The 230,111-nt window shown below is 39.4% G+C and overlaps 1 protein-coding gene and 1 long non-coding RNA gene across 6 annotated transcripts; one reads left to right on the top strand and one right to left on the bottom strand.

Annotated features, from left to right (window-relative positions):
- Positions 1–28,839: 28,839 nt before the first annotated feature.
- On the top strand, positions 28,840–227,475 carry LOC103458589 (AT-rich interactive domain-containing protein 1B-like). 5 transcript variants are annotated; one of them, XM_017302537.2, is made up of 21 exons: positions 28,840–30,472; positions 59,974–60,177; positions 80,339–80,494; positions 96,383–96,487; positions 161,552–161,858; positions 179,447–179,533; positions 183,850–184,029; positions 193,315–193,585; positions 205,505–205,629; positions 207,835–207,932; positions 210,695–210,874; positions 212,000–212,218; positions 212,665–212,884; positions 218,954–219,095; positions 220,327–220,496; positions 221,338–221,470; positions 222,132–222,251; positions 222,367–222,442; positions 222,808–223,540; positions 223,663–223,793; positions 224,295–227,475. In XM_017302537.2, the coding sequence occupies exons 1-21, from the start codon at positions 29,282–29,284 to the stop codon at positions 226,104–226,106; spliced, it is 6,660 nt and encodes a 2,219-aa protein (XP_017158026.1). In that variant the 5' UTR covers positions 28,840–29,281; the 3' UTR covers positions 226,107–227,475. The 5 variants fall into 5 exon arrangements, with proteins under 5 accessions (XP_017158026.1, XP_017158027.1, XP_017158025.1 ...); XM_017302538.2 differs by having other exon boundaries at positions 205,505–205,614; positions 207,829–207,932; XM_017302536.2 differs by having other exon boundaries at positions 80,342–80,494; positions 207,829–207,932.
- Positions 150,647–157,044, bottom strand: LOC108165839 (uncharacterized). Its single transcript, XR_001776160.2, has 2 exons — positions 152,394–157,044; positions 150,647–151,907 (listed from the first exon to the last, which is right to left on the bottom strand). It is a non-coding gene; the product is annotated as an uncharacterized LOC108165839 (long non-coding RNA).
- Positions 227,476–230,111: the final 2,636 nt, after the last annotated feature.

The following is a 230,111-nucleotide window of genomic DNA, read 5'->3' on the forward strand; positions in this document are numbered from 1 at the left end:
TCATGACAGATTGATCTCCAGCCCTGTCCTCATCAACACTCACACCTGTGTTAATGGAGCAATCACTGAAACGATGGTGGCTGCTCCTTTTAAGGCAGGGCTGCAATGAAGTTGAAATGTGTTTTGGGGGATAAAGTTAATTTTCTAGGCAAATATTGACTTTGCAATCAATTGCTGTTAAGCTGATCACTCTTTATAACATTCTGGAGTATATGCAAATTGCCATTATAAAAACTGAAGCAATAGACTTTGTAAATATTAACATTTGAATCATTCTCAAAACTTTTGGCCATGACTCTAGCTGTTTTGAAACTACTGGATATGCATCTTACTTAGTACCACATGTGGAAGAGGCACAAATCAGATTTTTTGTTTTGAAAACAAGTTTACAATTGGACCGTTCAGTCTGCAATAAAAAACTCAGTTATGGGTTGCACATGAACATTTGCCAGCCTTTCTGCACTGATTACAATTGTATTATTTACTCATCCCAAAAAATGCTAAAATGTTTCTTGTGGACCCAGTATGATCTATTGTCTTTACAATAGATTAATTTCATCTACTTTGACAACATTGTTGTTGTATCAGAACTATGTTGATTCTTGATCACCAAATGAAGATTTGTGTTTTCAACTGGACATACTGCAAGCACAGTCTGAGCTGTGAGATTTTGTGTCAAAGAGGTGGGTAACATGTTGAGTTTGCTAATTTAATTCAAGAAGGCACGTGGATTGTGAAAATCACTGCGAATACAGCTTTTATATTTCACTTTAAGAAAACTACGGTATAAAAACCCTCCCTAAAGTATAAATGCACCCTATCTTTGTATTCTAATAAGATACAACGAACATAATCAGATCCGAGTGTGAAACATGAAAGGCCCGGAAAGGTCTGGTTTCCTAAATCACTCTGGCACCCCATTTTAGAGATGGCATTTGCAGCTCGGGTGCTAAAACCATATGATGTCATTAAGCATTTGCTCTTCACAGATGATGAATCAATGAAACAGAAGTGGCAAGACTGCCAATTGTAATTACAGAATCAATTGACACACAATTAAGTTATTTGATTGAGTGGATTGTCCTGTCAATCAGGAAGGAGCTCCCACACGTTCAGTAATGTGCATGTAAATGGAATAACATTTCCCTTTCCCATGTCAAGGGCACGTTTACGAAGTCTGTCAGCAATTAAGAACTATAATGTGCTGAGTCGAGCACGCTGACAAAATAGGCAGCAATTTCTTCTGCTCCTGTTTAAAATTATGCTTATCAGGTACCCCGCCTCGGCAAAGGTGAAGGGTCGGCCTCAGCAGGCAGGCGGCATTTCTCCACATAATTGAGAGAAGTTTGAATTTAATTGTATAATTAATCTTGTCAAATTAAGTTACACAGAAGTTCAACCACTAAGTTGGGCGGTCTGGAGTATTTTAAATTGCCTTAATGTGGAATATGCACCACAATGCACTTTGTTCTTTCTTGATGGTATGAATTTTTCTGCACGATGAACACGGCATTCTGTAATAACCTGTTAGCTGTTCTTATCACGTTTTTCCCTTTATGTAATTAATTTCCTCAGAGAGTAATTGCCATTTTAGAAAAAGAGCCTCATTTCAAGTTATTGTGAATCAGTGAAGAAAATGAAAAGGAAAACCTCATGGTGAGGCTCTTCGAACTAAATTTAAACAGAAGAAAACACCTTAACAAATGTTAAATTACATCTGCCTTTTATTTAAGTTTTCAATAAGGGTCTTTGTAGAGGTAAAATTTTTCTGATGTTTTCTCATCATGGTTCGATAGCCTGCTGGATTGTGCAGTTATATTATAGAGTATGAAAACCAATAAGATAATTTTCTGTGTCACTGAGCAGACTACATTTTCCATGTTCTAATTTGTTTTTCATAATCTGTATAGCTAATAACCCAGAGTTATTAGCTATACATTATGAGCTGTTCTGTTCATATCGTATGCAGAGGGGGATTAACCAAATTATCAACAAATATTTCATTAATTGAATAGTAATAAAATGACACAACATACAGTTATGAAAGAGTTGACTTATTACTATTCATTATAGCTTTTGAATAAGCCATAGCATTTTAAATGAGTGTTTATAGGTGTGATTTGTGTTATTAGTCACATTTGTTTAATAGTGTGCTGGATTATGATACAATGCATTTGCTCAAACAACAGAATGTGACACAAATTTGACATACATAGCTTGTGTTTCTTTTACGAGGTTTTCATTTTAATTCACTTTGAGCCTTCATTTTTGTAGTTAACCTGAAAAAAGTTTCTTGTTAAACTATTGCAGGTGACATGACTCAGAAATGTTACTGGATAACAGGGAAGGCACCTCTGAATTAGAAGGACAGGATGGTGGACCCAGTTTAAAATAATGGACCAGAACCATACGCTATGACCCCACAATGGAGAGATTACACTTGTCAGTTTTCCTTGGAAAGTTTTCCCTAGGTTGATGGAAAAGAGGCTATGAAGGGATCATTAAACCTTGGATTAAGTAAGAAACTAAGGTTTTAACAGTTGTGTTCAAAATCAGGACTCGGAGGTCATTATCCTCTACATTTAACTTATTTCTTTGCTTCAGCACATCTGAATAAATTTAATCGTTCATTGCTACAGTAGATTCAGTGACATTATGAGGAGGCAATTTGGTCCTTGAAACAGCTGTGCCAAAAACAAAACAAGAAAACCTCTAAAATATTCTGGACACTAACTCTGGAGGACTGGACAGGGACAACCCTGTGCTACTGGCTGTAAAATACACCAGATTGGGGTGACTAAACATTCAGCTGGAGGTACAATGGTACATGGTTTAGGCCAAAGCATATTCATGTGTTCAAATGGGTTAGTCAAAGTCAAGAACTAAATCCAGTTGTGAATATGTAGCACGGCTAAATAATTAATGTTGACAGACTTATCTAATCAGATATTTACAACATAGAACTGGCAAAAAAAAAAAAATCAATCTCTAGATATGTAGAGCTGTTGGAAGACTTTGAAGGGGAATTTGATTGAACTGATATTTTTAACAGTAGAAGAGTAAAAGATCTGAATAGAAATACACATCACAATTGTGAGATTTTTATTTGTAAAACAAATTTTAAAACTCTAAGATTTCCCTTCCACTTTTAAAATAATGTTCTACTCTGCATTGTGCATTGACCAAAATAATGGTATGAACAAATATATCAATTTGTGTTTGTAAGACAAAACGTGGGGAAATAGTTCAAGAAGTTTGGATAGTTTTGCATATCTCTGTATCTTTAAAAAAGAAAATTGTGTTTGCAAAATGAAAATGTGAAAGTATATGGCCGATTGTATGGTGCTTGGAAAACCAGAGGTCGCTGGGGGATTTGCAGGCATCCAAACGCAGCGACTTCACTCTGCTGTTGTTGTCAGATTCAGTTTCAGCAGGCGGCCGAGAGGAGCTGGTGGAAAAATGTCTCCTTTGGCTGGTTTGAATGCCAAACTGTGCATACGAGCTTTCAAAGGACCCTCTTTCATGTCTGTGACGTCCAAGCATTTCTGTGTCGACAGCATCTCTGGGAGAGAAACGCTACTCCAGCACAACCCTGCTGTCAACCACAATGCAGATGGAGAATCTGCCCCTTGTGCACTTTCCCTGAAGTACATACTTACATAGATGGCTCTATTCTGTGCTGGTGTGTGTTTTCTGTGTAGTGGGCTTTCTGTAAGTGGGGAAATGTACGCCTGCTGCAGCCGAGTATTCCAGAGTGTGGCTATTTTTAGTGTCCAAGTTTCTCTTCTATGTTTCTGTGGTACCAAAGTGAAGCAGATTTCTCTGAGGGGAACCTGTTTCTAGGTCTTAGTTGAGTTTAAAGCACCACATAAATGGGGAGATATTTTTTAGAATTCCTCTTCCTCCAGAGAACATGCGCATAGCAACAGTGGTAGTCTAGCCCACTCAGTTCCGGTCTGTTTAACCTTTCCTCTAAATACTCAAGTGATATTAAACTGCAATCCATTGCTCTTTGGTGTTGTGAAATTGAATCTAGCGGCTTTTTTAAGAGCACACGCTGTCTTTGGCTTCCTCTTCAATTTCCCAATACAGCTTTGATTGTTCAAGGAAGTCTTGTGAAATGCAAATTGGCCCAAAAAGAATGTAATTGCTGCTGTGTGATGATTACGAGGGAGAACTAATGATGTCCCAACACTAAGGTCAGGTAGGGTTTAATTAGAGAAGGCACAATCAGTGTCACTCGTGTCTCTTGCTCTCCTGTTTCCTGATGCAGCATGGACCTGTGCCAGAACACTCTTTTTAGAGAGCTTAAAGAAAACGGGAAGACAAAAGGGCCAAAAATTATGTGACTAAGTTCTTTTGTCCAAATGTGGATAGATTGGGAAATAAATCCCTAAAATTTGCATGTCTGTCTGGAGATAAAAGTGAAGGTTAATCACTGACACAAAATGAGAAAGGTTGCCTTTCATGGTCATCAGAATATTACCCCACTGTTAGGAAAAGTCCATTAATATTTTGCAGATATACAGCATGTTTTTCTATTTTTCCAAAACATTAATCTCCATTGCTTTTAGCTTTAATCTTGAATTATTGCTGCTATTCCGGGACTGTGCGCAACTTAGCAAAATTACCGAAACAAGGAGACCAGATCGGACAGATGACTGAGACCAGCCAAGGAGAATAACTGTGGCCAACAATCCTGATTATCCAATCAGCGCTCCAAAAACATCAATTCCATCTCGTCAATAGATAATTAAGAGGGATAATTGGCTGGCTGTTCGGTGGGCAGACGTGTGCTGTTGGTAACATGCCAATCCTTACCTAAGCATTGCACACACACACTCAGAAATACTCCCTTAGAAAGCAGAAATATGTGTTTGATAAAGTTTCGGTTTAAATTTTACACAGCAGCACTGTGAGATGAGATCCTTAAATCTTTTGCAGCAGTCAAAGTGTCTTGTGCATTTGTTTGATAGTTACTTGCAGCATGTTGGATCAATGCCTTGTGGGCTTTCTGATTTTAAAACTTAATGGTTTGCCAAATATTCATCATAAAAAGTGGAAAATGTTCTGTGCATTTGAATGTGGCTCCTTTAGATGGACATCTAAATAAAATCCAGTGCAAGCAACTTTAGTCTAGATAAAGATAGCCTTTAGTCCAGATAAAGTCCAGTCAACAAACCAAGAAACATAGCAGATAGGTCAGGGAGGAGCTTTGAACATTTGCAATGCAAGAAAATAGAGCAAAGCACAACTAAAATCTTGCTGACCACCTAAACCAATGGTCCTTAAGAGTTTGTCAGCTTTTAGGTGCATCCTTCCTGCAGCACTTTTGCATCAAATGAACGGTTGACACATTAATTGTCAATTGGCACCATATACACAAATTTAATTGAATTGTGCACTGCAAACCATTGTGAATTGTAACTAAATGCACATTTTTACCAGTGCAACCCCTCTAACCTCTCTGGTCAAAGTATTTTTCTTACATCTTGCTCGCAGCATTTGATGCCTTTATACGGGAGTGTCTCTGAAGCACAGGCTGGCAGATTTAACCGGACAGGGCCACAGATTTAAAGCGTTGACCTGCCTGGTCCCAACAGCTGCGTGCTAATCCGTCCTATTGCTCTGGCCATCCTCTCCCTGTTTACTGCTCTAGTGAGTTGCGAGGTTCTTAATGTGTGAGATCAAGAGGAAAATAAGGCTGTCCGAATGGAATCAAATCACATGTAGGGACTGCCCCAAAAACAATGGGGCTACAATAAGACAGAGCTATTGGACTGTGATTCCTGTTTTAGCTATTAGCCTCTCACAGTGTGCTGTTCTCTGCTTAGTTTGGTTCACTCCTTGGGGGCTTTAGAATATTTATTAATTTGCAGATAAAGGCTAAATTACATCCGTGTGCAGTCAGTTCAGATTGGATCAATCTAAGACCTATTTTTACAAATAAAAAAAAAAGTGTTTTATTTATGCTTAGAGAAGTTGCCTGGTCTTGTATATCTCAGACCCAAATGAGGGTAAGGGTGTATTGATTTGGGCTGACTGTGCAGCCTGCTCTGCTGCCCTGCCCCTACATGCTCAGCTATGCTCCTTGCAGTTTGTATTCATTTCAAGCTTCTAGCCCTCTAGCCTTTGTGCACTGGCTCTCATTCAGCGTTCCCCTTCTTGGCTCGAATGAGGCCCCAATCCCATTCCCATGCATTCAATATTCCCATTATAAGCTCATTAGTCTAGTCATTGTTTTGGGATCATTAATAGGATATCCATCGCTTTAGACACCTCTGAATTACCATGTCACAGTGTGGCCCCTTTCAGAGAATCAACAGTGGGTGGATTAGCAGAGTTGTGCGAGCACGTGTGTCTGTGTGCGTCTTGGCGCTTTGGTGTCGACCTTGAGTTTGCTGACAAGCCAGTCCCTCCAGAAACCTGCTGACACACTTCATGTAAAAACACATGCACCATCACATGCACGCACATGCCCTCCCTCCACAACCTCGGCTCTCCGCCCACTCGCTCCCAGAGGTTTGTCCGTCAGCGTTGCAGGAGACAGCAGAGAGAGCAGGCAGGAGTGGGGGGTTTTTAACATGCGAAGCAGGTCCTCCGGTGTGTCCGTATTGATCCTCCAAGGGCTCCCTGGCCCTATTTTTCCTTTCTTTCTCTGGCAGTGGAGGCCATTCATCACCGAGGCCATGACTAGAGAGCTCAAACAGTGACTCTGTCAGAAAACGGGTTGGGCCGTACCATGCTAAAGCTGCTTTTCCCATCACAATGCCTCGTGGCATGACCTGTTCATCTTACTCACAGGAGTCATCCATTGCTTGCTGGGCAATGCACAATCATGGCTTTATATAACCAAGTTGACACTTCTACTAAATTGCAAAGTTATTTTAATACTCATCAGTCAGTTATCAGGACTTTGGATTTATTTATTATTTAATACACCTTAAATATTAAAAAACAAACTAGCAATAAGCAAGAATTAAGAAGAAAAATAAGTAAATGAATGTATAATCTATTCTCAAAACTATTAATTATATGCAATAAATATGCAAAAAAATATAATAAAATCACTGACCTAGGGGTAAGTTTTAGGATTTAAGGGGTATGCATATTCAAAATAAAATAGAAACTGATTTAAAATTTAAAACTACCATGTTCCTATGAGGTTCGCAGCATTCAGCACCAGAACTGTCATAAAAGAGCACCTTACTGGGTCAGATGCAGTAAGGATGTGATGCAGTTTGCTTTTGTAGAACTAACTTGCTTTTCTGTTCTGACAACTTCCCCTCCTCCATCTCTCTCTCCCAGCTGCTAGAGGGATAGTTAGCTTATGCTCCAACAGAAGTTCTGTCTGCCACAGGTCACACGTAAGACTGACAGGCTGTCAGTTCTGGTACATGGTTTGGATGTCGGGAGGTTCTCCTCTTTAGATCACTTACCAAATCAAGGTGAATACAAAAAAAGGGCTTAAAGAAAGCTCCTAAGAGACACCACGTGCTTATTTAAACACTAGAGGGAAAGTAGATTAAAATCCTACAGAAACTTTACACAAATGTAGCAAAAATTTACAATGAAAACCAAAACATTTATAACAACCAACAGAGCATTCCTCTCTCGGTTGAGCAAGACCTTCTTGATGATTTTGCTCTGAGTGAAAATTGAAATGTATTGACAGGCATTCAGACGAAACCTTTTTGAGCATAACAACTGACGGTATCACATGCAACTATTTTTGGGAGTCTTAAATGAGTTGCTATTTTAGCTAATATGTTTGGTAAAGTTTAAGGGGATCTAGAGAAGAGCAGATCCTTCAGATAAAAGGTCATGCTGCACACGTACAAAGCAACTTGATTATTGTCTGCATGAGCATTTTTCTAAAGCTGTACTCAAAGAGATAATAAAAGTTGGCACGGGTCTCCTGCAGTTTCTTCCATGCTATCTGCCACACCTAGGTCTTCCACCATGCCCTCATGTTTGATTGATAGTGACTTTCAACGCCATGGGGAGATGTGTATCCCAGCTAGGCTGCCAAGCAGTCTGCCTCAACCTAAGTTTTGGGCCATGACAAGGACGAGCAGAGAGGAAGACATGGTAGGAGGAAGCAGGATGGAGCATGGCCTCAGCATTGGATGTGTTTTAAATAACTTTGACAGAGGAGTTTGAGTCGTCTCTCAGGGCTGGAGCTAATCTGATGTGAGAGGATGCCACACTGAGGCTGATAGGACACAGAGATAGAGGAGGGGTGGAAAAGGCAGAAGGGGGGATAGAAAGGGTAATAGAGGTGCTCACTCAGCTGGTGGGAAATCTGCCCTCTGCATCTTTTCATCTCCACTCTCTCTTTCTCACTTTGCCCCTGCCTCCCTCTCCCTCTCACATCCATTTACTGCCAACCCCCCTTCTCCACTCCCCTTCCTTCCATCCCTTTCACACTTTGCGTCACTCTCACTCTCACCTCCCTCCATCTCTCTCTGTCGTCTCCTTTCCTTGTCTCCAACTGACTTGCCAACCCCCCAGCCCCCCTGTCTTTCACAGACGATTTAGGAAGTCACAGCCTCTCCCTTCCATTTATGAAATTGCTCATGTTATTTCCTGCCCCTCACCCCTTGTGGCCAGCTATACCTCATAAGTCTTAGTGAATGCATCCTCTCTGAGCAGATAGTCTCCACACAGTCCTGTCTTCCGTTTAAAACACAGAGCTCAGCGGCTGTAAAAAAGAAAAACTTTTTCAGGAGGATAATATTCTGGCACAGTATGACATTGCTTTGACACTGCGACCCTGTCATATCAGTGACTGGCCATTCTTACTCCCACCTGTGGGTAAGTATTTGCCCCCTCTCACTCTGGCTATTGTGAAAAGGCACAAGCTATTCTATTGTTTTTTGTGGCTGCAGTTTCTGCTCTCAGAGTGCTCAAAATTAAGCTCAAATAATGTTTTTTTTTTTTTTGCTTTTACTTTTAAGACTTACTCATGTATTTTTAAATTAAATGTAGCCAAAACTTTTTGGCCACTGGGGGGCAGTGAAGCAAATAAACAGCACCTATTACGCTGTATTCAGGGCAATTCTATGTGCTTTAAAGAGAAACTAAGAGAAACAGGAATTAAACACAATAGAAACCCTAAATACATCAAAACAACAATAACAGACACTGAAGCATCACATAAATAGACACATTGGAATGAAAATTAAAAGTGAAAGCATGATAGACATGATAAACATTTGACCTTCATGTTCCCTTAGAGGTGCAGCAAATTTAAAAGAGCTTAGAGTTTCTGCAAATCTCAGGTTTTCAGGGAGTTGGTCCCAGAGGTAAAGAGGAAAGTATTTAAATGCTGCCTCTCCTCTTTAGTTCTGTCTTGGAATCGCTGAGGAAATAAAAAGGACTCTGGTGGCTTGAGGGGTCTACATAATTCATAACCTGATCAGTAACTCCATACTTTTTGCGTGCTCAGTGGTGTTTTTCCTCCTTAAGTCTTGTTGAGTTCTGATCTGTAACATTGCATTTTAGGGACCTCAACTATTAAGCTGGAGTATCTGTTTACTTGTGGACGTCTTAGGACAGTTGAAGACAGTTGCACAGTTGATCGCACTGTTGCGCAGCAAGAGGAACCCTGGTTTGACTCTCAGCTTGTCTTTATGTATGGAGTTTGCATCACTGTGCAAACTCCATGGTGTACTCTGCCCAGTCTGCAGGGTTTTGGCTAGCGGTTCTCAACGTGGGCGGTACCGCCCCCCAGGGGGCGTTCAGAGGATGGCAGGGGGCGCTGGCGGAAATGTTTACAAAAGGGGGGCGCTGAGATTCCTTTGGGAGGCGTTTGGTCGCAGGTAAACCTTACACCTTAAATGCACCAGTTTAGACTTTGAGCAACTTGCTAAAACTGTATTTCGTAACATTAAAACATGCATGGCTACAACTGTATCGATGGCAGCTCTTCTTCTATTCAGTGTTTGTAGCTTTTTGGTGCAGCTCCGTTCTCCTGCTACTGGTAGCTTCACCGCATCAGTTCAGCGTTACACCGGCTGGTGATGTTGCTGTGATTCACTTGTCTGGTGTCTGATTTTCAAATATTTTATGTTTTCTTGAGGATTTTTGTACTTATGTTTTGGCAGTTCTGTGATCATGTCAAAGCAGCAACTTATATTAAAAGGTGTTATATTTCCATTTGAATGCTGCCCACTTCCATGGAAGGACAACAGAAAATCGCTCTTATAAACATGTAATTACTAAAATCCCGATACCCTGACTTTGTGTCCCTCTGAAAAATGAATCCATTTAAATAAAGAAATCCCTCCACGGGTGATACCATTCATTTAATTCATTTTATAGTGTTAACACCGGTGCTGTAAGTGGTCCGGTATGAAACAGATGTGATAGAACAACGGTACCACAGCACTTTTAAATTTCAATAATTAGAATACCGAAATTGTTTCCATTGTTTTAAGTTTTAAAAGGTTTATGTCAGTCTGCCTTTTCCCCATCGATATGTTTTCCTAACGCTGCGCACCATTGGGGGTAAAAAAAAATAAAACGACATGCACATTGCGCAAAACTCTGAAACAGGAGAAGCAGGACATACAGTAAAACGGAGCGAACTAGATGTGACAAGCATAAAAATCAAAACATCTACAATAGTGAGTGTAATATTAATAATAAAATAATAGTCAGTGCAAAGTAGCCTACAAATTCTTTGGTGGGGGGCGGTGAGGGATCTGGATAAAGGCTAGGGGGGCGCTGGCCCAAAAAAGGTTGAGTAACACTGTTTTAGGCAATGGATGGCTAATTCAATGACGGTAATGTACCAAGATCATTTGATGTTACAGAAAGGAAGGAAAATAATATAAGTTGATGTAAAAGGGGTAGGGAATTATAATTATTTTACTTTGAACTACTTAGCCTGATTCATGTCTCTGTTCAAATCAACTCAATAAACTCAACTTTAAAAGTTTACATCCATATCAGACAATCCCACCAAAATTTCATATATGTCAATCAAACACCTATCTGTACTGTCAAGATAGATATTTGATACATCACTGCGAACATGAATATCATTTTATTCCTTTAGGCTCATATATTTGAAGGCGCAAGCCCAATAAAGTCTGAGGTCTGTGACTGAAATTAATGTTTTCTAATTGGATGCGAGCCATCCAGTATGCTTAAAAAACAATGCATTGCTGCTGGGTATGAATTCAAATCAATACAGTTTATCCTTAAGCCATTCTTAGCAAATTAACATTTTGCAATGATCATTTTTAGAAAACTTAATTCAGCATACAAAAGAACAGTTACAAGCTGCTGCAAAATAATTGGCAAATTGATAAAGTATGTTTACCCAATTAGAAATAAAAATATGTTTTATTGCTAAAAGGAAAATGCTAAAAATATATGAACAGCTGTTACTGTCAAATCGGGAAGCTGTTTTTATTATCTTATGAAGTAATTAACTCCTGCTTAGAGCATTTTTGATAGATACTGATTCTTCTTTGGGGCTATTTGGATATTTAAACTTTTTTTTTAAGTCTACTCATTAAGTATCTTCCGAGATATGTTGTATATAGGGTCAGATTTGATTTCTTACTCAGAAAATTTATAATACTGTTTTGCACATTTGATGCTAAATAGCTTAAAGACTTTAATCCTTGTCCACATGAAAATAGTTTTCGTGTCCTTTCTGAAAAGTTTTCTATGAACATGTCATAATTTCTAGAAATGTCTTCATACTTACAAGATTAAATGAAACACAAAATTGTATGGAATGTGCTTTTAAATAATTGTACATTGGTTATCTACACAACGAATCCAACATATAAATAAATATTAGAATAAGCTAACTTAGATTTGCTTATTTACAACATTTCTGTAAAAAAAATAGTGTAATTAATTCAGTATTGTCTTCAGTAAAGTCAATCCTAAAATGTAAACTTTCATAATGTATTGGGAAATAGATCCTAACATCTGATTGGTCAAGGTACACAATAACTCAAATGCCAATCAGTTTAGCAGTGGTGATCGTGCCCACTGTGATTGATAGGTAAGGCAAAAATGATCAAAAAAAATATACTCAGAACTTGCAGCAACACAGGACTATAAAATAATGAATCATAAGTTGCAACTTATGATAAAGAAAAAAATTCAAATAATACTTTTCACATGTATTTTATTATACAAAAATGTAAATATTACTACATTTATTTATTTAATATATGTAGCCTTAGTTGTATTTGAATCAAACGCAATACTACACTACTGCCCTGGTAAGCCTTACTAATGTTCAACCCAGCACCTCCTGGAGAAACTATGAGGATAATAATACTTTTAAAGGTTCGCTTATGTCACTAAGGCATATTAAATACTGTTTGAATTAGTTCTTATTTAAAATGAGGTTATTTAAAGCATTCATCTCTAATGAACTGCTGCCTTTTTCAGATTAATTGGGTGTAGTGTACTATGCAAAGAGTACATATGACCTTTCACAATGGAAATGGCCCGTGCATGTGAAAAGAGGAGTGGGAATGTGTGCATGCCTAACCTGTGACTGTGTGCATGGAACCAAATACAAATGTACTTTTCAGGTTACCGTGTGATGTAGAGCAGAAAAGACAAGAGACCCGAACAGAGGAAAAATACAGGAAAAAAATAAGAACCATGGTGGCGCTTGGCTTCCTAGGAGTGGGACAGGGATGGCAAGGTGAAGCTGAGTGAAGGGGGATGGGGGTATGTCTGAGGTCAGTGGTGAAGTGTGGCGCCCTGTCCTTGTACCTCCTCCACTGACTCTCCTCCTCTTAGTCTTGCCTTCTCGTCTCTCAGCCCGTTTCTGGCTCATTACCCTCTCCTCCAGCAGACTTTTCCCTGAGCGCCAGTGAAAAGAAGTGTCCTCTCTCTCCCTCTTCCCGACAGCCGCAGCCTGAGCACTGCCCTGCCCTCCCGGTATTAATCAACACACACATGCACACTCCTTCAAGCTCAGGCACACACTCTCCCCAGTGAGCTTGTGTGATGGACAGGCTGCTGGACAGCCCTCTCTCCTCCAAATCCTCACTTGCAAATGAGACATCCAACCTCTTGGAGCAGCCGCAGAACAGGATATTAGAAAAGTTCTGTAAGAAAGAAACTTTTCATCAAAAGAACTTATATGAGTGACAAGTGGGAGAAAATAAATGCAGCTGTTTTTTTTATTTTTTCATTGAACTGGTAGAAAAATATTCATTACATATGTACTGGTGACACCAAATTAAAGAATTAAGATCCTTCACTTTTGTAACTAATCATCATCTAAAACTGCCAATAAAGTGGCTATCGCTATGAGTTGTAGCACAATAGCGTGTTTTTAAATGACTGGAGTAATGATTTATTGTTGACAGATTTAATATAAAACATTTGACAGCAATGCTACAATAGACCATGGATGTGCTGTTGTCAGTTCAAATAAAGAGCTAGTTCATCACAGGCGTCACTCTCTAATTCATTTGGGGGTTTGGATCTTTAATTTGAACTGTTCTTTTTCAAGGATAAGAATAATAATAGAACAGAGAAGCAAAAATGAATTTCAAAAAAGAATTAGATGCACAAGTTTGAAATTAAACTGGATGTTGTCTAATCCACACTCAGTCACATATTATGAATGCAGGCGAAAACATGTACATATACCATCACTTAAATTTATGTGGCAAGTTGCACCTCAGCCATATTCTTTTGTAGCAATAATCAAGCTTCTGATAATATTTAAGGAAACCCTAAAGGTTTGATCCAAGTCCTGCTGGTTTACACACAGTTATCTTCGATACTGACCAAATGTATCTAAACGTCTGAATTACAAGAAAATCCACTACGTTTTCTGGTATTTAGCAATTAGAAATAATTTTGGTAATTCTAACTAACCTTAAACAAGGTTAGTTATGATGAGAGCATCCCTGACCTAACTTCAGACAGTGAGGGAAAACATTTTCATGTATCATTTTATTCCGTGTGTATAATATCAACAGTATATAAATTAATCATTTAATTTATGAAGGAATTTAGTTAATTACTGCGAATTGCATTAGGTAGTAACTAGAATTCAAGAAAACACCAGTGATCATGTGACCTCCATGTGTTTGCTGAATATTAATCAGCCAACAATACAATATTTTTTTTACATTATTGGCAAGCTATTGTATTGCTTTGTAACTGTTAAAATGAACTAAGTTGTATTGCTGGCAGTAGTTATGTTATTGTTCAGTATGGGGATAATTATGTGAATAAAGTCGGGCCATTTGCTAGACTACCTTCTCGCTAAGTATTTGGTAAAACATTGATTAAATGTACGTGCATCTAAATTGTTCTCCAAAGGGCTTATAATGTTAAACACACAGCAGTATTTTCTATAGAGATATCCCAGAGCGTCTGCAACCCCATCTTACCCTCTTTACCCTCACAAAAAACCTGCATCCGCTGACAGTTTGCCAGGTGTGCCCGTTCCCAGGAGAGCTGCCCGGTGTCATCGATCAAAGTGCACTCACGTAAGCCGGGAAGTATGAGGGACGCCAGCTTGGCCCCGGAATAACTTCAGGAGGGAAAATGAGAGCATCCCTGAGGCTGCTATGCGTGACATTAGCTGGCTGCCTTCCCTCTCCTCTCAGCAAAGCTCGAGGCCGCGCATCTACCTTCACGCGCCGGCTGGGTTTGTGACCTGATGTCCAAGTGACATATTCCCTGGCAGGGAGTCGGAATATGAAATGATGGTATTATTCACGTCCTACCTTTGACATTGTCTGTTAGCCATGCAGCAGGCAGAGCAGATAAAGCTACAATCTGGCCGGTCTGTCCACCTGAAGTAATGCCTCTCAACATGAGGCAAAGACCCAGGAAATGCAGCCACAGCCTCCACGTCTCTTGTGGTTTGTTTCACAGCATCATTCGAGACAATGCCCATCCGGATTTAACCATCTCAAATTTTGACGCCGCGCTAATAGTGTGGCCTCCATTATTGTGGCGCTGTCTCCAGGGCGTTCCTCGACTCTTCCTGTGCTGATGAGAGCTGCTGGACACTGGGGAGTCTTTGTCTCTTTTTCTCAGGCAGACTATGCAATTTAAACCTGCCTCGGGCATGTAGATATTACTCCCCGGTGAGAGGGCTGAAAATTAATGGAAATTGTTTTAAGGATTCATTATTAAAATTCTCCTTTGGATGCCCTTTTGTCATCACTCCGCTGTCATTTCTATTGCATGGCTGCTAACTTTCCTATGGGTTTTGTATCGAGAAATGTGGATGATCAGACTAATAATTATGATTTATACACTACCAGTAGTTTTATATTTTCCTACTATAAGAAATATTGATCTTGTAGTGCCTTGCAAAAGTATTCATATTCACACTTTTTCACAGTTTGGAAAAAAGAAGGTAAAATGATGAGATTTTATGTGGTAGTCTCAGACAAACTAATACGCAATCGTAAAGTCGAAGACAAACTTTTTTTTTGTGCAAATAAAAATCTGAAAAATGTTCCTCTTATTTTTAGTCTCCCCAAATGAATACTTAGTACAGTGAAATTTTGCTACACTACAGCTGCCTACCTTTTAGGTTACTTTTCTCTAGAGGTGATCATAACTCATTCTCCTTTAGAAAACATTTCCATCTTTGTAAAATTAGATGGAGATATTTTTGTGACCTACATTGTTTGAGCTTTTCCACAGATCCTTTTGGAAACAAAGAACCTTGAAACTTCTTGGTTGAATTCAAATATTTTTTTAAATTATGTTATATAAACCTTCCAACAGTATGTATAATCTTTAACTTGACTTTGTCCTCTACCTGCTGTTGAAGAGCATCCACTCAGTGTGATGCTGCCACTTCAATGTTTCCCCAGGGAGATGACCACTTTGCATGTTGGCCAAAAAATAGTGTTTTTGGTCTCACTTCACCACAGCACCCTGTTCAACACATGTGGTATGTCCACTGCATAACTTGTGGAAAACATTATGTAGGACTTGCGGACTTCTTTGAACATTGTCACTCTTCTGGCTATTTTTCCACAAAGTCCACATTTGTGGAGTATTTATTTATTTTTTTTACCAATGTTCTCTAGAAAACCTCCACTGCTTCCACAAAACAGCTGTATTTATTTTAAAATTGCATGTGGACATTTATGTGTAGTTTATTTGGGGGTATCAAAGTAAAGGTATGACTTTAAATCAAAGCAAAAGCCATTAAAGTCTGTGTTTGCAATTGTGAAAAGTTGACGTATACTTGTTACCCTGTTTATCAGTCTTCCTTCCAAGTTATAATTTCTTAGATGACTGACTGAAAACTTAAGTGAGAGGCTGGTGGACCCTTTCCTCTTCATGTCTCCGCTTTGCTGAAGAAGAAGTGCAGCGTAACACAGCAGGACATCACATCCCTTTACACTTATGACTCAATTTCACACCCTCAGCTGGATTAAGAGGACTCTTTGCTCTGGGCCCGCGCAGGCGAAAAAAAGGGGTAAATATCACCCTTGTTCCCGGTGCTGGAAAATCCGCCATTTAAACGAGGAGTAATATAACTGACATTTTCCAGTTCATTATGCAGCCCCTGACCTTCACGATGTACGACTTGGATACTTTCCTGGCAAAAAGGCGAGGCCTGGTCCTCTCTAATGGGAGATGTTTGACCTTGTCAGCAACTAAAGGGGGGAGGTCAGGGATGAAGGAGTGTGTTTTAGCCCTTAGAAAAAAGGGACGTATGGCAGCGGTACCACTAAGTGCACTGGAACATGCAACATTTAAACACATCTTGAAAACTGCATCTGATTTTTTTTTAATGAGTAAATAAAACATTTGTGTATTTTAGAATGTACTTTGATTTATTATGTAAATTTCTGATCTGTGGGGATAATCTATAGTTGCTGGATGCGTATTACATCATCTGGTCTTCAGATTTTTGTTTATCTCCGTTTGTGGCCAAACTGCAGAAGCTTATCACAGATGGATTCAACTAATCTTCAACTGGCTCTACGCCTTCATGTACAACTGTACTTTAAAGTCTCCTCGGGATTTCAGATAAATCCAACCACACTCATTCACCAATCACAATGGAAAGCAATCATATCTGCAGTCATTCGTGGATTAGGCTGTTTTGAGTGTGACTCCTAATCTCCATTTGTCTGAACTACAATGATGTGCGCTGGGCGCCTGGCAGAGATAATCTCATTACCAAGTTGCCTTTTGTTTTCTGCTGGCTTGCCTTTATTCTTTATTAAAACATTTTGTTGTATTAAACATGCTAATTCGAAGCTGGGCGTAATTAGGGTCTTGGTTAAAAAAGAAACTCTCTCCTGTTTGGAGGAAGATTAGGAATTTCATCTTTAGGATTATTCAGAGAACAGTAAAAGACCATGAAATGGACTTTTTTTTCCCATTATGTTTAAAGCCTTTCAGTCTATTAATGTTAAATTAAAATAAATTGTTCCTCGTGTAGCACCACTGTCTAATGACCAAAATGCTTCAGGTAACATCCAGATAGGAAGGAAGAGAGAACACAAGCAAGCTTTACTGGAAAGAGGAGTCTAGAAGTCTAGATATACTGATGAGCTATTTTTTTATTATCTTAATCTAAAACAAATGGTTGACTTTTACCAGACTGTAGAATCCCTGCATCCTTTGTAAGAGACAAGATGTTCCAAGGATCTACATTATTAAAGAGGGGTATTATGTATTTCCCAGACATATAGTGTAATTTTATAGCACATTCAAGAAATGATGTTACCTCCAGTTATGAAAATACAATTGAACATTTGAAAGAAATTTGACTTTGTATCATAGTATAACTAACACCCGTTGAAAGCTAAGCCCCGCCACCTGGACATTTTAAAAAAGTTCTGGAAAACTGGGTGGAGCCAAAAAACATGACCAAATATGGGGATGTGCGGAGAGGATGATTGATGGGCGATCATGACGAAAGAAGCCATGTTGTCAACTTATCCACTTTGTTGCTATATTTATTTAAAAAAATATAGTGACTATTGGTATAGGAGAAAAAAGAATTGATCCTCTAGTGGCCTTTTTTCAAAACAAGAACTAGTGATAAGTCTAGTAACTCCTTTTCTGTGTTGTTGGAAACTTTTATGGCAACCACAAGCGAGAGCTGCCATTAGCTTCTTCAGCTTCCTCAGCACTGAAGCCTGTCTCCTAGAGTCATCCGTTCAACACCATACCTTTACCAGTAGTCAGAGCAGAGGAGTATCCCACTCCGTGTCCACTTTGCAAGTAAATCATACATTTGTAAGTAGCGCTATCAATGCTCACCAGATGCCATGGCGATACTTACAACAACTCCTGACTCACCATCATAGGACAGAAAGAGGTGTGGAGGTTGGAACACTGTGCTTTTATATCAAATTGACAAAATTGTTCCAAACAGTACTACTGGTGAGTTTCACTTTAAGGATCTCCTACCCTTTCCGACCCTCCCGCTGTAGCACATCATCACAATAATGTTTCTCCATGTATCCACTGATGCGGTTTACAGCCTTTCTTAGGATGTTGTAGTTGGTATGATAAATTCAGCAAACATGCTTTCTCCAGGTGCTTACTAATTACTGCTGTCACTGGTCTGGTGGGGCTGTGTAGGGGGGTTCCAGGGAAGGGGTGCTCTGTGGGGCCGGAGCTCAGCTTGTGACTGAGGGTCCAAGCTTTAGGGAAGTAGGCAGTGCATTGTATGAGCAGTAGATGTTAAGGCACCCAAAATGGCTGCCACTTCAGATTGAAGGGTTCCTCAGCCATGTATGAATGAGTCAAAGCAACACACTGGGAGTGTTTTTGATGAATGAATAACATTATAACATGATATAAATCTCAAAAAAGTCAGTTTTTATTTCTGATCTGGATATGTGGGTATTTAGAAACAGCCCCCCATTCACTGTCAAGTAGTCAAAATTTCTTTATTGTAATCATCCGAATGTGAACACCAGCAGAGATAGCTTTGGACACCAGAAGCAGATAAAAAAAAAACATCAACTCACCCAGGAATCCTCATTGATCATTGGTGGCTTTTTTCATGAGCCTCAGATGTGGAGAGATCAGAGCCTAAATCTTACTATGAAATGATATCTCACATTGTGAAATGATTCCCAGATCTGCTAAAAAAAATGTCAAAGAAAGTGCAAAGAGAATATTCAGGTGTCAGTATTTCTGCCTGCTTCACCTTGGGGTCTAATAAGTGATCACAGAGGAAAAGGGGGGGAAGCTCTGCCCCATTATGGTGAGCAACTTTTGATTTTGTGTCAAAACATATTTAAAATTTGAACAGTGCCGTCATTTCTGTGGTGTGCTGCTCTCTCCGTGGGGCTTGTCACAGGAGGCGTCAAGGCAATACATGAGGCTCCTTTCATTTTTCTGTCTGACATGTTAAGTGTGATGGTACAAAGAGGTTCCATTTTAATTGTTTGGACAGATCACTCAAGAGAAAAGGAGGCTTTGATTTAGGGTGTTGACAGAATAGGCACAAGCTTGCTGTGTTGCTTTGGTGTCTGTCTTACCATTACTGCCACTGGATTTCATTCATCAGGATAGGTTGTTTACCTTAGACTGAATTTGAGACAAAGGCCAAACTTTGTTAAGCCTATCACATTAGATACTGGTTGGGAAATTATGCTACAAGAAAGAAGTGTAAGGTAGAGAAGACTGCTCAATGCTGGGAGGATTGCGAACAACAGTTCATACAATAAAACACGAGCTATGTTGCCAAAAGTATTTGGTCCTCTACCTTCACCCGTGTTGTAAAAACTTGAGTGAGTGACCTCTGATTCCTAATCGATAGGATTTAGCATGAGATTTTACTGTCTGCAGCTGGAACATCATCAGCTTTTCTGAGAAGGTTTTCCACAATGTTTAGGAGTGTGTTCATGGGAATTACAGACTTCACTCATGATATCCTGGTCAAATTGCTCCATACTTCCAACCAAGACTGCCTCCGACTCAGTTTTGGTCAGACATTTTGAGACGCAGTTGCACGGATTTGCTAGCTGTCTGTGAAACCCCATTAACTTCACTGTTCTACTTGCCATGCACATCATCCGACCTAATTTTCAGTAAACTGGATCTGATGCGTCTTGTCCTTCATTGTAACCCAACTCTTTGTAGAAGCAGCACGCTTGCTTAGCTGCTGGATTTTATACAACTCTAATGGAAGTGATTGGAGTGACTCCTGAAGTTTCTGATTCAGATGGTGACAAGATACTTCTGGAGACTTAGGGCATCTTTGTAGTTGTCTTGATTTGTAGTTTTCAAACATTAACTAATTTCCTAGACATTTTCTCAAATTTTCTGTCTAATTCTCCTACTAGACCAAGATAGTGTACAGTGTATTGTGTAACAAAGAAATTTCTTTTTTAGAGCTCATTACTATAACCCATTTTTAAGGTTCACTTATTAACTATTAAAAGCTTGTTGCTTGGTAAACCAGCCAATCAAGTCATTTTTAAAGGAAACCTGCATTAATATATGCAAGACTTTTATTAAGAGTAACATTTAATGCTCATTAAACACTTCAGGAACATTCAGGAAGCAATCTGTATTGGTATGACGTCTATGGATGGTTTCAAGAAACTTGAAGATAAGCCCTTTTTGCGTGTGAAACGTTGATTGCTCATAAACACAACTGTACACCAAAATGTGAAGGCACATGTACGACCAAAATATCAAATAATATGTTGATCAATTAAAATACCTGCTGCAAATGATTATTATCTATATGTCAAGGCTTCCAGAAATAGGAAGAAAAACCTAACAAAACCCGACTTGTGATGCCTTGTCAGTTTCCTTTAAAGTGGGACAAAATCCCCCGAGTCAGGATAACCCTGCTCCCAGACAAATGTTGAAACATTCCACCAAAGCAGATGGTGACAAGAGACACTGAGGGCACAAGCAAGTGATGAGCAAAGAAGGTTAAGCGGAGTGTGAAGAACAAAGTAAAGCACTCGTACCAGCACAGCACTTTGTCGCAATATTTAGCGACATTTCAGAACCCCTTAGCAACTTTTTTTCCAAAAGGCATACAGCAACCCCCCCCCACACTTTTTTTGTCAAACTGTTGTCTTTAGTATTTCTTAAGCAACATTTTATTTCTGTGAAGATCAGCTACCACTAAATCATACTCCTTCAAACCTAATCGTTTCATTGCTTGTCTGTCAAGAGTTCTGTCAAAGACTGGTTCCTTCAGGACAGAAAGGCGTAGAAATAGGAGCTGACTCAAGACTTTTGCACATATGTGTATTCCACAAACACAGTGACAAATAAGACATTGATCTATAAGCCTGAGTCTGCTGTATGTACAGTATCTGCATTCTACATGAAAAATGGGCATTTGATCCGCGGCATGCAGTCACTTTATGAAATAGGAGTATACTCCACTGAATCCTAGCGTGCAATGAGAAATCACCTGTTGATGGGCCATAATGTAATAGAACATTCCTTTTGAATGGGCGGGGACCATAATGTCACACAGTCCATTAATATTCTCCTGCTGTGTCCACATCTCAGCTCTACGCTCTGGGGGAATGATTAGGGTGACGGACGATGAGGCGATGACACAAGAAAACAACTTCCCCCATCTCCCTCTTCTCTTCACCACCCCCACCCCCTCTCTCCCTTTTTTCTATGCCTACCCACAGCCCTTCAACACAACAGCCACAAATTACCCACTTTACTCTCAATATTATCAGGGCTGATCGTTGGCGTCCATAATTAGAGTCTTAGTGTCATCTTGCCTCCATTAGGCTAACAATAGAGCCTTGGAACAAGGCCACTTTGGGCAAATAACATGTTGAGAACACTTGACTTTTGTGGAGAGATAGTGAAAAGCAACTGAAGCCATTACTGATCCAAACAGCTTTGATTGGTTCTGTGGCAGCTGTGAACGTGAAAGACCCCAAAATAAGTGTTTCTGCAGAATCATACTCTCTTTAGACGAGGCACATACTGAAATGGTAACAGCGTTTTCTCTTTCTGTGCCCATATTCCTTTGACAGAGACACAAATACAAATATGATCAGAGTGTATGCTGCAGTCTAGTGGAGCATGTATTTCAATCACAAAGTATTAGATAGCCTGCTGCTGCCTTTCCTCGCAGGCTGTGTGGAGAGAGAGAAAAAGAGGGAATACGTTCTGTACTCTGAGCTCCGACCTCGTTTGATCTTCATCATTGCCCCTCTAAGACATCATTGTGTAACACTGTAAAAGCAGACCGCTTCACAGAGCGAAGAAAATATCAAGGAAGTTATACATAAATATTAGATAAGATCAAAACAGCCAGTTGCACTCAGACTTTGGGCTCCTGGGTCAAGCCATCCAAATTTCTAACATTTCTCTCCTGCCACTCAACCTAAGCATGTAGAATCTGCAATGAATCTGCAGAAGCCCTGAATCCAGTCTTCTTACAAATAAAGCCACTAATATTGCACAAACTCACTGTTTTGCTTCCTTCTGATCAACGCTGTTCATTATTCATAACTCTCTTGTTTTGATTACCGTCCCTAACGCAACGGTGCGCCAAACCTGAGGAGATTTAATAGGCACTGTTCTCCGAACTCTTTCTCCTCTGCTCCCAAGCTGACACAAATTGGTGAAATATCACTTTGATCACGCCTCCTGAGCAACAAACAAAACACAAACCTAATTAGCCTAATTCAAAATCATTCCAAATGCCTGTTTGTTATGAAATCAGTTCTTCCAACCCTTGTTAATGATAAAACTTAGTTGGATGAGCATCAGCGTTTTGCCTTTGCAGATTTGCCAATGAGGGTGGTTTGTGTGTGTTTTTTTTTGTTGTTTTGTTTTGTTTTTTTGTGTGTGTAAGATGACATTAAATAAATAAAAAAATTCATCTGACGTTAGACCAGAGGTGCCCAAATGATGGTGTGTTGTACAGAACTGGACCTAAATTAAGTATAATCATAATCCAAATTGATTGTGTTTTAAAATATTTTATCTGGACGTCTTTCATCACCTTCAGAGTTATAACTTTTGATGACCCTCAAGACTTTACTCTGGAAAAAACCTACAAGCTTTCCGTCTGTGCAGGGGGGAGTAAATCAGTGAAAGTATAAGATGAATAAGTCTGAAAAATAATACTGAAAGTTAAAAACAAAACAACTGCCCGTAAAAGAAGAAAAAATATGAATCTCTCCCCAACTTGTGATGTCTGTTGCTTGTCTGATTTTGTTTTCTTTCCATTGAACTTTTTTATTAACATGTGTCAATCCAGCTTCTTTTCCAATGATCCGTTGTGCCTGTCAAGATAAAATATCTTGAATTGAATTACTGAAATAAATTACTTTTATATCAACAAAGACAACCAGAGTAAAAACAACATGGAGAGTTGAAATTTTGGTTTTGTTTTTCAAGAGAAAAAGGTACTCCATCCTGGCCTTATGAGAAAAGGTACTTAATTGGCTCTTAAACTGAACAACTAGTTTTGTCAACTTTGGTCGCAACAGTCAATTATTGTAAAAACTAGCAATGAGTCTTTTGTACCACTCTAAAATTTTTACTACTTTAAAATAATTTTCCTTGGGTGAGGATGTTGCTAAACCAACTTATTTACTGAAACACAATTTACAGCAAGAGAAAAGTATATTAGTATAAACTTTTGTAACAATGGGAATTCAGTGTCAGTGTTGTCCAGTCACATTAGAGGGTTTTTACCAACTTATAAATAAGGCCACTGTAAAATCAGTACAATGCACTTTTTTCTGCTTCAGCCCTCTGTGATTTTCTGTAAAAGTTGACAGAACATGTCAGTGTTATTTTTTATTTATTTATTTTTTGCCGGTGAGAAAATTTTCCTAAGACAGCAATGCACCAAAGTCATACAGCATTTGAAGAGCTCATTTACTGCAAGCAGCATGAATCTACCTTGCAATGCTAGCGGATTAGCTCACATTGCCTCGCTAACATATGCAATGCTGCCGGCAAGCTCTTCCCCATTAGGTTGGCACATCAAAGGCGGCGGGAGAAGTTCTTCACAGGCAGTTAAAAGTGGGCTCAGTGTGGATCTTGTAAATACCGTCTTTGAGTCAGTGCCTCTCGGGGGACACTTCACACACTCCTTCAGTCGGGAGGAGAAGGGAGAGAGAGGGTAGCAGTGACAGGCATCAGAGGTGGGGGGGGGGAAGGGATGGAGGGATGCAGGGTTGAGGGGTTTCTGAGAGCCCAGTCCCCTGTCACTATCAGGAAAGGATCTGTGGATTAAAAAAAAAACCGTCTACTCTTCTTTCCCCCTGTTTCTCACTCTCATCCTCTTCCTCCTCTTCACACTTCACATGATAGCTGACAGTGAAAGTGGAGCAGGGCTGTTTTCCGATTTTCTTTTGAGTCATGTTTTTCATAACACATAAATAGAGCATGCGGCGTCCTGGGAATTCTGTGATTCTGTGTTTCGGTATATAGGCGGACACAATGGCATCCACTCTTCTGAAGTGTTGTTGAAAACATTTTATCCATCATAGCCGTCTGTAGGGCTCTGCTGAGGCCCTCGACTCCGCAAGGAACAGTAGCGAAATAAGAGATGTGTTTTGCTAGCAGGCACATTTACACACACACACACACAGACACACACACACACACACACACACGCACACACACGCACACACACGCACACACACACACACACACACACCAAATCACCCAAGTTACCCAAGACCATTGTTGCCTGGTTGTGTAGAATGATCAATGCAAATGCTGTTATTTACCCAAGCCTGAAATGAAAAGACTATGGATCAATTTGATGCACTTCCACACGGTATGCTTACAATGACTGGCTACGTTTTGTCTCAGCTGCACCTCCTCTCCTCTACTGAGCAGCCATCTAACCTCCATCTCAAATAAGCCTCCCTTCACTCACCACCCCCTCTAACATCACTAATGCAAAGTAAACTGCTATGCTTTCTCCCATGAACACATTCATCTGTGCATTCTTTATTTTCTTACAAACACGCCCACTCTTTGACATTAGAGGCCGCATATATCTAAGCTGAGCGTGTGTGTATCCGGGCCTGTTTGTGCATGCGTGCGTGCGTGTGTGTGTGTGCGTGTGTGTGTTTTGGATTGACCCACTTTCTGTGCTTGGCCAAGCTTGTGCTGCTGCTACTGTCTGCTGTGCTGCAAAGGGGGAGATCCCTGCAGACTCCCCCAGAACAGGCTCCAGCTCTGCTCCTGACAGACACTCACCGTGGCATGTTATCCCCTCGTGGATTGGAGACCTCTGCCTCTCTGTCAGCACGTGTGTGCGTGTGGGTATGTGTGTGTGCATCTCAAATACTCCTTGATGCAGATGAGTAATACCAATTCTCATAGAAATGCACATGAAAGCCTCACACACCGCAACAGCATCCTTAGTGTACAGACACACATTTCCAAAGTGCATACCATCTCGTATCTGTATATTTTTAATTCCATCCACCCTCCTCAGGCTCCTCCTCCACTCTTCCCTGTGTTTGTCTGGAGTTATTGTTTCAATCTTGCTGCATCAGGGGGCCCCTGAAGGTTATAAATTAAACATAAATGCAAATGCGCTGAGCCATTGCCCTCCTCCACCTCCCTCCTTCCCAAACACACAAACGCGCACATCGCGCACACATCCCCAGCTTTCAAACACATCAGTGTGTCTGCGAATTAATAGGAGAACAGTGGGCTTTTTTTAATGAACGAGAAAGGGGAAATTAGAGCTGCAAAGCCACAGCGCGGCACACCCAGAGCTGCAGCCGAGGCAACGGCTTGAAAAAGCTTGGCGCCATCATAGAATATGCTAATGCCCCAGGTCCCCTTACTGTTAGCGTTAGCGTAGCTCCAGCAAATCAGGGCTGAGTCTTTGATCTGGGGGGGCTGATGGGAACCAGATATGTCATGTGTACATTGTGTGGATCAGACTTAAATGTCTATACTTTAGCTCTTAACCAACAAAAGCAGTCATTTAGTGAAGCGCTGGTGTCATTTTCCATCACCTGTGTGGTTTCTTCTTCACAATCACATGTAAATAGGCTGTTAATGTGATGTCTTCATGGCGTGCCCTATAGTTAAACAGCCATCTGGTATGTTGATGCTGTAGGCTGGGCCAGTGAACACCATAGAGTCTGTAGTTGGACCATAACAGTGTTATTGCTTTTATTTTGTGCCATATGGGCTCATAAAGGTATGCAGCTGGGAAAGGTTTCCAGGGTTGTCATTCTTGTTTATTTGTCTCTGGTGAGTCAGTTCTATTTGGAAAAGTGGGATTAAGCTTCTTGATGCTGCGTAGTAATATAAATTTGATATTTATATCTAGGTGATGCAAAACCAAAATAAAAAAAGCATGCTTTCCCATTTTAGCTTTCTCCTGCTGAAACACCAAGGATGAAGAAGCTTGTATAGTCCCCAGTGACTCAATGACGCTGTTTCCAGTAAAAGTTACTAATAATGTAAAATACTTTTTTTTTTCATTTTAAGAAATAGCTACCAAAGAAATGCAACCAAGTGAAAATAGAGCTTGTTAAATATGTACAGATAAATTTAAACCACAAAGACAGATGCTAGTTGTTTTTAAGAGAAGGATAATAAACATTAGTTTATTTCATCCTTTTATTCGTTTTTTTTTTATGTCACTGTTTTTATCATATAATTGTAATTTATATGCAATCATATTTTATAATTTTATTATTTCTTTCATCTTCACTTATATTTTTTAATGTCTTTATGTTCAGCCCTATTTTTGGTTTTCGTTAGGTCCTACAGCACTTTGATTGGAAGTGCTCCAATCAAAGTGGAGCACTTTGATTTGCTCTTACTTCCAAAATATATATCTGTATGGGCGGCGGAGGGGAGGGTGGGGGGCGAAAGCGATAAATTAGACAAGCAAGATGTAAGATGGGAATCTTAACACCTAAAAATGTGTTTTATGCTCTATCTTTTTTAAAGCTCTGCTTGTAATCACACAGTTTCTCCAGCAGGGGTCTTCCCATTGTCGTGGACATGATTTCTTGTGACTCATCCAACACAAAACTCCTATAAAGAAACTAAATTGTGACATGAAGCAAGAATGATTTGATCGTCACTACCTCAGCCCATAATCATCATGTCAATAATGGTAATCTATTTTACCTCCACCACTGGCAGAATGATCTTCTTCTCACATTTCTTCCAGCCACAGCCACTAATCATAATTATCACGGCATCCTCAGCACAACTCTCCTCTACCCCCCTTAAAACGACCCCTCTCTTCCTACCCTCACCGCCTCCCTCCACTCTTTCATCTGCAGCTCCCTCTGTTGATCAAATGCATCTGATCTCATCAAAGCGGACCCTCTGCTCATTCAAGTCCCAACAGACACCCTGGCTTCTTTACTAAGCACTATTTTACATTCATGTTTGAAATACTATTGATGGGATAGAATATCTTGTAGACTTTGGTTTTGTGTGGTCTAACACTGCCGCCCGCGGTTATTTTTTTCTATTAGATGTTCAGACAAGTCTCTCTTTTTTAAAAAAAAAAGTGAGAATCTTATGAGGGGAAATTGAGGAATGCAGTCATCTGTTTAAATAAGGCTCATCTGAGGATTAGCTTGAAGATCCATTCTTATTACAATTCCATTCTTACATTTCAATGTATTGTGACAGGGGTGTTCCCAGGAAGTTTTACAAAAGGCGCCTAATGGGGCGTGGATGTGGGAGTGATAACTAATAGGTCTCACACTCAAATTTAAATTTAAAACATTTCGGAAGTTATATTATCCCACAACTGTATGCTAGAGCAGATAAAGGACAGGAATTCAATGGAGATGATAAATAAATGTCCTGGATGTGGTGAAACACACAGCACTGACTCCACCCTGAGACTACACCTTATGAATTCTGAAGTTTTTAATGGAGTTTTCTTTAACACTCAAGACTGATTTTCTCCGTCTCTTGTCCACTATTTTCTACCAGATGTTTTCCTTTCACTTAACTTTCCACTAAGATACTGGTACACAGCAGTATATATAGCCAGCTGCTTTAGCCGTGACCGTTGTAGGTTTCTCTGCATGTGGTGGGTGTCAATGACCTGTAAAAACCTCCAACTAACGCTCTCCATACAAGGACCCGCCCTTGCAGATCCCTTTATGCAATCTTGGCTCCAGTTTCTCATTATTTAAAGCTGATAAGTTCTAAACAAATGTTATTAAAAATATGTTGTATCTATAAAAGGACTATTGCCCCCCGTGGCCCTCCTTTAGCAGCGCCATTGTAAATTGGCAGATCTCATTCCATCTAGCCTAATCAAATAGCCTTGAATATTTGAAGTGATTGTCTGGATTTCTGATTATTGCATCTGTGCTTGTTTGTTCTATTGCGCTGAAATTTGCATAGCTGCAGTGACGCGATTGCAAAGTGTTGTGGAGGGAAAGCTGGAATTCTGCAGCTTTACATATGCTACGAGGCGTAATTACATTCTTATTCTGATGGCAGCTTGATTGCACACCTCTCGGTTGCTTGTCCGACCGCTGCTGTAGGAGCTGCAGAGAAACCGGCTTGAGCCGAGGGACAGAGGAGCGGGAGAGGGGAGGTAAAAGCAGATCTGGATAATGGAGTGGTGACGCGCAAAAACTTCGCATTGGCGTTTATTTATGTTTATTTGGGTGAGTGCGGAGGTTAAAGCGATGTTGGTGCGTAATTTTGCAAAACACAACCAGCCACTTAAGATGTGAAAACATAAAGTGCGCCTCAGATGAAGAGGCGATAACAACCGCTTGACTCCATATGGTCCTAATAAAACTGTTAAAACCTTAAAATTACACTATTAAACTAAGCGTATTTTAAATCACACGTTTTTATCTTAATGTTACGTTTTTTTTTTTAAAAATGCACCATTGAAAGTGGTGCGGAGACGAAATGAAAGCATATATTTAGTGCGTAATGATTCACTACTCCAGTCCAGGTTTTCCATATGAAGCGCGCCGGAGCCCTGGAGGTGGATAAGCTGGTGGAGCCCGCTCTCTCTCACGCCATGCTGGGCCACAAGGCTCCGGGAGACGCTGCTACACATTACAGAGAACCGGGGATGGAGGAGAGGCGGAGAGGGGTGGAAGAAGAAGAAAAAGTTTCGTTCAAAGCTGGCAGAAAAACTTTCAACATGAAGCCTCGCCATTTCACCACAGCAAAACCTTCGTTATAGAAAGAAAAAAAAGAGACTTCTTTTGGTATTGTTTTTTTTTTTTCAGCGCTCAGATTGTGTTTCTCCCCTTCCCCTGTTGTCATTTTCTGTGCGCAAGGCTGGTCGGGGCTTGCTGTCACTGCGCGCTGAGATGTTGGAGTGACCATGGCTGCGCAAGTGGCATCGGCTCCGACCAGAACTAATAATAAAAATAAGAAATTATCCGGCACTTTGGCTCCGGAGCTCAATTCGGGGAAATCCGGAGGAGGAGGTGGAGGAGCAGGGACCGCGCAGCGGAGCGGACAGATGCTGGGTGCCGGCGATGGAACTCTGAATAATGTAGACCATCACCGCCGAGGCGAGCTCGGCAGCATGGTCCATTCAACTTCCGCGGCGCACAAAGCTCCGGACGGCCACGACAAGACCGGGATTAACCTCTCGGCGTCAAACTCAAACACTTCCCCGATGGAAGCGGCTCTGATCGCGAACCACAAGCTGAAATGTGCGGGGAGCGGAGATGCGCCTCAACCTCAACAGCAGCAGCCGCCGCCGCCGCAGTTCGGCCAGTTTGCGCCACATCAGCAGCGACAAAGTAACAACAGCAACAACGGGCAGCCCGCCCGGGGGGACAGAAGTGTGGACCACCAGCAGCACGGTGGTAAGGAGAACCTGTTGGTGGGGCAGGAGGAGTCCCAGCAGCAGCACGGCCCGGGGAAAGGTGAGGGGGACCTCACCTGTAAACCCACGGAGAGGATGATGGGCTCCAGGTTTGAACACTCCAACTTGGGTCCCCCTACTAACAACTCTGAGTTTAATAACAGCTATTACACTTCAAGGCCGTGTTACGATCAGCATGGCGGGCAGCAACAACAAAGCAGTGGAATGGGGGTAACTCAGGACTCCAATGAAGGGGGGTACCACAACAGCCAGTACGGCCAGTACCCAGCGTACCGGGCGGGCTACGGCGGAGGGGCCTACGGGATGATTGGCTCCTCCGGATGCAGGCAGCCTGGCAACATGATGATGGGCAGCAACTCCTCTGCGACCCACGGCAAGTCCCCTGTTTCGGGTGGGTTTCAGAGGTACGCGGGGCAAACACAGCAGCAACAGGGGCCCTCAGGGGCCACGCCAACCCTCAATCAACTGCTCACGTCCCCCAGCCCGATGATGCGGGGTTACGGAGGTGCTTATCAGGACTACGGCGGCCCGACGCCTCAGCAGCAGGCGGGCATGGCTTTGGGGAAAGACGTGGGCTCCCAATATGGAGCCAGCACTGGCCATTGGGGAGGGCAGCAGAGGAACCACCCGCTTTCAATGAATGCAGGCAGCGGAGGGCAGGGCCTCGGCAGAACACAGGTGAGTTCTGGGAGTTGAGGTGCGCCTTGGTGAGCTACTATGAAAACAGTCACGGGCAGTTTGTTCCAAAGTTGCAGGTTTTAGTTAAATATGTATTTTATTACCTTTTTAACCGTTCAATGTTTTGACTTTTTACTGTTCTTCAGCTTTCAGCTTTACAACCAAAATGGGGTCGGTGTGAAAGACAAAAAGGGAGACGCTGATTTTGCTCTTAAGCAATCATAGCTTCATGCTTACACAATTATTTGGTTCTCACGTTAGCTGTCGTATTATTGCAGTTTTAGCGCACAGATGTAGAAACTCTGCCGACGTGTTTGTCAGACACGTTGCGAAACGCCCCCGCTGACGACGTGTTCCGCTGAAAGCGCCCGCGGAACAAAATGCGATAGTTCTGTAGAAACGAAAACGATTCAGAGTCAAATGTGTTTTACAATACTTTCTTTTTTTTCTTCTTCCCTGTTTCGATAAGCTCATTTGAAACCGCTCCCGCTTAAGGACCGTCCGTCCGCTCTCCGTGCGCTTTTCCCCCGTGTGGAGCAGGAGCGCATCCACGCTGCTCGGTTTATTCCCATGCAGCTCTGCTCACAATTTGAATAGTGGTGGTAAACTGTGTTAAAGCTCTCAGAGTTGACATCCAGCCTGCCATCTGATTGGCTCCCAGTGGTCCCACTAGGCAGAGTGTGTTGAGGAGAAAAACGGGACTCTTGCAGGATTTTGCCATTACGCGTTTGTGATGTTGCATTTTCTGCTTATATTTCAATTAGATTGTTTCACGATGAATGATTTATGTTATTTCCAAATACGTATGTAGTTGTAGTATTCTTTTGTTTTTTTTTTAAACGTAGTTATTCATGTTAATTTCTAAGGATTCTCTCTTTTTAATCAGTTTCACGGTTCAGAGTTGCATTATTGATATCAATTACAATAAATCTCTATTTTTCTCATTCTCATCTGTAATTAAGCTGCTTAAACCGCTCCCTGTGACCTAGCATCTATGTCAGATGTGGAGATCTTCTCCAGTGAGACTTCCATCCATCTGGCTGAATATCTTGCAAACTGGGAATTCCTGACTGTTAGAACAGACTGACTAACACATTTTTATTGTATTTATATTATATCATGTTACACACACTTAAAGTATACTTCCTGGGCAATTTTGTAGATTATTGATGTTGTTGTTGTGGCATCACAGTTTTAAGTTACATATTTTCTAATTTTATGGCAGTTTAAAGTAGTGTCAAATGACGCAGCTTTGTTTTGGGATGTGGACGGCTTCACATCTCCCAAACTTAAGGCTGCTGGAGCTGCCAGTTCACAGGGGTGTCTCCAAAAAGTTTTGTCATGGGTGGTCAGATGGTGCCACCACTGAGCTTCACTGAGTGGCACACTATGAAAAAAAAAAATCAGGTTTTCTTGATTCTTTTAGGTATGTTTCCATAGCCATTTGAAATCTAACTCTGATTTAAAAATAAATTAAAGTAGTAGTAGTTTAATATAAATTAAATTACTATATAATTTGTTTTCTTGTACTTATACGTCACAGTTCAAATAATTTTATATGTCACAACATGCTTTTTTTTAAATTTAGCATTAAATGATTTCAAAATACTGTAGCTCGATTTGTTTCTTACCTAAATATGTGATCATACTGTTATATGTGGGTGGGGCCAGGAGGGACTGGGTAAACAGATAAATGCTTACATTTTGCAACTCAACAAAGCTTGTTATTTTCTCTCCTAAATGCATCCAAAAAAATATATACCATGCATGTAAGTCCATTTGATTGGGAATGGGGGACAGAAAATCTTAGTGGGGCCAATGCCAGTTTGGAAATCTGAAGCAAAACTGGGCAATGTCCTTCTTACGAAGAGCCATTTCACTGCAGTTGTTTTTGTTGCAGCGAATTATGTGCGCTGCTGGATGGCACATCTGGGCAGCTGGAGGGCAAGGAGGCTGAGCGCAGCTTATACTGTCTGCCTCCAGTGGAAACAAAAGTAGTTCATTAGCCTACATTGTTTCAATCAAAGGCAATTTGTGTTGGGTGCTGAGAAAATGAGGTGAATGCTTTAAGCGTGGGCGGGTTTGCTGTTCCATTGATTGTATAAAATTATTCCATGTAACGTAGCGTAGTCCAACTCTTTTCGCGTTATGATTATTAGCGGCTGATTCTGTCTGTCGAGATGCTCAGAAACGGTGTTAACGCAGTTTCCAGCTTCAGTTTCTGGTGTGGATAATTAAAGGAAACCTACCCTTCAGAGGAGTTGGTGCTTTAGTTTTTTTTCCCCCTCTTTAGCATAAGGTGCTGTTTTCTTTCCTAACTCCTGCAACATTCCAGGAGCAGTATATCTGCGCTCCAAACATCCCTATGTTTAATTCATGTCAGGAGCAGGAGCACTGTTCTCCTGTACGCTGCTGACAGGCTATGTGTAAAAAAGCAGAGCGATGTAGTGCATAATACTGGTTCCAAATTGGCACACTGATACGGCTGCGCTTCACTTCAGAGCAAATTTGGTCAAAGCTCAAAGTCTGTCACCTGTTGACGCCCTCCTCCCCCCAATTGTTTTCAAATTCAATTTCCCTCCCCACTACCTCTCCACAGGAGCTTGCTGTGAGCAAAACAAGCGTCCCTCATTTACACCACCGCCCTCCCTCGCCCCCCTCGCCGCCTATGCACGTGCTCCTGTGGCCACTCAACAGAATGGAAACCGAACTGCTGTGTTTGTTTGTCCTGCAGGAACCCACCTTAGCTGTGGATGGCGTATTTGACAAAGATGCGCAGGGGAAAAATAAGTATTGAACATGTCAAAATTTTCTCTGTGGAAATGTTCCTGATGGCACTATTGACACAAATGCAAAGGAATGCAAATTAAATGCATCAAAGTGAAACGACACAAGAATTTAGTATTGAATACGCTTATTAAAATACATTGTCTAATTGCTTCAGACCAGTTTGTTGGTAAAGACTTCTTCAAGATGCCTGCTGTAGTTAGAAACTAGTTGTCATTTATCCATACAGTCATTGTTTCATTTTCAGATTCTATCCATACTTAATTAATATGTTGTTGTGTAGAGTTACGCGCAGTGCCATTCTTCCTCCAAATATTGTGCAGTAACATCAAACATGTCAGTTGTATTCTCATGTGACTTGACTAGATTCTCCAAGTATTTTATTGGCCTGTCCAAACATTCTGCAGCCATCGTTGAACAAGTTTTCACGACGTACCTTTTTTTTTTTTCTACCAGTGGAGTGGAGTCTTGCATGTTGACCATTAACATGGGTTAAGTGTACTACTTATTGTTTATTCTAATTCCAGGTCTTTCTGAAATTCTCACCAAACTCTTCTGACTATTATCTTGACTTTCCTGTCAGAAATTTTGTAAGCAATACCTTGTTGTCGCTGGTTTATTGTTGAAAGGGATGTTCTTTCAGCTGCTGAATTAAGGGCCCAAATCAGAAGTTTAGAAATACATCTTCCACCAATGCCATCATGCCATCAGTATAATTGGCTCCAATAAAGTTGCCAAGGTCTTCACAGAGCTCTGTGGTTTAATCTATCATAAGATCCTTTTTTGTGTAATCACCTGGTAATGGGATACCTTTTTATAGCAGATCAATTAGGAACAAACTAGCTGATATTAATTGGATCTGATAGGGGGCAGAATTTCTTTCTAAATACAGGTAGAGCTGGCTTCTTGCCTTTTTTTTTGTTGCCATTCTGCACCTCCTTTCTTCATTTGCTTAATCCTTTGTTTATGCATCCTCAGAAAATAGCTTTGTAGCTTAGCTTTAAATCAGAGTACTTTGATTCTCTTTTTCCATTTTGTTTCTCTCACTTGCAGCGTTCACCTACAGTATGTAGCAGCGAAACCATATGTGCAACCCTAATGACTTATTTCAGCTCACATCATCAACGAAACACTCCTTATAATAAGCGTCTGTCTGTTATAAACTAATCAGAGCTAGAAAACAGTAAAAGTAATTAGCAGATAATAATGAGAGACTAATGAGAGAGAAATAGTGTTGTTGCTTCAATAATTACAACAGCAGCTCTTTGAAAATCTGACCCAATAAAATAAAAATGAATGAGCATCTATGATTCCCTCTAATTTATCACTATTTTGTTTAGTGTTTTGCGGGTAGAATTGAAATCAAAGCTCAGTGGAGCTCTATATCAAAGACTAGACCCAATCCCATTCTTGGTAATGTGCTTACCTTGAAATGATCCCTGCTCGCAGTGCTCTGCAGCGCACACTGTTTACATTTCTGTCTTATGAATTATTAGTGTGATATGAACAAAGACTTTATAATGGGAGCGATGCATCAATGTCACTTTGTATTATGCAGCTATCTCAGGGAGCCTCGTGCATAGTGATGTGCCTGACCGTGGATGCGGGAATTTAATTTATGGATCATGTTCTGCATCAGATGGACAGCCCACGATGTCTGGTCATCAAATGTCTTACTCTTTCCTTCAGATTTTCTGTCTCGGTGCATCTCTTCTATATAGCCTGTGCCAGAGCGAGCGCACCGAAGCCTCCGTTGTCAGCATGAAGCAGACCGGCTTTCCCTGCCTCCTCCTATCAGTCGTTTGTTTATTTTTTTTTCTGTTTTGTTTACATCTCAGTCTTGGCCAGACAGCGCTGTGGTGATTAGCGGTGGAGTGAATTTTTTTAATTTGCTCTGTTGTGTCCGATAAGGCCCCATGCAGCATTTTTCATCTGAGTGGATGAAACAGGGAAGCCGTGTAGGTAATTGGCAGACCGGGGTTATCCCTGATCTGCCTGTGCATTCCACAAAACACCAATTAATTCAGATTTTTAAAACAAGTAAAATACCAGGTCAGTTATATTACTGGATTTAAGCGTGTGTATTATTAGCTGACTAATAAAATATTCTTTTTTCATATGTCTTACTACACTGTGCTCTCATTACTTGCCCTGGAGTCAAATGTTAGTGTGTAAATGCCCTGAAGAGAGAGTTTAATTACTTCGAGCGGGTGTTGATTTTGTGTCAGCTGTTTCTCAGCTCCGTCTTATCTGAACTGTGGATGTGAGGGAGGCAGCAGAAAAACAGAAAACAAAGCAATTTTGAGGAGCAGCAATTATGGTTCATATGGGAGATTTAACTTTTGATTATGTGGTTTTCTAGTCTTGTTGATCACTTATGGTATGTATGTGTCAATTATTTCTGTGAGTCATTTAACTATATATTTATTTATTAAGGGTAGATATTCTGAGATGTTGATATCTAAATGTATATATTTTCTTTTTCTGATATTTTTATATTTTGCTTGTATTTCAACAATAATTTTAGGTCATGGCATTGTATAAGTTAATATGAATAAGTTACAAAAGCCCTGATAGTTGAGGCTTTAACATACTTTGCCATTTCCATGAATGTGACACACTTGGACAAGCATCCGCCATTGTCCATACTACTTTTGGCTTAGCTGGACAACCACATTCCACTTTAAGTTTTACCGTTTCCACGACAGCCTATAGAGGGCGATAATGCACTCTGTAATCAGAGGAGGAGAAGAAGAAGGAAAAGCAAAAATGAAATGATTATCATCAGCTTCGTGTTCTAAGATTTATTGTCCACTCTTGGAAAACAGCAGATCTCTCCACATAGTATTTAAAAAAAAAAAAAACAAAGCTGCTTCATTGTTTACCTTCTGTAATTTTTGTGCCACCAACTGGCTGCTAGTGTTTTTGTCACTGCCTGTATGCGCCAGCAGTTAGCTGTGCTTCCTGTAACAGCACCTTCTGTATCGTAAATATTTTTTACCTTTAAGCGAGAGTCTTCCAACAAGCTGGCAACATCGTCAAGACCTATATGCTTCATGGCAAATAGAGATTGAAAGCTCAATAAAGATCTCTACTTGCTCTCCAAGAACAAAGACATTTTCACTCTCTCCCAGTGCTGCAAGAAAAAAAAAAACATCGTTCCTTTCTGGGAACTGTGATTTGTGAGTTTCTTTCAGCTTGTTCCTGGCAGCAAATTCCTCCCCAGTGGTCCCACAACTATTATATGATTGACTCAAAATTTAAAGCGGGTGTGGTTAATGTCGAAAAGTAGAAATGTGGTAGCTGCGTTTTTTCTGCTGGCATAGGTTTCTGGAGTTCTGGACTAGCATTTCTCGCCGTGTTCTTGCCGTCTCGAGATGAAAACAGGCCTCAAGACAAAACAAAGTTTCTTTTAAGACCTCTCCATGTCTGCTGGAGCCTCTACTCTGTGGAGTTCAGGTCATTTTGCCTCTTCTTCATATTGTATCTGGGGTAGTTCTGGATGTTTCGTACCCAACATTTTGAGGTGTGCATTTGAGCTGCCTTCTTGCAGGACACTTTATTCTGATCATGCCTCAGTTTGTCCCCATCCAAAATGGATGATGCAAATTTTTTAGAGCCTACTGTAAGAACCTTTGATCGTGGTTTTAATAATTAATATTTACATGCAAGACAGCCCCCAGAGTTGCTTTGGTTTGATCAGGGGCCATAGATCATTAAAGTCAACTGACCTAAAGGAGGAATAACAACCAACATTAATGGAGGGTGTAATACTAAATTATCATAAAATGATGTACAACTAAATTGATTTTTATATGAGATTTGAGCACATGGATGGAAAATGAAGAGAGAAACTAAATGGTAGAGCATAAGTAATAGTTTGACACAACATTCTGGGACATGTTCTGCGTGTGTGCTTAAGCATTGGGTAATTTTGCTAACATGACATTATTAAGTATTTATAAAAAGCGTGTTAAAATGCAAATTTTGAGAATACCATGTTTTTAATTGTTTAAGTTTGCAGCTAATTTTTATCTCTAAGTTTAAACCTCTATTAGGGGTAGATATTTATCATATTGTTTATCATTTATCGTGATTAATTTCTTATAATGACACATTTTGATTTATTGTTCTCACAATAAATTCTAATTGATGTTTAAACCCCCTCAAAACTCTCTTTCCTGTCGAGATTGGTAGTTATACTAGCTTCTCTACTTTCTTCAATAAAAGCATCAATAATTACCAATAAATTTGAAAATAAAGTTGCTGTGCAGCTTAGTGATACAAATAATAGTTCTTTACATGACTGGTGTCTTAAAGAAGTGCATTACAAGTGTGAATGTTTTTTAAGAGCATTAATTGTGTTTGTGGGGCTATGATTGCTGTGATACACAGTGAGTCTTACAGTTACCTAAAAAATAAGTAATAAATAATTCTTATTGTCACTTTTATTGTTATCACAATAAAGTTCCTCAAAATATCGTGATAAAACTTTAAGTTCATATCGCTCACTTCTAACCTCTATTGTAAAAATTGCCAAAATAGGAAATCCATCAACAAAGAACTTAGGTGGACGGATTAATGTCCCCAATCCAAAGAAAGATCCAGGAATGGCATCAGTATTACACCCTGATGCCGATGTTGGATCAGATAGCCATCATGTCCAGAAAGACATGGTTAAAGTTGGTGCGGTCAGGTACCCATAGTCTTTCAACAGCCATATATTGTGGACTATGTTTATTTTTTTAAACACACATTTGTAGAGACTTTTGTAAGCAGTTATTATTTGGAAATCTAGAAATAAAGGCATATTTGACCTGAGTCACACAGAGCGATGCATATTTCTGAGGAATTTGACTGAATGACTTTACAGAGACAGAAAAGGGAGAAAAGTAAATCAGGGAGAGAACTCTGGCAAATGTCATTGCAGTTAAAGTCCTCTCCCTCTGGAGCTTCCCCACTTCAACCTTGTCAGCGACATGAGGAAGAAAAAGTATTTGGGCTTTTGGTCTTGGAACACACACAGTATGTCGGGGTGGTTGTGTGTGTGTAAGGTTGTGCGGGCATGAGGCCAAGTGGTGGTGCCCTTTACCTCCTGCAACCCCACAACTAGCCCCCTTCTGACCTTCACAAATGCTAATTAGCCATGTGGAGTTCCTAAGTCCAAGTAATAAATACACTTTTTTTTTTACATTTAATCTTTTCTTCTTATGAAGTGTGGGAGACAACTATACTCTTAAATTATGTTCTCACTTCAAATCTTTCTGCTTTTTCCAGATTTTTCTTTAAATACACCTTGTTCTCCATTTCTCCTCAGGCTCCCAACAACTTGCCAAGTCTCCCAAGGGAGCGGTAGTCAGTTCAGAGGTATTTAGACAGCAAGCATACCCTATCAAACATTAATATACTAAGCCATACTGATCTCTGAGGTGCTAACGAAACATTCTTCTGCCTCTGCTTACTGTTTCTTTGCTTCCTTTGTAATAAGTAACAAGTATTTCCATAATTGTAGCGGAAAATGTCATCGAATAGAATACAGATAACATAGTCCCATAAACAGTGTTTTTATGATTTGGAGAAAAATGTTAAATTTAGTGTAGTGCAAATTCCTCACTCCTGTAACTTTGCGAATGCCATACCTTAAGAAACAAACCTATGAAATACCCATGAGCATCATCGCCAGCTTCTACAGCACAAGGAATCCTGCTAAGCTGTGTACTTTGGCAGCTCTTGCTGTTTGAGTTGATCATAATCGTTGCAGTCATGGCAGTCATAGTCATAGGCTATGAAAAACAAAAGGTACCATATACTGCCAGTGAGATGCTGTATGGAATTCGTGAAGTGAAAAGACACAAAAATAAAGATTGAGCAAAATATCTGATTGTTATTTTAATCATAATTTTTCTTTTTTAGTAAGTAGTTTCTGTAATGTTAGTTTTGTTTTCACATAAATAGATTTTTTTTTTTGTCTTGTGTAATTTATTAGCAAATTTCTATGCTGGCTTTAACTTCATAACCATATTATGAAGCTGGTTAAGAGAAAAATCCAATTTTTATCATGTCATAAAAATGAAATTTTTATGGCATAACATTGATGTAAAAATACCTCTGCTGCATGATATTCCCACAAACAAATGAAAAGCAAAAATGATTGACATAATGTAATTGCTTTTATATAAAACTGAAAAGCTAGGATGCTGCTGAGGTAAAAATAAATAACATAATAAATAAAGGTATGTTACAGTTTTTTAAAAATAGAAAAAATCTTTGTTTATTTGAACATATACTTGAACAAAATGACATACAATTTTATTACTCTGTTTCCAACAGAGTGACTAGTGCAACAAACTGATACAGGGTTATGACCTGCTCAGTTAGTTAGTCTGGAGTCAGTTGCTAGACTGACGTATTATTTTAAAACAGCGTTACATTAATAAGAGTGATGATTGATGCTTGTATAATTATTTTTTTTTACACCAGCCATATTGTCTATCTTGTAAGAGAGGGAGAAATTTTGACTGCCTTCTTCCTTCGTTCTGCTGCAGACTAGGCGCTCAGGTAGGGAGCGTAGGCACCTCAGATGACCTCACACAATCTTTGCATATCAAATAATCACTGCACTTGTACTTTGCTGCGGTAATCCTCTTACGCCTGTTTTCTGTCTCATTGAGAGGAGTGGAAAAGAAGGAGCAGGTGTTTAAAAGACAACAAAAAGGCTTACAGCTGCAAATATCATTGTGTTAATACGGTAGAACTAGTTTCTGTTTTTTTTTTTACTTAATGTTTTCATAGCATGAGCATCATACTGTCCATGCATATATCTTTATGACAAGCCATATATTTTTCTTACCCACAACATTCTCTTGTCACTCTTTACAACTCCCCACCAAACCCTTTCCAAATCCACCAGAGTTGCAGTGTGTGTGTGTGTGTGTGTGTGTGTGTGTGTGTGTGCGTGCGTGCGTGTGTGTGTGTGTGTGTGTGTGTGTGTGTGTGTGTGTGTGTGTGTGTGTGTGTGTGTGTGTGTGTGGTGTGTATTTTCTAAATTTATAGCCAGTGGTCACAACAGGACAGTGGCGGTCACTTCTGGCTGAAAGATGCATCATTTAGATAAATTTTAACTCAAGAATTTTGGAAACAACTTGACACCACATCCTCTTCTCTGCAAGGACATATGCAAAAACGGAAACATGCATGCATATTTCACAGCTTTTACTGGAGATATTGAGTGCGGGATTTGAGGTTACATTAGAATGCAGTTTGTTGCGGAGGGTGTTTTAAATACAAAATTTATTCTCGATACAGCTCTTATTTCTAGTGACACCGCCAGACAACTACTCAACATTCCAGCCACTCCTTTGGCAGAAACCGGATGAACTGGAACAGACACTGACAACATGAGTGAACTTTATTTTGAAGCATAAATGTCTTATTTCTTTAGGATATTAATTCTTCCAAAGAATATCAATGCGGATGGCGGGGGCAGATGTTTGCTGTGCACGTTTAATCTCGGGCCCGTGTGTTCCTCGCTGTGTGAGCTTCCCCCTCCCTGCTCAATGAACATCCATTGTTACTGTTGGCTAAACATGCAAAGGTTACTGTAATGTCAGACACATGCCAGAGGGGAGTGTGGAATACCACATTAACATAATCCATAGAAGACCTTCCCTTTCACAAACGTACCCTTGCTGAGCTGATCGCCACAGCTCTGCTGGAGCACGTGCCTGCTCTTCTTGCCTCTGCAGCGCTGTGTGAAACCAAATGAAAAGTTCTCTGCGTAAGACACCTGCTAAAGTGTCGGCTTAAGGTATTGACCTACATTTTTCCTTGCTCGTGCAGTAAGATGCAAGATATAGTCATTTCTGACCTGACACAGACAGACTTAGTGGCACTCATGTTCGGGATGTTTGTAAAGCCTCAAAATAAACTCTTATGGTAGGATAATTTAACACACAAAAAAAAATCCTAAATGTCTCTTTTATTTGGATTTTTTTTTTTAAATTGCAACAAAAAAAAAGTTGTTCCTCAGAAAATAACTGCTGCTGGCCCAATCTCTGGTAACTCTAAAGATCACATTAAAATAAATATCACAGAGTTCCTTTTTAAATTTGTACTTTTAACATTTACTTCATTTTTAGGAACCACAACGTTGTAATTCTTCTTTTTCTATTTCTCAACTATGAATATGATGTGACACATTTCTTTTAACCACTGGCCACCAAAATGGATCCAAGTTTATCTTGGCACCACACTAAGTGTGCAGGGAAGGTAGAAGAAAAAAAAAAAATCTTCAAAGTTCACCGTTGGTGAACTGCTGGAAAGAATGGCATGAATAAGTCTCCAAAACAAACAGACACTATTGACATGCCAAGCAGTAAAAAAAAAAAAAAAAGAAGAAAGAAAACTCTTCTGTCATCGTATCAAACACATAAACGTGGAATTAGTTAAATCCTACCGGGACTTTAACTGAATCTGGGAACTTCCGTAAGATGAGACTAGAGGCACTTTCACACCAGAGCTTTGTGATCTACTTTAAAAGACGTAGAGTTTGTTTTCTTAGATTGTCTGCCGCAGACCAAACAAATAAGCAAAACCAGGTGGAACAGAGTCTGTAAACAGTTGACTTTATAAACTAAATAAGCCATGAAATTATACATTTATAACCTATGTGCAGTTGTAAACTTGAAAAGAACATAGAAAGGGGTGTGTGAAAAATATGTGGAAAATAAGCCATACCCATTATTTAGCACGGTGGGGAATCCATGATGATTTGGGCCTGTTTCTCATCCAAAATGAACCTTGTTAGAGAGCCTTTCATCATACAACCTTTAAATGCCAGACTTTACTAACCTGGTAGCCTTTATCAGACAGCTGAAATTAGGTTGTCATTGGTGCATGATTATTCAAAACATATGGCAAAATCAACATAGCTAAGCTTCACCAGACACAAACAAGGAGGACTTCCTCTGTTCTCAGACCTAAATCCCACAGAAAACATGTGTGAGTTGAAGAGAGCAGAGAGAAAAAGATTTTTCCCACTGAATAAATATACTGCAGCTAAAGGTTAGACGTTTCTCAATGCAATAAAAATTGAATTTATTATAGGGCTTTTTACACATCTTTTCCAGAGATGCTAAATAAACCTAGTAGTGTTTCAGTAATTCGGTGGTTGTTTATTTAAGTCAGTCTTTCCAGCAGTAACTATTTTTGATCTGTTTTTTTAGAATCACCACAGAAATGAACACAAAGCAGCCGCTGGTCTAATATTTAAAACATTCGGTGTTAATTAGATGTTTGATGGTGGTTGAGACATGCTAACATGTTGCCCTCTCACCCGCTGAGGCTGGAATCTGTGCCGACAGTCGGGGTGATTGTTTTGATAATAACGTGTGCGCCCAAGCCAGATAAGAAAACTCTCAGTGCTTGTTTTTTTTCTTTCTTTCTTTCTTTCTTTTTCTTTTTTTGGAAAAGCATTTTGTGTATTTGCAGCTCAGTCTGACTTCAACGGTCAGCATTATTCTGAGAAAGCCATTGTTTTCGCTCACATAACTCATATTTTAATTAGTGCGTCTTTGGAAACTCCCTGCCTGTGTTGTGGTTTTGTTTTTTTTTTTTTGGTCGGGCACTGCAGACTCACACAGCTTCTAGGCATTTCTCAACTTCTTTTTTTAACACATCGGCCACATAAAAAAGATAAATAAATAAAAAGCCAAGTCATGTGTGGAAATTGTTTCAACTTTATGTTTCTCTCCTTTGTGTTTTAACGGCTAGAGCAACCTTCCTTCGAGTGTTTCCAAGCTTATGTCGTTCTGTCTTTTGGATGCTAGTTGTGGTTGACCTTGATGGGTGACTACAGTTCCTACTCATTAAGTAGTAAAGATGAATGGTTCCATTATAACAAAGAGGGGAGGGGGCGAGTAGGGCCAATTAGTGGTAATTAACAGCGGAGATGGTGAAGCGCTCTGGAGGGCACCCTGACCTGGACTTTGGAGGGAGCATAGGGGAGCAGGGAGCTTGTGTGTGAAGGAAGTTTACCTCTAAAAGTCATGAAACAATGTGTATTTGTATGAGATTGTGCAAGACGTGTGTGCTCATTATCAGAAAGATAATGCAAGGATGCAGAATCACTGTATCCTTGCAGACACTTTTGCCTGGTGACAGATGGAAAACATCTCATGGGGATCCAGCATGTTTGGTCAATTAGAGGTGATGAGGTCAAATGCCGGCAACACCTCACTTTGACTTTTGACTCCTGATGTGATGCCACTTTCCTCTTCTGCCGCCCTTTAGTTAGGCCGGGGAGTTTGTTAGGTCTGAGAATAAAAAGGCCCCAAAAGGCCAAGCCCGTATATCTGTATGTGCTAATGAACATTGTATTTTTGTTCTTAATTAGGGATTTTTTTTTGTGCTGATCTGCTAGTTTTCAGCATCTCATCATCAAGGTGAAATTCAAGGGTGTTCTGTGAGAAAGTATGGTTGTGTACTTTCTCTTTTTTCTACTTTTCTCTCCTCCTTTTTCTCGCTTTTGATTTACCCTGCATGCAAACACGCAATGCATGACACGATTCAAAATGACTAAATATGCAGTACGATACAAGATGGTATCGTACAACAAAAGATTTGACATGTGTTACAACATGCTTTATTTAATTCAATATTACTACAATGAATGGCACAATGTCATACAAAGGGTAAAATAAAAAAGATAAATGAAATATAATTGATTTTATAAAAACATAATACAAAGAGCTATATAATAGAAATCAAATTTTATACAAATACATAAACCATGTGTTTCATTTTAGGTCAAATTTGGCAGCACATCACACTAGTGTACAAATAAATTTCTCAAGCTGACATTATTTTCAAGAAAAAAAAGCAGAGTTCAGTAGTGGAGAGACATAATATTTTTCATTGTTATGAAAGAAATCTTTTTTATCATGAATTTTCAAAATGTTCAAGGGACTAAACAAAAACATTTGATCAGACTTTTGCAAATCCTGTTTCAGAGACTGCTGCCCTGCAACACAGCGCATCCTCCTCGATCGCTACAACATGAAACTACATGGAAATTCTTGCACTTCACCAAAGCAATATTCAATTTGCTTGGGAACACACAGTTGCGCTCTTACTTTAATAGTTACGTTAGAAATTGTACTTTCAGGGAGAGAGAACGCATTTGTTAAGATTTTTTTTTAAAGTTTTTGTCAAAGTGCTGCTTCTTTCAAATCCACTGAAATTGCAATCCCTGCTAAACGGACGACTTCAGGAGTTTACAAAATATTAGAAGTCAGTTGTGCATGGGAAGGCTTATTTTCTATATCGCTGGCTGAACAAGTGTGTAGTTGCATTTGTGCAGCTGCCTCTACCTGCATGCCTGTTCAGACTTTTAAGACACCGCCGCATCTACAGTCCCTGTTGCTTCAACATATTGAGACTCACGTCTGTATAGTGGTGCTGTGTGTGTGTGTGCGTGTGTGTGTGTGGGAGGGGGATATAACGCTTTGAGGGCGGTGTATATAATAGAAATCATTACCAGTAATGGCCTTGTTCCCCACATCCCTCATATTCATTCCCTTTTCCTCTTCTGACATTTATTTCCTGACTGCTTGCATATCAAATATTTAAATAAACAGAAACGGGGGGGGAGAGGGGGTTCAGTTGAGTTTTGCCTGGAGGAGATGGTGGGAGAAATAACATAGGGAGAAAAGGGGATGGATGATGACATTCATTTCTGAAATGAGAAAAAAAAAATAAAAAACAAGATTGTTTGGGTGTGCTAGTGGGAGGAAAAGCAGCCACAGCAGCATTGGAGGCAAAGTGGGAGTAAGAATGCTTCGCTAGGGTCCAGTCACTTCAGATGGAAAGGGGGGTGCCACATTTGTTGGTTTACAGCAGGTAGCCGTGGTGACAGACGGACGTGTATGCGTGCATTCATTTGAGCGCCCTGGACTTTGCTGCCGGGCTCATCCGCTTTCGGTTTTCTGGGGAGGCTGCATGAGGATGTGGAGGAAGGCTCTGGTGGCTTGTAAAATGCAGCCCTCAGTCCTGAAGCTGTATTGGTTGCATGAGAAGCGACAATGAGATCAGAGTGCAACACAAAGTAACGGGGCGGGGAGGGCGGACGGACTTAAAAGAGAGGTCAGGACAAAGGAAGGTCTAAGACATGGAGAGCTGATGGAAGATCCGTTTCTTCTTTCCTCATATAGAAGGTAGAGAGAAGAAGAGACTGTAAACGGTATATATATCTTTTAAACTGACTGACTGTCCAGTTTCACTCTAGCTGGCATCAGTGGCCGGCCCATTAGTGTCAGGCTAATCTTAAAATAATTAATTGTGAAGTCGACGCTTTCTAAAGAGTATTGTAATTGAATCCTAAATTAGGCTTGGGAAAGAGGACACGTCCTGCTTTGCTGCAAGTCTGCTCCCATTCTGCTGTCACACACACACACACACACTGACACACACTCCCGCATGAGCTTCAGTGGGTCGCGTGTGCAGGCATTCAAGAAGGAAAAAAAAAAAAAGGAAAACAACAGGCGAAGGAAATGCTAATGAAATGCATATTTGGGGAGAGAGAGGCCATCTATAATTTAGCTGCGCTCTTTGTGTGTGAATGATGTGTATGCAAGCGCTGTGATTTATTTTTTGTTGTGAAGAGGGGATAATTCTGTCAGAGTAGGCTTTTATTCTTGTAAACAAATGTGTGGAAAAAAAGAGCCAAATAAAAGTGTGGTAATAAAGTAAACAGAATGGTATGAATACATTTAGCTGTTGGCATGAATAATTTGTATACAGGAAAGTGGGGTTTGATGAAAAAGAGATGACAGAAATGAGAGCTATTATATAGCCTGATGAAATTTTGGATTTGGCCTCCACAGAGTTGCAGTTTTGTTGTACTTGCTTTTCATTTTTTGGGCTTTATCTCAAACACTCTCTTAGAGAAGATAGCTTTAAAGCTACTAGCCAGACCTTTCTGTGAAATCAATTAAACTCACTTCAGAAATTCTTTCTCTCGTATGGAGCAACAGGCGATGGTCAGCTTTCTGTTTTTGCTATTTTTGTTGTAAGTCGATATTTAATTAACATCAAATCTACCATTCAAAATACAAACCTCCACACACTTTGATGACATCACACAAGGCATAAAGCAACTTGTTATAGTTATTCTGAGAACATTTATTGGTAATTTTCTTGTTTTTTTCTCTTTCGTGTTTAGTAAAATACCTCCTTCAAAATGCCGGCTGATGCTCAAATACACACAAAACAGTTTTATCATTTTTTTGTTTTATAGTGTGCTTTTTAACACTTTGTACTGTGTGAAGTCCTCTAGTTTGTTCCATGTTTTTATGCCTGTTTTTCAGGCAAATTCATCCTTCAAGGACTTTGCTAACACAAGCTGATCAATTTGATTCTTCTGGCACTTTCGTTGCATTGACCCAACTTTACTCCAAGCAAAAAAAAAAAAGAAAAAAAGGTGCTTTTTTCTAGATTTTAATAACATTCCTATTCAAGGTTATTTTTTCCAATCCCAGCTAATAAAGTTCAACTCATGTGCCTCCTGTGATGTCAAATACATATATATTTTTTTGTTTTTCTTCAAATTGCTTTTAAAAACATTGCACTTTGTTAAATTCTGCTGCAGGAAGCCTTACTCCATTACCCGCCTGTGCTTTAATTGTCAGTGCAAATTTGTTTAATAAACAAAAAATACACCACTGGCAGCTTTAACAGAGACACACACAGCACCTAATGAGTCCTCATAAATGAGGCTTAGTTTAAAACACTTCTGGCCACAATGCTTTTCATGAGTGACCCCTGCAAAGCTATAGGCAATAGAACCTGCTGGATCAAAGCTCTTAGAAAAGGCTCTACCCTCTATAAATGTCGGCCCAGCTCCATAACCCTGGATGGAGTCTGTTAAAAAAGATGATACAGGATCTGGGGTCAGGAGACAGTTTGGCGAGGCAGCAGTGGAAGCAAAGCAGCCCACAGATGTCTTTCATAAAAGTCAAAGGGAAAGACAAACTCTTAGTTATTTTCTTTATTTATTTTATCCACCGAAATGCTTTTTAGTTTAAGATTTATCCAAAAGTCTTTAAGTTTATTTTGGTTTGGGGAAAAAAAGCACATATAAAACACTGGATCTAGAAAACTCTCCCACAAAAACTTTTTTTGTTCTTTTTTTTCTTTTTTTTAAATCACTCAGAAACTAGTTTAACCACTTCACCAACATGTTCTCTGCCATTCGCCCCAGTGAACTTGGACTTTAGGTTCCTCTGTTTTGAAATGACTTTGTGAGAAATTACATATGGTAATCTGTCTGCATCTGGATGACAAATCAAACGTTCCTTTAGCTGTTTTCCAAATGTTTGAAACCTGCTCAGCTCTTTATTTGGCCCAGATCTGACAGCTACAGACTTGGCTCAGAACATCCCATTTTCTCCCGGGCTGGCAGAGATGAATAACAGCAGAGAGGACAATATTGTGGTCCAGCTAAGCACGACTGACTCTTCTGTCTCTGTGATCCCTCTATCAATAAGGAACACAGGCCTGTCAGAAGGCCTGCCAACAGCCTGGCTGTCCACACAGCCTGCTCTCTACGCAACATCTGGACACAGATGGTACACACTGATCTCACACACGCACTCGCACTCGCACAGTACATGTTTTACTCATACTGGCAGACGTTCACAGACATGCTGCGCATTTACAGTTTGTCAGAGTACCAATTTCTTGTTTTTGCACACACAAACACAGTTGGCTCACATTTGTTTTCTACCTACCTGTTACAGGTAAGCTCCTATTTTCTATCACAAAGTTAGAAGCACTGCGGGAAGAAATGCTTCTCCACAGGAAATCGAAGCTGCACATTCCTGAGTAAATCTTGAATATATTTAACTCTGAATTATATAGAGTAGGTTCAAAAAAGATTGCTGGGTGCTGTGCCTTGGAGCATTGTCTGCAACCAGAGGCTGCCAGTGTGGTTCGTTTAATGGACAAGAAGCAGGAACATATATTTTGACCCGTCTTTTGCTCTTTTGCTGTTAAAACATAGGCTTCCATGTTTACTCTCGAGTGAATGTAGATCCATAAGTTAGCAGTTCAGAATTATATGATTTCCAAAACTCTTCCAACCTTTTCAAATGCAGTATGTTTTCTGGCAAACACAGGTTTAAAGCTGGGATAGATTAAAAACAGCAGCTTTGCTTTACTTTGTTTTGCTTTATTATTGAATTATTTAAGACACACACACTCTCTCTCACACATCTTGAATAAATCAAAGACATGTTCTATATTTCATTTTTATTTTAAATTTACTATTTTTAAAAAATTAAAAAAAAAGTTTATGGAGCTGACAGTTTAGGTTGACTGTGGAATCTAATGTTAACATTTAGCTTTCTGGTAATACTAAAACAACAATCTCTGTGTGTACACCCTTAAAAATACAGATCATTGTTGCAACTTTGATATTTCAAGAGTTTGCAAACATTTCCAACCCAACATCTTCAATGACAGAGAGAAACAGAGACCTCAAAAGAATAAAACAGAACAATGTTCCCATGTTCCTTTCAGCCTTCTTGTTACCTGCTCAAGTCTTGCTCTCTCTTGCTTTCTCTCAGCCTAAATCCATAACAGGTGCAGACACCCACTTCCGACAACTTCCCTTAACATTATCAAATGTACTTAGCTAATTGTCAATCTTCTGGAACAGCATTCACATTTAATTGTGTTGCCATCTTGACCTGATGTTGCTTAGTGATGGTCCATGTCCTGATCAGTGAAACATCCAATTTTTTAATTGCCAATTGTGCAGTTCACCATTCAAGCTGAAAATCATATGACTCCTATCACAACAGCTGATTCCTCTGTGCAACTCTGCAAAATCTGTCTTTCAATAAAACATGAACGAGAAAAGTCAACAGGGCATTCATGCTGAAAGGCTCAATTCACTGTGTGATCACACTGCTACAATCACATTGTGGCTGATAAAAAGCTCTTTTCATTTATTCCAACTGAGACTGAGATATCCATGTTGAGATGTAATGAAGTCTAAATAACTGCAGTTTCCCAGTCATATGTTATTCATATGGTCCACCGTAAACATGGCCTGGGGCTCAGTAATAATGGGAGTAAATGGTGGAGTTCCCTGTGAGTCAGAGGTGTGCATGTGCAGCCAGGCCATGCATCAAGCTTCCCACAAGCCTGGAGCCTCTCATTGATCGGCCCCCAACCCTCCCCTCATGATTTCAGCCAACTTCAGTGATTGATTCCCAGTCACGGCCCAGGAGATTGGAGGCCTGGCCTGGGCTCATGGAGCCCGGGGCCTCCCAGAGGGCGACCTGGAGGGGGCTGCAGATGGGGGGGGGTGGGGGGGGGAGAAGAAAAGCTTATTTCCAGGGCCCATAACCTCAGTCCAGAGGACCAATTCTGGAGAAGCCTTCACAGCAGGTATGGAGGGCAAGGAGACACATTCATTACAGGAGAAAATTAAGGCCACATCTGCTGCTGGCTGGACTGTTATATGGATCTATGGGGGGAAAAAACAAGATGGGGAGTTGTGTGCTTGAGAATATGCGGAAGGTGAGAAGGTGATGGGATTTTGGCATGTGAGGGCTTGGAGAGGAAACAAGTCTGTCTGTAGTAGATCAACGCTAACACACATTCACAATGTTCAAACCTCTAACCCACTGCGCTTCAAGAGGACGCCCTCCACGTCTCTTTACGCCGGTTGAGCAGAGCAGGAAAACTTGTATGAAAATCAATTTTTTTTAATTAGCTTTGTAAATTTCCAGCTGAGCTATCAGAGGCGGGGGAGCCTTGTGTGTCACGCTGAGTCCGATAATGAAATCAATCAGGTTCAAATTGTTTCAGGTGACTATTAATGAGTATCTAATATCAGCCTGAGGAGGAAGGTCAGGATGGTTGTTGTTTTTGTTTTTAAAGTGATGGATCACTTACCTGAGAAACATAGATGGTTACACCCGGAGAGACTGGGCAGTTCTCCAAAAGGGGGAAAAAAAAAAGTTCATGAGAATCCATGTTTTCATGGGAAAACTCTTTAGCTGCATGGCAGCAGTGACATAATTTCCCTTTTCCAGCTAATCTAGGATTGCTACAATGTCTCTCATAATTGCCAAATTAAATCAAGGCACAAGCCAAATAAAAGGGAAGGGGGTGTATTTTTCCTTGCTTTACATGCTTCAATATTCATAATTTTTTGCAGCTGCATCTTCTTTAGTGGGCAGCCTTCCTGCCCGAGGAGCTCGTTAAGCTTTGCCTTAAAGGAAGACTAATGGATGAAGGAGAGAGTGGCCCCTCAGGACCCTTTAGCATCATTTCGGTTGGTCTTCACGCTTAGTGTTCATTTACAAATTTGCACCCTATTTTGAGCACAGTACTGCTAGTAGCACTTACTAACACATTCTGTAATACACAGGAACTTGTTTGTAATCATTTGTGAAGATATTTTTTTTTCACCTCTCACAATACATTCTATATATGGGAGCGATCCAGTCTGCACATTTACGACCAACTTTTCCACTTAACAAGATAGATGGAAAGAGATTTTAAAAAATAGATAACTAAATTCTTTTGCTGGATACATTTTTATTCATAAGCATTCTAAACTGTATTTAAATGCATTAGTTTATAACTAGGATTGTACCGGAATGCAAATTATTTGATTGATGTGGTTGTCCATTTTGCATTCAGTCTACTTGCCTTTTAAAGCGGAGTGAGATGTAAATTGTGAACTGGCAATGTATCAATAATCTATACTGTACTGCATTGATTTGAGTGAAAAGAAAACAAAATTTTTTTTTTAGTCTTTGAAAAATAAATAAATATTCTTTATTATTTAAAAAATCAAAGAGCATGGATTTGTCTTTGGGGCACCACAACCCTTTTTGTGTTGTTTCCCCCAGTTGTGTAATATCGTCTCCCTGTTGGGTTCTGTGAACAGAGGAAGTTGGAGAGGAGCACATTCCTCTTGCTCCACTCAGATTGGATGATTTTCTTTTTACCCTTAAGTGCTGCTTTAGCTTTTAATTGTCAAACTAAGACTTTCTTGAGGTAGAAATTGAATTATTCTGGTAAAAAAAAACAACAAATAAAAAAACAGCACAGATATAATCCATTGTTGAAGATTCTAGGAATTTTAATTTCCAAGTAAATAATCAAAACTGTAAAATGAGCTTTGTGCTCTAGATTGTATGCATTGTTTATTTATTTTCATCCATGAGTGCCTTCTTCCTTCAGTGGAAATCTGAATGAATTCCATCTGGGAAAACTGCATCCAGGCAGGAGATTTGACTGCCAAATTCACAATGTGGCTCCTTTCACACATGCTTCCTCAACTGTTTGCACACGATTGCATTTTATTTGTTTTCATTCCCTAATGGCGTGTTGCAGGCATGTCAGGCGCATCTCGTTTTTGTCACTGAGATTTTTTCCATTTCTTCCCCCCCTTTCTCCTTCTTCTTCGCCCAGCCGCCTCTTTAGCTCCCAGTTTCGGCGAAGGAAAAGGGCTCCGGTGACCCTACGACCCCAATCTCACTTGAGACAGATGAAGCAGCCTCTCCCCCCCACCCCTTCCCCCCCTCCCCACCTCCCCCATTCTCGCTCTCTCCCTTTCCTGTCCTCCGTTCTCCTCCGCTCCCCCGTCCTCTCTTCCCTTAATGACGTCTTTGTGCGGGCCGTGACGAACCAAACGCCTAGCAACTTTTTCCCCGACACACACAGGGGAGGGAGGGGTGGGGGTTGGGGGGGGGCGTCCGGAGTAGCCAGATGAATTTCTGAGCGTGTGTTGTGTCTGCTGTGTAAATATTGGTGTCAACTGCAGAGGGCATGCCGATCAGCAGCTCCGAAGGACGACGCAGGAGAAACGGAGCAATTATGAAGCGTTGCGCCAAACACAAAAGAACGCACAACAACACCACCTTATCTGGCTTCTCTTTGTCTGCTTTTCTCTTTCTCAGCTCGCAGCCTCATTGGGAATCATGCACAGTGTATGTAAACAATTCACCTGCCTTTTCTGCACCTCTCTTCCCGTTGCCAGCCACTTGTCATGCCTTTCTGCCTGCGCCATCCAGGCATGTTGGGTTGAAGAAATGTAATTTGGCTCTTCCTTTCTCCCTGCGGACCAGCGCTACTCTTCACACTGTCGTTCCTTATGAGTCCTTTTACTAACAAGGCATGCGTGCTGAGATGCGGGATTAGATTTAGTTGCAAGACATAATTTACGGAGTTTGTTGCACTTGGAGATAAAGGAGACACATGGGGATGTCAACATGCACGCGGCACAGCTTCTGTGTTCTCGGGGTTACATAGATTTAAGTGGCAGATCTGCAAAAGCTAAGATTTCTAGTTTGTTGTCAGTATTGAGTATCTGGTTTGGTGAGTCCTGACAGTGGAACGAAGTGATGAACCAACACTAATGAGGGATCTATTCCTCAGGGAGGCCGGGCAGGGAGGAGTTAACAGTGCGCCGCTTCTCTCCTCTCTGCTTGATGACATCAGTATTGTCTCTGCATCCATGAAATTAATTTTTCTAATCTTAGTCAGCAGGAGCAGGGGGAATTTGCACACATTAGTATGGAACTCGATCTGTATTCGCCCTTTGCTGCAGTCTCTTCTCATCTTTGTAAATTTCCTCGCACCACCTCGTCATCTTCCCATCCTATTTTATTCCTCATCTTTGTTAGACAATAGCCGCAAATGCATGGGGTTTTACTGCTGAACACTGCAGCTTTGTACTGGAGGAAGAGGCATCACAGGACCCTGCAGTTCAGAAAGAGTTTGAGCGTGCTCTGCTCTGTATGGTGCAAATAAATAACAGAGAAGATGGTACGGTTTTTTCCCCAACAGACTGTGGCTGCAGCACTTTGAGTCTCCAGAGACAGGCGCAGCGGAGAGGATAAAGAGGGGCTGTTGACAATAATTATCTGTATTTGTTTCTCCTCACATGTGCACACATGCTAAAACGGTTTCACTGTGGGTTCCTCTGCAGTCAGGAAAAGTCTGGAATTTAGGTAGTATCCAGGGCTAGATTAGCTAGGGAAGGAAATACAGTATGATGAATATTTGTAAGCACTTGTGTGTAAAATGTTCTGAAATTTACACACGTCCATCTGTTCATCCACCCATGCATCCAATGTGTGGCGTTTTCAGTTTCCAATTCCATGTTCAAAATTTGACCCCTGTGGAGATATCTGCCTTAGATATTGTCAGAATTTCAATTTATTTGATAAAAGTCAATTAAAATGAACCACTATACTATTTTCCAGATTCTAAATTTGAGTCTGGAAAATAGTATTTTTAGACGTATTAAAAAAAAAAATTGTGAACCCTGTTTATTACAATAAAATGTCACAATTGAAACTCTGCAGAGTTCACTCAGTGCTAAAAAGCATTGATTTCTATATAAATAATGATGATGAATAATGATGTGAAGACATAGAAAGTAACATATTACTTTCTATGTCTTCACATCATTATGTTTTAGTGCTTTAACATATTTCCACATGGCTACCTTGCAACATTTGATATCTAAACATGCTTTCCTTTGGAACAACTCAGAGAGCATCCTCAAACCTCTCAACAGAAACTATTACCCGACTGACAGAGAGAGAGAGAGCGAGAGAAAGAGAGAGAGAAATCCTGCAGCAGCCAGCGTTAAACCACCTGGTGATATAAAGGATCAAAATAGTTTGCTGAATTGCTCTTTTGGGGTTCAGCCAATTTCAGAAGTAGCTGTTTCTCAATAAAGCAGCTTGTAGCCCATAAAGAACATATGAAGGAACATCTTTTATTGCATCGTTGTTTGTATAGACACGGCTGTGCTGTTCGAGTTTTTAAAAACCCCCACAGAAGACGGAAGCAGAGACACTTCAGCCCTAAAGGCAGGAATCTGTAGCCCACTGTACTGTTGTGGGCAAGATAGACAGTCTATGTTTTTTCAGCTTTCTGTAGATTGCGGGTAGTAAACATCTCAAGACAGAGGCTGATTTGGAAAGAATCATGCCTTACAAAGTAATTCACCCGTTAAAGATCTCTGCATTTTCTTACATTAAAATGTATTGTATGAAAATTTGATGTGATACGACACGCAGCAACGCATAAACAGCAAGTAGAACGAAAATGATTGATGATTTGCTTTTTTTTTCTCAAATAAAGACTTAAAATTGTAGCATGTATATGTATTCAAACTCCCTGACTCAATACTTTTTGGAACAGCTTCTCTTTGCAGTTACAGTCTTGTAAAGCATGTTTATAGGACTTTTGTAGCTCTGTCAAAATCTTCCCTCACTCTGCTTTGTAAAGTAGCTCAAGCTCAGCCAGATTAGATAGAGAGAGCATTTTTGACCATCTTTTTCAAGTCTTGCCACAGATTATCAGTTTGATTTATGTCTGGACTTTGTCTGGGACATGCTAGCACATAACTATGCTTTGTTCTAAACCACTCCTTTTGCAGAAGATGTGTCTCACATATTCTACAGCATCTAGCATGTTTTCTTCCAGTATTTTCCTCTATTTAGTTCCATCCAACTTCCCATTAATTTGATGCCACAGGGTGTCAGTGTTTTAGTCCATTAAGAGTTTTGCATGTAGGACAATCAATAGTTTTTCATTAAAAGAATTCTTCCAGCTTAGCTGTAGATCTGTGCAGCTCCCCCACAGTAACCATGAGCCTCTCGGCTGCTTTTATTTCTCCCATTACTCTGTTTGGCAGTTTAGGAGAAAAAACACGTCTTCGTAAGTTTGCAGCAAGGCTGCACAATATCAGGAAAACTATTAAATGAGATACTATGGCTGAATATTGTGCTGATAATATCGACTTGTTCTTTTAACTTTTTTCCATTTGTCACTATTTTCCAGCCATCGTTTATGAGCTTCTGCTTCTTAGCTACTAAAATAGATACATTGTGTGGCTATTGAAGGTAGTGAATGCCCATAAAAACAGGCAAGATACATTATTGGCATTAAGAATTTGCATCCATGGAACTTCAGATATAAGATCCTACCATATATTGCCCTTTTGAGAGGGCAACATTCCAGTGATGATTATAATTTAATATCTCACAACTCTGACTTGTTGACCTTTTTCCATTATTTTTATGAGGCTGAGGTTTTCTTTCAAAATTGAGGCCTCCAAACAACAGCTGGTTTAAGACTAAGCTTTGACTAAGCACAGGTGTACTCTATTTACTAATTAGGTGATTTCTGAATGTGTGTTTTTTTTTGCACTGGATTTTACTTATGCATATAAGCATCTATAAGTAAATTCAAATTGAATGCAAATGCATGGCATAGCTTTTCAGTTTTTTTTTTCCTTCCACTTTAAGTATCCAATATTTTTCATCTCTAGCCAATACCAATAAAACATAGGCAAGTTTGCGGATGTAACATATGTGTTAGGCTTGCACTAAAAAAAGTCATTCAACAGAGCTGATAAAAGCAGCACTACCCTCCCACCCCCAAGGAATTTCTTCATCCAAAATGGGACTGGAATAATAACCGTTTACCAATATAGTTTTATGTTTCTTTGATCCCAGTGTGCGTCTCATAATCCGTATTTCCCACCCGTTTGCGTCAAACATTTTGCTTTCTCCTGATTAACAACTTAGCACATTAAAGGGAGAGGGGAGGAAATCATTTTTGGAACATAAAAAAAAAAAATGTTGTCGATTGAGCTCTGAAAAGCAATTTGGCAGGTTTCACCCAACAGTAATTTCACCCATGTTCTCTTTTAATGGCTTTGTTTTGTAAGAAAGGGAGAAGAAGAAAAAAAAAGAAAGCTCACAAGAATCGAGAGGAGTTCATAAATTGAATTTTAAATTTAGCAGTTGAATTACTATTGTCTCCCATGCCTCTTTTTTTTTTTCTTCTCCTGCGTTGAATGGCGGGCCCAGATGAACAAAAGTGAGAAACACATTTGAAGAAAGCAAAAAAAAAAGAAAAACAATTTCTGCGTAGTTCCTTTTTGTTTTTTTCTTTTTATCGGCAGTTCCTCCTGGCTCAAACACGCTTGCCTCGGCGTCACATTCATAGTTTTTTTTTTTTTTTCCCAAAGTACAGAACAGCCATTCCTCTCTAGTTTAGAGGGAAAAAAATACATTTCAGTTTGTCAGGAGCTGTTGTCATTTTTTGTGTGCTCAGGGGTGTGAGGGAAATATCTCAAAGAACAAGGCACCAGTGAGCTGAAATCCCATATAGTGGAACTTGTCATGAGAGTTTTGGCTTTTTGTAGGAGTGAGCGATATGTAGAAAATCGACTGGTGTATCAGATAAAATTTTACTGTGACTCTTATATCTTAGAATTTCCCATTAAAATGTTTTTTTTTTTTTTTTAAACAGCACGGAGAAGAGAGGAACATTACGAGAACTGGAAGAGCGTGTACGATAATCTGCTGCGAACATGTGTGTGTTTAATCCACTCTTTTGCTTCCAAAACTCTGTGGTTGTTGTTGTTTTTTTTTCTCTTCAGTACCTCCCTAAGTGCAGGATTCAATGACTTCTTTTGCAAGCATGTGTGCATGCTTGGCAGCTGCATGAGGGGATTTACTCGTGTTGTACTCGGTTATTTTGGCAAACTAAGGACCTCTTGAGATGAACTAGTGAACTGGACAGAGTTTGGAAACAGGGGGTTATTTTCCTCATATTGTAACTGCCACGGTGCCATGTAAACTGAAGAGTGTTTTTCTGTCTACCTTCTGTTTTCTGTTTTTTTTTTTTTTTTTTTTTCTTTTTTACAGTTTGAGCAGGACATGTGCTACCCTTTACTTATCCAAAGCGCCATTATTGCGACATTAGAAACATATGACCAGCATCTGTTTGAGAACATAATTCGCCTAATAAAAAAAAATGAATCACCTCTTTTGTGTTCGGTTAGTATTTAATGTATTCCCAATCGGGCTTGAGGGCTAGCTCTATTTTGGTGCTCCTGAAATTGAGTTAACTTTTTGTTTATTAGGCCTTTCTAGTGTCCAACTAAAGCTTAACAAGCAACTATGGATAACATGATGATTTCTCTGGATAAGTGGAAACTGACAAGTTGAACTTCAACCATTAATGTTTAAAAAGTTAGCATGAGCCTTTTAGACAAGAAATGAGAAAAGTGTTTTTCCTTTCTTGAAATTAGAGCAAAAATGACTCTATTGTGCACTTTACTTCAGCGTTGTCAATAATTTTGTGATACAGATTTTTTTTCAATTATTTATCTTACATGTTGCACTATTTTTATTATAACATAATTTTTTTTATCCTCCCCCCAAAGTGTTTTCAGTCCCGAGAAAGGATAGTTGCAAAAGTTAATCTTTAACTTATGCTTTGTTTAGTTTGTCTTGAATGTTGGAAGTCGGCTGTGGGAACGACACCACGCCTGGGCTGAGCTTGTTATAGTTGGATAACCTGTGGGATTTACCATATTTTACAGACCATAAATCACTCAGGAAAGAATAAAAGACGAAAAAAAAAACTTCTTAAAACTTGGAATTGTTTGCAGCTTTTCCAACCACTATATTTAACTAATTGCTAGCACCAAATTACATTACTCAAACAAGAGCTATAAAGCTTTATTTAAGCAAGAATTATGTGAAAACTCCTGACAGTGTATTAGTGTTAAACTGAGGAGTTTGAATAGAGGTGTATACAGTATGATGCACTGACCTAGATTCATAATCTTACCTGTGATAACAAATTCAACTTCTTATTAACATTAGTGCTTCACGCTGTAATGCTTAGCTAAAATGGGCAGTTATGTGAACTCATCAATTAAGCTGACCTTAAGCAACAGTACTTAAAGCTGATCAATGAAAGGGTTAACGCTGCACCACTGCAGCACCTGTTCTTTATCTTTTGGTGGTAGAAACAAAGAGAAACTGGTGCTAAGCAATTGCCAGACCTGGTACCAGTTTCACTGAGCAAAGCTGTGAATAATTCCCTTATTAATAGCTTCGCGTGAGAATAAGGATGAATCAGAAAGAGGTGCACCTTATGATTTCAACCAGAACCATGTACCAGCAACTAATTAAATGTCACATTTAACTACTGAAGTCCTGATTATGTGAACCATGACAGGATAACCCTCCTCACACCCGCTCATACACCTCCATGCTGTGAAATAATTTCAGACACTCATGAACACTCATGCCTCTCTCTCTAGCTTTCTTACACCAATTTTCTCACCATCCTGACTCTCTCCATTTCTAAATCAGTTTCTCTTTCTCCATCCACTCTGCACTTTGTGAAATAGTCCAAACTATCCCATGCACATGCTTCAGTAAGCAAAACCCTTTTTAAAAAGTGAAGCACCTTGGCCATCTACTCGTAACCAGTTGTATAAAGTGCTCCCTTCCCCTGACATGTCTTCTTGATATTAGCCTGGCAATATGAGGCAGCTGCAATTTCTTCTCTACGGTAGACGAGGTGATATTGAGCCGGGGAGAGGAGAGGAACCAGAGGAGGAGGAGGAGGAGCGTGGTGGCGGTGGTGGAGGAAGAGAAGGCAGTTAGTTACAGAGAAAGAAAAGAGAAGTGAAAGTGTGTATAAGAAACAGTGGGAGCAAAATGTCATAAATCACTCATGATCCTACATGGCAGAGACAAAAGGAAGAGAGCATGAAAGGAGAAAGGAAAGGCAGAGGAATGTCACTTTATCTTCCCTGCAGACTGACAAACTACTGGTGGCGGATTAGCATTAGCCCGATGCACTGTACAGGAATTTTCCAGTGGCTTACTGAGACCCCAAACAAACCCTTGAAACTTCACTGAAATGCTTGCTATACGATGGGATAAAAAAGCCCTGGAAACATTTTCTTTCTTCTCTTTGAATTTCTTTTTTTTTTTTCATTTTTGGGGGGGAGGCTTCTTATAATAAGAAACCCAGCTCCAGCAATGTGCTTTTTGAAGCCAGTATTGACTGCTTGGTTACCTCAATTACCAGACTCCAATTTATAAGCATGAAATGTTTCAGTTGTAAGAAAAAAAAAAGGTTGGATCCTGCATAACCCTTTTGTTGAGTTTATTTATTTATAAGAGCATATTCTTTGCTTTCTTAGTAAGATTAAAACTTATTAATATTTTCACATTTTAGTTCAATGATTGTACCCCGCCTCTTTCCAGGAACGTTAGCTGGAGATAGGCACCATCACCCCTCCCGAACCCACTAAGGGACAAGGGTGTAAGGAAAGTGGATGGATGGATAGATGATTGTTCTAGACATTTTTGTGTAGTTTTTATAGAAATCTTTATTATATAACCTTTTATCATATTTTATAACCCGATTCATTCGACTTGGGCAAATAATTTGGTGGATCTGGTTGCCTTGCAGTGTAGGGATTAATTTGTCTTACAAAAGGAAAGAACGGAATATTATATAACGTAAATAAATAAATAAGTACTTCTGCTTGTCGACTATAAACTGTTTTATGGAATTTGAGACGGGAGCTATATAGTTATTCTTTTTGCTGCCAGTTACTTTAAACAGCATTTAAAGCAGTTTTAGATAAAGGTTTTGTTATCTTTAAATATTAATGTAAATTCATCCTGTGGAAATAATTGGTTTCTGGATGGAGTGAGCTTGCTAAGTGGGCTTTTGTTTGGCAATCCAATACTTGAAGCAGTCCTTTGTCCGGTCCGTGGACAACGGTGAACAAATAACGACACTTTTTGGCAATGCCGATGCAAATGAGTCCCTTTTCTTTCCCTCCACAGGTTCCCTCCATGGATTTCATGGCTATGAAGCGCTCACAGATGTATGGAATGACCAACAATCCGTACTCCACTCCTCAACAGCCAGGCGCCGGAAGTTACCCCTCAAGCCAACCATACGCATCACCGCCTTCACATCGATATCCAATGAGCATGCAGGGGAGGGGCCAAATGAGCATGAGTGGCATGCAATACCCTCAACAGCAGGTATGTCAAGAGAACCCAAAAGCTTCAAGTTTGAATTGTGTGGTTTAGGCTGATTACTTGTTTCAAGGTGAAGCAAGGTTTTTAGAAAGTTACGCTAAGTTCCCTTAGTTTAAAGTCCTTTAAATGAGATGCCAGACTTTTCTCTTGGTACAAAACGTGCAGAGTAAAGATGCTGGTTGTTCCTCATGTGCTCCCACACTTGTCTGGTCATCTGGCTTAAGAAAGGCTACCGCACTGTGTGAGCATTAAAAGAGTGCCACATATTACTACTATTAGGGCTTGATACTTTAAATGGCCTGACAAATTGACCAGGTAATGTTTGCTTGTTTGTCTATGAAGAGCAGAACCACATAAAACCACATTTTTTCTTTGGAAAAAAACAGGGAGAGTTTTCATAAATGTTAATACATAGGTTCTTAATCTATGTATTAAGAACCTTTTACTAAATGCAGTATTCATGTTAGCAGCAATGTGCGTAATTGTTGCTTTTCTGTTCCTAATCAATATTTTGATTAGGTTACACATCTTTTGTTTGTGTTAATATGCTGAAAACTTTCTTTTTTCATTGTTGTTTTGTGGTTCCAGTTATGATTCCTCATATTACATGCTATGTTTGGACATTTAGTTTACGCTTTGGATTTTCACCTTTTGTTATTTGGAGTTGTTGTCTCCAACAGTGTTTCATGGCCCTGGTCCTGATGGTCCACTGTCCTTCATGGTATATGTGTTTCCCTGCTGCCACACACCTGACCAGAATAACTTGGTGATTATCTGGGTTCTGCAGCACTCGATGGCATGCAGTCGTTAATGCTAACATTTGAATCAGGTGTGTGGGAGCAGTCCTTCATCTGAAACACAATGGTCAGTGGGTCTTGAAGATCGACGCTTAAAAAAAAGCTATTCTTAAGGACCAGCCATGTCTCACATCTTGGACTGCTGCCATGTTTCTCCTGTTGTTTGCTTAATTCCTGTGAAACTCATTGCTGGGTGTGCTGAGTTTGATGGTTCACCTGGCTGCAGATGCATTGAAGCGTGTTCAGACTTTACTCTGGTTTTCCATTGAATACATTGCGCTTGAATCTGTATTTACACAGACTTAGCTGTTTAACATGCATGTTGGCCCACATCATTGTCTCTCTTTGCAACACAATAGGCCTGTAAGACAATGGTGCTTGTGTCTGCTTTACAGTCTTAAGTAAATCAAATTTCCACTGTAAGGTGATTGGTTGTATGGTTGCGATGAATTTGTGTGACTCGTTTGTGGCAGAGACTGAAGTAAGTTGTGTGTGTGTGGATGAAAACATATCTTCAACAGTGTTTTTTTGAGGGGTGAGATGGAGGGGGTAGTTTATGCTGTCCCCCACTGTCATATTTGGCTGCTATATTTAGTCTGCCTGGGTCAGTTGGTCTGGACTTGAAGGCTTCTCACTGGGGCGACTGAGCTGAGCTTCCACACATAGCAAAGCTACACAAACAGAATGAGAGAAAATCATATCAACTCCCAGACTTCCTGTTTTTTGTAAAATTTATGCAGACATCTGGAAACATGCAGCGGGAAAGACTTGCTTTACACTAGGCCTGTCACGATAACAAATTTTGCAGCGCGATTAATTGTCTAAAACAAATATTGCGATAAACGATAATATTGTTTCAAGACCTTTTGACACTGATTTAATGGAAATGACTAATAATGCATGCATTTTCCTGCCATAGATAGATACGCTTTATTTTCAAAAGAACACATAACACTGGAACCGATAAACTAAATAAACAAAACAACCAAAAATAAAATGGATTCTCAGTCTCCATTAACAAAAAAAACATACTTGAATTAAAACTAAACAACATAAAGCCAAAGTGAAAATAAATACTGCATTCAACCAAAAGAGTGCAGATTATGAAGTCTGTATACTATATTGGCCCTTCAGTAATCACGAGATTTAAATAGAGAAGATGGGCACATCCCACTACCTAATGCAATAGTTCACACTACACAATTTTTTTGCCCCCATTTTCCCCTTATGACAATCTTAGATCGTTGGCCTCTGGTGATTTCGTAACCGATCATCCTGCAGTGTGTGGTGTGTAACGGTGGATCGTCGTGGCCGCTCCGATCTAAATCAGGGATTTCCCCCGACTGGAAGCGTCAATTTAGCCCGTTGAATGTGACAGGTAGCCAATCAGAAAGCGCGGATTCTCCTCCACGCTTTCTGAGGGGAAATTACGGAGGGGAATCCCAAACAGCTGACACGGCGCAACCCGAAGTCCAGCAGACATTGGATATGATATATAGAAACATTAATATTTATTCAACATTTTGTGCAAAGAATATAGAAATGACAAGGGGAGGAACTGGAGCCAAATTGCTACCGCAGTTGATAAACCCGGTAGGTTTTCAGCTGTTCTTCATTAACGTGTCATAAATAGGTTATAATGATTTTCATTCAGTCAGGACTTTACGTTGACTCTAGCCACATGCATCACATGTAGATTCTAGTAAAGCATTGATTAATGCCTGGTTTTAACATTAGTTAACTGGACTTGTAGCCATTATTTTGTGCCCATGTGGCTGGACACCACACGGCACGGCAAATCCGATCGAACCGTTATACCTAGGATTTCTATCAGGTTTTGAAAATGGGCCGACAGTCCGCCAACAACTCGTGTAGTGAGCGCTGGACATTACACTAAGACTACACTAAGGAAGAGCACCGGAGCTGAGCCTTTTTTTATTCAGTGTCATCAGCAGAAAGAAAAAAAGACAGGAAGAGACGATAAACCCGATAATTAAAATTAAGTCGATAGGTTTAATGGTCAGATGCAAAACTAATAAATATGAACAACTAAAAGCAATTTTTCCCGTTTAGTTTCCAAAAGTGATAGGTCAAAACTTTTAAAAGGATATTTTGTTTAAATATGGTTATAAGCAGTTAATACAGTATGTGCAAATGATAACTTGTTGGGCATATTTATTTAGATCTAATTCAGATTTGTTGGTCAGACTGAGGCTGACCGTTAGTCTGAGTGGGTCCAAGACCAAAAGGGACTCTCTCAGAAAGTTTGGAAGATATCAACTACCTACATAGCGGTTTATATAATCTCACTTTTAAAAAAAATCTAGCTCTTTGAACTAAGCTGGTTCTACTGCAAATGGATATTTCTTTCTGTTTCAGATATAGTGTTTTAGTAAATTCCTTCTGTGTTGAAGCGCCTGTTCTGGTAGGTGACTTTAGTGCAGTCCCAACTCAGTCACTTCAAATCTCAGACTTCATTGCTTTAGGTCCAAAACCCCCTATGACGCATTTTTGTGATGACAACACGCTCCCAAAATGATCATTACTGAGCTCAATAAGGGGTTTCGCGTTATGAAATACACACAGTTGGGAGAGGGCGGGGGTGTATATGTGAAGACATGCTGTGCTCTGAGAGTAATACCAGTGCACAAAGACAGTACAGACAGTCAGACATACACAAGAAAATACATCCCTGGTACTATTTTGTGATGAAATCCTCTGGCGTATTTCATAGGGGAGGCTGTGGTCGGGGTAGCAATCACTGCATAGCGTTATGGAATGTAATTAGTTCAAATAGAATTAGTTGTTCACTCTGGCTATAGCCATGGGAACTGTGCTTCTAAAGTTTCTAATTATCTGGCTCTGGCTTTAAAAGCAGCACCACCGCATTGCCTATCTGAAGCCGGTGAAATCTAGCTCGCGGTAATGAGTTCGGAGGAGGAGGTTTAATTCCAACCTCTCAGATGAGCGTAATGAGCCTCACCTACAGAAAAAGCGGTCAGGGGTCTGATCAGGCAGCAGAGGAGAGGTCCGGGAAATGAATGTTCCAAAATACTGTGTGCTGCGGAAAGCGCAGCATGTCAGCTCCTGAAGTGACTGTTAATTACTTGCCAAAAGACGCGCTGAAATGCGGTTTGGACAAACACGGCCGCAGCTGAATCTGAAAGAGGAACAGTCGCCCTCTTTCCCAAGCGTGGATGTTGTGAAACTTTTCCAAGATCAGCTGCAAATGCCGATCCTGGCTGCAGCTGTATCAGCAAGGGGGATTGTGGGTGATGTAAGGCACAGCACACACTATCCCCCGTGATGCATCACACTTCAGGGCTGAGACCCCGGCTTGTCGTAGACAGGCATGCTGAGTTGTTGCCAAGCAACGTGACGTCAACAAAGGCAAGCGTATTTGTCTGTGATTTCCCTGGGACGGAGCGACTGTGTCGGCCGTCTGAGTGTGTGTAGGGGTTTTAACAGTGGAACAAAAGGTCCTATTTTACTGGCTTTCAGTGCTATGGTTGAATCATGCAAAAAAATTAAGCCCGATTTATTTAAAATAAGCTGTGCTTGGTAATATTTCTTTCACCAGGGTTATTTAAATGTGTAAAGACCTGATTTCTGCCTCCTAGTCACGCCTCTCTGGGTGTTTTATATAGACAGTGATTGAGCCTGGACCACTGAGGATCATAGTTTGGTTCTCTGACCAACTCTTTTCCTGCCACTGTACTAGAAAATTGCATTTTAACTATTTCATTTTAATTTTACCTAAATAAGGATTGATAGTGTTTTGTGTAAATGAATGTTTTTCTTAAATGTTTGTTACTGTGTAAGTGTTAGAGAGCCTGCAGCTATGAGTGACTGATAAAGAAGAACTAGAAGTTTCTGTTGGAATCCTTGTCAGCTCTCATTTCCTGCCATACATGTAGGGTGTGGGTTTCCAACGAAATGTCTTCACTAAAAATCTTTTCCTCCAATGAGGCGAGTTGCAGTTGCATGACAGCGGCTAAAGATGTGGCTCCATTGTCCACCTGGTAATAGAGACAAGTTCAGACTTGGGGTGTGTTTTTTTTTTGGCTGTGAGTATATAATCATGTAATCTGTGTTTTTCGTGGTTCTTCTACTGACTGTTCAGTGAGACGGGTCTTCAAACACTTCTGCCTTCAAATAAAAAATAGAGACAAAGATTAATCTTTCTCTAGTTATTGGAACAGACTTTCATTCTTTGATAACATAATTTTCCCCAACGCCACCTTGTCATTGAACTTAATTAAGTACACACTTTGTCCTGTAAGTAGGACAAAGTGTGTATGGTCAATTTGAAGGTAAACCATCAAGTTTGCAATCAAGAGATAACTGTTTTTTTCAAAGGTCTTTGATGACCTTCTGCCTAATAGTGCAGCGCTGTGGAAAGTTTTAGGAAGAGGAATTTTGGCCCACTCTTCTTTGCAGGGGGTTTCCCAGCATGAATAGCCTGTTTAAGGTTATGCCACAGCATCTAAGCTGCGTTTAAATCCAGACTTAAACTTGACCACTCCAAAATAATCTTTTTTTTTTTTCCAAACGTTCAGAGCTCGACTTCCTCTGAATAGAAGCTATTCCTTCGATGATTTTCCTGCTGTGTAACCTGAGTGTTTATCTCTGAGGAACAGCATCCATATCAAAGAGTGATGTTAGCATGACCTGGTAGTGCCTAAGTATGATATCCGTTCACTAGTAGTTGACTCTGATCACCATCTGATTTTTTTGTGCATTTCTACCATCACTGAAGCTGCAGGAGATGAAAGAATACTTAATTCATGTAAGACCTCTACATATTTTCACATCGATAAATAAATGACATCACTAAACCTGCATTTTAACTCAAACAGTTCTTGACAGATATTATGTGCTTGTGAAACATAATTTTTGCTGTGTGACATCATCAGAACTATAGTTAAAATCTGTTGGATACCAGTAATAAAAAACAAACAAACAAAAAAAAAGACATCAAGACAGTTGATTAGGGAGGCAGGTGTTTTGGGGAATGTCAGGTCACATGAGAAAAGTGTCTGTGTGGGAAACTGGAATGCAGCTGAAATGGGAAAAAAAAAAAGTGCTGCCAATTCTGAGCGTAATTTCCTGTGATGTCAGCGTTGGCAGACAGAGAGGAAAAGGCATTTGAAGGAAACATTAGTGTTTGATGTGAAAGGGAAGGGAGGGGATAGGGGGGAGTGAGAGAACACAGAGAAGAAAGATATCCTGGGAAATAGTTGAGAGGGAGAACGAGAAGAGGGAAGGTGTGCGTGTGTGCGTGTGCGTGCGTGTGTGTGTGTGTGTGTGGGGGGGGTGCGTGTGTGTGCGTGTGTGTGTGCGTGCTTGGAGGAGGAGGGCGAATGTGTCAACCAATCAGGCAGAAACCATTACCCGTGTTGGATGTTTGTTCCTTACATGCTGGGCCAACTTAATAGGAGCCAAGCATTTAAAGTCAAGTGGAAATGCAGCTGACCTGCCACTTGTTCACTACACTCACCTAGAAGACCAACAAAGAAGCCAGCATCCTTTAAGGCTTGACAAATTTTCATTAGTCTAGAAGTCATAAACAAAGAAAACTTGAAAAATTATACACTGGTATTGTTTAAAATGTAGTTATTTTTGTTAAAAAACATCCATCTAATATGTGCATCAACTTTTTTTCAACATAAGACATCTGACCAGTGGGAGGACAGATAAAGAACATTTGCAGGTGATCTACGCATGTTGAAACTATAAATTACTTGCAATTTTTTGTGTATTTGCATGCTTGGTGAAAGCATCAGACTCTCTGTTTTGTCCTGTGAATCTGTCCTTCCAGTTTTGCAACATCCGTTTTGTGGAACATCGAGTCCTGTCATGACTTTGAAGTATGTGCCGCTTGTGATGTGGGCCTGGTTTAGATAGTGTGTGTGTATTGGATCAAGTGTGTCAGAGTTTCCAACAGTGGCAGGACTGGGTGCATTACTTTAGCTGGGACTTACCCCCATGTCATTTGTTCCATGTTTAAAGATCAAGTGAAATTAAATTTCATTTCCCATGAAGTGCCGCCACTTTTTCTAAAACCTAGCATGTTGAGTTTATTGAGTCATCAGCACAGACAAAGTGTTTGCATGATTTAATCGAGATATTTTTTGGTAATTGCTGTGATTTCCAGCAGCAGTTGTGTAAATGCAGTAGCAGCTGAACAAATGTGTGGCGCACATGGCATGTGAGTCATATTCATATTATTAAGGCAGCACGTCTTTTTACACTATTATGTCGCTTTACTATTGGGACCAAAATTCAAATGTAGCACTGATGTTTAATTTGATCACAAACATACTTATAGATATAGGCAGTTAACTTTTCAAACTTTTCTAATGAAATGTTGAAACTTTAGTAATTAGCCATATCATATATATTTATCGATTTAGAAAAAAACTTGGGAGTTTGCAAATGCAAAGATTTAATAAAAAAAGTATTTTGAAGAAAAAGAAAATTTAATTTCTGCAAAAGTCCAACAAATTAAGTTTAAACAGCTCACTGAGAACACTAAGCTGCAGTATGACTGTAATGTAAAGTATTTGTGTTTTTGTTCAGCAGTTCTGACACTATTGTCTTGTTGGATATGAAATTCAGTTTATTTGGTTGTGTTTATTCATTTTTCATTTATTTTTTGAAGAAATTTGTTCAGAAAATAACAAAAAATTACAATAATAGTCAATTTAAATCAACTCTAATGGATTTTTATTTAAGCAACATCACATTTTATGCTTTACAATCCAAACTTAGCGTGGCTCACTACCAAGGCAAAAAATAAAACAGACTTGCTTATCACTAGTTTTTCTCCACTTTTCCCCATACCTCACAATCATCTCTGAACAAAATTTTGGGAATTCCTTTGTCAATAGAGATGTCTAAATGAGATGTGATGATCAGTGATCATAATGTTATGCATGACTGGTGCGCGTCTGTTTTCTTTTCAGCTGGCCAGCAGCTGTGTACATTCCTGAACAATAAGTATTGAAAGATGGCTCTTCTTCCTTTTTATTCGCTTCACGTGTCAAAACATCTTTGACTGCTTCAGATGTTTTGCATGAAAGTATGAGCAAATGTGAGGCAACCATCAACTGTGCTTTTTATTTCTTTACATAAATAGCCACAGACACTCTGTGTGAAGTAGCTTTGGTGTAAATTGAATGGTTCAACAGCAACGTTAATTATATATCTCACGTAGCGGTATAGTAACACAAACTGTCTTTTATGCATAACACCTTTGTGTTTTCCTACAATATAAACGTATCTCTTGTAGAGAGAGAGAGAAAAAAAGACCTGTCACAGATTGCACCGCTTTGTAATTGAAATGTAGTAAACGTAAGAAAATGTATTTTTAGTTTTTTGCTGTCATAGTCGGTTCAGAAATTTGACTCTTAAACATCTAGGAATTAGAAAATGGCTGCAAAGCTTAGGTTTCTCCAGTCTGTCTGGAGCTCTTAATTAACATTTTATTAAAATCAGGAGTGCTGAAAGGTGAGCTGCCTTCACCTGAACAGACGCAGGCAGCAACAGCATCAATTCTTTGGCAAATATTCTGTATTTTCTCCACAGGTGCTTAATTAGAGTGATTGAGATCTGGGCCAATCTGAATTGAGGGCATAACTGCTGTTATAATTGTTCATGGATTAGAGGACTGCAATCATGCACTATGTTATCTTTTAATGGTAATGCTGTATTTCTGCTTCTCCTTCAGTACACTGACAATAGAAATAAAGAAAGAAAGAATAAAGACAATACTTATAAGGAAATGGGGGGAATATATTAATTCTTCTTAAGTTTCCACCTTCACTGAGTGTCTGTTGCTTCAGTATTACCAGAGAAAACAGGCGATTACCATCTTTAAAAGTAAAAGCTGCAATTTAGGATTTGCATGCAACACAACTTTAAGGGAACTAGAGTAATATGCTTAAACCAGTGGGCTCTTCCCAGACCAGTTACAGTGTCTGTTCAGCTCAATGTTCAGCTCAGCTCCCTGAAACAGATGTAGACACAAGGATGTTATGGTTTATGATGGTATTATTCTTATTAGTGAGAATGCTTTAGGCATTTGTTTATTTTTTTAAGTTCTTTTACTTTCTTTTAAAGGTTGTCAGATAAGCAGCTAAATAATCATTGCTCCTCCTTACAGGTGCTTCTTTAACAATAATAATGAGAAAAAAGTGTTAAAAAAATATTTAATAAGCATCAAATGTTAGCACGTTGAATAACAGCCATGGTAAAAATGTGCTAGAACTTTTTTTGTTGTTGTTGTAGCAGTAGCAAAAATTCACGCAGAAAAAGATGGGAAAAAAATCCAAATTTTCATTTGAGTATATTTGCTCAGTGGGGAATGAAATGCTACAAAAAAGAAATAAATATTCCACCCCAAACAGTTGTGATAAAATTTATAAAATACAATTTTGCAAGGTTCTGCAAATCTGACACCACCGGGGCTTATTTCTCTAAAAGCCTTTTCTGAAAAGGAAAGTTAAAAGAAAATGACACTTAGGTAGGACGGGAGATTTTTCACGTCTTTATCAAGGATCCCAGTTTGCGTAACGTTGCAACCAATGCGAGAAGGATGTAAACTTACACTATGGTTGTCGTTGAACAAAAGGCGTTGAAACTGCTTGTGTGACCAGACCTCATCTTGTGGGCTATTGAGCTTAAAGAGCTGGATGGCCAATTTATAACGTTGCTTGAATGGCGGGGGGGACTTTGAAGCACTTAGGGGGCCTGGGTGGTAGGGTTGCCTCTGGGGTTAATGCAGCCCGCATTGCTCGCTCAGACGGATGACTGGGAAGCCCCGATAAATCAGCTTCTCTGCCAGGAAAGATGGAGACAGAGGAGGCGAAGAGGCTGCAAAGTGGACCGCTCCAGCCTCTGCTCACACCTCTTTTAACACCCTTTCTTTCTTGTGCCCTCTTTAGCACTACAACTCATTCTACCTCGTATGGTACACACCAACTAAACAGAGGTTTAGGTGAAAGCAGATGAACCAATTTGTGCGATAAGACAACAGGGTAAGAGAAAAAAGGATGGTGAAATGCTGATGAATTGAAGGTTCCTCTCTCACTGCAGAATAGATGAAGTTTCATGATCAATTAATTAGCAAGCTAGCCTTACGCACGTCAATGACTCTAATAGCTGGCTCTCATTTGTAACTTTTATTACTTTATTGCTTTAAGGTGGCCCTCAGCCAATCAAACACAACGTAGAGCCGTTTCACTGCGGCCATTATCTGGAAAAAAGGGAAGACCCCCCCGCAGCCCCACCCCCAACCATCATTCATATACTAGTTTAAGTGATGCCATCAATTATAAAGCATAGGGCAACCATATACATAAAGAGAATGGCAAAACACTCAGACACGTGGATTAATAAATTGCTTGTTCCCACAAAATATTAGAGTAAGTTAGACATGGATTGTATTCATTGTAGCAGATATTTTACAATTGCTGCTGTCGTATATTCTTGATGCATTAAGATCATAGCTGCTATCTTCATTTTTGCATCTGATTTAAGGTTTGAATTTAATGTAATTTGGGGTTGAATTTAGGTAAGAGATGCAAAACGTCAAAAGCTGTGTGTTTTTCGAAGATCAGAACTCAGCTCTTTGTGTTTGCGGTGCCCTATACGTGCCTGTTTGATAAGATAAAAGCACCGAGAGATGAAAGTGGAGCGAAACGAAGGGAGCGAAGAAGAGAGCTGAGGGGAAAAAAAAGAATGCTTTGCATCTTTACTGAGTTAGAAGGGGATTAGTCGCTGCTCTAATTGGCTCGCTGAAAATTCTTCTCAGTTTACATCCAGATTAGAAATAGATTTTTTTTTTTTCTTACTTAGGTCAAGGGGGACCTGGCATCTCAGCTTGTTCATTTGTATTTCACGGACACAGAACCTCTGCATTTATAAACAGATCAGAGAGAGCAGAGATGGGCTGGGATGGTGTTGTCAAGATTAAACCAATGAGTGAACCTTACATTCATTTATTTCTTTATGGACTAGTTTGTAGACAAAGGGAGAAGCCTCACTTTTACTTTTTTCAGTTTAACACCAGACATAATAAAAACCAACATCTCACATACTTATTCCACCTTGGGAAAAATCACTAAGTAAATCTATTTTCTTCATAATCTTCGCCTTCACAAAAGCAAATTGCATTTGTGTATTGTTAACGTCAGACTTTTGCCCGTTTTATTGGTTTACTTTCTGGGCTCAGTAGAATCTGATCAAACTCCATTGCATGTTTTGTGGATATATTGGATCAGAGGGTGTAAAATTACAGTCTGTTACTGTTTTAGAACAGAGATTTTACATTTTTTGCTGTGGCATCCTCTTCCGTTTCATTTTCTCGCCATACTTAAAAATCGCCTGACTGTTATGAGCTAAAAGTTAAGCGCTTTGTTCGCGGTTCAGGAGTCTCCCCAGGTGGTCGAATAGTTATCAGCTGAATTAAACAGGGAGGACTCCTCTGCTGTTTCAGCCTCTAACCCTGGCAAGAGGAATGAATCTTCAACAAAGAGTGAATGCATGAGTATAAGGAATGTTATTTAGTCATCTCTACATGTCTTATGATTTTTTTTTCCAAATAACTTCTTAAATCTCTAGTGCTTGCTCTCTGTTTCATTCTGCATACAGTAATATTGCATACATCCAAGTAATGTGTTGTCAGTGCAACCTCTTCACTGATCAATCAGACTGAAAATCAGCCATGTGGGAAATCACTCCAAAATAATATTTCCCTTCCAAAAAAAAAATAAAAAATTGTCACATTTTAAGAACTGGCTATACCTCCCTGTTTATCACTAGCCCCTGTTTCATCTATTTCACAGAACATAACAGTTCACAGGTCACTTTCGGTCCAAACTGCAGCACCTCATCACATCAGCATCCATCTGGAGACGGTTTCACGGCAGGAGACCTAAAATGCAAACATAATCTTCTGAACTGACAGTGGCCACTGATGGTGAAAAAGTCCGCTCCAACTCCCTCCCCTCTTCCCTTTTCCCCGCTTAAGGTGTAATTGACATGACTCCTACACAACCTGGAGCTTGTCATCACAGCAAGCGGTAAAAAAAAAAAAAAAAATGAGTCGAGCTGCAGCGTGCAGAAATGATTGATCTGATAGGTGTTTTAGTGCTCCATTGTGATGTTTACATGGATCGCAAGCCCTCTATTCTTGATAATGATTATTTTCTATCTGTCAAGAGTGAATGTGGTTTGCTTTAGGTTCCTGTATGAAATGTCTGCTATGAACGCTGAGAAATGACTTGTTTAGACATCTTAAGTGATTGGTTATTTGTATCGACAGCTGGACCACTTTCATGTCACCCACTCTTTTTTTTTTCTCCTCCGCAGCCATTTTTGACCCCGTCACCGAATCACATTTGCCTTTTTTTCCAACCTGTTGCCTTTCTTTCTCGATTTCCTCTCTCTGCTGTCTTGCTTGGCCTCAGATTGGGGTCAGGAGTTTAGTAGGGGAAAAACATTTAGAGCTGGTGGCACAGAGCCCAGAGCCACTCACAAAAATAAAGAAAAAACAAAAATAAATGGCTTTTTACACACGCACACACACACGCATGCATGCACACACACATAACAGACCACATTAACCTTTTCTGCTTCTGCAAATGTTTCCATCATGGCTCAGTCTGAAACAACAGCAACAAGAAGCTGCTTTTTGTTTCATTAGCTTATGCAGAAGAAACTGAGAATAAGAGAAGGGAAAGCTTGTTTTTCAGGGTTCAGAAAGTAATCTACAATGAAAAAAAGTACATGTAGGTATCAGATATGTCTTTGTGTCAGTTTACAGCCACACTATCTGCTCACTCTTGCTCTGTCTGTCTTATTTGAAGTTCCCAACATGTCAATAAGTCACAATTGCTGAATAGACGGCCGTGTGTTTTCATTTGAGAATAAACACCAGCAGTATATGAAGCACACTCTTCTTTATTCAAAAAGGTAAATTGTCTACGATTGCATGCACAACCTTTTATTTCTCACCTTGCTGTTATCTGGAAGTGTGCCTGTTTATTAAGTTTTGGCCTCACAGAGCAGGCCGTCCTTTAGGTGGCTCGCATGTCGGGATTCACAGTGCTGCACATCGCTCCTCCTGTCCCTCACTCCTTCACTCCTCCAAGGGCAGCTCATTCCTGATGGTGCCAAGGGCCTCCGATGTATGAGAAGGGGAAGTGGGGGAGGTGAGAGAGATGAAAGACAGAGAGGGACGGGGAATCGCCTTCACCTTGGGGGAAGAGATACGAGCGGATGACAAGAACAATGATGCATCCCTTATTTCTCTTCCTTATGTTTAATCATGAGCCTGTTGAAGCTGACCCCGTCCCCTGGCGCTTCACGTGTCATTATGGGACTCACCTTCGTTTACAATTTATAAGTGTGCAGGGTTTTGGCTGTGATGCAATGATCTCATCACTGCATCTAAAAACTACTGAATCTGCTTTTAGTTGTTTCATTTTTTTTCTGACCCAAATGAAAGCAGCACCCAAATATCCAGCAAAAAAAAATAATTATTTGTTGCTGCTTATTTCAAATCTTTTATTAATGTATATATATATATATATATATATATATATATATATAGACAATTTCCAGCATTAACAGAAGATTCAATGTGTTTGCAATGGCAATAAAAAGTTACCTTAACATGTCTCGTTTTATATATATATATATATATATATATATATATATATATATATATATATATATATATATATATATATATATATATTAATCTTCTGTTAATGCTGGAAAGAGACTGTGAGGTGTAACAAGTCTTCAATGATATATTTGGAAAAATAAGTCAATTACATTTTTTAGAGGCACAAACGGCCACCCACAGTCTGTACAGTCTTAGTCTGTGACCTGAGTATTCTCTGTGTATAATTTTACTGTCTGGTGTCTATTTTTACCTTCTCATATGTTTAAGTGGTTTAAAATTGATGGCCATCCTTTGCTGTTATTCTGTTATAAGCGGTTGTGGTTTGGCGCATTCCCTTTGATGAAGCCTTTTCCACCAACAAAACACAAACACAACATTTTTGGTTCTTGTTAAAAAGCACTTGCACGTCTATTGTAATAACAATAAATGCATAGTTAATATGTATACAATTTTGAAATTTTATAGAAATGTTGGGTTTTTTGCAGAAATTATACAATTCTCAATTTACTGTTTACTTACAAAATACCTCTGTCAATATCTACGGCTTTTTAAGATTTCTGTTCTTTTTTTTTTCCACAGTCAGAATCTTTTAGGCGTTACATGTGACACAGCGAGAGCACAGCAAACACGGCAGGTCAACTAAAAATTGTCACTTTTGTGTTATTTAAATGCCTCAACCTCTTGCAGTGAAGAAGCTTTAGAGAGAAAAAAGGTGAGCCAGCTGCCACTGTTGTCAGGAGTTATTTTGATAGTGGTACACTTTTTAATTCCCATGACTGACACATCTGTCAACACTGCCACTCCTGTCTTACCTTTCACCCGCTGCGTTCCCTTTACTGAAACGTCCTCTTTGATATCTGTTGTTAAGTCTGCGCTCGGATTTATCAGCTGCTGGAAATTTTTAATGTGGAGAGAAAAAGCCTCCGTTTCAGATGCTGCCTGTCTACAACTTGGATTGTTTTAATGCTGCTTGCTTTAAATGTGCTTGGGTAGATGTATTTTAAAATTATTTGAAGCATTGTATCATGGCAAAAGTAGTGGAAAAAGAGAAATGCGTAACCAGCTACGTGCAGTTTTTTTTTCTCAATTCAATATAGAAATGAGTGAATATGATATAGGACTGTTTCTCAGTTGCTTATCACTGTATTGTGATCTATTTTCTTCATCCAAAACTCATCTTTTATATCTTGTCTGTGTCGCTCTGTTCTCTCCACAAATCTTTTTGCTTCGATGTCTTTATCCATCTCTCCCTCTCTGTCTTTATCGTGCGAAACATCGCCTTATCTCTTCCTTTAAGTATCTCAGTATGTAACACCCGTTCTCTATCTTTCTTCATGCCTATCTGTCCATCTCTGTCTCTCTAAACATCTTCCCTTGCCAGTATAATGCCAGATTCTTTTGTGCTTTCCATGCCCTGTTTCAATTTCTGGCAGCTCAGAGGGAAATTTGTTCCTTTAAAAGAAAATGTTATAGTGTCTTGCAAAAGCAATCACACGTCTGACTTTTTTCCACATGTTGCCATCTCAAACTTAATTGCATTTTCTTGAAATTTAATTAGAGAAACATGAAAAGTAGTGCATAATTGTGAAGTGGAAAAATGAGGATCAAATGTTTTTTGCAAATTATGAGTGTGAACATCACCCTGTATCTTTAATATTACTATATACAGTGATCCAACTAAATATAGAAGTCACTCAATCTTAGAGGTATATTGCTTTTTCAGGTTGCTTCTCTACATGGACTTATAAGAAAGTGTGAGGTTTATCCTAATAAACCTTAATTACAAATGGGTATAGTTTTGTCTTAGTAATACATGCATCTGTTCTGTCAAGATTTCTTAGAGAACACCAGTGAATAAACAGCATCATGAAGACCAAATAAGACAGCAAACATGTCAGAGAGAAGAAAGTTGTGGGGACGTTTAAAGCGGAGTTAGATTAGAAAATAATAACCCCCATTGTGAATGTCTCACTGTTCAATCACCAGAAAATAGGAGTTTAGCACAGTTTGCCACAAACCATATAGGTAAATATGAGAAGGTGTTCTGGTCAGATGAGACCAAAATTAGCATTTTGTATTAAATTTTGTCCCCAAATACCCCACAGTAACTCATGACAGTTGCAGCATCAAAACCCTGTTGGAATCAGCAGAAGACTTGAGACTGAGGTGGAAGTTTTTCCAGCAGGACACTGATCCAAAATATACACATAGTTGCTTAATGAAGGGCTTTCAGTCACAGCACATCCATGTGTTGTAATGGCCCAGGTTAAGTCCAGACCTAAATCCAATTGAGAATCTGTGGCAAGATTTAAACAGTGTTCAGACCGTTTCCAAACTCTTTTTACTGACCTTACATTAATTAAAAATTTTAGATGTGCAAATCTGGTAGAAACATGCTCTGTGTTTCTTATATATAGAAGATATATATACATGTATGACTTATTACCGTTTTAACAAAAGGTGATTCTACAGAATATTGACCAGAAGGGTTGAATACAAAGGTACGCGACACTTGCTCGAAACGGCAAATCCTTTTCTTTCATTCTACAAATACGCACTGCTTTGTGCTGGTCTGTCAAGTGAATCAAAGTAAAACACGTCAACATTTTTCTCTGGCATTGTGAAAAAATGTGAAAAAGATTTAAGGATGTGAATACTTTTTTTTTTTGATAAAATAGCACTTATTTTTACCAGTTGCCTTGCTGGCATGTAAATGTTAAAAGCTATGCATCGCTGATGTGTGTGCCTGTCAAGCCTGTCAGGATGTGGGTGTGAATGTGTTCAGGGGTCAGTGTGATGGCACTGGTTAGTGCTCTGGTTGGCTGAGCCCATCTGTCACTCAAAACGGGGCCAACCTCTGGCCCCACTCACCAGTCAAGCGCATCGGTACTTTGACAGAATTATGAAGATTTCTGTCCGTTCTTCATCGTCCCAATTGAATTACAAGCGGTGCCTTGTTCTGTGCAAGGCTTTTTTAACGGCTGATTTAAGGGACTTGCACCTCTGCATGTACTTCACATGCACCGTCTGCTTGAATGAGAGTTAGCATGGCAATTTAATGCAAAAGAGAAACTTTATTCCCTGCCTTTTCATACAATTCTTGTTTTGATAGATTTTTGATTGAGTTATTCTCAGTTTGTTGTGCTTTTCGGGTCTTAATATACCACCAAGGCTTTTGTTTTCATCACACTGCTGCGGCAGTTTATGGCGAATTATTTGCTTCGCAGGACGTCTATCCTGCGTCATTTCTCCCCACAGCATTTCACATCTGTTGCCGTTTCATTACAGACGTTTATTTGACACCATGTGCCTGCCAAGACACTCTGGATAAATCACACTGTTATTTAGTCTGCTTCTCCGCACCTGAGTGAAAGCAAAAGGCAGAAAATGGTCTTATTTTCTCCTTCCAGCGGTTATTTTATTGGTGCAGCCAGCAGCACAGCAAGTCTGTTTATCGCTAAACATATTCCCAGTCAAAGAGCATCAGGTTTCATTGAGTTGGTGTGTGCTCAGCAGGTACAGTGCATTTATGCAGTCTGCCCTAGCGATCAAACAGAAGCTGCGTCTGAATAACTCTTTCTTCCCACCCAAAGCCACTTCGGCAGGTTGCTACTCGTTAGACCTCCGGTCTACCTTCTGCCTGTGTGCTTATTTGACTGAATGGCAGGGGGTTGGTATTTCTATCTTTTCATATTTGTGACTGTCTTACTTGATTGTCTGCATGCTATGGTTACATTTTTGCAACCCATGCCGTTGGAATGCAACAATGACATACATGCTTTAGATGCTCTAATGAACAGTTTAGAGAAAAATAGTGGTTACACAATGAATTGCTACTAGATCTGAAAGAGATCATGCCCAAAGTCTGCTGCTAGTTATTACATTTGACGATGAGTCAAAAAAGCTATCCTTGAATTAATGGCCCAAAATTCACTGCGTTGGAAAATCATTAACACTCTGTGTTGTCATATCATAGTCACACTTCAGAGTGTTGTAATTGGATTTCATGGGATAGACCAAAACAAAGCACCACATAACTGTGAAGATTAAGAACACTTAAATATTGGTTCAAAAAAATAATGTAAGTACAAATTGGGGTTATTTGCATGCGCATTGTACACAATTTACAACACTTGTTTAAAATCCAGTGTGACTCATTACATTCAGAAATCATGTTGATAGTGATGGAGCTGAAAATCGAGGCGTGTTGGAAGAAAATATGTTAAAAGCTACACAAGACATGACTGGTACAGATGTTCACCTTCCATCAGTCTCAAACATACAGCCACAGCTATAATGGAATGGTTCAGACCAAAGCATATTCATGACTCAGAATATCCCATTCAGAACTAAATATATCTCTTCACAGATGCCTTTGACCCAAGCTGACTAAGCTTGAGTTATTTCGCAAAACATAGGAAAATTTTCAGTTTCTGAAAAGCTGGAAGAAAAAAGACTTGCAGATGTAACTGGAGTGAAAGACACTTCCATAAACTATTGTCTCACAAGGGCGAGAAACAAAGACACAGACACATCACATTTGTTAGGTTGTTTTTTTTATTTAAATATATACCAGAGAATTTGCATTCAGACTATGAACTGATCAGCCATTTTTCATGCTGTTAATTGGTAAGGGTAGCCCTAAATTTATTCAGCGTTAAGTCACATTTCTTTCTCTTTTTTGTGGTGGTCTTCTGATTAGTCCTAGTCTGTGACTAGGAGATTCTTGTATCTGCATGCGTCTGAAAAGAGGAACCCTCCAATGGATTTCTGGTCTTGATTGCCTAATCTTCAACAATCTGAGAACAGCGGTGTTCCTGTTGAAGCTCACCGTGTTACACCAGACTGTCAACACTAATAACTGGACAAGGCTGCTTCACTTTCACTGGAGAAGCTTCGTTGCAGGCCTAATAAAACGCATATGTGAGAGAGCGAGTGAGCAATGGTTTATCTTTCTGCATTCATTCAAGTATTAAAGCATCAAATAGTAGCTTAGTGTGTGTGCGTGTGTGTGTGTGTGTGTGTGTGCGTGTGTGTGTGTGTGGGGGGGGGGGGGGGTGCGTGTGTGTGTGTGTGTGGGGGGTGTGTGTGTGCGTGTGTGTGCGTGTGTGGGTGTGTGTGTGTGTGTGTGTGCAGTTCTGGCTGCTGGTAATGAATCCAGTGGTGCTGTTGGCATGAGCAGGGCCATGCTATTAACCTCTCTGCTAGCCGGACTGATCTCATCCTGTCTGTCCATCTCATCGGCCTAATGACACGCTCTCTCACTGTAAGCTCTGCTCACACACATGCCCACAAACCTGTCTTCGCTAATCAAATTCCCACTGAAGTGAAAAGTATTCAACACTGTCCAATCACTGCTATTGAGAAAGTCAAACACATTGAGAGAATATTTCTTTTCTTACAGCCCACTCAATGGAAGGCTCTCTTCAAAACCTGTTTCAGACGTAGTAATATCCACTGCTACTCTGCTGCCACCAGATCAGATTTCACTATGTTCTCCACAAGCCTTGAGTTTCATCATGCCTTTTATGTTAGAGGGGTTTCTCTCTCATAAAGCCTCTGCTCCGGCTGCATTGCTCTTATCTGACAAAGCTGTATAGTGTGGTAATTACGTCATGTCAGAGGGCCCAGTAACGCCATCATTCGAGATATAAATCATGCTAAGTTTAAGAGTTTTACTTTGCTAAGGAAGATTTAAGACGACATCTTAAAGTAAGGCTTTGGAAGTGAACGACAAGCTTGACAGATGCCCCAAATTATGGCCTGGTGCAGATTTAACGAGTTTGTGGCAGAGCAACATGACATGATGAGAAGGAAATATGACATTAAAAGTGCTGTCGCTAGTCGTAAATGTTGTTTAATAATCTGTTCCTGGCTGTTTGTGTAAATGTGTGGCTGTCTCTGTGTGAATAAGGAAATCCACGCAGCAGTTAGAACACCTGGCGCTGTCTGTAGTCATAACAAACAACATGAAGGGATTAAGTCTACATTTGTATTTGTGCCAGCTTGTTACATGCACTCCTTGTTCGCGTTTTCCCTCAAAACCACCGTGTAATATAGCATTGCCGCTTGGCACGGCTTCACCCCTATGAATTAGTTTTTTTTTCTTTTCTGTTCTGTCCCGGAATGCTACCAATCATCCACGTGTCCCTCGTTAAGGTTACGGCCTGGGATGGACCTGCAGTAATATCTAGCACTTCTGAACTCATCTGTGAGTTGACCGAGTCAGAGATAATGTAAAGAGGTGGATGCATTTGGCAAACTGGAGGACATAAAGCTAGAGGTGTCTTCAGCAGGAATTCATTAGGCGGAGGGCTGATCGGAGGCTGGTGTTTGCCTTCCCCCTTTTAGAGTCTGCAACTCAGGGACAATTGGTGATATTAGAAAATATTATTTGCGTAGTTTTTGTGTGGCTTTGGGCAACGTTTCTGCTTCTTATCTCCATGCCAAAAGCATTCCTCAGCAAGTTAGAGACTCCTTTTGTGAGACTTTTGACCACAGCACAACTCCATCAGCTCCTACTCCTCCCTGTCTTGTCGGATTCTTAGAGTTGTGAAGAAGTTAATGCAAATACAAGCTGTTTAACATGAATGATTAGAACTGAGTAGCAGTTGTATCAACATTTCCCCTCTAATAAGTTTGATTTCTTTTTTCTTTTTTTTCAATTCAGCAGGTTGCACCATATGGCCAGCAGTCGATGGGAGGGTTCAGCAGAGAGCAGCAAGGCGGGCAGCAGGGAACCCCTCCGTACTTCAGTCCTCCTCAGCAGACTCCCACAGGCCCGTCCCAGAGTTCCTACCTGCAGCCTCGACCACCTCCGCAGCAGGTAGTGTCACTCACACACAGAACACTCTGTCACTACAAAGACAAAGGTGCATGCTGCAGTTTATTGCCAAAAGAAATCTCTCCTGTGTTGTTAAGAAAAAAAATTGTAGAAGGTATTAAAACATTTGAGTCCTGTCACCTTGCAGCAAGAAGCTCCTGGGTTCAAACCCTGACTTGGGGTTTTTTAGGTCTATAAATAAGTGTGTTGTGTGTCCAGAGTGTACCCTGCCTCCCAAATATTTGCCATCATATTTTTGTGTTGGACTGGTGACCTATCCAGAGTGTACCTCGCCTCTCGCCCATAGACCGCTGGAGGCAGGCAGATATTGATATATATGGATGGATGGATGGATGGATGGATGGATGGATGGATGGATGGATGGATGGATGGATGGATGGATGGATGGATTTTTGCTGTGGTTTAAAGGCATTTTAATGAGACGGAAGAGAAAGTGTTGGAGTGGTCACCGTTTTCTCCAGCTGTATGAAGCACCAATTAGCACAGTACTCCCCCTTCAAAATAAAAGCACTTCCTGTTTAATTTATTTAGAAATTTGAGATTGCATATATTGACTTAACACATTCCACTATTTTTCTTTGAAGATAATTGCATATTCATATTTGTAATAATTTACTTACTTTTTTGTTTGTTGAATTGAATGTTCTGTAAAAGGTCTATGTTACATTAGATTTAAAGGTTTAAGGTTTAGATTAAAGGCTTAGCAAAATGAATATAATCACTCTTGATAGATTAGGCTTTTATTCTGTACATGTCTCAGTACTACGTCCACATATGTTGGAGATTTTGTATGCACTGAAGTCCATCAGATGAAAAGCCAACTCTCAGAACAACAGAGGGTCTGGAGTGCAGATATGGATTGAGACATTTCCTTCTAAGTTTCCAGCTGCTTTTCTGTGGAACATTTCCATTCTGTAGCTGGGGTTCAAGGAGTTGTATTTTTTGGAGTTAAGTGAAGCCTGCCAATGTGTTTCTTATCCACTGTTGAGCATGGGGGATATGTCAAGCTGCATAGAGGAACTGTGGGCCACAGCCCAGCACCGAGTCATTGTAGAGGAGAGCAAAACAAAACAAGAGCAAGAAAAGAACAAGGTAGAAAAGACTGCAATGAGAGAAAATAGAAAGCAAGCAAAACGGAGAACAGCAACAGTCTTTCCAGAAAGACAAAGAGGTTTTTATTTTATGATTGCAAGGAAACCTTTTATGCATGATAAAGCTTGCAAGCAAGTGGATAGTATCAGTATGCAACAAAACAGGACAAAGTATTTATTTCATTTTTACCATGTATTATTTTGGATCCGGACAAAAAATGTCTGTGCATACAAACTTAGTCAATAAAGCTGATTGCGATTTTGTCACAGGAAGTTATAACAAATTTTGTTTTGTAGAAAAATTTCCATATCAGGGATCAGGCATTTTTATTAAACACGCGTCGTCATTGCAGTTCACTGTTGTTCAAGTATCGTTCCAAATGTCTTTTTTCATCCCAGGTGTTAAAGACATGCATCTAAATTATGTGCAGATATGTTTAAAATCTGCACAAGCTGATGCTATCTGACAATAGCGAAGGCATTCATATTCTAATTTACCAAGATAAATGCTTTTTTCATTCAAATTGCAATATTCACTAAGAAAAAAAACGGCCATACAGAAAGACACTGAGCACAATGGCAGGTAGTTACAGAAAGGAAACTGTAAATCTTAGCTTATAATTTACATACAGTGTCAGAGACAATCTGGCTGTGACTCTTACTCTTGTTTCCTCACCTACGACACGCACACACACACACACACACACACACACACACACACGCACACACCTACACACACGCACACACACACACACATGCATATTTTACAGCTTACTGAGCAAACGTTGTTCACTTTAACAAGGAGAGGCTAGGATCCATGGCCACATTGACATTTTCCGACAGTAATGGTGTGTTTTCATCATGGCTGATGATATGGCGGCAATTGACCCACGTTGACATTTATACTCTAGGTAGTTCAGCCCGAACGCACTGATTGGCTCAGGTCTCATTTCACCTGTGCTGATAGGTTCCTGATTGGTTACTATGCCAACCTCTGAGGTGACCACAGAGCAGGCTTCCTGTCGTTTCTCATTGCAATGCATGCACAGTATTTTATATTTCAATCAACATGCACATTTGCATCATTGCTACATCCTGCTGGTTTTACCTATAATCAAGAAATCCTTCCAGCGGTATGTGTTACAGCTATAAAGCATTTTGTGCTTCAGCAGCGCAGCGGGCGATGTCTGTGAACTCCTAGCTTCTATCTGCACACCAGCACAATATAGCCAATAAATTCACACATTTTTATCAGCTAATAAGCCTCTAGCTTCTATACTTTCCCATTACTCGTTAAAGGTCTGGCTCACCAATCAGCAGTCCACTTCATAATAAACTTACTGAAAATACTTTCTGAAAATGGAAACGGGCAAGAATATCTTTGGAAAAAGGGTGAAACGTTGAATATTTTTCCTGTAAATTACATCCAAGCTTCAATCTCAGTTTAGATCAATGACTAAATACATTTGATCAACCATTAAAAAGTGACATTTTGCACATAAGTTAGTGTGTGCAATGGCTTTAGGACTTTAGGTTTGCAAATTCTCTGTTCAGTGAAGGTTTTAAAGTATGAAATAAATACTAAGAAGATATCAGAATGAATTTAAACAACAAAGAGGCTCAGTCCTTGTTTTTGATTTTGTATCTAAGAGGTAAACATGTCTGAAAATTGAACTCGCACAGCAGAGTTGGGCAAGATTACAAAAAGATGATTTTTTTTTGTATGCTTTGAGCTTTGTGTTATTACTTTCATTTTTCAGTCCTGAGCGATTGTGTTCGTCTTTTTCAGCATCCACACGTGTGTGTCGGCTTGTGTCTGCGCGTACACTAATCAGGCAGGCGTGGTGCCGCAATTCTGAGCTGTGAAAAGGTCAAACGGTGACCTTTGCCTGTGATTTCTGTGCTGAAATGAAACATGATGTGAGCCGCACCGAACGGATTACACGCACGCACCCGTGCACAATCGCCAGCGCACGCCAGATTACGATGTCATTGTGGTTTTGACCCCTGTTTTCTGACCCTGCATTACTCTGAGAAATCCAAGCTGAAAAGTTCTTTATTTTGTTCTTCCGGCGCTCTCAGCAGTTCGTTTTCCCCCTACTCCACTCCCATTAACCCCAGCCAGAGGACATCCTCTCGCTGATGGAACCATTCCAGCTGCCTTTGACACAGAGTTTGCTGTGCAACAACTGCTATTAGCTGGTTTTTGTAACGAAATGGAGCAAAAATGCCTTCCTTCTTTGAGCCTGTTGCCCTCTCATGACCTCATCTGATTGCAAGGAGAAAAACAGGATAAAAAAGACATTTTCAAAGATATCAGCATTCATACAGAAAATAAAAATGTATGTAGCACCACTTTGGAGAAGAGAATTTTAAAAGCATATGATAGTCGAGAGTAGAAGATATCGTTGAACTGGTGTTTGAGAAAAAGAGTGGCTCTAGTTTATATTTAAATAACTAGAGTTTTCTAATTAGCGCTTTGAAAAAAGGGTCTCCTTACAGTTGTCATACTCTATTACAAATAGATATGAAAAAGGTAAAGAAAATGAGTCTGTAAATAGCTTTAGACAGTATGTGACCTAATTTATTATGTTGAAACTTCATTATGCACTGGACAAAAGCCATCCAATTGGCATATATTTGACCTTAGAGCCAGCTTAATAAAAAAACAAAAGTCCAGGCCATAAAAACAAATGCTAACTATTTACCAGATATACTGATGGCAGCATAAAAGAGGTACAGAGCCACTGAAAAGTATGTGCACCTTCAGAGATTTGCACTTTTTGTTTTGCTTTTTTTTGTAAATCAAGCACAAACAGCATGTTTAATGTCAGGTCACAGCATCTAAACTTGATTCAAATCCAGACTTTGACTAGGCCAATGTTAGTTTGTTTTTGGGACTATCTGGTGCATAATGGATTATTGTCCTGCTGTATAACATCAGAAACTGAGTGTGAGACATTTTCCTTGGGAGTTTTCTAGTACAGAGCAGAATTTATGATTCCATCAGTTAGAGTCGGTCATCCAGTTCCTGAACAACCACAGATCATTACACTGCCACCACCGTGCATGACTGTAAGTGTGATGTTCATTTTCATGTTGCTTGTTTTATGTCAGAGTCAACTGTATAAACTTTCTAAAAAATGTTTGTCTTGTGAGCCCACAGAATATTTGCCAAAAATCTATATGATTATCTAGTTTGTTTGTTTTTTGTGATCCTTTTAGTCAGCAGTGGTTGTGCCCTTGAAACTCTGCCATTTAGACCATTTTGGCTTGTTTCTTATTACTAAATCATTAATCTACTTCTGGGTTCTTTTGGGTATTGGATGAAATCTTGGAATACCTCTGGTTGTTTATCTTGCCCCTGGAAAGTTTCACCTCTTTTTTTCTCAATTTATGGTCAGTGACTCTTTGATTCACTCTAGTTCCAAGATTTTGTATCTGGATTTTTAGCTGATTCAAATGAGCTACAGACATTATAATGACACTTCATTCTAATGACAGATAAAATTTCCTCATTCATAGCCTTTAATTCATAGCAGAACAATTTAATAATTTGTCAGAAGGGCATAATCTGAGGAAGATGATATTTTATGGAGCATATTTGCTTTACAGGGTTGCATACAGCAAAGTGTAACAGAGTAGGCTGTGCAGCTGAGTAGAGCAGGTGAAAAGCAACTCTGGCCATCTGCCAGACCTAAACTCATAATGTTGTTCTGCCTTTGATCAGCTTTCCCTTGGAGCACACACCATTTAATTTTCATTGAGAAACAGTGTGTTAAACTGATGTTTATAGACTCATAACGTTAAACAGAATTTAGCTGCACTTTGTTTTAGTGTTCTTTAGAATCTGTGGTAGATCGTGTGCTCTATTCAAGTGAGGCTCAAATTTGACTGCTGGTCTTTGGGGAAAAAAAAAAAAAAAGCAGTGAGCTTTTTTTTTTCAAAGTCCTTTTTTCACTTTCCTCTGTGTGAAACCGATCCCAATTGCTCTATTGACTTTTACCATTTCCTCTTCCTGTCTGAGAGTGGGCCCTGGGGACTGGTGCTTTAGCATAGATGAACTCTGAGCTGATTGGAGGGGACATGCTCACTTTACAGGGACTTGCACAGATAGAAGCTGATTTACTGGGATGACGTGCAGCAATGTTTTTTTTTTATCTGGTGTCAGTTGACAAGAAAACCAGTCAAGTCAAGTTTATTGGTGAAACTCCATTCATACCCAGTGAGTTTTACAGGTTGATAAGAAGTCAATTTTTTCACCTGTGGAAAAGCAGTCGTTTTCAAACATTTTGGTTGAAAGTACTCATGGGCCATTTATTTGATTAGTACTTCTTTTAGCTTTTTTGGCGTGCTCAACAATAAATTAAATATCATATTTTGATAAAACAGAGACAACAATATGAGTTTTGTCTGTGTGTAAGTACATCTGAAAAATAAGAACGGTCTTACACGTTTGTTAAAAAAAAAAAGCTAAAAAACTTTCAGTCGCAAATTTTTCATCTCAAAATTTTTTTGTGTGTTTTTAGTAATGTCACTCTTTCTTCAAAAAGCCTTGCTGTGTTTTACCAAGCTCAGAATCGGTTTGGCAGAGTCTGCTTTTCAGTAAGCCACTGATTGGTTTTGGTCCTGTTAACTATGAATTTAAAATGAAAAAAAACAAAAAAACATGACTAATAAGCGACTAATTATTTAAGACTGTTAAAGATTTTAATTTGTCAACATTTTTTGTTGAGTGCTTAACATCAGTTAAAATTCAACCTCTAAAGACTGTGAATGGCTAGTACTATGTGGGCAAATCATGGAAAAAGTATTTATACAAGCTGTTATTGCTTGTACAAATATTACTGTACTGTACTAATGCATTAACTCCGTTTCCCTGCACCATAAACGTCACATCAACATTATTATTTATAGCAGCAGTCACGTACCGCCTCTCATAAACACAACGTAGAATGCCTTCTCCTTTGCATTACAATTATGTTTTAACTTTAAAGTTTTATCTTCAGAATCAAACCGCCTTGTTAAATAATATTGATATTATTTATAATTTGTGTTATTATGTTGTTAATATACATTATTTTTTTTCCAGCTTTATTGGACACACCCTCGGTTGAAAAAACGCCTGACCTATAGACCCACAAAATCATTTGCTAATAAAAGCACCTGTCTGACAACATGAAATGGGCCAAAAGATTTGTAAAAGCTTCACATAATAAACATCAAGTAATTGACAACCATCATCCTGGAAAGTGTTTGAAAGCCTCATAAATGGTTTCCTGACTCCAGCAAACCACAAGAAAGCCATTATCCATGAATAGAGAAGAAACATTGGAACAATAATGATCAGTTTTCATTTAATATATCTAATAATTTCTTTTATCAGATTTTTTTCATTTACTAAATACAGTTTTAATCATTATATTGAATTGTTGTGCTGTTGTGCGATAATGTAATTGATCTCGGTTTTTAAAATTTTTGTTATTGTAATTATTAAAAATTGCATAAAACCTACAGAATGCCCACATGTCCACGTTTTGTAATGTTCATTACTTCTCGTGTTATTTCCCATTTCCTGTCTGTCACCTCTCAGCCCCCCAACCGGCTGTAGCAGCAGGTCCCGTTCCCTTGCCCTTGCACCCACCCACCACACACCCCCGCTTTTAATCACACCAGGTTAATTAAAAGGCCATCGTGCCTTACTTCGACCCACCCCTCTGGCTTTATTACCCCCTCGTCGTATACTTGCTCTGCTGCTTCAGCCACCCCTGGCTACCCCTCATCACACACACACTCACACTCTCTTTCAATCACGCAGAAATGGGAGCTCACCTTGGCAATGGCAGGGAAGGCTGAGGGGACGAAATGAAGGAAATGAGAGACAGGAAGCAGTGTATTAGCATGCGTGTGCGTGTGTGTGTGTGTGATTTGGGAACTGAAACAAAGGTTTGTAGGTGGGTGTGTGTGGAGGGGGAGTGCCCAAAGTTCAATGTCATTAATTGGTCAGCATTTGAATATTAAGTGAAGAAGTCTGTTAATTAACAGGATAATAAAAGTGCTGCTGGGTGTAAGGGGGTGTAGGGAGGGTCGGGTGGGCTGGGGGCAGCAGAGGGGGGAGTAAAGGAGGACAGGCTGTGGAAATGGAGGGCATATGGCGAGATAGTGAGGAGGAGGCAGAGAGAGGGAGCGAGGCTGGGCGCGAGGTGATAAGAGGGAGAGAGACGTCCGTGGGTAAAGGTCTGGCAGTGGTAATTTGCGGAGAGCCGCGTTAATTGTCATAACCTTTTAAATGGCAGAGTTTATCGGAGTCCTCTAAATGTCCCCGTGTATCGCCACGGCAACCCTGGGCCTGCCGCACTCTGATTGGCCACCACAGACGAGCACTTAAGCTTGATGAGTTTTGAAGCAAAAACTAAACGATGAAACTAAAAAATAAATATATATGAACTGTATACTGTGTCAGTTTTGTAATATGTGTGCGTGTGTGTGGGTGTGGGTGTGCGACAAAATGAATGCAATGTTTTTAATTTAGCGTCTCTTTTTTTTGTTTACCTTAACATTGACTGACATTCGCTAATTGCTCGGCCAGAATTTGCCAGTTTTTTTTTTTCCCTTCTTTTCTTCCCCCCATTTTTTGATTTATGTTTGTTTTTGTACTGCGGAGCTGCAATTCAAATGCAAATGAACAAGAATGAGAGGTGTTTTTGGAACGGTTAGGACAATCATAATGGCTCAAAAATAAAGGTGTGGGGTGGGGGGGGCAGCGATAGTTAGCTACGCGGCACCCTAGGGGCCTCATTTAGCTGCCATTTGTTAGGAAATGCCGCTACATTTGTTCCTGGATTCAGACTTCACAGACCAAAAGAGAAAACAGACAGTACCCCCCCCAAAAAAATGTCACAGTCAAAGTCACGCTCGCCAAAACACTGCCATCGTCCCTCAGCGCTTTAGCAAAAATCATGTGGGTGTACACTAGTTATAACGGTATGCCAAAGCAAGTTGAAGAGAACGGGTGGTAGGGCTTCTGGTGACAGGGACTTGCAAAACATGTGTGAAGTGAAGACGGGCTTTGATTTGATTGGCTTGTGTAGGAGAATAAAAGCAAAAACCCTGGCAATGTTAGCTCCATCTGACATCATCCCTGAGGGAAAGCCCGTACAAATGCAGAGGAGTGTGTCGAGTAAAGTAAATGTGTGCATATTAATTTTCCTCTGAGTCTCTGAGTGCGTTTATATCATTTTTTTATATATATAATGAAGACTTTCCTCGCGGTTGTGTGTGTATGTGCTTGTGAGGATCTTGTGGCAGAGCTCAGGTCTTTTCTTGTAGTCACTTTGAGCTAAAGGTCAGGGGGATTGCTGAGATAGAATCCAATCTGAAGGACACGGCACTAGAACAGGCCCTGCTACAAATGGACCTATTAAGATAGGCTTCAAGCACACACAAACTCACACAGCTGCACACACCACTTGGTGTTAAAAACATATACTGATGCAGGCGATGTGCTATACACATCTTTTTTCCATTCTAATGGTCACCTTTTACAGTCGCATGGGCCTGCAGTTGGTCAGGTTGTCCTATGAAAATTCAGAATGTAGAAATTCTGTTTAAAATAGATTAGAAAACACTTTTGTAAAAACGTAACACATTAGAAACAAAAACTGCTTTTGGATATTATTTTAGAAGCAGAAAAATAGCCGTAATCATTTTTGCTCTCGCTCTTGAATGTTGTTTCAGGCTGATTGGTGTTGGCTTGAATGTGTATCAGAACTAAAGCAGACTGCTGAATATGGATGTCCTGCTCCCCACCTCCAGCTTGATGTGAAAATGCTGTTTTGTGCAAAGTTTTTTTGTTGTTGTTTTTTTATTCAACAAAGATTTTAGCACATTTCTCTTGTCAACAGCTTAGCCAGTATAAAGTTAAACAAGTATGTTTTTTATGGTAATGATAGAACAGGTAGGACTACTACAAAAACTTTGTTTTTTACAGAACATTTGGTTATTGATCTATGACTGGGTAATAAGGGCTATGAAGAAAATAGAAAAAGTAAACTTATAAGAATAAAGTCCTAAAATCATGAGAATAAGTCAGTATTATGACTTCTCCATATACTCTGTGATAATTGATCATATGGACATCAGAGGTGTCTTGATTTTTAAATAGGACACAGTGAATACATCACCTTGCAAAAAGTATTCACACCCTTTAAACCCTTAAAATTTTGTCAAACCAACCTTCATATATTTTGCATGAATTTGGTGCAACAGGAAATAAATGTCTTACATAACTGTGAAGGACATTGCTATATGACTTTCAAAAATGTTAATAAAAATATCTAAAAACACTCAACACTTTGCACATCTAGAGATTCAAATAGCCAATTCTTTGCAAAACCATTTGAGTCCATATGGAGATTGTCTGTGAACATCCATGTCACACTGCAGCTTTTCTTTTTTTTAAGAAACTTTAGAAACAAACAATCCCCTTGACCTTTAGCTCAAAGTGACTTACATGCGAATATTTTGATCTAAGCGAGTCATATTCAATAAATTCAAATATTGTGGAAAGGTTTATTTTAGTAACTCAATTAACTAAGTGGAGCACGATTAATTACATGCAGAGGATATGTTAAGACTTTATTTCTGTTAATTATGATGATATCTTTCCTAAACACAACAATTAAGATTAGAATATTACATCAAAACAAACAAAAAAAGACATTTTAATACAGAATGAGTTATTTTTGAATCAGACAAAACTAATTGGAACTCATATTCTAATGTATTGAATATTACTGTATGTTTGAAAACATATATTTATGTGCTCTTAGTGTATAGTCTTTGAATATTGGTTTCAGGGTGGAATACACCATCCATAGTGAGTAACTTTCATGTTTTCACATTGGTGGTTTGATTTTCCTCCTCTAGCCAACTTATTATCCCAGCAGGGTATCTGATTACCGGCAAGATATAGCTGCTGATTGCCAGAGCTCTCGTTCAACTTTGGCCACTTTCTCACAAACTCTAACCACCTTCCCTGTCCCCCTGAAGATGATCATATATGCTTGTGTGCAAGGGATATGGTGAAGTAGTGTGTGTTGGAACCTCTCTTAAAGAGATGCAATTAAGCTTAATTTTTAATGAATATTAATGGCATTAGCATGGTATTTGATAGAGATTTGCATCTGCCAAGGTGCAGGGGAAAGGAAGATGACTAATTTATTTGGTAATCATGAAAAGAGCAGTGGAGACGGGGAGAGATGAGGAAGGGAAGGATGGATGTGGCATTGATGAAGACTGAGAGAAAGAAAATGCAGAGGTGTCCCAAAGGTGACGAGGGGGAATTCGTTTAAGAGGAAGAAAAATCTGAGAGGAAAATGTGTGGACCAGCCAAGATGAAACATAACTGAGTGATTTTGATTCTTGCAAAGATGAAAACTGGTGAAAATGAAGCAAAATGGAGCAGCGCGACAACAATTTTTGTTTTGCACACAAAGTTTTAAAAAGCAAAAGTGCCGAGAGCAGAACAGGGCTCTGCACAAGGGATTAAACGTTAAAAGCTAAAGAATTAAAAATATATATATATACATATACTGTGACAAGTTTTGTTTCTGTAAGGCACATCCAATACTGACTGTTAGAAGACGAAAGATTAACATCTGGGAAATTGCTTTGGTTGCTTTCTCTTTTTCACCCAATGACATCAAACGCTCACATGCTGTCATGCCAGTTTCTCTGCTTTTCTGTTCTAAGAGCGTGAATTGAAATTAGGAAAGCGTGGCGTGTGCTTCACCTGGCTCCCCTGCCAGAACACGTGGTTGGCAGTCAGCCAAAAAGGTGCAAAAGAAGTTCCTTAAATGAGGTGTGAGCGGCAAGGGGAAAGTGTGAAACTGATTAGTGTTCGTGTCCTCGTCTGCTAATTTACCACCAGAGAATCTAAACAATGCAAAAACAATTAACTTAAAAGCTGGGTTATGATGCAAGCTATGTTTAAAACAGAGTTTGCTCAAGTTTTGGACTAAAAAACAACAAACAAAAAAAAAAAACTGTCTGCGAGCGATAAAAACGCATTTCTGCTTTCCGCTCCCTGCTTGACTCTCACTTGCGCCTGATTTGAGTTGCTGGTGCAATATTGATTTACTTCTGCATAAAACCTCTCCGGCTCTATATATATTACACCACATTCAGCAGTCATCTATTCAATCAAATCTAATATTACACTGCCTTTCCACACAGCTGTCTAATAGCATTTAACTCACAGTTTGATTCCTGCATTCCCTCATGTACTTCAAACGCTTTCCTTCAATATCCTTCATTCGCTTCCACTATGCCAAGATGAAGTCTTTTCAAAAGCACTGAGGATGAATGAGTGTCGCTGCAAGTGTGTGCGTGTGTGAAGACAGGATTAGCTGTGGCCTTAGGCTTAAGGTATGGAGTGGAGTGTATTTTAGAGGCTTCTAAATTAGCTGGGAAATGGGATTTTGAGACAATGGACTGTAAAAAAACTCAAATGAAAGGACGCAATTGCAGCACTCCTTCATTTGGTTTTTATGTACTTTCGCTCTCACTTTTTCAATTCAGTTTTCATCTTTTGTCTCTAGTCAGGGATTCACAATATCTGTGTCTCCTTTGCGTCTAACCTTTCAGACTTCTCTTTCATCTCTCTTTGTATCCCCTGTCTTCTGTGTTCATCACATATTTAACTGTTATGATGTAAGAACACGACCGTAAACAGTAGTAAGACGCTAACCTCACTTTGACCCACTTAAAACCCCCGAGAGTACACACACACACATGCACGCCCACGCACATATGCGCTCATGCACACACACACAAACACTAGAGACTCACTCCTGTGTAAATATTGAACTTGAGTCAGCAGCCTCTTTTCTATTCTCGGTTCCCCGTGTGTGTGTGTGGGTGTGTGCGTGTGTGTGTGTGCGTGTGTGTGTGTGCATTTTTCTTCATGAGCCATCCACATGTGCGTCCACTCATCAGAAGGCCACCACGCATCTTCCTGTCCTCTCTACCTCCTGCCTTTATTTACCTGTGGAGGTGTATTTGTGTCGGCGCAGGCCTTCTACTTCAAACACGTCCAGCCATGTAATAAAAGGCTAATGTTGGGCATGCATCTATGATGTTTGTGTGCACATATAAACACAGATTGCTCAGGGGCTTGACACAGAAGCTAACATAAAAAAAGGTCTTCTGTGTTGTGGTCCTGTTGTCAAGCATCTTTCAGTGCCCACCCACCTCTAGGACAATGTACGGTCCTCTAACTGAACCAGATCTGGTAGTTACTGCGGTTCCCCTCCGGCTTTCAAACATGTTTAGGAGGGGAGTGTGTTCATATTCCGTATTGGAATAAAAGTTGATGTGTCCCAGCATGTTATATTATGCAGTTAAGGGTAATTATTATCATTTCCAAAGTAGATTTATAAAAATTAATTATGAAAGGATTTTTTTTTTGACCCTATTAGTCAAAATGACGGACAACATACAAGTCTAGTGCAACCTCTTATATACAGTACAGGTGTGTATAAAGTCAGATTCAGCTCCAATTACATGCAGTCTAGTGCTTACAATCTGCAAAACAGATTAATCGCAAAACAATTAACTGAACAATAGAGTTCAGTTAAACATTAAATAACAAATGGTTAAAAGTTATTGAAAGAAGTCTAGATGATTGCAAATCAATGATTTTGCAGCAGCCCTTCTTTCCGAACAAGCATGCAGTGACGGGGTTGGACCAGAACTCGTTTAAAGAAAAAAAGAAGAAGAAACCGCTGATGGATGTTCTGGTTGAAATACCCATCTGCCCAGACTATTTGAGACATGAGTGCAGAGTGAGCAGACACAACAAGAAAAAAAACAAAAAAACAAAACGAAAGAAACAAAATGTGAGTCCAAGAAATCAATGGCCTCAACAGCTTCAAGTGGCTTCAAAGGGAAGGAACTAAAATCTGTAACCAGGGGTACTTGCTTTGGGAAAGTATGAGGAGGCTGAGCAAAACATGGCATCTTGAACCATCAATAGCTTTTTCCTGGAAGGAAATACAACTAAAAATATTACACTGAGTCAAGTATACTTTCCAGAGAAAGACAAAAAAAGTGTGTCAAAACTAATCAAAATTTCTGTTGAGGAAAGAAACATAACTCAAGACCAAAACACTGCAGAAGGCCCATATATTTTAGGAAAGACATACAATTCAAACAGTTTGTGTAGCTGATTAAAGCAAAACTCTATCAATGCTTTCTTTAAGAATAGAAACACAGCTAAATACTGACACAGCGGGCCAGATGCACTTTCTGTGAGAAAGAAAAATGGAGAACATGCACAATGTTGATCACAGCAAAAGCTCATTCTGTGGCTCTGCCAAGGAAACCCTAAGCCAGGAGTGCTTTTTGGGAAATTAAAATAGATTGAATGCAGAAATTTGATGGCACCAATAGCTCTGTGAGGTTTCTATAAAGTAAAAAAACATAACTTAACACTGAAGCACTGACCCATGCATACCTTCAGTGAATTTAAATGAGAATTGAATTAATGGCAATGGCAGCAGTTGGTCTGTCTTTGACCCAGCCAAGGAAAATGCTAAGATAAGTTTAGAATTACTGACCTGTATGTTCTTCTATGGGAAAGAAACAGGAAAGCTGTCACCATTTTCTTTTTTGTTTATGGCATTATTCAGTCCATCTGTGACTCGGTCCCCGAAAAGAGACACAAGTAAGCACTGAGTCATTGACCCAGTTGTAATTTTTATTGAAATAAACAGCTGTTACTATACTTATGCAAAAAAGCGTACTCAATTCAGGAAGATATTGCATTTAGGTAAAGTTTTATACAGTTCTATTTGAAACTATAACTTGAGTTTACTATTTGAAATAAGGAACTTTTATCCAAATAGATTTCAAATTTAATCAAGCAATTATCAGACCATCATCAAATTATTAGACAAATAAAGCATGTGTGTCGAGTTTTTTTTTATTATTATTTTTAGGAATTTAAAAATAATTTGCATTTTGAATTTACACTCTGAGATAGTAGGGACTGCCACGAGCATGTATAAAAACTCACACGTATAGGATTTAATTTCACGGACACTTTGACTTAATTACAAGTAATAATTGGATGAATGCTCTTTACTATTATTAGCAGCTATTAAATGAGTTTGTAAAGGTTTGCATAAGAGAATGAAATGAACTCTTTAAAAGGTCCCGATCATTCCTTCATCATTCATACTCATCCTGAAGCTAAAATGACTTTACAGTTAATAATAGACCGGTTTTCACATGATACATCTCCTGCTGTGAAGGATTATCTACTGCTATAAAATGATATCACCTTGCTGACAGAAATATTGCCCACCTACTACAGTATAATCACACCATGGATAAGAAATCAAACTGGAGGGGAGAGATGGATTTTGAGTTGTGTGTGTTTCACATAAACACATGGTTGGGTGTGTAGCGCGTGTTGCATCTGTTTGTGTGCGTGAACGGCTGTGTGTGATCTCTCGCCGCGACTCGCTGATCAGTTATCACTAATCCCTCCACTCAGAGCTCTTTAACAAGTTGCCATTGTGCTGCCGACACTTTACATGATGGAGGAACGACCTTCATGGTGAATGAAAAGAGGCAGAGGGAAGGAGGGAGAGACGCAGACGGAGGGAGCGAGAGAGGGCAACACCTCCGACAATGCAGAGAAAATTGGTTTACACTAGATAGGCTTGTGATTACAGAGGGAAAGAAAATGACTTGGATTGAACAATGGGACTGAGTGCATGTCTCGATGTGGGTTTGTATGTGAGTGTGCATGTTTGGAGGATTAGTGGGTGGTTAGGCTGGATTTGGTTGAAATGAATTGGTCGGCGTGATGCGCTGATCGGCGTGCGTTCCAATGAGGTTTCTGCGTATTCCTTCGTACACAGTGTGCCGTTTGCGTTTTGACTCCATCCAGCCAGGAACGTCAGAGACTGTTACAGCCTCGTAAACCTAAGAATGTCTAACAGTTTATTCTATCCCTTCAGCACTTTAACACAGTTATGATGCTCCTGCCTTATTAGCAGCTCGTGGTGTTGACATGCTGTATTTATGAAGTCACTAATTTTTGCTTGGTAAAACATCCTGAAATGTTACATGTTTGGGAAAACAAAAAACAAAAAAAAAACATGTAAAATATCTTCCATGCTTTTGTAACATGTTCCTCTTTTTAAGAGAAACAGACTTGTGTTGGGATATTTATGCTCAGGGAATTTACAAAAAGTTCTAACAAACTCTTGTTGCAGAAAAGTAAAGTTTAACTGACTAAATGATTCTGTTACATTTATTTTGTATAAGTAATCTGGGACAACAATTGTGACACGAGTAATCTGGCTAAAAACTTTGTCTTGATGGGATGTTTTTTGTTTTGCCACTGAATAAATGTACTCAAATTAGATGATTGACTTTTCTAAAGCTATAATAATAATAATAAAAAAAACTTGCTGATTTTTTTAGTTCATCTCTGAAAAAAGCTCAATATTTTCAGATATTTTGCAGCACATTCAATCTCAGTTTTTTTTTGTTGTTTTTTTTTTGCAGAACAGAAAATGCAGAACAGTTTATCAGAGAGGGTTTTGCCATTTTATATTTCTGTCTCAATAGAGCATTAAACAGAATCAAAAATATACTTCATATTTGCACACAAAGTATATTTGCAAACTTTATGTGTGCAAATATAACTGCAAAAGTACTTTATTTCCTTTCTAATGTGTTTTCTTTTTGTCTATCATGTTAGGAGGCTCAGCAGGAAAACTACAGCATGAGAGGACCTGGTCCGGGGAATTCTGGGAAGACCAGCAACGAGGTCGGAGTCGCCCAGGACCGTCCTTCCAGTCTGCCGGTGAGTTGTTGTCCGCACCATCCCAAAAAGCACTGTTGTTTTAAATCTACACCACACTACAGGAATTTTCCGATGATACAAGTACACTTCACGTTTTGAAACTACAAAAAGAGAAGAGGATTTCTTTTATCTTTCCACAATATGTAATATATTACCATCTGACTCTGCAATGTTGGCTTAAAGCTCTTTTGTCTAATCAGAATCCTCTGCTCACCTTGTGACCCGCTTCTTTGTCTGACATCTCAGGGGATTTGACTGCTCATGTCAGAGCTTACGTCTGTGTTTTGACTGGTGTTCATGCCAAAGGCAAAAAGGACACTGTTTATCTCGCCACAGCCAAGCAGCATACATCCACTCTCATGCACACGCACACACACCCACACACACACACGCACACACACACACACACACACGCACACGCACACACACACACACCCACATGCACAGACAAGCATATGCACCAAGCGAAGGCATTCTTTCTGAGCACACTCGAACCCACATGCGCCAACCTCTTAATGTTTGGCTGAGTTAAAAAAAAAAATAAAAATCGTTGAGCAGCTTGACTGGAGGAGTAATTGAGAAGAAATGGTGTGACCAGCTTGATCTGAAGTATGAGGGTTGCTCTGGCTTTTTTTTGGCTCCACTAATTGCTTTTTTGCGCCATCATTTCTCTCCCAACAAATAGACATTTGCAAATGGTCGCAAATATTGGCACTGCTTGAGGTGCGTGCAGTTTAATTTACCAGATACTTTGGAGAAGCCCCTGGAGTGGAGGAATAAACTGCAAGAAAAAAGTAAATTAAGTGTGCAAACTCCAATTAGGCTGCGAATTTCTCCTCACACCAGTTCGTCTAAAATCTGTGCACGCTGGTCGTCTCGGCAGACATTGACGGTTGACTTTTCTTTGTTTCAAATCAGTGCTGACTTATCTATCATTTGTCGAGGGATTCCAAACTGGTAGTGAGACATACTTTCTTCTCTTTTCCCTTCCTAACGCACTAATAGTGTGTCATCTGGCTTCATCTTGGTGTTTCTCCTTTTTTCTTTCATTCAATTTCTCCCACACTCTTTCACCCGCTCTCCCACCTCCCATCTCCCCCTCTAAAGCAGCTCCATGAAAGCTCTTTCGCCTCCTGATGCTATAATGAGAAACGGCCTTGATATATCAATGTGTGAATCCGGAGCGAGAGAGAACAAGAACAAGCCGAGGAGCCACAGCAGTCGCGGGGGCCGATCTATTTGAACCGGTGCCACTATCACCCCGTTATTCCCTCACCACTTTAATCCCGGCGTTTTACCCCTTTGGGTTCTCTGTGTGTTTTCACATCTCGTCCCGAAGCACGTGGCTCGCAGAGATCCTAATCGGCAGCAAGTTTTGATGAGAGACACACAGAGAGATGGAGGGGGGGATAGATAGACGGTGATGGAGAGCAGGAGAGAGAAATTGCTCCGCATTTTGCGAGGCTCTTCTAGCAAGCTGTCACGGTGGAGATGTAACCGCTTTTTTCTCCCTCTATCTCTCTCTCTCTCTCCCTTTCTCACTCTTTCGTCTGCTTTTGATGTCAGATCTAAAGCTGCTGTCATCCTTTTCCCCACTTCTCCCTCTCCCCTCTCCCGTCTCTCTCTCTCTCTCTGCCAGGAGCGAGGGAGAGCGGGTCGGTGAAGAGTCATGTTTTTGTTTTGGGATGAGTCTGCCGTGTGATCTGGCGGGATTTTTGAAGATAGACCAAAGGGAAAAAAAGGCTTCAGTAACTTACACGACTGAGAGTCATGATGTCTCTTATGTCTTTTGAAATGTAATTTTTTGGATATACATCACTGCGCAATTATGTATTGGGAGCTTTTCTGATCTAAAATCAGTTCACTTAATATATTAATTACTTTAAAGGGCATATATCATTAGCTCATGATAGCTGTTCTGTCCCTTCAAAGGAAGCTTTAGAGTCATGATGTTAACTTTAGAATGCCAAATGAGGAAATTAGTGTAATCCAACGTCCATTTTAGATAAGCACAATGAAAATAAACTCTGGTATTTGAATTAACTACATAAAGTCAGTATTTAAATGGACATTTATTCAGTACGAAGCAGGAAGTCAGGAAAGATGTCTGAGAGCAGTAGCCTGAATACCTAGCAAACAGCAACAATTGGAGAATTGTAGCAGCACTTGGTGGTGAACAGAATCTGGCTATAATTCACCTCATAATGGTTGACCACCAATGACAAAAGCTGAAGCACAGAAGCACTCATTTCTCCATACAACTGTGTCACCAGAATACTCCATGTTTGCTTGCCATCGAATGTTGGTGCAAGTCTGCCCCCCCCCCCCCCCCCCCCACACACACAATCAGTCAGTCTCTGACATGCAAGGGTAAAATTGCTCTGCAGTGATGAATGAGGACACACCCTGTCACAACATTTAAGCTGTGTGACTCCGTCTGAAGTTAGTTTGCACACAGCAAGATGCTGTTTGGCCCTGAAAGTCGATTTGAGTTACTCATTGGAGATGGAAGGGAAGTTAAAGTACTCAGATACCATCTGTAGTGAGATATCTCTCCTTGATTTGGCTCCAACACAGAGAAAAAAAAATACTGTCAATCTGCAGCTAATTATTGTGGATAAATGTGTAAGAAGAATGCTTGGAGAGCAGCTAAATCATGACATCAAAAAGTAAATATCACTTTTTAACGTCACACTTTCTTCCCTATTGGAACTTTATGCTCACAAACAACACTTGCAGTTATCTCAATGGTCAGACTGTTGACTCCCAGCTCGAATCTCTTCTAGCAGAGATGGGATGCAATGCACTGCTGGTTAAACAATTAACCTTTATTAATTGTCTACATTAATTTGATACAGGACGACTGCCAGTAAAAACATTTTCTCTATTGGTCTTAGATGTGTTGTTCATTTTGAAACTGATTATGCTTACATCGATTTGAAACCCAGTGAAGAACTATAGAGCTGATCCAACTTGGCTTTGGTTTTATGGGCTGTACTTATTCAACCCAGACATGTCACGTAAGAAGCCCACTGTTAGCCCAGGACCACTTTGTGCTGAACTAGCCTCAGGTCAACTGTCTTTTAAGACAGTTGTGAAATCAGATAGGTGCTCAAAAGAAAAGCTCAACCTTCGAGAGAAAAACAAACAAACAGATGTTTAAACTTGCCTGTAAAATCCCATTCATTCCCCTCCCTAAACTGCTAACCTGTTGCCAGCACTTCTGCTTTGATTTTGTGTGGGAATCATTACAAATTTGATTTTGTTTCCCCAGTCAAAGGTCATAACTTTGGAAAGACTCTTATTTGATTGCTTTTCTTTCATGCCATACATCAGAAATCGCGGCTTAGATTGCACAGGGACTTGATGGAATCATGCTTTTCTCGGCTGAGTGGTGCCATTTTCAAAATTGCTCTGATTTCCCCAGGATGTGTGCAATTGCTGGTCAATAAAGGTAACATGTTGGTTTGCTGGCATTATTTTGGAGCTGGAGCGCGTGATTGGCACAGGCTGCCCTGTCGTCTGCTGCCTTGTTATTTCCAGCTGTGTTTGCGAGTGATTATTTGTATGTGGGTGAAAGATCCAACCTTTTTTTTTTCCTCTCTCTCTCTCTACACCATGGTCTCTCCACATCATTCCTTTGTATTTGTTGTCTTAAAGGGACAGTTCTGGATTTTTCTTTAATCGAGTCCCAGTTATGAGTTTATTTGCAGTTATTTTACTTGCAGTGAGCGCAATAGCTGCATGCACAGGCTCAAGCTAAGACTAATTTGAGAGAGACCAAAAACTGAAAGTGAAGATAGGTCTTCCACAGAAACTTATCTTCTCTGTTTAATATCTTATCATTTGTAATCAATTAAAACCGTCTTGCCTCAAGCTGTGTTCAGATTCATGACTGCTTACGATGCCCCAAAAATCTCTAAAACAAGGTTGAGTGAATTACACATCCACCCCTTGAGTGGTTTTATACGAAATAAAATGGGCAACTAAATACGGGGTAAAAATAATTTAGTAGTGTGACATATTTTTTTAGTAAATTACAAGTGTATGTAGATTTTGTACACATTGTATTTATTATTTGTAGGTCATTGTTATTTAAAAAATAAATTAGGAGTTGGTCTATCACAAAGAATGTAATTAATTTTTGGAGCAATGTATCGAAAAATTCTTCAGTTGTAAAATTGAAAACGCTGTTTTAATGTCTTTCTCTTTTTTAAGCTCTGGAAAAACAATAATATGGTGAACCAAATATGTATCAAAAAAAGAGAAAAGAAAGAAAAACACCCCACTATTGTAGCTAATTTCAAATTAGACACACTTTTTTGCTTTTGCTTTTAAATAGAACAAAACATTTAAATAGAATTCAGTTTTTTTTTAAAGATAATTTTAACTCTTAACATGGGAAGTGTATCAACTGACATACATACATAGATGTAACAGAGTGAGCAATAAACATTTTCACTTAACTATAAAGTTCAGTTGATTTTCATTAGGTGATGTATCATCCTTTTTAACTTCAAAATGAAAGCTTCATGTTTTTGTTCCTCTGCTCTCTTGTATAATGACGCATAAATTGAAAACATATTTTACTTTGAGTTCATTAACCTTAAAGCTCAGTTTTTATTAGTCATCATAGTGTACTCATTTACGTGGATGGTTTTACCACCTGACATTATGGCAGATGGTGCTGCCAAAACATAAAACAATTATTATAGAATATAATTATATATGTCATAAACTGATTCAATTATTTAAGAAGGAAATTATTTATTCATACACAATAATATGTCAGTGACCCATCTGCACAATATTAGTAAGAAAAGAAAACTTGTGATATTATTGTGAATGAGGATGTTGATTGCATATTTTATTCACATTTTTCTGGCTGAATTTTATAATTTCAGATTTTTTTTGCGCTGTGTCTTCTCCATTTTTAACATTATTATACAAAATCTATATGTTCAATCTGCTTCAATGGTAGCTATTGGTTCCACTGACAAAGAAGCAACACAAACACGACACTTATTTAGTTTTTTATTCTAACAGGAATTCCTTCAGGCTCTTATTCAAATCCTTAACTCTTAAACTTATCTATTGGAATAAACAATTACAGACTGAATGCCAATTCCTGATTTGGTACCTCTTTTGCATATTTATCCAGACCTGTAAAATGACAGAGGCTACTTCTCCAAACTTTTTAACACTGCATAGGAACCTTTTGTTTTAATAAAAATCCCAAGCTATCCCTTCATGCTCCTGGGCCAAACTGCTTCTTCCTCTGCTTCAGTGAGGTGAGGACACAGGGTTTCAGACCCACAATCCCCACCCCAGCTCTCCGTCTCACTCCTGTTCCAGTCACTGTATGTTCCCAGCTCTCCTGCGCTCCCCTGACAGCCTGCCAAGCTGCTGCACAGCTTCCCATCCTCTGGGACATGGGAGAGGATGGCCAGCCATGTGGAAAGACAGAGTGAGAGCTGGGGGTGGGAGAGCGAGGTGAAGAAGCAGGGAGCGAGGGGGGAAGAGGAAGGGCGTGAAGCGCTGAAGTGAAACGTGGTTATCTTTTTGTCACTTGTTCAGGGTGAGGGATGTTGAATTCAGTCTGTGGGGTTTCAGCAGTGGTGTGTTATTCACACTGTTATGCACGCGCGCACACGTGCACGCACAGTGACAAAACCTTCTTGTATGTCTTTCAGAGCTCATTTGCCCCTCCTTGACTTATTTTCCATCAAACAAAAGGAAAAAAAAATATTCAGAAACATAATCTGTGTCTCTTCCTTCACGCCTGTCCACCTTAGCCTCCTCTGTTTCTCTGAGTGTGAGGTCATAAAAGATTGACAGGGCACAGCTGGAGAAGCCTGCAGCCCTCCCTTCTCCTTCACCACAACACCACACACACACACACACACACGCACGCATGCACGCACACGCACACACACACACACACACACACGCACACACACACACACGCACACACGCACACGCACGCACACGCACACACACACACACACACACACACACGCATACACACGCACACACACAGAGTTATCTTAGCAGCCATTCAGCCTTTACTTTGATGCACATTCTGTCCTCTGTGAGTGCTTTCACACATTGTGTGTGTGCGTGTGGGGGTGCGTGTGTGTGCGTGTGTGTGTGTGTGTGTGTTTGTGTGTGTGTGTGTGTGTGTGTGTGTGTGTGTGTGTGTGTGTGTGTGTGTGTGTGTGTGTGTGTGTGTGTGTGTGTGTGTGTGTGTGTGTGCTCTGTCAGAGCATGTCAGTCAGTCTGCCTATACACTATGTGCTCACACTCGCCTCTTCCCACTGCTGAGTTTTATTTTAGAGTCTCCAGGCTGGCAGACAGGGCCAGCAGGCAGCGTAGAGTAATGTCATGCAGCAGGGTTAGACTCAGCCACATTGAACTTTGCAGAAAAAGCGACAGAGATGCCAATATTTTGTACGTATTTATTTTTGCATGTACTTTGTGTGTTTTTATGCTTAATAAATTATCTTTAGTTGTGGCTATGTGTTTTGAAGGAGTCTGGCAAACTTAAAGATGAGCTTTTTCCGGATCCCTGATGCCTATTCTTAGAACAGAGAGCATGCACCAAAGGCCACAGCAGGTCCCTGCCAATTCTGCCATAACAGCTCTGAGAATAGGACAGCTGATCTGAAGCTGGTTTCACACTCTGAGGTTGAGGGATTTCCATGGCCCCACTGGCTTTTAACCCGAAGATGTAATATGTTATATGTTTGAATCAGGGTCATTTTATAATCAGGGAAATTACTTAAAGTACTCCACAAGAGAAGACAAAATCCACCAGTTGATTTTTTTTACTTTACTAAACTCTGAGTCTCATCTTTCTTGATTTATTACATAAATCAAAAAATTGAACTATTTGTGTTCAATGTCAAAATTTCTCACATCCTGTATCCTGTATTTGTTTGAAAATGCAACGTCGCTTCTTTTGAGTTTACCATAAAAAAATAGACAAAACAAGGGGAAAATGAAGAACAATGCTTAATGAAAAACCTGTAAATCCACTGCTGAATCAGAGTCCAAAACATACATGAGCTACATTTTGAGAAATGGAAGACATTTCCACATTAATGTACTGCGGCTCACACACATAATCTGTATTCTCACCTCTGCCCTGGTTCACCGGAGACTCAGATATCATGACATGGCAGGTCAGAGGACTCTGTCTTCATGCATAATGCAGACAGACTATTTCACAACTTGTATGGCAGACCTGTTTTCGTGTGGTCCTTATGAATCATTTACTGTGTGCAGACAGTTTCATGTACATGTGTGTTGTTTATCTGAGCAGCTGGAATAGGGGTTATTTTTGCAAGAGCTTAATACTTCCTGCCACAGGGACATCATCAAACTTCTGGGTTTTCTAGAAAAATCTGTAATTTAATTTCTGTATTAAAGAGTGTAGAAAAATAGTAGTATTTCATGTCCAATTGTCCAAATGTCTGTTTTCCTTCCTTTTTTCTTCCCTTCTTTCCTTCCTTGTGTTCTTAAATTCAGCTTGTTCTTCATATTTAAAGCCCAAAGTATAAATGGTTCCCATCAACTCATAATGAACTGTATTATACTTCTCAAATGAACATAAAGGACTGAGGACAGTACATGTGGAAATGTGTAGAAACCCTGATCGATACAGCTTATTTAACATGAGAATCAAACAGAGAGAAAATCTGCAATATTAAAGTTTTAACTCTTACCCTGGCAACCATTTGAGCTGCCAAAGTTTCCTTTAGCAGGACATTGACTCCCTACTAGCACACTTCAGCAGCTGACACTCTATCCTTATCCCCTGCGGAGGAGATGGAGCTTTTTTAATAGGAATCACTTTTCTTCTTCTTTTGCCTGCAGGAATTTTAGTTGGCAAAATTTGATGGCCACACGCTGTTCTACCCGCCAGGAACTCTGCTGACCAGTGTTGGTTGTTAAAGCAAACTGGTAACACAAGGCTGAGCAGCAGAGGTTACAGAGATGTGGGAGGGAGGGAGGGAGAATGTGCAGCTGTAGAACTGGCCATGTTAATAACCAACCACCCTTGACAGGCTGAAGCCCCAGCACAGCAGAGTAAAAGTGCAAATAGTAAACCTGTCCGTGTTTGTCCTCGTATTCTTCTTACACGCTTCCTCGTGCTTACACATGCGTACAATCCCAGTATGTCAGGCGGGATGATTTCAGAGTGAATAGGAAATGGAGAAGAATGAACTTGGTTAAGAAAACAGCGATCTGACTCCTCCGGCGTCTCTCCACTGAGCTGTAGTACGGAGGAGGAGAGACACCGGGGCGAGATAAGGAGGGGAGGAGGAGGAAGGCAAGCAGAGACTGACCCTACAAGGAGAGAAACGTTCCCTCTCTTTGGCCATCAGTTCCTCTTCCGTGGGTCGTGTCTTTTGTCAAAGCTTATTTGCAAGACTGGTTCAAATTCAGGACAAAAGAGGACAGAGATGCAGCCACAGCTCTTTGGTGGTGGATTCCGTCATCACAGCTGCACACACACACCACTAATCTGCAGCACAATAATGGGCAGCGTGGACACTGCCTTGTTAAATTAAGATGTTGTAAATGAAAATGACAGGGTTTCTAAGCAATCTGGAATTTAATGCATCTTTAATCTGGCAATGTGTTGATATGTGGAGAGCAGAGGAGGAGATACTGTACATCAGTGTATGTGCTTTAATGTTTTCAGGAGCACACTGAAGGAAAGTCTGCAATACAATATGTGAGAGAAGGCGCTGCATACAAAATATACGTAAATGACACATTTTGTGCCATATTTAGGTGTTCAGTAGTGTTGCTCCAAAAGTAAAATAACCATTATATTTTTCAATATTTTATTGACAATAAATTTGTTTTGATGAAACACTTCTCATTCACATGTCTTAGTTTACTTTAATACCTAGACTTGCATGCCTTGAATCCCAGCCGACAGGCGATGCAGCGTTAGTCAGCTCAGGAACATAATGGAGGTGGTAAAGAAGGAGCCACCAGAGGAAGGATCAGCCTTCACTATGGCTCCCTCTGGCTGATGGGAGGCTGAAATTACATCTGCCTTTGAAGTTAAGAGCAGCAGCATCACTGCTGTTGCTATGGTGACAAGATGTATGCGTGCGTGTGTGTGTGTGTGTGTGTGTGTGTGTGTGTGTGCGTGTGTGTGTGTGTGTGTGTAAACTCCTTGGGAGGTTTATTATGCACGATACACACTGTGACTAGTCCTGATGGCGTTACAGTGCTGGCTTTAATCTACTCTCATAAGAAATGTGCACTTTAAACACATCCCAACGCACCCATGGATGCTTCTATGAGGTTGTGCAAAACAAAATAAGCATACACACACACACACACACACACACACACACGCACACACACACACACACACACACACACGCACGCACGCACGCATGCGGGCACACAACCCGTCTCGCAGCTGGACTCGAGCTTCATTTTGAACCTTTAAAAGATTAAGATAAAGTTCCTTTTCTTTTTATCATCTTTGAGAAGGCTTAGTTAGATGTACATCACGCTTGCAGGCAAATGCACACTCAATAAACACACTCAGGCACACACATCGTCATGCAGAGTTGTTTAGATTGCAGATAGCGGTGCTTGGGTTGTTTAAGCTGCTAATACTCCACTGAATTCTAATTTTCTTTTGTCAGATCTTTTCACAGCCATGAAGATGGACAGATAGATAGATAGATAGATAGATAGATAGATAGATAGATAGATAGATAGATAGATAGATAGATAGATAGATAGATAGATAGATAGATAGATAGATAGATAGATAGATAGATAGATAGATAGATAGATAGATAGATAGATAGATAGATAGATAGATAGATAGATAGAGATAAAAAGTGTGAGTATAATGTTCCATTAATGCAGAGGCAGGCTCTTGCTGAGGACCTAGCGCCAATCTGCATCTCCCTACAGTCGGGCTGCTATACATTTTTCATGAACACTGAGTGAGAATTAGCGACGGATTGCCGCTGCAAATTGCTTCTTCTTGGTTGCGGGGGGGTTAGAGAGACAAAACGGAAGAGGTACAGAGAGAAGGGCAATATTTAAGAAGGGCGGGAACGATGCAGAGGTGGAAGATGGTGTAAAAGATAATTGTAAGAGATGTGGAGAATAAATGAGAGAGGAGTATGGAGAGTGTATTGTAATCTTTCGGAAGCATCTTGCCCTAATATGATATCAGTTTATGTAAATTCAACACGATGTTTGAATACCGAACAACTGCACTTGAAAAGTGCATTTCCCCAGATACAACAATGTGGTTACGATAACATTACGTTTCTGTGAGTCTCTCTGCTGTTTCTTCCTCTTGACCTGAGCAACTTTTTAGCTTTGACCCCAATCACAGTCTGCTCCCTTCAACCCAATAGGCTCCACTTTCATTTCTAACTAATAGCCTTAGCTGCTATTGTGGACTCGCTGTGTTTGCCTGATTATAAACTGATTCGTTTTTAGTTTGACTTTCTTAAAGTTAGAGTAGACTCATTTGAAATACCATATCATATAATACCATGGAATCATCAATAGCACTGGTTAGTTCACTATCTGACAGGCGACGAAAGGGGAGCATTGATCTGAGAAGCAGCCAAGAGCCTTAAGTAATTTTGGAGGAACTGCAGAGATCCACAGCTCAGAAGGGAGGATCTCTTGATGTGACAACTAAGATGTCCTGATTGCAAATAGAAGATAAAACAATTTAGCAGCAAGTTTTTGTAGGATGCTTTTCGACTCATCAGAGTTTAAAGAAAAATCAAAATAGTCTGATCACCTTTTTGAGGCTGCAAAATACTTGAAAAATGGACACCACACCATTTCAGAGTTTTATTTGTGAAAGGTATTTAACAAACTTTATTTTTGTACTTCATAGCTATGTGCTGGCTTGTATTGGTTTATGACATGAAATACCAGTAAACCAATTAAAGTTTGTGGCTATAATGTGATGAAAATGTGAAACTCTGGCTTTCTCCCACTATTTAAATATGAATTTCAGTTTAAGTGGCATGGTTGTGCATGGTTATTTTTTCTTATGAAGTACTGATGAACTGGTATCTCATCTCTTGTCAGCTGACCATTGGAGATCCGGCAGAGATAATATGGTGTAGACAATAGATGGATTGTGAATGAATAGCTTTGTAAAGCACTGTATACTTAAGCAATAGTTATTTTTTTCCTCAACGTGATTTTCAGCAAACAGGTCTTTGGGAAACTCCTGTTTTGGTTGACAATTATTATTTTTATGCTGCAAGGGAAGAATGTCTCAAGATATTTACACAGTACTGTGTATAATATAGACTTTCTTTGCATATATAGCCCCGGTGTTATTTGCTACATCAATATTATGGCATCAATAATCTAGAGATATGAGAGCGGCTGTGCTAGTGATGAACAGAGACAAGTTCCTTGATGAAAAGATATATATTTCTGTGTGTGCTTGTGCCTGTGTGTGTGCTTTAGCCCTATTATTGGAGCTGTAATCTGTTCTCTCCTGCTAGCCACAGTTATTACAGTTGTCGATATGGTGCTTGGGGCTTTATAGACACCAGCAACAAGACTCTGTCTGGAAGGCCGCCAGAATGTTTTTGTGTGTGCATGTTTTTTTTTGTTTTGTTTGTTTTTATGTGTGTATCTGTGTGTGCATGAGCTTGTGCCCTGTGTGTATGCAATTGATCTCTGGGCTCATGTCAAGGCCGGTTCAGTTCTGTGTTAATTGCTCATGTTACAAAGTGTTAGTCCCGGCAGATTTGCTTGATATCTGAGGTGTGGCTGTTTGCTTTACAGCACCTTGAGTGTGTGTTTATGTGCATTTGTGTGTTAGGGGGTGAGAGGGTGTTTGGTCTGACAGGTTCACTATGATAATGGATGTTAAAGGACAAAACACAGAGGTAGAAATGACAGTGAAGCAGCGATGGACGAAAAGAAGAGGTGTTCGAAGAGCAAAGAGTCAGAGTTAAAAAGAAAGATGGATGTGGAGAGAAGAACCTTTGAGAGTGACGGAAAGAGAAAAACAAACACTGAATTGTAGAGATTTTTTGTCCTCATGCCTGTTGACTTCCTCGGCTAACCGTTTTGCCAGCTTATTACCGACAGGACCTGGTGGTGCATTTCCCTGAAACCGAAGCTACACTTGTGTAAAAGTTGCTTGTATAACTGTGACAAACATGCATAAGCACCATGAGGGTCAGCAATGGCCAATTTTTCCCTGCCACTCTGCTCTTATGGAAGTTCAGCACCATCTGTCTGAGTTGGCCAAATGTTTCAAAAAATCCTCTGTCTCTGTGTGAGAATGTGTGGCTGGACTCTCTGCACCAATGTGCAACCTGTGACCTCCAAGTAACACTAAGCTCCCTGTGCCAACAGTGTGTGCGTGTGTGTGCGTGCATGCGCATGTATGCGTGCGTGTGTGTGTGTGTGTGTGTGCGTGCGTGTGTGCGTGCGTGCGTGTGTGTGTGTGTGCGTGTGTGTGTGCGTGTGTGTGTGCGTGTGCGTGCGTGTGCGGGGGTGTGCGTGTGTGTGTATTCAGCGTTTTTGTTTTGTTGGAATAAAACCATCACCTCTCGACAAATGCGCCTCAACACTATCCCTTCTGCTCAGAGAAAACATCTTGCTTTAATGGAATTTTTATGAGCTCTAATTTCTGCAAATGTATTTTAGTGTTCTGAGCAAGTTTTGGTTTTTATAATTGATTCTTATTAAGTTTTAATTGTTGTTTCTCAATGGAACGAGCATATGTAATTGTTTTAATTATTTCACCATGCCATATATACCCCGAGTCCATAAAATTAAAAAAAAGAAAGACGTTCTCCCTTTTAACATAAATCACTATTTTTAATCTAATGAAACCCATTACTATTTCTAAACTAATTTCCACCATTTTTCAATAATAATGTAGGAATGATTTTTGCATTAATAGAGGATTTCATATCTTTTCTTACACCTGCTGTGAAAGTAATTGTCTGTATGCCAGTTCAGTCTAACACAGAAATGAAGTGACATATAACGATGTGGCTAACATTTAGTCACATACTGTTCCTGGATTCTGAGGCAGTTTTCCTTTATACAAATAACAGCATCACGCAAGTCAGAATGACTTAATTTATCGACGGTGTAGACATAAAGTTAGACCAGTAACAACCTCCAGATGTAAACGAGAGCTGATCTCAAAAGTGTGTAACCCTGATAAAATGGTGCATTAGAATGATGGGAAAAAATCTTTTTGACCTTTAATATAAAATATATTCTTTACAATTCACCTGAAAAACATATTTGTAGATGAATTTAGTCTTTATTTGTATCTAATCCTACTAGAGAATCTTTATGTTGCAACAAATGTTTCATTAAAACATGATGGGTATCATCATGGTTGAATTTAGTTCTACGGTATTAGCTTCTGCTATGTACCATGTTGGTATAGTGCTTTAGCGTTAGTGGAACTAATGTTTGATTATTGCTTTTTTGTTAGCGCAACTAGCTATTTAGCTAGCAGTGCCTACCACTGCCATTTCACATGTCATGTCAAAGTTTTCAATATGATCTTTTACTTTTGACTAAAGGACAAGCATCTGTTTATACAAACAAACTTTAGCAAACACACACTTAGAAAGTTTGAAAGCCTTCTGATAGCTTTGTATAGCATTTGGGCTAATGGTGTGCTGTGTGCTTCCTCCCAGGTCGGTGCATCCATTAGCAATCATATTACTTCCACATAATGGCTTATTGGTTGGCGGGAAAAAATTACCATGAAGGCAGAGTGGGGAGAGAGGGAGTGAGAGACAGACAAAAAGATGAAGAGAGAAAGAAAGAGATGAAGAAAGCCATCTCTAGCAAGGCTGCTGAATTGAGTTACAGCTGTTATGATTTGTCGTCTCTCAACTCTCTTTTTCTCTCTTCTTTTTCATTTCTTGTTCCAACCCCTTTTCTTCCCCCTCGGGCCTTCAGGACGTTTTTATCTTTCTAATGAGCCGTTGATTCTTTTTCTCCTTCTTCTTTTTTTGTCATTACCTCATTCGTTCAGGATGGAAGGCAATATTTGTCATTCTGTCAGGCCAGCATTTGTATAGTTTCGTGCGGGATGTGGCAAAGCTAAGTGGTGTGCAAAGTGTTTTTGTCCTGGTTTTCGGTCGGCGTTGGCGGCTGAAGTGCACGCAGGGATCATAGGAGTTTGGCCTTGATCGCCCGATTGCACTCGTAGCCTTATCAATATGCATCGCGGTGGGCGAATTGCACTTGACTTGATTGGTTTAATTGACCGGACCCAAACACACACACACACACTCTGGGTTAAAGCTGCAGCCTAACTATTGTGTTGTGCTACTTTGTCCAATAGCACCGTTTAATTCAAATTTGCGTGAGTCATTCTGCTCCTACACACTCAATATGCATACTCTGTAAACACTCGCACACATACACAAACAGACTGTTTGCAGAAGAGAGAAGTTTAAAGGTGATCCTCTGTTATGAGGAAAACGTATAAATATGTATGAGACAAAGTATAGACACAAATAAAGTGTGTGCAGGAGTGCATTTCAGTGGCTTCTCTGAGGTAGCCCAGCAAGCATGTGCCTGCTTGCAGGCTCAGCTTGGGCAGCACGTGTATTTGTGTGTGTGGGTTAAAACAAAGTGGAAATCAAATTCACCTTGAAGTGTCCTTCTCTCTCCCCCGTATTTTTGCCTTCGCCTTTGCTTTGAACGCACTGCAGCGCTCAGTTCAAAGAGAAATGCTGTCTTGTGAGTGTATGTGTGTGTGTAAGAGAAAAAGGGAGTGCGTGTGTGTACGTGTGCGGGCGTGTGTGTGTGTGCGCGTGTGTGTGCGTGTGCGCGTGTGTGTGTGTGTGTGTGTGTGTGCGTGTGTGGGCGTGTGCGTGTGTGTGTGTGCGTGTGTGTGTGTGTGTGTTGGGAGTGGTAGTAGGGTTTGAGATGGGAAAGAGGAGAGAAAGACCCGCCGCTGCACTCTCCTTTCCTCATCAAAGAGCAGCCAGGCTTAGAGAAACGCTCGTCCTTCCCTCCATCAGCCCGCTTCCCAATTAAAAACAACCTGGGACAGAGAAGAGAAGGAGAAGAGGAGGGGAGTGATGAGACAAGGTCGACGAGGAGAAGGAGTGACAGAAGGGGAGGTGAATGGGCTCAGGATGGCGTTGTCGGGGCAATGTGAGAGAGAGAATGGTGGCGACGAGTTTTCATTTGATGACCTCTCACCTTTTTGTTTGTGCCCAGGACAGAATGAGCAGCAGAGATCCATTTTCCACAGGAGGATTTTAACCAGGGGACATTTATGGAACCTCCACATGAAGCTAACGGGGTCCGTTTTGCGTCTACAGTTATTTTGAAGGCCTTTGTGACATGCACAAGCTTGAATTTATTAAGGGTCGAGGTTTTGTAGTTACATTTTTATAACCAGAAAGTTTTCCTTCATACCAGTTTTATGATTTTAAGTATTTTTCGTAGCTGTCAGGTTATATGCCAGAGCAGTTTTGTGAAGCTGAATGTAGTCTCTCTCCCCTGCATGTTGCAGTGTACGCCCAGCACCACATTCACACTAATGTGTATTATTTCAATGACACCAGAAGATATGATGCCATAAGAAAATAACACTCCAGAAGTTATTTCTGATAGAAAATGACATGGGCATTTTACAAAAGATAACAAAATATGTTTGTAAAAAGTGGAAAAACATGACTTTTTTTTTTAGATTCACTCACTTAGCCTGCTGTATGCTAGAAACCAAAAGATAAATTCATTCAGCTTCTCCACATGGGTCAGAGCATTAAAAGTACCTTCCTAGATTACCAGTAGATCCTTAAATATAAAAAGAAAGATATTGTGACAATAAAAGTACAATACTTAGTTCTGATGCTGTGAGTTTGAAACATAATATAAATAAAATACTTAAAATGTGAGCGCTTTAAAAATAGCATAACCACATCTAGAACTTGAAATGATTCCTTAAAAATATTTCTCATATCTGCAAATCATAGGTTTTTCTATATGCCAGCCACATAGAAAACAGTGCGACAACAGCTTTACAACAATTTGAAACATTTCTGCCCACTAAAGTCAAAAACAGTCATAATGTGCAAACCAAAGGACCACCGACCAGCCATCAAAATTACTAAACGTACAGGGTGTTTTTTAAGGTATTACAATGTGTATTGTCTTAGGGTTGAATAAAAGCAATTATCAACCTTTATTGTTGTGTTTCAGTTTTTGCCAAGATCTGTTAAATTATTAAAGGGGACAGATAGGAAGGCAAAAGAGGAAATGTTCACTTCATGGCCAGGTTCAGATTGAGAGCATGTGTTCTCCTGTCTCTGTCGGTCGGACCTGCCCCTCCTGGGTCCGCAGATGCTGATTTAAAATGAGGAAGCAGCAGGGTTGGAGACAGTAAAGGTCAACCTGTCATTTTCTTCCTCCTCTCTTTTCCTCAATTGTTTTCCATCTCGGCAATGATTTTCACTCAAGTTCCTTCACAAACTTAATTCTGCCTTTGTTTTGTGAAGAAATGTCAGAGTTTCACGTAAGAACAAAGGAGAAAAATCTTGCTTTTTTCCCTCCACAAGTGAGCTCACATATTTCTAACTAGTTTATTTTGAAACTGATTTTTTTTTTAATCATTGGAGTTTGAATATGTTTATCAAACTGTAAGTCGTCTAAAAATGAGTAAGTCAGTGATAGTTGAATAGAAGCAGAGGAATATGAATGTAAATTCTGTATTTTCATCTGCTGTCAATCTGTTTTAGCTTCTTCCTCTTCTAATTTCTCCTCATCCCTGCAGTCTCTTTTATTTCTATCTCGTCTTCTCCATCCTGTTTTCTTTTTTCTTCTTGACCCCATCTCCTTCTTATTTCCTGTCCTCCTCCTCCTCCTCCTTCTTCTCTCTGACTCAGGGGGCTGTTGACTCCAAAAGGTCAGTCCCCGCTGACATTTTCTGTGGAACTTCATTGATTTCTGTTAGCTGTTCAGCGATTGGCTAACAGGTGCTGCTTCCATTTCCCACCAATCCCCTTTTACCAGGAAGCAAGCCAAACACATGACCTCGAGGTCAACCAGCTCCAAATAGCTTTTTCTGGATTGCTACTTTCGTCTTTGCTCTATATTTCCTTTCCCTCTTCTGGCTCACCTCCCTGCAGGCTGCAGAATGAGGAATGAGAGAAGGATGGAGAGAAGAATTGGTTTTAAAATGGTAGTTTTTCAAGCCATTGCTTCTTGGTCTCTACTTTATGGACTCATGGTAATTTGTACCCACTGTAAAGTCTCTTTTATATAAACTGGTTAATGTATGGTATTGGCCATTAATTAATTTTTAATAGAGCACAGATGCATCAATCTTGGAAAGACAAACCTACCATGTTCTGCACTCCATCATGTCTTTTACAATATTCAAATTGATAATTTTTACATGTATTGAGAGAGTAGGTGAGGTAAAAAAGTTTTGACTTTGACCAACAGACCAAAGATTCCTATCCATACTCTAAAACCACTCAGTTAATCCTTGGCTAGCAATATAGAGGAAACAAGTTGTACAATTTTTCTGTTCTTTTTACAGTGTAACATAAATGTAGCAGATTGATATTACCTGGTGAAGTAGTCAGGCTATCTGCTGCTGTAGCCAGCCTGCAGACACGCTGCTTTTAGCTTGTTAGCACTCGTTTTAGAATAGTATTACTTTTAGGCTGTTGGGTGGCACTCTTTTAGTATTCACACACGACGACACATACATTTTATAACCAAAAATTCAAATAGATGAGTTGGTCTTTTTTGTTAGCAAGGAGAGTTCAGCTTAATTTGCCCCCTCAGCCATTTGTATTCCTATTTCCTATCAAGGAGCTGTAATTTCGTTGTTTCCTACTTCCCTCTATTTAAAAAAGTGACTGGTCGCTGTGCCTTTTAATAAGAGCTGAGCAATTACTGGCTGGATGAGACGCAGGGGTCGGAAATCAGATAGACATCCATCACTTGGTGAAATAATTACATTTTTCAGGTTCACAATCTAAATATTTACTCTGGTATCATGCTGTTGCTGTTGCACGCAAATGAGCATATTTTACATCTACTCTGCTTTCTATCCGCTGGTGTCTTCCTCCTCCTGCACCTCCTGGCTCTGCTGCAGAAAAACTCCACATCCTCATGAGACGGCAGTGGCAGCGCCGGTAGAAAATGTTCGGACGCAACAGCTATGTAAACAAACGGGAAGACAGCTCTTGGTCTCTCTCGCTCTGTGAAGTGATAATGTGTTCTCCACACTGTGTTTTGTTCTCATGCTAATGAAGTGGACTGCATTGGTAATCACTTTCAAACCTTCAGCCAGGGAGAACATAGAACTGGCAAAACAAAGGCGTAAACAGAGGGATGTTGTGCTGTTGGTGGAGGGTGTGTGCGTGTGTGTGCGTGTGTGTGCGTGCAGTAGGGGAAGGACAAATACAACTGTTTGTGTGTGTTTTGAGTGGGCCTATTTTCTGTATTTTTGCAAGCCCACAAGTGCATCACTAAGTACAAGGCTAGTCGGAGCTGCAAGGGAAGGGCAGCAGAGTGCATTCAGCTGGTAATAAAAGGTCACTTACAGTGGCACAGAATCACTTGTAGATTTGATTAAAAGTGATAATATGCGAGAGGAAAACTGTCCACCACTTTATCACTTGCATGTCCTAAATCACTCTTCCCTGCAGGCATTTAATGCCCTCTTAAAGCAACCTTTAGTGTTCCTGGATGTAGCTAGTCTCAGCATATCTGTGATAATTACTCTGGAAAACCTACTGGAATATGTCTTTCTGCCATGAGTCTTCCTCTTTCAGTAACTCCTGTTAGACAGCTGCAAGAGATACATTCTCATTTTGTTACTTTGAAGAAATAAAAGTCTAGTCAGAGCAACTCTGCTGCTCGCTGTCTGCTGTTACAGGTTTAAAACTGACTACCTTCGCTTGAAAAGGCTGACTGCCTTGTGTCGATGCTGCTCTCTCATGTGATTATGCATTGATCACTGACAACTTGTAAGAATTGACGGCCTGCCCTTTGAACTTTATTATTACACTGTAATAATAAATAAATAAAACTGTAATAATAATTTTAAAAAATCTTTAATTTACGGTAAAATACCGGCAGCTGTTGTTGCCAGAATTGTACCGTATTTATATGGTAATACCGATTTGAGCCCCTGCTCAAACCGGTAATAACAGGAATTATGTTCATTTCCATGAGGAAAATCTAGAAGTAAAGCTTGAAGTGAAAACATTTTAGCACCATCTCTTCTCAGCCATTGTTTTCTGCAAATCCACTTTCTTTCTACAACTAGTGAAGTTTTGCACGTCTAGGCAAACGGCATGTGGAGCAACTATCGATGCAGGAATATCAACATTTACACTTTAAGCAGGATAATTTAATCATAGCTCCATCCTTCAAATTGATGCTGGTTCTACATACTCACATGTTTAGCTGTCTGTCAGCTCCAGACAAAGAATGAAAGTTTAATTTAATATTGATCTGATGTTTTTCATGCTTTTAAATCACTGAGAGAACATTAGCTGCATTTTTTGATTATTTCTGTTTTCTGCTGCAGGGAAAAAAACATGTTTTGATGAATGGAAAACCTGGGATGCCATAACGACTTATTAATAACAAAATGATATACTGTACGTCACCTGGTATTTTTTTAAGCCTGAACTCAATGCCGCTCAGCTCTAAGCAGTACTGGTAATTTAATTCTGAAGCTGACGTTTCTTCCCTGTTAATCGGCTGTATCTGAGCTGCAACATAGAGAGGAGTTTTGCTCTGTGAGCTTTTCATTGATAAAGTAAAAGGAGCAAATGCAGATTTATTTTTTTAGATGAGGCCTCTATTTGAATGCCACATTAGTTGTTTTTTTTATTACTGTGTTAAATAACTAACAGATCAAAAGAATATTTTAGTTTCACTTTGACTGGATGCCCCTGCTCAATCCTGAACCTTTCCAAAAGTAGCCAGTGCTGACAACTTCAAGTCCATTTCGACATATTACTGTATGCTTAAACAAAGCCTTTGCTAAAAGTAGAATTTAAAATTAAAATGCAAAGCACATTAGTCAGTAGCCAATCTCTTTAGGTATTTGCATATGTAAAAAGCAGATCCCCGCAGTCCAACAAAGGCCAAAAGGTTGCAGAAAGTAAGTGTTTTCTAATATGAAGTGATGAATAATTTCTATTTCTAAACAAAGTGTTTAATCTTAACTTTTGACTGTAGGGAGTTTAGGAAGTCACTCTGCCCTTTGAGAACATCCGAAACTTTAACACCCACTTAAGTTGCGATGAACTGAACTGAACTAAACAACATTAAGTGGAGGAATACAAGGATTTCAATAGGTAACTGTGATAAAGTGTCAAAAAGACATGGAGAGAATCAGAGTAAGTAATTTATTGGCCAAGGTTGTGTTCACAAATAAGAAATGTGACTTTGTTTTATAAGCACTCACAGCGTACAAAAATTAAGTTTAATAAACCATAGAGGGGAAAACAGGACTAAAAGGGACAGGATGTGCATATAAGTGAAGAGCTCTAGTGCTAATATGGAGCCCAAATAGACTCTTTTGGACAGGAAAGAGTAAACTGACCTTGTATGGTAGATACAATGTTTTCAAATGAAAAGTTGTGTGTGTGTGTGTTGCCTTACATTTGATACATTGTAAGGCCTACTTTTCCAACAAATACCATGTTAAGAGACCCCACTGCTTCTTTTGGGGCCCAAAGTCTGGGCTCCATAAAAAGACATTTTGTGTTTGGTCTTAAAGGTTAGGTTTAAGACTACAGTGTGAATTGAGTTTAGCTTAGATTTAGGGTTAGCTGTGACCTGGTAATGTTAGGTTTAAAGTAAGTGTCAGGGTTAGGTTATAGAAATGAAGGAAGAATGATTGGAAGTCAATGCAAAGCCCCTGTGAAGATAGAAAGACATACTAAGTGTATGTGCATGTGCGTGTGTGTGTGTGTGTCAGCTCTCTCAGGGAATCACTCAGTGGAAGACATTAGGCCACAGTAACCAGCTATTGATTGGACTGTGCTGGATGCTCCTTCTGATCATCTCTTATGGAAAAATGCTGCACAAATGTGACCGTAGAGCAGCAAATATACAATTACAACAAGACAGATACAGTGCACTAAAATAGTAGCCATGTGACTTTTTTTTTTTCCTTTTGGAGGAGAGAGAGATATCTACTTCATCTTGGTTTCAACACCTACCAAAGAGCTCTTGGGAAATCAGGCTGCTGTTCGGTTGCTTCTTCCTCTTATTTCTTATTGATGAAGTTCCTCTTTATGCTCTCTGTTTTCCTTCCTTGTTGCAGAGAAGTCTTTAAAAGAAACCTCATATTTATTGTGATGCAATGGTTCTCTGCAGACATTTTGTTGGAGGTCTTTCCAGAAGTTTGTACATGTCGATGCAAGTACCATCCCTTTCCAACCCAATGGATCTTTAAGGATAAATCCTTCATTTTTGGTGTACACAAAAATATTTGACAGAACATAATATTTGACATGAGACAAACATAGAAACAATTATGCTGAAAGTCTTGCTCTTTTCTCACTCAAGCAGCTTGAATAAGCCAAACCAACAACAGGAAACTCCAAAGAGTGTTGCCGCCTTGTAAAGTTTAGGTCCTATGCTGACATACCAGTTATGAATTTTCAAGCAGCGCAGTTCTGGTCAGGCCAAATCAAGGTGGAAATCGGTTGATTAAGGACATAAGACAATTTCTAAGTGCATCCCTATTAATAATACACGTGGCTGCGCTGAATTTGGCATTCCTAACCCGAAATCCCATACTAAAACAATTAGGAAGATCATTAGGCAAAACACTTTGATGGTTTTAAGAAATCAAGTTGAATCTTCACACTTTAGCCTAACTGAGCTAGATGTAATTTGCTTAAAAAGAGATTAGATAAACATTCTTGTGAAAGCTTAAAAACAATCATGAAACAAAGCTCTTAAACTTTGAGGATGTCATAGGGTTAAAGTCTGGACAACTGTTTTTTAAAAAGACAGACACTGGCCTGGCTGTACTACCACAAAAATATCAAGAGTGCTGTGTTTTCTTGTGTGGAAACACACACTCTCTCACACACACACCTAGTTTTGCTGCTGGCGTGATGTTGGCGTCCCAGAGGTAATTAGACTGAGGCTGTTGCTGGCTGTGCTACAACAGCTCAAATACCTCGAATGACTTTACTACATCTGTCTGGAGGGAAACACTGAGTGTGTTTGCGCGTACTATACACTCCTGTGGATGTGTGTGTACGCTTGATGACTCTAGGTGTGCTTGCTTGGAAAGTGTGTAAACATGTGAACCGGTTTCAGAGATGATATTCTGGAGAATGTGCTGTGTTGTCACCTGCCAGTACACAGTTATTTGACATTACTCTGATCTCTAAGAAAAAGCCCTAACAACAGGAGCATATATGATCATCCTCTCTCTGTAGTTTTCACACACACGCACACGCACACACACACACACACACACACACACACGCACACACGCACGCATGCAAACTGGTTGAGATGAAAGCCGACTCGTCTGGATTATAGAGAAGCTAACATGACAAGGCTGTTATCTCCTATGCTCTTTATGAATATCACTAGATGGTCTTTAGGATAGATAGAGCGGGCTTTGATGATCGTTGTGTTACTGGAATGACATTTTGGCAGTTGTGTACGCTCTGAAACATGCCACAACATAATGCACCGGGCTCACATTCGCGCGCTCAGTCGCAAATGTGGGGATTTTCATGCAAGCTGTCGTCTTCACGTCTCTCACACATTTTCTTTTTTTTTTTTGGAGAGCACGCTGTTACATCCCTTCTCTTTTTCATTGTATTTCACACACACAAACATGAAAACTCTTTGCTGTGACTTGTGAGGAAGTCAGACCTCTGCCTGTTATACTAAGCCTCTTTGTTGAGCCTCATATAGCTGAAAGGTAAAAAAAATTTAAACACACACACACACAAACTGGAGGCTAAAATTAGCTTTGTAATTGGGATGATTTTAGGAAGGGAGTGATAAAAAAAATGGAAGGGAAAACCTTCTCCCGCTAATACACTGTATTTCATTTAAAACTGAGCTTTCTCCCCTCTGTTTATTTCGGATGGCTTTGTACCAGCAGACACATAGTAATAGGATTTTTACCCATAAATTAACTCGGTCCTCCTTGAGGGCCGATTCTGCTCTTTGACCACTCACTGTTCAATTATAGCGTTCTTTAGATTGTTTTATTATTAAATGCGGCCCGAATTAGAGTTTCTCCTTCATGGCTTAAATAGAATTTTTCTTAAAAGACCTTCTCGGCTTTAGCATGGAAAATAGAAATCTGGGAGAAAGGAAAAAATACTGAATTTATTTATTCATCAGCCCCTGTTTTTAGTCTCGCTTTAAAAGGGAACTTTAAAAGCTTTTCCTGAGTCTTTGTAGTCCTACAAAGAGTTGATGAACTGTGCTGCGATACTTTGCTCTTTGTCTGAACTTGGAAATATTCTTTGCTTTTAATTTATGTGTGTGTGCATGTGGAAAGCAAAAGTGCACAGTGGATGTTTACCCGCATAGCACGTTTCAGGAACAAGGCAGTTCAACAGTCAGTTACAGTTCATATTCCCTGAACATTCATTTTATGAATGTTTATGTTAAATACAAAGTACTTTCTAGATCCCATCTTTTGCTTCAGTTTAGAGGTAGACATATTTACAAATATTTGTAAGTAAAATAGCTCAAGCTCCATCAGATTAAATGAAAAGTGTCTGTGGGCATCAGTTGTCAAGTCTTGTCACAGGTTCTCAATTGGACTGAGATCTGGACTTTAATTATACCATTTGAACACATGAGAGGCTGCGGGTTTGAGGTTGTGAATCTTGGCTCTAGTCTTGTCTTTTGCTACTTCTTCCAATTCTTTCTTCCAGAATTTTCCTGTATTTTTCTTCGTCTTCCTATCAACTCTGACTAGCTTTGGTGTCCATGCTGAAGAAAAAACATACAAGAGGTTGTCATGATATGTGGATATACCCTAACCCTCCTGACCCCACTAAGGGACAAGGGTGTATAGAAGATGGATGGATGGATGGATGGATGGATGGATGGATGGATGGATGGATGGATGGATGGATGGATGGATGGATGGATGGATGGATGGATGGAAGGATGGATGGATGGATGGATGGATGGATGGATGGATGGATGGATGGATGGATGGATGGATGGATGGATGGATGGATGGATGGATGGATGGATGGATGGATGGATGGATGGATGATCATTATTCTTTTGCTTTTGCCCCTTATTGGTACTTCCATACTAATAAGGGGATGTTTGTTTACACAGTTATTGTTTAAAATACATCTCTGTCCAGATGAAAAGCAGAGATTTCACCAGATGCTCTGAAACACCTGTACTGTACATGTAGGTGGCCATGTTTGTTTCTCATTAACAACTCCGCACAGTAAGTCTCTTTGAACATGGCTGAGGATTCTCCCAGAGCAACTGATGCCTCTTGTTTTTTGACACCAGTAGCAATTTCCTCTCACTCTTTAATCTTTCATCACAAAACCAGAGTTTTTACTTCAAGCAGTATCAGAACAAATCTCTCTAGAACAATAAAAAAAAGATAAAAATATCTTTATTGTTTATAGCTGTGATGCATACTGCTGCATCATTTTTCATAAAAGCTCTTGAGTTGTTTAATTTTTCTAACCAAACATTTACAAACGCTGCCAATAATGTATTTTTTGCAAGATAACAATTTAATCCATTTGTTCTCATAGAGTTGAAGACAATGCAAATATATTAAGATTTCTCATCAGACAAACTTTGCACACATAAAGTTTTAGCTGAACATATATTAAATCAACGTTATCTGCTTTGCAGCATAATTTAATTATCCTAAATTGTATCATCAGTAAATAGTGTTAGAATTCATCACCCAACAAACTAGAACAAAATAAGTATTTAAAGTTCTTTGTTTCATTCATACCTTTCAGATTTGTGGCCCAAGTCTTTTAGCTATTTGGTTTCTTCAGACCATAACACATCCTGCCTTAAAACATTGGGATACTTTTGCCTCATCTAAATGTTTACTTCAAAATAAAAGACATATGTCTTGCAAACCTACTTCTTAGAATACAGATATAGGGAATACAGCTTCAGCTCTTCCAATGTTTTTGTTGGCCTTTAGGTTGCCTCCCTGACCAGGGTTTTTAATAATTCTGGAGAAATTGTTTTTGCAGTACGACATGTTTTCTTATTACTGTTGATTGTGTTTATAACAAATGCTGTGGAAAATGTTGTACCTATCTCTGGACCGACACCTTCCTCCTATAGATGCTCCTTATCATTCTTTGTAACCTATCTCCAAGCTATGGCTATAGCTTAGCAATGCGGCCATATTTATGGCACCTATTTTATTTTTAAAATGTTTCCCCCTCTAATGGATTTATTTTTTCACATAAATTGCACAAAACAAATGGGACATTTTAATTTAAAAGATCATTTAGATAATTTGTTAGAAAACAAGCACATTATATGAACTTTTGAGAAACTGTATGTGCACCAAACCACAACCACAAGGATTTGTTTTTGTGTATGTGTGTTAAAAAAACAAAAAAACACCAAAGTTGACTTCCCTTCTTGAAAATGGTAGATCAAGGACTTTTCCCAGCTCAATTTGGTGAAACAGAGAGATAGAAAGGGGGAGATGGAGGGAGAACAACCACAGAGAGAAAACAAGAAAGGATAAAAAGGAGAGGAAAACTGCCAGCCTGTTTGCTCCCACCTGTCTTGACTTGAAAGAAGAATTGGGGGAAAACAAAGACGCCTGGGAAGACTTGAAAAGAGGAACAAAAACTAGAGAAAAGGAGGAAGAGAGGGGGAGAGGAAAAAGGAAGAGAGCAGATATGTGAGGAGCCCCAAAAGGCACATTGGGCGTTTGAAGCCGCAGCGCTGGAACAAGCAGGAGCTTTGACTTCATAGAGAATCAGTCCCCGGGTAAACGAGTGGAGTGGAAGGAGACGTTTGATACTGGGAGCGCTGGAAGGGAAGGATCGCTCATTAGAAGCATCCGCCAGCACAGACGCACTAAACCACAACCACACAGCCTGTGATATCTAAGGGATTAGGATATGTAAACAAAGCAGAAAGTTATTTTTGAAAAAAAAAACAAAAAAAACATCCATTGGAAGAAAAATAGTGATTTCAGCTGATGTGTTTTCTTGTGTTTATAAATCTGTTTTGTTGCATTCTCAGTTGTATTTTACTTTTATCTATAGAGTTTTATTCATTTAGATATGCAAAGGATGCATGGCACAGAGTATTTGTTTACACATAAATGTTACCATGAAGTCTGGTAAATGCCCACCTTCACATTCAAATTCTATGTTTTTCACCAAGAAAAAGTGCATCTCAATAAATTAGAAAAAAAAAATCAATGTATGAAATTCAATTTCGCAGCATATATATTTGAAGCAAGGATGCCTGAATGTTTGGAGATAGATATGATGTAAAAACCCTTAGCTAGAGCCAAAACTCAGGGGTGACCAGAGGATGACCCCCTCTCCCTGAAGAGCAGGTAAGAGCAGCTTTTAAGGGGCAAGGGGCAGACAGGCCCCAGGTGTGTCTCCTGGCATTCATTACACTGTCCAGCCTGGTAGAAAAAGCTGAAACAAACTAGACCCTCTAGTGGTGGGGGCTCCACAATACAGAAATGATATGGCCACCCTATAGTCGTCACAGTAATCAGGTAGATTGTTCTTCCTCCAGACATTGACACAATTCACTGTCAAATATACATTCAACCACTAACTATTGCCACTGTTTTTTGAATGCCTGTTGGTTGTGTATTTTTTTTTCTACCAGAATTTTTCCTTTTTTCTCAACCTTTAATAACTTAATAAGTTTTATCACAAAATTCTTAACCTTCAGCTTCATTAAAATGTTCCTATGCAGTCTATAAAACATATGGAATTTGTTTTGAGTCTTTTAAAGGTTTGCATAACTGTAGAGAAAATATGGGTTTGGAAAAATTTTTGAATTTCCTTTTTTATATTGTTTCATTATTCATTGCGTTATTTCATCTTTACTTCCTTCTGTTCGTTTAAAGTGGAGGGGGGAAAAAAGGACAAATAATTTAGGTCCCGTCAAGGATGACTTATTTTGAAACTTTTTGTGTCACAGCAAAATCTTTCTATTCTGCTGTGTGATTGTCATGTTTGTCATTTGTTCTTTAGAGTAATTAATGCCTTGATTTTTATCACTTGTTAGGTTTGCATGCTTTGATTGTTTGCAAGATGGCCTGAACTCTCACCGCGTTGCAGACATGCTTCACGTCGCATGTTCTCCTTCATGCCTGTGCACAGCAGCAAGCGTGTGCATCTCTGAAGTTCCTCTGAGTGTGGTCTTCTTAAACTCTTTGGGAAATGATCCGTAAATTTAAAGTAAAAAAAAAAGAAAAGAAAAAAAAAATCTGCAGCTGCCAAAGAAGAGGCAGCACGGGCTCAGACATGCACATATTTACTGTAATCAGCTTTATGAGAAGAAACTGTGATACGCGGTTGGCAGTTTGTTGTGTTTATCCTTCTTAATGATGTCCGACCTCTTCTTTGCTGTATGGTTCTGCATCTAGTTTCCGACATGCAGTGATTTTCTTTTATGCCTCAGCTGCCTTGTTTGGCCCTTCCCTTTCTCCTTTAATTAATGAACAAAGAATGAAAGAAAACATATCGTTGATGTCTCGGCAGTCTTTACTGTCACATTTAATTCTGCGAGTTTCGATGTGGGTGTGTATTTTATTTTTTTTCTATTTGTGCGCGCGCATGTGTGTGTGCGCATTTGCATTTCGTCTAAAAGTGTGTGTATTTATCAGAGGTAAACACAGCACACCGTATTTCTGCTTACATTAACCTCAGTAAAACAGTTAACCTGCTTATCTGTAAAAACGTGGAGCTGTGACAGTGGTTTAGCTGGATGCGTAGCTTTGCTGTGAGGGGGTTTGTGAAGGTTCATTTGTAAATGAAAGCTTATGAGTTAAGTGCTTTAATCTTTGTGTGTGCGGCTGCATGCATGTCAGGTGGAGGGACTGGAGCCGACTTTGCATTTTGGTTTAGCTGTATAAACAGGCTGCTCCCTCAGTCAGCCGTGCCTCGGCTGCATAATGAAGGACGCCAATCCGCTGCGTTTCCAGCTGTGTTCAGACAGAACAACCAACGCGCTGCAGTCTGCAAATAAATTCGCAACCTTAATTCCTTCATACTGTCTTGCTGTGCCTTTTATACTCTCTTGATTATCATTCTTCTTTTCTTCTTTGTCTCTTCCTGTTTGTTTTTCTTTTTTCACTCTCAGCCTTTGAATTCTTGTCTGCAATTTTTCGCTTCTTAATCCCTATTGATGCTCTAAATTAAATAATTGAAACTTCTCTCTCTGTTTCTTTAGTATGATAATCGGATTGAATTGCCATTTTGTTTTCACTCTATTATTTAGTTTGACATAGTCAACAACAACCTTGATTTGAATGCTTTCAGAAGGAAAAACAATAGTGTGCCTACTATCCCTTTTTTTGGGAGGGAAACTTTGAATTTTTTCCCCCCTATTCTTCTTTAAAACTTTCTATTTTATAACTAGAGATGCACCAAGAAATCAGCTGTTGATTGAAATCAGACAGATTTTACCTGATGGCTCTGGCAAATGTCCATCTGGCAAAAAACTCAAACATTTTTAAAATGTTGACTCCATGGTGGCTGCAGATAAAGTAAATGTTGATGGCAACATATTTACTGTATTTTGTCCATTTCATAAAATGTATGCCTTTCAAAAATAAGAGCATCGTTTGGAAATATTAAGACATTATATCAAGACATCAGCCAGGAGGTTAGAGCTTGGGCACAATTGGTCTCCCAATGACACTAAACATACCACCAAATTAGTTACAAAGTAGCTAAGGTACAGCAAAGTGGATGATTAGGAGTGACCACCATAAAGCTCTGATCTGAGTCCCACAGCATTTCTGTCAGCAGAACTGAAAGGTTTCATGTGAGGAATGGGACAAAATTCCAGGAAGTTGAGAAGCTTGTTAAAGGAAATCCAACATGTTTGACCAAAGCTATGCATTACATAATAATGAGATGTATAAAAACATCTAATTAAATTAATAATAAAAAAAACCTTCTCTCATTATTACGGTAGTTAAAATATAAAAACATTTTAGTGTAATCTTGATCTAAAAAAAAAAAAAACTGAAAAACTTTGGTTATATTAAATACCAGTCTAAGAAAAAATATATATAAGTATCAACTATTTCTATACCTGCAAATAAATTTGTTCTGCATCAGCACACAACAAATAGAACATTAATGAAACAGAAAAATACCAAAAACATCATCAGCAAATGTTAGCAAATGTAAAAAGTACTAAAAACAAATATTAAAACAACTCGATAATAAACCGGGTTTGTTCATAAATGAGACAATAAGTTGAACAATATAAAGGCTGCACTTGAGTTTGTAAGTTTCACCACATTCAAACAATAATAATACGTGGAATCTTTGTCCTTACTAAAGAGGACTTTTGAAGAATCAAAATAAAGGAATTAAATACATTTGCAGTTTTTTAAAGGAAAGATGGCACTTCTTGTTATCCTTACAGGCTATTTGACAGTTTTAGGAGGATGATTCCTCCATTCTTATTGCCTTCAAAGAGCACTGATTGGTTCTCTTGTTTTCTCTCTGGGGAAACGGCTTTCATCAAACATCACACTGAGTCGAATGAGTCAATAAATGAAAGACAGCGACTGTTGTCTGCAGGCCTGGAACCAGGTTATAGGAGATTTTTGTTTGCATTTTTGCGTCTTTATTCTTTCCTCTGACCTCCTTTTTTTCTTTGTCCCTTTTTTGTCTTTCTTATCTCTCTATCTTCCTTTCATTCCTTCCATCAACCGCTGTCGGACGTCTCTCACCTTCAGTTTTTCTTTTTCTTTTTTTCCGTGGCCCTGTTTGATCTCGCTGTCCTGCAGCTTACAATGTTACACTTAAGCTTTTTATTTTTTATTTGTTTGCCTCCGTTTAACACTCATTATCTTTCTCCTTTTCTCAGTTGTATTATGTCACTCACTTTCTCCAGAAAAAAAAAGAAATGGGACGGTAGGTTGAAGGAAAATCAGAGGCAGTGGAAAAAGAGAATATGTCCTTGCACTTAAAAAGGCAAAATATTTAAACTGCAGAGGAGAGAAGGAAGGAAGCAGGCAGCCTGGTTGAAGAAAATGATGAGGGGAAAAAAGGAGAATGCCAAGTGAGAGAATTATTAAAATGTCTTTAGGGGGGATGAAAGTGGCGGAGCGTTTTCCAGCACAAGAATGCGAGGACCAAGAAAAAGAAAGAAAAAAGTATGATTCGGGGGGGAGCTTTCAAACGCTGATGGTGGAGTTTTTACCTTCCAAAAAAAGATGTTTTGTGTGTTAGAAAAGCTCAAAAAGAAAGCGACTTTGCTTTCATCTCTTCCCTTTTTTAGCGTGTCTGTGATCTCAACTCTGGAGGATTTCATTTCAGCGCTTTTTGAAATCATGTCCCCATTCCCCTTTCTGCTGCTTTGCTTCCTTCCTGCCGCCGCCTGTCTCTGTGCGTGCATGCGTGCGAGTTACATGCTTGGCTACAACACAGATGCACCGATAGAAATCCAGAGGCTAACAGAGAGGCTCGGTGGAGCACATTCGCTCACAGACAGGCCGAAGAAGACAAAGAACTTGTTAGTAAATCCCTGCAAGACGTGCGAAAAAAAAAAAAAAAGAATTTAATTAAATGGTAAAATGCATTCTGTTGTTCCTTAAAGCTGTTAAAGAAATGTCCTGAATATTACATTAGCTGATACGTCTGACTTTAACCTCATTGACCTATTGGTCCTTTTTTTTTTCTTCTGCCCGCCTCATGATAAAAATCACCCTTCCTTCCTCATCCATTTTAAAACCTTCCCCTTCTCCAATTCTAATTCACTTAAAGGGTTAGACTGTTTATCATCCCATCTCGAGCTGCAAGTCTCCTCCCTCCTTCCATTCTTTACATTTTCACGCCATCCCTCCTCCCTTCTGTTGCCTGCCTGCCTCAGTGCTCTTCATTTTCCTTTTCTAATTTCTCGCGAAGGCTCCTCACCATCATTCCGGGTAATTAAAATGAGAAGAGGGAGATTGAAAGGAGGAAGAGGAGAGGAGGTGTGGAGCGAAGATACGGAGTCGAAAAAGCTCTGTTGTTAGGGATGACACCGAAGAGGGATGTATAGACTCATACGTCCTGAGGTGAGCTAGTGATGGACGACTTCTGTCACACGATTGGCTCAAATTAGTGTCTTGTCATTACAGCAGCCAATCAGCAAGCCAGAAAACATCCCTTTCATTTCTTCACTTCCTTTTGCCCCTTTTTTTCCCCTTCCAGATTACAGTACAAACTTCAATGTGTTTTATTGTGATTTTATATGATAAGTAGTGTTATTAGATTTTGGAAAATTAGGGACTGTTTTATCAGTTTTGAACAAGAACTGATAAGAAATGTATGTGTGGAATGTGTTTGTATGCACATCCCTGAAGACTGAGCAGCAAATCCAGGGTGTGTGCGTTTTGAACATCTGGGGAATTAAACTTTTGCCCTTTCCTCTTTACAAAGTTGTTCTAGATTAGTCAGATTTGATTGGGAGCGGGTGTGAGCGGCTGTTATCCTCGGTTGAGTTTAAGACTAGACTTAGATTGGGCCGTTCCAACACATGAACATGTTTTTATCTGAACTTTTCCACACCGGCTCGTTGCTCTGCTGGAAAGTAAACCTCCACCGAAGTCTGACGTCTTCTTCAGAAAACTCTAACAAGTTGTTTTTTCAGTATTAAGTCTTTCCATCATCTCTTGCCACATCATGATGCTGCCACCATCAGGTTTCACTTATCAGACGATGAGTTTTGATTGTTCCTTTTTCTTAAAGTTTTGCATGTAGGCTCAAAAGTAACTTTTTTTTTTAACCACCATCTTCTAGCTGCTTGCTGCTTTCCCATCAAGACTTTTGGTAAACTTTAAACTGCACTTCTTATAGATCTTTTTCAACATTGACTTTCTGCTTCTCTCTTTAACTCTCCTTGTCTGGCCTTTCAGGTTATTTGAGACACCATGTGTTGGTAGCCCTATAATTTTCCCGTAGTCGTTCATTCTGCAATGTTTTATTGAGTAGTCCTCTGTGGGATGCTCACAGTTTGGGAGGTTGTTTTATTAACTAACCCTGCTTAAAGCTTCTCCACAATAATATCCCTGACCTGCCTGCTCTGTTTCTAGATCTTCTAGAAGTTTTTATTTTTATGCACTAGTTTTCTCTAAAAACGTGTGGCCTTGACAGAATTGCTGTATTTATTCTGAGATTCAATTCTACACAGGTTACTTGTCTTTATTAAATATGTAGAAGCTGACTAGAAAATATGGCTCGATACCCATGCACAGCTAACCTTCCTGCTTTTTGGGAGTTTTTTTTTTTTTTTTATGAAAGAATGAAAATATAAAATGCAAAAATCTTTGAGCCTATGAAGTGACAAAACTTCATGGCCTCTAGAGGTGTGAATACTTTTTGGAGGATTGTAAGTTTGTTTATTTGTGTTTGTGCATTTCCCAGTTTATCCCTCTATCCCTGCAGTAATATCCCTAATTCTCTCCCGCTTCTGCCTCTTTTGCTACATCGTGTGCAAACACAGCCATTATAAGGCTGTGAAATCTACTGTGAATCTCAAAAGCGCTAATGATCCAACAAGCACTTAAGTACTACATCTCTCTAACAAACACACACGCACGCACGCACATGTACACGCACATGCACACACACTCAGAACCACATTATAAATTGTCACCAGAGCTGGAAAACAGTCCCGGGAATATATATGTAATTAAATCCAAAATGCCTCTTGTAAATGCAGGCATGTAAAATTAATGAATTGCATGTTTTTACATGGGAGTGAATTTATGTAAATGCTATGGAATATAAGAGTAATTACAGTAAAATCATAGTGCTGATCGCATTATAATTATGGCCTTTCTCTCTTCCTCTATGTCTTTGTCGCTGCCGATTGGGTTGCACCTCCATCATCTAGGTGAGTGATTTCCTCTGTTTGCTTTATTGTTGTTTTTACATCCCCATCGAGTCTATTAAATTGATTAAAACAACCAATAGAGTCAGTTTAACATATCTTATCATTTTGAAACATATATATGCGTTACTTATTAGGAACAGGGCTATTGTTAGAGATTTGCCTGTGACATTTTCTGCGTAACAGCCCAAAACACAAATAAATAATTTCGCAACCTGCATAATATTTTAATTAAAAGTCCTTTGGGAAAGTATTTTGTTATGTTACAACCACACACTTTGGTTTATTTTATTATGGTTTGTGCCTGATAAACCAACACACATAATATGTTTATGAAGTAGAATGAAAATGGTAAAACATGTTATTGTAAATCTAAAAAGTTTGGCCTAAATTTTGAAGGTTAATGAACTAACAGCCTCATGTAATTCAGATGACATGTCAGGGACAAAGTGGCTAGCGGTTTAAAGCAGGATTGTGCACTAAAATGTTGCCTTTATATCAGAGGTGTAAGAAGAAAGCCTTGTTCAGGGAGTGCCACAGAAATGCTTACAAGCTACCAACAGGTGGAAGAAGAATCTACGAACAGTTCAGTGCCTTGTGTTGATCTGTCACACAGATTCTGTTCCAATGCACTGAGGATTGTGTCAAAATGTAGACAAGTTTAAGGGGTGTGAATAGTTTTATAAGGCACTGCGAACAGACTGACAGCACAGAGTGCTGTCCCCTTGGACAAAAAAAGCGAATGCTAGAGCTACAACAATGTGGACGTGTTTTGTCTGTGTGTGAGTGACAGAAGGATGAGGTAAAAAAAAAAAAAATGAGGGTAAGAAGAAAAAAGGGGCAAGCGGAGAATGATCCAAACGAAAGCTGGCTGTGTGAATAAAGGGCCCTGCAGATTACCACTGAGGAACATGCCTTTTCAGATGTTCCTCCTCCTGCTCTGCTTGTCCCTCTAAGGGCCCCGTAACAGGCCTTATCTAGGAGCCACGCATGGCTACTCATCTTTGACACACTAAATATTCACCACATTTTACCACACACACACACGCACGCACACACACACACACTTAAGCACTCTTCCTCAGATGCGCCTCCACATTATTCACAGCAAATGCCTAAATGCTGCCGTTTCTCTGCTCTTCAAAGGACTACGGTTGGACGACGCTGCGATTTGACACGCAAAGGCATTGTGGGATGGAAAGAGGGGCTGTGAGGGACAACTTGCGAGGGCTGCATTAGAGATAGGGCCATCATCTGCCAGCGTGGATTAGGAATGGGGTGGATTTTCACCACTTGAGGATGAGTGAGATGGGAGTGCGCTTGTCTGTCAGGGAAGTTTGAGATGTGGCCTGATTTGGTCGATTTGATGGGATGTTGAGGAGGGCAACGCACAAAGGAGGGACAGTGTTGTGCTCGGGCATCTATAGGTCATATTGTCAAAGCAGAAACATGTTTCTGCTCTTACAACAAGCAAAAAAAAAACAAAAAAACAACGGCTATCTCTGATTGGCTATCAGTTATTATTGTTTATCCCACATTTAACATAAATTAGACTTTGCTGTTTGTGATGAATCAGTTAAATATTTTCTATAATGTAGAAGATAAAATTAACGTAGAAAAAGATTCTGTCCACACCAGATCTTAGTCCCATCCCATCATGGGATGTGCTGGAGAAGCAAACCTGTGTTTTCTGGCTCCACCTTGTTACTGAAGCTCTGTTTGGTTTATTTTTTGCAGAAATACTCCCATTAGCAGAGTAGTGAGGACGTTTGGTCCAACAAAAACCATATTTGCTTTACCTAAGAACAAGTAGAGGTTGTTTAGATCAGCCAAGCAATCTTATTGCTTAAGTGACAAAAATTAATGGAATGTTTACTTTAATAAAGGAAGCAGAATGCCAATTTTTCAAGGCAGATTATTTCTCTTTTGCTGTCCATAATGTTGAAAATGTTGTTCTACAGTAGCAATCATGGCCTTTTGGCTGAATAAGCAGTACTTTAACAAATCAAGACTGTTGTCTTTCAAGGTTTTTCTATCTATTGGTTTTGTTATACCTACACAACATTTCACAATTATCATTATTTTAACTAAATTATTTGAAATAACTTGAAGCTCTTTTTTAAAATTGTGCAAAAATAAAAGACAACCTTGCTTTGTATACAGGGCTTCATTTTGCCAGCGCTGAATAATTGGTGTGTGTAATTAAACAGATGTATACTTTGTGGTCACACTTTTAACTAAAAGTAACAATTAATCATTTTGGCGCAGTTTAAAGTAAATAACTTATTCACCAGAGAAAAAAGTAAAACCTTTTAGATTTATTTAAATATTGTCAAATTAGAAACAAAATATTATATCTTTTGTTTTTTGTTTTCAGAACAGAAAAACATTGTTTTGATGAGCTGCGAAAATGCTAGGAAATCTAAACTTTTCTTTGATTCTGGAAAGATTTTTTTTTTGGGTGTCCTTGCTTGTCTTCAGCTGATTGTTTTATGCTGAGGGACCTTCTTTTGTCTTTGAAATTCCCCTTTTTTTATCTCTTGTAAATTAGATGCTAAGGTAACGCCTCCAAAATATATTGGAGGGCAGTTTCTTTCCTGCATTTCCTTCTTTTGCCTTTCATAAAGCACTCAGAGAACGTTCGGGCTAAGTGAAACCGTTCAAGGTCTCTCTGACAGTAGTAAACATTTTCACAGTTTATTTTAATGCACATTAATTCAATTTATGCATCAACACACTGCCGTGTATTTGAAGATTTCAGCTGAATATTGTAGTCTGAGAAAAAACCAACTCTACTTGTGCCTTTTTAAGTGCTGTTGCATCACTGACCTTGCCAGCAGCCGTCAGCCATGGAGAGATCTTCCTCTAAATCCTTTTTCTCTCTCAAATCAATAAGCTAATGGGGAATACACAGCCTTGGTTATAGCTGTGTGTCTACATATTTGTGTGTGTGGGCATGTGTGCGTGTGTGTGTGTGTGTGTGTGCGCCAGTTTGGTAGGTATTAGTCTCCTAAAGCATACTGAGTGTTGCCCTGTGGTGAAAAAATTTGGGATGTCTTCATAGCAGAATTTTCTCTTTCTTCCAAGCATTTTTTTCCACTCTGTGAGCTGTGAAAAAGTAAAAAGCTACCTTGAGCTCTGCCACAGTGGAAGTCACTAAGCAGGACTCTCTTAGACGTCCACACACTTGCAGAATAACACACTGATATTCTGTTGCGTTGCAGTCAGCATGTTCCTGCTGCGGTGTGAAGAATTTGCGAATTGGTGCTCCTCTGTGGAGTCCCCTTCCTTTCATCCAGTGCATACACACACACACAGGCGCTCATACCTTCAGAGGATTTACTGCACCATGTTAGATATTTGCTTTGTCCAACATGTTGGCAATAATACAAAAGCTCTGGGAATATCCCCCCACCATTTTTGGAATTGGTTCTATCGCTCTTTTCCTTCAGAGCTGACACGTTATTTTACCCTTTTTCCCTTTTTCCTTACTCTTCAGCTCCTCTGCCTCCGAGGTTCATCTCCCTCAGGCAAGTGGAGAAGTTTGGTGCCCTTTCCCTCCATCTAGGCATCTCGGTTTAGGACAGAAAATCAGTCACAGTTACACATATTAGATTAGGGATGGTGGGAACCAAATTACCCTCGTCTATGGTTTCCAATCTCCTTCCCAACCTTTAATCCTTTTTTTTTTTTTTTTACTTTCCTGCTCCTCCAGTCTTTTCCCAAATGAGTTTTAAGTTCTGTCATTGTCACCTTTTAGTTTTTTTCTTTCTCTCTGCTACCCAATTTGTCTTGGTCAATTACCTTATCTACATGTGTCTGTTTAAAGAATCGCAATGACTCAAAAGTTTAGATTATTTGGTAGTCACACAATAAAAAACTGCTCCTTTAAATACGCAATTTAATATTAAATTATTAAAAGCTAATTTTTTTAGCTGGTCATGCCATTCCTACTTTGATTCTATCTTACTGTGCTAGATTCAGTTTTTATTAAAGTGCCTTCCAAAGTATTGATGTTTAGAGAGATCTGAAAAGTGTGGCATATTTCTATTGTCTCTGCCACCTTGGCATATATATAGAGTAAAATTTTTGCTCGTTCTTCCTTAAATACTTCAAGCGTTGCCAGATTGGAAGGAGAGCTTCCTACAAGTTCATATTTCAAGTATTAAACACATTTGCATGACATTTTTGAGGTTCATAAAAATTTAAATTATTTACCTTCCCCTTCCGTTATGCAGTTTGTCTATGTTTGTCAAGCACATAAAAGCATAATGAGGAATAATTTAAGAAGGTTTGAATACTTATGCGAGGTGCTTTAAAAACAAATATTTTCTTTACTTACAGGTATTTTCCACGCTTTCATTTTGTCCATCCCCTGATCCTGCCTCCACTCCTTCCTCTAATGATCCCATCTCGCTTGGGAAATGGGAAGCTTGACTTTTACCTCTCAATGGTTGCAGCCGACGACACATGGGCAGTGAGCCAGGATATTACCTCGAAAAGATGTGCTTTTCATTTGATTTACGATCTTTGCTTACATCGTTGGCTTTTGTTGTGAATCTGTCACATCTGCAGCACTTCCTTCAACAGTTTGTTTTTATTAAAGTGGCATTTTAACCCAATTACCTCTACGTGTGAGGGATGAGAACAGAGAAGGAGAGATGCAATCCTTCTTGTAGAATCCAAGTGTTCAGCGACTAATCCTACCTCTAACCTATCGCACAGGGAGGAAGGGAATCCCCTTCTGCACACACACAGCACATACAAATCTGTGTCTTTTCCTTCTTTCTCTTTTATCCTCTGCATGATGCATTTGAACACATAATTTAAGCATAGGAAGGTCAAGCGATGCCGTGACCGGTGCAGTCAGGTTAAAGACGAGACATCGATCAGATACAGGTTACACACCATACATGTGGGATTTTTTGCTCATAAGCTAAATGGCATTAAATGCAAACCTTGACAAAGAGGCGCTAGGTTCTCTGCTAAAAGGTCTTGCATGAGCAAGTTAATTTGACTTGCATGCAAGAGTGGTTTAGGATGTACCAATGTCTGACAGAGATTCTTAATCAGCATGAAAACCTTTTATATCTCCAGATGTGGACGGTCAGGAAGGCCTTCTTATCACACCTGTCAGTGCATCTTTTTTTTTTTTTATTATGCTAAACATGACTTTGTATATTCAAAGTCTAAATTAGAACAAAAAAAATCCAGTTTTGTGTCCCGCAGACCTTGGAACTCATTTTTATGTCCTCTATCCTTTTTCTAAATTAAATTAAAATTGCCCACAAATGAAGCGGAACATGTAGTGTAGTTTTATTTGGCACTGTTGAGGCCTGGGCATTGATTATGCTAATGAGTCGCACATGCAAATGTTCATTAGCAGATATCGTTCATCAGATCGGGAGCCCAGAAACTTGTACTCCAAGTGATGCGCTGTGAGGAGAAACTGAAGTTTTTGCTTCAGTGGAAGATAAGGGAGGACGAGAGCGAGGGAATGTTCCCTAGCACAATCGGCTTTTTTATTTTGGTGTCTTTTTTTGGTAAGTATTCTTGTAGAAGCATCTGTTTTTCAGGCAAGTAAACTCCAGTGCACAGCAAAAATATACCGTAGCTGTCATGTTAAATGTGCTGTTTTTTTCCCCGTTTCTGTATCTGTTTCTCTGTCGTGTCTTGCTAAGTTTCCAATTTTCCACTGCTGTCATGTATCCTAACACACCATCATCTCCAGTTAGGCTGCAAGATGTAGAAAGAGAAACTTTTAACAGTTTTTTCCCCCCTTTCTCACATCATGATTCCTTTTCTTTTCTTTCTTGCAAAGATGCAATTTGTTAGGCCGAGGGCAGCTTTGTATCTTCTAAGGGCTGTCCTCAGGCAGTTCAAGCCTCGGCTGGACTCTTCTTTATAGTGAAGTTTTCCCTTACTGTGTCAAAGCTTTTAGATAACAGATAATGAGTGATGTTGGGCAATAATGGTGTATCTTTAGTTAAAAGTTGGTTCCACTGATATTTTTTCATCTCAAAAAGTAGAGATTAATTTATCAGACTTTTTGTGGCCAATGTACCTTATTGGTTTTCTTTTAGGTCTGACATTCTGATTCTAGTTTTGGCTAATACACATTTCTTTATGGTTCATGCAAGCATATTTCTATAAAGCTAGTCTAATTTGACAGTTAGATTGATCAAACTTTGAACAAGATGTACTGCTCAAGCCTTTTGAGGTTTATCTTGGGGTGTGGCTGTGGATTCCTTGGAAGGGGGTCATAGATTCAAATCCAACATTATTAGTTTAATATCTTATTTACTTCAAAAATGTGCATTAAAATGCAGTGGAAGTTCTTTGTTTTGATGCATTTGGTTCCAGAAAAATTGGGAAAGTTGCTAATTTATTGGAGCATCTCCAGACATTGATTAAAAAAGGATAAAGAAATGCTGCAGGTTCATTGTTAAAGATGGACATTTTTGATCTAATAGAAAATTAAAGGATTGTCAGACTATCCACATGTATGTAGTAAAACATATGTCTCTTACCTAAGTCTGGACAAATTTATTATCATCGGAATATCAATAAGTGCAATATTTTTCTCCCAAAGGACTGTAAGGACTGCAATAATTGTTGGCTGAAATATTCCACATGTTTTGAACGTGCATTTGCAGGCTAATGTAATATTTAGTCAGTTAGATATGACAGCAGATGTTCACACTGGACACAAAGGACATTTCCCAAAATGCTAAAGGGCACAGAGTGACAGAAGCACAGCTAGGAGAGGAAAGAGGAAAATGACACATATCGTAACTGGTATTATTGCAAAAAGCCATTGATTTTCTAACGTTGTACAGCCTTATTCTCATCTGAGTTTTAGTGCTTAAACTCAGAACAAAGTGTCTTAGAGAGCATGCTGTTTGTTTATGCTACTGCACTCCAAAATGATCTCTTATTAAACTTAGTGACCATTTTGTACTTGTATTGACTCCACTGCAAAGGATAATAATAACAATTTGTGTTTCCCTTTACTATGATAAAATATTATTGCACAACTGTAGGTATGGACTGACATTTCAGTTTTTCTGTGGAGAGCAGAGGGCATTACACAAAAACTTTGGGTACAAGAGACCAAATCTTGAAAAAATATGAAATATTTGGCAAAACTGAGCTGCAAAAAAAAAAAAAAAAAAAATCAGAATCGGGCAGCTGCAGTTATTCGTAACCGAGCGGTGGACAAAACAATAAATATCACCTTCCACTCTTTAGGACTTGGTATTTCTACTTGAGCATTTGGGACTGTTTCAATGGGCTTTAATCAGAAAGAAGTTTATTTTGAAAGGAACGACTTGGCGTTCCTTTCAAAATAAAGCCATAGGGTAGATATGGCTCTACCCTTCCGTCATGCTAGATCCATATCTCCGTAAGAGGGGTGTGATTCTGTTTCTCACTGTGCTTCGTTGATCACAAGAAGATAGAAAAAAAACAGAGGAAGGAATAAGAGAGCGATATGAGAGGCCTAATTATGGGGTCTGATCATTTGCATCAAAGATAATGAAAGTCTTGGACTGTCTCCCAAATGTCTCTTGAGCATTTGTAACATCCTGTGTGTTTTACTTTTCTTTCCTCTTTTTTTTTAATTGCACATAGTTTATTTCCCAAACTTTACTTAAATGTGATGTTTAAAGAGAAAAGCTTGAAAACAAAGCCGTGTTTCAGCTTTTGAGGTGAACTTCTCACGTTTACCTCTCAGGCCTAACAAAAATCACTCAGCCATGAACATTATGCTAATGCTCTCTAAGCTCGCTCACTCTGCTTCCTTTTGTGAGTGTCTGTCATTCTATTTAGCCCGATAAACAAGTCTGATTTTCAATTATCTCTATTCAGATGAGGCCTGCGGCAGTATTAGCTTAGAGAGGGCAGATTGGTGTGCACACTGTGTGCGTGTGCACGCGTGGCAGGAGTGGATCTCAGTAGACACGCAGCAATATAATGGTGTTCTTTGAGTCCAATTTGGACTGTTTTGGGGGGATATTCTAACGACATGTAAAACATAAAAAGATGCATTTTCTGCTTGTTTTTTGTTGTTGTTGTTGTTGTTGTTTATATCAAAGACATATCAGATTTTCCCAGTTTATGTATCCAAGGACAAGTTTGTTTTTGGTGATGCCTTGATAGCCCAGAAATAGGGAGTTCTTACTTTTTATACATTTTTTAAATAGAAAATGATTGATTAGGTTGTGTTTCTGTTTTTATCTGAGGTTGTTTTGTTTCTGTCCTCAAATTGCAAGAATACATCCATGGCATTCCTAGTGCTCTCCTTTTTTTTTTCTTCTTCTTTTTTTTACCACCCTCTTTTACCCAGGGAGTTCCTGTTTAGGACATATTTGAAGAACTACAATCTGACATATTCAAACAAACAGGCCGATAAACCTGGTATTGATCACGTGAGTCGGTTAGACAGTCTGACCTGAAGTGAGCAGTCAGATAAGAGAAGGACGATTAAAGCGGAACACAATTCATCTTCCTTCCTGTCTCTCTTCCTCTCCCTCCTTCCCATTTCCCAGAATCTCTCTCTCTCATCTTTCCTCCTCTGGCTCCCCCACCCTTCCTCTCGCCCTCCCTTCCTGTCTGTCCTCTATTTATGAATTCCCCTTGCTCAACGCGGCGGCCAATGGAGGAGTTTTTAGTATGCAGCCTCTCTCAAGGACGGAGCCTTGTTAGAAAGCCTATTGAGCTGTGGAGCAATAGCTCGCTGCAGCCCAGCAGTGGACTCAGTTCATCTCTCCCTCCCTGCATCTCTCTCTCTCTCGCTCTCATTAATGATGTATTAGTTTATTAGGCGTTGGATATTGGGTCGGGGACCCTGCGACGGACTTCATCACGACGACGACGCATGGAGAGGAAACACTGCGAGGAGGAATAGGGAATAAGGAACTAGAGGTGCATACAGATGTACGACCATCCACTCAAGTGCAACACATGCTACACACACAGAGACACACCTACACACGCAAACACACACACACAAATATAAAATAAACATGCTGAAACTTAATAACGCATGCACACTCTGTCAGTATTCATGAACACGAACTTCTCACTCCGGTGACTCAGTGCGAGTGCTCGGATTAGGGAGTCTGCTCTCGCTTTTGTTGATGACACCGTTAGCAGAAAACAACTGCATACGTACGCCGCAGCCTCCATGGTCACCCAGGGACCCGAGGTGATTTCCCATAATGCATTTGCTCTCCGTATACCCTTTCCGTCATACAAAGTGATACATTTCAAGCACCAGGCAATGATGATTGTGGTTTTGTTGCATTTATTTGCGGAAGCATTATGGAGCAGCCTGCTGTATAATTCATACAGTGAAATGTTGAATTGTTATGAGCCTGTAGTAATCCTGGTGATATAGCATTTTATTTTTCTTGCTTTTTCATGTCTATATTCCTGTTCATCACTCTGTTTTATTTAGTTGCGTCAGACATTTTCTATGTTTTTATCCATCCCTCTACTCTTAACAGATTTCTATTAACAATCAACATTTCTGATTTTACATACACTTAAGCGCATTGTTTTTTTTTTCTTCTTCTATTTGCACTTCATTCCATTTTTAAGGAAACAAGAGTCACACACTAGACCCAAATCAAAATTCATGCAGTTAGTTTATCTTTGGCCTTCATCCTGATGCCACGAGATGAGAGATGCACTCACAAAGTGAATAGGTGGACCATGTTACTGTAATGTGTGTGTTTGTCTAGCCACAATTAGCTTCCCAAGGGTGCTGGGAGGTGGAAGGTATGCTCTGGCAGAATTTTGGCGATTCATTCCAATCTGGATTGGGATGAAGTTCAAGAAAAAAAATTCTATTCAGTTTTTTTTTTTTTTTTTTTTTAGTGCCAGTTCACAACAACCGTCACTTCAAGGTACTTTTCTCAAGGTACTTTGAAAAAAAACAACTGATTTCTACAAAGGAATGTGAAATGAAATTCAGCTACGCGTATTCTGATTAGATTCTACTTAGAAAACATTTCAGTCAAACATTATGTGACATTTAACTGACTGCAAATGATCTATTAACATTTCATGTTACACACACCTCAAAATATGTAAACATCCTATCAAAGGAAATTGCTCATAATAAACAAAATAACTGGTTCAAAGTTTGAACAGTCATCTTCCCCAAGCATTGGTACAAACTAAAAAATAATTAGCTTGCAGGGATAGTGACTGTTGAACTTTTTTTTTAATGCCGTGTTTAACAACATAAGCAACAAATAGGAAATTTACCGTCACTAGTTCTGTTTGAACGGGAGTCTCAGATGCAGAGCTATGACGACAGTTATGCCTCATCGAAGGCAACAGATTTTTCAAAGTGAGAGGAAAATGTTAGTCAGGAAGCCGTCTGTTCATATCCAGGCATGGTACAGGTCTGATTAGACACCGTATGTGAAAAACACCTGCATCTGTGCAACGTGGGCGAGTTGGGCCTTTTATTCAGATTAACCAGCGCTTTAAATGTTACTGATTATCTTCCTGATGAGCATTTTAAAAATGCTGACCAGTTCAATTAACAGCAAACTGGTGGAAACTTGGAAATTCACGACGAATGAATTGTATTTTTCTGCAAAGTTACTCTAAAATTTTAATGATCTTCATGAGTTGGCCATTGATGAGAAAGGACAACATTAGAAGGACGTGACCTTGGAAGCAACACTACCTACTTTTATGCTTTATAACATTGGCACAGGGCCTCTTTTGAAAATGATAATTTACTTTTTCTATGAGTGTTATTCCGTGTAAATAGAGCTCAAAGAAAACATTCTGAAAAAAGTGGGCGTTGACTGTATCACCTGCTGCTGTCAGCGTGTTTCTGTTTTTCCTCTGTCGAGCTCAGCAGGTTTTCGCCTCTCCCTCCCTCTCTTTTCATCTTCCTCTTTCTGACGTTTGCTCAATCAAAACTGTTCATCTGGACCTTATGCAACAACATTGTCATGCCTTCCCGTCAACCTCCTGCGGAGAGCGTTTTTATGGCATCACAGCTCATGTTTGCCAATGAGCCATGATAGCCCAGACACACCACAGTCTCCACAGAGAAGGCTCACTGCCAGACAGGAAAAAAACGGGGCGACACACACTCACGCATATGCAAATGCTCTTTCACAGCTAATAAAGACATATTAACACATTGTGATTGTATTTGTTACATTTGCAGATTTGCCATATTTCATGTCATTTATTTCACACATCGAAACATAATGCACGTTAATCTCAGTGTCATAGAATATAATTGAAAAATATTTCAAAAATGAGTTGCATGAGATGCAGATTCATTACACGCAGATTTATTTAAAGGTTGATATTTGATGCACTTTATAGAGCATGAATAGCTGTTAATAAAAAAAAACACTTTGAAGTTACTTGGAGAAAAGTGTAAGTAGTTGTGGTGTTTTAAACTTTTGAATGGATTATAGTTTGTTGAGTTTTCTTTTCTGTCAGCGGGGTTCATTTTCTCTCTTCACTTGTCTTTCTTCTCCTGGAAAGTTGTTTACCCTTTAATTGCTGATTTAAGAGCTGCATCAAAACATAAGTAGGAGCATTTACTTCCTCCGCTGCTACTTACTCTTCACTCGTAATTATATTGTAGTAATGCATTAACAGACTCATCTTGCATCCAACTCATAGAGACAAACACAAAAGGGATGCCCTTGATGTTTCAATCTGTTGTCGACTTAACGTTGAGGCTGATTCATGTGAGTCAGTCGCGTAACTCTACTGAGAAATAGGTCAACATCAAGAAAAGCAAATCCAAGCAATAGATGTGGACTATAAGAGGAAAACAGCTAAAAAGTTAAAGAATACTTGCATCACCATGAAGATTATGTTTCTGTGCAAAAAAGTGTATGTCAGCATTCCCAGTCCCTCCCAGCACATTAATGCTGTTGCCATATATTTGCATGGTAGCCATTTAAAATACAATACTTTATTGTTTTGTGTTTTATACCATAAAAATGGACATCTTTGTGACTTCTTTATGACCCTTACCCTCTATAACTATGTTTGGCCTATAATGTGTGTGTCTGCTTTAGGTTGAGGTCTGCCTAGATTTGCTTCTCATCTCTTGTGATTATCTTTGATCAAATTTTAGGTGCTTAAAACAGCATCTCTATCTAAAGAAAACAGCAAAAACAAACAAACAAAACAAACAGTTCTTTTCTTTGTAAAGTCTCAGAGCTCTACAGAAATTGTCGGCCTTAATTTTATTTGTATAATTTAGTGAGAAATTTTGCTTCTCTAAAGGAACACTAAGTGTTTTTGCAAGATCAAGGCACGCTAATGAAAGAGATTGTATTAACTGTGTTATAGCTTTATTTTCTATGCTTAAGTATGCAGCTCGACATTGTTTCTCAGTTTCCACACTAACAAGGTCTCCTCATGAGCAGAATATTGTTTCCTAGCACTGTGAATTAATAAAATCAGTTGAGAACCAATAGCACAAAGATCATTACATTGAGGGGTTGAAGGTAATGATTGTAGGCAGCTAAGGTTGCAGGCAGATTAAATTTTTCATTTGATGGGGTTGCAATCTGAAAGCGGTAATGCAAAGTGTTCATTGAGGATGAAAGCATACTTTCTGCTGGATTTTATTAAAACTTTAAATCAGTAATTGTGTGAGATCCAAAATCAGTCATGCCTACAGTTCATGTGTTCATGTTCCAACCCCTAAACATGGTCATGTTTATTATGCATTTGTGTATGTGTGGCATTGTTTATATGCATAGCCACCAGTGGAAAAAGATAATAATCCTCTAAAGAGAATGAAAAATCCTCACATCTTCTTATAACTCCACATCCATCTCTAATTTAAATTCCGTCTTCTCTCGCTTATATCTCAATTTTACTGCTTTTATCACTTTTTTTTTAACTGCTGTTTTAGTTTTTTCTTCTCCATCCTTTCCTATCTCAATTTAGTTTCATTCCTTCTCTTTCAATCTATACAGCTTCTCTCTACTGTGCCCTTCCCTTGGAGACCACAAAGGCAATAAATAAGAGCTGCAAGAGGGTCAGTCCTGTGTAACCTGTACCAACCCCTGCTATGAAAGCCACCAAACTGCTAAAGCTAGATCCCATTGGTGCCATCCTGGGGCGTAATGTAAAACTGTCTTCTCCTTCACTTTGTGCTTTTCATGTCGGAGCTAATTTTGGGCTGCCCAGACGTGCAAAAAGGCCCGGGTTTCCTTATTGTCTGGTCTGATAGAAGCAAAAATGCAGAAATAACAAGCAGATTTCATAACTTTCAGGGTTGAGACATTAACTCCAGTCACCAAAGACTTACAAAGTGTCAGTGCAAACAGAAGTTTGAGAGATTGAGAAAAATAGTCACACACCTGTCAGCCAATGCCATTTTGTGCTCTTTGTATTCAGGCTCCACAGCAGCCTTGGGTTCCACTTAAAGTCTAAGTACTAAATCAGTAATGGTATGTAGAATTGGCATTCGCTTGACTGTGGAAAGGGGGTTTGGGGAAAAACAGGTTGAGATTGAAAATGAATGTGAACTGCATGATAGTCTGTCTCCTTCCGCTCCTCTATTGTTCCGTATATTCCCTCCATGTCACCATCTCTCTTCCTCCTCCGCCTCTCCTTCCTTCCCTCCCTCTCTCCAGAGGGATTTGACTCTAACTGGCCTTGGCGCCCGTAATGAAACCAAATCTATTTAAAGCCAAAAGCGATGCAAGTTTTAATTTCCTATTCCAGACTTAACCTTTTTGGCTGCGCTGCATTTTCACATCCACTTAATAACTTTTTACCCTGCTCTCCCTCCCCTTCTTCTTCTCCTCCTTCCCTCTCCCCATCACTCTTACTCTGTGGCTTCCTCTCCTCCATCACTACCCCCCACTACAACCTCACCTCCACCCTCCGCCCCCTCCTCCTCCATTGCTCTCAGTGGCGAGGCACAGCCTGCCTCTTCAAGGGCAATATCTGTCAAATGATTCCCCAGTGAAATTAAGACAGAGGCCATGAGAGAGAAACGTGAACGGGGGGCGGGGGGACACAGAGTAACAGGAAAGAGCGAGGATGGCGGGTTTGTGAGAGGTGGAACCAGGTGGAAAACCTTCCTTCTTCTTTCTTTTTTCGCCGAAATCAATCTCATCTGACAGGGAAAAAATTAAAGCAGTTTAAAGATAGCTCTGCCAGCATCTCCCTTTGTTCCCGTTTTTACATTAAAACCGAGCCGTCTGGGAAATAATAGACTCAAGAAAAGAGGAGGGAGGAACAGCTACAAAAAGACGCCAGAAAATAGGAGATTTTCTCTTGTCTTTTAATGACCATAGACCATGTGTTAAGATGGTTCCTTTTTAAAGACTTGTGTGATTATGTCTTACATGTAATTAGAAAAGAAATGCAGAAAAAGCAATACGAAAAACTGGGGAAACAATTTGCATAATACTGAATCTCAGTAAATTTGATTATTTTAAAGTTAATTTATTTTGCTCAAAAAGGGAAAAGAGTGTACAAAACAGACCCTACCCTAACCCACACAATGATATGTTTCAGGCATTCATGTTTGTTAATTTTATTGATTCACCCAAAGCTCAGTTTGTCAGTAAATTAAAAATATTACATAAGAAAGATTGTTGCTGAAGACCTTCAGAGTTCTGTGCATTTCATGGAAAGTTGAGAGGAAGAAAATCATTTGAGAGGATTGTTCAAATGATTTTTGAGGAGTTTCGAGGAGATTCAGAAGCTTTAGGCTGCGGCCAAAGTCAGACCTTCAAGATCCACCACAGACATATCCATGTCTCTTTTTATGAGTGTTAAGTTACTCCTAAAAAGACAAAGTCAGGGATCTTAGATGAAGAAGGGCTGAACTGCTGCCAAAAGTTGTCACTTTAGATTAAAGTTATTGTTGCATTTCATTTGGAAATCAGGAGTGGAGGGCCCACAAATCCAATTCACTTGAACTTGAGTGTGAAGTTTCTGCAGTCGGGCGTCTTGTCTTCTACAGATGCTGGTCTGGTGACTTTCTGAAGTTCAAACTCTGTTCAGCCGGATACCAGGAAGCACTTAGGACATTTCATGCTTCCTTCTGCTGACCAGTTTTATGGGGATGCTAATTTCATTTTCTAGCAGGACTTGGCACCAGTCCACACTGCCGAAGGTACCAGAAGTTGGTTCAATGACCTTGGTGTTCCTGAGATCAAAATGACCTGAGCTGAACCCCAAACAGAATCTATGGAGACATCAGACCCAACAATGCAGATAAGCTGTAGGTCATCACTATAGTAATCTGGGCTTTCTTGACACCCCCATGCCACACTGTATATATATATATATATATATATATATATATATATATATATATATATATATATATATATATATATATATATATATATATATATATATATATATATATATATATACTAATTAATGCAAAAGGAGCTAGGGAAAAAAATTCCTTTTTTACAAGTCTCTTTTTGCAGTACTCTAATTTCCTGAGAAACTGAATTTTTGTTGTCGTTGTCAGCAAGATGTATTCATCATTCAGTTTCTATGTTTTTTCTAAGATACTGAAATGCACCTGTAAAACCCTGGATATATGATGTACAAATGTGCAACAAAGGAGGAGAATTAACATCATAAAGCTTCATCAGAACGTGAGATACCCAGATTACTGGGATTTTGTTTTGTTTTTTTTCCTTTTGCTGTGAGATATCATCAAAACCGGACATGTCAGCAGTTAAAATCACATTATGAAACACTCAGTAATGTTGCTTTATCCTGAGCGCTACCCCCCACCCTCACCCCCAGGCCTCATCTCATCTCTTCCGCCATCTTCTGTTAAGCTTTGCTACTACACCCAGGGAACAATAAACAGAACATTTGACCTGCCTCCCTGTCATGGCTGTCTGTTAAAATTAAAAAAATGTTCCCCCTCCATCTGCTTTGCATTTATCCTTGCAATAAATTTCTTCCACCTAATTATTCAATATCTCAATTATCAGAGCTGATGGCCTGATGGTGCACCTCGAGAGCTTAAATTTACAACCCTATTCTGGAAAATGTCTAAAATGAAATTAACTTTTTACAAGGTGTCATCTGTGGCTTTTAAGTAGTGAAATTGAAGCACCACCCCCCCAAGCCCCCCCACCGCCGCCACAACCGCACACACATGCACCTCATAATGAGGAGCCATTATTAGGCTGTGATTGGAGCCGGGGTGCTGATATTAAAAGTGGCAGTAGAGGCAATATCACCACAGTGTCTAATACCCCAGCAGATATGTCATATATTTTAAGACAGCTGCTCCACTATTTATAATTAATAGCAATTTTGTCTCAGCAAAAAAACTGGAAGACAGCTAACAGAGAAATCTTGTTCCATTAGGTGCAGATTCAGAATCAATGTCACACCGACATTGTGCACTTCTTTTTTCTTTTTTTTTTTCTCTTTTTACCAGTGTTTGGTCCAGGTTCTGCAGGGATTATATAAATGCCGCGCGTGGTTCTCTGCGTGTTCCGCGAGGAAGTCGATCCCTCTTTGATTCAGAGTAAAAATAAAGTGCAGCGCAAACAATAGAGGAATGAAGTCGGCCTCTAAAGACACATGAATAAAAATAATCTGTCTTTATTCTCGCGTCTCGCAGTCATAAATCACTCCTTCCCAAATGACAGTCTCATGCACAGCGCGCTGTATCAGGGTGGCAAATGGCTCTATCTTATAATAGCAATGTAGCACATAGCAATATTATCTGCTGTGGAGTATTGTAGTGCATGTGTCTCAGTGCTGTGCCCTGGAGCAGTAGCCAGATTACGCCGGGCCCAGCGACAGTCTTATAATAAGAACTTGCCCATTAAATCATATCAGCACTGCTTTTTATAGGCCAACACCTCGGCTACCACACTATGAAACTGTCTATCAAGCTAGATATGTGTGTCAGAATGCGTGCGTGTGTGTATGTATGTGAGATAGAGAGAGCGAGAGAGAGAGAGAGAGAACCAGAGGTAGTGTGTGAGGCATTCTGGGAGGAGACACGTGTGTGTTTTACCAAACGTCGGCGGCGTGTGAGCTTCTCGCCGCAGCTTCTGACAGCGTTTCATCTTCCGCTTTTATTAGATCAGCCTCTCGCCGCTGTCACCTCTCTTTTCGATGTGCTTACATCACACAGATGTGCGCACGCATACACACGTGCACAGATTTGTGCAGAGGCGGCCATTGGCTCACGAGTTGGCATGTGCTGCCATAAGATTGTCACAGTATGATAACCTTGAGTAAAAATATTCCTGCTGTAAAATTGTTAGTTCTTATCATAATATTTATAGTTTTAATTTTGGTACATACGTTTCAGCAAAAACAGAAGAAAAAAAAACAGAAAATTGATTTGAAGGTTTTAATAGTTTATTTTGCAGAATTGCTTCTCAGGTAAAGGTTAAGTATATTTGTGCTTTAGTCAGGATATCTGCTGAGGTAGCCAGCCTGCAATCTATTTAATATTTACATGAGCTACAAACTGCTTGTGTGTTAATAAACAAATATGTGCCAGTCCACCAGAGGTCTTTAGGTCATTTTTGGTGATCGGCAAGTAAAAAACTGTAAAACCTGAACTTTATTCTTCTATTAAATGTATCGAAACTTGGAACTCCCACTATCTATCAACTGACAGTAGGTATGTTGTTGATTTCAATAAGTGTCCTTCATTTTCTGCTGAATACAAAATCATTATGTCAACAAAATACACAATTATTACTTTTATGTAAACAAAAAAAAATTGAATCAAAATCGGCAGGACAGAAAAAGGCATAATACAAAAAATAAAGAAAAAACAAATAAATGTGAAAAATCAATATTAGCTATGAAATGTCTTATTGGTTGATTTGTAGTTTGTAAACAGCGTTACCTTCATAAAATTTTCTTAGCTACTCAACCTGTATTTTTCACAGCCTTAAAGAAAAAAAAAAAAAAAAGAAAACATTTCTGCTTCCATACGTTGGGCATTGTTATTTACAAGTCTTCTTTTAGCTACTTGTTTTGCATTATTCAGAAATAAATGATGAAGGTTCAGGGCTGGAGACTGTGTAAATATATAGGTACTCTGACTTTTTCTCTTAAATCTCACTAGAAAGACTTTAAGCCTTGAGAATGTTATAAAGGAAAATTGTAATACATTTGTTTTATATGTTGGCTGTTTACTATAACTTCTTTTTTTCAGTAGAAAATGACTTTCCAGCTCAAATAAGTGTTTTAATATACACAATGGCATGTTTGAGTTCTGAATCAGAATCAATGCAGTTTTTGGCAAGTTTATGCAAGTTTAACTGTTTCTCTAGGTTGCACTGCAGCTTTTCTTCTCTCAATTGTCAACTTTGTTTTTAATAATTGTTGCTGCCTTTTCACTTTGTTGCCTGAAATAGATGCTTTTGATGTCATAAAGTTGGATTATGCAACAGTGGGATTATCTTACTCTGCTTTTGTTGTGGACGTCTGCTCTGACACTGTCAGGCAACCGGACGCACCATACTGTTCTCTTTTCTTGGACAATACATGCTAAAAATAAAATTAAAAGAAAAAACCCACAAATGTTTTTGCAATTCATATTAAGAGACCACAAAGTAATTTTTTTCTGTGTGTGCTTTTTTTTTTTATTCCTGAGGTCTCCATGTGCTAATGTGTAAATTTCTTAAATTAAAAGTTTAATTATCTTTATTGAACTCAACATTGTAACTCTGTGATGCCAAATAGACTTTTTATCTGGCCTCTTTATCGCTTTTTCAGAACACACGCTTATTTAAAAATGCTGTTTCCAAGAAACTTCCCCTTCGTGCAGACTGTGCTGGCTGTGAGTAGTTTTCCGTCTGCAGCTTCCCGAGCGGAGCTGTCATGTCACATTTGTCATCTTCTGACGGATGACGTCGACGTCGAGCAGGGAAGAGTTAAAAAAGCGATCTCTCAGAGGACACGGCGGAGCAGCTCTGATTCTTTTTTGGACGAAGCAGATTGACGTGTTTTTGTTCCTCACACTTTACTCGTTGGCTTCTGAGGAGCATTTTTTTTTTTCCTCGAACGGCTGCTTGTTTGCCTGCTCGACTGTGGCAGCGCAGCAGTGAAGTTAATTCAGAGGGTGCATGCGCCTGTTCCTTTTTTTTCTTTTTCATTTCTGACAGCTTTGTGATTTCTTTTCTTATTGTCAGATTTTTAGATTTGGTTGTGTTGTCACTTTTCATGACATTTCTCCCATGTCTCGGTTTGTTGTATCTTCAAAATGTAGGATGCAGATTGTTCTGAAAATTACTGCTCAGGGCTTTCTTGCAAAATGTCAGTGGAGAAAGAGGTGTTATTTTGCAAATTATATTGGAGCGCAGTTTTCAATTGTCAAAAATTGTTAAGTTGCTGCTGGAATCAATTTTTTACTTCTTTCTTTTTTTAATCAAAGTATCAACACTGTGGGATTTAATTGAAAAGCATGACGTATTGTTATTTTTATCCATACATAACACCTTCCCTGTCATTTACATAAATCCACAATATACAGACAGAAGCAAGCGAGCACAGAAAACACACACATCAATGCTGATGGGGAGACAAGATACACACACTAACAAAGCAGCTGACAGACAGACAGAGAGAGAGAGAGAGAAAGAAAGAGACATGCACACACACACCCACACACACACATATCATCTCAAGGCCTCTCCATGTCTCGGTTAATCCAAGACGTCAGTCAGTGCTCCGGGGCCTGGATGCTGCCGTTTGATTGTAATTGCAAAAACCGGAGGCAGACAAGGGAGAGTCGGGGATGTCGATAGACAGGTGGAGGGATGGAGGGATGGATTCCTCCTGCCTACCCACAAGCCCCCGATCGGCACGCTGTGTGACTTTGTGTCAGCAGTTTGTCTTGTGCATAGCTAATGACGGCTCGGCCGAGGGGCGGGCTGGGATCGGCTACTGCTGCTGCCGCCGCTCTTGTTCGATTTCTTTCCCTCTTTCCTCCAGTCTTCTACTGAATCCCTGACAAATGAGATTTTGCCCGAGGTAGATGGAAAGACAGTATGCAGAGCAAGGCCCGCGCCTGCCTGGTTGCCTGTTTAAGAAATCTCACAAGCCATAAAGGACCTAGAGATTTTTTTTTCCCCTCCTCCTAAAACTTTCCGTTCTTTCCTTTAACCCTGTTTTCTTTAGTTTCCTCTGAGTTTCTCTCCCTGAAACAGATTAGAGGAGGGTAGGGAGAAAAAGGTATGAAGGAGGTGAAGTGAAGAGATCAAGCAAAAACACGGAGGTTGAAAAACAATGGATGAAGTAGATTTGAGGGAGAAAAAAAAAAACCCTGCTCCAATTAAAGGAGAAGTTATTTTTTTGTTTTATTTTTTTCCGTCATGGCCAGTCAGTCACACTGGCTTCTGTTGAGTGTTTGATGAATTACGACCCCTCCATTCGCTCTCCTCCGCCTTTGTTGTGGCGAAGCTCTAGCCGTTTGTACCTCCTACAATATCTCTTGCGCTGTGAATTCTCCATGCTTGTTTATACCAACCAGCGTTCTTTTGAACTGGCAGAGAGAAATTGTGGGGTTTTGAAATGTCTCTTTGATGGCGAGCCCAATTTGTTTTCACCGTTAAAAAGTTTGTTTGAGCTCTCTGAAATGCTGCCTGATGTTGCGGGCGAAGGGGCTGTCCTGAGAGCGCCGCTGCTATTTCTGCGCGGGTTTGGTTTGCCTCACTTATTCAACATCAAATAAGAATAATATACATTAGGAGCGGGCCCATGCGAGCTTATTACTACGTAAAAACGTTGAGTAGAAAGTCCACAACATGATATCACAGTATATACAAGAACATCAAATAAGTTTTATAATATGAGCTAGTTTTTTTTTTTATTATTTAAAATAGAAAAACAATTATTCCCAGTTCTGCTCAAATAGTGTACATTTATAATATTATTATTTATTATATTAATTTATATAATATTATAATAGAGTTGCACAGTTTCACCAGTGCTATTAAGAAGGTCTTGGGTTTGAATCCCAAACTAAGGTCTTTGCATGTTCTCCCTGACCACTTTTTCCTTTTAATACATACACTTATAAAAAAGAAATAGAAAAAATACTATATGTAGAAGACATTTTCAAGAATGGTCTTCTTCTACAACAAACAATACTTCTTTTTGCTTTTCTGCTCTCTATATAGTATATTAGCCAATATCAAACCGTCAGCTAGCTGTATAGGTAGCGTGCAGTCAGCAACTTCTCTACTTTGACACTGAAATTGATTTTAAAACAGTATTACTTTAATAGAAGTGACGTGTGGTGATCCTTTCATTTCTATGCCATCACTGTCTTAGTATTTTTGCATCTGGAAAAGGTTTCCAAACAGCCAAACTTGAATCTTATAACCAAGGTAAACTTGCAATAGCCTTCTTTCAGACAACTGGTCAGCAGGGTGCAGCAGCTTCTGCAGCCAGAGAAATCTCTTGTCACAAAACAACGGGGTGATTGTGGTTCAGTGGGAAGAGTGGTTATCTTGCAATCAGAAAGTTGTGGGTTAAATTCCAGCTTCGTCTGAAATATTCTATACAAATAAGCTTGATGATGATGTTACATACCGATCTGCTTAGCGGTGTACAAGTTTGTGTGAGTTTGACTGGGTGTATGTGGCTCTATTAAAAAGTGCTTTGAGTCATTACTAGAAAAGTGTTAGAAGTTCAGTTCCAACTAAGTGTTTCACAAACTGCCATTTTGTTTTAAAGGCAGTGTGATCTTTATAAAAAATTTCCCCTCCAATAACACTCTTTCTTAGCAAACTTCTTTAGCTCAACAGAGTTACTCTACCAGATGAAGTCAGAAGCTGTGACCAAACTAGATAACACATTGCAAGAGAGACTTGACTTTCATAAGGTGCCACTGCGATAAGCAAATTCTTCCTTTTTAAAATTCTTTCCCTCCATCTAAGCAGAAGAAGAAGAGTCCAGTTTTAATTTTTTCTGTTTTGTATCACTAATGCAGACAAACGAGGATAAGATATAACTCAAAATTTCACCACTCCCTTTATTGATCACCAGCTCATACTGATGGATTACCAAAGCGGACGCACTGACAGGCGGAACGTCCAATGGGGGGAAATCGCCTTGTGTTGCTCTGATCGAGTCAGCCTCTCCCCCCCTTCCCTTCTCCCTCCCTACCTTCTCCCACTCCCTCTTTTTGATCGGAGTCATTTTGACAGTGATGCATAAGTCTCTGCAGAACAGGGCAGTCCGGCTGGCAGGAAATGCCACAGATCCCCTGAGAGCAGTGGAATGGGGCTCTGACAGGGAAAGACACCTCCTTAAAAAGAAAAGAAAAAGAAAAAGTGAAAAGGAAATCAATGTTTCCATCCATCGCGGACAGTGAGATGCTTCAAAATGCTCCCAATTCTTGTGTTTTTGTGTCAACTTTACTCTTCAGAAGAAGCTTTTTATGTGTGTGTTTCAGCTGCTTTGCCTCAGCGTTGGTCTTTTTGCCCCTTTTGTTTGTAATAGACTGAAGTGCACCACACTGGTTAAATCAAGGCAAACCATCAGTGCCGTTCCCTGCACTGTCCTTGCCTCCTTCCCAATCCAATTCTTTCAGTCTCTTACCTCCACTTCTATCAAAAAGCAAGTGAACGGCGTTTGTTTCATCTCTACCAAAGCAGCAGTGAGGCTAAAACAGCGCCGAGGCAGCGCTGGCCAGCACTGAACTCGATTGGGTAAAGTAAATACAAAAGCATGAGGGAGAAAAAGAACGCAGCTGGGGAGACACAAAAGGATGGAGCTGCAGATGGGAACTAACCTTGCCTGGGTTTCTTCTGATGTTCCTTCACACGCTCACCTCCACCGCACCCGTCACTGTCAAGCCAGCTCTTTTCTTCCTCTCTTAAGTCGTCCCTTTTATTTGTCATGTTCAGAGGACGACACCAGAGCATCTGAGGAATCGAGGTTTCAGAGTATTAAAGGAAATGTTGTTTTACAAAAAAAAAAAAAAAAGTCCTTCCTCTTTCAGCAGGAAAACACAGAGGCTGTGCAGCCATCACACTTCAAAGCTGCCCTGGAAACTTCCCATAAAAGAGCTCTGATTGTCCGAGTCTAAACAAGCGCAGATTTATTTTTTTTTTTCCCCCTCAGGTGTTTGAGAGCGTTCGTTCTCCTGTTGTTCTTGGCTGTTTTTAAAGTTGCTCTTTGTTGCTATGTGAAAGCAGAGGACTGTGATTTTAATAGCTCTCACAGGAGATTTGCAAACATGATAAAACACATTAGAAATCAGCAGTTTAGCCACCAAAATATCCCTTACCTTTGGCTAATCTTTAGAAACAATCACCTGCTTATTGTCAGCAAAGACTTTTTCCCTGTAAATCAGTTAAGTTAATTTGATGAATGAAAACTTATTCATAAAAAATAATTTTTAATTTTATACAATAAACTATCACATTTATAGCATATCACAATATAAAATACAGTCTAAAGGGATATTTGAACTTTAAAAAGCGACGCCTTGAGAATCACTGAAATTAATAAAATGTCCAATTTAATATCAAAGAACATAAAATAAACAATAACCCACTTGTACCTAAATAGTAATTCCCATATGTCTTACAAGTGTAATATTTATTTAAGTTGCATTTCTTTGGGGGTTAGCATGATCTAACCCTACAATGACAATGACAAGTTGTTAAAAACAGAATGAAGTCAAATTAAGTTGGTCTGTATCTTAACACAAGAAGGAACAATGTTAATAATGCAATCAAAGATTCCTCAAACATTTAATCAGTAGAAACCGTAGTAGACAGGCAACCTGTCTTAACTTTACAGAGTGGAATCAACTGGCTTTGTCTTTCCTGTCGGCTCATCAGTGGCCTCTGGCTGTCGTCTTTGCAGATGCACATCATACATCATTTGCAGCCTATTTAAAGTCACCTGAAGTTCCTCTATATCTGGAACCACTTCAGTACTTGGGGGTAATAATCTGCCTCATTTGACGGTGATGCAGATGTTTTATGCACCGTGTTTGTTTGGAAACTGTAACTCAGAGGGAGCGACCAATGACGGGCGTCACACTGGGCTGCATGTGTATATGTACAATTAAGCTCTAAAAACAGCAAGCCGGGACATTTCCACAAATGAAGCTCTACGGTGGAAAACAACTATCTTTCGTTTAACATTTTAAGAACGTATGAAAAAAAAAAGCCCCATTTATAAAAGCCATGTCAATGTTTTGAGTTTGTTTAGCATTGCAGCATTGCTGCTATTGACATTCATAATTTTAAGCCTTTAAACTGTATGCAAAAGCCGCAACGTTGGTTTTCACATTCATTGAAATAGGAGGACATTATCATTTGGTAATATTTTAGAATGAAGGGCATCTGTAATGAAAACTGTCACTCATGAATCACATAAATGCTATAAAAATGACTTCCTGGCCCATTTGGATGAAAAATATCACATGGAAATAATCTGCAAGAGTCAAATAGGTGCAAATATTTGCAAATTAGTGGAACTGAGAGCAAATGCACGAACCCAGGGAAAGTTAGAATGGTTGTTTGTACGTGCTAGTTTGAAGTCTGCACTCGGTGGGCTGTCTTCCCTGTCACACACACACATGAATTTAGCCCGACACCACCCACCCCCACCCCCACCCCAAGTCCTCCAATGGCCCTGTCGGTGTGCCAGGGCGGGTGATTACCGACGCTCTCCCCCAATTATGGGCTGATTATTCCGCCGCGCTCTAATTGACTGGGGAGATATGCAAATGGCTGTCATTTGGGATGATAAAGGATGCGGGCGCTGGATGCCCCCTGCATTATTTAGCCTCGGCTGTACGCAGCGTGAAGGATGTGGCGTGCGCTTTAATTGCTGAGGAGAGAGAGGTTAAGCTGAACGAGCAGTTGAATTAGAAATGAGGAATTTGGGCCCCTTATTTATTTCTTTATTTTTCTCCTCTTCTCCCGTCCCTCTCTCTTTTCTCATGCACACACTCACGCGCGCACACGCATGTGCACTCTCACACTTTCTGTGTCACGCGTTGTTTTTCAGCTCCCTCTTGGGTGAATGGAGAGGTGAGGAGGGGGTGGGCGGATGGCGGGATGTCATGCTGGAATGCCATAAATAAAAACATTAGCAGAACCAATATGAGCAGAACAAATAGAGTGAGAGTGTGTAAAGGAAAGGCGGTGAGTGGACGACGTGCATTAGAAACTAAATTGTGGAGAACTTTTGTGGGCTTATAGATGTTGATGAAAAGTTCAGAGAATGGGAGGTCTTTACCTTTCTGCTTCGTGTCTAAAAATGTGGTGTCCTCAGTGGAAAGAAATTCAAATCTATTATTTTAACTGGATTTATCTCAGTTTGCAGATCAAAGGTTGTAGTTCCTTACAACCTTTTGTTGTCTTTGGGTACAAAGAGTCAAAAACAGTCACCAGACTTTTTCATTCTACATAAAGTTTACCCTCTATTCATATAAAATAATCTTGGCAGTTTAATAATTAGTTTTGCTTCATTGTAAAAAAAAAAAAAAAAAAAAAAGATTCACATTACACCAAACCAACTTTCGCATTTTAGTGAAGTCACTTAAAGGTGTCACACAGGGTGTTAAATACCCGAAGGCATTTAAGTGAACATTGTGTAGGCTTCTTGATAATTTGTTCATGGTTTAAAATACCCATGGTTTAAAATAAAAATTAAGTCTTCCACTCTGTTTATAAACTTCAGAGTGATTAATCCATATTAAATTGGAGATTGGTCATTTGTTTAACTTTGAGTCATTTTTTGCTTCAGCTGTAGGACCCATCAATAAAACAACATGGCTTTATTGAAAGAGTTGCATCTGGCTGCCTCTGCATTATTAGCAATAAAATAGCTTGGCTTAGTAATTTTGCTAAAATATTTTCTGTTGTATTAAACAGTGAAAGTGTATCTAACTAACATAAAGCCTGAATGCATGGCACTAATATTTTTATTTTTTATTTTTTAGCTCCATCTAGTTCTTTTCGATATTGATGTTCTCTACTTTGATGTTTTTATAATGCTTTGAGTGGTCATATGACTGAAAAAACTATATTACAGTTAGCATATCTACCATTTCATTCTGGAGCCCGGTTCCTGAAAAGTTGGGGTGTTCTTGGAAGTTGAATGAAATGAAAACTAAAAGTAAGGCAGTAGAACTGCCACTCACTGTAATATCAAGCCTACTATAATCCTAGTTTAGTTACTGGAAGTAGTTGATTTTTTTTTTGTTTTCTTTATTAGCTTTTAAGTAATACTGCCTCAGATGTGCCTTTAGAGCATTGTATCCATATTTGAACATTACAAAAAGCTTTATGAGGGAGAGCAGGCTTCACACAAGGAGGCCACCTGAGAAACAGCAACAATTACTAATATAGTGAGGTGTTCTTAGCATCAACACCCAATTTAGTGACTTTTTATGAATCGTAAGTTAGATACCCACACTACTGATTTTGTCTCAGTTACTTGTAGAAAACATATTTTTCTTCTGATCAAGAAGCAGAAGCATCACAAAGAGTCTGGGCTTTGTAAAGTGTTTAAAGGCAGGGAAAGAAAAATAATAGCACAATGCCTTCATGTTGCTGCACAAATGTTCCTGCTCAGTTACTGCAGATTTTGTTCCAGGAAAAGCAAACACTTTTAATGCAGGTTTTTATAAAAACAAGCTAACAGTTTTTTTATGCATTCTGTTGCTTATGTACAAAATTATTAAGCCATTTTTGCATTATAAAAATGTTCTGTTTTTTTTTTCTCCTTGCTCCCTCCTATTTGAATTTATACCCATTTGAGAACATGACAAACCAGTTTCTTTCATTTTTACTGAACTCACACGGGGCTTTTAGTGTTTGCAGCGTGGAGCACTTTGAATAGCAGTATGACCGTGGTGAGTTACCTGGTTTAACATCTTGACACATACTCTCTCTTATGTTGTGTTTCTCAGTGGGAGACCTATACATACATTCAATCTTAAATGGAGTCCAAAGACTTGAGGCACTTGAGACTAAACCATTTTCTCTTTGGAATTCAGTGGACAATCCAGAGGGTCATGGGTTGGCACGCTGACATGCTCAGTCACGTGTTGGGGTGCTTTTTTGATGAGATGCTCAGCGCACTGAGCATCTCATCTTTTCTTAGTCTGTTTTGTGCTCTGTGGAGACCCTCTGGAGGTTCTAGAGACTCTTTCCTCCACACATCCTCTTTCCACAGACCTGTCAACATATAATAAAAAAAAATATTGAAGCCATAGTACAAGATGTGGTACTGTTGTTTTTCAGGCACATGTTGATGAAGATGTCATAGTTGAAACAACCATCATTTCTATCACTTCTCATCACCGTGAACACTAATTATCATCATCACTCCAGCCTTTGTAAACATTCCAGCTGATTGACGTGAAAAAATAAATTATAATGAGGGCGTCTTCTAAAACGTCTGCTGCACAAAGTCTCTTGCTTTCTTTTCTGTGCTTAATAGCACTTATTGAAGGGTATTGCAGCCAGGGCTCTGCATGGGGCATTGCATTAAAACCCTCTTTAAAACATACACACACAGAGAAGCATTCAGCAGTCCATTTGGATTCATTTGCACGGCATTTCATTTGGTTTTCGCCTCAATCGACAGTACGGGGGTAAGAATTTAAAGAATAATGCCTTTGTAATAGCATTTCCTCGCCATCTCCAGTGCACTATAAAAATAGAAAGTACAGCGGCCAGAGTCGATAAATGAGCACAGAGCTGCCACAAGAAGACCCGTCCCTCAGGCCTACAAACGATAGCTATTGGAGTTAATTACAGTTTATATCATTATATTTACCCGGAGAATAAAACTGTCTACTGAGCTCTGTGTTTTTTCAATGTACATTGCATCATCTGCAGCAGCTATGTGTTTGATGTTATGAAAGGTTATTATGGATTTTACTGTTTTTACAAAAGAAACAGGTAACCCCTTCTGAGACCTTCCTCTTCATGCTGAGTTTAAAAATAGTTTCACTATACTATATGATTATTTTATGTTGTCCTCATTAGTAGATGTCTGCCACATATAGATTGGATCTGCTTAATCTTTTCACTCTATGCATGTTAAAAAAAAGCTATGCATGGAAATGTGGGACCCAAAAATGCTTTCAAGATAAGCTGTAAATATTTCATTTCTCAAAAGCTCTGAGTCAATACTTTGTAGAACTATATTGTGCTGTAATTACAGCAGCAAGTCTTTTTTGGGGAATGTCACATTTGCATTAATGCACTCTACCTTCTTTGTAAAGCAGTTCACGCGTGGTCAGATCGGACAGGTTGCACCTGTCAAATCCATCCAGGGATTCCACAGGTCTTGAATTGGTTTTAAGTCTGGATTTGATTGATTAGGTGAATATGCCATGACCCAGGTTTGTGGCGTGACAAAATGTAAGAAGCTAGATATGAATACTTTTACATGCCATGTTAAATACATTGAAAGTGAAAGGAAATTTTTCGGCTTATGCAGTCAAAAGCCTGGTCGTGTTGAAGTGCTGCCCCCTCACAGCGCTCACTTGCTGTATTTGCGTTTGTGTTTCAGGCTCTAGTTAACCGGCTAGCCATCTGCTGCGGAGCTCTGAGCCATTTAACGCCTCTGACTGGGACAGACAGATCGAGACAGGAAAATAGACACTTGATGTAGGAAATGAGAGACAAGGGAAGTCGCAGTCTCTCCATCTTCCTGGACCCTGTAGGAAACTGTAAATGTTGGCTCCTCCCTGTCTAGACCAAGAACCACTTGTGCACGCACACGCAGACACACACACTCGTTGCCTACTTTCATAGCAACTTTGATTAATTCCCAGAGTGCTGAGAGAGGAGACAGCATCAGCGCCGTGGTCAGGGGAGAAGGCGCGCAGTCTGCTGGATGTGACAGCTCCCTGCTTCACACTGATGCCTTAGAGTGTGGATGCGTGTGTGTGTGTGGGTTAGTAGCATGAGTGAGGGGCAGGATGTGTGTGTAAAAAGCCTCATCTGTCCCCTCGGCCACATCAGTGCTCAAGCATGTCTTGCCGTGACAGCCTAGCAGCCTGCGTTCCTGTCACACTCGCACACACAAACAGAGGAGCACTAACACCAGCGAGGTGAAGGGTCACGAGCGACTGCCTCTCCAATGTTGTGTGAAATGTGTAGCTGTCCCAATGTGTGTGTGCAAAAACGTGAATATGTACGTATCTGTGTGTCTTGAATCTGGCGGTGGAGGTGCAGTGGGGGGCTGGGGGGAGGAGGGGGGGGGCATCTCAAAGTAACTGGTTATTATCACCTCAATATTTTTCTTATTATGACAATTACATGCTCCAGGAGCGAATTAAGCGATAAAGGACGCCAAGCGGGAGTGGTTGACAGCTATTTGGAGACTCAATGCACAGAGCAATTTGCAGCCCCGAGCCAAACAAATTGGATTTGGGCCACTTTGGATGGGGGCCCCAGATTGTTGGGCGTTTGGATCCTGAGATCTGCTATGAGCTGGGTAGCTGGCTTTAATTCTCTATATCGAACCAAGGTAACAATGCTCTATAGCCACTAACAATGATTAAATCTTATGCTTGTGTATGCACCATGCTTCGCTGTCTGTAGGGTATTTACAGTTTTACGTCTATGAGCATTAAGCGTTCCCACATCTGCATGTTAAACAGCACCACTACTTTTTTGGTCTTGGGCCACACAGCTGTGCTCAAGTGTGTGTATAATCCAAATGAGCCTAACAGCCTCTAAACAAATTACTGGTACACATTTTGCCACCCCTAAACTGCCACAGGAAATGCTGGCAACAGCACCCAATTAGGTGAAATGCAATTATTCCGATCCATTCACACAATTAGCCTGTAGGTTAACAACCTAGCTGCACATCCGGCTGGCTCCCGGTGTTTTTTGGGAAAGCCTCGGTCACACCAGCTCTCATGGTAACCCCTCCGTGTCAAATAGCATGCACCCGAATCAGCCGGTGGGACAAAAAACAACATTCGGCCCCATTGGAGGAGGCAGCGCATGACGCCAATCAGCTCAGTGCAAAGGGCGGCTCGATTGGCTGAAGTAGAGAGTGAGATCATGGGTTAGGGAGAGGAAAAGAAAGTAGCCGTTGTGCCCAGCGGAGCGAAGGTAGATAATGCCAGGCGACAGACTGGCAGGCTGTCGGGGCGGGTGGGCACTCACAGCAGCATGATGGAAAACAAAGGCTATGTGTGTCACAGTTGAGATCGCATTAACCAATACAATCAGGCATGGACGGGCTGCCACACTGACTTGGTTGTCTGTTCCACTGGCTAAGCCAGGAACCATGAATGGAAAGAATGGGTGGTGGGTGTGGGGGGCTGGGTGGGTGCCTGTCACATCATTTATCTGATATTGCATTGTGTTATTGTAATGAGAAAAGTTGTGTTGCTCTGACACTAAACTGACAGTGTGTCAGAGCTGCCAGTGTTTTCACCGATAATATGTTTAGATTTAATCCTGAAGAGCAAGATTTTCATAAAAATAGTTATGTATATTCAACTTTTAATAAAACAAGGAAATGCTTATTTATTGATACAGCTTTTATTTCTTTACCGGTGTCAGTTTAAACTCTGCCACCATTTACATTTAGTACGTTTTTACATGAAAAATGCAATGAAACACATTTTGCGCTGGCTTAGATTATTAAAGTAATACATATAATTTAGAGAATTATATAATGTTCTCACATTAAAAATATTCCACAATATATGGAGTATGTAGTTGGAAAAACTGCTCGGGTGGAGCCTGTTATTGACTGATTTGTAGACGTGTTGCACCAACTGTAGATTTAAAACAATAAGTTATAGTTGGAACTTCTTTAGTTATCATGCCTTTAATTTTATTTTTCACATTCAAATACACAAGAGTTACTTACCTCCCTCGTTTATTAAAACAGATGCTATGATGAGTGCAAAAAGCACTGTTTTGTGTCTGGATTCGCATACAAATGTAAAAAGAAGTAAAAAATCTTACCATTATGTTTATGTCTTTAGGGGTTGAGCGGGGCTCGTTTCCATTTCAGGGACACTGAGGAACATATCTGAGTTGACAATCAGCGTTTAGGGCTCAGGTGGAACGTGACTGAAGAGACCACAGGCCCTGGTATAGCTGGTAGGATCAGCTGTCATCCACTTGCAACTTTCCACTTTTTTTCCTCAAATGGGTACCAGCCAGAAAAACAGGGGTTATTTACAGGTGACTTCCCCTCGTCGTCGCACACAGCTGAGCCGCAGCCTCTCAGCTCAGTGTGAATGTGCGTGTGTGATGTGTGGTCGGTGGGCAGACATCACGATTCATCTCATCACTTCACATCTGGTCTGCTCTTTACTTCCATCACTGCCGCTCTTACTTTCCTTTGGCGCTCCGCGCTTTTATGCAGTCAGCGGTGTGTCAGCAGTATTATTGGGGGATTCCCTGGAATTGCTTTAGAACAGGGAACTACCTAAGTGTGCGCACGCACACACACGCAGATGCGCACGCACACACGTAAGTACACAACCTTTCGCTCACCACTGGGAATTGAAACTGTAATATGAACTCACCCTTGGTCTGAATGAAAGCCCATTACAATTTATTTTTACCACCACGGCCTGGACAGTTTAGTGGCTTGTTCCTTGGCATGTTTAGGATTTTCCACCACTGACACCGAGACTATAAAGATATTTTCTTGAGGATGTTGAGGGTCATATATAAGTCAGCTTTAATTTACACACGTTGAAATAAAAGCTTTAAAGTTTAAATGTTTCTGACACTTATTGCCCATATATTTAATCTTTCCCAGTAATATTTGCAGAGCTGCCTCTTCTTTATGACATAACGTGCTCTGGGAAAATGATGTGCTCGCTTGAGCCTACATTTAAATTTGCCACCTGCTGCTTGTCAGCTCTCATCAAATGCTTGGATGAGCTTCACAAATACTCACTGTAAGTCTCTGCTTGCGTTCCAGGATCTCTCTGGCTCGATTGATGACCTCCCCACTGGGACGGAGGCCGGCCTGGGCTCGGCTGCCGGCGCTGGCGGATCCTCCAACGGCAGCAGCAGCGGCAGCAGCCAAGGGGAGCCGGGAGGCGCCGGTAACCAGGGACAATCCCCCTTTTCCCCCCACGCCTCCCCCCACCTCCCTGGCCAGAGGAGTGGGCCCTCTCCCTCTCCGGTGGGGTCCCCAGCAGGCTCCACTCAGTCCCAGCCGTCCCGTTCAGGCTCAGGACCAATTTCTCCTGCCAGTGGACCCCCTGCCAACACCACAGCTCCAGGTACAGTTTCCCTTTTGAGCCTCATGAATTTTAACTATGTGGTTTAACTTGATTAAAAGTTAACATGGGTTATTAGGGTTGTTTTTTTTAATTACCAAAAAAAACTGCCAAAATATGCTGCTGATGACAGAGCTGTATTTTGCATTTTGTTTTTTGAATTTCTGCTAAAAGTTTCTTTTGATTTTTTCTGTTAGAAAGCAAAAGAGAGAACAAGGTCAAAGCATCCCACTGTCAGTGATGTCAGTGAAGGTGTATTGGATTTGACAGCTAATGAAAAATACCTGCTGCGACATGTTTGAACCACCTGAGCACTACTTTCTAGTCATTCCAAACTTTAATTATAAAATAGGTGGAAAATAAAACACTTTTTTGTAGCATCTGTTACAAATAAAACTATGAAAAGTGTGGTATGAATTCCTAATCAGACCCTCTGATTGGATGGTTTGAAAAAACACCTTTTGGGTCAATTAAAGCTGTAAGTCATAAGGAGTATGTTTCCACCAGCATTACAAATTTAGAAATGTTACATCTGCTCAGTTTTTGGAAAAATAGTTCAAGCTCAATTAGATTGAACAGAGCGTCTGTGAAAAACTATTTTCAAGTAGTGACACTATTTTCTTAATTGGGTTTAGTTGTTTTTGTCTTGCAAGATCACCTTCTTCCTCATGGTTACTGTTTGTCCTACATAAATAGCAACCAACTTTCCAACTATTGCCATTAGCGATTATGCTGAGCAGATTTATTATGGCTGTAACAATTTTACTGATGGCCGTCCATAAAAGTCAACTAACATTAGTCCTGTCAACAGGGTTTTCCACCTAAAACCTGATGGCTGCTTCTCTAATTACTGTTTTTTGAGAGGGGAAATTTCCTTACCAATAGGTAACTTCTGAAGGTAGATGAATGGTTGCATTGGATTTTATTTGGGTGTATCAAATGAAAATGGAAACCTGACTCTGAACCAGAACGTTAAATTCTCAGACAACTTAGTTATTATCAAAATACCTAAATTGTCTTTCATATTCGTGAAGAAAAATTAAGTCTGTTCTCTGTTTTTCTTTTTGTTTTTTTTCCATTTGCAAATGTTACTTGGATCATTCTTATGTCAACACCATTAGTACACCTGTTACTTCTGAAAGCTTTTCGCAGTAATCACACCCACGTTTATGTCTGACCTTCTTGTTTCTTCCCCCATTTCTGTTTGTTTTTTTAAATATGTGCATTTAAGCAAGGTTATGTTGCAAAGTGTCCTTTGTTTAGAATATCATTGGTGGACCCACAAAAAGCAGGATTAAATGTTATATGTTGAACTAGATTGTGAGAATAAAACTTCGGCAGCACAATGTTTTTACTTAACCTCAATCAGTGTCTTAATTAAACATAATTATCAAAAGGAAAGAATAAAAAGTTGGAGTACGCTTTTTGTTTAATTGTTTCTATTTTTTTTTTCTTATCTGCATCTTCAAATCGCCGTGTAATGCATCTAAATTCATTTCCATTTTGCCAGTCTGCATAGAGACCGATGAAGAGAACTCACTGAGACAGAAGACCAAATGCTTTCCATCCTGAACATTTACTTTGATTTTCTCCAGTCTATTTAAAATTCTAATTCAGGGAACTGAAGAGCTTTGCTGTGTAACCTGGACTCTTTGTGGAACATTTTTCTTTGGCTGCATTGCAGAGATATTTCTTCACATTCATGGAAGTGTTGTTCTTTTTTTTTTTTGTTTGTTTGTTTTTTCAAATCTCCCTCTATGTTCCAGCTGCCTGTGGATCACAACAGCATTTATAGTACTGTTCAAAAGTGTTTTTAGTGAAGTGTTTGCAAATGGCTTTGAATGGTTTTCAGTAGTTTTATTCCATTTGTATCTCTCCGTTTTACTGTGACACCCTCAAATATATTCTCAGCCTACTTTATGAAGGCATCAGAAGTTTTTTGGAGGACGTGAGTGAACAAACCACCATCTTGAAGACAAACGAACATACCATGTCAGGGATGCATGTTTATAGATTAGGTGGGTTTGAATATCTAACAGAGCACTTTTCCTCTTTGATAAAGCAAAAAAGTGTGGAAGATTCTCCGCCTGCCAGGTTGTGTTTTGAGAGAAACCTAAAAAAAAGGAAATCCTTTGAAGAAAAGCTATGAAAGGGTTTGAGAAAGTGGATGTTCATCTTCCAGCTGGACAACAAGCCTAAACAAATTGCCAAAATTGTTTCAGATCAACTCATATTTATGTGCCAGAATGGCCCAGTCAGTTTAATGACCTCACTGAAACTTGAAATCGATGTTTAAAGTAACTCTGTTGGACTCGCAAAGCTATTTTGATAGGAAGAATTTCAGTCTTTAGATACGTAAATCTGTTAGAGACATTCCCTGAATGTCGAACAGCTGTAATTATATAAAGCATCATACAGGACAGGTCACATGCAAGCACAACACTTTTCAGATTTTTATCTGTTAAAAGATTTTAAAACCGTTTATGATTTTTTTTTTTTTCTTTACGATCATAACTGAGCACTTTTTTGTGTTGGGCTATTACAAAAATAGCTTTATAAATACTATACTTTATCCCTACTTGGAGTGTTGCCGTGTTATGACTGTTTGGGGTTGATTTCCCTTCAGATTTGTAGCCTTATCTAAAACAAAAGAACGTAACAGGACTATCAGACACTACACAGTGTGTCTGTCTGTCTGTCTCTCGAGGCCATAACAGAACATTTAGATAAATAAACAGTGAGCATTTCACATAAATGCACTCTTGATTTGCCTGCAACAGCCTTGTAACTGTATGTGTGTGTGTGTGTGTGTGTGGCCTCCATGTCATCCTGCCATCCTGCCTTTCTGAGTGAGCGGCTGACCGGCCCATCAGCTTGTCTAAGACCTGCCAGTCACTCCGACAAGGAGGGGCAAAGTGTCGGGAGTGAGATCCAAACTCCAACTCCTCCACCTACTCCTCCTGCTCTCACTCTCCTCCCTCTCAGCCTCTTACACAAGTGATTGACGCTAATGAAAAACTGGGACAGTGGGTTTTTTTTTCCAAGACGCTCGTGCCAAGAATCATGACAAGAATCCAGAGTGAGGCGGGCGAAGACGGGAGGCGAAACCGATCGCTGGGACGTGATTAATAAGAAAATATTTTTAAATATTCCAGGCGTCAAATAAGTGGTGATAAAGCATGGAGCAGTGAGTAACATCTGGCATGTTTTAGCTGCTGTACTACAATCAGTTTGAATTAGATCAAGAAGAAGCCGGCTTCACAGAGACACAGGAGAACTAATGTGGTTAGCGCACATCTGATTAAAAATGCCCCACTTTGCAACACTTCGTCTCAAGTTAGAACATATCTGTTGATGCTGAAGGTTTACTTTGGCAGGACGCAGTGAAGGCAGGCAAGAGTTTTCGCAAGCTGTGAGCATTTCCAGTGGATTTCTGCAAAAGCAGGTTCTGTCCGGGAAAAGTAAAAAAAGAAAAGAAAAAGAAAATCAGACGATGACAACGAATAATAAGCAATTTAATTTGTGTGAAGACCTCATCTGCAGCATTTTGAGCTGCAGTCAAGAAAAAGTCAAAACACAGTCTATCTGGCGGCTCTTCATTCTGCTCCATTTAGCCCGCTGTCAGTGGAGAAATTGGTATTGCAGGTTGTTTCTTAAATTGATTCTGCACCTCAACTGCTGTCAGAATCTGTTGTTTTCATTGACATTTTTGGGTGTTTAGATTTTTTTTCCTCCAATTGGACTTAATTATAACTGTCCCATAAATGTCAGCACATGATGATGTTTGGATAGTTTTGGCAGGCTTCCGTATAAGTGCAAAGAAATTAGAAAATAATAATAATCTTTTTTGGCATTGAATAAAAAAAATTGTTCAGACGATTATCATTGTTTTTTTTTTACACAAACACAGTTGGTATTTAAAGTGAAATTTCTTCAAGTTGGTTAAAAAAAAATATTCCAGACTTTGCACAAATATGTAAAGGTAAATATTGCTGGCTGCTTGGAATCACATTTTTTGGCTCTGCATGTAAACATGTTTAAGAAAGTCTTAGAATGTATCCATCTTATTTTACAATAATTTAATTTTCTGTGACATTTTCAGATAAATCCAATGCGTGTACTTTTGAAGAAAGCAAAGAAAATGGGAAAAAAAATCTAAAACAAATTGCTAATTAGCAACTTGTTTAGAGATTAGCAACAGGAGGGTTATATCATACCAGAAATGTTAATAACTGGCATCAGATATGTCAATTATTATGGCTGTGAGGAGATCTTATGTACATATTGACAAATAAAAATCTTAACGTTTGAATTTTTGGTGACACTTTGTTTGAAGGGGTGTGCATAAGACTGACATGACACTGTCATAAACATGAAGAAGTCTTTATGAATGTTTATGACAGTGTCATGTCAGTCTTATGCACACCCCTTCAAACAAAGTGTTACCGATTTTTTTTTCTCAATTACAAGTAAAGGTTTAATTTGCCTTTATTATGTGAGCTTATGCTACTGCGATAAAAGTTGCATGTTTTTCAAAAAGATTTTCTGTATTAAGATTTAAAGAGGTGATAGTTTATTCTAAATAAAGTTGTTTAAACCTCGGTACAGTTGCGCGCTCACATTCATATGCATCGTGTTTGTGTCTGCCACCAGTCAGGCTCCCTCATGGGAGTGATGCGACACGTCACATGGATGAGCACATCCGTTCCCCTTGACAGCGGTCAGAGGAGAGCAATTTCATTATGTCATGTTTTCACCTGGCTGTCAAACAAATGTACACATGCAGAGTGGAAATACCAGCCAAGACAGGCAGAGGGAGCATACGGAGGGACACACATACCTGTGAAAAATGTATTTCATGCTTTGACACTTCATATATATTGTTGTTCGTATGAATTACTTCTGTATGTATGCTCACGTGGATGAGTGACAGTGGTGTTTGACTGTGTGTGTGTGTGTGCGTGTGTGTGTGTGTGTGTGAGAGAGAGCTGCACTGTGAGAGTGTTAAAGAGGGGTATGTTGACAGATTGCCAGCCTATCATACACCCATACACTTGCACAAATCTATCTTGTCGGAGCGCCACAGCAAGCCTGTGATTCCCTCGTCTCCTCACTTCTCCTCCTCTTCCTCTTTCCCCGCTCTCCCCCACCTCCCTCTGTCAGTCTCTCCATGAAGCAAATCCAATACACTGTAACATTATCCGGAGCCTTGCCTTGCTATTTGGATTCTCTCCCGGAGCCAAAAAGGCACACACAGGGCCAAATTGATTTTCCTGTTGCGCTAGATTTGTGACAGTCGAGCAGAAATCACATTGCTCAACCGCCAACCTCCCCCCTCCTTATCCGCCATCTCATATGTGCACACAAACACATACACACACCTCTTGGTGTCTGTCAGGCGTTTGTTTTTTTGTTGTTGGTTTTTTTTTTCTAACTGTGAGACATCAGAGACAGTAGAGAAAGATTTCTGTCTCTCATTCAAGTGGGTTCTCCATGAGTTACTGTGGAGGAAAGTAGAGAGGTATTCAAGTTAAAGTGCACGGCACAATGTCTTCAGAAAGTTTACAAATCAAAAAATGTGAGCTTAGAGGTGGAAAGTTTCAGGCTGTATTTACTATTTGGTTTCACTGCATGCACCCTCTGGTTTGACATGATATCTACAGCTACAGTCTGTCAGAGCGGTGTCATTTTCTGTAAAGACTTAGCAGACCTGTCAGTTCTCCAAAACCGAGCCGAAGATGTATCCATTACCAGACTGAATCTGATGCATATTACATCAAACTTCATGCAAACACAACATGGAAAGTCAGCTGTCATCAGCTGGTAGTGCCGCTGCAGAAAACATGGAGGCAAGACTATACTGGCAGAAATCCCTCAACAAGTTTTATAACAGCAAGAGAATAAAAATATTTTTGGGGTTTAAGTAGGAATGTTACTTGTACACAAAAAACTGGTCTGGTACCCACCTACATACAGAGTTGGATCTCTGTAGGGTCATGCTACAGAGATCCAACAGATCTCAAAATATTCAGACTTGAATTCTTGAGGAAGATTTTAGAAAATAGGTTTTTAATTCATAAGAGCAACTTTATAAAAGCTACTTTTGGAGCCTATCAGGCTGTTTTGAGGACCAACCGCAGTTTGGAGACAGTTCTAATGAAAGTCTCCAATGATCTAAAATGCACCCCTGGTGAAAACCTTGAATCCTTGTTTTGCTCAGTGTGAGCACTGAACATACTGTACATCTAGTAGGGTTTGCTACTAGTTGGACTGCAAACCCTATCTTTGCTATTCTCTGTTATTGATTTAGGTCTTATTTAGCAGATAGAGATTTTTTTAAATCATCAAAGACTTCAAATTTTTCTAAGCTTAATGGTGTTCCCCAAGGATCAATATTTGGTCTCACCGTTTATAATGTGCCTGCTGACCCTTGGAAATGTCATCAGGAAACAGGGGGTTTAGTTCCATGGTTATGTGAATGAAATCATGTTAATATTACTATCTCTTTTGATGACAAAAGGAAGTTGGATGCCTATTTAATCTGTAACCTTGACATCAAGACGTGGTTGACAAAATCAGGGCAATAAAAAAGATGCTAGTCATGGATGCTGCCACACACCTGGACTAAATTTACATCGAATTAAGTATTCTGACGCTACAAGTGAATAAGCAATAATAATAATAATAATAATTACTATTATTATTATTATTATTATTATTATTATTATTATTATTATTATTATTATTATTATTATAAATTACATATTATGATTCAAATCTGTCAATGGTATTTTAGTTTTATACAAGATAATATCGCAAATGATAATCAAACATCCAAACTAGATCGTCCTACCTTTTTTTTTTTTAATAAAATGGTTTCCCCCGAGGATTCACTCTTTAAAAAAGAACCAACAGGCAGATGTTGAATCCTGAAAAAACATTATGTCAAATAATAAAAGTTAGGAAAATGTTAAAACGTGTAACAAAGCAAGTCAGAAAGTCCAGAGGGAGTTTAGTGTGTATTACCACACAGATCTGCAACATGATTTGGGAGGATACACAGTAAGTCATGTTTAAGTGATGTGGCTGCTATGTTTTCACTCTGATCGAGTCAAAAATTCCAAGTAGGAGGATTTAAAAAATGGGTAACACTTTATTTGAAGGGGGTGAATAAAACTGTCATGACACTTTCATAAACATGATATAACACCTGTCATGAACATGAACAAGCCTTCATGAATATTTATGACTGTTGTCATAAAGCGTCATTCGGTAAATTATGACACTCTTAATACAAAGTTGACATTATTCGAAATGTCTTTGTTATGACAACTTGACATTAACCAAGAAATCATTACTGTTTAAACTTTACCTTTAATAACGCAAAGTTACCTAATTTTTAAAGTGCAATCAGTAATACTTTTATAACAAATTTATATCAGTAATGATTTCTTGGTTAATGTCAAGTTGTCATAACAAAGACATTTTGAATAATGTCAACTTTGTATTAAAAGTGTCATAATTTACCGAACGACGTTTTATGACAGCAGTCATAAATATTCATGAAGGCTTATTGATGTTCAGGTTTATTGATGTTCATGACAGTGTCATGTCAGTCTTATTCACCCCCCTTCAAATAAATTGTTACCAAAAAATGTTTTTTGCCTCTCCAGCTCGTGCGTGAGTATATATGTCTGCATAAACTGGGATATTTCATAAAATGTACCCTGCTGTTTTGGTCAAAACTTAAAACACATGTCGCTGCTCTTTGCCATTTACATAAAAGAGCAACCAAATCCCTGAGCACTTTGATCTTAACCAGAAAGAAACTTGTTTTTCAAATCTGTGTACAATATTTGGTCATAGTTTTAGATTTCTGCGTGCCTGCAGTTGAAAGCAAAGCTGCAATATTTTCTCCACATTGTGGAGCCGCTAATATCCACAAAGGACTTCTGCGCTCTTTCACATCCCAGCTGTCTCTGTCTGCTGCAGAAGATCACAAATACTCCTCTCAGCTCCATCCATTCTTTTTCATTCTGTGTCTCTTTCAAACCGCAGTCCTTGGAGGTCCAGTTAACATTGGCCTCTCGTCTACCTCCTCCATCCTCTTCTTTCTCTATTTCGTTTTTCACCTCCCCTCCAAGTTTTTATTTTCCTCTAATAAGGTGAATGGAGCTCGCGGGCGAGCACTCTGGAGAGTTTAAGCTGTTTATCTGTGCTTCGCTTCAAGAGCTTCCGGGGCCCAGAAAAGGATAGAGAGGTCAGAGAAAGTGGAAGGGTGGAAAGCGAGGAAGGGTAGGAAAGAAGGTTGGACCTTTTCTTTTTAATAGCTAAAAGGCTCTTCCTTAACCAAAGCTTTAAATTTGCTCCCCTTTACATCATCCTACTGCTCAGCCCTGCATTTGTAGACAGGTTTTATTTATTATATAAGAAGTACACAGAAAAAGTGGTAATTGGGAACTGTTCTGGTCAAAGGCAGTGGCAGTTCTTTGAGTTGGAGTTAATTCAGTCCTCAACCAATTAAACCAAAAACCAGAAAATGCACTCTTAAAAAGTAATTTTATCTTAAGCTTTAGAAAGACTTGATTCAGCTGTAATATCTTAGACTTTGCATAAAAGGGAGAGATTGTTCATGCAAATAAACATCAGAAAACTGAATCAAAAGACTTTTTGTTTGTTTGTTTTTTTTGTGTGTGCTGACCTCTGACACAATGGCACCCTGGGAGGTGAGCCATTTCTCCTACTTTAAAAATCATCACTGGTCAAACGTTGAGTGTAGAGCCATAAAGAAAATGGTTTAACTTTAAGTCGGCCGTTTTGTGAACAATATTTGGACGAATTTCTCGTAACACATTGTTACTGAAACAGAAAATGCCATAGGGACATTTAGCTAAAATCCGAATTTTTCCTCCATTGCTTCTGGTTAAAGTTACCAGAAAGAAGCAATAAAGGGGTGTGAGGGAGGTGTTGTGGGGAGGAGTTTTTATGTGTTTTTTCAGCATTGAGTGTGTGGAACATGGCAAGTTTTCTTGTCACACCACTCCCTAAGAGGCTGTGTGGTGGGAACACTGCCTCTGGCTGTCCCCGTCCCCCTCTCTTCCTCTCATTATTTTCAACACGCTTGCTTTCTCTTATGCTCCCTCTTGTGTCTCGCATTCCCTCGTCCCCACCCTCTCGCGTTCCCATCACTGTTTGTCTCTGCTTTATTCGCTCAGAGCGTTGCTGTGGCGCAGGCCTCCCACCGAGGAACAAGGCTGAATTTTTCCATCCACATCTCTGCGCCTCCGTCTCATTTCTCTACATCTCTCCTCCAGCTCTTCCTTTTTTTCCCCCCCTCTCTCTCCTTGTGTCCTCCTTTTTCGTCTTCTTCCCCCACCACCCACGCTGCCATCCACCCAACTTTTTTTTTTCCCACCCCTCTCTCCCACATTTCTCTTACTTGCTGTTCGAAGGGAAACAGCAAAATGCTGTCCCTGTAGGCATTATATGCACATAGCACACCGTCGGCCAAAATAAGAGGGTAAAAAGAGCATGCCTGCTGCGTTAGCCGTTTAGAGAAATCCCATTCTATCTCTGTCCGACTGGAAAACCCTAACCGGAGCACAGTGTGCAATTATTTTCCCACCCCAACACCTATTTTCATGCTTTCTCTCGCTCCATTGCTCCCTCTCCCACTGTTTTTAGCTTAAGCTGCAGTTTTTCTTTACTTACAGTTGCTACTCAGCGTTGGAAGTAATGAGGATCTTGGGAGAGCGCTTGTTTTTGCGAGCCACTGCAGGCCTATGTTCATCCCCCACAGGGAGAGTTAACTGGCATTAGCCCCCGGCTTGGAGAAGCATTGACTCGCACCCATTGAGATCTAAACCACCGTTATTGGAGCCCGCTGTTTATCTGCCTCTTCCCCCTAAAGACATGGCAAATGGGGGGTTTTACCTCAACATGCGTGTGTGTGTATGTGTGTTTGTTGGGTGTTGCAGGTGTGTGCACATTTATTGCCTGAGGCTTGTATTAGGAGATGGTGCTGAAGCAGCCTTTTCTCTGTCTTTTGTACCATTCTGTTAGCACCCACCACGCTTACCTCACTTTATCCAAAATGGCCCTCATTGCTTAAGGCTGCTCTGTTTTTGTGAGAAATACTTTTAAAAAGTGTGCAGGAAATCATAGTTTTGCATGCACACACACATGGCGGCTAATGCACCTGCACCACTTGTGCGTGCACTTCATTGGTCTCATCATTGATTATATGGCGAATCACTCTGCATCAGCATCATTCATACAGGTTGAGGTAGCTCATACATTTATATTTACAGGGCCATGAAACAAAGTAAAAGTAATGCCGTAAGTTCTCTCCCTGGGCTTTGAACTTCACTTCCATTTACATTTGAAACCATGATGAAAACAAATCTTCAAAGACTACACTCCCTCCCTCTCGGTTGTCTCAACAGTCCCCTTGGATGAGAAATTAAAAGTGTGCATTGGGTTCTTAGCGTGAAGTATTACATCCCAAAGAAGCAGCAAATTTCTATTAGTTTTCACCCTGTTGCTATATATGCATAATGTTTGCATTCTAAAAAGAGTCCAACGATTCAGCGTTAAGCAAAAACTTTTAAACTTGTGGATTCACAGCTTTCTATGATATTAAGCTGAAAAGAAAGAAAGTGTATATTGCATTCGATTGAAATAATAACAAATTAGTCTAGATTGGTGTGAGTGACAAAACTTATTTCAAGTCATGTTTGTATGTGAGCTATTTGGTTGTTAATGTGTCTTTGCACAGCTGGCTGTTTTTAAAGGTGTAAATTGTGGACAGGAAATAAAAATGCAGCGTGATGCAAGGGAGTTGAACAACAAGATATCACCACACCACTGATTGTTACATGTGTTAATTACATTAAAGCTCCTGAGGGAACACTGGAATTGTCAGTAAAAATACTGCAAAAAAAGCGTAATTTTGTGAAAAACACTTTTAAACAGTCACACTTTTGCAGTTAAAACCACAAAAGTGGAGAAATTACACAATTTTATGTTAAATTAAATGTTAAAATGACAAATAGAAAATAATACATTGAATTGCATTTGTCTTAAAGTATTAACCTTTCAAACAACTGAACACTTACAAAAAACTTTAAATTGAACTATATGTACTTTGTGAAAATACAGTGCAACAACACATTAACATTTACATGTCATGATCCATGGGTGTTTGTATGTTCTTTAGTGTGTACTTTCTGATCATTCCTGTGTTTATTACTGTGTGTAAAGTCTTTGTATATCTAGTTTATTATTGTCATTATGGTTTTGCCATATATATATATATATATATATATATATATATATATATATATATATGTTACTTCTATAATTTGTTTCTTGTTTTCTTTTTTCCTTTAAATTTGTTTTATTCTCTTATTTTAAGCTTAAGACTTTTCCCTTTCGGTTTGTCAATCCGCTTGAATCTTACTTCACTTCGGCTCCCTGAGTTAATTAGTCTCCCTTGCTCAGTTTCTGAGCTTTCCTTTTTTCAGCACTGTTCAGCATCTCTGATTACCTCACCTGGTTCCTTTCTCATTTTCTAGTATCTCTACCGATGCCTCAGCTAAAAAGCTCCCTAGTTTGCTTTGTTCATTGTTGGGTTTTTCTACTACAGTCACACTGGTTTCATGCTCCCATTCTCTTGGTCACAAACTTTGTAAGTATTTATTTTTCACTATTAAAAAGTCACCTTTCACCTCTTTGCTCTTTATTTAGAAGAAGATAAATACAAAATAACTGCATTATTTCACCAACATAAATGTGAATCGTATATCAACGATAACACGTGGAGGTGTATTTATTATCTGCATCAAAAGAAAAAGGATTACATAGTGTAGTGTGCTCTACATAGTACAAGCTATGTCAACACACGTTTTTAAATTGTGTTGATTGAATCTCAACATTATAAAGTACCAATTAAGAGTAGTTTTTAATTGAACATAACTTAAATATCTTTATAGTAATATGTGCAATTTATCACTCGCTAACTACATTGACATTAATTATGTTAGCTTTATATTGCCTATAATTAATTTTTGTTAATTGTGCTGCTATAAATAGCTGCAGTCATTAACAACACTTGCCTCTAAGGATGGCATGCAGTCAACATTTATTAAATTATTTATCTATTTCTACTCATTGTTTAAAACAGATAATTCTGTTTATTCTGGTTTATTTTTTCAGTTAAAAATCATAGGGTCATCATGCAACCATGGCTTTATATATTAGTTATTAGGTGTGCAAAAGGAAACTGTGGTTTCTAGAAGCAGCATCAAACGAAGCAGCATTTTCCTAACATTTGAATTTTCATTCATAGTTTGTAACATTTTCTTAGCAGGCACGAAAAGGTGTACACTCAGTTTGTCCTGACATTTAGCTCGCTCCACTCCATACTCCGCAGGGCGAGAAGAAGAACTGCGCGTCAAAGATCCAGCTCATGAATTATTAATGATGTAGATTAAAAGTGCCAGGACTCACTGAGGAGCTTGTTTGTTTTATTTGGACGTAATTATTTAATGGCACCTTGTTAAAAATGATAAAGAACATTGGATAAAAGCAAGAGAAGGGAGGGACCACAGGAAAAGGTCTTATTAGTGATATTTTGGTATTAGTGGTGCATTTTTCTTTTCTTTACTTTCGCCTTTGCTTCCTTTCTTCCCTTTGGTTGTCTTTCATTAAAACGTGCATCAGATTTCTTTGCGGTAATTTCATTTGTGGCGACAGTTTACATGGTTATGTGGAGGAATTAGTGGAGCATAGAGGTCACTGTTCCCTGTTTCCACCTCCACAGAGGCATGCACTCAGAAACACACTGTGGAGGATGCTGCCACTCCCCCTTCTGCCTTCCACGCAAACAGATTTTGACAGCATAGCGGGTACCTGGTATATATCACTGCACACACTGCACATACACACACACACACAAAGCCTAGCCTTTATCGTAGGGTCGGCTTCTGCAGTTAAAGGGTTCAGCAAACCGCTGCCGGCATCCTTCATCCTCAGTGCCTCCCAATCTGATCCCCAACTGCAGCTAAATCTGTCCCTCTGGCAACAAGTTGCCATGACCCTTTACTACATGCTTAAGGCTTCCTCAGTCAGTGATGCAAACATGCTGCATAACACTGCAGCACAGTGTTGTATATACACACCAAGGCAAACACATAAGAATGTATTGGATGACGCACATACCCACACTTAGTTGCATGCTCTCACATACTTCTACCCTCCTCCTAATATTGAATAAATTTGTATTTTGAAGGTTAAAGGGGAAATGTCTCAGTGAAGCCAACAGTAGCAATTTACCAAACTTGGGTTTTCTACAAAAGGTTTGGGAGCTTTGGCATTTCCATGATCTTAATGTTCTACAGCTTTTATTTCTCAAACTTCTTCAACAGCAGAAAGTCCCAAAACTTTTGGATATGTTGTAATCTGTGGACTGATTGTTGGGTGTCTCATTACATCTGTCTTATAATTTCAAAAGCCGTTCAGAAAAGATTATACCTACAGTTAAAAATGTTTATGCTATGATTCCTTGAGACCTGGATAATTTGCCATAATTAATAGAACCATGAATTTTGTTCTCTAACAGAAAATGCTGAAAGAAATTGTTCAGCCGTCAGTTTGTGGCCTTAATCTGAAGCATGCTGGGATTATGAAGCAGGACAATTATCTGAATAAAACCTAGAAGTCCACCTCTGACTAACTAGAAACCTTTATAGGCTTTGGACTGGCCTGGTCAACGTCTGGATTTATGTTGCGGCATGAAACCAAGTTGTCAATGGTTAAGGCCCCTTCTATTTTGACTGAACTAAAACAGTTACATTTTCTAATTTAACTGTCAAACAGATGTAACACACTTTTTGACAGTTTTCACAGAGTCAAGGTTTGCACATCCAGTTATTAAATTCAGGTGACAATTACTCTTTACATGATATTAGTACAGCTTTCTTTCTCCAATTAATATTTTAATTTAAAAACTATTGCTGTATATGCTAAGTTTGTTGGATTTGATAAAAAGTGACACTCAATTTGAATGCATTTGTCCAGTCCAAATGATTTCAAATAATATATAAAGCCATTTGTACACACTCATTTTCCCAACTTTTAACTTGCTTTTGGTTATAATGCAGGGCTATGATTTGTAATAAAGTATTACTTTTGCATAAGGAATGCATTAGAATATTTTCCATTGCCTGTACAGACGCACATAAAAGCTCGTAGCCAGTGTTTCTTGTGTTATCTCACAGTTGGTTCAGCGTTTGCATACTAATGTCTCCCATTCTCTCCTGCAACATGGTGACAGACTAACTAATCGAATATTCCCTCTTTGAAGCAGTGCCGCTGGAACTATTCAAGTGTGATGCAGGGGGGCTTTGTGTGTGTGTGTGTGTGTGTGTGTGTGTGCGTGCATGTGTGGGTGTGTGCGTGTCGGTGTGTATGTGAACATTTCAGTACATGTCTTATGTGCCTCTGTGCTCTTACATGTGCTTCCTTGTGTGCTCTTCTGTGTTTATTTACACTTGTTTGCGCAAGTACTTTTTTTTACGTCCGTGCATATTACTTGTTTTTGCGTGCTTGAGTGTGAGTAGGCGGCGGATAGATGGAAATGTTGTTTATGCATTTTTATGCAAAGCAATTATGTTGACTTAATTGGGTTTGTTTATGTGGAGAGTGTGTCACCTCTAGTCATGTACTGCTTGTGGTGTGGACGGACACACACGCAACATGCAAACACGCATACATATGTAAACACACTTGAAACAGCATAGATTTTACTGAGTGATTGGATAACATGAATAGTGTTCTTCATTTTAAGAGGCCGTAATATTCATTGAGTTGTTATGAGAGCAACAAATTAGTATTATTATTGCACTCAAGCTGTATAACTCTTGCTATTCGCACATGTTCCTATGTGTACTAAACATTTTCACATCTCCCAAGTGTTTTTTGCTAGATTTAGATCAATTAAATGTTTACTTTAATCGCTTACGATACAGGTGCGTCTCAATAAATTTAAAAAGTACTAAATTTAATGTCACTCATTTAATTAAATTATAAGACATACATTAAATAGATTCATTACACTTAAAAAATTATTTATTCCAAGTGATTTGACGATTTGGTTTATAATGAGTAAAGGCTTTCATTGACACCTTTAATAAACAGGTTAAAAGTTCAAGAAAGTAATTGCTAAAGAAGCTTGATGTTCAGAGAGAGCTGCATTGCAGGACATAAACGGAAAGTTGAAAGGAAAGAAAAAGTGTAGTAGAAAAAGTTGCAAGCAGTCTTTCAAGGAAGGAAGTAGCAAAGTCTATTCAAGTTTTCTGGAAGATCTTAATCCAATTTTGGATTTCGTTTGGAGGTTTGGAGGATCTGACAGGAGAGTCACAGAATCCGAGTTGCTTCATGTCCATTGTGAAGTTTCCACAGTCAGTGATGATTCAAGAAACCATAACATAGGTCACTGTTGGTCATTATCTGTGCAGGTGTATAAGAAAATTTGAATGCAAATTATGCTTCTCTCTGCTGACAACCTTATCAGCAGAGTTTGGATGGGCCAAACTGGGAACTCCTGCTTTTTTGATTATTATTATCTCAGTCAGATTACAAAATTAGTATATAATCTATACTAATTTTACAGATTAGTTCTATAAAACTTTGCCAGGATAATTTTGGCAATGCTCTAAAGGACTGGTGTATATGTTGTTGATAAAATAATTAGTCTGTGTATGTGTGTGTAATCTGAAGAATCAAAAGCCAATTTGGCTTGGTATATGTTTTGTATGTCAAGGGAGAGACCGATGCATTTCATACCATGTTTATACTGGTGCATCTGACAGTCAGTGTTGACAGTTCCACATCGTTTATGTTTCTCCATCTAGAGAGGAATCCTTCGGTTCTATTGGATGTGTGGCAGAGCATGTTTTTGCAACCTCATTTTCCTGAGGACCTCTGCTTTACATGGCAAAAACGGTTTAAAACAGAATAAATTTCAAAACATGAAAAACTTTAGATCTATAGATTAGTCTGAAGTTATTGAAAAGATTTAATGTAGTGAAATTAAAAAATAAAAAATGAATTTTTGTATTTAAGAGTACCATTTTAGGTGCCCCAAAGCGGTACCCTTAAGTTTCTTTCAACTCTCATTGCTTCAAAATTAATGCAAAACATCAACATTATTCATTTTTGAAATGGTTAAGGTTCAAACATCCTTATCAAAAATATCCCACTGTGCTATTTATTTTAGGAAAATATTGCATATTTTAAGTTTTTCAATCAAAAAATCTTGCTTTTTTTGGACAAAACAGGCATAAAAACATAAGCTTTAAAAATATGAAAAACTTTGTCTCGGGATAGGTCTGAAGTTGTTGAAGAAATTGAATACATTGAAGGTAAATTTAAAATTAAATATGTAATGTTTGTTTTGTTTTATAAGATGCACTTTTTAAAAAGTCAATTAAAGGGTACCTCACATGGTGATAGCCTTCTCCATTTCATTTAAATTACATTAAATAATAAAACATAAATCATTAAAGACAGATGTAAGCTTCATAGATTTTCTCTGGGGTTTAGGTCAAAAGAGCTCTTTTTGCAGTAATTTAAGCAAAAAGAGCCACTCTTCAGTAGACCATCATCTCTGTGTTAAAATAATTTTCTTTGCTCTTAAATAACATTCTAATTTTCTGGCAAGCAAAATTTTGGACTTTGGAGAGCTGTAAGCCACATTCATCAAAATTAAAAATAAAAATTCATCTTAACTTTCACTCTGTAAATATATATATTGAATTAAATGCACATTTCAGCTATGTCCAATTACACCTGAAATCCTTCTGCCCTTACTTCTCCTTCTTCTTTCCCAATTTGAATCTAAAGATAAAAGGTTAATTTGCTATCTCTTTCCTTCCTCTAGGCCAAATCAATCCACCTTACTCTCTGTCTGCCATTGTCCTAATCAGACCCTCAACTCACTATTGGATTTCAATGGAACAGTCACAGCCCAAAGACCTGCACAGCAAACCCAATCGATGATCCTCAGATGGCTCTGGTTTTCCAGTGGGGGGGCTCTCGCTCATTTTAATGATTACACAGAGAAGTGACTTTGGTTCCAATGTCTTGATATGTCCTCCTGGAGTGGATTTGTCAGTTGTCGCACGGTGAACCAGAATAAACTCTGTGTGTGTGTCTGCAAGTGGCTGATTTTGGCATCAAAATCTTTCTTTTTGTTTAGCCACCTAAACGACAGAAAAGAAAAAAAAATGTTTAAACGTTTTAACTTTTGTGCAGCTGAAAAAAAGAAAAACAAAAGTGGTCCTTCAGGAGTTGATTGTTTACATCATTTCATGCAGTTTTCTTTCATTTTTCAAGCAAAGCAGATGGAAAGAAAATAAAAATCAATTTGCTTTTGACCTCACTTCCAAAAAAACAAAGAAGGAAAAATGTTTCTTGCTAAAAGTTTTCTTTTCATATGACAACATTTGTTTCAAGGACTGGATTAAAACAATAATTTGCACATCACATGAATCCAAACCCTTCAACTCAAGCTTCATGTTTTTTTGCAGGTTCAGCTGTGGCCCCGTTGAGCTCTGGAAATGGACCCGATGCAGCCCATCTGCCAATCACACGCTCCCCTGTGGCTCAGGAGAGAGGTAAGTCTCCCTCTACATATATGTGAATAATAACCAATATCAAGAATTGGGTATTTTGCTATGAGTGGCAGAAGAAAAAAAGGGGAAATGCTGTGTTCTGACATGCTTGTGTGTTTTTATGGGATGCTTTTTTTCCCTCCATTTTTGTGCTCCGAAGACGCAAGACATATCATGCCATCTTGGTGTTTGCTCTAAAATAAAAGAAATCACAATGTCCACTGCAAAAAGATAGTAAAACTTTTTTTTCCATTCCACACCAACAATGGGCTGCGTAAAAATCACAGACCGAAGAAAAAGGCAAACAGAAATTATGTGTTGCCAAAGTCAAGGGAATGAAAGTGGCTGTAATAAAACTATGTTGTCTGTTCATTTTTTTGAGTATTTTGAGTCCACCATGAGCTGCTTAGGATCATAGTTCATGTTAACTACATTCATTAATACACAACACACAAAAAATCAAAGCTAACAACAAAGAACCCAAGCGATTGTTTTCTTGAATTCAGACATGAATATATAACACAGTCGCCACCAGAAGAAATTATGAAACGCATATTTGAGTTTATTCAAGTTTATACAATGGGGTAACTAGTAAAAGGAGAGATTTCAGGGAAAATGTCTCAGAAAAGCAAGCTTGGAGACATACGAAACCGGCACCTATGGAGGAATTTAAAAGCGATCTTATGTTCAGTCTGCCTCTAATTTACCACAGCAGTGAAGAACCACTTCAGATAAAAATTGATTCAAAACTAAAATATTGGGAGTACTCATACACGTAATCTTCTTTTAATCAGTCCTCATATTTCTCCAAACAACTGTGTCATCAGAATAGCATGACAACATTATGCTATTCTGGCATTTCCATGATCTTAATGTTCCACAGCTTTTATTTCTCAAACTTCTTCAACAGCAGAAAGTCCCAAAACTTTTGGATATGTTGTAATCCAGCCATTACAACATATGGCTAGCCTCAATGAACCTAGGCTAGCCACTTTAGCCTAGGTTCACTGAGTCTAATTAAGTGTTAATCTATATCTTAGCATTCTATAATAAATTGTCCTTTCTGCATTAAGGTGAAAGAAATTTGTATACATGTCAGTATTAAATATATAACTGTTATGAGAACAGAGCTTTGAGTAATCCCACTAGTAATCTTCGTCTGGTCAAATCTCAATTGCTTTGTCATGCAAAGCAGTCCCAGTCTGCTGAATAACATCTGGACCATTTTAGCAGAGTACCAGACAATGTCACTCACGTTTTCGAGTCCGTTAATCAGCATCTTTTAACCATCTATGCTAAATGCAGATTCAGTAATACCAACACCGAGTAAATAAATGTATTGCCAAAAAGCTTGCTATGTGAACACTAACCCAGAGGGCAAATGCCCTAGCCAAACTCAAGGTTGTCTCCAGCAATTATGACCACTTTTCAGGTGTTCGTACAAACAGCACATTTGCTAATTTTTGCAATTCTAATTTCCGTATCCACACAACCCTGCAAAAAGCCTGAAAGACTGGGAATTGACCTTAATGGAATGACTGTGAGGCTCCCTCTCCATCACGAACCAAAGAGCAGTTAAAATCACAGAGAGACAGAGGGAGTGGATGGATGAAGACAGAGGGGGAGAGTGGGGCACTGATGAAATCAAGTTGGAGATTTAATGCTGCTCTCTAATGCCTGTAAACCTCAAATGCCCCTCTGCCTCCCCCAGCCAAGTCCAGGAAAACTCAGCACGGTTTACAGGGTCAACTGTTGTTTATGCTTTTTTTTTCCCGTGCTCGGATTAACCCCCCCTCTCTAGATATACTGTACTCCCCATTTTGCTCAAGTGCTGGTCTCCCTAAGAGCCTCTCTCTGCTCTTTATTTCGATAAATCCACTGACCGTCCCTTTTTCACTCCCTACTTTGTTCTCACGTGCCCGCTGTTGTCCAGCTGAGAGCTTCATTGCCAGAATAAGAGAACGGTCTGTGTTTGTGTGTGAAGAGGGAACGAAACGCAGAGAGAGAGAGAGGCGGGGAGAAAAAAAATCCTTGAATGTGTTATTTGCTTTTAGCACTGTCTGCACAATGTTTCTCTCCCCATCCATTTTCCAGGCAATTTAAAGTGCGGTATTACACTCAGTATTTTTTTCTCCTCCTCTCCCAGAATCCCCTTACCCTAATGGAAGCAAAACATTACAATAATGTCCTCGCTCCTTAAACCCAGCACTCGCAGCCTAAGCACTTTCAGGCCCCAATCGCTCTTTTCCCTCCGTTGCACTGTCTTTCCCTCCCACACACACTTTCTCTCTTGCTGAATCTCTTTCTGCCTAGGCCTGCGTCTCTGCACTGCACAAAAAAACTCATGCGGCGCGTTTATTGCTCTCTGTCTTTATCTCCTACTTACACGCACACTCAGAAAGCAAATACGTATATGCATATGCACAGTCATAAACTTAAGAGCATTTGAAAACTTCTGCCTCCCTTCCCCAGTATCTTTGCGTTTCTCTCTCGCTCTCCTTGCAGAAGTGCGGAATTACACAAGTCTCAGCCTTCTGTCGCTTCCCCAAACCCCAAACTCACTAAAGAGTCAGCCTGTGTGCGCTCATTCAACAAAGCGGATGGCTATCAAAGTTTACAGCCGAGCAGACCCAATCCATTTACACCTAATCTGCAACACCGCTCTTACACGCACACACATTTGCACACCCACACGGCCTCTCTTTTCCCTCAATGGCCGTCCAGCGACCTTTCTCCATTCGCAGCGGATCGGGAAACCTTTCAGTGAGTTTTTTCGAAAAAAACAAAAAAAAATGAATAGCGCTGCTTGAAAGAGCGAAGCCCAGGCGAGGATCGCTGCAAATGTCAATTTGAATGGTGCGGGCGAGTTTGGGCCTGAGAGGCTTTAACACGGCTACTGACAGAACAGCTTAGAATAACACAGTAGCCACGGTCAAATCACTAGCTGTTCTGTGGAGAGTGGGGCTCTGTATTTTTATATGTCCACTCAGCTTTTACAGCTACATGCCTCTCTGAGGCCAGGTGTGTACTTGACCTGGCTTTTGTCAGCAATAGCATTCACTGAATGCACGCGCTCTCTGTTTATTTGTGTTCAGGGATCCTTTTACATGTCATTCTATTTATTTTTTTTAGAAACACCTATTTCATACTGACTTGTTCACCAAAGTGTATATACTGTATGACTAACCGTAGATGACAGAGGCAAGAGATCAGATCTTCTCAACATTGAAAGACACTGAATAGAAAACAAGATTTCTTCTTTTCTACAATCCATCACATTTTTTCACACTACAAGAAGAAGAAATCAGATGATGTTGTTTTTTTTCTAAACATGGAAAAGTAAAAGTATTTACACTCAAGACTTTTTTCCAAATACAAAATTTGCCTTTTACACAGTTTTGTCCAACACAGTTATTTCTGTGGTTTTGAAGAGCTAACAGTAAACCCAAACAAACTTCTGCTTTTAGGTTTAATATACAGACAGGAAAATAATTTCAAACCTCTTTATTTATTGGATAATCCAGTTTAAATTTTCAAAACCTTAGCACTTTTTAGAATAGAACAAAGTTTTGATACAAAAAAAATCCAAAAACACTAAAATAGTCTTCTTTTTATTTTGCTCATTGAGAAGCTAACTTGTTGCATAGTTTATGAAATGGGGAAAAAATCATCTAAAACTGGTTAAAATATAGCAAGAAATGTGAAAATTGAAAAATATGTGAATAAGAAGTCATTCCCTTTATTTTTGATAAACCCTAGAAGTCACTTCATTAATAAATACAGCCTCCTATGTAAAATTCAATCTCTCAGAGAAAATCTGGTTGCTTTAGTGAACAAGCAGTATCATGAAGACCAAGGAACGTAGCAGACAGATGAGGAAAATAGTTGTAGTCATTTAATGCATGATTACATTATAAAATAAACAAACACCAAATAACCCCCAATAACCAAACACATCTCACTAAGCACTGCTTCACCCACCATTTTTAAATGGTAACGGTAAACCACAAATCGGTTACCAAAGTCAAAATCTAAATCCACCTAAGGATGTGTGGCACAAGGGAACATTTTTGTATTCAAACACGCTCCATCCAATTTGACGGAACTATTTTTGCAAAAATAATTTAGTCTCTGGCTTTGCAAAGCTGTAAAAACACCAAAAGACTTGCACCTGGATACCCAATACCCGCAAAACACATTGAGGTTTGTGTTTACAACATGGCTAAAAGTGAAATCTGTAGCCACAATCACTTCATAGAAATTAGGACTTTCAGAAGTAAATGGTATGTTTGCGGTCTAATTGTGTTTGTCTGTTTTAGGTTTTATGTCCAACATGCAGAGAAACCAGTCTGGCTCGCAGTTCGCACCTCCCCAGTCCGGACCTCCGATGTCACCTCACTCATCCCACGGAGGCTCAATGTATCCCAGCATGGGTCCATATTCACAGAGTGGCCCTGCAGGTCCCTATGGACCTCAAGGACCCCAATATGGACACCAAGGTTAGGAATGTTTCTCTACATTTTTTCAGCAATAAGAGAAAATGCTATTCTTATTTTAAGATGTGCAATTCTTCTTTTATCTCAAGCACAGTGATGTTTTGGGGTATTTTTCTCCTTTTTTATTTAATGCCTACTTTTTAGGGAGAGTTGATTATGTCACGTCTAATGTAAAAAAAAAAATTATCTAATAACTTTTCACATTTTCTAAGATCCAAAACAACAACGATGTTTAATACAAGCCATCTTAGCAAATAATGTCAAAATAATAGGTCCTGCAGTTTTGAGCTTATAAAATGGAATAAAATGTCCAGAGTTTGAAATTCTTCTTTAAAATTCAAATGTAGAGAGTAAATGGGTTCCTGTCACACTGGATTATAACTAACCTCTCTTGTCATGACTTCCACCTGATCTACTTCAACTTTCTGACCAGTCATGTTAGGAAGAGGAGTGCCTCACATCATCCAGTCAGAGAGGGTTCAGGCAGAAAAAGCCACACTTGTCATTTTTTGAGGACTTTTGAACCCTCTCTCCCCCCACAGTGTCAGCGAGGTTGCTAATTAGAAATACAAAAGGACTCCTTTTCAGAGACATTTCCATCATCTACTTCTTACACACTCACACACGTGCGCGCACACGCGGATAAGTACAACCATCCTGCGTGGAGGGCCTGACGGTGGGCATTAAAATCCAATGTGACTCTCTGACTATTCATGAGGCCCTTGAAACCTGAACAGACCTCCTGGCCCTCTTCATGATATGATTATGAGTGAGCGCCTAAGTGATGAGGCCAGCTGACATGTCAGAAGGTTTAGCCATTGAGTAGCAATCTCTATTTCTGGTGAGATGTTTTGGTTTTAGCCATGAGGGAAAAGAGGAAAACGTTTTAAAGCTTCATTCTCAAAGTCCAAACACTGATCTAGATCAGATTAGCAAATCAGTTCAAGACTTTTTACTCCAGCTTTTCTCAAAGCCTGCTCTGAACCCCATATCAACATGACCTTGGTCAATTTGTGGCAGACTGGAGCTGAATTCCTGAATTTGACACACAAAAACATTGAATGTCATAGTTAGGTAGTTTGTGCCTTAGAAATAACAAATCTCAAAAGTTTAAAGTGTCATATAAGCTAGTCCTTACGGCATCATTTCGAGTGAAACAGCAGTAGCTGCAGCACATATCTCACTCAGACCCACAGCTGTCCAGTATAAAATATTAGATTGGTTACTGTCAAAATAAATAAATAAAGTGACATTCTGAACATGAATGTTGGTGAGAGATTATATAGCAACTTAGTGGAAAAATGTCACTGTCTGAGTTAGGTAAAATACAATCAAAATAGTATTTCAGATCATGTAATGCCCTTTTGTATGAACCCTTGCTAGATAAACTATAAAAATGAATACTTTATTACAATAAATGTATAAATGTGTTTTTCTCACCAAGTTACTATGTTTTCTGTCTCCAGGCAGCTGACATTTTTCCCTCAGTCGTTTTGATGTTATGCTGCACTTTTATTTGTTTTGTTTATTTTTGTGGCTCTCTGTTTGTTGAGGCTTAAAATTTTGTTTTAAGTAGATAAAGTTTTATATCTCAGATCAATTCAGAAAGCTCTGTATGCTTTACTGTTGGAATTAGAGTGGTTTATGGTCAAAAAGGTACAACAATAGGCATAAAGTGCAATCTCCTTTCTAAGCAAATTACATTCATGGGATTTCTCAGTTCTGTGATGGGCTGGCAACTTGTCCAGAGTGTGCCCTGCTTTTCACCCAATCACTGCTGGAGATGGGCACCATAAATGACCGATGGATGGATTTGCTCATCACTAGTTGTCTCAGATGTTAGCATACATTTTGAGTGCACCTGCAAACTACTCCAAATGCATGTAATTAGATACTTCCTACAACTCATTGGGGTATTTTGACTAGTTGTTTCTTGATTTATTTGTGCAGACAGTATCGCCACGATATTTGAAGTTTTGTTCTGCCCCGATTCTGTTGTTGTGACAGCCTGAGTTTACTGTAGAGGAATGGATCCAAATAAAAGGTTCCTTCCAATTCCCTCAGTGCCAAATCAGGTACAAAAATAGTGACTTGTGAAGCTGTTACGGCACATAGTCTTTTATTCTACGTATAATTCTGATCCGTGTCAGTGTGCCTTTATATGCTGTGTTTACATTGTGATCCATACAAACATTTCTCTTCAAATACCAGAGGAAATACTCCATTTTGAATTTATTCTTGTGGCAAAACACACACAAGTCTTTGATGAAGCATATGTTTTGTAAAGTTCATTCTCTAAATAGTGGCATAAATGTAGATCAGTAGTTCTTTTATGTAGTATTTCACAGAAGGTTGTCTGGTTTGATGAGCCTTTCAGAAAATCAGTCTCATTACACATTCGTCTAAGCATTTCCGATACTCCAAAAAGAAAGAAAAAAAGTCTATCACAATCCAGGAAGTTAAGAGAAAAAAAAGCTTGGATCAGTTTCTATAATTAGGCCTTATTCTCCCATTTGTTTCTCCAACATGCAACACCCGGCCATCAAACAAATGGTGACATCTGCTGTTGCACTTTATTTTCTGCCCTTGGCAGCACACCACAAGAAGCATTGTGGTATTTCTTTTTTGGTTAATGTGAGTTTTAATGTGTCACCTTGATAAATGCACCCGTCCGTGCTTATGTTTTCCCAAATTTGCGGCCGCTCCCTCACATTTGTTAATGTTGATTAATAGCCCTAATGCGTTTGGTATTTGGTCTCCTTTCTCCTCCCACTCTTATCTCTTAATGTGACTTTGGCTGGGCTGACAGCCCAGTAAGCAAAGAGAAATAGAGAAATTAAGGAAGCAGAGAGCGACAGCCAGGCCGACTAGCCTGGAAGGAGTTCTAGAGGCAGATGAGCATGAAATCTCCGTTGGATGACAGAAATGATGTTACCGTCAGACACTGCTCAATGTCTCCTCTTCTCGCTTATGTGTATTTATAACAGATCTGTATGTTAGAATAATCTAATTTACATAGGGTAAAAGTGTAGCCACTACTTTTCGGTGCTGCATTCATTGTTTTTAGACAGCATACCTTTATACCAACTTATAAATAACAACAGAAAAAGTAATTCCTGCCCGATATTAAATGTTGGTGATCTTTCAATTAGAACCGGCATAGTTTACCCTACTGAAGGACACCTGATAATAACAGCTTATTATTTTCACATTACTTTATCCCTATCCCTCATCTTCCTCTAAAATCTTGTGTATGTGGGTCCTTTGTTGGCATCCGTAAAGGTAATTAAATGGTCCTAAAAGGAATGCTGTGAGGAAATTTTTCTGCTGGTAAACAGACAGGAATCCCATTACCCCAAGTTTAGGAACAAAACAGATACTGCTTTACAAGAATTTTTTTTTCTTCAAAACTTAAAGTAGAAATAAGGATGTAACTAACCAAATCTTCCATTGTAGTGACTCAGGAATGTGTTCTGGCTGATAGATTTTGTTGTTTTTGCCTTTGTCTTGTTATAAATACAGTTCTAGTTATATTTCTAAGGATTCAAAGGGATTCCGGGGCTCGGCCAGGGCCAGGTCAGGGTGCGTGTGTGTCGAACAGGGCAGACAGCTGCTGGTCATTGTTCTTAATGACAGCTCCATCTGCTTCCCTTCCCTCTCTCCAGTTCACTAACAAATTAGCAAGAGCAGAATTTCGCTCCAAGTCCCTGAACTCTGCTCTACTGATTTTTATTTTTTCTGGCTCAACTATGTGGATGGAGGTTGAGCTTGTATTTTTTTGTGATATAACATTTTTAATAAAGAAATACAGCGCAAAACTCTTTGGAAGAACAGAAGAGAAAATAACTTCAAAGGGGAAGAAGCTGCTTTTTTATTAATGGCTAACAACTAGAGTGGAGGTTGTTTAAAGTGCATCTATCATCATCTTTACAACTTTTTTCTTTTCAGCTATGTTCTTGCTTGCTGCTCACAATAGTTGTATTCATGTCCATATCCGGAATAGGTCAATAGGTAATATGTACGCAACATGCAATGAAGAGTGCTGCGGTTAGGAACAAGACACAGGAAGGAATATCAGATTCCCATCAAGAATTTTATCTCGTAAAGCAAAGATTTATTTGATGACTTGTGGATCCGAGAGAGAAGAAACCCAGGAGAACCGGGTAGCCAACATCAGTAGCTTGGAGACATAACTAGGGAGGTATTTAAACAATCTGTGATGAATCCTGTTGGCCTCTATTTCACCACTGAGGCAAATGAATGATTATAGTATTAATTTGTTCTGACCAGCATATTTCCTTTAATGCCAACTGGTCTCACCTTTATTGTTTCCACCATGCCTCTTGAATGCGATGTTGTGATTATGCGAGTCTTACTTTTCTCTACATAACTGGTCTGTGTTTTACTCATGAGGATCTAGACAGGATTACAGTCATGTTATTTCCAAAGGTTGTGTTGTGGAAAATGCTTGTCACAGCACCTCTATAAATCCATTAGTTTGTTTTTTTCATGCTGACTTGTGGTTTGACCCTAAAATGTAACTTTGTGCTAATGCTTCACATGTGGTGAATATTATAGAAGTTAAAATACTTGCTCCCTCATTTCGTTGACACTGAAGAAAATTACTGGCTATCATTATTTTTAAAATATTATTGCCTGACAAACTTTATTTATTTTGATTTAAAAAGAGTAAAGCTGCCGCGTCTACTTATTGCGGAAGCTATCTGTAGTAGCTGTGGCTTGAAAGAATGACCCTCAGTTTTCGGTTATTTTTTAAATGCAAGATTAAAGAATTTAAATGAAGACTTTTACATAATCCTTGGCCAAAAATGTTTTTGCAGATAAACATTTTTAATAGGTGAAGAGGAAAGTCAGTTTCCACTAAAAGTGTTCTATTCCACTTTTTTGTAGCAACAACTGTATCACTGTATCAATAAGTGGTCAACCTTCCATTGGCCATACTTGTGTCCTTTTATAAAACTAACATTATCTTACATATATGGTAGTGCCATCCTGTTTTAGATGGCTATTTCTATTTTAGAAATGAACAAATCTATAAGCACTGCCTAAAGATTGCGCTATTGTTTACGAATTTATCATAAGTTCATAACTGATACATGAAGATCAAGCTTGACAAATTTTTCTTCCTTTCCTCTTTTCTTTCTGTCTGGATGAGCTCCAGAAGTCAGCTCAGCAGCTACAAACAACACTGAAGCTGCTAAATGTTTACGTATCTCCTTTGAAAGCCTTCTTCATCCAAAGTCAAGCTGATCTTTTTGTGTTGACATCAGGCTCTCTTTAGGACTCAAATGACTCCAACAGCTGTTTGTAAAGACATGCACTTGGACACGGTTGAGAGCCGGCATGTTGGGAACAGCAGACTCATAATCAGATGGCGGAGGAGGACATTATACCATTACAGAAAAGAGATTTGGTGTCTGTCTGAGCGCTGCTTTTCCTCCCTCTACTGCCTTTCCCACCTCAAGGGGGTTAAGGCACTCCACTGGTAATGACCATGCTGCAGACAGGACTTTTAAGCCTTAGACTCAATTTAAATCGCCCCCCCCAAACTCCCCAAAAAGGAGAAAAAGAAAACTCATGACTCAAGCCAGTGCCTAGAGGAGTCGGTAAGTCTTGGAAGGAAATTGACAGTTTGAGGAGCTCAGTTGCCCCAAGGTGAACCCCAGCCCTGCTGTGGCTCAGAAACCCTACTGGGGAAGGTGCTGAGGTGGCTGTAGGAGGATGTGTGGGCCTCAGGCAATAAGAGATGCTGGAAAAAAGAGCCATCTTTCCAACCAACCATGTTGTAACAAACAGTGAGTCCAACTGTTTTTAAGGGTTCCCACTGCAACGATCCACCTCCAACTCCGGCTATGAAATGTAAGAGAGGAAAAAAGGATAATATTCACTTGCATTCAATTCCCTGCATACTGTATTCGGCAACTCAGGCATGCAGTCATGTATTCTGCGTTCCACTCCTCGCTGATGGAAGTTCACTGGTCCTGAGGGCACATTGTACCTTTCTCCACCGTAAGACGGCCTCGGCTGTTAGCTCTGGCCGGTCCAGTCTGCTGAGAGAAGCAGCAGACTGTAATCTCCTTGGTCACACTGTAGCTCTCCTGCAGGACTGCAGGGATTAAAACCCGGCGAAGGATGGAGCGTCCACCAAACCCGTGACCAAGTCGAGAATTTCCGTGTAATTGTGAACGAAGCACCGTGAGTTTTCATCCCCCCGCTTCATCAAGCTATAAAAATCACCAACACTCCCCCTCGAAGGCTCTGAATGTGAAGAAGAAACACAGTCTAAGAAATAAGGACAAAAGAAGGTGCAAATGAGCCAGAATGTCCTCCTTGTCATTTTTTTCCCCTTTTGGTTCTGCTTAATTGGTTTCCAGAGCAACAGAAATACCATGTAAAATGAAATGGATGGTATGCATTCCAGGTTAGGTTAAAAACACAAACTTCAATATATTTTCTAGGAATCAATATGAGGTAGTGAGTGTATAGTTATATAGTAGAATGAAATAGATGTATTTTCATTCTTTAAGTTTTTTTCTAAATCACAAGAAACTTAAAGTTGAGGTTCATTTTTCTACAGGCACGTATTTATTTTATATTGATTTATCATGAAACTACAAAAAAAAAAAGACATTTATGAATCCATATGAACAGTTTTTAAAAAGAATAAACTAGAGTTTAACGGTTGAGCTTTGAGTCACGGGTTAGTTCACTATCTGTCCTTGAAGAAGTAGTCTGGCAGTCCACTTTGACAGGACACAGCAAGATAACTTATCCCCAAGTTATGCTGTCATTCTTTCACCTCAGGCAATCACAGGTATTGCATGAAACTTGATGAGTTCTGCATTCTGCAAGCTAATTTCAGACATCCTGATCCTTTAGTCTCACGACGGACAAGAAAAACTGAAAACTTAAGTCATGGAAACTTCCACACACTTACTCCCAATTGTTTAATTATTTAGCCCATCCATCAAAAAGAAAATGAGACTGTAGGATATAAACAACTCCCCGGGAGGCTTCCTGGAGCCTCAGTCAGTCACAGATGCCAAAAACCACCAAGTCCGCCCAGGCGATGGAGAATGTGGCCAGCAGCCATGGGTCTTAACAGCTGTCCAAAAAGAGCTGAGAGAGGTCACTGACTGGGACCTTATTCATCTGAAAAGGATTCATCGAGCTGAGCTAAGTGTGGTAGCTTTCCCAGGATTTTCACGAGATTTTCAAGTTTGAAATGTGCCATTGAGAGGTCTTTATATATATATATATATATATATATATATATATATATATATATATATATATATATATATTCACAATGGATATGCTCATTTAGACATGTACCATACATACAACCGCCAACTCCCACATTCCCCGGCCGCCCCAGTGTTCCTAAGACATCCTTTCTTCCTCTACGCTTCCCTATCACAGCCCCAAAGCCCTTGACAGGTGTCAGCCGTACTCAAACTCGCCGGCTCACTAAAGCTTCCCTCATCTCCCACTGTAGATTTCATTACAACGTCTGGACAAATTCAAGTGGAATCGCTGAATTTTATGGGAAAGACTTTTATTTCCATTGACCGCAAATCCTATCTCGAGGGTTGGAAAGGTTTTTTTTTTTTTTCCCTACCTCCCTTTTCGTCTGTGTTCCTCTGCTTCCTTTCCAACCTTCTGCTGCTCCAGTCTTTTCGGAGGCCTCGCAGGCTTATGTCATGCGGATAGTGCTTTTTTTTTTTTTTTTTTTTTTGCTGAAGCGACTCGAGGACAGTGGGAAGCCGTTTCCATTTTCAGAGTTGTTTTTTTCTCCCCCTCCTGTGTGGAATATTGTCATTTAACTTCTTTTCGTTTGAGCGTGCAGAAAAGCCTTCAAGGTTTTAAAGGAACTTGATCCCCTTTTCCAGACAAATTCTCAGGGGATTATGCAGTGAGGCCCAACTAAAGCACCCTTAATCAAATCAAAAATAAATAGTCCCTTTTACAATGGGAAATGCCACATTTTCTATTTCTATTTTGCAGGGGATTTGTCCTGGGAAGGGAGTATCACTGTGGAAACAGCTCTCTGCCTGTGGAGGGAATACTCTGCTCTTTATAGGAGCACTCACTTGTTATAGCAGGTGTCTTTTAGTGTTCCTGAATGTACAGCACAATACCCAAACTGCTTTTATCACAGATTTTATTGCATCTAATTGGGATTTTATGACATAAAGCAAAACAAACTGGTACATAACTCTCAGGTAGAAGGATGAGGATACATGGTTTTTAAAATCTTTTACAAATCAAAATCAACAAGTATGTCATTCATTAATATTTATTCACACGACTGAATAGTGCGTAGAAAAATCTCTACCTGCAGCTACAGCTGTAGGTTTTCAGAATAGGCCTCTACCAACTTTGCACGTCTACAGATTTGATCCCATTATTTTTTGGAAAAAACTTTAGTCTCAGTCTGATTGGATGGAAAGCGAACGCAAACACCCATTGTCAACTGGTCTGTTATACAGAATTCCATCAAATACCATCAAGTTTGTGGTTGTAACACTACTGCATATATTGCATATAAAAATGTTAGAAGGGTGTGAATACTTTTGCAAGGTGCTGTATAGCCACACTGTATTTGCCAACATGGTCCATTTCTTTCATGTTGCGGTTGGATTTGAGTGAAGGTTTTAAAGCCAAAATAGAGGGGTTTAAGTGTGCCTTAGGAAAGCTTCTGGCATCATGGGCGCGTGGCACTCCAGGGCAGCCAGAAAGCATTTACTGCAGATTAGAGCTTCTCTCAAGTGTTTCACAAAGTCAGCCTTAAGCTTGGAAATTGTTCCCAAGGCTATCCAGCAACCTGAAGCGCTGTAAAAAGTGTCACCAGAAACACACCCTATAATGTTTTTTTTTTCTTTCAAATCTTTTTTTTTTTTTGCACACACTGCATTTTAAAGAAGTTATGAATAAGAACTTGGTTGAGCTCTAAACATTTTTCTCTTTCTTAACCTGTCAAGGTATTTATTGAGACAGATTTACTGTCATGGTGTTCTTGTTTAGTGGGATGAAATTGTTGTTTGTGCCACAGTAGTGCATATTAAAGCAGCAGCTGACAAGCACAGTCAGTTTCTCTCAAATTTATTAAGCCTATGTGACTGCTATATTCCTGGGACATCCTTAAATCTGCCCAAACTCAATAATATTAAACTGATGACATAATTTATCTATTTTTATCTATTTTCTGGGGGGGTTTTTTGTTTTTTTTTCCTTAATGATTGTCTTCTTATTTCCTTAATCCAGGTAACTACCCTCGGCCCTCTAACTACATTGGGTCAGCTGGAAGCAACTACAGCGGCCCCAGCCTGTCCAACAGTCTGGGGATGAATGCTACTAGCCCCATGCATGGACAAGGACCCGGAGGACGGAGCCACGGCCCGGGGAGCCAGAACAGGACCTACCCAATAATGGGTCCCACCTCTCCCAGCATGCCGCAACCAGCTGGACCAGGGATGGGTCCTCCATCTAATCGCAAGCCTCAGGAGGGAGCTGTAGCCAACTCGGTGCACAACAGGTAAAAGTACTGCAAGGTCACAGGAGATTACCTTTAAAATTGAGTTTTTTTCTGGGAATGTTTTTTTTTTGCATCAAACTGCTGTTTGTGGGTGCAAACTTGTCCTGATATTTGCTGAAAGTCGCTTTTCTTGGCGTCTTAATGCCTGAATGAGCTGCGGACATGCATCAATGTGTTGTACAAAAATGCAGTTAGACTTTGAAATAGTTTCTTACATATCTTTAATTCCTCTGACATCACATCTTTGCTCTATAACAGCATCCAAACCAAAGAGTGGCCTAAGTACGGCATGTTCACTCATCTGAAAGTCTTTAAAAAAAAAAATTATAGACACTGTTGTGCATCTCTAAATTCCTTATACTTTGCATCCAAAGAGGTGGGTTTGCTTGCAATACAAACTTTTGTGCTGCTTTTGATCCAGTCCTTTAGCCCAGCATTATGATGGCATTTAGAACATCTTCACAACGCCAGACAACAAAAAATAAACATAGACCTCTTTAGATTATTGCAAGAAGAACTGGCTTATTTAAAATTAAAAATACACATTTTAACATTTGTGCAGTTCCTCACAGCTTTCTAAACCAGCAGAAATAGTCAGCAATTTTTTGCTATTATTAAGGCTAATAATCATCTCTGTCTTGCATCACTTTTATGAGACAGTGTTTGTTTTCAGGGCTTGCACTTTTCTGGGTGCCATTTCTAGAACTACACTTATCTTTACACATCTCATAAAGCCCCTGACATTTTGATTTCAGAGCCATTCACTGCAAAAAAGGGGGAAAAAAAGAAAAAAAAACAGATATTGGCTTTTTCAGAAGGCACTGTGGCGTGGATACAGTACTATCAACACATAAGAGAATAAAAGAGACACTTTGGTTTTAACTGTGAGAGCACCCGAAAATGACACCAGGCTCCTACAGACACACAAATGAAACTCTTTTATGATCTAACAGAGTTTGAGTAAAGGGCTTTAATTCTTCCATCAGCGCCGGCGCCTTGACTTTATGAATGCTTGTGAAGCTAAAGACAGTGATTTCTTGAGGGACTGCGTGGGCAGTAAACTTTCCCTGAACCCTGCTGAAGGAAACTTGTGAAAACATGACTGTCGCTTGTGAAGACTACCTCATTCCTCGTATCAGTTTGGGTTTTCCCTAATAATCCATCAACAGAGCACTTTTCCTGATCTTCTGTTGAAACATGAGTCAGATTTCAGTGAAACTTCCCTCTGTTTTTTATGTTCTTCAGGCTTTCTTCAAAAGTAATTCTCTATACACACTATTGTGTGTTTGCCCTGCATTTCTTTGGTGTATATATATGTGCTCCTTTAAAACTCTAGTGTATGTAATTTGATGTGCAAGTAGGGCAGACTGCCTTTGTCTTTTGAACACAGATAAAAAAAAATCTGAATTAATGTGACTGCTATGGAACGTTGCTGGAGTGACCCAATGATAATGCTAATTAATCTCATGCTACACCATGTAGACGCTCTGTCTGCACTGACAAAAATTAACTAATCTTAGCCTTATAAAAAGTACCATAGTTGGCCCAATCATCTGCTTGTTAGCTAATAGTCTGTGTGTAGAGCAATTACCTTTCATCTCAAAAGTGTTCAGATAATTACTACATTTGGAGAGGAAAAAAAAAAGAAAAAGCAAAAGTAAGTTTCTCTGTCCTCATGAACCCCCTGTAAAAACCACCATGATTACCTGAAACATTTTACATGTTCTGTTCTCTAAGTGTGTTTCAAACAACACATTAGTGGCTCACCACCTCAAATCCCATTTAAATATTTATCAGGTTATTCATAAATAGTCCCCAACATAAACATGAAGAGTTGTTAAAAGTTCATTAGAAGCTTTAACATAAATTACTGTTACATTTTCAAAATTGGAGTTGCTATAAGATGGCAGATGTCTGCATTAGTCCTGGCCCCTGTCAGACTAGTCATTAAGTTCAGCCACTGCGATCAAGTGAATGATGACACCAAGAGTCTTATCTACAGCTTAATACATTTTAAGCTGTACAAATTCTTAGCTATCCCTTTAGATCTGCATTATGCATACAGCCTAACTCAAAAACCTTTGATCCTACCTTTTTTCAACCAACTTATTGTCTTCACATCCGTCTAGATCCCTAGATTTCCCTATCACGCCTCTTTTTTATTTACAGCATCATAAATATTCCTTTAATCTTTTTTAGAAGGCGAATCAAGAATCATAAAATGTCCTTCCTTATAGAAAAATAAGATATTAATTGCTAAAGCTATTGTAATTTCCATTATCACTGCAGTTTTCACTAACATAGCAGACAGCCAACTTTGGAGAGCTTGTGTGGAACGCTCACTGTTAACACTGTCTCAGATTTCTGTTCACTTACCGAAACAGTAGTACGTACTGGGGAGGGCTGGGGGTGTCTGACAGAATGTATGATTAATTATGTGCATCAGGGGGTCCATTGCCTCTCACACCGACACACATACACTTATGTACCCAGGCACCAATGCAATTGTTGAACAAGCCATTAGGCGATGGCTGGGCTGTCAATAAGAAGTGACATGACATGATCCCCACTGCTGAGCCCAATGAGACTGGCTGTCAGTCTCTACACTAAGAAACCAGAGAGGTGTCGCTCACTGCGGAGCTGCTGCACGAGAAGACTCATTCTCTTTCATTCATGGCCTATCAGCTGAGATATGATCTATTTTGATTTACTATTAACAGTGAAAGGTTTGCTGTGTTGGGTCTTTTATGTCTGAAGGAGTTGGTACTGTGCAGATCACACTGGAAGCAAAAGGTTTAGTCCTTTCTGTTCTGAAATCTGTCTCTTTGATATGTTTTCCGTCTGCAGAATGACAACTTTCCCAGTTGTCACTGTGTTTTATCTAATCATCTCTTCAGTGGACAGTGGAAAAAAGATTTTCCTTACAAATGTTTTCCACATTTTGTCTCTATAACTACCACTAAATTTTATTTTACTGGGGTTTTTATCAAATATAGCGACAAAAAAGTAGTGCATAATTGGAAATTGCAAGGGAAATTATGTTTTTAAAAGTTTTGTAAATAAATTTCTGAAAAATGTGTCATCGACACACATTTCCCTGACACACCTAAACGAAATTCGGTGCAAATAATTGTTTCCAAAATTAACGGGATTAGTAATAAACCACCTGTGTGTAAAATAATGAATCTAAATCCAGGTGTTCTTTGATGGTCTGAAAGGTTTGTTAGAGAGCATTAGTGAACTAAAGGCATCACTAAGATTTAGACAAGAGACAGAGCTGAGAGAGAGTTGCAGAGAAGTTTAAAAAATAGTTAATTTATACAACAATGTCCCAACCTTTGAATATCTCATGGAACATTGTCCACTCCATCGTCTGAAAAATTGAAAATGAGTAACACTTTATTTGAAGGGGTATGCATAAGACTGACATGACACTGTCATAAATATGACATAACATCTGTCATGAACATAAAGAAGTCTTTATGAATGTCTATGACAGTTGTCATAAAGTGTCATTCGGTAAATAATGACACTTTTAATGCAAAGTTGCTCTAAAAGTTGCATTAAACGTCCATTAAAAGTGTCAACTTTGCATAATTTTGTAAATCATAATAATTTAATGCAATGTTGGCATTTTTAATGGACTTTCAATGCAACTTTTAGAGCAACTTTGCGTTAAAAGTGTCATTATTTACCGAATGACACGTCATGACAACTGTCATAAACATTCATAAAGACTCCTTCATGTTCATGACAGATGTTATGTCATGTTTATGACAGTGTCATGTCAGTCTTATGCGCACCCCTTCAAATAAAGTGTTACCGGAAAAGGTAAGGTATAACTGCAAATCTACCATAGCATAGTGCTCTACCTAAATTGACAGGCCAATTAAGGAGAGTAACAAGAGCCAGCCATGGTAACTCTGGAGGAGCTGCACTTTAGAATCTATCAACAGTTCTCCACAAAATCCCACCAAACTTGTCTTTATGAAATAATGACTAGAAACTGATATGGAAATGGAAAACAAAACTAGTGTCATGGGAGACATGGCACCTGCACAGGATGGTACGCTGGTCACGTTAGTCCAACATTTCCTTACAAAATATTAAGAGAGGGAAAATTAACATTGAACAAGGAGTTGGCAGTATTATGCTGCAAACACAAGGTAGCATTATGTCTCCTGGGACCAGCACAGGGAAGCTGGTCATTGGCAGGATGAATACAGGACAATTCTGGTGGGAAACCCTGTTAGAGGTGGCAAAAGATTTGACACTCTGGCTCTGAATATACAACCAGACATCCATTGAAATAGTTTAAATCAAAGCATGTATATGTTAGAATGGCCTAGTCAAAGTCAAGACCTAAGTCTGGTGGGAAATCTGCTGCAAGACTTGAAGGCTGCTGTTCATGGTCCATCAAATGTGACAAAATGTGAAAATGTTCAAAGATCGTGAATACTTTTGCAAGACACACTGGAACAACCAAAGGCTTATATAAACAAGCCACAGGATTAAATTTGCTTGCCAGTATGAGTTTGTGTTTAAATGTTAGATACGCTTTTACTTCTGCCACCTCCTTTGTTTAAAATCCAAACATAGGAATTAGTGTTCTGGCAGAAAGCGCTTTTCTGACTAATTTAAAGCAAAGAGAAGTGTGGAAGTGGACATTTCTGCAGAAAACTTTTTATGTTAGTGTCCGTCTCATCCTCAGTGTTCGTCTTGCCCAAAGTCGCTCATTCACAATCTTTTATCCCTCCTTGTCTGCTTCTCCCCTCTCTCCTCCCACCTGTTTCTCTCTTTTTCACCAACTCTCCCAACTGTATCGGCCTCTTCATCTTTGTGCAGCTCTATTATCCTACCCAGACTGTTTCATCTCCCTCGGCCTTTCTTCTCTCCAATTTGCTTTTTGTTCTCCGCTGTCTCCAACGCGGCCTTGTTATGTTTTTTCTTCCTCAGATCCCACTTTACACATCTGAGAGAGATCAGGAGAAAATTGGCCTCCGAAAAACCTGCAGTTAAAAGGGCCCCTGCACCCCGTTTGTGCTTCCAGATCTCTGCAACACTGTGAAACATTCAGACTTAGTTCCTCTCGCTGTCTGAGAAACAACTTGTTAGTCGTGGCACATGTCGGTTTCTTTCTTTTTTCCTTTTTAATCTTTTATGATTCATCCCGAAGCTGCCAAAGCCACCCGTTACAAAACTTCCAAATTAGACGCTAGTTAGTTAAACATCCTAAGCAGGTCTCTGCTCCTTTCCTCTCCTTTTCTTTCATTTCATTTCCACGTATAATTCTCCACAACGCTGCCTCTGCGTCCTCTCCCGAGTCGCGCACACCCTCGAAACATTAGTAAACACACTTCGACTTCATTACACAAGGTGGAAAGAATTCGAAATGAGCAGAGGAAGACCACTTCTGGCATCCCGGGGCTGCGGGCGTGGGCCCAGATTAAATCTTCATTAGGTGTGGCGCGTGGAGTGTTTTTGTTCCCTCCTGAGCCGTGTCAGTCTCGCCCCCACCACAAGACTGGAATTAGAAACAACTGCCCCGCTTCTGTTTGTTAATCAGTTTGATTCGGTTGAAGGAGGAGGGAGCGTTGGCCCGCAGACTTGTGGGCCCGTAGAAAATTGTCCTGTTGTATAAACAAACTGTGCTGTATGTACATAAAACTTAAATATGTTTGTAAAAATCAACAGTTAAATGTACTTCTTCTACTCAAGCTGGGCTGCTCTCTCACACGCTCTAGCTGGAATATATCTAACATGCCACCCAGATCTGGGAGATCTATTTAAGCTACAAGCTTCCTTTATCATTCTGCAGGTCAAGCTTTACTTCTGCCTGCCTTTGCGACCTTTCACCCCTTCCACCACCCTAATATCGTAATAATAATAATAATAATAATAATAATAATAATATTCTGCCATAAATCCTTCTTATATTGGTCTTATGTAACATTCTAATGCACTGCTGTAAGGAATTAGTGGAAAGCCATAATAAAAATGATTAAGGATAGACACTTAAAGTATATTACTCTGTGTGTAATGATCTACATAACATATCATTTTCACTTTTTGAATTAATATTCTGAAATACTGAGACGCACCCCATTGAGCCAACATCTTCAGGTAATTTCTAACTTGTATTGAAATTGATGTTTAAATATTTGTTATGGCCAATATTTAATACCTTCTTTTTTATGGAGTACTTAACAACTTTGTAAAACAAATAATGTACGCACGGCAGTCTTCTCTATCCCTACAAATCTAATATTTGAAAAGTGGATGAGCTTTTTGGAAAAGCTGCCCTTGAGTTCTATGAGTATCATTAATGAGGAAGAGGGGGTAAGCTTGTTTGCAAGAGAGGTGCACAACAGGATTTTAGGGAGCTGGAGATTGATGTTTATTTGGAAAACAGAGAGGGGAACACAAAGTCTTAAAAGGTATAAGCTTTTCCTTGGCAGCAGCTTCAGAGGGTGGAATTGGCTCCGCAAATGACTTCCCTACGCTACCGGCGACACTCTGCAAAAAAAGTTCCTGGAGCTATAGGAACAGGCGAGCTGTCGTAAAAATAAGCACTTAGTTGAGCAAGAGCAAAAAAAAAAAAAAAAAAAAGAAAAGAGAGCCATAAATAAAAAGGAAATTGAGGGGAGAAAAATGTTGGATGAGGAATGAGGAGAAGAGAGGAAAGTGCTCCCAGGCAAATCCTCGCCAAATAATTCATTTCTGACCTCCTTAGTAAGTAAATTTACTAAATAAATAAGAGCAGCGCTTGAATGTCAAGAACGGAAGATGCTGCCTGTGGCGCTTTGTCGCTCCCAGTCTTGGCAGCGCTGCGGCGCTCTCTGCTTTCATTAGATGGGCAAAATAAATGGCTTCTCCTTCATCCATCCATCCTGAGCTGTTTGATGTTTGAAAGGGAGGGTGGGGGGGAAGTAGCTTTTCTCTGGATTTAATATGTTAAAAGCTGTCCTTTTATTTTGCCCGTAAGTGTGTGTTGGGTTTATTCTGGTCCACAGTCTGAATGTTTGTAAATGTACGTATTGAGTTGAGTCAGGAGTTTGGGGCCCGAGCTGCCCTGCGAACAGATTGGGTCCATTTATAATTCATAGCCTCCAGCCGATCCTTTCCATCCAGGAGCCTCTTGCTAGCTCTTTTTCCCTTCCACTTTCTCCCAAACACCCTTAAACACACACCAAGCAAAGGAGATCAATGGGCAGGGGCCCCGCAGCCGTCGCATGGTCCTGCGGCCCCAGTGCTTGGGCTGTCTTGTCCAGTTAGCGGCACTGGGAGGCATCGCTGCACGCCCCTGTCGCTGCGAATGAAGGACAAAGGCACTGCCACTTCCAGAGAGAAACTGTCAGCTGGTTGGCTGGCACCTCGTAACCATGGCATCCCCTTGGCAACGGCACCCACCCTGCGCTCTAACACAAGGACACGCTCAAACACACTTCGGTACTTACACACACTCTCCCTGTGGTTGGAGAGTGGCCTTCTCAGATGCCCTTCACACATGGACAACATAGTAAAAGGGGAGAACCGGCTGTCTGTGTCTGTGTGTGTGGAAAGACGATTAGAGAAACCGGTAGAAAAACAACAGCTGAAGGTGTAGATGCAATAAATAAAAAGGAAAAAACATAACTTTTTAAAAATTATGTTCATACATTTTTAAAATCTTTAGCTAATGATGATAAAAAAAAACACTGAGTTTCTCGAAAGATTGCAATATGTTCTAAGACAATTAAACTATATATGTTGTGATCTCCACAAACATTTTGAAGACTGCTGACCTGAGAGTCACTGATTCTCTACAAGAATTGTTTGCTGCAAAAAGTAATTTCTAAAGAAATTATGCTTGTGGTGGGTGTATGTAAGCTTATTAATGTAAGATTGAGTGGAAGGAAAAAATCTCCTTAAGAAACTGTACCAAAAAATCTTACAGCGCTACATTGTTCTCTTTATTGGCAAGCTTTATTGCAAAGTTGATTTTATTTTCCAGAGGAACTTGCCACCCGTCCAAATTACTAAAAGCACCTTTTCTAATGACTGTGGTGTCACTGCGCATGATTGGCCAGAAAATGTTCCATCTTACCTGATCGAAATCTTTTCTCAATCATTTAATTTCCTACTTAATCTATTGAATTTAAGGAGTCATTAACACTTCAGCAGACCCACTGGCTGATCATGTCCATGTAAAGCTGAATATATACATTAATTTATGCAAAAGGAGCCTTGACAAAGTCAGGTGAGTGAATACATGGATTTTACTACTCCACACATTTCTGTATTAGAAAATTTCTTTCTAGGAATATTCTAAAATTCATATTTTCTGAGAAAATAATTTTTGTAGCTTCAGGCCATAACTATTAAAAGTAACAGAATAATTATTAAAGTATATCCCTATACACTATCTGTAGAATAATATAAATCTTTGGAATGCACCTGTAGGTAGTACAAGGTTAAATGTCCTTAATTGATCCCTATTTTATAATGGTCAGAAGTGTGCAAAAATTTTACCTCACTCTCATTTCTTCTTTATTCTTCCCAGACGTTCTTGTAATCTTTAAAAGTATGCCTAATTATTTATGCAGGCTTCCTAAGGTCTTTTTAAATTTATTTGTAGGCCTGCTTTTTCACCTAAATTTCCATCTAACTTTTCTGCCTAACCAAGACGACATATTTACTCTGCAGGCAGAGTAAAATAACACACGTATGGCCTAAAACAATGTCTGCAATAGAGGAACAGTCTCTGTAACTCACATCTTCAAGAAGTAGAAAAACTTGGACAAAAGACCCAAAAAATGCATTTTACTTGGATTGATTTGTGTGTGACCAGTACCAGTGGGTAGTTATAAAAATTACTGTTATTTTATTTTTATTTTTTTCAAAACTGAGTTATTGCTAGTAAAGACATTGAAAAAAAATTACTTTATGGACTGGTACCTGCCTAAAAATGTAGTTTAAAGTTGTTTTTTTCTTAATGATTTTGCTGAAATGGATGTTTACAGGATGTTCTCCACCTGTTATTATCTAAAAATAAAAAAAAGACCAGTTCCATATCACAATAGATGGATAGTACAACACTGGCTTTTCTTTTTATTCCAGACACTAACAAGTCTCTTGTTATTAAGAGTCATTTATCGCCTGAATGAATAATAGGTTGGATCAGACAAGCTTAAACAATTATCCCCCAAGAGATAATTTTTTTTCTATATTTCAGATAGTAAACTAAAAATAATTCAAAAAGCACGTTTGTCACAGAAATCTTTGTTATATTTAAGCATTTCATATGTTTTGCAAGCAAAGATAATGTATAGTCTTCCAATGTTGCAACCCAGATTTGCACCTACATCACACTTTCGACAAAGCAGCATTGCCATGGTGATAGGACAACACACAACAAGGCACAAGAGCACCTGGACAGACACTGTAACTGGAGAAAGCTCAGTGTGTTTCCTGCAAACTCCACATGTTCCTCAGAGATATGATGAGCAGAGCAGGATAAATTTGGTTATTTGATTATGTTGGTGCAAAAAATGTTTCCTGACATTATAAACCTTAGTAATTATGATGTGATGCAATGTGATGCTGTGTAAATGTTGTACACATCGAGAGAAAAAGACAGAAAGAAGTGAGAAGATGACATTATGTTGAAGATGCAGGAACAGAGATCTGATGGCCTTTCTGTTGCATTTCTGATCTGACATTAGCATCATTGTTTTAAGAGAAAACCTGACTACTACTCGAAGCAAGAAAATTATTTTTTAAAACAGAATCAGAAATCAAGGCTGTAGTTTTTACTCTCAGCTGAGTGCAACCCTTTTTTCTCTTATAAGAATTTCAAATACATAATTACAAATATCTATTTTGAAAATTGCACTTGGCACACGTTTTTCTTCTTTTGTTCCTGTAAGGGTGGGCTTCACCTGAAAGGTTTGACAGCCATTAAATTTTCTTATTTACAATGTTTTTCAGTCTGCTCTAGCTCATAGAATGGTCCGGGGAACTGGAAATGGTACACTTCTCAGATTTTCTTCCATAAAATTCTCATAGAAAACAAATTTGAGTCTACAGGCCTCTTTTATTTTTGAGTTTTCCCTCATCTTAGTTTTTAAGAAACAGGAATGTCTTCCAGCTCCGGGTCGGTGAGCTCAAAGTCCGCCCCTTGTTTTGGTCCATCAGGGACTCATACATCCACAACTCAGAGTCCCTGGTTGCCTTCCTTCCACCTTGTTTCTTCCTTTCCTCCACGCCCTTGTTTCTATCCTCCTTTCCTCTTGCTTCTTCTTTCTCTGCGGCAACGGGATACTGATTCTTTTCTTTTTTTTTTTTTTTGCCTGCGCAAAGGTGCCCAAGAGCAAGATGGATGTGCTATGCCATCCCACCCCCCACACCCTCTTCCCTTGCTCATCACCCCACCAACCCCCCCAGCCCTGATAGCAGCACATGCATATATTAAGCGTGATTAAACGCTGTGCAGTGCCTCCATCAAGTGCTTTCTAATGGGCTTTTTTATGACATGAATTAGTCATAATAGAAGAGTGCCACAGTCGAAACATCCACCAACCACTGTTGTTGTTGTTGTTGATCATTTGGATCCTTCAGTATTCACAGGAGAACTTTTGTTTGTGTCGCTCAAGGTGGGATGTGGGACATTTTTTAAACATTTTAAATTTGGAAACTTACTTTTCAGCTCTGTGAGCTTTCGCACTGGCTCGCTTATTAACAAAATGTGACAAAAAGTACATTTATCTCTGCTTTCTTGACTCATGCAAGGGTTTTTAGGGAACATGTAGGCAGCATGGAAGGAGTCTAAACCCCTCCTCCCCCTCCAACCCCCCGTCACCACCACCACCTTCCTGCCGTTACAGGAAAACAGGGACAGATAAGCGTGGATTTGGTGTACTTGTTTCTTTGCCATGGAGCTCCCCTGTGCACCTCGGCCCCCATAGAGGGATTACATATGTATCATCTGCCGTGCTCTATGACTAATTACATCTGTGAGATGAGATTATGGGGAGGTTTACCAAACCGATCCCTCCTCTCAGGCAATGTGTATCGTCTCCAACATGTGGTATTAAGTGATGTGTCTGTGTTTAAAAAGAAAGAGGGACGTGAGGACAGGATTGACTGATGTTTAAATCTGGATTGAGCCAGAATCCCACCCCCACCCCCCACTGCGTCCTGTCATGATTTGCCTTTACATTCTAACTCAATCCTTTTTTGATTGTACCACATATTTTTTTCCGTCTCGCAAGGTCTTTCTCTGTCTCTCTTACATGGTCATCCAGGAGATAATCTCTAATCAGCAGGAGAAATACGTCCAAACATGTGTTTACCTTTCTGTCTGGATGGCTAGCGTTCAGCAGGTTGCAGATAACACCCCTCTGATGTCACTCACAGTGCCATGTGATGAGCTGCCTGCGAAGGGGGGGTCAGGCTGAGCAGGCGGCATTGATTTCTGCTGCCACCATGGCAACAAATAACAAGATCCTCTCCAAAAGCACACCTTAATTAGTTAAATTATGACTTCAGGGAGAGGAAGAGGGAGAAAGAAAAGAGTGGTGGTGGTGGTGAGGAGGGGGGGATCAGGGATTAGTGGAAGAGGCGACTGGAGAGATTTTTGTTTTTCTTTCCCGATGCTGCGTGCTCTCTCTAAATCTTTCAGAAGAGCTGTTTGTTTGATCAGAGATATGCTATGTCTTTTTAGCGGCTTTCAGATGTACGTGGCTCTTAGTGTTTTCCTAAAGCAGCAAAGGAGGGCGGCAATGACAGACTGCCAAGTAGCATCTCTGTCATTATGTGACTTCTGTTCCTCTGCTACCAGCATCTCTCCACAGCCTGTCATTACATTGTGACTAACTTGATTCATGTCTACTAAATCTAATAAAGACTTTATTATTTTTTTCCTTCTGTGTGTGGCAGGCAGGGAAACTACCAAGCCCCTGGTATCAACCAAGTGAGCTCTGGCTCCTACAGTCAGTCAACGAGCAACAACAGTTCGACGATGGGCAACGGACAAGGACCAGGCTACGGTATGCCACCTGCAGGTACCAACTAACTTACACCAGGAGATTATTTAACCCTATTTTCATCATCTAGATCAGTGTTTCTCAACCTTTTTTGGCCCAGCACCCCCTAGCCTTTATCCAGGTCCTTCACCGCCCCCCACCAAAACATTTTGTAGGCTACTTTGCACTGACTATTATTTTATCATTAATATTACTATCACTATTGCAGATGTTTTGATTTTATGCTTGTTTCTGTATTTATCATCAAAAATAATTACCCAGAGAACAAAAAAGTCATGGGAATAGAAATTATTTTCACAAGTGTCTACGAAAAATGCAATAAACATTCAAGTTAAAATTGGTAGGCCTAACAGCAGCCAATCAGAGTGGAAAAAAATATTCCTATTCTGTGTCATTTTCTAGTTGTTAAATATTCCACAAAATGACCAGATAAAATATGTTCAGCATGCCAATTTAAACTTTGAACTATTTGCAAAATGACTGAGCTCTGCAACATTAAAACATGGATAGAACTGTAACCGCCTAATCGTCATGTGTTTCACATTATGTGTTGATTTTTTCACTGTTCAACGTCGGATTCTCTGTTTTTATGCCATAATTCACATCTAGTTCGTTGCTCCGTTTTATGTCCCACTTCTCCTGTTTCAGAGTTTTGCGCAATGTGTGCGTCTTTTTTTTTTTTTTTTAAGCCCTTAAGGTGCAGGGCGGTCGGGAAGCGTATCGATGGGGAAAAGGCAGACTGACATAAACCTTTTAGAACAACGGAAACAATTTCTGCATTCTGATTATTGAAATTTAAAAGTGCTGCGTTGTTCTATCACCCCGTTTCATACCGGACCACTTACAGCACCGGTGTTAACGCTATAAAATGAACGCTCTCTATCGTGGAGGGATTTCTTTACTTCTTTATTTAAATGGGTTAATTTTTCAGAGGGATACACAGTGAGGGCATCATGTGATTTTAGCTACCAGTAGCAAGAGAACGGAGCTGCGCCAAGAAGCTAACAGAAGCTAACAAACATTGAATAAAAGAAGAGCTGCCATCGATACAGTTGCAGCCAAGCATGATTAATGTTACACAATACAGTTTTACCAAGTTGCTCAAAGTCTAAACTGGCATTGTTGTGCATTTAAGGTGTAAAGTTTACCTTCGACCAAACGCCCCCCAAAGGCATCCCAGCGCCCCCCTTTTGTAAAAATCTCCGCCAGCGCCCCCTGCCGTCCTCTGAACGCCCCCTGGGGGGCGGTACCGCCCACGTTGAGAACCGCTAATCTAGATGTATGGTTTGGTGTTAATGTTTATATTGTTTCATAATCTTTTTATTTTATTTTTTCCACAATAGCCCAAACGGTTTAGATAACATGTATGTAAATTAAAATCTTGGCCGTTTCAGAGATATAAGGGTACAGTCCTGTACCTTGTAAAATCTTTTATTCCCTGTGAACATTTTTAGCTTTTTGTCTCTTTATATCCACAACCACTTTTGTTTATTTTCATTGAATGAATATCCGATAGACCCACACAAAGTAGTGTGTGAAGTTGAAGGAAAAAAGGATTTTCAAAAGGGTGTTTAAAAATTAAAAGCTGAAAAGTTTGACATGAATTTGAATTCACCCCCCTGAGTCTTTGCTTTGTAGAACGACCTTTTATGCTGCAATTACAGCCTTTCAGGTCATGTCTCTACCACATCTAAAGACTGAGATGTTTGACCTGTCCTTTTTGTAAAACATTTCAAGCTCAGATTGGATGTAAAGCATCTGGAAATATAAATTTTGCAGTCTGCAAGTTTTAAGGTTGTTGTTTTTCTATAAACAGCATTTATTTAGTAACATTTTTTTGTTGTTGTTGTTGTTGTTGTTTGCAAAAAGATCTTTCATTCCACTACCTTCAGTGCAAAACCTACTTTTGAATTCCATGTTTTTAATGTCTCTTTGGGTTCTAATAAACCATCTCAAAGTAGCATATAGTTGTAAAACTAAATAAAACTATTGCATGATTTTCAAATTTACCACTCCACTTAAAAGTTCTTCGTTACTTTGTGTTGATCCATCACATGAAATCACTATAAAATACAATTATGTTGTTGATTGTTGCCAGACAAATTGCATAAAAAAAAGTTTAAGGGAACCTGTTTTGCTGAGCACTGTGTTCTATAAACTTTTTTAAAAAGTTTAGTTTTTATAACTGTGTTTTTTTTTTTCCCCATTTGTTTAAAGGAGCAGTGGGCCTCTCAGGAGACAGCATAATGAGCCCAGAAAGTAAACAGAAAATGGATGTCAAAGACGACAGCGGCCCAAACAACGAGCCACACAAACCAAAGGTACCTCCTTAACCATCCTCCTCCCCCAGATTTTTTCTCAGTTCATTTACTTGTTTGATTTTATTTATTTTTTTATTTTCCTTATTGTTTGGTTTTGCTTTTTTGATCTAAATGAAGCAAACCAAATCTGATCAGCATATGCTGCCTCAGCACAGTGGGCTCTCGCTCTGTTGTTTTCTCGTCATATTTAATGATTTGTTTAACATTTACCAATCTTAATGTTTCCCTCGCTTTGTTTTTGCCTGCAGCACACTTTAGTTGCTGATGTTTTGGCAGCTCGAGCTGCAATAAAGAGAGAAGCAAAAAAGGAAACGGGGGCAGGGGAGTTGGCATCTGCAGTGCACACATGCGCGTGCGCGCAGACCCATGCACACAACTACAAGAAGACGTACTTTCTGAGTTTCAGTTACACAACATGCACAGTTCTCCCTCTGCCTCCTTTAACTCACATACGCACATCTTAACATACAATGCTGACTTCTCATTTTGACCTACAATAGCAGCTCAGCTTGGCTCAGCTCAGCAACAACAAAACTCTGCTCTTTGCTCTTTTCTTGCCCCCCTCCTCTTGTTTTTGCTTAACAACTCATCTTCGGCACACATACACACTCACTCCTCCATCACAACCACTACACGCCTTTTCCCTCCAAATCCCTGTCTATTCTTTTGCTGATTACGGTAGTAGGGCCTTTTGAATTATTTAAGGCAGCCTGAGCAGCCAGAAAGACCCCCAGTGCTCCCAAAAGAGATGATCTGTCTGCCAAGAGAGAGAAAACGAGTTAGAGATTCAAAAAGAGAGAGGGCCAGAAAGATAAGGTTTTGCTGACATGAGCATTCTGTACACAGACGAGAAGCACTTGTCAAGCTGTTGTTCCCTCTTCGCAGTTTCTCTCTCACACACACACACACACACACGTACAAACACGCACACGCGCGCACACGCACCCGCACACTTTCACATGTTCACACGGGCTAAAGAACCCTACTCACACTTGCACACACATGCGCACACACACATTCTCACCACTGTGCAGTGATTACTATCATTTGATCTTCTTTAACTGTGCCTGGTATTAGCAGAACTTCTCAGAGTTAAATATAAGATGAATGGAACTATAAACAGGCCAGTCCTGCATGAAAACCTCTTAGAGGCTGCTGAACACTTGAGAAGTGGGTGGAGGCTCATTTTCCAGCAGGATCATAAAACTTAACAAGCAAGCAGAGTTTCATGCAAATAGTTGATATAAAAGTACAGGTTTGTGCTACTTTAAGTTTTACAAGGTTTGCAAAAAAAAAAAACTACAACCATAACAAGATCATCATACGTGCAGTTATGTTACTGCAGTTACTTGTCTTGGATGATATTGCACAAAAAACCTCTAACAATGGCAGCAGAACCACATACGAAAATAAGGCTCTATGTATCATTAGGTAAGTTATTTAGATGTGATTATGTAAAATTTTTGCCATTATGGCCTCGTATGTCTCTGTTTTAAAAAAAGGTTGAAATGCTGTTTCAAATATGAATAAAACTGATTGCATGTCAGGCACAGCCTATAATTATAAGAAAACACTACCAGATTATGCAAAATGAAATGCTGACTGGCCTTTCTGGTTTATTTTTAAATCCAAATGCTCATGTTGAAATTACTAAAAATCATTGCGAAAGGGGAGTCGTTTGCTGCTGTTTCTATTTTTTGGACTAAGTCTTATGAGTTTTAAAACTGAGATACCTTGTTGTCTGGATAAGGAATGCTACATCTGTTGAGCTTGCGTCTATATTTGTTGTATTTTTCTCTGCTGCAGAGTGTTAACAGGACACGTAAAAATGAAATGTTAAGTATGAATGGGTCATAATTCGGCATGGGTAACGCTGCAAAAGTAAGCTAATGCAAGGTTTATTTTTACTTGTTTTAAGTAGAAAATGACTCACAAAAATGGGGAAAATGGAATTGACGCCATATAACTAGTTTGTAAAAAGCAAAAGTTTTTCTAAGTCCAAAATATATTTTGTTATGGTTGTTTATTGGGCCCTATTTTGTATAGGGCTGAATATTTGACTCATGAGAAAATGTCAATAAACAAGTTATAATAGATAGATAGATGCTAATTGATTTCTGGGATACTACAAATCAGTCATTGTGTACAGAAACATATTAGGTGAAAACAATTCCTATTATAATCTTAAAATAAATACAGTAACTGCTTGCTATATGCAATCTAAAATATGAATACTGCCATGTTTATTGATGCAGGTAAATATTGTCTGCATATATGCACCCAAATATCTCTTCTGTACACTTCTGATAAAGCCAAGCAGGTTGGTCGTTATTATTATAAGACGTTACAAATTACTTTGGTGTGAAGAGCTTTGGAGATCAATTTGATAAAATAACTTTTGTAATCATACTAAAAAATGCAATAAAGCCGGTCCTCTTCTAAGGGAGAACAGTAATTTCCTGTGACTTGCATATTTTTTTTTTGGCTGCTTGTACCCACTGGTGATCTTTGTAGTGCAAAAAAAAATCTCCAAGCTTCAAATTCCTATTGAAAATGTAAATGTCAGGATCTGAATTATTATACCTTTAAGATATTTAGTTTAGTTACGGTCGTTTCACAACCACTCGGTTATGTAACAAATACATAACTGAAAATGTGTTTTCATCTGATAAAATATGAATTATGTCTCAGATAAAAGAGTAAAGTGAAGTAAAATTGTAATATTTCTGCTCTAAAGTGTCATTACTGTCTCTCTTCAACAGCTGCAGGATGGTTACGTGAACAATAACAGCAGCAGTGTTTCCCAGCCAGCCACTCCAGGCGGTACCCTGCCTGTGCCCTCCCCCCTCTCTCCCAGTCCTGCCAGCCTGTCTTCCTACCATGGAGACGACAGCGACAGCATCAGTAGCCCACCGTGGCCTCTGAAGACCCCCTGCAGTCCCGTAAGAATTACAGATAATGTCTATTTTATTGAATATTTTGTAACTATTTGTCTAAGTGGTTTTCAGTCAGAAGTTGGTTTTCCGAGCCTGATCAATTTGCCGTGAATAAACTTATAAATAAACACGTCTTGCACACTGGAAAAATTAATCTAAAAGAAGTGCTTAGTTGTGCTGTTCATTCAACCAGGGGTCCACTTCACAAAGTGTAAATAACAAATGAATTTTTAATGATCCTGACTGGGTGAGTGGGTTGTTTCAGCAGGCAGCAGCAGGAAAATAAAAGGGAAACTATTCATTGGATAATACAACATAATGTTGGGTTTATACAAAAGTGTTAAGATGCCATGAGATTTTTCTTGTTTCATTGGGGTTTCCAGTGGTAGACCACCACAAAGTAGAGTATAGTGATGAAGTGGAAGGAAAAAGGTGCATGTTTGTGAAACCTGAAAGGTGTGGCACTCATGTGTGTTCTGCTCCCCTGAGTCGGTCTTTTCTCGGATCCACCTTTAACGATGATGCGTCAGAAAGTCTTTTGGGGTATGTCTTTACCCACTTTCCACATTTAGACTGGATGTTTTTCCAGTCTTTTTCTTTTTTTTACATAGTTTAAATCCTCAGTTGGATTTAGATCTGGATTTTGAATTGGCTGAAGACGTTTTGATCTAAACCACTCTGTTTACAACTCTGGCTGTATTATCAGAAGCGTTGTGTGAATATAATCTATCCCCGTCTCGTCTCAAGTCCTTTGCATCTTCTATCCAGTATTTCATGGCTTTTCTTTCAAAAGTAGCTTTCTTATTGCCACTCTTCCATTAGGGCTAGATTTGTGGAGTGCAAGACTATTAGTTATCCCGTTGACTCTCTCCCACTCGAGCTGTAGATTCTGTGCGGCTCCTTCAGAAATTACTACCCATGAATCACTTTTTCTTCCACTTTAACAGCTCTGAACTACTTTGTGTGAGTCTATCTCATAAAAATGTAAATAAGATACATCAAAATCCACAATTGTAACATTCCAAAGTATTTAGAAAATATTTTGACTTCAATACCATAGAAATTATTCACAAAAGATCCAAAGTATCCTCTTCAGAAACTCATATTTACACTTCTGTCTGTGTGCCTCAGCAGAAGGTCAACCCCAACTCGTCCTCCATTGGTGGCGAGCGGATAAGCCGGCTGTATGAACTCGGTTCAGAGCCAGAGAGGAGATCTTGGGTGGAACGCTACCTGACCTTCATGGAGGAGCGGGGTACACCTGTTTCTCAGCTCCCAGTTGTGGGCAAGAAGCCACTTGATCTCTGGAAGCTCTATGTTGCTGTTCGGGAAATAGGAGGCCTCGCCATGGTAATCCACAGCAAACAGGCTTACAGTAGAAACTGTGGAGTAATATTAGAGACAGGTCTTCTTACTCCTCTTGTTTACATTGGTTTTTGTGTGTTCTGCGCTCTAGCCAAATGTCATGTGAAATGATTCAGGGAAACATTATATCATACACTAACCCTGCATCTTTATATGCTGGTTGTATCTGAAAGCTATCTTCCATTGCTCTACAAATGCTTCACACAAGACTTTGAATCAGGATTTCAAAAATCTTGGAGTGAGAATCAAGGCTCATCCACAGAAAACATTAAAATATATGTATATGGTCAGATCAGGCCTCCATGTTTTCAAATGTAACATTTTATTCCTCTTAAATTGTGTGCAAATTTCAGGATTCTTTTCCTTTTATTGAGCTGGTTTACTGGAAATGCACCTGAAAGCACTTACACTGGATTTTCTCAACCTGTCAGGTTAACAAGAACAAGAAGTGGCGCGAGCTGTCCGGCACTCTGAATGTTGGTACGTCCAGCAGCTCCGCCAGCACGCTCAAGAAGCAGTACATCCAGCATCTGTTTGCCTACGAGTGTAAGATGGAAAGAGGAGAGGAGCCACCAACAGACAGCAATAGCGGCGGCAGCTTGACTGAAGGGGACAGCAGGAAGCAGGTCAAGATCCAGCCGCCCTCACCTGGTGAGTACTGATAGCAGAGTGCCGCACTTCCATTCTTTTTCTTTTTTTAAAGACATCTCCCCCACCCCACACTCCCACCTCCATCTGTCAGCGGCCAGATAACAGGTGCTGTTGATCAAACAAGATTTCAGCCATGATCCCCACAGCTGTGTCTGAAATCTTCCCGCGAACAAAGCTGCTACGTTTGCATTCTGAAAGATGGCTGGAAATTTCTGTTTAAATGTTGCATCTCCAGTTCGAGTCTTTCCAGAGTCACAGTCGTCTGGTGTGGTGTGTGCAAATCTACTAAGTTACCTTTACTTTGATACAATTAATTAAAATCCAGTGAATCCATTTGACTTGAGAAGTCAGTAAATAGAGCTCAGCTGGCTGTAATCTAATCACAGTTTAAATCCAGCTGTTCTGTGAAATCCTCAGAGGTTTGTTACATTGTGAAGGCCAAGCAATGCAGCCGACAGGGCAGGGATGAGCTATAGAGAAGATTAAAGCATAGTTACATAATGAGACAATATCTGTAAGGAAGAAACCAGTTGTTGAAGAGGAGACTCTTGTTAAACTTGTTAGGTCTGCATCCAAAATGGTATGTGTGGTTATCATTTATCAGCTTCACTACAACCATGTTTCCACTTTATGAAATGTGGTAGTAGTATAATCTAATAGGATGCTGTAGCTGTTCAGATTTGATGTGACGTTAGATAGTTAAGATACAAAGCAATTCTAGCAAAAAACCTGTTAGAAATATGTAAAAAGACTTCAGATCTACATAGATGTTCAATTTCCGGCTGGACAACGACCCTCAACACACAACTTGAACTTTAATAGAATGGTTTGTGGGGCTGACTATTTAGATTTTAATGAGAAAAAAAATTTTCTTTGTCATTAATATAAAATCTTTGGAAGTATAAACACTTTTCAAGGAAATGTTATTTAATTTGAGGTAAATGTAGTAAAAAAAAAAAAGCACCACAAATACCCAGGAGAAATTAGTAAAAATGATCTCTGCTTTGATGAGATTATCTTTAGTTTAATGGAGGTGAATTATGATACTGTCACCCTTTGCTTTTCCAGCTTGAGACTTTCTTTTATTTGATTACTGCCTTTGAAGGCTAAGTAATGTTGTTTAGCTGCAGTATCACGGCTCAAAGGATGGTTTACGTTTGTGTGTTGCTCTGTGTCCCTGCAGACGACTATGAAGCGAGGGAGAGTCATTGTGAAACTGACTGGTGAGGTCGCATCTCTAATTTGGAGCGGAGATGAGAAAAGTGACCCTTGCTTTTAACTAGGACACTTGAGTTTCTCACCTAGCAGAGACACCGCTGATTGCTTTTATCGCAGGCCAAAGAAAAGACGCATCTTCGTTTATGTGTGATTGAACATACACATTTACATAGTGGACAAAATTCACAGATGGAAATGAACACTCTCCTACAGCCACCGCATTTATAATTTAGGCCATTGATTATCCGTATAGGAGGATGCAACCACTTCAACTGAGCAGGATAATCTTGGGTAACATCAACTGAAATCACTATTTTATAGCATATTTACATGAAGTATAAAAAAACTGAATACATTTTTCACTATTTAGCAGCTTAACCTCAGGCTTTTTTTACTGTGTTTAGAGGTCAGTGCAGGTTTTGCTCATTATAGGTGTGAAAAGCTGCCAAATAAAATGTTATACTACTGCTTTTCTGCCCTTAAATAGGGACATTAAAGAGGTTTTGTGAACTTATTACACTTGACTTGACTGTTAATAGCTTTGAACCAAATCTACAATGTGTTTGAATTTTGTCTGGACTTTACCAGTGCAGTATATTCAGCCCAATTCTCATAGGATAAAATCATGCAGGTGCTAGTTTCCAGCTGTCAGACAGGTCGCCGGTGCCATTTCCTCCCTGATCTGTGAACACATCTATTTGCACTAGGCCTGAAATCCTTTCAGAAAGACGCTGGAGGAAGTACCAGCACTTGTTAAAAATGTTTCATGTTGGGGGGGGGGGGGTAAAAATACAGCTGTGTAGAAACTAAGAGTGCCACCCATCGTTCTTTTTAAGATTAAACGGTTTTAAAATTACAATTAGGAAGCTGCAAGAGGAGTGTCTGCAGAATGACTTTTAATGAACACAATAACTGCAAAAAGGTATGATTTTCTGCTTAATAAGCAATTAAAGATTTCTGCTATGATGTACTGTATGTTTATATATTTTTACACAGGTCTATGTATCAAAAAACAAAATATCATTAAATATATGTCATACATAGAATTAGAACTTGTAATATATACGCTATGTTACTTTTAGTACAGGCACTAAGGTAAAACAAGACAAGTCTATTTATATTTGTCATTCGTACACAAGGTAATTCAGAGTTCTTTATGGTAGAAGAAAGCAGCAAAGAAAATAAATGCATTAGAAGAATAAGTAAAGAGTTAGCATGGCCTATAAAAAACAAGAAATGCTCATTTAAAAGCCAAGACATTTAAAGAAGCTAACAGTTTGTTCTATGGACTTAAACCTCATTGAAGTTAATTGAGTGCTGAACCTTCGTCCACTTTCTGAAATCATGGAGACACTTCATCTTAAAAGGACTGTGGTCATGTGATGCTACACACCTAATAATAAAATGTTGTGCATCAGCACATGCATAGTAAGAAATTTCTCTGCACTGTAAAATATGAGCTAGATGCAGAGATATTGAATAAAAAGGGCCTTAGTCACAAGATAACTTGAGATTTTGCACAGTAACAGAAAATTCAAATCAGTATAACTGTAAAGAAAAAAAATCCTTTCAGTTTCTAAGTATGTGATTATGACTTGATATTTTTTGGTTTAAATCTTTGAGGAGTTAAATCACGCAGCTGTTGTCATACATTGAGTATCTTATAGCGACCCATGCCTACTTGGAATCCTAAGCTAAAAGCCTCCCAACATGAATAATAGTATAGTCTGCTATTTCTACTCAATTCTAGATTTTGATTTTTAAACTTTAGGATTTCCATGCTTTTCTTTTTATAATTACTTAGCAAAATTCAATCCCTTTAAGAAAACGCAGTCTCTAAGAAGTTGTCAGTAATACATAGTTTATAAGCTTTAGAGTGTAAATCCCACAGCTGATGCCTTCAGTTCCACTGTCGGCTTCAGACTGCCCTCCTGACACTCTGCCAGCCTAAATATAGACTGACAGCTCCGTGATGTCACTGAAGGAGCCTGACCGGCGGGCTGGTGTGGGGTCTGAGTGTGTTTGTGTGAAGCTGGTGGCGGGGAGTGGAGTGCGGAGTGATTAATGAGGGCTGGAATGTACAATGTAAACAAACCCGACCTCTCCGTCACCTTTCATTCACAAAAGCAGCTCAGCTGACTTCTATTTTTTATTTTTTTTGCTCTGCTTAACCACCCAACCATCCCCCCCACTAACACCACCACCAACACCACCACCGGATTATGTCACTAGCTGACACACATGCAGGCCCCTACACATACACACTTATCCCCCCTCTCTTCTGCCGGCTTTTTTTTTTCTCCAGCTAAATGTGGGGCAGAGGGCACTTGAGTTCACACTCCTCTCCACCTCTCTCTTCCATCTTTCTACATCGCGGATCGTTCTGCTCTTGAAGAATGACAAACCTCTTAACCTTGGCTAACCCCTTGACTGTTTCCCTCTCCGCCATGCGGGCATGCATGTGCATATTCATTGGTTTGACACCGGGATAGCCCACAAAGAGCTCACTGACCCATCTTTGCCCTCTTTTCTTACCTCTGCTCATCATCATGGGACACCATCTACCCCTCTGTCTGTCTCTCCTCCTATCTGTCTCCTGTGATTTAGAGGCAGGGGGTATTATTGAATAATTCAGAATTAGCATGAATTTTTAAAGCCAAAGTCTTACGGGGGGCATTTTTTCCTAAGGACACATGGTTCAGGGAGAGGCCACTGAGGTTCTTCCAGGAAATTTAAAAAAAACAACTTTTTACTCTAAATGCTCATTAGGATACTTTCATAATCCCTGAGTGTCTTTGTCATCTTTTAGCTGCACCGGTTTCTGCTTTTCATTCAGTCTGGGAATTTGTGTCACTTGGTTTTATCTGGTTGTGAGGGGGCTCTTTGTGTGCAGGGCTTTTGTAGCATAACACTCATAAAATTTCCCAGTCATTTGAACAGAAAATTTCACAAAAGTGAGGTTTCAGAAGAGAATAGCACACTAATCCAGTTTTAACCCCTGTACCGATCTAATGTTAAGAGCTTTTTGTTCTCAGTTAAGGCTTTAACATAGCAGGTTCTCTGCAGCTTTTCACTCATGTTCAGTGGATGTGTTTGTGAACTATCTGCCCCAATTTGATTCTAAAGTTAAACCTTTCTGTAATTTTGCCTTCAAACATGGCCCTCAATAAGATCCTCATCGACTATGAGCATTCAACATTTTTTACAATTTGTCAATTTACAAACTTACATTTTACATAATTTAAGTTGTAAGTGATCACTTGCAATTCTGAAGTGGAATGAGAAGAATAGATGGCTTTCTTTCTTTTCCTTCTTTTTTTCTTAATACAAAATCTGAAAAGCGAAGCTTTCATTTTTATGCAGTCTCAGAGAATTGGAAGCAGCTATCACTGCAAATGCATGCAAGTCTTTGAGGATTCTTCTTTGTAAAATAACTTCAAGGGGGAGTATTATGTGTTTTCCAGGAACATAGTGCCATTTTCTAGCACAGTTAAGTAACTGTTACTTTCAGTTGTTATAAAAAGACTGTAAATTTCAAACCAAACAAAAAATTGACTTTTCAATTTGAAATTGGGCCTCTGTCTCGATAAAAAAAAAGACTCCTGCTCTTTCCAGCTCTCTTCCTTCAGCATGACATCACAAAGTTACTCCATTAAAGCATTTACAACATTCTTAGAAGCATTCAACTGAGAGGTAGTTTGTATGATCAGCTCAGAAAATGCGCATCTTCAACAGATGTTTGCTAATTGCTGCGGGCGCTAGTCTGCAGGATCTAAGAGTCACGGGGGAGGGGTTCTCTGTGAGGCAGAAACTTAGCTGGGAGACTGCACCATACTGTCCCTTTAAACAAATTACCTTAACAATTACTTTCTATGCACATGACTAAATAATAATCCTATCAACAGTTCTTTCACTTGAATATTGAATCTCTGCAGCTTCTCCAGCGTTAATATGAGCCTCTTTTCTGCTTCTTTGATTAATGACTCCTTAGTTTATGATTTTGTCCATGTCATGGTAGGTTTTCAAGTGTGCCCTACTGCCATCACTTGATTAGATTAATTGAACAGTGCTGACTGAGACATTCAAACCTTTGGATACTTTTTCATAAACTTCTGCACAACTTTATCTCTGTTTTGAACCCTGATCTTTACAATACCTTTTTTTGTTCTCACGTTTCTCAAACAAGCATTTGAGACCCTCTCAAAACTGCTGGAGTTTAAATAAGGACTCAATTTACACAGATAGCCTATCTTTGCTAATTAGCTGTGCTTTGAAGACAATTGGTTTAGGGGTGATGTTGTAGAGGGGGCTGAGTTTGATTATTTTCAGAGTTTTATTATATTTAAAAGCATGGGAAGAATCATGTATTCCTTTCCTTGTATTTGGACAAATGTGGAACAGTTTAATGAATATATTTGCGAGGCACTGTAAAAGATCTTCTGCATTGAAATAAGTAATGGGCTACTATTATGGCCACAAGTGGCCAATATCCTTCTCCTCTCATTGCTGAGCCTGTTCTTCCATCCTCCCCTCCTTCATCTCTTCAGCATTGCCTCCGTTTCCATCCTCTCTGCCCTTATGTGGCACATTTGCCAAGGCTCAGTTCTCATGTCGGGCATCACTCTGAGTGCTTTGGACATAAGCCCAAAGTTATCTCCCTAATACAGCACCTTGCTGCGATAAAATCCCACTTTGACTGCTCTAACTCAAACCAGCTTTGAGATCGCGCAGAGGACCTCGAGAAGCCCTGCGGTCTCAATGCACAACAGTTTTTATTTTTTCTTCTTTTTTTTAAAGAGAGAACTTAGGGAATCCTTCAGATTTAGTAATAATGCCTTTCTTGTCTCTCAGCCAACTCAGGTGGCTCACTCCAAGGTCCACAAACGCCCCAGTCATCCGGCAGCAGCTCTACAGCAGAGGCAGCAGGCGACCTGAAACCACCCACACCTGCCACCACCCCGCTGGGACAAGTCACTCCACTGCCCCCCAACAGGTACCACACAGACACATTCAGCTGCTGGCGCTGCTGCCAGCTGGAACCTCTTTTACTGATTCAGTCACTTAAGCATTATTTATTTACATCTAACTGGTTGTTATTTTTTTTCTGTAAAATCAGAGGCAATCAACATAAAAAGCATCCACAAAATAGTGTATTAATTGGAGATGCACTGATCATAGATTTTCCAAATGCTTATACCAATTTTAGCCAATTTTGATTTCTATTTTAAAACTACAACAGTTGAATACTTGTTATCCCCTGTCTGGATAGATCTAAAAATTGAACTGTCCTAACAATGAATGTTTATAGAAAAACAAAACTGGATCGCTGCAGTAACACCCTCAACTTCCTAATGTCTACCAAAGGCAAACTCATCTTTGTAGAAATTTGAATCCAGTGATCAAAATGCTGTTTTAATTCTTGAAGCTTTTTACACTTGTCATGCTTTCTAATTTTATTTTAACACCTCATTGTTACTGAACATGGCTAACTGAGTCTTTCTGATTTGACTCAATAACAACTTCAACACTAAAAATTGTTGTCAGTGTGACTTTGCAGTGCTGATGTATATCGTGACCATAACATCAGGAGCAAAAAAATCGACCAATTCCAGTCACTGCCTGATTTCTCTGTTAGTAATTTAGCATCTGAATCTATACAAGTTTAGTTATTCCCTTTGACGAGGTAGAATTAAAATAAATGTAAAAGTTAAGATACATCCTGCTTGTGCATGCTTATGTTATACGTAGGCATCTGTAGTTTTCTGTTTATTTTCCCTCATCAGGTCTGATTTTAATTATAAACCTTAAGCTGCCTGCAGCAACTGAGAGGAGAGTTAATGTTATAAGTTTGCTTTCTTTGTGACTTCATGTAAGAAGTGTTATACAGCTCTAAAAAGTGTTATCTAACCATAACAATGCCATATTTGGACATTTTTCTTCATGATAATTTGAGCTTTGCACATTTATTTTGCAGCGGTTAAAACAGACACAGTTGTAAATATAAAATAAAATATAAATAACACCTTAAGCTAAAAAAAATGTATTTAATTTTCTAGTCAGGTCTGTAATTTGTCACTGTTACAATAATTTGTATCATTCCATACATGCATGTGTTATTCATTCAAACGTAGAAGTTATTTTCCTCTAAAATGAAAGAAATTCCAGTCCCACAGAGTCCATCCTGTATACCTTCTTTGTGATTTTTGTTTTTCTTATTTGTCCAGGAGCAGTGTAAGCGTACAGGACCCCTTCTCGGAGGTGAGCGACCCGGCCTTTCAGAAGCGGACGAGCAGCCTGCCCCCCTCAGCTCCATACCAGCAGGCCCTCGGCATGCCTGACATGATGATGAGGATGCAGTACGACGCCAAGGACCCCTTCGCGGGGATGAGGAAGAGTAAGCAGAGCGCACACTGTGACACCCAATTCACCAAAAAGTTAATGCCAGAACTTGTTTATTCATTTTCGGAATTTTTCTTACACCTTTTTTTTATGTTTGGTTTTGCTATTTTGACAAAAAAGAAAAAAAATTAAAAGTTTCTTAGATTTTGCTTAGATAGATGGAAAATGAATGTAAAACAAGTTCATAATTTGAAACGTGATCCTGAAGCTGTCTGCAAACTTGCACGCCTCTCTCACCACATGACTCATGTGTTCTGAAGCCATTGTTCTTTCATCTGCTTTGTTGGTCTAATTTATTGTCAAATAACCATGTTGCCTCAGATCAAGATAGATGTGTGTGTGTGTGTGTGTGTGCGTGTGCGTGTGTGTGTGTGTGTTTTATTAAAACTGTGAAAGAAGATGGAAGCTGTTCGTTACACCACACATCCCTTCATCAAAAACACAACAGATCGTCTCATCTTCTCGTAGCTTAGCCTTCGTCTCATCCTTATTCCTCCCATCCTTTTAATCGCCATTTTTTTTCCTTCCCCCAACCTTTCATCCCTCGCATCCCGCTGAGATGCACCTGTTTTGACCGAGCTGTGTATTTTAGTTTTCAGAACAAACAGTAGTTTTTCCCCTGAAAGAAACTGCATCTCCTCTGAAAGATGGGGAGAATGGAGTGTGAATGAATAATATGGTGGATTGCAGCTGCTTAACAACATTTAGCTTCAGAACAATAGGGCTAATAAGAACGAGTGAAGAGCATTCAAAGAGAGTTGCTGCCATCTGGTGGGAGATTGAAGATACAGTCAATTAATTTACGATAACTTGCTTTTTGCTTTATTCTCTTGCAGTGGCAGGAGCTGATCCATATATACCAAGCCAGATGTCCAGTGGTGGTATGCAGGACTTGTACAGCCGGCCTCCATCAGGTCTGAGCATGAGCCAGCGGTCCCAGTATCCCTATGGGCCGGGCTATGACCGGAGGTAACATGCATACAGATGTTAGCTAACTACAGTGTTGGTCAGAAGTTCACATGCAGTCACCTTTCGTTTTTAGTGTGGAAGGATCATAGCACAAACTACGTAATGATGTTAAAAAGCGAGAATTGGGTACATGTGTCTGAATTTATTATGGGCTTTATTTAATCCAAATAGTCAAAATCATACAGGCTCAAATATATACATACTATCACATTGATATGTAGGTAAATATCAGAGACATAATGGATATTGGACTGAGCTTTTCAGTAAAACAAGTTTGTTTTCTGCCAACTGTTAAGCATCGTCTGTAAAATCTCCATAGTGTTTAGTCTCTTAATGTTTACTTTTTTTTTAAATTCTGTTTTAAAAACCAAATTTGATTTGTGTTGTTGTGTTCAGTATCCGGTTGAAAAACTCAAGTGTGATTTTTATTTTTTATTTTTCATCTGATCAATGTTCAAACAAAACCCAGGAACCACCACAGAGTGCTGAATACTGAAATACTGAACTTTCTTTCAATGCATTGAAGCTGTTTGTATTCTAACATAATAGCAAATCTAAGGAGTTCAAACATGCAATTAAAAGCTCAAAAATAATTCCACCCTGAAGAAGATTATATGCAAAGTTAAGTCATGTCTATTAATCATGCCTGTTTATGTTTTAGACCTGACCATATGATGGGGATGGAGGGAACCATGGGTCCGCCTGGAAGTCAGAATAACATGGGACACTCTAATAGTGAAGGCAACATGTATTCTCCTAGCAGATACTCCTCACAGCAGAGGTCAGCTCTCCTTTTTTACATTTACCAGCTTCTCCTGCTTTTTAGTCTTACATAGTACTGGAGGATTTACTGGCTGTTAATAGGTGAGCAATTTGTTTTATCTCCTGCATTTCAGACATGACGGTTATGGTCAGCAGTATCCCAGCATGCCGTATGGCATGCATCCATCTGGGATGTACCCACAGCAACAGGTGAGACACGGCAGTGGTAGCTTCTCTTTCAAATTTAAGTAACTCTTTTTATTCCCCCTAACATTTGATATTGCATTAAAAGATGGCCAAATAAAACTTTGCAGTAAAAGGCTGGACAGTTTTAACAAGAAAGGTTTGGAGTATGCCTTATGAATAATTAATGTGATGTTATGAAATACTGGATAATGTATTTTATTTTGTGTGTTTATGTTGATTTCGATAGTCTAAACTTAGGATCTGAAAAGAAAAAAAATTTTTGATGACAAGCTTTGGTACTTAGGACACATAATATAATTAGAATTTTTGCTGTCGCCGTTCCCATGTTTTGAGTAACCTGTTTGCATTGCGTATTATTATTTACTCAGGGCTACAAACGACAGTTGGATGGAATGTATGGTCCCCCACCCAAAAGACACGAGAGTGACATGTACGCTATGCAGTACACCAACCAGCAGCCGGATGTGTACAATCACTACAGTGGTGGGTACTCAGGCCCTGAACACAGACCCATCCAAGGACAGTTCCCTTACCCGTACCATCGTGACCGAATGGCCCCATCGGGCCAGAGCCAGCACAGTATGATGGGTGGGGGCCCTGCTTCTAACCATGCTCCTGAGGGACCCAACATGTGGCCTTCAAGAACAGACCTCAGCTATTCCTACCACAGCAGACAGGGGCCACCATCGCAAATGCAGCCGTATGGCTCTATTTGTAGAGATGACATTGACGGTCGCTCCGCGCATGACCATTGGCACCGTCAGCCTCCCTACATATCATCATCAGGTGGCATGGCCCCCATGTCTTCACGTCACTCATCTTATTCCAATTCTCCAACCATGGCCAACCATCTGCCTCGAGCGCCCAGCCCAGGGGCCTTCCAGCGTTCAATGGAATCTCGAATGTCACCCAGTAAAGCCCCTTTCATGTCTCCCATGAAGATGCCTAAGCCAGGGATGGTCATGATGGGCTCACAAGGCAGCGGACCAAATGGTCAGTTTCCTCCTAACCTGAGAAGGGACCTGAACTACCCTCCAGGGTCAGTCGAAGCCACAATGCCAGCTCTAAAGCCAAGACGCAAGCTAACATCAAAGGACTGTGGTAAATTTCATCAATTGTTGGATGAGTATCATTTCTGTTTTTGATGATTTTCTTGATTATTGTAGTAAACCAGGATAACCACACTGGTTGTTGTTCTTTAATTTGCACTGTTGTGATCCCAGGAACACCTGAAGCCTGGCGCGTAATGATGTCTCTCAAGTCTGGCCTGCTGGCAGAAAGCACTTGGGCATTAGACACCATTAACATCCTGCTATATGATGACAGCACAGTGGCTTCCTTCAACCTTTCCCAGGTAAAAACGTCAAATCTAGATATTTGATTTCTGATAAAGCTTTGACCTTGCTGATGTGCTTCACCATTATCATTTTTGTTATTTAGTTTAAATTCCAAAAGAGAATTTAAAAATTCCACACATGTAGATTCACAACATGAAGTCTCCGCCTTGTAGCAGAAAATGTAGATTCTTACCATAACCTTAAAATTTCCATTTCCATATTCAAATTCAGCTGCTTCTATGATTGTTACAAGATAAATTGAGTATAAATGTTAAAATCTTGAAAGCAAAACATTTGCTTTAAACTGTCCAACCTTCCTGTTATTGTTGAACTTTTCTCTCTCTATTGGTCTCTCACAGCCTAAATTAACAACAAATGTGTCACTGAAAATTACAAATTTCATCTTTATATTAGGGTAGAATAATGCATTTGTCCTGTACAGCAGAAACAAAAACACTTTAAGGTGAGAGATCTGTCTTCTTTTTGATACTGATCTCATTTTATCTTTCTTTGACCAGTTGCCAGGATTCCTTGAGCTAGTTGTGGAGTACTTTCGCCGCTGCCTGATTGAGATTTTTGGAATCTTGGAAGAATTTGAGGTTCGGACAATGATTCCCAAAAGCAACCTAGATTGTGATTCTACCCAGAAAGAGAATGCTACCCTTGAGAAGGAAACTGACTCTGCAAACCTATCAGGATCCGAATTATCCTCAGCAACAGAAATGCAGGAGAGGCAAACAGGAGTTATCAAGGAGGAAATGTCACCTGTCACTGAAGAGCAGGCTGAGGTGCCGGAAAAAAAGCAGGATCCTGATATGACCAAGAAAAAGGAAAACAGTAATAAAGGACAAGTGGAAAAAGGACTGAAAGAAGTGGAAGAAAAAGAAACTAAAAAAGGTTGTGTGGATGAGCCTCCTGCAGAAACAGAATCTAAGCCTAAACAGGCCAGTAAATATGATAAACTCCCCATTAAGATTGTGCACAAAGATGACCTGATTGAAGACATAACTGAGCGCTTGGGTTATGTCACTGAGTTTGACAGTGGGCTGCTACACTGGCAGGCAGGTGGAGGTGATTCCACTGCACACATTCAGACGCACTTTGAACTGCGGAGTGATCCGCCAGCCAGGAGGGGTAACAAAACATTGAATGAGAACAAACCGGAAAATAAGATGGAAGGGGAAGATAGCAAAACACTGAAACACGTTACCGCCACTATTGATGACGTTCTGTGCGCCAGGGTTGATGCCCTGTCGTACGCCCATCCTGCTCGATCTTTGCCATCTTACCCCTTCAGGGTGCATCCAGACGGGGAGGATGACCACATTACCCTTCTGGAGGACGAGCCCCGCTGCCTGGATGAGGCTCCGCTCTGCACAACCTCCTCCTGGCAGGACTCACTCTCCAAGAGGTGCCTTTGTGTTTCCAACATCGTGCGAAGTCTGTCCTTTATCCCTGGGAATGACAGTGAAATGTCTCACCATCCTGCGCTCGTTCTTCTTTTGGGCCGGCTGCTTTTGTTACACCATGTTCACCCAGAGAGAAACAGGTCAGCACCGACCTACCAGAGGGACGAACAACAGGAGCGGGGACTGTCAAGTAGCAAAGAGGAGTGGTGGTGGGAGTGCCTGAGTTTGCTCAGGGAGAATGCCATGGTCACGCTTTCCAACATTGCAGGACACCTTGATCTCTCAACCTATTCAGACACCATCTGCCTCCCAATCCTGGACGGCCTTCTACACTGGATGGTTTGTCCTTCAGCTGAAGCGCAAGACCCCTTTCCGTCAACATCCCCACACTCCCAACTCACTCCCCAGAGGCTGGTGCTGGAGTGCCTCTGTAAGCTCAGCATCCAAGATGGCAATGTGGACCTCCTGCTAGCCACGCCACCTTTCAGCAGACAGGAAAAATTATTTGCAGTCCTGGTGCGATATGTTGGTCAGAGGAAGGCACAGGTGTACAGAGAAATGGCGGTTGCTGTTCTCTCACACCTGGCACAGGGAGACCCCACCGCAGCGCGTGCCATCGCCTTGCAGAAGGCTAGCGTGGGTAACCTGGTAACCTTCTTGGAGGACGGCGTCAGTATGGCGCAGTATCAACAGCACCCTCACAATTTGCTGCACATAGGACACCCTCCAATGGACCCTCCCAGTGTAAACATGATGTGCCGAGCAGCTAAAGGACTGTTGGCCATGGCTAAAGTGGAGGAGAACAAGAAAGAGTTTGTACTGTATGAAAGCAGATTATTAGACATCTCCATTTCCTCAATGCTCAATACGGGGGTGGTTGCCATCGTTTGCCAAGTTCTCTTTCACTTAGGGAAATTATGACAGGACTTAGATTGCAGACAGTAAGACTAAAGAGATATCTCTGTGGTTTTCTATTTTTATTTATCAAAATGACAGAAAATGTTTGTGGGGTTTTTTAAAAGAAAAAAAGAAATATCTGCATTATTGTGTCTATATGTATAACTTCTGAGCCCTGTTAGAAATAAAGTGGGCTTGGGACTTGAAAGCTCATTTTAATACAAATATTTAATACCTGCTGGTGATGGATGGTTACGTTTTTGTTTTGTTCTCGTTTACTTTTCAGCCAAAAGCTGCCGCCAGATTTTGGTACTGAATAGTCCGTTCCTTTGAAGTTAATGAGCTGTTTTTCAGTTTTATAAATATGAACATGCTCATCAACATTTTTGTTGATGGAGAGTATTTATTTAAGATGTGACACTGTACAGTTTGAACATTTTTTTGCCAACAGTTGGGTGGAGAAAGGACCGGGGTAAAAGTAAAACATGGACTTTTTAAATGAAAATGTTTTTGTCTCCATCGCTGGAAGATAAATTGTGCAATAGGACCAGAACGAGTTGTCCCTTCTCTTTTTTTTTTTTTGAAAAACAGGAGGATGTGAAACTTCAAGTAGCTGCAGTGTGTGCTTTGGGCCATGTGGAGGCAGCATTGCACCAGCCAATCAACAAAAGAGCTTAGCGACTGTCAAAAACACACTTTCTAATTTATCAATCATAGCCTCAATGACTGTCACTGACGATCTTTCTGTTTACCCAAACACGTGTGTTATGTCTGTATTTTTCATCAATGTGTATTTAAAACTTTGTGCAATGAACGCACATGACTCTTTCAGTCTCTATCGTGCATCATAGCAGATGGGAGTTTCAGACTATTATAACAAATTCTTTTATTGATGTTAAAATTTCATAATGTTATTATACATATTTTGTTTATTGGGTCAAATATTTGAACATCCCAGATGTACCCGATGTTTCAATGTAAAAAAAAGAAAAAAGAAAAAAAACATTGTATGCATTGTATTATAGCTGAGAAAACAATCGCTTTGGTAATTAAAATGTGGAAGTGCCAGGTGAGAGGATAACTACTGCTACATGGAAAAAAAAAACATATTTCTTTTTGTTACAGTTCTCCATTCATGTTAATGGGCATATTTTTTTAAACTCTACATACTTCTCTGAAACAGACATGTGAAAAGAACCGTCAGAAATGTCCTGAGAGCTCATTGTAAAATTTGCCTTTTTTCGTATGACTCCTTGTCTTTTTCTTCCGTAAACACATTTATACTCTGTGCTGCACATGTCACAAATAAATGTACGATAAACATCGTTAAGCACTGGAGAAGTTGCATTATGTCCTGACAATCTTAGGCCAATAAACAAACATCAACTGCTTATTCAGATGTCCTTTATTTACTTTTTTTTCATGAGATTTATCAAGATAACAAGTGATTTTTAAAATAAAGGTGCTAAGAAGCATGTAGGCAAATTTTTACAGATTAAATATAAAGCTCATATAATAAACTCCTAGGTTTGGGATTTTATGCAACAAGCACATAATAGTGTGCATATGTGAAACAGAAGAGAAACAATATATTTAGATTTTTTTCCCCATTTAAAAAAAATCCAAAGATATAATGAAAAAAACTAGGGAATACAAGATTTTCTATGGATGTTTAAATACACGTATGAAGATTTCCATCCGTAATGACAGGCCAATATGGTCATATCAAATATTGAGTGGAGGGGGAGATATAAATTCACAACAAACATTTTATATTTATTTGTAAAAAAAAAACAAAAAACTTTGTTTTGGTCTATCGCATAAGATCCCCATAAAATACATTGAAGTTTAAAGATGCAACATGACATGTAACAGACTTTGATTACAGTATTTCAAGGTAAAAAAAAAACATCTCTTAAAATTTGTTGAATAATTTATTAATGACTTGTTTTGTTATTTTTTTAAGGACACAAACTTGAATTCAATTGTGTAATTTGTGTTACTTTTCTCAAGTCCTTTTCTCATCAAACACAGCACCATTCTTTTCTCAGTCTGTATCTTCTAAAAACTAAACGGTGATTTAAGTATAAATTTATAATTTTTATAATTATATTTTTATTGTGAAAAAGCAGAAGTTTTATTTATTGTGTCCTATTTGCACAAATGGGTCTGCTAGTGTCAACTCAGAAGTAATTCAACTGTCTGCTCTTCAGATAAGCTTAGCATCCTGAGTGATTAAAATAGTCATTTTGATCCTGTTATGTTATTGAGTTATTTTGACTTTAATTATAGCAGTTCATTCTAAATAGACATAAAATAAAATCATTTTGTTCAAAAGAAATCTAAAGCTATTGTGACACTTCTGTCACTTTCCTTTGTTCTGTTGTCAAGATTAATTTGCCTCTCTACTGAAATGGACATATGCAGTACATGGAAGTGGAAACAAAACAGCTATAAAACTTGTATTTAAACTATCAATGCTTCATTGCAGAAAAGTTGAGAAATTAACATTTTCTGATAAATTCTACAAATTCTTAGAGTAATGCCTAAGATTATCATGTTTCTTTTATTTTAAAGCAGATAAACGACTGTCCATGTAAACTTGTAATTCTTCCTCTTTATTAAACCAGATGACTCATTATGAAACACAGTCATGAGAAATACAGTATCTTGCAAAAATTGTAAAGTGAAAGAAAAAGGAGACTTTTCAAAACATTTCAGGAATAAAGCATGTAGTTTGTCAACCCATTTTACTGCTTTCCCCTTAAATATGTAAATGTAAACCATGTCTACTATAAAAATGATTGTGGCAGCATCATGTTGTTGAAATGGTTTTAATGGGCAGAGACATGGAAGCTGGTCAGAGTTGACAGATGAAGGTATTCAGACGATCCCTGGAGAAAACTTGCTTGAGGTTGCAAGAGACTTGAGATTGGATTGCAGGTTCACTTTCCAGCAGGACAGCACTAAAAATACAGCCAGTACTACTCTGCATGGTTTAGATCAAACTGTGTCAGGGAGTCAAAATCTAGATTGGAATATTGCTTTGCTTCTATGCAGTTTGAAGTATTTCACAAAAACGAATGATAAGAAAAAAAATTACCACTCTAGATGAGTAAAGCTGGTAAAACCATATGTATAAATACAGCTTCATACAGCCCAATAAATAATTCTTATTAGTGTTTTCACATCCTTTTCCTTCCACCACCTATGTAGTTATGTAGTAATCTGTTACATAAAATCCATATAAAACACATTGAAATTTGTGGGCATTGATGTAACAAAACGTGCTCAAGGAGAATGAACACTTTTGCGAGGCTGAGTATTTGTCGTGTTTTCTGTGTCTATATCTACCACTCTCACATTATCTTGACCTCTTTAATAATATTGCCCTTTGATCAAATTCTTTTAAATGAAAAACACAACTGTAAACACACTATTTCATTAGTTCAGAAAAACTGCTGCTATATTTTTTTTTTACGAAAAGTTTTAATTTTTCTTGGAAAGGTCGCTTGCTCTTCTTGTAATCAGACATCTTCATCTTTCCCTCTATTTGCCCAGGGAGATACAAGCATCATAACAAGCTCTATTTTAAGCTGCCTTTAATAATACTGTAACATTCGTGCTGTTGATAACACAAGCAATGTGAGGTCTCCTCTCAGGCTGAGCCTCGAACTATGAGTTTTAAAAACACTTGCAATCACTTATCCTCATTTAATCACATTTTACACACACAGAAAAATAAATCAAAGCCCATCTGAGAAGTGATTAACAGTGCGATCGATTCTTCACTGATGAAGAGAAAGAAATGATGGATGTGCTTCCAGGCATCTTTTGGCACTATCTGTAGTGTTGTCACTTGTTTGTAACTGCACCTAAAAAAACAAGGATTGTGACATTTATTCTGTGTAAAGTGAGTTCCTGTGCTTTTTAGATAGTGTTGGTAGCCAACTACAGAATAAAAATACCCACCCTGCATTTGCTATGAAAAGCTGAGTCATGGAGCTCTGACAGGATGGATGTGGTGTC

The sequence above is a fragment of the Poecilia reticulata genome, chromosome 22 (assembly GCF_904066995.2).
Source record: "Poecilia reticulata chromosome 22, P_reticulata-male-v2, whole genome shotgun sequence".
Taxonomy (NCBI): domain Eukaryota; kingdom Metazoa; phylum Chordata; class Actinopteri; order Cyprinodontiformes; family Poeciliidae; genus Poecilia; species Poecilia reticulata.

What these genes read in the sequence shown, in the direction of transcription:
- LOC103458589 (XM_008399505.3), top strand. Translation starts at nt 29,282, where the DNA reads ATGGCTGCGCAAGTGGCATCGGCTCCGACCAGAACTAATAATAAAAAT. An exon ending in CTCGACCACCTCCGCAGCAG is followed by an intron (nt 80,495 to 96,382) that starts GTAGTGTCACTC and finishes CTATCATGTTAG; the next exon opens with GAGGCTCAGCAGGAAAACTA. An exon ending in ACGAGCCACACAAACCAAAG is followed by an intron (nt 207,933 to 210,694) that starts GTACCTCCTTAA and finishes TCTCTTCAACAG; the next exon opens with CTGCAGGATGGTTACGTGAA.